The sequence below is a fragment of the Gorilla gorilla genome, chromosome 13, assembly GCF_029281585.2.
Source record: "Gorilla gorilla gorilla isolate KB3781 chromosome 13, NHGRI_mGorGor1-v2.1_pri, whole genome shotgun sequence".
NCBI lineage: Eukaryota > Metazoa > Chordata > Mammalia > Primates > Hominidae > Gorilla > Gorilla gorilla.
In genome coordinates, this window is record NC_073237.2 from 62,422,987 (window position 1) to 62,711,344 (window position 288,358).

The 288,358-nt window shown below is 40.0% G+C and overlaps 1 protein-coding gene, 1 long non-coding RNA gene and 1 other non-coding gene across 16 annotated transcripts in view; 2 read left to right on the forward strand and 1 right to left on the reverse strand.

The window, feature by feature from the left end:
• Positions 1–16,729: 16,729 nt before the first annotated feature.
• On the reverse strand, positions 16,730–229,894 carry SMARCA2 (SWI/SNF related BAF chromatin remodeling complex subunit ATPase 2). 14 transcript variants are annotated; one of them, XM_055351083.2, is made up of 35 exons: positions 229,745–229,894; positions 215,287–215,373; positions 181,237–181,497; positions 177,412–177,541; positions 170,684–171,097; positions 163,147–163,402; positions 155,913–156,039; positions 153,795–153,968; positions 152,173–152,346; positions 149,691–149,861; positions 140,223–140,276; positions 137,359–137,489; positions 137,078–137,135; positions 134,373–134,473; positions 132,926–133,073; positions 128,713–128,876; positions 126,988–127,054; positions 126,204–126,314; positions 123,335–123,577; positions 121,792–121,905; positions 113,621–113,728; positions 112,919–113,005; positions 108,766–108,812; positions 106,228–106,394; positions 99,979–100,142; positions 94,360–94,587; positions 90,840–90,917; positions 86,425–86,643; positions 48,498–48,715; positions 39,922–39,975; positions 28,734–28,839; positions 28,168–28,269; positions 24,175–24,307; positions 18,928–19,070; positions 16,730–17,603 (listed from the first exon to the last, which is right to left on the reverse strand). In XM_055351083.2, the coding sequence occupies exons 3-35, from the start codon at positions 181,459–181,461 to the stop codon at positions 17,568–17,570; spliced, it is 4,752 nt and encodes a 1,583-aa protein (XP_055207058.1). In that variant the 5' UTR covers positions 181,462–181,497; positions 215,287–215,373; positions 229,745–229,894; the 3' UTR covers positions 16,730–17,567. The 14 variants fall into 14 exon arrangements, with proteins under 14 accessions (XP_055207058.1, XP_030870214.1, XP_055207057.1 ...); XM_031014354.3 differs by lacking the exons at positions 215,287–215,373; positions 229,745–229,894 and adding an exon at positions 195,101–195,263; XM_055351082.2 differs by lacking the exons at positions 215,287–215,373; positions 229,745–229,894 and adding an exon at positions 194,364–194,573.
• LOC115935930 (U2 spliceosomal RNA) lies at positions 47,451–47,641 on the forward strand. Its single transcript, XR_004071518.2, has one exon. It is a non-coding gene; the product is annotated as a U2 spliceosomal RNA (small nuclear RNA).
• A 49,287-nt stretch (positions 229,895–279,181) lies between the features above and the next one.
• LOC129524595 (uncharacterized) overlaps positions 279,182–288,358 on the forward strand; it is a 13,356-nt gene continuing 4,179 nt past the window's right edge. Inside the window, exons 1-2 of the long non-coding RNA XR_008668449.2 lie at positions 279,182–279,254; positions 280,218–280,289. This is a non-coding gene — a long non-coding RNA (uncharacterized lncRNA). The remainder of the gene's footprint in view (positions 279,255–280,217; positions 280,290–288,358) is intronic.

The following is a 288,358-nucleotide window of genomic DNA, read 5'->3' on the forward strand; positions in this document are numbered from 1 at the left end:
GTTGACATTCTGTATATTCAATTAATATATTTATTCAGTGCATATTTCTTAGCTGGGTGAAGGGGAAAGTTTCACCCAAACATGAGTAACATAATCTGTGTCTTCAAAGGAGTGTATAGTCTAGTACAGAAAACCCTTAGGGGCAGCTTGGAGTTCTAATTGAAGTACTAGTTAGGAGCAAGGACTCTGGAGCTGGTCTGCCTGGAGTTGTATCCTAGCTCAATTATTTGCTAGCTGAGTGACCCTGGGCAAGTCACTTCAGTTCTCTAAGCCTCCGTTTTCTTGTCTGTAGAAGAGAAATAATAATAGTGTCTACCTCATAAATCTATTGCAAAGACTCAAATAAGTGTGTGTGTGTGTATTGCCATTTTTGTCACAATCCAAGGGGAACTAGAGTGGGAAGAAGGAGCGAAGTTAAGGAATTAGCTAGCCTTTACTCTGCTGCTGTTTTGGTGGTGTTTTAAAATGCTGCTCTTCCTGAATCTGAATGCACAAGAACAGGATGGCTGGAGTTTCTTCAGGCTGGGGCCACTTTGATTTAACTTTTTTCACTTTGTCAGTTTATTTTACCCCAACCTGCATTCTTCAGCCCTCATGCTTTCACTTCTCTCCAAGAGCCCACTGCAAGTTTCTCAGTCTTGTTCAAATCATCATCATCGTCATCATCAAATAAAGTCCTTCACTATTTCCCCTTTCAGATCTATTTCCACGTGTCCTTTGTCAGCCTGATGAAGGAAATGAGTAATGACTATTTCTAATACCCTCTGAAGACAGTGAGATAAGAATTACTCTTCCATGATTGCTGAATGGGCTTTGAGCAGATAAGAGAAGCTTTGGGCAGACATTTCATGTGAATTGTTTGAAAGCTGCACATTCTAAGCCCACTTTTTCAAAGGCAGATGGTGAGTTACTTTCTGATGGCCTATCAAGATGGAAATTTCAAGAACAGTTTGTCCTGTCTTGTGTCTCCCCCTCCTTCCAGTCTCAATTCTGATTTTACATCTACAACAAAACCTTCAAGTCCTTACCCCTGGTCTCTCTGTCCCCATTGCACTTGGCTCTCACTTCCTTATAACACTCATCCTTTTCAGCAGCAATAAATAAACACATACTACAAATGACCAGACTGCCCCATCAATGTGGAAGTGTCAATACGCTGAAATACATGCAGTGGTTAGGAAGAATGAGGCAGCTCTTTGTGCACTGATATGAATGTTTGATAAGGTAAATTATGTGAAAAAAGTAAGGTGCAGGAAAGTGCATATATTATGTTACATAAAATCTGTGTTTAAAAAGGAAAAGAAAACCACAATCTAAGGTACCATAAATTGTAAATGTGTTTTTATTTTATTTATTATTAAGAAAGGAAAATTGTTGCCAATTAAAATTTGACATCATAGATTGAAAGGCATTGATGTCTTTCAAAGATGTAAAAATATATGGGTTTAGTGTATTTATATTGGCTTATATGGAATATCTCCAGTTCTCACATCATATAAGGTCTTTTGGGGACTGAGCTGCTCTGACCCAGTGGGCTTCTCATTCTGTATGGGCTGTGCTGACTATAAATATCCCTCTGTAAGCTGCTGACGGGAGGCTGCAGAGTAGTGTGTCACATGCTGGTATCTTTGCCTGGGGTGCTGATGTACTAGTATCCTTATCTGGTCCACAACCTTTATACTGCTTGCTTGCTTGCTTGGAAGTTAACAGAGGTGAAACAACTTTGAACCAAATCCAAGTTGTGATTATCATCCGTTCTGTAACCAAGGCCAGATGCTGTGGTTTACACTTGCTCAGCTTTATAAAGCAGGTAAAAGAGTTTGGTACTCATTAGGTAATGAGACACCACTGCAGGGGTCTTAAGCTAGGTAGTTACCACATCAGATTTTCCTTTTAATAAGAATGTTGAGACCAGGCACGGTGGCTCATGCCTGCAATCCCAGCACTTTGGGAGGTCAAGGCAGGCAGATTGCTTGAGCTTAGGAGTTCAAGACCAACCTGGGCAACATAGTGAGACCCCATTCTCTAAAAAATACAAAAAAATATTAGCCAAGAGTGGTGGCATACTCCTGTAGTCCCCCTACATGGGAGGCTGAGATGGGAGGATCAACTTTTTGGCCCAGGGAGGTCAAGATTGCAGTGAGCTGTGATAGCACCACTGCACTCCACTCTGGGTGACAGAGTGAGACCCTGTCTCCAAAAAAAAAAAGTTGGCTTTGGCTTTGGAGAGGAGTGTATTGGAATGGGCAGGGAAGGGTTTTTTGTGATTCTACACAGGAGATGCAGCTACTGAGTTTACTAGCCTTGGTTGTTTCCGCAGTTTTGAGCAAAGGACATGGTATGGGGTACCCTCAATATGTTTTTAAAAAGAAGATCATTAAAGGAGAGAGACAGGCTGAAAGTTGGGAATAGACTTTGAAAGTAGTGGAAACTGGTATTCGACCTTAGGGAAACTGTCCCTATTTTGGTATTTATTAAAAACTTGGACTCCCAGTGATGTTTCCAGTAAGTCTGTAGAAGTTCTGCTAGGTTGGTCGGGCGTAGTGGCTCACGCCTGTAATCCCCGTACTTTGAGAAGCCGAGGTGGATGGATCACCTGAGGTCAGGAGTTCAAGACCAGTCTGGGCAACATGGTGAAATCCCATCTCTACTAAAAATATAAGAATTAGCCCATGTGGTGGCGCATGCCTGTAATCCCGTTACTTGGAGGCTGAGGCACGAGAATTGCTTGAACCCAGGAAGCAGAGGTTGCAGTGAGCCGAGATTATGCCATTGCACTCCAGCCTGGGCAACAGAGCAAAACTCTGTTCCAAAAAAAAAAAAAAAAAATCTGCTAGGTTGGCTGATTCAAATGCCCACTGATGAAAGTGTGTTCAGAATTACACACCTGGAATGCATTGTGGTGTGCAAATATAGTGCAATGCCTTTCTAATACTCTTATAGGAGAAAGAAACTGCCTTGTGTTTTCTGACAGTCCATTAGTGTGGTCCTTTCCTGGAAGCAGTAGTTATTTATATATGGCGCTCATGTTTGAATCTGTGTAATATTGAATGCTCTTAAATAGAGCCTACATTTCCAAATCAACCAGCTTAAAAATGTTATAATGAGTATAAATTATCTGGACTTTTTAAATGTACATTATTACTATCAGGCTGTCCCTCTCCAGAGACACATTCACTAGCAGTCACACTCCAAATATTCCACATGCCAAACCTACTCAAAATGAGTGAAATAATGATATTTCTATTAAACCTTAGCAAACAGCAAACTAGTATCCTCACCACAGAGAGGTAATTTAAACTGGTATCACCTTTATGGGCCAGTTTTCCCAAGAGCTACCAGCCTGAGGAAATTTCTCCAGAAGCCTAGGGGTAAAGAAAAAGCTTGTACTTTTTCTTGAGATTCTTCCTGTCAGCTCAGGGAGCTGGCAAAGAACTAGGCTCAAGGCCCTGCTATTTGAAAACTTTGCTTTCCAGAAGCACACTGACCATTTTACAAAGTTGAATGGTAGGGAAAATATGGGTTGTTTGCTTTCTGAAGAAACCCTTTCTATGTGCAACTAAATTAAGGAGCAGAAGCAGCTGAGAGAAAACTCAGCATCTCTTTTACCAAATAAGAGGCTTAAAGGAAAAGAAAAGGAACGTAATTTTGCAGGTCCTCTTTAAAAGAAGAGGAAGATGGACTTTTTAAGAAAATAAGTATCTGGAAGCTTTAACTAAGCATAAACTTGATTGAGGAAAAAAAGCAGTCATTGTTAGTTTTTTTTTTAATTTTAATCCACTGTAATTGGAAATACAATGTTTCCAGCAATGATATAAAGGTAAACCGGGGCCAGATGGGGTGGCTTATGGCTGTAATCCCAACACTTTGGGAGGCTGAGGCGGGCAGATCACTTGAGGCCAGGAGTTTGAGACCAGCCTGGCCAACATGGTGAAACACTGACTCTACTAAAAATACAAAATTTAGCCAGGCATAGTGGTACATGCCTGTAAACCCAGCTACTCGGGAGGCTATGGCATGAGAATCACTTGTACCCAGGAGGTGGAGGTTGCAGTGAACCAAGATCCTGACACTGAACTCCAGCCTGGGCAACACAGTGAGACTCTGCCTCAAAAAAAAAAAAAAAAAAAAAAAAAGAAAGAAAGAAAATTGGCTTATTGTTTTAAAAAATAGAGACAAAAATTGTAGCAAGAATGGGTTTCACTTATTTGTGAGAATTATTTATAATGGAGGAGAAGAACCCCAACTGGTGTCACCCCAAATCTCTGTTAGAAGAGCAAAGGTTATCTAAACATGACACATTTACACACTGGAATATCGTACAGCTATTAAAAAGAATGAGTTTCAAAGTGATTATACCCTTTTGCCCAATGTATAAATTCCAGTTGCTCCATTCTTGTTAATGCTCCCTACTGTCAATCTTTTTATCTGTAGCCATTCTAGTAGGTATGTAGTGGTATTTCATTGTGGCTTTATTTTGCTTTTCTCTGATGAGAGATGTTGAACATCTTTACATGTGCTTATTGGCCATTCATACATCTTCCTTTGTGAAGTATCTGTTCAAATCTTTTGCCCATGGTTTTATTGCATAGCTTGTTTGTTTGTTGAATTGTAAGAGATCTTTACATATAAAAATTCAAGGGACAAGCTCTTTTTCAGATATATGCTGTGAATATTTTTTCCTAGTCTGTGGCTTGCCTTGTCATTTTCTTAACCATCTGCTTCAAAGAGCAAAGGTTTTTAATTTTGAAGAAGTACATTTTATCAACATTTTCTTTATTGGTTCATGTTTTTGTGTCCTGTTTAAGAAATCTTTATCTAATTCAATACCACAAAAATTTTCTATTTTTTTCTAGAAATGTAATCTTTTATCTCTTAATTTTATGATCCATTTTTATTCATTTTGAGTTAGCTTTTGTGCATGGTATGAGGTAAGTAAAGGTTGAGGTTCATTTTTATTCTCATACAGATATTCAGTTGCTATCATCGTACAAAGCTAAATCCTTACCATATATAGCAATCTCATTTCTCAGTATTTGCCTAAGAGGATTGAAAACATGTTCACACAAAGATTTGTGTGTCAATGTTCACAGCAGCCTTATTTTTAATAGCCAAGAGCTGGAAACAACATTTAGAAAAGGTACAAAAATACCGTAACATAAATGAATTTCAAAAACTTTATGTTAATTGAAAGAAATCAGACACAAAAGACTACATAATGTGTGATTCCATTTATATGAGATCCTAGAAAAAGCAATAGTATAGTGACAGAAAGCAGATCAGTAGTTACCTGAGGTTGGGGGTGAGGGAAAGAGACTGACTGCAAAGGGGATGAGTATACCTTTTAGGATGTTGAAATGCTCTATATCTTATGTTACTGTACACAAGTACCATAACTCTACTTTTACAATAAGCAAATTTTATTGTTTGGGAATTATATCTTAACCTGGGGCAAAGGTACATAACCAGGAGAAAATGGAAATGAAATAAATTAAATATTAAAGAGTGATTCTTTCTGGAGAATTAATTCTTTTTGCATTATGTAATGCACCTCTTTATCCCTGATAATTTTCTTTGTTCTGAAGTCTGGTTTGTCTGATATTAATACAGCTACTCCAGCTTTCTTTTGATTAATGTTAGCTTGGTAGATCATTCACCATCCTTTTGCTTTTAATCTGTATATGTCTTTATATTTAAGGTGAGTTTCTTATAGTCAACACAGAACTGAGTCCTGTTTTTTGGTATACTTTGACAGTTTGTGTCTTTTAAGTTTGTATATTTAAAGTAATGTTTTAGGTCAGTGCAGTGGCTCATCCCTGTAATCCTAGCACTTTGGGAGGCTGAGGCCGGTGGATTGCTTGAGCCCAACAATTCGAGACCAGCCTGAGAAACAAAATGAGACTTTGTCTCCACAAAAGGTTTTAAAAATTAGCTCAGTATGGTGGCATACGTCTGTAGTCCTAGCTACTCAGGAGGCTGAGGTAGGAGGATCACTTGAGTCCAGGAGGTCGAGGCTACAATGAGCCATGATCGCACTGCTTTACCCCAACCTGGGTGACAGAGTGAGACCCTGTCTCAAAAAATTAAATAAATAAAAATGATGTTTCAGTGATTATTGATACAGTTGGATTAATACCTACCATATTTGTTACTACTTTCCAGTTGTTGCTCTTGTTTATTCTTTTTTTGTCTTCCAATTTTCTGCGTCCTCTGGTTTTGAGTATTTTGTATGATTGTATCTTTTCTCCTCTCTTAGCATGTGAATTATATATTTTTTATTATTACTTTTTTAGTGGTTGCTCTAGAATTTTCAATATACATTTACAACTATTCCAACTTCACTTTCAAATAATACTAGACAACTACACGGACAGTTTAAGTACCTTATAATGAAGTGCTCCCATCTGCCACTGTCCATCCCTTATAACATTGTTCTCATTCATTTCATTTATCCATAAGCTGTAATCATGGAATACATTATTGCTATTATTATTTTGAACAAACTGTTGCCTGTCTCTTAGGAATAAGAGAAATAAACGGTTTTATTTTACTGTATTTCTTCTCTAATACTTCCTTTCTTTACCTAGATCCAAGTTTTTGACCTATAGCATTTTCCTGCTTTCTAAAGGAAACTTTTAACATTTCTTGCAAGGCAGGTTTACTGGTGATAAATTCCCTCAATTTTTGTTTGAGAAAGTTTTTATTTATCCTTCATTTTGGAAGGATAACTTCTCTGGGTACAGAATTCTTGGTTGGTGATTCTTTCAACACTAAGTATTTTATTCCACTCTCTTCTTGCTTGCATGGTTTCTGAAGAGAAGTCTAATGTAATTCTTACACTTTCTGCTCTACAGGTAAGGCATTTCCCCCCTTTGGCTTCTTTCAATATTTTTTCTATTTCTTTGATTTTCTGCAGTTTGATTATGATATGCCTAGATGTAGATTTTTTTTGGCATTTATCTTACTTGGTGTTCTCTGAGCTTTGTGCATCTGTAGTTTGGTATTTATCTTTGGTATGGGAAACTCGCAGACACTAGTGCTTCACATATTCTGTTCCTTTTTCTCTTTCTTTCTCCTGGTATTTCCATTATGCATATGTTGTCCCTTTTATACTTGTGCTACTGTTCTTGGATGTTCTGTTCTGTTTTTTTGGTTTTTGGAGGTTTTTTTTGTTTTTTTTCTTTTTTGGATTTCAGTTTTGGGAGTTCCTATGGACATTTCTTTTAAGCTCACTAATTCTTTCCTTGGCTGTGTCCAGTCTACTAATGAGCTCAGCAGATACATTCTTTATTTTTGTTACAGTAATTTTGATTTCTAGCATTTCCTTTTGATTCTTAGAGTCTTCATTTACCTGTTTACATTACCCATTTGTTCTTTCATGTTTTCATTAGAACACTTAGCATATAAATTATAAATTTATGTTGTTTTAAATTTATGGCGATAATTTAACATCTCTGCCATATCTGAGTCTGGTTCTGATGCTTGCTGTCTCTTCAAAATATGTTTTTTTAAAAAAAAATTTAGTGTAATTTTTTGTTTCAAGCCACACAGGATGTACAGGGTAGAAAGAACTGAGATAAATAGGCCTTAGTGTGAGGTTTTATGTTTATCTGGCTAGGGGTTAGGCTGTTTTTACTGTTTGCTGTACCTATAAGTATCTGAAGCTAAACTTTCCTCTGGTGTCCTTGTTTTTGTCTTTCTTGTTGCTTTTGAGTTTCCTTAGAGATTTTAAAAATATCACCTGCTATGTATAGTCCTTTCCATTGTATTGCTCTGTTATTATACAGAAGCCCTATTGATGTGGTGATGAGGTATTAGGAGGAGAAAAAGCAGTTGATCGTCTTATAATTAGGTCTGAGTCTCTTAGTGAGCCTGTGCACCTGGGTTGTGACCTTCATGAGTGCTTCTGTTTTGTTTTTTCATTTTGCCCCTGTTTAAGAGAGACAGGAAGGCTAGAGAATACTCTAGTTGGGATTTCCCTTCTTCCACATGAGTTAGGCTCTGGTACAACAGTTTCTCTTGAAGGCAGGCCTATTAAGAAGAACAGAATATTCTGGTGTATGTTTAAATGTTTGCTTTTCCCTTCCCACTGCTGGAAATACAAAGTGATACTGTTCTAATCTTCTGTGAGAATCTAATAAGGCTCCTGGGGGTAAAACTCACAAAGGGTGGGCCCCTTAAGACTGGGTCCCCTGGAGTTTTTTACTCTCAAACTGTCCACACTGAACCTCCAGCAATTCATTAGTTATAGATTAAGTTTTCTTCCTCTGGTGCTGGTGAGTTTGCTACTCTCGGACTTCCACTCCTGTAGGTCATGATTCTCTGTATCCACCCGATATGGTTTGGGTTTGTGTCCAAATCTCACGTCAAATTGTAATCCCCAATGTTGGAGGAGGGGCCTGGTGGGAGGTGGCTTGATCTTGGGGGTGGATTTCCTCCTTGCGTTTCTCATGATAGTGAGTGAGTTCTCACAAGATTTGGATGTTAAAAGTGTATAGCACCACCCCACTGGCTCTCTTTCTCCTGCTTCTGCCATGTGAGACATGCCTGCTTCCCCTTCACCATCTGCCATAATTGTTTCCTGAGGCTTCCTCAGCCATGCTTCCTGTGCAGCCTGTGGAATCATGAGCCAATTAAACCCCTTTTCTTTATAAATAACCCAGTCTTAGATAGTTCTCAATAGCAGTGTGAGAACAAACTAATACAGAAAATTGGTACAGAGAGTGGGGTATTGCTATAAAGATACATGAAAATGTGGAAGTGACCTTGGAACTGGGTAATGGGCAGATGTTGGAACAGCTTGGAGGGCTCAGAAGACAGGAAGATGAAGAAAAGTATGGAACTTCCTAGAGACTTGTTAAATTTTTGTAACAAAAATGCTAATAGTGATATGGACAACAAAGTCCAGGCTGCCAGGCGCAGTGGCTCACGCCTGTAATCCCAGCACTTTGGGAGGCCATGGCGGGCAGATCACGAGGTCAGGAGATCGAGACCATCCTGGCTAACATGGTGAAACCCCGTCTCTACTAAAAATAAAAAAATCAGCCAGGTGTGGTGGCACGCACCTGTAGTCCCAGCTACTCAGGACAATCACTTGAACCCAGGAGGCGGAGGTTGCAGTGAGCCAAGATCGTGCCACTGCACTCCAGCTTGGGTGACAGAGCATGACTCGGTCTCAAAAATAAAAAATAAAAATAAAAATAAAAAAAATAAAGTTCAGGCTGAGGTTGTCTCAAATGAAGCCTCTGAGGAGCATATTGGGAACTGAAGTAAAGGTCACTCTTGCTACACTGTAGCAAAAAGACTAGTGGCTTGCGCCCCTGATCTGGGGATCTGTGGAACTTTGAACTTGAGAGAGATGATTTAGGGTATCTGGCAGAAGACATTTCTAAGCAGCAAGGCATTCAAGAAGTGCCTTGGCTGCTTCCGACAGCATATGTGCATATGTGTATACAAAGAGATGATCTGAAACTGGAACTTATATTTAAAAGGGAAGCAGAGCATAAAAGTTTAGAAAAGTTGCAGTGGGACCATGTAGTAGAAAAGAAAAACCCATTTTCTGGGGAGGAATTCAAACCAGCTGCAGAAATTTGCATAAGTAAAGAGGAGATGAATGTTAATAGTCAAGACAATGGAGAAAATGTCTTGAAGGCATTTCAGAGACCTTTGTGGCAGCCAAGAGGCCTAGGAGGGAAGAACGATTTCACAGGCCAGGCCCAGGGCCCTGATTCCCTGCCCCACATCAGGATACTGCTGCCTACATCCCAGGGGCTCCAGCTCCAGCCATGGCTAAAAGGGCACCAGATACGTCTCAGGCTGGTGCTCCAGAGGGTGCAAGCCATAAGCCTTGGTGGCTTTCACATGGTGTTAAGCCTGCAGGTACACAGAGGGCAAGAGTTGAGGCTTGGGAGCCTCTGCCTAGATTTCAGAGGATATATGAAAATGTCTGGATGTTCAGGCAGAAGTTTGCTGCAGGAGTAGAGCCCTTATGGACAACCTCTACTAGGGCAGTGCAGAGGGGAAATGTGGGATTGGAGCCCCCACTTACAGTCCCCACTGGGGCACTGCCTAGTGGAGCTGTGAGAAGAGGGCAACTGTTCTACAGACCCCAGGAACCTAGAAAAGCCACAGGTACTCAATGGCAGCTCTTGAGAGCAGCCATGGGAGCTGAGCCCTGCAGAGCCACAGGGGTAGGGCTGCCCAAGGCCTTAAGAGCCCATCCCTTGCATTGGTGTGGCCTGGATGTAAGACATGAAGTCGAAGGAAATTATTTTGGAGCTTTAAGATTTAATGACTATCCTGCTGGGTTTTGGACTTGCATGGGTCCTGTAACCCCTTTGTTTTGGCCAATTTCTCCTATTTGGAATGGGAGTATTAAGTAAGTAACTTGTTTTTTATTTTGCTTGTCTTAGAGAGACTTTGGACTGTGGACTTTTGAGTTAATGCTGAAATGAGTTAAGACTTTGGGGGACTGTTGAGAAATGAGGATTATATTTTGCAATGTGAGGAGGACATGAGATTTGGGAGGGCTTGGGGGTGGAATTATATGGTTTGGATTTGTTTCCCTGCCCAAATCTCATGTCAAATTTTAATTCCCAATTTTCAAGGAGAACCCTGGTGGGGGGGTGATTGAATCATGGGGGCAGATTTCCCCCTTGCTATTCTCATGATAGTGAGTTCTCACAAGATCTGGTTGTTTAAAAGAGTATGGGAAGGTAGCACCTTCCCCTTTGCTCTCTTCCTCCTGTTTCTCCCATGTAAGATGTGCCTGTTTCCCCTTCCCTGTCCACCATGATTATACATTTCCTGAGGCCTCCTCAGAAATGCTTCCTGTACAGCCTGTGAAACTGTGAGTCAGTTTCAACCCCTTTTCTTTATAAATTACCCCATTCCAGGTAGTTCTTCATAGCACTGCAGGAATGGACTAATATACTGCCTGGCTGTCTCTTCTGCTTTGGGGGCAGTGGTTTGCCCTATGAACTCAGTTCTTTGATAAATCTCACAAGAGTTGTTAATTTTCAGTTCGTTCAGCTTTTTTCTGGTTGTACTTGTTGTATGTGAGAGATAACTTCCAAGTTCCATACAAGCTGTACCAAAAACTGGAAGTCCCCAGTGATTCTCTCTGAGTGGTAATATTATGAGTATTTTTTTCCTTTGTACTTTTCTTACTTTCAATCTTTTCTCTCTGAGTGGTAGTATGAATGATTCTGAGTGGTAATATTATGAGTAAATTTTTTTTTTTGTACCTTCCTTACTTTCCATCTTTTCTACAATCCATTTTATAATTAAAAAGTTAAAGTGTTCTTTATAATAGAGAAAAATAAAAACAATGAGTTCAATCTCTATCTGTTGACTTGGAGGAAAATACTCAATGTACTGTTAAGCGAGAAAGGCAAGTTGCAGAGAATAGTATAGCGCCTAAAAAAAAGAATAAAACCTTGAAACATCCTTAAAGTAGAGCTGAGAGCTAAAGCCATCTACCCTCGCAAAGCTTACTGGCTACATTAAAATGGCTTTCCTATTCCATTGTCTTTATTATCATTTTACTATTCCAGGAGATTCTTACTTAGGCAAGTTGTTGTCAAAATTCTCACCTTGCTATTTCCACAATTTTTAAACTGTGTCATGACCTGCCCTAGCTAAATCCTTGTATTGACACACTTTAAATTGCAATAAAATCTGATCTTGACCTCCTTCAAAGAAACTACCAAACTCCATCAAGGTGGTGGCCTCCCTTACCACAGCAAACAATAAATTCAACTTAATCTTATTATCAGGTTATATGTTGTTGGTTTTTTTTGTTGAGATGGAGTCTCGCTGTGTCCATAAGGCTGGAGTACAGTGGTATGATCTTGGCTCACTGCAACCTCTGCATCCTGGGTTCGAGCAATTCTTGTGCCTCAGCCTCTCAAGTAGCTGGGATTACAGGCGTGCACCATCATGCCTGGCTAATTTTTGTATTTTTAGTAGAGATGGAGGTTTCACCGTGTTGGCCAGTCTGGTCTTTAACTCTTGACCTCAAGTGATCCACCTGCCTTGGCGTGCCAAAATGCTGGGATTACAGGCATGAGCCACTGCACCAGTCTCAGGTTGTATTGAGATAATTGGGGAAGTGGCATTTGATAGCCTCTATGCTTGTATGTGTTAATGTGTGCAAGAAGAAAGGTGCAGAAGTAACCACATCAGACTATTAAAGCTGATTGCCTGGTGGGGGAGGTGAATGCTAAATTAATTTTCTTTGTATTATTTCGCTGGTTGTGGTGGATACATGTCCATTTTATAATCCTAGAAGAGGAATTTAATTAAAATTTTTACAAGAGAATTAAGAAATACATGTATTTGCTTGAGGGACTATGAGTCTGTTCACTTTGAGGTTTATAATCCCACAGTGAGCCTTGCTTCATAACTGCGTTTGGGTTCACAAAGAGGCCTCGTTCTTGTGTATAGCAAAATCAGTGTCTAGAAACAGAAAACTTGCTTCCCTGTAGTTGCCAGAGTTAGTTGCCTTGTATTATTCAACTTAGCCCTTACGGAAAGTGCCGCAGAACACAAACACCTTCTTGCATAAAGTGGCTCAGGCATTTGGAACACGTCACTTTCCTTCTATGAAGCCCAATGTCCTAAACAACACCAGGGATGAATACAGTTCACCTGGACCAAGGTTTAGCAATTCTAGCCCTATCAGTCATTATTCCTCACCCTATGCTCTATCATTTTTCATTACTCCCCCCCAAGCAAAACAGATTCACATACTATATGACAGTATATACAAATAAGAACAGAAATTGTACTTTATCTAGTTTGATGCAGGCTCTTACTCAGTAAATTTTCAGAAAAGGATTAGATTTGCCCATTTCTTCAAGAATAAGATTGACTCCTAAAATTCTTGTGGGAAAAACATTTATTCATAAAGGGAGAGTATGTCTGTACCTTTCTGCTAAGTAAACCAAAGATATTTCCCCCAAGTATTACACCACATCACTCTCAATGAAGGTTAAGTCAAGCACAAATGAAGATTGCTGCCTTGTAATGTACGAGACAGAAAAGCCGTTTCAGAGAGAGAGAAAAAAATATTCAGCTTTTCCTGTTATTCCCACTGATGGTGACTTTCTTTTTAGAAGAATGACAATTGCGTGCTGGGTGTATATGCCTGTACCAATGATCTAAATCAAGACAAGTATGGCCTCATATTGTTCCTCAGGAATGAAATAATAGAGATTATTAAAAGCCTAATAGACTAGTGGTTCTCAAACTCGAGTATATATCAGAATCATCTGGAGCGCATGCTCTATTAGGGGGCCCCACCCTTAGAGTTTCTGATTCAGTAGGTCTGGGATGAGGCATGAGAATGTGCATTTCCAATGTTTCCAAGTCATGCTGATGCTGCTAGTTTGGGGACCACACTTTGAGAAACACTGGTTTCAAAACTGTCAACGATTGAAGGGCCCTTAAAAGCCATCTCCAGTCTATTTCTTGACTTTGAGAATCTTTCTGGACGTTTTAATGACATTTAATTTACAAGCAATTTTTTCTAACATACTGCAAACCTTTGACAACACAATAGTATGTCTCAACTACACAGCTTGCAATTACAGGACGACTCACTTATTCTTCACGTTTTATAGAGGAAATCAAAACTCAAATAAGGCTGTGGCAAAATCCAGAATAATCCACACATTTGACTCCCAATTAAGGGCCATGATCCTAATTTCTCATCTGAATAATTATACTTAAAGATAAATAAGCAGCCTTAGAGGGAAAAAGGTCTTTTAAAACCTTTATATTCCTGCTACAGTACATCTGGTTCCAGTATATTCTGGCTATATAATATCTCTAATGGGAAATTTAGAGGTTCATATTTAAAACACCCCATTTTAAGGGTCTGACCTATGAAAATAGTCTGAGAATCATGTTTCTGGTGGCATAACTCAGGCAGATCCAGCTGTGACGTGTGCCAACTCGGGTCCACGTAGCAGACTGACACTAGAGTAAGAGGCCAGGCTTGGATAGGGGGCAGTCAGGCGTCTGTTCCTTCAGGTGGCACTGGTGGTGGCTCTAGACTCTCCACATGGGAAGTGCTTAGGAATTCCAGTCTGGTTGGATATGGAACTGGAGGACTTGAAGATATAATTGCACGCTAAGCATACTCTGTCCAGCACCTATGGAGATGATGGGGTGTAAAAACCTCTTTCTCAGAAAACACTTGGTCTTATCAATGTGTGGGGCAAACATGAACTTGGTCACTACGTATACATATGGCATTATATCTGCTGGGTGGATGATGGCAGTAGTGATAGCTAAGTCAGTAGCCTTTAGGAACCATCAGTAGCTGGGACCTAAGGACCCCATTCTGGCCCTTGCAGAGGACTGTGAAGGAAGAGCCAGAGTAGCGGGGCCCAGCCAAGAAAACTGGGTCTCAGTGGAAAGGCTCACGGGAACTAGAAACTTGAGCCAGGACTTCTCTGTAAGCCCAATTGTGTCAGCAAGTGCCAGGTAAATGGGTGCCTGAAGCTTATCAACAAGATCAGTTCCAGGCCTCACTCACTGAGGGGAGGTGGGGAAGCTCCAAGGAATATGGGGTCTAGAATCAAACAAATCTAACTTCCAAATCAAACTTTTGGTGCACAGCCCTTTGCTCTTCAATCTCTTCTTTGCATTATCTTTATTTGTAAAATGGGAACAAGAACTATGCCTTCCTCACGTTCTTGTAATTGAATAAAATAACGCAATCAGTACATAGCCTGATACGCTTAGATTCCTTCCTCTGTTCCTAAAACACCTTTGACCTTGGAAAGAACTACGCTGATGGGCTCAGCAACTAGAGCTGAACAAGATGGCTGCCACAACGTGGTAAACAGGTCCGCATATGCACATGCTCGGGATGGCCCGCCCCATCCTTAGCAGAAGCTCACGATGGCCTGTCTTCTTGTTAGTGCGTGCTCACTCTGCTGCCACCTCAATTATCACCTGGACTGTTTACCACCAGTCCCACCCGAAGGAGAAGAGACTCCTGTTCTCAATGATCATCCCTGGCTCTCATTTCCATTATAGCCAAAGAGAGTAACACATTCTCCTTGAAGGATTAGAGAACACTCTTCACACAATAGAAATCCTGAACGATGAAGACAGTGGTTTTGAGGGCGTTAGAAACAGCAATGCTTCTGAAGCCAAGGAGAGATTGCAAAGAGCACAAAAAATATAGAAAATACAGAAATAGAAGCAAGCAAAGATGATTGTTTTCTTTGAACTGATACCAAATCATCTCAGTAAGAGAAACTAATATGGGTATACTGTTTCATGGAGGTCTCCAATCCTATTGCAGTTAGCAAATCCGAGAAACCAACCGAGAGTGGAAACTTCTCTTGAACGCTCAGACTACTGGAAATTAACACACGAGTTGACACTTAGAGAGACAAAGAAGTTTCTCAGGACTGTACTCTGTGTGGATCAAATTTCCTTCAAGATTCACAGCAGTATGTGGCATTGGCAAATCCTCATATGTAAAAGCAAGGATCCTGGAGTTCTCCTTAGATCATTCTAAAAAAGGAAGCTTTCACCAACCCAGCAGTGTTGAAGGAAAACTCTCCCATTCTGATCCTATCATCATCACATCACCAGTTTCTTAAGAAAGAATCGGCCGGGCACGGTGGTTCACGTCTGTAATCCCAGCACTTTGGGAGGCCGAGACGGGCAGATCACGAGGTCAGGAGATCGAGACCATCCTGGCTAACAGTGAAACCTTGTATCTACTAAAAATACAATAAATTAGCTGGGCATGGTGGCGGGCACCTGTAGTCCCAGCTATTTGGGAGGTTGAGGCAGGAGAGTGGCGTGAAACGGGTGGCGGGTGGGGGGGGGGGGGGTGGGCCGAGCTTGCAGTGAGCTGAGATCGCGCCACTGCACTCCAGCCTGGGCAATAGTGTGAGACTCCGTCTCAAAAAAAAAAAAAATTGCCCATCTTTGTGCTATTTTTTTGAGAACTTTAAAAAAGATATTGAGACAAATGTTACAATCAAACACAAAGTGTGAGCCTTGAAAAGATCCTGGCTAAAACTAAACAAATACAAGATGATGTTAGGACAATTGGGAAAATGTGACTATGGCTTGTTTCTTAGATATCAGGGAACTATTGTTAATTCCTTTTGGTATGATATAGGACTGTGGTTGGCTACAAGATAGGCTTATTCTTAGATTTGTGCTGAAATACTAGGTGCAAAGTATCATAATGACTGACTGCAACTTATTTTCCAGTGGTTTGGTAAAATAAAACAGGGTAGGGATGAACTATTAATCATTGTTGAATCTCAGGTGGAGGGTATATAGGTGTTCATTGAACCAGTCTTTCGATGGAATATTTTTGAAATCTTTCAAAAATCAAAAGGCATAAATAGCAATACAGATTTTCCAACTAAGAAACAGAATTTAAGGCTGAGCAGGGACTTCACATGGCTTGGCCCATGGCAGCATCTCTTCTGCTGTTTAATAAAGTCATGGGTGCAACAGGCTCCCCTGGTGGACATAGCTGGACCACTTCAAGGAGACTGGCTCTCTCAACCTCTCTCTTTTTTTCCCTATCAATCAATCAAGTGTTCAGTAGCAAGAGCCTGCCCAGCCCTCTGCAGAAAACTGCCACTTCAGGCACAAGGGTTTCAATCCTCTAGAATTCAAAGAAAGAGGCTGCATTTGTCAAGCTAAATTATTTCTTTATTAGGAAAGCACCAACACCACATTCTTCGAAATTACTGGAATTTTATTTGCCTCAGGCTTATGACTTGCAACCAAAGACATTGTGCAAAGAAAGCAAAGATTAAGTACACTTTAGGGAGAAGGAGACGATACACATTGGTAACATAGGAGATCAGGGTGACAAAAGAAGCCATCCAATACACTATATAGATTGCAATATTCAATAGCGCTTTCAACAAAACTTTTTTTTAAATCAAGAGCAAAAAAATTAAGCAATGTTTACAGTAGACATAAATCTTATACAATTCAAAAAGCTTTTGTTCAGATCATAGAGCATAAAATGGAAAAATGTATATGCAGGTGAAATCTAACTACTGTACATTTATCACCTATTAAAGTTGCTTATATGTACCACAGTGTAAAAAAACAATACCGAACAAATAAAAACCTCGAAAATTGCCTGATGAAAAATAAAATAACCAGTGGCTTTTAATGGCTTCTCCTGGTTATCAGTGCTACAAAAGACAAAAATCTTCTCATCTCAACAGGTGATAAAACCAGGCACAATCAAACCGTTACCAAATTAGACCCACCCATAGAAATATACTATCCACCCACATATTTTCCATCAAAAGCTTTTTGTTTGTTTCAATCTGAATCTTTGAGGCCCATTTGGTCACAATATGTTACAAATATTTGTGTATGTGTGTGTTTTTTACACCATGATAGCATATGTTTGTCTGGCACTATCCTAAAGCTAGTTTATAGACGATGATGATATAGAAACAACCCAGTGCCTATATGACAAATGAACTCACTGGGTAGAAATGAGACAGGGGAGGAAGGAATTCAGTTCTACCAAGGAAAAACGTCCATACTGATCACTCATCATCCGTCCCACTTCCTTCTGACTGTTCCTAAAAGTAAAAATAATAAGATAAAATGAAGTAACATCACATGCAAGAAAAAGAAGATATAACAACAAACCATCAAGAGGCCAGTAGGAAAAAATGACGTTTTGGAAACAACCCGCCAAATCTCTTTCCGTGGGAGGACAGAAACACATTAAAGAGGCATCGACAGTCTCTAAGCTGAGAAGTTTTTCTTACTGAAAACCCCAAAGCAAAGCCCACCCTCTAAGCTATTGTTTGTGCCCTTTCACTTTGGCTTGAAAGGTTTATGGCTAATATTTTCTCTTTTTCAGCCCCAGGTTTTAGAAAATTCATGGGAGAAAAAAAAATACCCTGCATAAAAAAATACCCTGCATTTGACATCTCCTAAAGAAAATACAGTATTTTAAATGTATTTGAAAATGCTTGCATCAAGGGTTAAGGCTGGGGTGAGATCATAATTCTGAAATTTTACCAAAATGGTAATGTGTTGAAGGAAAATCAAACTAGGAAAAGGGAAATTTATCTTTCCAGAAAGAAAATAATGTGGGTGCCAGGAAACCATCCTCTGGAAAGTGAATGGATGAAAGGAAGGGTATTTCAAAAGGCAAGGTATTAGGAGCTTCTGCCCACTCTTCTACCTTGCTGCCCAGTCAGACATAGCACACTAGACTGAGTTATGCTACTCGGGTCCGAATTCCACCTCTGCTACGTGATCTGTAGCAAAACATACATAACCTAACCATTTCCATAACATGTTATTTGAGAGTGACATCTATCTCATGATGCCGACATCAGTATTTAATATGCTACCACACAGGGAGGTACCTATTACAAGGCCTGGCTCAATAGATGCTCATTGAATTTTTCAAATATTAAAAATAACACCCCTAGGTACTTAAAAAGTCCTTTGAGTTTTTACATGGTCCCTTAAGTAGCAACTCGAGCCAATAACTCTGACGTCATAACAGTTTTTCTCATTCTTCCATCTAATCTACTGTTATGTACCAGGCACCATGCTGGGTGTGATGCATATAAAATATTAACTGGCTACAGGGAAAACCATATTTATAAGAAAGCATGTGGGAAGAGTAAAAAGGGGGAAAGGGAAGCTTGATTTGGTAGTTTTTCATTTTTGAAGACTATTAAAAAAGCAATAAACAAAGCCCCCAATTCTTTGTTCTAAATCATACAGCTCCGTTCACATCCCTCAATAATGAAATCTCACTAAATCCTGACATTTCCAGTCCTGGGTAATAAAGTGAAAAGGCTGAAGGGGCATGGAAATGCAAGAGGCCAGCAAGCAGGGGAGAGGGCGTCTCCGCCTTCAGTCCCAGTCTGCTACACTTACACGTTCATCCTGCTCCTCATCGCTGTCAAAATCGCTCACTACAGGTTTGGCTTTTCCTCGATTTGGCCTTTTCTTGCCTTTTCCTTTGTCCCGGCCTTTCTCATCTTTTTTATTGAGCTTAATTTTCACCTTGACTGATTTTGCTAAAACCAAAGCAAATGAAATAGACACCAATGAGTAACCACAAGGAAATCTTTGTATAGGTGGTAAGACTATCACCAACCTACAGACAACACAAACATCCCAGAGAGCCCAGAACATTCCCGGTTTATGCCTGTTCTGTGCGGTTCTGTCTAGTCAGCGACCCCTTTCACTTGCCAACCTGTCTCCTTTTGGAAGATAAATGATATAGTCACGCTAAACAGGCAACAAGAGGGACCGAGGTCTCATGGAGGACAGTGGGGCTGGATCCTTTACCTGTCTCCCAATGGCTGACCAAGGATAATGAGGGGAAGTGTTTCCTACTTGTGGAGGTGTTGGGCAATCATTTAATAGAACTTTTACATTAAAAATATAAATAAATGTAAAGAGTTTAAAGGCCAATAATTTTACTATGTAGATAACTCCATTGACTTAAAAAGAAAATTCAAATAGTTCAATAATATTTTTAACATAAAGGTACAAAATGGAAAGTAAAAAGAAAACACTTTTGAATGCTTCCTTTCCCCCATTCCTAGTCTCTTTCCCTATAACTCTCTTTCTGGTAATTATTTCCAGGAAAAAAAATGTCTATGTCCATACCTGCAAGTACATCCATTTCTCTCTGTGTGTGTGTGTGTGTGTGTGTGTGTGTAATTCTACATATTCTATAAAAGTCTCTCTATAGAATATAAAGAATTCAAGTAAGTATATATACACACATACATACTTGAATTCTTTATATAGTTATCCCAAAGGGATCTTTATACATGTCCATATTCTACACTTGGCTGTTTACTCACATATGTGGGATATTTATAGGTAAAGCCTCATACATACCTGCCTAATTCTTTTAAATACCTGAAAATTTTCCATCGTATGGTATACTATAATTTATTTAATCAGTCTCATATGATGAGGGCTGAAGTTTGCTGCTTTTTTTGCTAGTATAAACCCTTTTTTTGCTAGTATAAACCAAAGCTGCTGTGAACCTATTTCAATGTATCTTGGCAGGATTTGAGGGAGGTATGGTGGACATGTCCATATGGTAAATTTCTAACAGTGCTCTGTCAGATTAGCCTTCAGAAAGACTGCACCCATTTCCACCTTCAAAGGACTATTCTGGGGATACCAATGGAAACACTTGGAAGAGTTCAAGGTACAATATCACAAATATAGGTACATATCCCAAGGAACAAAGACAATCTGCTCCATGGTAGCTATTTGGGATAGGTATCCACAGAATACCATTTTTGGTATTTGATGATGAAGGCACTGAAAATGTGGGTCTCTTATTCAAGCCAGCTTTGCTAGACTACCATGTTTGGTGGGTCTCAAGGCATCTAGAAATAGATGTTGTCATAGAGGGAATCCTAGCTCCAGAAGGAATCTTAGAGATGAGGGTGTTTGTGTCAGACTTCTTTTGTGAAGTAGAGGGACCCACAAAATATTTCCAAAACTAAAATCTCCCACAGAAACATAAGCTAACAGAAGAGATGAGAGCTGTGCTGTTTTGAACTCAAGTGTGGTGGTAGCATTTGCCTTTCCTCCATCCCAAATCCTAGTACACAAAATAGTACTCCTAGCCAAGGCTTCTATCTATTATACCCACTGTCTGCTGCTTAACAGGCTATAAGGTGGGGGCCCTTTGCTTTGGGTGGAGTAACTTAGGAGAAGAAGAGACTGGAGATGAAAAGGCCTACCTACTAATGAAAATGGAAAGATGTAGGACGTCTAAAGAAATAGATGAAAGAAGCCAGTCATAATGGGCATTTCTAAACAGTGTGGGAAGACAAAGTGAAATATGTCCATTTATACAGGTGTGGGCTCTGCCTGACACAGGAGTATGGGAAATGAATGGGCAGAAGACAGGCAATAGGGGTAAGAAAATGTATCCTTGAGAGCATTATCTAAATGTGCCTTGGAGTGTGGCGCACTCTAATGCTGTCAGGCATGCGTCAGTGGATATGTCTCTCCAAAAAACCCACCTGACAGACTATGGACAAGCAGGCTAATAAACTGGACCATTAGGTGAGCCCTATAAACAGCTTCCTAAGGTTTTATGGTACAACCATATGCACCTATGAAAAGTTCTAGCTACCAAGTGTGGTGGACAGAATATCATCTCCTCACAAGATGTCCATATCCTAATCCAAGAACCTCTGAATATGTTATATTACATGGCAAAAGGGATTTTAGACTGTTAATTGTCTGACCTTGAGATGGGGAAATTATAGTGGATTATCCAGGTGGGCCCAATCTAATCATCTGCATCCTTAAAAGTGGAAGAGGAAGAAGCAAAAGAGAGATTCATGGAGACACAACATGAGAAGGACTGTACCTGTCATTGCTGGCTTTAAAGTTGGAACAAGGGGTAGGGGTGGGGAGGCAATGAGCCAAAGAACACTGTTGGGAACAGCCTTCCACTGGCAGCCAGCAAGAAAGTGGGAACTTTGTTTCTACAAACACAAGAAATTGAACTCTGCTAAGAACCAGGATGAACAAGGAAATGGGATTCCCATCTAGAGCATCCAGAAAGGAATGCAGGCTGCTGACACATTGATCTTAGTCCAGGGAGACTCATGCTGAATCTGTGACCCACAAAAGGTAATAAGTTTGTGTTGTATTAAAGTCACTAAGTTTGTGGTAATTTGTTATAGCAGCAATAGAAAATTAATATACCAAGGCTTGAGAAATTAAACTAAATTGATGGATGGGGTAAGAGAGCAGCTCTTTGAAAACAGATTAGAAATCTGGCTCTAAAATAATGAAATATATAGCTAAAATAGATGATGCAGATGTATTCAAATGCTAGAACAAAGGAATAACTACATGAATTTGGGACAGTTTAAATTCATAACAAATAAAAGGCAGAATCACTAACTAGAATATAGATACTAGAAAATGATGTTGGGAAAGAGTCGCTTATGTATGTTGAGGGCAAGAATGGAAACTCCATTCTCTGTGGCAATGTGTACACATCACATACATTTTACATCTTTTCAATAATCTATGGGTAAAATGCTCAGGACAGCATTATTGGGAAACAGCCTGATTAACAGAGTATAATTAACACGTTTCAGTACATTCACATTCATTAATGAATGTTAACATTCACATTCATTAATGAATGTTAATATATATTATACATATTAATATATGTTGCTGTAGAAAAACCCTCATTGCCATGGAAAGTGTTCATAATAAGTACAAAAATCATTATATCTTCCAAATCATCTGTATTAACATGTAATTAGAAACCTAATAATTTTTTAAAAGCATGTCTATACTTTTAATATATTTTAAAAGGTAAAAAATGTGTAATCGTATATCTCTACATACATGTAATATTTTGAGACGTATTTTGAGACGTTACCTTTTTTTCTACACATAAATTTGTTTATAAAAACATAGCACACTGTTTTGTGGCATGATTTTTGTACTTATTATGAATATATTGATCAGGCTTGTCTCAAACTGGTGACTTCAAGTGATCCAGCCACCTCAGCTTCCCAAAGTGCTAGGATTACAGGCATGAGCCACCGGGCTCAGCTTATACCGTAAAACATAGCAGACAATAACTACTAGGTTTTAGTACTTTGAGAGGTATAGGGTGAAGACACACATAGGAAAGAAGAAATTTTATGTTTTAAAATATTTATTATATTTAAAATTTTTTTTTAGATAGAGTTTTGTTCTGTTGCCCAGGCTGGAGGGCAGCAGTATGATCATAGCTTACTGCAGCCTTGAACACCTAGACTAAGCAATCCTCCTGCCTCAGCTTCCTGAGTAGCTGGGACTATAGACACGTGCCACCACACTTGGCTATTTCTTTTTACAAAAATTTTTGTAGAGATAGATAGGGTCTTGCTATGTTATCCAGGCTGGTCTTGAACTCCTAGCCTCAAGCTATCCTTCTGCCTCAGCCTCCCAGAGTGCTCGGATTATAGCTGTGAGCCAACATGCCTCACTAAGAAGAAATTTTCAACTTCTGACAGCACCCTTAACCTTTGGAATATTTGGGTTATCAGTCAGGACTGGAACTAGGGTAAAACAATGGAGGCACTCACCTTGGGTGTAAAATTTAAGGGGGCACCAAAACCCAGTCATCAACTAATATCCTAAAAGGTAATATTTTAAAAACCCAAATTAATGCCCCCCAAATCCATGATAAACAAAATATCAACATTTTAAATAAAGACAGTACCCTGTCATCACCCCTCTTCCCCTGGCAAAAAAAAATTCTACGCAAAATTCACAGTTCCAACCCAACTCAGTTTGACAATTATTTACTAAAGCTGTGATTCTCAAGGTGTGGTCCTTGGCCCAACATCATCAGTTCCCCCTGGGAATTTGCCAGAAATATGGATTCTCAGGCCCCACAACAGGCTACTGGATCAAACACTGGCATATTCTTCAAGCCCTCCAGGTTTGAGAACCACCGTGGTAAAGAATAGAAGATAGGTGGCATGAACAGCAGTGTTGTAGAAAACGTGTAGTAGGCTAATATTCAAAGGCAACATTCAGAAAGTGTTTGCAGGTCAGGTGTGGCGGCTTGTGCCTATAATCCCAGCACTTTGGGAGGCCGAAGCAGGTGGATCACGTGAGGCCAGGAGTTTGAGACCAGCCTTGCCAACATGGTGACACTCCATCTCTACTAAAAATATAAAAATTAGCCGGGCGTGGTGGCACATGCCTGTAATTCCAGCTACTCGGGAGGCTGAGGCAGGTGAATCACTTGAACCTGGGAGGCGGAGGTTGCAGTGAGCTAAGATCATGCCACTGCACTCCGGCCTGGGTGACAGAGTGAGACCCTGTCTCAAAAATAAATAAATAAAAGAAAGAAAACAGTGTTTGCTAGGAGCCCGGCCTATGCTAAACATTTTACATGCTTGGAGGTCATTTTTATGACCTCAGTTTTATAGATGAGAAAACTGAGCATGAGCAGGGATAAGGACATGGCCACCGGTTGCCCAGCAAGGACAAAGTGGAATAAGGGCTCCAATCCAGATCTGCCTCACTCTAAAGTCTCTTCTGTGAACATCTGTGGAGACAGCTATACAGGTGAGGAGGGGCAAAGATGTAGAGGACCCGAATGTCTGGGCTTACCCTCGGACTCTGACTCTTCTTCATCCTCCTCTTCCTCCTCTTCATTGCTTTCATCCTCACTCTCTTCCTCTTTGGCAATTTTCTGCCGGGCACTCTTAAACACTGACTGTAAGACGATGGAGTCTTCATAGATCTAAATGGTCAAAGGGGCAGCTGTTAAAACTGCAAGCTGAGTTACCATGGCAGTGAACTCTTCCTTATGCAATACACCAGCTTAATTTACATGAATTTTAGTAGAAATGTCACCGTTAGCTTTTATGCCCACATGAAAACCCAGCAGCAAAACGCCAAGCCCAAATACAGACATACACATTCATACAGAAAGTCCAAATGCAGTTGAAATTATTTCAAAGTGCATGGATGCTTGGAGGAGAATAGTAGATAAAATATCCTCATATTGGACAACAAAAATGGTATTTTTAAAAACTACATTTCTTATTTGAATTGTTCTACCAAATGCTGTTGTAAGACTGTGGTAAAGCAATCTTTAAAATGCAGTGCCCCTAGCTGGGGGCTATTCCTTATTACTGAGTTTATCAGAAGCAGCCAATACTTATCCAATCAACACTATTTTTAATGGATACACATGTCTGAGCATGGCCCTGGGTAGGTGCTGAAAGATATAAGTTCAAAAATGGTCCTTTTCCTCAAAAAATTGAAAATAGAACTACTATATGATCCAGCAGCCCCACTTCTGGGTGTATAAAGAATCACAAGAGGCGTCTTGAAAAGACATTGGCACACCCATGTTCCTAGCAGCATTATTCACAATAGCCAAGAGGTGGAAGCAACCCAAGGGTCCATCGACAAATGAGTGGATAAGCAAGTATAGTCTATACATTTAATGGAATATTATTCAGTCTTAAAAAGGAAGGAAATCCTGTAACTGGAGGATATGCTAAGTCCATAAGTGCACAAGCCAGTCACAAAAAGACAAGTTCTCCATGATTCTACTTATACGAAGTATCTAAAATAGGCAAATTCATAGAAACAGAAAGTGCCATGGTGGTTGCCAGGGGCTGGGGGAAGGAGGAGATGAGAGTTATTCATAGGCACACAGTTTCAGAGTTGCAAGATAAAAAAGTTCTAAAGATCTGTTCTGTTGCCCATCAATGTGAATGTACTTAACACTACTGAACTGTATACTGAAAAATTATGATAAATTTTGTTATGTCTTTATCACAATGTTTTAAAAATTTAAAGGAAAATAAAACAACCCCTGCTCTTTAGGAACATATTCCTTTTATTGTAAAGAAGACCTACTCGTTCAAAAAAGTGACTGGGCAAATTGCGGTTTGCACCAAATGAACAATCTAGGCAGTGAGTATGAGTATGACAAAGGACCCGCAAGACAGAGATAGGATGGGACCATCAGGGCAGAATTTTCCAGAGACATCAGAGTTGAGCTGGATCTTAAAGGTGAGAAGAATTCCCTCAGCGTGAGAAATGAGGGGCTTTTTAGAAAGGAAAACAAATGAGAAAGATGAGGAGGCAAGAATAAAAGAGATGCATCTGGGATTGTATTGATGTCAATTTTCTGCTTAAGATATTGTCTTGGGCCAGGTGTGGTACTCACGCCTGTAATCCTAGCACTTTAGGAGGCTGAGGTGGGTAGATCACGAGGTCAGGAGTTCAAGACCAGCCTGGTCAACATGGTGAAACCCCATCTCTACTAAAAAAAAAATGCAAAACCATCTCTACTAAAAAAAATACAAAAATTAGCCGGGCATGGTGGTGCACGCCTTAATCCCAGCTACTTGGGAGGCTGAGGCAGAAGAATTGCTTGAACCCAGGAGGCAGAGGTTGCAGCGAGCCGAGATGGCGCCACTGCATTCCAGCCTGGGCAACAGAGTGAGACTCCAACTCAAAAAAAAAAAAAAAGATATTATCCTATGTTTTGCAAGATGTTTCCATCTTGAGAAGTAAAAGGTACACAGAATCTCTCGGCACTGTATCTTACAACTGCATGTGAGTCTAGAATGATCTTAAAGAGTAAAAGAAATGTAACTGGGGAAGCAGGTGATCATAGTATCAGTCTGAATGGACTATGGGCTGTTTAGGTTGAGGAGTAGCAGATGAAGCTAAAGACTTACGTTAGACTTCAGCAAGCAGTCTACAGAGATGAAATTCATTCTAGACAGTGCAGGGGAACCTCAAAGGTTGAGGTTGGGAAGAGAGGCAGTAAATGAACAGGATAGGAAGGTGGCTAGAGAAAGACAAACTACTGTCCAGATGGCCTGGGGGAGAAACCAGTCAAGAGGCCACTTAACACCTTATTTCAGTTGTGAGACAGTGAGAGTGAAAACAGATAGGAAGGTTGTAGAAAAAAGGACTGGATGTATATCATAATAATGCCATATTGACATAAAGAATCCAAATATCTATCCAGAGACTAAAACAAACTGTCATTCACAAAACCTTCTTTGTTGATTCTTTTACTTTCTATGTCCTGGCTTCAAGCTTAACTTTTTCCTTGGAGAGTGTCTTGAGTAACAGAAGGCTTGCTTTCAAGACCTCCTGTTTTGGTCAAGATACTACTACTATTAACTTGGAAATGTTTAAGTCTGTTCAAGGCACATTCTGAAGATTTCTCTATTCTCCTGTTCTGTTTGATGACTGAAATTGATGTGCAGGCACAAGGGTATGATCAGGAAACAGGCTTAAGGAATTTAAAGGTGGTTTGACACTGCATTGGTTGAGGGGTACATCTTTGTCTTTTTCTTTCTTCTTCATGGGTCTGAAGGCATCAGGCCAGAAATACAGACAGGAAAAAAATCCTACATAAGGTGACAGTAATTGAGGTGTAATTAAAACGAAAGTGCCCTCCCCTTGGTTATTTTAATAAATTCAGTTCATTTATATACTCTTAGAATTGTTGACTGTGGAGAAGGGGAGTAAAGAGAATTGCAATTGGGCTGATAAAAAGGATTAAAAAGCAATTAGAGGCAGTGTTTCTTTTTTTCCTATAGTTTGTTTTGTCTTAAATTCTAGTAGTTTCAGCTCCTGATCCAAGAGTACAATCAGAAAAATAAAGGTAAATATAATCAAATAATATACAATCTCCAAAAAAGCAAAAATGGTACTGCCAGCCTTTCAGCATTACCTTCAATGATTTACTTGAATCCCTCCTCTAATTAGAACATAAGCTTTGAGGCTTGGCACAGTGGTGCACACCTGTAATCCCAGCACTTTGGGAGGCCGAGGTGGGCAGATCACCTGAGGTCAGGAGTTCAAGACCAGCCTGGCCGACATGGTGAAACCCCGTCTCTACTAAAAATACAAAAATTTGCCTGGCGTGGTGGCACATGCCTGTAATCCCAGCTACTCAGGAGGCTAAGGCAGGAGAATCCCTTGAACCAGGGAGGTGGAAGTTGCAGTGAGCCGAGATCATGCCACTGCACTCCAGCCTGGGCAAGACGCCATCTCGAAAAAAAAAATATATGCTTTGAGGCCGGGTGTGGTGGCTCACGCCTGTAATCCCAACACTTTGGGAGGCCGAGGCAGGCGGATCTCCTGAGGTCAGGAGTTCAAGACCAGCCTGGCCAACATGGTGCAACTCCATCTGTACTAAAAATACAAAAATCAGCCAGGCATGGTGGTGGGTGCCTGTAATCCCAGGTACTTGGGAGGCTGAGAGCAGAAGAATGGCTTGAACCTGGGAGGCGGAGGTTGCCATGAGCCGAGAAGGCACCACTGCACTCCAGCCTGGGAGACAGTAAAATTCTGCCTCAAAAAAGGAAAAAAAATAAAAAATAAAAAAAAATAAAAGCTTTGAAAAGAAGTGTGAGTAGGCGCTAGCACAGCTGTGGTACAAAGGTAATTTGAAGATGCCAAAGCCTCTATTTTCTTACACAGGTAGCAAGGAACATAGGCTTTTAGTTATTTTTCTTCTGCCAGTAGCAATGATTCAAAATGTAGAAAATGAAATATTTTACTTAAAAAGAACAATGGGCACATTCACAGTTAAGAACTTTTAGACAACTTAAGACAGACCTGGGATCCCTCCAGGTTGAACGTCTGAGCGTTGTGACAGAGAAGCATGACATCCTTCTCCAGGTCGCCTAGGCTCCGGTACTTATGATTACGAATCCTTTCCTGATGGAAATTTTGGAGAAAATGGAGAAAAAAAGAGGGAGAGGAAAATTCAGCGATCATTACTTAGTTAACAAAGCCTGATTTTCCCTTTGTCTTCACAGCATAAAGCCCTGCCAGGGATCTGGGACTGCATAACCCCAGGGGGCGCCATTCACCAAGTCCACCCTCCCACTCCCACTGTCATTCCTTTTGCCAAGGAGGAGCATATGATGGGAAATGAGAAGAGCAATAATGTGGGCAGGGGGAGCAGGGAGCCTGAAAGCTCTTCAATAAAATGCAGTATAACATGAGCTCTCAACATGATTAAGTAACACTCACGGAAAAGCACAAGGACATCCCAACCTTTCCTGTGGCGAGCCCTGGGTAGGCATCAGTGGCGGTCAGCTCCAACTACAACCATTTCAATGACTTTACACTGCTCCTTTATTTACTTGAAGAATAAAGTTGGTAAACAAAATATCTACCTTTATTTTTTTGAAATCCACTGGCTTCCTAATTAATTCATAGTATTCTGGTAATTCTTTCCTTGAAGGTAACTGAATGAAGACTTCACTGAGCTGTCGCCCTGAACTGTAGGATGGGTGAAACAAACAAAAACAAGCCACATCAAACATTACTGAGGAAAGGTTTTATTTTTATTTCAGAAAATGTCAACAAAGTAAATTATATTCCATGCATATAGATATGGAGCTTTTTAAGTCAGGAAAAATCCCACAACTCTACTGGAGATTAATGTCCCTTGTGATAATTTTAAAATCACAGTAAAATACAATTTGGTCCCCACTTCTGTCACACATACGATATGGGAAATACACTGTGGATTTCCCTTTCAGAGCAAATATATCTCTTTATTTTGATAGAAATATTTAAAATATCCTTGTTAGCTAAAAATTTCATTTTTAAATGAATTGGTAAATATATATGTATATATATACATACGTATATATAAAAATATATATAAACATTTTATTTCCATACTCCTTTGTTTTCAAATTGACATTGTATTTAGAAAGTAACTCAAAATAATATGTTAGAATATACTCTGGAAACTCAAGTGAGAAAAGCCTTCGTACGTACCTACTGGCTATTTTCTTGGTCTTATTCCTTTAGGGTATTTTACGTGCTGTAAACCACACATACCTTTATTATTACCTGCCAGAGGAACCCCTTCGTCTTGCCTAACTGCCATTGTGTGTGTGTAGAGCAATTTGGGTGAAAGAAGAACATGTTTCACAAGTTTAAGTGTGGATGCTTCACATTTCTGGGATTAGTGCTGCATCCTCCCCCAAATTCATGGTAGGTTTATTTGAAAGCAGGTTTAATAGCAACAAATGCTTAGCATTTTTGTAATTTTCAAACACAGGCTACAGAGCATATGAGCTTTTAACATCACTTACTGTTGGAAGCAGACGTGGTTAAAGGCACAAAGAAATTCACAGTTTAGGTTCAAGATCCTAATATCTGATTTGGTCTACTCGGATCAATAACAGCTTGTGGTGTGTGATACAGTCATTTTTCACAAAAGTCTCACTCCCCTTATGATGCCATCTCTACTTCCTTTGTGAAGCCAGAAATATCAAAAATTAATCATAAATCGCTGCCATAAAAATTTCAGAAGGTGATTCTAGGAGCTTGTGAGAATACTAGAAGGCAGTGGCAAAGCATGAGTGACAATATGCTGTTTTAATCCACAGTCCCAGTTGTATAATTAAAAAGTAATCATAATGACAGTTATCATAAAAAAGGCATGCGCAGTAACTCAAACAGTTGCTTAGCAACCAGTGGAAAAAATGCTGAAGTGCAAAGAGGCCTGCATAAATTAACCGAAAATCCTCTGTCAAAGAGATGGGCTAGTTTTTCTGCTACACTGGGTCATCGTTTTTGTTTTATTTTTTTAATGCACATATGGGCCTCATGAATACGAAAATCAGGGGTGAACACAAGAGGTTTAAGACTGTATTTTACTCAGGAATTGGATTTTTGGATCACTGTAGCAAGAACCAAGGTGTTCTCTCACCCTCTCAACCACCCCTACCCCTCACATCTCTTCGAGAAATGCATTCGTACTTCCCTAACTTATGCCACATAGTATATGACAAGAACTATTTTATTTACCATCACCTTCAACACAGGGCCACAATTTCTGGTCTGTTCTTTTCCTACCATTCTGAGATTTATACACCCAAACATTTTATCTGTTTGAAAAGGTGCCTATGAAATGCAATGAGAGTAATTTGTAGAGAGCAACTTGTTGAAAATTAGCATTCTTTATAATCTAGCAGCAACCCAAAAGTCAGACCTCTTTGTAATCGCGGATTTAACACCTGACCCTCCCTCAACGACACATCTTCATGGTGTCATCTTCTACATTGCCAACAGATGGTGTCATTTTTCTATTGATGGATTACAGGCACATCTCTGTACACCTGTGATGGACATACTCTTAATTTCAACTGTGCTACTGGTGAAATAAGAAATAAGCAGTTTGTGACCAATAGTGCAACAAAGCTCTAAGGGGTAAGGCTAAAACAATCTAGGTATCACATCTCTGTCTTCAGTAAGACCCTAAAAATTCTAAACCCCATAAGCAGTCAAGTCCAGAGTTCTCTATGCTCATAAAGAAGAGAGCTGAATGCTCTGAGACTTGGGGCCAATACTGTAAAACGAGAAATAAACACATTTATTCTGTTTAAAAAATAAGGGCTCACTGGACTTAATATACCTATCCCACTTTCTTTTTTCCTCTCCTAAGAATAAAGGACAAAGGCAAAAGGAGGACCTGGAAGTTATCTATGGAAGACTTCTTGGGATATGTTGTTTCCATCATCATTGAAATATCTCAGAGTCTGGCTTCCAAAGCCCCCCAGGATATGTCCTCATTCTCTAAAAACCCAACTGGTACCACCAACACACTTCTCTTCTAGTCAGGAGAGTCTCTACTGTGTACCCCCAACTTTTATGGGCAATCCCCTCTTTATGACCCATTCCAGGTCTCTAGGCCTGACCTATCTCTCACTCCATAGCTGGAACGTTCTCTGTGGTTTTTTCTCCTCTCCAAGTATTTCCTTATCCATCCAGGACCAAGAACCCATTGTCCATAAAAATGGAGGAAATTCTCCTAAATATCAACTACACTTACTCTCAGTCCCCTCATTGCTCAGAACCTAATTCTTCCATGTGTGTTATTGTTTCTCTCCTCCCTACAGGGTGGGGTTCTCTTACAGACATCAAACTCATCCCCCTCCCTCCCAGAGCAAGGGATTGGATGGCCAGCTTCGGCAGACAAAGCCAGGAGGTCCTGGGCAGTACCTAGCTTCCACATTACCTATAGAATGCATTGAGGTAGCACGAACACTTGCTGGAGTAATTTATTTTTTTCCTAAATTACAGGTTAAAAAAAAAGTAAACAAACAAAAAAGGAAGTGAAGCAGCCTGACAGTTTTGAATTCTTGTCATTTCTTTCTCTAATTTGAGCTGAGCGAGGGCTTTTTTTTAATACACCTTTTGAAATGTGGTGGTTTTCTATGCACCACCCTGCCCCCGGCCAGAAAGTTGCTTTTTTCCTTTTTAAGTACAGAACAATAGTCTAATTGTACAATGTTGTTTACAGAAGGTGTTCTGTTTCTGTTGAAATGCTTATCCTATCCCAAGGTGTTTTCCATTATGTCATTTTACACGATTTAAGGCCTAAATATAAATTGCAACTTGGAAAGTACACTACTTCCCAGACAAAAATGAGCCCCCCTCCCCAAGACCACTGACGGCCTGTGACATCAGATGGATTTTACATAATGATCTACCTCAGGCTAGAAAGTATGGCTCTGATAAGACATGGGGTAAGTGGGGGAGGGGTACAACTTGAAATACAAGTTTAAAGGCGCTCGCTGGTCTTACAGTTCACAGGTGTTGGTGGACAAGAACCTCTCCTCTTCATGGAAGTGAACAGACACGGCGACGTGGCCATGAGACCATAGAGTTCGAGATGGAAAAGAGCCACATACCACTGTGCAAGTGGTAGTTTGAACTCCTGTATGCATGGCTTATATACACACACTACTGAGATTTAATTTGTTATGCTTCATCTGGGAACCGTTTATTTTTTTCCTCATTACCTCCACAAACCAAAGGGCATTTTTCTCATTACCTCCACAAACCAAAAGTATAATTCCACATCTATACTATGACTCTAAACTGGTGACTGCATATATTATAAACTTTACATAAATGTCAGCTTTACCTTTGATTATATTTTAAGCTTAGAGACATGCTGAAGGCTGATATGCTAGTTAAGGAATCTACTTCTGGCCGGGCACGGTGGCTCATGCCTGTAATCTCAGCACTTTGGGAGGCAGAGGCGGGCGGATTACCTGAGGTCAGGAGTTCGAGACCAGCCTGACCAACATGGAGAAACATCTCCTCTCTACTAAAAATACAAAATTAGCTGGGTGTGGTGGCGCATGCCTGTAATCCCGGCTACTAGGGAGGCTGAGGCAGGAGAATTGCTTGAACCCAGGAGGCGGAGGTTGTGGTGAACTGAGATCGCGCCACTGCACTCCAGCCTGGGCAATGAGAGCGAAACTCAGTTTCAAAAAAAAAAGAAATCTACTTCTAGAATACTGGTTATGTCTTTTAATGATTTTTTTTTTCCAGGACCAGGCGAAAATTGATAATTAGTGAGGGTCTTTTGTTTTATGGTTTTTCTTTTTTACCTGCTCAAGCTGATCTGTTGACCAGAATACCTAATAGATACTGCTGAGAAAGAAATCTTAACCATAGCTGAAATAAATTGTTTATATTAATAAGGGTAAAAATGTGACTCTCTTACTTCAATTAGAAAATGATGTCATGATTTAGAATACACACTTGAGGTTGGAAGGATTTTACAGAAAAGCTATCACAATCCTAAAGGAATCAAACATAGCAAAATCGTTTGGGAAGAAAACTTTAAAAATTGGGTCAACACTGCAGGGCAGTAGGTGAAGTGTGCTGCTTCTTTTCAGGTTCAGGTTCCTATGAAGTTTAATATATATCATTGAAGAATTTACTAGACCACATTAGTGCCCCTACTTATCAAGAGAGCCTGCAGAAACCTGAGCCAGTCATGAAGCAGGTGTTACAAGCATCTGCACTCCATATTTGCTACTGAGATCTCTCCTCTCAGCCTTATTGAGTATTGATTGGTGATAATTCCTAACAAGTTTGGAAATATAATCACCTAGACCCTTGAAGCAAGAGCAAAACACGGTGGGATGGGAGTAGACTTGTTTTGGTCATGGAATTAGTAGCTGTTAAAATCACCCCAATGTTGGGGCACAGTGGCTCACACCTGCAATCCCCGCACTATGGGAGGCTGAGGCAGGCTGATCACTTGAGCTCACGAATTCAAGACCAGCACAGACAACATGGAGAAACCTCATCTCTACAAAAAAAAAATACAAAACTTAGCCAGGCGTGGTGGCATGTGCCTGTAGTCCCAAGCTACCTGGGAGGCTGAGGTGGGAGGATCGCTTGAGCCCAGGAGGCAGAGGTTGCAGCGAGCTGAGATCATGCCCCTGCAGTCCAGCCTGGTCAACAGAGCTCACTTTGTCTCAACACCACCAAAAAAATCACCCTAACAGTCATAAAGGACTATAGATAAATAATGTCCCGGAGACATTATTTATCTATAAGACAAAGTTCCCTGTTAGGAGACTGAAAAGGGTTCACTCAGCTCAATAAGAAAGGCACCAAGACTTTGTCTAGAGTCTTAAAAACAATCATACTCTGATGCATGGTTTTACTTTTGGTAATCTACTCTGGGCTGAAACAGATAATCATCAAGATGTTCATGACAGGATTACTTAAAATAAATAATTCAAAGCAGCCAAAACGTTTAACAGTTGTGGAAAGAACAAGTAATAGAATGCAAGAGAGTCTAAAATTATGTATTTTAAAGAAAAAAATGCTTGTTACGTCATTATAAAAAAAAAAAAAACAGGCTGGGCGCAGTGGCTCATGCCTGTAATCCCAGCACTTCGGGAGGCCGAGGCAGGTGGATCACCTGAGGTCAGGAGTTCAAGACCAGCCTGACCAACATGGAGAAACCTCATCTTTACCAAAAATAAAAAAATTAGCCGAGTATGGTGGCGCATGGCTATAATCCCAGCTACTCAGGAGGCTGAGGCAGGAGAATCGCTTGAACCCAGGAGACGGAGGTTGCAGAGAGCCGAGATTGTGCCATTTGCAATCCAGCTTGGGCAACAAGAGCGAAACTTCATCTCAAAAAACAAACAAACAAACAAACAAAACCCCAAAAAAACAGAGGATATCAAATTGTAGTGCAGTACAACTTCAACCTCAACAAGGATTTAAAAAAGGCATTGAAAAACGACCAGAAGGAGATATGCCAAAGCGTAATGAAAAATAATAATGTACTCTTATTCACCAAAATGAAGATTTATGATTGAATGTAATTTAGAACCATTTTATCCATAAATAAAGTAGGTCCCAACAAACACTTCAATTGGGTTACCTTCATTGAAAACATGCCATAAGTCAAATATCTAATTTTATTTTTCCAAAGAAATGATGTTTAAGGATCATAGGACCAACCTTTATTTTTATCACCATAAACAGCACGTTTTACCAACTGGCACTTTTTAACTATCACATAAAGCCAAACAAATAAAAGAATACAATTATTACACAAAAGTTTTAATATGTTATATGTTGCAACCATCAGAATCTTCTGTTCCGTTTCTATGTATTTCTTCAGGATTCTCCCATTGCATTTATTACTACAAAGCAAAGGTGCTTGAAACAGGACATAAGATCCGGAGAGTGTTTTTGTGTGTGTATTGTGGGGGGTGGGGGGGACAAGCATTTTGAAAAAATGTTTTTGAGTAGATTTGTCAGCTATCACTCAGCTTTTGGAAATACTGTCTTAGGATGGCTACTTTTCTACCCTCTTTCTCACTTTGACATTTCATAATAGTGGGTGCAGGTACAGAACTCCACTGCCCATCTGACTAAATGTGATGATAGACAGACACTGGATGACCTGCAGCTTCCTTAGCCAGCCATTTCTACAGTTTTTCCCACCCCACCTTGTAGATGTTACACGCGCTCATGACTCAAAGCGTCCCTGTCTTTCAAAATGTAAGAACCCACGTTCCCTTCCACTGAATATCCTGTCCTTTGATCCTTTCCTGCCTCTCCATTTCCTTTTTTTTTTTTTGAGAGAGGGTCTCACTCTGTCCCCCAGGCTGGACTGCAGTAGCACGATCAGGGCTCACTGTAGCCTCAACCTCCCAGGCTCAAGCGATCCTCCCATCTCAGCCTCCTAAGTAGCCAGGACTACTGGAGTATGCCACCACACCCAGCTAATATTTGCATTTTTGTAGAGACAGGGTTCCGCCATCTTGCCTAGGGTGGTCTCGGACTCCTGAGCTGAAGCAATCCGCTTGCCTCGGCCTCCCAAAGTGCTGGGAATTACAGGTGTGAGCCACTGTGCCTGGCCTTTGCTTCCCCATTTCTTAATGGTAAAATGCTTCAAAGCTTTTGGCTGAATTGCGACCAAATTAAAAAGCACAAAGCTTCTGCAGACAAAATCAAATGCCTCTCCATCTGTGCCCAAGTCCCACACGTTGCTTTGTTAAATGGGTGGGTCGTGGCAGGCACCGGAGTGCTGCTTTTTCCTACAATGGCTGTTTTAATAAATCCTCAAGGAAGACATATTAGGTGTGATTCTAAAGGAATGAGACAGATTTTTTCCCCCCATTAATATACAAGGACATATATATATCCAAATAATTGCGATCTCTCAGAGCAATCCATTTTTAATCAAAACGTTTATAGAGTGGTTTGGAAAACAGTGTGTCAGCCCTGTAAGAAAATCCATTTTGTTATTTCCAGCTGAGCCTCCTTCCCTTCCTTCAGAGAGGGGTCCTTTATGCTGGTGTTGGCCTGGAGCTTGAGAGGCAGAGACCCTGGAAAGAGGGACTTCAGGGCCAGGCTAATGCTGGAAGATAAGGGGAAGCATTCTGTGTCTCGGAAAACAGACGGACTAAGTTTATTTGTGGGCTGCCCACCTGCTGTACGTGGGCATAACTGGCTGAGCACCATAAATAAGTATCGAGTCACCAAGAGTCAAAGCAGCCTGTTTCAGTAAACATTTAAAGTATCAATATTTGTAATGAGGGCAAAATAAAGCACTGGAGTCCACATCTCCGAGCAGATTCTCTCTGCACTAAATGTAATATTTGGGCTCTAATTCAGCATTTCCCAAAGTGTGCTCCACAGAACACTAGCTTAATGGATTAGTAACAGTGTCCTGTGAAAAGGGGGTTCTTTGGTCAAATAAGTTTGGGAGATGCTGGGTTAAGCAGTTAAACAGCTGACTTTATAGCAAGACTTCCCAGGGCCTCTGGCTGTACTGGAAATCTCCAAGAAGGAGTAGGAAGGCTAGAGTTGGAAGAACTCACTCTGGGAAGCATCATGAAATGCTCATGCACCAGACAATGCATGAGGCGCTGACCTCAGGAGGCTGCTACTCTACACGATAAACTGTCAAGCTTGATTCTGAGTCCAAACTATCAGAAACAGAGAATGAATGAAAAAAGGTGCTTCACCTACACCTAAAATTTCCTAAAAGTGTATCTAATTGGTCACAGTGCTATTTCATGGTAATTTCTCTATAATGAAATTAGAGCCACTAAATGCAGAGGTGCTTGGGCTTGAGAGCTATCATTACAGCCTCTCGCTCTCATTTAAAGTAATACAAGATGTCTGGTACTAAAAATAAATTTTGCCTAAAAGAGCCTGTTGGCTGGTCCTGAAAGAGCGGTCAATACTAACAACATAATCACAACATCAAGAGCTGCTAATGGCCAAGTAGAGAGTTCAGCTGTCCTGTGATGGTGTATGCAGAGCCAGATAACTACATACATGCACATGTGCACACACACATACATACAAGTGCCTTCACACACACCAATTTTCCTGCGACCATTTCTGTAAATGGCACGGCTGTTCACTGATCACTCAGGGCAGAGATCCAAGAGCTATGTGAGTTCTCTTCCTCCTCTCCTTACACATCCAGACTGCCCCTAAGTCTTGTCAATCCTACCTCTGCGTATTTATTCCCTTGTCTTCCTACCTACTGCCACTTCCTTATTTTAAGGACTATCTTCCTCCACTACCAGACAACATTCTCCTAATGTATGCCTCCTTCAATCCATCCTTCACAGACTATCAGTGACATTTCCGAACACAAATCTCACTGTATCCCCATGATCCTCTCTTGGCTATCTACTTTCCACTGCAGGGCTGATGTCGGCTCCCTGGGTGTCACCTTCCCTCTCCCACATGACAGACATCACACACTGGTCCCTGCACGCTCACGCCCAGAACTCAGGTGTGCTCTCCGTTGGTCTCCTTGAAACAGTGCTCCTAACAGTCACTGTGATGACTACAGTTTGCCCTCAAGACCCCACTCCTAGAAGAGTACATCAAAATTCCTCCTCAGCTTGGTGTTCAAGGCCCTCCGGGATCTGTTCTCAGGCTTCTCCAGCCTCATCCAGGCTGTCCCAGTCTTCCTTTGTCTCCAATGAGCTGGTCACACTGAGATGGTGTAGTCTCTAGAGGGGAACTGCTTTCCAAGCCTCCATGGCTACATCCCCCATTCCCCCACATACCACCACAAGCTCTGCCCCCCCCCACCCATCCTCCCTTCACCCGTCTGTTTGAGAAACTCCCACTCTGCTCACAGCCAGTTAGAAGCGCTCTCCACTCCTGCCCCATCCCTTCCCATCCCACCCTGTGTATATTGTCATTCATACCAGGTACTTGCATTATTTGTTGACATAGCTCTTTCCAATTGTGCTTTAAATAACTCCATTTAATTCATTTTTTTTCCATTGTCAGTACTTACAAAGAGCCTCTTTTGACCACTGAAGCAAAGATTTTTAAAAACTATTCTGAAGAAAGGGTTAATTCATCATAATACAATCTCCAAACACCATGTTGTCAGCTCAGGCTTATGGGAAAAGGAAGTGTGTGTGACAGACAGCAAGGGACAAGACAGACTCCAGAGAGCCCTAAGGAAGCAAACACCAAGCCCATTGCTATGTCTCTGGAAATTACAGTTTAAATGTGTCTTTAGTGAAAATGAATTTATCTAGTTCCTAACCATATACCATCATGTCATCTCCCCTCAAAAAGCCTGGGCATGGCACTGGGGACTTGCAATAAATAGCCTTTAAAGTTATTGATCTACTTTTCATGGTCACATGACCATCTTGATGGAAGAGGGGAAAGAGGGAAAGGAGCTCCTGCCTGTTCCTGTTTCCTGGGCGGGGCATTTAGCTTACATCATGCCGTTTAGCCATAAGGCCTCCTTTCTAGGTATTAGGGGTGGAAATATTTACCCAAGTTGGTTGATTATTTAAACTGCCCAAACTTATGAAGTCAACTATTTGTTGTTTCAATCTCCAAGTCAGAATCCAGACTGAGTTCTTTCTCATAATGGCAAATACAGAACAAAATTCCTGACGTTTCTCAATGGACATTATAGTTTACGTGCCTGGTTTCCAGGATTAGTCATTGTTTACTGGACTGCAATAAGAAATATCAAAAATTGACAATCTTGCCCGACAGTTTCATCTCCACACAAAAATGGATAAGTGTAAATCACCACTAGTTTTTAATCTCCTTATATAAAGAAGAATACCACAACCAGTGATCCGTGTTCATTCTGAAATACACGATACATCCTCAATTCTCTCCCTCCAGTCCTAGATTGGATCCTATGCTGGTGGAAAAAATGTTGTAAAGGATGTTATTGGGTCAGCTGAAAAAATTGAAATATGGATGGTAAAGCACTGTATCAACTTTTTTTTTAAGTACAGGTTGACTGAAATGGAGAAAGAAATGTTATCTCTCTTATATTAATAAGAGCTCCTAGCCTTGGCGTATCATGCACATCCATCTCTCCAGCTCAACCAATGTCATCTAATATTCACACTATCTCTAGGAGAAAAGCATTTCTGCTTTCTACCCAACAGAAGCAAAGGCACACAGAGGTTGAAAGAGACTGGCTTTAGATGCTTGGGACTACACACAACAGGTAGGCCCAGGAGTCACACCCTGAAACCCAACCCATCACACAAACAAGAGACAACTCAGCAATTGCCCTCTGCATGCCATGATCAACTCTGGAATGCAGACACAGCGTGAACATGCACGCTTCTTCATGTCTCGCAGGAGATCAAGTCACTACAGGTGCTTTGCATTAAGCTTCTAAACCAAGACAGCACAGAGTTAAAGAGGCCCAAGGAACACACAACAGAAGCTGTGCTGGAAGGGAGGGGGAAGCAACAGAAACCCATCTCCAAGATGCTGCAGTTAGGGCGGGCTTTCCAGGAGCTCCCAATACCCTTGTAAGGAGTGCATGTATAGAATTGACACAGCCAGATTAAAATACAGCACCAACAACTTCAGAAGCCATGACAGGTGTTTAAGAGTATCTGTGCCTCTATCCCGCACTCCAAGTAGGGGTGATCAGGAGGTGACCGAAGAAATTTGCTTCCAAAGGCCGATTCTATGATTCAATCTGTTTCACATAACGAGGGATACCTGTATTTAGAGATAGGGGAATACAAGACAGATCCTGACCTGTTTCCTTCTATTTCCAACTGAGAATTACTGGGCACCTTCTCCACGTTACACCTGCGGTAGAGTAGAAAGAACACTAGAGTCAGAAGACCTGGGTTCTCGTCCCCGCCCGGCTCCTTCTTCCTAGGCTGGGTGACCTGGCCTAAGTCATTTTACTCTCCAAGCCTCAGTCTCCTCACCAACCTGCCTTGTTAGGAAGATTACACGGGGTTATGTTTGGAACCTCATTCGGAAAAATAACATAGTTCTCTAAAAATGGTGGGGGAAGTGGATTTCCTAACCTTTCTGGGATTTTCCTACTTCCCTCACACACGGAAATTCCTGTTACCCTGTTCCCTCTATACATGTTCCATTCACTGTTCCAGAAGGTGGAAGACAGGCAGCCACTGGCTAGAGGTGCGTGTGATCTTGGGAAGGTAGTGCTAGTCTGAGTTTAGCCCCTCATTTGTAAAATGGGGGAAATACTTACCTCAGAAAGTTATAAAAATTAAATAGGATAAAGTGCTTTGTTACAGTAGCCTGCACATAGAAGGTATTCCAAGCATCAGCCAATTTGGGTCTGAACACCACCTAACTAGTCAACTCTGCTTCCAAGAGCTCTATTCCTTTTCGATAGATCACTGAATTCATGATCTTTAGTGGGAAATGAAACCACCACCTGGCGTCTTGGGCACTTCTACAAGCCTCTAGAAAAGCCTCTTCAGTTGAGGATTTTTGAAACTGCTAGGTTGGTGTCCCTTTTTGTGGTGGCAGGGAAGCAGCTGCCAGGTTTCACAGATACTGGGAAGACCCTCCATACCCTCTAGATCTCCCTCCAGGTGTAGACAGCACCCTTTGGCATTCACAGCCTATGCCTGTCCATGTATAAATCCCTTCTCGGAGTCACTGCCCCATTCTGCTTTAGAGTCAGTGTGGGGTCGGGGTGTTGCAGAGAGGGAAAAGCATAAACCCATAAACAAATCAACAGAGGGGTGGAAGCGCATGTGCTCTCTTCAAAATATACAGAATTCTTTGGAATGTCTGAAATATAAGGAGAGCTGGGAGGGGTGCATTGGAAAAAAAAGTTGGGAAGATCCGAAGGTTCAGATTGTGGAAGGTAACAATTCTCCTATGCTAAGAAGTCTGGTCATCATCGGGTAGGCAACGGGCCGCTGTGAAGAGTTCTAAAGTTACAATATGAAATGACCAGTTAGGTGCCTCAGAAAGAAGCCAGGACAGGAAGAGACTGGAGGCAGGGCACGCAGTCCACCCTGCAGCCTGCCAGGCCAGGCCAGCAGTGCAAGGGCCTCAGGAAGACAGGGTGTGAGGAGGCAGATGAACGGGTGTCTTGTAGGGACAATTAGGAGCAGGTTGAGGGGACTCTGAGTGTCAGCAATAAGGCACAGAATTGGGAAAGTGTTTATTATTTCACTTTTAGGACCTTGGGCTAATGATGGTGCCAACCAAGGAGACACAGAAGCTTAAATAGACCATGTCATCTCCGAATGTGCACGAGTGACGGGAGGAAAACCTGAAAACAAGAAGTACTACCTTAGAACGCTTTACAGAGTAGATTGTAAATAACTCAGAGAAGCTAGGTATGGCTCTGTCATCTAAGACTGATGCAGATTACAACTCAGTGGGTTCTGAACAACCAAAGATCCCAGCAGAATAATTTCAAATCATTCTGATAAGGAGTCCATGCAGGTCAGCCATCTGATTGGCTTGGGGAAAAAAAAAATACAAATTTTTAAAACCCTAAAACAAAGCAACAAAAAATAATAACTACATAATGACATAGATTTGGTTTAAAATGTTTGTTACTAAAACTTATTTTAGAAAGACAGTATGAATGCCAGTGTAAAGATCCATTGGTTTGATGAAGCCTTGAGATGATAATCAGTGTGGGAAAGCCTTCGACACAGTAAATACCTAACGCACTTCAAATAAAGAACTTCCGAGACAGAGAAAGCCTTGGAACAAGGCAATATTTTTAAATAAGAGCACTGCCCTTCTGGAGAATGGGCTGATTATATGTAGGCCTTCAACAGAGTTTCAGCCCTACTCAAAATGAGAAAAATGCTGCAAATTACTTTTCAGTGTGTATAGGAATTAAGTACAATTAGTCCACAGGTTTGTAGTTTACCAAATTCTTGGAAAGCTGCTATAATGTAATAAAATATCAGATCATTTGCCAGGCATGGTGGCTCACGCCTGTAATCCCAGCACTTTGGGAGGCTGAGAAAGGCAGATCACCTGAGGTCAGGAGTTCGAGACCAGCCTGACCAACATGGCAAAACCCTGTCTCTACTAAAAATACAAAATTAGCCAGGCGTGGTGGTGCACGCCCATAATCCCAGCAACTCTGGAGGCTGAGGCAGGAGAATTGCTTGAACCCGGGAGGCAGATGTTGCCACTGCACTCCAGCTGGGCAACAAGAGCGAAACTGTCTCAAAAAAAAAAAAAAGAAAAAAAGAAAAAAGAAAAAAGCTCATTTTCCCAGGTAAATATTATTATAATGTCCTGAATTGATTATAAGTACCAGGTAATGTCATTGTATCCTCAGATAATGGGGCTCATATGACCCCTACTTCCCTGAATTCCCCAGGCCAGCTACCTCTTCAGTAATATCCCATAGGAAAGCTATCTCTTCCACTGCATGATGAGCTAGTGGGGGTAAGTACCTGGAATTTTTTACCCTATAATTATATTCAAGAGTACAGTCCTGGAAATAAGCAAACAATGAAGGAAATATTTCTAAAAAGAATGAATGATTTTCTCCAATGTGAGAACTAAAAATTCAGGACAAGCTGAGTCTTACCACAATTCCCAGAGATACCACAAAGGCTTATTAAATTTAGGGGCAAGAAGAACACATTCCCAGCTAGGGGAAGACAGCAGAGACTGAAGAGTGTCAGGGAGGCAGGAGCCACGTGGCTGCCACCCCTCTGTGCATCGGAGCTGTGTTCACCAATTGGACTGACTAGGCACTGACCAGGCAGGTATCTCCTGCCTCCTCCATCACTTTGCTGCATCCATCTTCAAGGCTAGACCTGATGTCCAAACCCTTTTACAGACAGCAGGGCTGGTCTTCCTGTGGACTGCTTCTGAAAGAATTGTCTTCGAACAATTGATAGAGAGGGAGGAGGTGATGACACCCTACTCACTTTCTGTTTCCAGATTCTTCAGGAATGAGAACAATGCTCAGATTTGAAAAGCAAGGCATAATAAATGGTGAACAAAAGCTCCTGATAAGAGAGTTGATAGAAAGAGCATATCAAGCCACTTCAAGTAAGTTCAAGTGTCCAGTTGCAAACTAATTAAATCCTGGAAAAGCATGTAGATTGCTTCTGCTAATAACATTTAGGAAATCACAGAGCATAAAAATGGAATCAGAACACTAGAGATAAGCAAATGTCCCAATTTCAATATGAGAAAGAAAATTTGAGACTGTTACACTTGATGTTGACCCTTGGTAAAAATTTAGAAGAAATTATTCAGATGCCACAGGGCTATTTAGAAAAGATAAATAACATCATTAAGTGCCAGCAGGAGGTCTCTTAGAAAAAGCCATGGCAAGCTAACCTCATTTCACTTTTTCGGCAGGGTTTCTAGGTTGATAGATTGGAAAGGCTAGCCATGGTGTATCATGGTTTTAGCCTTTCTTGATAATGCTGAGAAAGGATAAATGTGGGTGACATGAGAGCATGGCTATATGAGTTCATTGATGGGTAGCCAACCTTAAGGATTACTGGTTAATATATTCATGTCAACCTGAAGTGATTTTCAGGGGTATGTCACAGAGACCTGTCCTTTGTCTAAGTTTCTAAGCAATAGCTTATATCAAATCTTTGGATGAAAAAACTTAGATACATAAACATAGTAAACATAATTTTTACATAGATAAAAATTTAGAGGTACAGCATCATGCAAGGATGATGGGATGAAAAGTAGTAAGGCTGGAACTACACAGGGATAAGAATATAATCAGTAGGTATAGGTTCAAAAAAATTATGCTTAGCTGAAAGCTAACCTTGGCAGTATTCATATGAAATCAGAGCAGTGTATGTGTGTTTTGGGGTGGGGAGTAGGGGTTATTTCAACAAGTCACATATTCAATGAGTTAACTCTGTGTCAAGGTTGCTGGAAAAAGTAAACACACCCTTGAGTTATGCTAACAGAATTCTGGTGTCCAGAATAAGGAAGCTAACCACCCTGTAATTAATGATCAGAATACCCCATTGGAGTTCTGGGCGCCATGTTTTAAATGGGACACTAGGAGACTGGAATGTGGCCAATGTCTAGGCATCACTCAGAGAGCAAAGTGAAGTGTTCCTACCTGAAGAAGAATGTCCTGAGGTAGATATGCTTGTTGATACATTTTAAAGGATATTTCTCAGAATGAGAGCAGATTTATTCTCTGAGGTTCCAAGTAGAACAAATAGCTAGGGGTCAGATGGCTGCATCCCTTTTAATGTAGGAAACGGTGATGTGCTTAGAACTGTCCTTTGGTGTCAAGAACTGCTCTGAAGCAGGGAGCTCACACTGCAGTGTCCACATGGAGGTGGATGACCACATGCCAGAGGTGGTACAGGGGGACTTATTTGTATTGTGGGAAGTTGGGCCAGGCAGAGCTCAATGTCCCTTCCAACTTTAATAATGTCTCTAGGAATCTCTCTCTCTTCTTTATCCAAGTAACTGAAAGCCATGTCTCTAGGGTTGGAATAGCTCCACAGACTCTACTCTTTACCATCTAATTCTACATCTCATCCCAGGGGCAATTTTCAAGGGTACAAATGCAAACAGGATGAATCCCTTCTCAAAGAACAGTCTTAGGTTAAATATTACATAAATTGAGAATATGAGTTTTTAAAAGCTTCTAAATAAGCAGAAAACAAAGCATGCTTAACAAGTCAAAACAAAGCCTTCTAGTACTACTTGATATAAAGTTTTCTATTTGTGCAAATAAAATGATGGGGGCCTGTAGCAACAGACCAGTACTACCTCTGAATAGATAGCAGTTACTGCAGAAGGATTTTACATTTATGAATCACACAATATCTGGCTCTTAAGGGTCAGATTTTTAGAAGCACCCTCCTTTTTAAAAAACAAGTCCTATCACTGACTAAAAAGCAATGAACACACACATAAATGATCTTAGTTCTTTATGAAAATATCAAGATACATCTGCCCCAGAATCATGCATGAACTTTTAAACAACTGTCTCATGAGAGCTAATTAATTCTTCTTATATATCAGTTAAATATAAATGGCTGTTCTTATTTAATATGCTGTTAATCTACATGACTGTCAGAGCCCTAACATTTGACCAAAGTGATGGGAAGGAGGTTAGCACAGGTGGTATTTCTTTCACAGGTGGGTTGAGTTACTATTTAAATAACTGACTTTAATGGTGCAAAAATCTCAACACAGTGAAATGTACATCTCCCAGCAGCATTTTCTAAAACCAACCAAAAATATGATACTGTATCTAATTAAGGCTCTCCTAATTTGAGTGCCTCCTACTTGAGTACCAAGTTAAAGAGAAATACAAAATATAAATAGTTAGTGCTTTTTCTAGAGGATTACCAACATGAAATGTATATGAAACATTCAGTGGTGGGAAATTTAGTACATACTCCCCAGAAAGCATCTAGATGTGGGAGCTAATAGAATGTGTCTTACCAGGACACTTTTTAAGGAAAAGTAAGTAAGCAAATAAAACAAGGAAAAGTTAAAAAGAAAAAGCTACTCAATATCTGCATGCTGAAATATTCAAATACCCTTTACCTACAGTACAACTAAAGACATCCTCAATAAACAGTACCACTGAAACTGCATTTTCTGTTTCTAGAAATAAAACCATGGAAATCAGCACTGGCAAGGACACTTTCTTTCTGGTGCTCAGAGGTCCATTCACCTACCTGATTAGCCTCAAAGTCTGAAAGGCTGATTATTAATAATGAAACTGTTCAAAGAACCTGAGTTACATTAAATCCCTGATGACACATAAGGACTCTAGAGGCAGGCACAGTAATGAATCACATTTCTGGGATTCTGGGATGGGGAAACTGAGGCTCAGGGAGATTAAGTAAATTACTCAACTGTCCCATAGCTGGTGAATGTCAGAGTCAGGATTCAAATGCAGGTGGTTAAATCAAGACAAGATTCTGTACTCTAAACCACTGTGCAATGCTTAGCTGAGGTTTAAGGCATATAATCTCCTACCAATCTGTATTTCTGGATGGTTTCTAGGAAAGTGGTCAGCCCACAGCCATGTATACCAGGAAGTCATAAACTCAAAGGCTATGGAGCCAGCAGGTAATACAAATGAATGAAGTGAGTCGGGCGTAAAAAGCATGACGGTAAATGGTGACCCACTCCATACTGAAGAGATGATAGAGAGTGATGGGGATTGTGACAACCTAGAGCGCGATGCTGCCAATGCAAGGATGGCCACTTCTTCATGCCTACTGATTGCTACCTTAGGGAGAGCTGGGCAAAGTGCTGCCAGAGTTTCTGGTTTTTCAAAAGGGTGGGGGATGGGAGGGAAATTTTTGCAAGAAATCTCTCCAGGTTTATGTATTTGCTGACCCCCACCCCTCAGAAAAAACATAAAACCAAATGAATCTGTTGGCAGTATGTCATCCACCTGTTGGTGACTTCTTTTATGTCACTAGAGAAAGACACAGCCATCACCTTAGAATGAAAGGCCTAGCTTCTCAACCTCCAAGGACTTTCCTGGCCCTTCTCAGTGTTATAACAGCCCTTGACTCACTCAGCAGGTAATGAACAAAATGCCTGTCACACATCACAGCACATCTGGTCAGAGAAACAGATGTTCCACTCTCCTGAGACAAAGGCAAAAAAGTTTGATGTATATACAGAGTGATGCTCTCTACTTAGGAATATTTTGTTTTAAACCAGGGACTGAGAAAATAAGGCATAATAATCCAAGCTGGCTTCTAGAATACTGTCCCTTTCTATGGCAAATATACAAGGGGAGCTAGGGGGTGAATAAAAACGTAAGAGTTACTGATTCATGGTTTACAAGGAAGTTTTCATGTTCACTCTGGACAAAGCATGGACTTGTGGTCAAAATTTCCTTCCTGGATTGCTGTCATTCCCCTTCATTAATGAACAGTTGGTCCAAACCCAAGAGAATGGGGTTGCCCTTCTGGCCACTTCAGAAGCCTTAAAGGGGATGCACTTATTTATTTTCTGAAAAAAGGAAAACAGCACAAAATCTGAGAGACCTGGTGGGCAAAACAGAGCAAGAAATTCTGGCCTTTTCACAAACATCTCCACCTACTCCTCTTTTCCCATTTCTGAAAACTCCTCGCAGATAAGAAAGGCTTAACAGCAAAACCCCATGGTGGAAAGTTTCTTGCTTTTTATACCACTTAATTTTTATAATAATTTTTCCTTCCTGCTATGATGTATTCAGCAAAGCCATAATGAAAAACTAAAAACACAACGTAGTTGTTCATGTTAAACACTTACAGGTGCACAGAGCAACACTAGTTAATGTCAAACATTTCTGGTAACTAACTGCTTCTCAGCCTTTTGGCTAAGACCAAGTGTAGTATCTGTTGTTACATGCTTAATATCTGATTCCTCCTCTGTCCGAGGACAATATGTTAAGTGGATTTTGGAAGCAGGGAGCTAGAACAGGAGCTTGCTTCATCCACTCCACACATTGACCTGGTACTGCAGTACCTCCAGGAATGATGCACTCCCTTAAGAAAAAAATTTTTTCAATTGGTAATTTAAAACTGATTAATACCACTATGCAACTGAGAGAGTGAAAATGTCTGTTTCCTGTCAATTTTTCAACTGAAACGAGAAGCCATCTTCAAATAAAAACATTACCACGTGATAATAAAGTGGAAACCAAGTCAACTAACCAAAACGTAGCCTAACTAGTTCATCTACTGTATGGATCTGACTGACACCCTACAGTGTCTTTGGTTTTCAAATAATTATTCATTGTTTAAAATGGCCTGGGAGGAGTGTCCCACACAGCTTTCTCAAAGTCTGTATCCAAATATCCCATAAAAAAGGTAACTTTGCTGAAAGACCATGCTATGTGGTATTAGGAAGAAAGAGATAATTCAAGTGCTCAGAAATTCAAGTGTTGGAAGGAAAGAAGAAACTGTATTTACTATGAAGCATCTATTTTGCTTTAAACAGTCTTAACATGAAATATTTACCTTAAATATATTAGGATTCTTCTTTAACAATTCAATTTAAAAAAATAATATTACTCCATCATTCCAATCCCTTTCATCTGAAATATCTTCATTTTCAGATGGTATTTCAGAGGTCCTTAAGAATCCTTTTCTAATTTAGATATTTTAAAAATTTTGTAATCTAAACTAAATTTTCAACTATCTTAAATAATACCTGATGAAACATCATACAAAATAGCAACAGTGGCCATTTTAAACAGGTACAAAGAGAGAAAGCCATAAAACACAAACTAGAAAGAACCTTAATAAAAACCTAAGTGCACAACTTAACAACTCCTGCTCCTCAGGGAGCGCCACTCAGCGTCTTGGTGAGAGATGATCAAGGTGAAGGAACCAAACACTCACCTATCTTTGTAGTTTATCACAGTATCGATGATAGCGTTCATCTGCTTTGTCAGTTTGGGGGGATTTGGTGACAGTTTCTCAGCGGGAGGGCGGCCTCTTCTCTTCTTAGCTTTTTCCACATCTTCTTTTGCAGGATCTTTATCCACATTTCTTCGTCTTTTTCGCTTCTTAAGCCGTACTTCCTCTTCCATTTCCTCCAAATTGCCGTCTTCAATGGCCTGTTCATTGGAAACAAAGGAGAAAAATTCAAGACAAGGAAATAACCAAGACAAAAAAAGTATGTGTATATTTATATATAGCTCCAACAATTAGAATAAAATGAAAGAAATTAACCAAAAAAAAGTAAAAGTTAACAGTAATCAGTGGAGGAAGAAGAAAAAAGGAATGCCACCATATTGGATAAATGCATCTTTAACTCAAGTCTGTTTCATGAGCAAAACACATTGAAGGCCCAAAACACTCACAATAAAGAAGAATATGACAAATATTAAAAGATCTATAAATTCAAGTGTTTGATGATAACTGAATCCAGATGAAATTTTAGCTCAGTTTAAGAACAAGACCTTAATTTTCTCATTACTGTAAGGGAAGGAAAAGGTAAACAAAACGAGGGGTGGGTTATGAAAAAAAAATCCCTAAGAATACATCCACACGATCATATAAGCTTTGACCTTTTCTTCAGGTTTTGCATCAATTTATTCATGATTAACAATATAAATCAAAATTCCATCTAGATTTTTGTTCTAACGTGGCAATTAGTAAACAAGGAAACGGGAAAGTACAAAGCCACATTCCTTGGTAAACGCACTTAAATCATTCGATAAAGAACACACACACTCACAAACAATAAACACTTTTTTCCAATTACCTGCAAACGCTTGCTTTAAACCAGAGCCAGCAGCACTAATGCAGAGAGATAATAAAATAGCTATAAAAACAACCAGGTATAAAAGAAACCTGTTCATAAAGGGCTAAAAGATCCATGTGACAGACCCAGAAGTTTAAACTTTTTTTTTTTCCTGGTAAATCTCAAAACTCAAAAGAAGAAAAATAAAGGGGAAAAATACTGCAAAGGAAGAAAAAAAAAAGAACATAAAATTTGAACATAGAAAAGAAATTTTCTAAAAAAAAAGATCTTTAAATTACATTTTGAGATTGCTCTCTCACACAAAATAACTAATGTTGTTATTTGTTCCTCCTGCCTCTCAATATTGCCTCCAGTATGCAAATGATAATCAATCCTTTCTCGTAGCTGAAAGAGCTCTAATCATAAGGCAATTACCTTCATTTCTCCACAGCACCAAACATGGCTAATATTTATGATCATGTGAGTATAACAATCAATATAAAGAGTGATTACAGCTCAGACATAATTTCTTTCACTTATGTACAACGCTTCCTGAAAAAGAAAGGTTTTGTGAAGAAAACCTGGTGCAGAACACAAAACAACCTGGCATGTTAAAAATGCCAGTGAGATTTTTTAAAAAATATGTTTTCTATGCATCCTCCAATGTGCAAATCCATAGAAGCAACATGCACACAGACAGATTCCTAAGGGACAGTCTGAGCCTAGGCCTTAATAATCAAAAGACAATTTCCATCACGATCCTACAGTGTTCAGATAACCACTATGAAGGAGGCGAGATCTGATGAGTTATGAGAAAAAAGGAAAAGGAAAAAAAAAAAAAAGCTTCACATTATTGCATTAATATTCATTTGCCTAAAAGCAGGACACCCACTATACAGCTAAACACACTGCAGCTAAGCGAAGATTAAGAAAAGGAAATTGTCCCGCATATCTTGGAGGCTGAACATGCTAATAATAAATACAGCATGCAAGGCTGTCAACAGTTAATGGTATTGCTCTCCTCAAGCACCCAGTTGCACACAGAAATACGGAGAACACCGGCTTTTGATGTGTTACACACCTACACATGCCTGGGATGTAGTTCTACTGAATCTTCAAGACGGCAACGAAAAAGGATATTTACCTTACCACTATCAGCAGGCCGGCTATCGGAAATCACAGTTAGTGGGGATAAAATTAACAAGCCAGCAAAGCAGCGAGCTGCTAGTCTCTTCATCAGCTGATCAGGAAAAAAAAGAGAGCTGGGGAAAGGCTATGTTTTCATATACAAGTAATTTTATTTTACTGAAAATTTAATACTGAAAGGATTGTGGATACTCAAATCTGCTGTTTCATTCTACCTACTACAAGGCCCGAAGGCTTCCTCCTTCAGCCTGTTTTAATATTGACAACTACTTATCATATTTTTTTCCCCTTATTATTCCAGGCAGCAGAATTAGAGATTTTAGCTCAGGTGGTTTCTGATTCTTGCTCGCATTTTAACAATTAAGCCAGTAAGAAAACAAATTAATATTCAAATTTATTTTAAAAAATTAAAACAAGGTATGCTTTTTTGGCATTTTATACCTTATTTTTTAAAAAATAGCAGCATGGTTTGGAGCAGTCCAAATGATTTTTAAAATAGAGGACAATTCTTAAAAAAATTAAATGCATGTAAATAAAAGCAATGTACATGTTCTAAGATTCAAATATTTTAACATAATATGTTATTCTGCTCTTTAAAGAAAATTCAGAACAACTGTAACACTTCACTTTCAGTTTCATGCTGTAAAATTTTTCATTGTTTTTCTTCTCACTGAGATAAATGAAGTTGGGGGGAGTTGTAAAAAGGATATTTCTACTCTCACCCCCCTTAATTTTGAAAAGAGGGAAAAAGCATAAGCTTGTGATATTTGGACTTTTAAATCTCTAAATCTGTGAGTAGCTAAGAAGCGAAAACAAATTAAATTGCAAACAGAACAAGTGAAACAATTTTTATTACAATTGCTAATACGTGCAGATTCTTATTAAATTTAGGTTTTGGAATTACAAGGAAACACACAAAGTACTGACCATTATTCCCCTCAAACTAAGGTTTTATGCAGGAATGCAGAGAGCTACAAAACATCTTCCCTCCTCCCCAAAGACCCCAAACACATCCATATGCAGTGCTTTATGTTCTGTGATTTCTAAGGGTCTTTTTCTAATGGAAATCAATTCACTAAACACTTCCCAATGCTTTTCGTACATAAAGAGTAGAGTAAGATTACTCCTGCATGTAAGTAAAATTATTCATGGAGATTTTAAACTGTTCTTTTCTTTTAAAAAATTATTTATTAAACTGGCTCAACTGACTCAAACTCAGCGCTGGGGGTTGGGGGGGGCACACAAAAAAAAACCCCAAAACTTGCTACACAATGCTAAAGTACTACCCCCAGAAAGAATTCCCTTCCAAACCTTTTACCAGCACAATAATGAAATAAATCACAGAAGCAAACCCCCAGTTTCCGACTGGTGACGTGTTGCGCAAGAGTGCGAGCCCTAATTCAACATACAGACGGCTCCCATGCTGAACTGCCTCTAGATTTAATGAAGTGAATAGGAAGGAAGTCGGGGAAAAAAAGTGTACAAATAAGAAATTAACACTTTCCTTCCCTACCGAAACGGTGAAACACAACTACAGCGAAGTTTAGTGAGGCACCTCTTTTCTTAAAGGCACACTGCACCCGTTTGGCTCCGGATGTCACGAAAAAAAAACCCATATGGTGGTAAAAATCCCCAGTCAAGTTAAAACAGTTAAGCATATTTCAGCCTGCGTTTTTCCTGAATGAAGCTGGGAATTACTCCTTCCTCCACTGGATGGCAACCTTTTTTTTTTTTTTTTTTTTTTTTTTTGGCCCTCTCTCTCTCTTTTCTTTCTTTCAATTTTGCTTAAAAGAAAATGTTTTTCATGACTCAGGGTGTGCAAGAACGAGATGCAAACTAGCTCCCTCTTCAATTAGTTCTTATGAAAGCAGCGTGCACGTTCTGACAGCAAAATGCAGGAGACAGTCATGCAGGATTAGCTGTTCTAGAGGAAACACTTTGCAGCTAGCAAAGCACATGGCAGACCCGGGAAGCGGCCACACGTGGGTCCAGTCGTGGCCCTCTCATCCTGACACACACCAACCGCATCTTTACTGCGTGACGGAAGGTCCAGAAAGTCAGCCTCAGGCGCCTTCTTCTCAACCCGGTGGTGTAAAGAATTGCTGTTATGCGTGGTTCACAATATCACAAAGCAGAGGGGATCCATGATTATGAATAGGTAAACAGAGACACGCAAACAAAAAGCCCCAAGCCAACTCCTGCGCATTGTTTCCACCTCCGCCTCTCCAAGTCCACCAAGCCATGTGGCACAGTCCTTACAGTGGAACAAACCATCTTAACACTGAAAGGAGCAATTCTAAAGATATCCAGACAAGGCATGGAAATTTCTTCCATGTGAAACGGGAAAGTCAGTACTCAAAGACTAACTCTGCTATTTCAGTATCATATTTCTGTCCACTGACACTTTCTCTTTCTCCCTCTGGGGATCCTCCTCCCTTAGGAACTCTAGTTGGATTCCAGAAGAGGTCCCTGGGATGCTGCTGGGCATGGGGGTGGGGTTATAGAGCCCAGGGCTAAGCATTAAAGAATGCAGGTTAAGACCACTACATTATACTGGTGCTTTCTGGGGACAGCTCACACATCACCAAACTTGATTCCAAAATTCAGACAGGCTAAACCTCCCTCGTGCCCTGCCGAGATCCTGGAAGCCAATAATACAGTAATGATCCCCCAAACAAGAAAAGCAATGGCAACAAAATAGTGGAATTTTACATTTACATTTTCATATATGAGAGATTTTCTTACAATATAAATATTCAACAACAACAAAGTTGAACATAGAGCTCGTCCTCAAAGATGCTACATTATTTTAATCGGTTTAATGCATACTGTAGCACTTTTGGATGCAGAATTTCAGACTCAGGGCTTTGGACAGTAAGTTTTTGATTATTACTGTCTCCAAAAGCAACCTGTTAGAAAAACTGACATAAAATCAAATTCCCTAAAGTGAAATAATCTAGACGCAAAAAAGCAAATACTGTATGATTTCAGAGATGAGAAAAGAGAACAGTGGTTACCAGGGGCTGAGGGAAGACGGCTGGGGAGTTAGTGCTTAATGAGGTCAGAATTTCAGTTTGAGGTAACGGAAAAGTTCTGAAGATGGGATGTTGGCGATGGTTGCACAACAATGTAAATGTACTTAATGTTACTGAAATGTACACTTGAAATGGCTACAGTGGGCCAGGTACGGTGGCTCATGCCTGTAATCCCAGCACTTTGGGAGGCCAAGGCAGGTCAATCACCCGAGGTAGGGAGTTTGAGACCAGCCTAACCAACATGGAGAAGCCCCATCTCTACTAAAAATACAAAATTAGCCGGGCATGGTGGCGCATGCCCTGTAATCCCACCTACTCAGGAGGCTGAGGCAGGAGAATTGCTTGAACCCCGGGAGGCTGAGGTTGCAATTAGCCAAGATTGTGCCATTGCACTCCAGCCTGTGTAACAAGAGCAAAACTCTGCCTCAAAAAAAAAAAAAAAAAAAGTCTAAAATGGTAAATTTTATGGTATTTTCCCATAAGAAAAAAAAGTCCCTGAAAAGAAACCAAATTCTCTAAATTAAGGAACAACTTAACCCCAGTTAAACCCCAACAACTGCAGGTTCATACATGTTCTTACCACCTCGACATACAGCACATAATATTAGCGAAATCTTGCTAGCTTTCCTTCAGAATTCAACCCTTTTAACATTTCAACAGATAGCACGTTCAGTCTTGCCCTGGCCAATGGCTAGAACTTTTCGAAAATCCCCATTTATTCTTTCAAAGGTTATTAAGGGAATATCCATGATGTAAGAAAATAACTGTGTATAGGACATAACTATTCACAAACCTTATACTTTTGTTAACAAATGCTTCCCATATTCAAGAGATGAGTTGGTCTGAAGGGTAAGGACTTTTTTGGATATAGTTTTTTTCCTCCGACTGTGGTTCAATAAACTGATGACATTAACTCAACAGACTCTGTTTCTTATTTCATTCATTTGTCAGGCAACTGGGATGCCAACTGCACCCCCAGTTCTCCCTGAGTTGGGACTGAAATGTACAAAGCTGACCATAAAGGGGAAGAAAATTGAGCCTCGGCTTAACTGAATTTCTGGTACAGTGGGTTTTCCAGTTTACTGATCAATAACTTCAGATCACTTTTGGAAAAAAAGAAAAAAAAAAAAGGTTTTCTCTTTCCCCATATGCCATAAGCACACGGAGGTGGGTGAGGAAGGGAAAAGGGGAGCTACGGCTTACACATCTGAGACAAGGTCAATTAATACACTATTTTAGTTAAAAGCAATTTGGTTGGAAAAAGGAAAATGCCCCGGCGCAGTGGCTCATGCCTGTAATCCCAGCACTTTGGGAGGCCAAGGCGGGTGGATCACAAGGTCAGGAGTTCGAGACCAGCCTGGCCAATATGGTGAAACTCCATCTCTACTAAAAATACAAACATTAGCCAGGTGTGGTGGCACGTGCCTGTAGTCCCAGCTACTCGGGAGGCTGAGGCAGGAGAATCGCTTGAACCCGGGAGGCGGAGGCTGCAGTGAGCCGAGATTGCCCCACTGTACTCCAGCCTGGGCAACAGAGCAAGACTCAGTCTCAAAAAAATAAAAAGAAAAATGAGTTTAAAAATTATTTTAGCCATAAGTTCAACTAAGAACCCATGTGACTGATACCTTTTAAGCAGTATTAAACACAATATACTCTATTTGGAGAATGACTTTTAGATTTAGTAGAGGTTGGCCCACAAAACATCTGGCCCTGAAGACCCTACCAAATTATAAATGTGAAGTATTGACACCTTTGTTCTTACAAGTTAGGCACATGCTATGCTCACCTCCCTGGGATAGAATTAAAAAACCTGAGAGATTTTGAGAGCCTGCAAGAGACTTAGAGAAACAATGGAGAACTGCAAGAAATACAGTTCTGCTTTCCTATTCCGAGATCATCAATCAAGTTACTATCTACTCTTAACACAGTCAGGAACTCCATCCGCTTGTCTGTTGAGCAGGGCTCCTCAGAAGGGCCTGGGCCACTTCTGTACTTCAAGGTTCTCAGTATATTAAAAATGAAATGCCAAAAGAGGGTAACAAACTAATATAGTTTAAATGCTCACAAAGAATAACTTAATGCTTTTAAGACAGATAAAATACAACTATTAAGAGCATAACCTCATTTGGAGATAATGTCAAATGGCAACTTGGAGGCACCTTCATGAATGTGTGAGGCCTGAGCAAAATAAATGGTTCTTTTCTGGGCTTCCCTGGGATAGGCCGTCCATGAGGAACTGAGCCACAATCCAGGGTTCCATGCTACTGCAACAAGTCAGACTTTCAGAAGGTCATTACACCCATCGTGGTTAAGAACATCAAATTAATAAGATACTGATGAGAATGAGGTAGTTGTTCTGCTTGAGTCCAATGCAAAGAATGTCCATTAATAGCCCAATAATGAGAGAGGAAAACACGTAAATAAAGCAACAGAAGAAATCAAAAGCATAGTAGTTTGAGGCTCTCTAATATAGAAAAAAATAGCCCCAACTTTTAATAAATCTTCAGATACACAGCATCATTAATACTTCTACCACTACTGATGCAGCTACTACTACTACCACCATTGTCCCTGCCAGCAGCAGCAGCAACATTGGCTAACACATGTTTGCTGTGTTGACAGCCGCTCAGTGCTTTGGGTACATTTAGTCATTTAAACCTCACAATAACCCTAAAAAGGTAGCCACTCTTACTCTCTGCATTTTGCAGATGAGGAAACTGAGGCACAGAGAGATATAGCATCTTGTTCCAGATCATATAATAGTAAGAAGATGACTCAGTATTTGAACTCAAAGTCTGGCTGCATAAACCACACCCTTAACTACCAGATTATTCTACGTTATAGCAGAAAACAATAACTTATTATTAATGATGACTGCACCATCAGGAAAAGTCTAAGTTATACTTGCCAGGCTTAGGTGAATAATTCAAGTAAAAACATAACATGATACATCTTAGGAAGACTTTCAGCAAATATCACACACAGATAAACACACTTCCAGCAAAGATCTCTCTCTCTCACACACACACACACACACACACAGCTTTGCACAGACGTGTGGAACCATAAAAGTAACCATGCAAGTTCAAAGTGCACAGTCATTTTAATAGTCAATGGGAAATTATCGTTCCACAACTTTAAAAAATTTATGTCAAAACATTAAAAACTCATACATGTAGACGGGAAGGAAAAAACTAGTAAAATAAGCATTTGCTTAGTACACTAATTTAAAATATTAGAAACATTGAGCATTAAAATATTTCATTTCTCTATTTAAAAAACTCTATCCAGAGTATTTTGCTTTGCTTTGTTCGAGACAGGGCCTCATTCTGTTACCCAGGCTGGAGTGCAGTGGTGTAATCAATCACAGCTCACTACAGCCTCAACCTCGTGGGCTCAAGCAATCCTCCCACCTCACCCTCCTGAGAGCTGGGACTATAGGCGCACACCACCACGCCTGGCTATTTTCTTTTTTGTAGAGACAGGGTCAGGCTATGTTGCTTACACTTGTCTTGAACTCCTGGGCGCAAGCGATCTTCCTGCTTTGGCCTCCCAAAGTGTTGAGATTACAGGAGCGAGCAATCACATCTGGCCTATCGAGGGCATTTTGAACAGTGCTTGTCTTCTTGTCAAATAACTTACGATATAGAATACACGTCTTTTCTATGCCTTGGAAAACTGCCATACTCCTAAATTTGGGTTGGCTTCCAACATTTTATCCTTTGCCATTTCAATGTCGTGAATTAGCTGAGTTCCTTTACTGTGATTTTGTTTTTTTGTTTGTTTGTTTGTTTTTGCCATTATCACTTCCTCTGGGTCATCTTCATCCTTTTCTTGTGAGCCACATCCCTCATTTATGTGGGTAAGTTCACCTTCACCATGTTCCCTAGCTGAATATCTAGAATCTCTCCTGTATGGCCACTTTGTGATCCTACATCTTCCTTCACATAAATTATTTTTATTTTTTATAAATTCTTTTATTTTTATTTTTTGAGACAGTCTTGCTCCCTCTGTTGCCCAGGCTGGAGTGCAGTGGCGTGATCTTGGCTCACTGAAACCTCCACCTCCCAGGTTCAAGCGATTCTCCTGCCTCAGACTCTCAAGCAACTGGGACTACAGGTGTGCACCACCACGCCTGGCTAATTTTTATATTTTTAGTAGAGATGGGGTTTTGCCATGTTGGCCAGGCTGGTCTTGAACTCCTGACCTCAGGTGATCCGCCCACCTCAGCCTCCCAAAGTGCTGGGATTACAGGTGTGAGCCAATGCACCCGACCCTATTTTTTAAATTTTTGAGATGGAGTCTCGCTCTGTTGCCCAGGCTGGAGTGCAGTGGTACAATCTCAGCTCACTGCAGCCTCTGCCTCCCAGGTTCAATTCTCCTGCTTCAGCCTTCCAAGTAGCTGGGATTACAGGCATGAGCCACGAGCCACCACACCTGGCTAATCTTGTATTTTCAGTAAAGATGGGGTTTCACCATGTTGGCCAGACTGGTCTCGAACTCTCTTGACCTCAGGTGATCCACCTGCCCCGGCCACCCAAAGTGCTGGGATTACAGGCATGAGCCATGGCACCCAGCCTTTCTTCACTTACGTTCTTGATAGGGTTGTCTTCCAAAAGATCTATCTCATCAGCATGAAATATTCCAGGATCATCATAAACCTGCCTCCATCTTGGGATTCGGGGTGAAATTTCACGGAAGCATCCTTATTTACACTAGTGGTGTCATCGGCCCATTTAACATTCATCAGTTCACGCTGACCTCTGAGACAATGAAACCAGCCTTTACTGGCAGTCAAAAGTCCTCCTATAGTCTCCATGTAATTACCATTTTCTTTTAATACAGAAACTAACTTCTTTAGCCTGAATACTAGTCAAACTAAGCAGGATTTTTAAAAATCATTATGGTCTTCCAACTAAAGTAAAATACTCAATTTTAATCATAAGTGGTTTTCTGTTCCTAACACAATTTAAATTAAAATATATTCAGATGACTTTACTGTGGTTTTTTTTTATATTCATTGGACATTTTCAGTGTGGTTTACATATTTTTTAATTCATTTATTTTTTATTTTTGATACAAAGTCTTGCTCAGTCACCCAGGCTGGAATGCAGTGGTGCAATCTTGGCTCACTGCAACTTCCACCTCCTGGGTTCAAGAGATTCTCATGTCTCAGCCTCCCAATAGCTGGGATTACAGGCATGCACCACTGTGCCCAGCCAATTTTTTTGTATTTTTAGTAAAGATGGGGTTTCACTGTGTTGACCAGGCTGGTCTCAAATTCGTGGCCTCAAGTGATCCACCTGCCTCATCCTCCCAAAGTGTTGGGATTACAGGCATGAGCCACTGTGCCCAGCCTCAATCTGGTTCGTACTGTAGCTTCATGCAGGCCTGGGTCTTGTACTATCTTCATTATCCTGTTGCCATTTTCACATCTCATCACAACAAATTTCACTTCCTTCATTACTACTACCTGTTTCTTTGCAGCACTTTCATCTTTGGTGGCCAATTCCCTCTCCTGATGAACTATTTTTTCAAATGTCATGTTTTCACTGAGAAAGAAGGCAGCAACACAGCTACATGCTTTGCTGTCTGTGCATGAACTGAACAGACGCTCACTGACAAATCACCACCAGATTCTGAGAAGTGATATGATTAGTTATTGATCAAAATGTATATGTGTCATGTACACAGTGATTTGTGAAGTTAGCCCCAAAGTCTGTGTTTTATGTGCAGTGACTTACAATTGCTAAACTATAGTGTTATGGGCTGAACTGCATCCCTCTAAAATTCATACGTTGAGGTCCTAATCCCCAAGACTTTAGATTGTGACTAAAGTATTTTGAGATAGGGCTTTTAAAGAGTTAAAATGGCCCTAGGCCTATATGACTGCTGTCTTTCTAAGAAAAGGCTGTTAAGACACAGATGCACATAGAGGAACAACCCCGTATACACACACCAAGGAGGTAGCCATTTACAAGCCAAGGGGAGAAGTCTCAGAAGAAACCAAACCTGCTGACACCTTGATCTCAGACTTCCAGCCTCCACACAGTGAGATAATAAATCTCTGTTGTTTAAGCCACCAATCTGTGGTATTTTATAATGGTAGTCCTAGCAAACTACTACATAGGGTAACTAAAATTTGTCATTGAGGGATTGGTGTTTAACTATATCCAGTGATGGGAATGTGTACATATGGAATGGTGCAAAGCAACACTGCTTGTAGGCACATATAACACACCCCTCGGAGTAAATGATGGCAGCCTTTATCTTTCCTGCCATCCTATAATCTAAGGGAAACTGCCCCACCCACAGCATCTGCTGCCTGCGCTGCCATCTTCTGTATCAGGCAGCTGCTATCTGTCCTAGTCTCACCTGATGGAGATGGGAATGGTCCCCTGTTCTCAGACTACCCTGTCTCTAAGCTTGTGTGGGGCCTGGCATGAGGGTCTCTGCACAAGCACAGCCAGAGTGATTGGCTGAGCCAGTCAGTTCACTTCTATTAAGAATTTGAGCTGCAGGTGTGAAAGAACATGTCCAGTTGGTATGGCAGTAGAAGTTGAATATAGGTCATAAGGTAGCATTATGCTAGGGATGTTATGAGTAGAAGCCATGAATAAGCAGAGGCCAACAGGAGATACGCAAAAAGCATACTGTGTGAAGGAGATGACTAGCTCGTCCCAGGGAGGTTCTAATTCCTTGCACTCACACACAAGTATTTGGTTAGCAATAGATACATACGCATGTACTCACATACATGTATGTACACATACATAAATACACATAGATGCACATACACATATTATTAGAGCGTCAGTAGAGGAGTGTCTGGTTCTAGTTAAATTTGAGAAACCAACTTGAAATGTACAGTCATTTCAGATCTAGTCTGTATGCTGTTGCTAAGTATATAAAAGGTTATTTGTCAAGTATGTCTATCCCACTTTATTTAATAAAGCTAAAATGCAAAACAAAATTTTGAGTTTTGGTTAGCTAAGAGCTACATATATGTGGCAAACACAATTTGCTACGCAATAAACTTTAAAATGAATCTCTAACTTTAAAGCACAAAAAAATAAGAACAAAGGTGAATATGGCCAGTGATACGGTTTGGCTCTGTGTCCCCACCCAAATCTCATCTTGAATTGTACTCCCATAATTCCCACATGTTGTGCGAAGGACCCGGTGGGAGATAATTTGAATCATGGGAGCAGTTTCCCTCACGCTGTTCTCATGGTAGTGAAGAAATCTTACGAGATTTGATAGTTTTATAAGAGATTTCCATTTTTTTTGTTGTTGTTTTTTTGAGAAGGAGTCTCACTCTGTCGCCCAGGCTGGAGTGCAACGGCATGTTCGTGGCTCACTGCAACCTCTGCTTCCCGGGTTCAAGCAATTCTCCTGCCTCAGCCTCCCGAGTAGCTTGGATTACGGGCATCCGCCATCATGCCTGGCTAATTTTTTTTTAATATTTTTGTAGAGATGGGGTTTCACCATGCTGGCCAGGCTGGTCTTGAACTCCTGACCTCAGGTGATCCACCCGCCTCAGCCTCCCAAAGTGCTTGGATTACAGGTGTGAGCCACCACACCCAGCCAGGGGTTTCCACTTTTACATCTCTCATTTTGTCTTGCCGCCACCATGTAAGAAGTGCCTTTTGCCTCCTGCCATGATTCTGAGGCCTCCCCAGCCATGTGGAACTGTAAGTCCAATTAAACCTCCTTTTCTTCCCAGTCTCAGGTATGTCTTTATCAGCAGTGTGAAAACAGACTAATACAGGCAGGTTTTACTAATAAACACACTTAGCTGTATTCTGGCCTTGCATGGCTTCCATAGCTTTTTGGTATTCCAAGCCAGGACTAGCTGTTTGGCTGGTAATACATGGCTGAAATCAACATGAACAGAGTTGGTGGCAGAGAAGGAGACACCAGGAGACCAGGTCAACTGAAGCACAGTCAAGGATTTGCGCAGTAGAGACAAACACAAAGTGCTCTAATGGGCAATGGCAAGATCTATAGAAAACAAGCTGGGCACAGTGGCTCACACTTGTAATCTCAGTGCTTTGGGAGGCTGAGGCAGGAGGATTACTAGAGGCCATGAATTAGAGACCAGCCTAGGCAACATGGCAAAACTCTGTCTCTACAAAAAATAAAAAAATTAGTTGGGTGTGGTGGCATGTGCTTGTGTCTCAGAAAAAAGAAAGAAAACATCTCCTTATACCTAATGCTAAATGACGAGTTAATGGGTGGAGCACACCAACATGGCACATGTATAGATATGTAACGAACCTGCACGTTGTGCACATGTACCCTAAAACTTAAAGTATAATAATAATAAAATAATTTTAAAAAAAAACATCTCCTAAAATGTGTTCCAGAAATGGAGTATCTAGAGAAAATTTTAGAGGGTATACAACTGATAGTCAATAAATCTGAAGGAAATTAAGAGGCTCACTCAACTGACCTCTACTTATGACTCTGCCTACTGCATAGACCCTCCTTGTCTAGGCCACTCCGCTCTTGCCATTTGGCTCAAATACCAATGATCAGCTGTGTTCCCAAACATGTTGATGTTAGTTATACTTATTACTGGAGCTACATTAATTCAATTAGATATTGCTTACATAAATGAATATAATGTAACTGTGAGAAGAAATTGGGTTCTTAGTTCTATAAAGAGCATGAACAATAGAAGACTCCAAAAAGGTGAGTTTCTTTAAAAACAGCAGCAGCAACAAAAATGCTGTTGAACTTGGTGAGGGCTAGACTGTTACAACTTGGAGGCAAGTGTACACTCAGCATGCTTTGTTAATATCAGGATTCTCATTCATGGCTGGGTATAGTGGCTCACACCTGTAATCCCAGCACTTTGGGAGGCTGAGGTGCAAGAATCACTTGAGACCAGGAGTTTGAGGGAGGCTGCAATGAGCTGTGATCATGCCACTGCACTACAGCCTGGGTGAGGCCCTACTTTTTTTTTTTTGAGACGGAGTCTGGCTGTGTCACCCAGGCTGGAGTGCAATGGTGCGAACTCAGCTCACTGCAACCTCTGCCTCCCGGGTTCAAGCAATTTTCCCTGCCTCAGCCTCCCAAGTAGCTGGGATTACAAGTGCCCACCCACCACGCCCCGCTAATTTTCTTATTTTTAGTAGAGACAGGGTTTTGCCATGTTGGCCAGGCTGGTCTCGAACTCCTGACTTCAGCTGATACTCCTGCCTTGGCCTCCCAAAGTGCTAGGATTACAGGCGTGAGCCACCACGCCCAGAACACCAAAACTGGAAATCCTAAGTGAAACATTACAGGTGTTATTTCTGTGAGAAAGATTATGTGTGATTTATGTGTTCTAGCCAGTTTACTCAAACAGGCAACCTCAGCCTTACAATGAAAGATGTGGTAAACAGATAGATGCTTTTAATTAAAAATTACATGTACATGTAAGTGACATATTATTTTCTCACCCTAATGAATGTTTCGTTGACCAATGCACCACTGGTTCTGATTATTTAAGAAGGCATCTGCTCTTCCATCTTTTTGGAATGGGGGTCAATAAAGGTGGTCATAGTACCTTGCTTTTTTTTTTTTTTTTTTTGGTCACTCACTACATTTTTTCCCTGTAATAATACTTAATAGCTCGATTCTGTACTTTTTCTAAATAGTTATGAGCTGTATCCCATTGCTCAGATCTTAAACACTTCTGTCATGAGGCTACTGCACTACTCAGTTTACTAAATTATCATCAGTCTATCAATTCCAAGCCTGCCTGTATGGAACTGTCAGAGATGTATGAAGCAGAGCAACTCCATCTTGAATAGGGGCTATGTAAAATAAAGCTGAAACCTACTGGGCTGCATTCTCAAACAGTTAAGGCATTCTCAGTCACAGGATGAGATGGGAGGTCAGCACAAGATACAGGTCATAAAGACCTTGCTGATAAAACAGCTTGCAGTACAGAAGCCGGCCAAAACCCACCAAATCCAAGATGGTGATGAGAGTGACCTCTGGTGGCCCTCACTGCTACACTCCCACCAGTGCCATGACAGTTTACAAATGCCATGGCAACATCAGGAAGTTACCCTATGTGGTCTAAAAAGGGGAGGCATGAAAAATCCACTCTTTATTTAGCATATCATCAAAAAACCACCACAAAAATGGGCAAGCAGCAGCCCTCGAAGCTGCTCTGCCTATGGAGTAGCCATTCTTTATCCCTTTACTTTCCTAATAAACTTGCTTTCTCTTTACTGTATGGATTTTCCTCAAATTCTTTCTTGTGCGAGATTCAAGAACCCTCTCCTGGGATCTGGATCCGGACCCCTTTTCAGCAACATCTTTCTGGTGACCACAAAGCCACAATACCTAGGAAACCCCCGATCCAAAGGCTAACTTTGAGTAAGTGGTGGGATCTGGTAACAGAATCTAGAGATCTCTATGATCTGATCCTACCCATCCTGATTTCCCATATTTCTTATTGCTATGGACTAAATGATTGTGTCCTCCCAGAATTCCTGTCTTGAAATCCTAGCCCACAAGGTGATGGTATTAGGAGGTGGGGCCTTTGGGAGGTGATTAGGTCATGATTGGGATTAGTGCCCTTATTAAAAAAGACCCCAGAGAGCTCCCATGTCCCTTCTACCATGTGAGGACACAGCAAAAAGGCACTGTCTATGAACCAGGAAACAGAATCACCAGACATGGAATCTGCTGGTGCCTTGATCTTGGACTTCCCAGCTTCTAGAACTGTGAGAAATAAATTTCTGCTTATAAAGCAATCTATGGTATTTTGGTATAGCATCCCAGACTAAGACACCCAGCTATGCCAACATTCTGCAAATAATAGGAACACAAACCCCATGCCACACCGTAGCATGCCATATTTATTCCCACCTTTGTGATTACTCTTACTTCTCACCTGGGATGTCTTTCCCAATCCCCTGTGCCTATGCACATTGCATACATGTTCTGTGATCAACTCCCATTCCACTACCCCTCTCAGGTGTGCCAGATCATCTTGATTTTTTCTTCTTACAAAGATAATGCCTTCGTTTTTCTCAATTCCCCTAGAGTACATAGCACAGTAATGAGGGAGGGAAACTAGATACTGTAAAAACAGTTGAGTACGAATTCAACTATTAGATAGGGTTCCCTGGGAAAACTGCTCTTAGATATATATCCATTTATGGAACACTAAGTCCAAATGTATTTGTTCTAGGTATTTTAATGTCAATCTTCAAGTACTAAAGGATAAACTCTAGCATCAAACTCTCTGCAACTTCCCTTCTTCACCCATTCCTCACCTCCCCTTTATTGTCAAGTGTCTAGGGTCACCTTTACGGATGATTCTACCACCTGACCAAACAATAAAATTCCTTGGCACCCAGAAGGACATTAATAATTTTTTAAAAAATTGCCAAAAGCTTTCTAATTCCCACATCTGAGTCTTGTCTAAACTATTTTATTTACTTTCTCCTCCATTGCTCCTTACTTAAAATATCTCTCCTTTCTATAGTGTTTGGGTTTCTCTTTTTTTTTTTTTTTTTTTTTTTTTGAGACAAGAGTCTTCACTCTGTCACCCAGGCTAGAGTGCAGTGTCGCAGTCTCGGCTCACTGCAACCTCCGCCTCCCGAGTCTGGATGATTCTCTTGCCTCAGCCTCCCAAGTAGCTCAGAGAGACTACAGACATGCACCACCATGCCCGGCTAATTTTTGTATTGTTAGTAGAGATGGGTTTCACCATGTTGGCCAGACTGGTTTCGAACTCCTGACCTCAAGTGATCCGTCCGCCTAGGCCTCCCAAAATGCTGGGATTACAGGCATGAGCCACCATAACCAGCGGGTTTCTCTAAGTTTACTAGCCACATTTTTCTCTCCTTAAATGTAGATTCCCCAACTTTTCTTTTGGCTTTTTTTTCATTCACAGATTGTGAATATGCAGTCAAATGTGGGCAATTACCCTTTCTGAGTACACACCAGGCACCACTAAGTCTGGATGTCCTCAGCAGCAACAGGTGAGATGAGTTGTGATCAGCAACAGGTGAGTCTCTTAATGACCTCTGGAGGGCTCGCTGCTAGAGAACTTCACTACTGCCCCCCTGGAGGGGACATCAGGCATAATTCAGGAAGGCTGTTAATTTTACTGTTCCTGGAGATGGAGCTCTTTTGTGGACTCCTGCTGAGCAGCCTGGATCATAGACTCCAATCCTCGATATGGTGAGTGCTTTCTGAGCAGCCCCTAACTACTGATGGGAGGCTCCTGAGAGGAATCTAAGCCCTCCTCCTGGGTGTAAAATCTGCCATGGGGATCCTACTTGCCTCTATGGCTTCAAATATGACCTTGTCGGGACTCAGAAACTGATACCCCAAAGACTGGTGCCCTGACATGCTTAGAGGCCTTAGAAGCTGCCTCAGAATCAAGGTCCTTCTAACCTGGTCTTGTCCCACCCCCACCCAGCTCGGGACACAAGAACCGACTTGCTCTGGAATTTCCTCATCTGGCCAAGAAAGTTTAACAGTCACAGTACGCAGGGGTCACCAACAGAAACACAACTGTTTCCCTCTCCTCCCTGAAATTTCATTATCTCAGAAAAGAAGACTGAGGAATGCAACCACATCTGAGAAGACTCCTTCACAAGATAATACCTGCCTCTTGGGCTCATTCAAATTTCAAGAAAAAAATCATTTCCAAGTTGACTTCTGTCCATTCATTTCCTCTAATGATTGACTGCCCCCTCACAAGAAATGCCTACATCCCCCCCATCTCCCCGCTCCCCTATGAAAAGGGTATGTACGATTCTGTATTGCACTAGGTTATTTGGTAATCATCCTCCTGTGAGTTCCCCGTGCTATGCCTGTTAACATTTTGTATGTCTTTTCTCCTATTAATCTGCCTTTGTCAGTTGATTCTCAACGAACCTTCAGAGGGGAAAGGGGGAAGTTCTCCCTTGGCCCCTACAACCTCAATGCATATGGCTTCAAATATTATCTCTCTAGCCTGCACTTCTTTTTAGAGTCACCAATTGGGAATTCCACTGTCCTACCAAACATCACAAATCAAGTTGATCACTTTTCCTTCAACCAAGCAAATATTTCTCTTTGCGGATCCTGTCCGTCTCATCTAAAGGTAGCATCATTTCCCAGTTATCTCTCCTGGAAGTCTTTAAAATGATCAGTTTCCCTTATCACATCCCTGCAGTCCTATTTGTCATCATATAGTTTACCTCTGAAATAGCTCATAAGCAATCTTTTCCGCCTGGTCTCCCTGCTGTCAGACGGGTCTCCTCTCTCACAGGGTCACATTTAAATGGCCTCCCTTATGGGTTTTCCCTGCCCTTTCTTTGACCTCTTCAATTAATCTTTTTCAATGCAAATGGTATCTTCTCTCTGCTTAAATAGAGGGACACATCATTCATTCTCTCATTTCAAATATGCTCAGGCTTTGAACTCTTTCTATGAAATAGAATAAAGCCCAGATTCTTTCGTCATGCATAGCCTCCAGGGTCTGGCCCTGGCCTCATTTTTCCTCCCCACATCTACTGCTGTTAAAAACTCTGCTCCAAACACACAGTCACAGTAAGCAGGGGTCACGTATTTCCAAGCCTTCGTATGCTTCCCTTGGCCTGGAACTCTCCTGATCCCTCTTTCCTACCCAAAGCATCCTCATCTTTTAGGAAAAGGCTAAAATACCATTTCTTTTATAACATCCTATGCAGTTCCCTCCTTCCCCTGTACTAGCACAATACATTACAGGTACTTTTATCCAGGTTGTTTAATTCTGCTTGTATAAGTTTGTTTTGTTTTAAAATACGTCCGAATCTCCTATCATCCCGAAATCTGTTTTAAGAACTTAAAAAAAATCATTTTAATCAAAATTGCTTCCAAAGGCACTTAAATTGATGCCTTACTCACCAATGGGACCCAAAAATGTTGGTGAGATACAATTAAGTCTTTATTGTTTACCCCTCTGCTTTCTCAGGATGACAGAGCTTGCTAGGGAAACGCGTTCTAACAACTGGCTTGGATGATTACTGCTCAAGGGAGGACCACACAACTACACAGTGGATAAAAATAAGCCAGAGAAATGGGGCAAAATGAAGATCTTTGTTCTCAGTTTGCCCTACTCCAGCCTCACCTCTTTAAACTGCCTTTATTTTAACTAGTAACTACACAATCTTCTTATTTTAGCTTTGAGAGTTAAACGGCTTGAAGACGTTCAACTCTACAGGCTATTAAATAACATTTATAGGAGGCCATTGGTTTGGACTGAGCTCCTGCACTAGACTCAACAGGCCAAACCAAAATGGAATCACCCTTGCTGAAGTTACACACCACTGAAACCAAGCTGTTTATCTGACCTTCTGAGAAATCAGGAGAGAGAGAGAATACCAAATCCCCAAACAGGCCAGTTTAAGCAAGCATAAGGAAGTTCCCTCTGCTTTAACCTTTAAAAGGAAAATTAACTTTGAAACAACCAATATGCTTTTTGTTCTATTTCTGCTTTCCTCTACCCTTTCTATTAAGCCAACTTCCTTTGCTTGACGTTGTCTGATTCTAGAACAGCAAAAGCCAATTAAAAACTTTAAATTTGATGTCATTTTGTCTTTTGACAAAGTAAAAAAGATTGTCCAGTGTCACCCGAGATGAGGGGCAGTGAAGACCAACACCCATTAGCCCAAAGGTAGAGCATCTGCAACTTGACTGATGGAGGTAAGGGCCCTACCTTCTCGAGAAACAGAGACAACCAAGGAGAGGGAAACTAACCTGTAGGTCCTAACTGCTTGGCAGAAGGAAGTCCACTAAGGGGCCCCTACTGTAGGAGCAGCCAGGTTAACAGCCTTCACGGGCAGGTCTCATCACCTCCCCCCAGGAGGCTGTCTTCAATTCTGCGTAAGTCCTCCCTGGGCCAGCTAGACCACCTGTTGCTGATCTGACGCGCTCCTGCACCTTTTCAAGAAGAGGCCAGAATTCACAAGCCAGGAGATCAGCTCAGTGGGCAAAGGGGCTGTAAACCAAAATGTGATTGACTTTCACTAAACTCCCATAGTCCCATAGTTTTTTTAACATATTGAAGAGGCACATCTATGCACAGACTTGCATAGATGGCTTGGATGATTACTGCTCAAGGGAGGGCCACACAACTACATAGTGAATAAAAATAGGCCAGAGAAATGGGGCAAAATGAAGATCTTTGTTCTCAGTTTGCCCTACTCCAGCCCCACCTCTTTAAACTGCCTTTATTTTAACTAGTAACTACACAATCTTCTTATTTTAGCTTTGAGAGTTAAAAGGCTTGAAGACGTTCAATGCTACAGGCTATTAAATAAAATTTATAGGATGCCATTGGTGCCATTACATTATGCACAGACTTGCATAGATGTGCATCTTCAATATATGAAAGAAGGTAAAACTCTACATTCAACATTCACTAAACAAATACACCTGTCATTAACTAAATGCTAAATCCAAAAACCATACTCCCTACCTGTGAGGCTTAGTTCCTCACCTGTAGAATGGGAGAAATAATACCTACTCCAAATCTTTAAAGGAATTAAAAGGTGCTGTCTGTTTACAGCTTCCAGTCTAGCACTGGCCAATACAGGGAAAGGAGGAGATAGCAGATATACTGAGAGAAAGGGTCTAATTTGGCTCAGGAAAAGTCCTGAAAATCCTATGGGAATAAATTTGGATTAAGAATTCTCTCCCCTGGGGAGAGGAATGGCATGACACTTGCCAACTTGGTGGCAGTAAAAAAGCATTGACTACATGAGAGGTGACAGGTCACTTAAAAAGAGAAGGGTTCAGCCTGTGAAATACCAAAGGCCTGTTCAGAGAGGAAGCAAAAATCACTGCGCCAGTGTGAGAATGCAGGTCTCCATGTATCCCTTAATGGCCCTTAAAAAAAAAAGTCCTCTGGCACCAAGTGCCCAGTACAGCAAGGTGTCCTCAAGCAAATGGAAAGACATGCACATTACCACTAACAGGCAGGGGCTCGGTGTGCATCATGGGTTAGGATTTACTGAAGCTACTACAAAAGAGCTGAGCCTCACAACAGGTTAAAAATAATTCTGAATGTAATGGCACCAAAATAACTCTGTCCATGATTTTTCTTGGCTCCTTCTCCAACCTTGGATACCTGAAGGTCAATGAGATTATAGGTGATTCTAGTTTCTTTCTTCACTCTTCTGTATTTTTCATTAGCTTTTATGACAGGGAACTGGTTCCAAATAAACTCTACTTTACAGTTTACATAAAAACCCAAAGCTTCAGGCGTCTGGGGGTTGTGATTACAAAAATGCAGAAAGATAGAACAGAACAGTCAATCATCAGATAAAATGGTGGCAAATAAAAATATATACCAGTGAACCCCTATGCTGGGCTTATTAATTCTCTTTGAGAACAAATGTTCATTTTGGTGATCTCCCTGGAATGTTGACACGGTAGTCTGCTGGACTTCACAATATCCTTCCCTGTGCCTTCAAATGATATACCATGACATCAGTGTATTGATATTTTAAAATTAAATGCAAATGAATATGGTCTTGAAAATTTGGAGAAAACTTGATATATTTCAATGAACAAATTGGATCCTGTTAGCATCTGTTATATATTCTTCTAGATAGTATGCAGGGGATTTAAAATGGGACCAGAGTAGGTGACTTCTTGATGAGAGTACTAGAAAACTCTTGGTCTTGGTCTATGCAGAATTGCTGAAGTCCCCAACTAATTTGCAAGGAAAGTAGCAAAACCGCCTTTGCAAATTACGACAGTAAGAGAAATCTGACATAGTTGACTCCATTTTGCTTCTGACTGCCAAGCTGTCCTTAGTCATTCCTGGGAATAGGTCAAGCTAACTTTGGGAGAAATTTAGTTTGTAGTTTAACCTTCATGCAAGGATGATAATAGCCCTTCCCAAAACTAAACCACCTTTGTAAAACTAATGAAAGCCCACAGGTTAGGATTATGAGAGGGGCCTGAATTCTGCTAAGATGTATGTAAGTGAAACAATAACCAGGTATTTTTCCCTGATGTTACAAGATTTGTGACTTCCCCAGTTACTCCTGTAGACAATATTACTATCGTAGAACCTAAGATTGGTGTCTTGAGATATCTTTTCAGACTTCTGCATTTCTGACGACCAGCTGACTCCACCTGGAGTAGCGATTATATTGGGGGTAGTGATTATAAAAATGGAGAAAAATAGAACAAAACAGTCAATCATCAGATAAAATGGCAGCAAATAAAAATATATACCAGTAACCCCTATGCTGGACTTATTAATTCTCTTGCAGAACAAATGTTCATTTTAGTGATCTTCCTGGAATGTTGACACTCTAGTGTGCTGGACTTCACAATATCACACCAGTGTTGGCGACTCAACCAGTCTTGTGGCTCCCCAACCCAGAGGCTAACTTAACTTAGCACACGAGGACCATTTTCCACACTTCTATAACTGCATCCCCAACCAATCAGCATTCCCCATTCTCTACCCCCCTGCCCACCAGACAATCCTTGAAAAACCCAAACCTACAAGTCCTAGGGGAGACTGATTTGAGTACTAACTCCATCTCCCACATGGTGTGGCTGGCCTCACGTCAATTAAACTCTTTCTTTACCGCAATGCCACGGTCTCAGTGGCCTGGCTTTGTGCAGCCAGAAGGAAGACCTGTTGGGTGATTACAGTAAACCCCTGTGGCAAGCAGGTGCTCCCTTTACTGACTCCACCATGTTGGTGTCCTGTCCATCACATCCTGTCAGCACACAAGACTCATCTCAACTCTTCAGATGCTACAGGTGAGTCCCCAAAAGCTCTACACATTTGACCAGTTACTAAGCTACAGATATGCTAGGGAACCCTTAGTTGTCAAGCCTGCATTTTTGAAAGAAACTCCGGCTAAGAACAGGGAGAAAAATCTCTCACCCACACCCCTCTGAGTTTCAGTTCCTAAGAGCTGAGTTCTCGGAGATGGAGCCAGGCCAGGGCAAACCCACATTGTTCTTTCTAGGGCCGCCAAAGGCAAAGCTGGAGAATGACAGGGCAGGAGAGATGGTGCTCTCTTCCCCACCCCTTTCCCCATTTCATGACTCCAATGTAGAGACAGGGAAATTGAAGCTCTGAGACGTAAAGTGATTTATCCAAGATGTTGCAGAGCAAATCAGTGACAAATCTGCAAGCAGAACCCTGATCATCTGACACCTGAGCCCATCTTTCATAAGTTATCAGAGGCAGCTGTGGAAGAGAAGAACAGACTATGGGAAGCCTTGGTAAAGCTCAACTTTTGAGGATGATATTTAAAATAATCTTTGGAAAAAGGTTCTACAAAGGTCCAAGGGAAAGATATTCTTCAAAACAGCATAATATGTTAGGAATATGCTTTCCTAAGAGCATAGTGACCTTAAATACTTATTTCAATAGGAGTGACAGAACAAGAATCAAGTTTTGCCTCAAGGAAAGGGTCATGGTGTCATCCACAATTTTCCATGATTCTGACAATTCATTCGTTAACATAAAAGAAGGGAAGCCATCTAAAAGGCATATAGCATCACATTTTAAATACGGAAAACACACAAAACTAAAAATCCAATTAATACTTTCTTTTTGTCTTAATTTTAAGTTAGATGTATTTATCTGTTTTGTTTTTTTTCCTGAAGAAATTAGAAGGCTCAAGCTAGAAGACAGCTGTTATAAAATCAATGAGAATTTCTGAGAAATAGCTGGGTTGAAGCAATGCTTGTACTTTTTAATGCATATTTAAATCTTCACTAATATGTTCTGAAATTAGAATGGAGGCCTCAAATTCTTAAAGCTCAAAAGCACTGTTATACCAAAAATGTGTGCCTTTAGAATTATTTTAAGAAATCTTTACATGAAGTTACAGATCACTGGAATCTAACAGGAGAGAATGACAATTTCTACCTTGACTCATCTTAGTTACAAAAACATGATTCTACTGTCTTTGCCAAAAGGATATGGGGCTGCAACCAAATCTCTCCTAGCCCTCATTTCTGCCCAGTATATTCACTTATCCACACCTATTTAAAGAGTGCTTACCATGCATAAAGTCCTGCTGCAGGTACCAGGACATAGCAGTGAAGAAGACAGGCAAAGGCCCTGGCTTTCTCGGAGCTTAATACCAGTGGACAGGAACAGTAAGATAACTTTTAGATAGTGGCAAATGCCATGAAGAAACTTAACATAGGTGATATGACTTGTTGCCAGGGGCTACCTATTTCAGCTAGGTTGGCCAGGAAGGGTCTCTCTGGAAAGAGATCATTGGGACAAGGAGGAGACAGCCACATGAAGATCTGGGAGAAAGACTTCTAGAAGTGCCAAGGACTAGAAGGAGAGTTCAGTGGAGCAGCCACCCAGAGACGAAGGCAAGGAGGTGGGAATCCAGCACCAGGCAAAGGCCTGGTGATTGTGGCCTTATAGACCATGTTCAAGTGTTTGGATTTAATTACATTTACAATGGAAGGCCACTGGAGAACCTGATGCAGGAGTGGTCATCAGGGCTGATTTTTGGTAAATTCCCACTGACCTCTCTGGGTAGCCACCTGAACTGTTGTGAACAAAGGGAAAGGTATCCTCCAAAATGCCAAAAATCTGCAAATGTTACACACTCCAGATCCTTATTACTTTGGCACCTAAAGCCCTGAATCTTTCTTTTCTCAAAGGTGAATGAATGGGCCGTGCTGTATATTTTTTTCATTTTGGGCCAAGTAGGGTTGGTAGAAACCACACGAGCACTGGCGGTGTTAAGGCTTGAGTCTCCTAGCAGTAGCCAGGAAGATAAACCCAGTTGCCTGCTGTGTCTGGAGGCCAGACTGCTTGGCCAAAGAGGCAGTGGCCCTTTCCTCCTCTGGGAGTTTGAGGATGGTAGAAGGGAAAACTGCAAATAACATCCAGAGGGATGACACTAAAATTCTAGCATGAAGTAAAATATGTGTTGTTTAAACTCTGATTTCCTGAACAGTTTAAAACCCTACAAGTCAGAGCATCTCATGGTTTATTTTAATCTCTATTAATTTCCATCTGTGTCTACTTGGAGACCTGCTCTTGACAAGCTCTTCAAGGTGGCTAACTGTGCAATATTACCTCTATTAATAGTCTCTCTCAAACCTGGCTCCTAATTGCACTAATAAGGTGGGCCTGCCATGACTGTAAGGAATCCAAACCATACTGCTTTCCCCAGGCCAATCACAGTGTGTTTCTCAACCTAATCAATGTTTGACAAATGGATGTTGAATTGAATTTGCTTTTAAACAGTCTCCATAAATGTACTCACAGTACATTTATGTAAGATAAGAAAGCAGGGAATAGGCCAGGCACAGTGTTCACGCCTGTAATCCCAGCATTTTGGGAGTCTGAGGTGGGCAGATCACTTGAGGTCAGGAGTTCGAGACCAGATTGGCCAACATGGCAAAACCCCATCTCTACTAATAATATAAAAACTAGCCAGGGGTGGTGGCACGTGCCTGTAATCCCAGCTACTCAGGAGGCTAAGGCACAAGAACTGCTTGAACCCGAGAAGCGCAGGTTGCAGTGAGCCAAGATCGTGCCACTGCACTCCAGCCGGGGCAACAGATTGAAACTGTGTCTTAAAAAAAAAAAAAAAGAAGCAGGGGATAATTATTATTAAAAACCACAATAAAAAGTAAAAGTTGCCAGGCACGATGGCTCATGCCTGTAATCTCAGCACTTTGGGAGGCTGAGGCAGGCGGATCACGAGATCAGGAGTTCGAGACCAGCCTGGTCAATATGGTGAAACCCCGTGTCTACTAAAAACACAAAAATTAGCCAGGCGTGGTGGCACTCGCCTGTAGTCCCAGCTACTCGGGAGACGGAGGCAGAAGAATTACTTGAACCTGGGAGGCGGAGGTAGCAATGAGCCAAGATTGCACCATTGCACTCCAACCTGGGCGACAGAGCAAAACTCTGTCTCAAAAAAAAAAGTAAAAGTTGCTGGGTGCTGTGGCTCACACCTGTAATCCCAGCACTTTGGGAGGCCAAGGCAGGCAGATCACCTGAGGTCAGGAGTTCAAGACCAGGCTGACCAACATGGCGAAACCCCATCTCTACTAAAAATACAAAAAAGTAGCCAGGCATTGTGGCACACACCTTTAATCCCAGCTACTTAGGAGGCTGAAGTAGGATAACTGCTTGAACCCAGGAGGCAGAGGTTGCAGTGAGCCAAGATTGCACCACTGTACTCCATAATAGCTGCTTCAGGTGACTTTAGAGGTTACTGTTAGATAGGTGGAAGGGATCCTGCAAATTAAAGATAATATAACTCAACGCATGTCTTAGTTCAGGCTGCCATAACAAAATACCATTAACTGGGTGACTGATGTGATGGTTAATTTTGGGTGTCAATTTGACTGGGCTAAGGGATGCCCAGAGAGTTGGTAAAATATTATTTTGTGATGTGTCTGTAAGGTTGTTTCTGGAAGAGATTAGCATTTTAATCTACATACTGAGTAAAGAAGATTCACCCTCACCCACATAGGTAGGAATCATCCAATCCATTGAGGGCTGGACTTGAACAAAAAGGCAAAGGAAAGGGGAATTCCTTCTTTTATTGAGCTGTGTCATCCATCTTCTCCTGCCCTCAGACACTGGAGCTCCTAGTTCTCAGGTCTTCGTAATCCAGGATTTATACCAGCAGTGGTCCCTGCTCTGGTTCTCAGTCCTTCAGACTTGGACTCAATTATACCATTGGCTTTCCTGGGTCTCCAACTTGCAGGTGGCATCTCATGGGATTTTTTGCACGAGTCAAGGCCCATAATATATCTCCTCTTATACATGTCTCCACATATCCCATTGGTTCTGTTTCTGTGGATAACCCTAATATAGCTTATAAATAACATACACTTATTTCTCAGTTTCGGAGGCTGGAAGTCTGAGGAATATAGCATGGTTGGATTCTGTGAGAGCCCTCTTACAGCTTGCAGATTGCTGACCTCCTGTTGTAGAAAGAGCTAGGGGGCTCTCTAGGGTCCCCTTTACAAGAGTACTAATTCCGTTCATGAGGGCTCTCATGATATAATAACCTTCCAAAGGGCCCACCTCCTAATATCACACTGGGGGTTAGGATTTCAACATATCCATTTTGCAGGGACATAAACATCAGTCCATAACAACCCAGGAAGGTCAGGAGACCTGTCCAAGATCACATATTTATCTGGTAGCAGTGTCAGAACTCACATTCCAGGCTCCTGACTGCTAGCCCCATTGTTCTTCCTGCAGGCATGCAGGGTTACAGAGACAACCAGAGTAAAGACAGTTAATAGCCATGTGAGTATAGGTTGGCAGGCGGCTAGGTAGAAAGTCAGGGGAAAGAGAGTTAATAACCAAGTGAGTATAGGTTGGTGTACAGCTAGAGAGAAAACCAGGGTAAAGAGAGTTAATGGCTGAGCGAGTTTGGGTTGGTGTGCACCTAGGTAAAAACCAGGGTAAAGAGAGTTAATGGCCGAGCGAGTTTGGGTTGGTGTGCACCTAGGTAAAAACCAGGGTAAAGAGAGTTAACGGCTGAATGAGTACAAGCTGGAGTGCTTGAGATGAATAAACCTGTGGTCCTGTAACATATTCAGCAAGTAAACATATTGTTCTCTTTTAATTCCATTAGTGAGTAAGCGAAAGGAGCTTCTTGATTCCCAATTTTACCTTTCTCTTGTCACCCCGAGTCTTGTCATCAAGACACAAAAGAGAACGTATTTTCTTCTTTTTCTATTATCCATTAGGTCTTCTTCGAAATAATTGGAAACTTTTTCTTAATAGCTAATATGTATTTTTGAATCCTTCTTATATGCCAGATTCTATGTTACACACCTTTAATCCTCAGAATACCCTATCAAGTAGGTTCTATGATTTTCCCTGAGAGGAAAGCAAAGCTATGAGAGGTGACACAAGGTCCCCAAGGTCACAGAGCTAATTAGGTGGAACTGGAATCTGAACCTCTTGGTTCATCAGATTTCAAGGCATGTACTGTTAATCACTATCCTAAATTCTCCATATAGAGAGCCATCAAAAGTCACAGTTATTTTTCTGATGCTTACCCGAACCCTGAGGCATAATGATGATGAAGCCACCCTGCCCTGTCTCTGCTTCCTAAACTGTACTCTTCCCCACCTCCACCTCTTAATGAAGAATTACATTTCTTTATTAAGAAAATTAATGAAGATTTTCTTCATGTAGCCTTTTTTTTTTTTTTTTAAATCCTGACACTGACTGAAACATGTAGCCTTATTGATTAAAAAAACAAAACAAAACAAAAACTGGCCAGGTGCGGTGGCTCATTCCTGTAACCCCAACACTTTGCAGGGCTGAGGCAGGAGGATCACTTAGGGGCAGGAGTTCAAGACCAGCCTAAGCAATTGAGTGACATCCTGTCTGTACAAAAAAATACAAAAATTAGCTGGGTGTGGCGGTGTGTACCCGTAGTCTCAGCTACTCAAAAGGCTGAGGCAGGAAGATTGCTTGAGCCGAGGAGTTTGAGGCTGCAGTAAGCCTGGGTGACAGAGTGAGACCCTGTCTCTTACAAAAATAAAGTAAAAAAGCAAAAAACGTCAAAAACCAAATCTTGATTCAGATAGACATATTCCTAAAATATTATTTCTAAAATATAATACCAATTCCTAAAATATTATTTCTCTGATTTCTCTGTAATAGTTTGCTCCATTAAAAGATAATGTGAAATTATTGGGGCTCCTTAGTATCTGTAGGCCAAATTCAGTTTCCCATGGTTACTTTCGATGAGTGAGTTTGATTTCAGAGCTGAATCCTGATTTCAGAGGACAAAACTCAAGACCAGAAATTCCAAGCATCAAAGTTTTAAAAATCAAAACAATTCCCTCTCACTCCTCAACCTTTATTATTTATTTTAGTATATTTCCGTCGGACCTCTGAGGACTATTCTATTAAATTTATTCTCCCGAATTATATAAAATGGGAAATATTAAGTCCAATGGGCTGTTAAAGCAATCTAGTCACTGGATTTCAGAAAAAAATAAAAATTATACAAAGTTCTTAAAATTATTTTATTACTATCAAGTATTTTTCCAAACAATTCACAACTGTTACCGCTCTTAATTAGTTCAGTACTTCCACCCTGAAGCATTGAAGAACTTGGAATTTGGCAAAACCCTAATCTATTTTCTAGGGCCTTAGCTCTCCCTTGTGTATAAAAACGGAAATGCAGCTTGCTAGAAAATTTTGCCCCAGTAAATCTGATGACCCAATTTTAAAAGTTAAAATGCCATTTGATAAAAGAAAAAAAGGTCCATGTTTACAAAGCTTCTCACATCTTACAGAAAAAGCAAGAAAAGATTTTAAATGACAAAACAAATGCAGCCAAATATTACAAACATGATGCACATTATACTTTAGAAAAACGATCCCCCCGACAAAAAAATCTTGCCAGTATAAAATAAAATATTTTAGGGGAAAAGTACATCTACGAGAATCACTAATGCTGTCAGGTGAAATAGAGCTGAGTGATTCCAGCCCCTGTCTGTGATTTCAGGCTGGATCATACTTAATCTAGCCCAGAGGAGGCATTAGCTTGTTTGAAAGATTTCTAGGCAGAGAAAAATCCACAGCCCACCTCTTTATACCTGTGAGGAAATATTTTATTTATCATTGTGTATTTCCATAGAATTTCAAATATCTTGTTCTTTAACCTTTCTTCATATTTTCCCCAGTTTTTTGTGACTAATTCACCATGGATTTGTCTGCCTTTTCCTGTGTAGAGTTTAGCAGTTTGGCTTCCTGTGATGAGAGGCCAACTCAGAGAGCTTATTGCAGCTTGGTATTACACAGCTTTTTAAAGACACTAAATTCTCTGAGGTGTATCACATTTTACCTTACTGATTAGCACCTAGTATTATAAATGTCTTTTTTTTTTTTTTTTGAGATGGAGTTTTGCTCTGTTGCCAGGCTGCAGTGCAGTGGTGTGATCTTGGCTCACTGCAGGCTCCACCTCCAGGTTCAAGTGATTCTCCTGCCTCAGCCTCCTGAGTAGCTGGGATTACAGGCACCCACCACCATGCCCAGCTAATTTTTGCATTTTTAGTAGAGACAGGGTTTCGCCATGCTGGCCTCGACCTCCCAAAGTGCTGGGATTACAGGCGTGAGCCACCGCACCCGGCCTCATTTTGTTTTTTCTACTTTGTTAAACTTTGGGAAGAAGAAAACCCCAAAATTATTTTAGTAGTCAGCAGACATGATGATGGGAACCCCGTTTAGGCACGTTCACCATGGGAAGCTCAGGCTGTCACCTGGTGACAGACTGGTCAAGGAAAAGGAGGGTGTTCTGTCATTCTGCAAAGTTCCTCTTGAAATTCTATGGCTTCTAAAACGTGCTGTTATCTATTGCCCAATTTAAAGATCTAAAGAAATAAGTCTCATCACCATCATTTCCGTAGCATTTATTGGGGCCCAACTGCACAGGACATCACAAAACAAAGTGGTGTCTTCCCTCATCGCCAGGAGCTTATTCAGTATACCAAAAGAAGTGTCTACACATTCAGACATAAGGACCCCATTGTAGATATATGATGCCGTAAGAAAGGTAACAAGAGACAACAGCAAATAGGAGAAACTTTTTAAAATTACAAGACATTGTGAGACAAAGGCATACTACTCTCCAGCTGGCTGGTAATTGCATATTATCCAGAGCACATAAGCTAGAATGCATTCCAATTATCTTCAAGTGCTGTGGGGCAAAAATCACTCACGTAGCAATTAAATAAATTCAGGGATATCACTAAATGTTTTAAGGAAAGGAAGGATTCTGAAGTTGGCAGAAAGAGCAAAGGAACAGGAAGAATAGTAAAACAGGCATTCCAGAAACCACCCTCCAGCCTGCTTTTTGGCTCTGCAATCACCCCAATTTTGCACAGCCCCTGGCTCAATAATGATGACTGCCTTATGGTGCTAGAAACAGCACAGCCAGTGTACACAGGGCTGACATTAGGGCTGACATTAAACCAGAAAACCCTGGCCCACTGGGCTTGTCAGAATTTAGGTAGATGGAATGCCTGCTCTTACACATAAAGAAGCAAATACATGTTTCCAAGAAATTATCAAGATGGGCCATTTCTTGTGCATGCGCAATTATACATATATATATGTGTGTGTGTATATATATGTATGTATATATATGTATAATTGCGCATGCAAATATATATATATGTAATCTGTAATATAGCATTGTTATCACCTTGGGCACACACCATAGGAAAGTTACAAAATTGTAATGGATGGAATATTTGTTAACCATGTTAATATTCTCTTTCACACTTTCTAAAAGAACCATCCTTTGTTCGGGAGAGTTACTCATTGCCTTGAGCAGAATTAGGATAAAGTTGGTATGCAAAGACAAAAATGACAACATCTTTGACTTCCAAAATAGGGTAGTGAATTCCCTTCACCACCTTTACAATCAAGAGCCAAACCTAGCGGACTGGGATTCTCATCTATTGCCTTAACCACTCGGCCATGACAAGGCCGAGGACCGGGATTCTCAGAATGGCACAAGAAGCCACAGCACATGGTGCTATCACTGGGGAACAGGAAGTTGCCACATGACAGGAAGGCAAGGAGGAGAGCCTTCTTCCATGGAGGAAACAGGAGTCAAGAGGAAGAGAAGTAAGGTCAGGATTGAATATATTACTACCTATTATATAATAAAGAATCTGTCAGGCTGGGCATGGTGGCTCATGCCTGTAATGTCAACACTTTGGGAGACGGAAGCAGGCGGATCACTTGAGCTCAGGAGTTCAAGACCAGCCTGGCAAATGGGGCAAAACCCCGACTCTACAAAACATACAATAATTAGCCGGGCATGGTGGCATGTACCGGTAGTCCTAGGTACTCAGGAGGCTGAGGTAGGAGGATTGCTTGAGTCTGGGAGGTCAAGGCTGCTGTGAGCCAAGATTACACCACTATACTCCAGCCTAGATAACAGAGTGAGATCCTGCCTCAAAAAAAAGAATTTGTCTGGTCTTTGTCCTGGGTTCCTGGCATGGAGTTTCTATGTTTGACATCTCCGTAGTGACAGGAATAACTTTGTTCTGATAATGAAGTGTCATGTGTGATAGGCCCCTAAATGGCTCCAGTGGGCACTGGTCACCAGAAAGACCAACCACATGACTACAGGGTTGGGGATGTGAGCCAGTCTGACCTCCAGGGAGGGCAGAGAGGCTGGGGAATGAGTTCAAGCATGTGGCCGACAATCTAATCAATCACGCCTATACATTGTGAAACCCCATTGAAAACTCTGGACATCAAGGCCCCAGTAGCACTCCCTGGTTAGTGAATACACTGATGAGCTGGAGGACTGCTGGACGCTGACTCCACGAGGAGCATGCAGAGGAGCCCAGGTTTCCTCCCAGACTGCATGCTGTGCTTCCATTCATTTGGCTAGTCCCCTTTTTTCGAGATGGAGTCTCGCTGTGTCGCCCAGGCAGGAGTGCAATGGCACGATCTCGGCTCACTGTAACCTCTGCCTCCTGGGTTCAAGCGATTCCCCTGCCTCAGCCTCCCGAGTAGCTGGGACTACAGGCGCGTGCCACCACGCCTGGCTAATTTTTTGTATTTTTAGTAGAGATGGGGTTTCACCGTGTTAGCCAGGATGGTCTCGATCTCCTGACCTCATGTTCCACCCACCTCGCCCTCCCAAACTGCTGGGATTACAGGCATGAGCCACAGTGCCTGGCCTAGTTCTCTTGATTTGTATACTTCATAATGAATCTGAATCCGTTGCTAATGGCACTTTCCTGAGTTCTGTGAGTTGTTCTAGCAAATTATCAAGCCTAAAGGGTTCACGAGCCCCTGAATTTGTAGTCAGTCAAAAGTGTGGGGGGCCTCGGGACCCCCAAAGTGTGGCTGGTGTCTGAAGTCAGGGCAGTGTTGTTGGGGACTATGCCCTTTAACTTATGGAGTCTGTGCTGAGTCTGGCTAGTTTGTGCCAGCACTGAATTGCAGCTGGGTTGAAATGCAATACTCCCCCTTCAGAATCCAAGCCTGGGGTGTTTGGAGGCAGAGATTGAGTGGAAAGGAAGATAATGAGGCACTAAAACTGCTAAAGGTGGATGTACTGGAAAGCTAATGAAGCTTAGGCTTTAGGCCTCTCACTCACAAGCTCCTTCCAAAGCTCTGGGAGGATCCCTCACTATGTGATCCCAAATACAGTTACATACTTTTATACAATTTGCAAACTTAAGACATTTTTGAATTGCTTTCTTTAAAAAGCTCCAGGACCCACCCAACCATCAGATTCTAGAAGCTTCAGGTTTGACAACCCCTGGTGCTGACTTAGCAACTGCTGAGGAAGGGGCCAGTTTCACTGTACCCTGCATGTTCTAGCACAGTGTGGAGCAATCAGTCAAGGAGAGGTTGCAGACTTCCAAACAGAACAGAAAAGAGCTAAGAGCACCATGAGGCCAAAGAGGCCAGGGGTCTTATGAGATGTGAGAATGCAGGACAGCTTCTAACTAGTGCCTGTGGCCAGGCTCCAGATTTCAACAGCACATGTCATCAAGGTCTCTAAAAGAATGAGATGAAACCAGCTGCATGTAAAGACCTCCCAGGACAGGAGCAGACCAGCAGCTATATGCTGAGATCAGTGGAAACCCATGGGGAGCAAGAGAACCAGGATGCTCGCCCCCAATGCCATGCTTAAACACCACATCTTTATCCAGATGCCATCTTGGAGAGGAAGATGGGATGGGAGCCCCTGGGGAAGACAGAAACAGCCCAGAATGTGAATGTTGAACTGACTACCACAAAAAGATGATGTTAACTTGAGACCAGCTAACACTAAGGACATTTAAGTTTCCTCAGTGGAAATAGGAATTTCAAAGCAATGTAAAATACCTTTTAAAAAAAAACTGAACTGTGTTTGAAATTGTGATCCTCCTGATTAAAAACAACATTATGAATGCAGAAAAAAATTCTAAATTCCACCAACTAAACAGATTCTCTAAAGGACACTGTAGGAATTTTTAGCATGCCATGATTACAAAATAAAACCTGTCTTCAATGAAACCAAAACACCATTTGCAAAGAAAGTGACCATAACACTTAAATTTAACCTAAGTGTGCTGAGGCAGGGATGGCTAAATATTCACCAAAATTTTGTTTTCCTGGGCTCACAGCCAGACCACATTTCCATCTCTTTTGCAGCTGGAGTGGCCACATAACCAAGTTCTAGCCAATGGAATTATAACCATTTAGGCAGGGCCCATTAGACTTCCATACCCACTACTCCATGTTGTTTTCCCCACTTCCAGCTCAAGTGGATGGAGATGACCAAGCTGGCAGAGGCTCTGTCAGCCTGGAGCCCTGAATGACCCTATGGAGAACAGCTGTCCTCACCAATCAGGAATACCTACCATGGACTTTCATGGAAGGGAGAAATCAACTTCTGTTTATTTTTCTGGATAGGTCCATGGACAGGGCATGTTGAGGTCCATCTGTGGCAGCAGTGAACATTACCCACATCTATCTATACCCTTATCTGTCAATCCAGTGCTACTTCAATTTGGCAAGTGATGGGCACTTAGTATTTGTACACAGAAGTCCTAAATTCTAACAAGATACAGAGCCAGCTTATCAACTAGTCAGGAAAGCAGGCAGGTTGGCAACTACCGAGAAAATACTAGGAAACTGTGACTGAAGGACAAGCAAAGAAATGTTAAGAGGACAATTAAAAGTGCAATTAATATTTATCTGTGAAGGTGCCACAGAGTGGGTAGCAATTGAACTGGGCCTTGAAGGAGGAGGAAAGTTCAAGAGAAAGAGGAAGGTAGAAAAGTTCAATCCAGACTGAACATGAGTTTGCAAACATTTTATCCATGGGGCTGTGATACTAAAGACAGAAAAAAATATTGTTCTGTTCACCCCAGGGAAAAGAATCAAGGCCTGTGAGGAGAAGCTACAAGGAAAGAAGATTCTATTCAAAGGGAGGAAGAACTATTAATCAGAGCTGACCGCGAACTGGAGGGGCTACACAGACAAAAAGGTAGTTTTTCCTTTTAGGGATGGCCAGCCTCCTGGCACAGAGATTGCAGAGAATGTGATTTAAGCAAGGGATGGGAAGCTGTTCCATTCAACTGCCTTGCAGCTCTGCGATGCTATGCATCTTGGATGTCTCTGCCAAGCAGGCTTTGTACAACATTGCCAGGAAAAAGAAGAATTATTTTAGCCCTGTTACAGCATTTCTTACACAACAGTCCTTGCCAAACTCCCTTTCAAGGCCATGTTGGCTGGGTTCATGCAATGTGTTAAATCATAAGCCAGTAGAGAACATCTCTTCACATCCAGGCCCATGAGAACCCCTTCAATATCATTTCATCATCAAAAAAGCTTAACAGGCTGATATTAAATAGGATTGCTGCTGGTGAACACCAAAGACAGGAAGCATCTACTTTGAATGCTTAGGCCATGGGGCATGTTGCATCCATTGCATGTCCTGGTTAATAGCAAGTTGCCAGTTTCATACCAAATACGGGCATGCAGTTTTCAAAAGATTAGATTACAAAAAGATATGTTACAATAAAGCTGTTTTGAGAACAGTTTCGTCCTTCTTGGATGACTTAGTATGTTGCATGGCATTTTAGAATTACAATTATAAAAACCAATTTTCACAGTGCAGTTTTGTAAAACAAACTAATTTTCCATTTTTAAATGTGCATGTTGTAGATAAAAGGAAGTCTACTAGATGCGCTAAAAAGAGAAATGCTCTCCTAACACTGCTGATAAGTTAGTCACTTTCCCTTTCCTCTTAAGGTTGTACTTTCATTTTCACAAACATTCACTGAGTCTCTATACTAGGCACTGTGCTAATCATCAGGGATAGAAACTGAATGAAAAAGAGAAAACAAAACAGATATCTTAAAACTGGAAAACTTCCTGAGATTCATAATGTTGTTTTTCTTAAGGGCAATTCCCAATGATTATTTTTAAAAAGTTAAGTTCAGCTACATTCTTGCCCAATAAACAAGGTTATTTTGCTTTTAATGTCTGGAGAGTAAACATATCAAAGCTTAGCTTTAAAAATTTCGCCCAGCCAGGCACGGTGGCTCATGCCTGTAATCCCAGCACTTTGGGAGGCCAAGGCAGGTGGATCACCTGAGCTCAGGAGTTTGAGACCAGCCTGACCAACATGGTGAAACCCCGTCTCTACTAAAAATATAAAAATTAGCCGGGCATGGTGGTGTGCTCCCGTAATCCCAGCTACTGGGGAGGCTGAAGCAGGAGAATCACTTGAACCCGGGAGGCAGAGGTTGCACTGAGCTGAGACCACACCATTGCACTATAGCCTCGGTGACAGAGAGAGACTCTGTCTCAAAAAAAAAAAAAAAAAAGGTTGGCCCACATTCTTATTGTCCCATGTGCTGTAATAATACTCCAGGTACTCAATTTACTGCTTAAATAAAATTTTCCCAAGCTCAGAAATATATATTAACCAAAAAGCTCTTCATATTACAGAATGAATCCTAATTACATAACTATAATCTCAATAGTGAAACAAAGAAAATTCATAGAATCATATTCTGAGGTCACTGGAATATTTGACTGGATACGACAAACTAATCACACAAATGTTCTATTTTATACACAACTGTTCAACCACAAATAATGAGCAGTGCTTTTCAGAATCACAGGCTCCCATCTTTTCGAAATTCAGGTCACGTCCCTCTCATCATACAACATCCTGAGTAAATCACATCTCAAGTGGTGACAAGACCTGTTCGCCTTTGATATCTAGTCTCAAAATTCTGCCCACTGCCTTTCTACCCATCTACCTACTTAAAACCTGGGTCCTAAAATCCATGTTTCACAAAGCTTGGGAACTGTATTCCCTTTGGATAAAACGAACAACTCCCCAAAGCTTTTGTTTTGCTTGGTTTTTACCCAACTACACTTACTATTTCCAGCATGCATTTACTGGCTGTGTCTGGAATGCACGTCCCAGGTTGCTGTGCCTTTCTAGGTACTAAGTCTACTCCCAAAAATGGGAAGTAGAGCTAACCCTTCGAATGGAACAGTCACCCGGGCCTCAGTGTTCACACACGCAACTCCTAAGAGCATTTTGATATTTCTGTGCTGCCCAAGGAACATTCTGAGATTTCAGTCCTCAGTCAAAATGAGAAATCACCATTTTCCAAAGGGAAAACAACATAAACAAACTCCCAAATAACATTTCCAAGCATCGGTGACCCGAGTCCCAGGCTCTAATCTGTGTTTGTGATGGACAGATCAGACCAAGCCGAAATCAAGCATGCAGACACATAAGCACCCACCGATTCTGTGCTTTCTAACCAGCTGTGTGTCCTGCATAGCCATGTCACCTCTCTGGGCCTCAGTTTCTTCATCAAACCAAGCAAGTACAAAGGTACCTTCCAGCTCTAAAAGTACTATGGGTCTACAAAATAACAACACAGTTAGAAAACTCTGCTATCCCTGAAAGATCTGTGCAGACCTTGCAGAAGTAAAACCTCGATTAAAGACCATGAAATGAGGGGAAACAATTACAAAGATCTCTAAGGTGCCCTTCCACATTTTGATTCTCAGTTGGAGAGAGTGAGGCATGACCAGGCAATTGGTCATAAAACATTAGGGGGTCTCATAGCTCTCATAATCCTGTGCTTCCAATGGCCAATTCTGCTCTAGCAAAAAATTCTGCATATTTTTTTCCAAGCACTGCCTTGAAATGCAGAACGACTTTATCTTTTCATGCAACAGCAGAATGACTTTATGCAACAGCAGAATGACTTTATCTTCTGTGTTCAAGAGCCCCTTCCCTTTGATTGCGAACTCAACCTCCTCAGAAAATTCCAGCTCCAGGCCCCTAGTTTCTCCAAGCCACCAAAAACACTCCACCTAGTGAGAACAGGTTAGAAAAGCTACGCTTACCCTTAGCCACTGCTTCTCCGTGAGGGCGTCACTGTAGTCCACGTCACGGCGCTGGCGAGACCCCCTCCCAAATATTTTCTCCTCCTCTTCTTCACAGGTGAGCCTTTCTACTTCAGCATCATCCTTAATGATCCAGGAGGGCAGCTCATCTTCCTCCATTAAACGGGGCTTCCGCTTCGGGTTCCGGGCATCTTCCCTCCGCCGGTCCATGTCCATCCGCTGGAGACATTAATAAGAGGGTCACCGAAAGTCAGGGCTTCTGTATGGTACAGACTTTACAGTACTACACAACTTCCCCAAGTCATTTCCTATGGCTGCAGGGTCCCTTTCAGCCTCTCTCATCCTGGTTGACTTGTTCTAGCTCATCCCTAAATATCTAGGGAGAGATTCCATTAAGTAAAATCCCTTCCCTTTCTCTGTACCCATCTTTTGAAACTTATTCATACATTTAAAAAGTACTTTTAAAGAATTTCCTTTTCTTAGTCTGTGTGTATACAAAGCTTCCACTTTAAAGTAATAGTCGAAAAATTCAAATTGGGAAGGCATTTTAAAAATATGACCTCTTGGCTATGCAGCTCATTGCTTCCCTGGAAGAAACTTATTCTTTGAGTAAAGAAAAGAAAGATCTTTAAGAAAGTTTCCTTGTATTCAATAGGGCCTGTGCTTTGAATTGAACAATCAGCAATAAAAAAAAAAAAAAGGGGGACCCAAGGTATCAGTACAGAATAGCTACCCACAGTTGGACATGTGGAAGAGACATAAATGGTTTCACTGGTCCATTGGCCATGAATATACTAAATTTTCAATACCTCATGGGCACTGTGGGAGGAATGCTCTTGAATTCTTTACATTTTAAACTTTGTGCTCTTATGAATATATTATACCACAGACAGACAGAGCTCAGAGGTAATCGCATCCCAACTGATCTAGTTGTAAGTGAAATGGATTCCTTTCAGAGCCTTCAAAATGCCTACTTCCCCACCTTCTCTCTTTTTAATAATCCAGTTCACTTGTAAATAAACTAAGGGCCACACACTTGGCTTTAATCTATAACTAAACAATACGATGGATTTTTAAAAAATAAACTGCCGCTATATATCCACAGACGTTAGTTATGTATAAATATAAACACTAGCGAGATGTGTCATTTCCACAATGAAATGGACCATCAATCATTGTTATTTACCTTTTCCTTCGTCCTTTGGTTCTACCATACTGAAATTGGGATTCAATATAATGTTTCCTTAAAAGCTAAAACTGATAAAATGTAAATGAAATATCTACGCAAACCCAAATATGACCTCTAGAACCTATTTTAAAATTAGTGGTCAAAGCTCTTTATACTTCTTCCACATTTTTGGAAGTCATTACATTTCCAGAATCTGGTAGGCTTGGGAGACAGGTGAAGTCCCATTGGTTGATAAATGTGGGCACCTTGCTCTGTCATGTGCTATAATTAGCTCACGATGCTTAATCCTGTCTTCTAATGCTTTGGTATCAGAAATGGATCCACCAAACCTTCATAATTGGCACACAGAGGTTGCCCTGTTTACAGCAGTATCTAAAGAGGGGCCTCATGAGGCAACCTCCTAATAGTTATTAGACAGCTAATAAGAAAAAAAAAATTTTGTTAATGTCCTATACTGAGATGACAAAATATTGCCATTTCAATCTTTGGTTTTACTGCTACTATTATCTACAGCAAAAAAATAGCCTTTGAGGTATGTTTAATCAATACATTTCTATGGACATTATTATTGTTAATATATTTGTCCACAGTTGAGAAAATAAATCTTTTCTGATAGAAAAGTAAATTATGCACTTGTTTCTTTTTTCTTTTAGGAAAGGTAGATTCGATTACATAAGATAAGCTTAAAGTCTTAATAACTGCATCTCTCCCTAGAGATTTGTACCCACAAAATACCAATATAATTAATTCAACATTACAGCAAAAGTCAAACTTACTATTTAGTTACTTTGTGAATAATTTGGTCTTGAGATCTGATTATAAACCTTATGCTTACAAGTACAATTAGTTTTAAAAGTGCTTTTTCCCTTTGTAGAGAACATAGCATCTAAAAGCTTAATGTTTGTATGTTAGCAAAATGTCTCAGATACATATCTTGAGCTGCCAAAGATCTTTTTGGTAAAATTCCTAAGTAATTGGTATAAAAGATACTTTTTCGGAAGTTACATTTTTAGAAAGAGAAAGCAAGACATGCTTTTTTAAAAAGACTTTATTTTCAATAAACTATCTGCTTATCATGTGTAAACCAGTGTCTATGATACAAAATCAAATAATAAGTTTGCATTAATTTTATAGAGAACTCATTCTTTTCTAATAATGGATAAAGAGTTTAAATATTTAAAATCCAAAGATTTATTCTAGCTCACATTCCATTCTTGTTTCTCACCAAACTTTTTAATCTGTAGCTGGCAGAGATTCAAATTTTATTTCCTGCCCCCAAGTGGAGGTGCTAAGGAATAGTGAATTGGCCAAAGGCAGCCGGTGGATTACAAGAAACTAAACCAAACCTAAAATCTGTCTAATCCTCAAAATAGAAGCCAGCCTTTAAGAAACAAGCAGAAAATTCACAAAATCAAAGTGCCTACAAAAAGTGTTCCCTAGCCAGCCTCACCTGTGTTACAAGCCTGTTCTTTGAGTGGTAAAATAGTCCCAAATTAAAAGAAGGCTGTGCCTTCCAAGACATTCAGATTGTTTCTGAGGTTTTCAATTTCTACAAATAGCCCAAAAGTAAGGCAGGAAAGTACACTTACCCCCTTACTTCAGGGCTGCTGATAGAATTCTCTATTTCTGGGCCTAATCTAATTTGTATAATGGCAAGCAGCTTGTCCTCTCCAGTGTCTTTAGAGTATCTGAGGCTTTAGCAGTGCTGAATTATTGCCTAACAGTGATCAGCTGAGGGTCTCTTGCTTGGGTGTTCCCCAGTAATCTGCCTTTTAATTAGTTCTTCAAGGACAGAGGGGATGTCTATTTCTGATGGGTATCTTTAACCTCCCTAAATAGAGAATATTGTAATCTTTGATTATGCTGACCAGTGTGAGTTAAGAAATCTAGACTTTATGAATGCCCTACATTGACCATGCTGTTAAGTCTTTCTTACTACCATTCCTCTCTGAAATAGCTTTACTTGGGAAGGGTGGTTCATTTCGGGGACGGAGGGAGACAGGGAAGTGCATATTCCAGTTTAGGAGTTATTCCCACAGCTACCTGAATTTTCCTGAGAAAGAAAATTTTATTGTGGATCATTATATACAATCAATGTTCCCAGAAAAAAGCCACACACACAAAACCCCAAAATAACATAAGCCTCTCCAAACAGGTAGAGTTCCATTCTGTCTAGGCTAAAAAGGTGGAGATTGCAAACCCTGTGGATCATATTTGGCCCACAGTTGTGTTTTGTTTGGCATGCAGTGTTATATAATAACTTAAAAAGTTGGATTTAGTTGCAGTGTTTTAAAATCTAGAGATCACATATAAAAACCTAGACTTCAAGCTCCCCTTGAAAATTTTTCATTTCTGGCGACATAGGTCTCACATTTCTACCTTGCAGCTCTGTCCCCCCATAGACAAAGCATCTCCAGTACACCTACCTCTGCCCACTTGCTTCACACATGCAAATTACTCATGTAAGATCTGATGGCACTCAAATTTGGGACCTCTAACTTTAGGGTTCTGCAGCATTCAACCACCAAAGTTGTGGTTTATATTTACTCTCTCTGTAATCAGTCTTTGATGAAGATGAAAATGATTGAAGATACTGGAGGGAAATCCAACTGATTTTGATCCTTAAATGAAGGCTACACCTTTATGCACACCTTGAAGGTTCCCATTCATTTAAGCAGGCTCTCGTCAACAATTTGAAAAGGCACACCTGTGTTGTTTTAGCTGTTGTCCACCTATCTCCCTAAGGAGCATGTTGCTTTGATCCTGTAAGGGCACTGTTGTAAGTTCCAATGCCTATAGGAGCCAGATAGGCTTCCTGAATGACACTGGCCTGGGATTAGAAACGAACTGGGAGCAGGAGAGGGTCTATGGTAAGCTGTAGACCGCGAGGCCTGTCCAGAGAATGCAGCTGCTACTCAGCCCTGGCCAACTGTTTCCACACAAAGATGTGGGCCTGGTACTGCCCGATCTCATTTTTCAAGAGAAGCCAGAAATCAGGATTCTTTTTTATGTTGGCAATGAATGGGAAATTTTAAAAAACGCTGCGTGGGCCAAACAAAATATGTCTGCAGGCTAACTCCAGCCAGTTTGCAGCCTCTGAACTGAAGGAAAGGCATAGGCTTTACGTATGAAGTTCTGCCAGGCACGCAGGCTCCAGACATTCTGCTTAACAGAAAAAGGGGCAGAGGAATAAAGCATTTGTGTTCATGATTTTCTGTAACATTACCATAAAAAGGTCAAATTCTTCTTCTCGTCGAGCAATCATTTGGTTCAGAGTCTCATCATCCGGTACTTCATCTTCTTCCTGGGGTTAAAAACAGAGTGATTTTAACCAGTGGACAGCTGGGGCAAGTGATTTTAATCTTGCCCCAGTGGACAGCTGGGGCAAGGTACAAACAAGTAAGTGATCTGTCCTCCAGACCAGAGGGGTCCCATTTCTCAAGCCAGAAAGAAAAGGGAAGGGGTTGCTGGATTTAGTACTTGCCGTTATTATTTTACAAGCTATTAAAACCATCTTCCCAGAGCAAAATCTGTTCAGGGAGGAAACTGTGGTGCACTATAAGAAATATGAGTTCTCCTGGGTGTGTATCTTGATTCTGCTACTTTTAAAACAAGTTACTTAATGTCTCCCCGCTTCAGTGACCTCATTGGTCATATGGGTATGACATCTATTTCACATGGGGATGTAAGATTTTAATAAGGAAATCCATATGAAAAAGTACCTAACATTACTTCTTTTAATTCCATTTACCTTATGCCAAATATAAATGCTTATTTTCAAATCCTTACAAAAAACATAAGTATGTGAAACCTTGTTACTAGGCACTAAGACAATAAAAATCACATATGTGCCAAATATATAGCCTTTGAAGTGTGCTTAATATATTTCTATGGGTATTATTGTTAATGATTGGAGCTATGGATGGGATAACTAAAAGGGTATCAGTAGCAAAAAAAAACCTCAAAATTATACTTAATTAAAATAATTTAAATGAAGCAGAGAAAGCAATTACATGTGGGCTAAAATTTTCATTTTATATTACGTCAAACAAAGGTACATTATCTCTCTGCTAATTCCTCAGAAACCAACAGTTCTCAGGATTTTTAGCAATGTTATAGGATGACTTCCACACTTAAAAAATGATTCTAAAAGTTCGGCATATGCTTCAGGATTTATCTTCCCAAATTATTTTTATCATATGCTGAGTGGGCTTGTTAAAAATCAAACGGGAAATTTCAGTGTATCAGTCGAGGGAAGAAAGAGGAAAACACAGAACTTCAGACATCCAATTTCACAAACTACGTTCAAAAAGAGGCAACTTGTTTTAGAGAAAGAGTATGAGTGTACTAGCGGCTCAAATGAGATGACTATGTCGGCTCCCAAGATAACGTCTTTCGCACTGCAGGAACTTAATAAGTGTTAGAAATGAATGCAGTCCAATAAAGTAAAAAATCTACAATTCAAGATAATAATTATTTCTGAAAAACCTTCTATTCTAGTTTGCCTCCAGATTGATTAAAGTCAATTTGTCTAAATATTACATTTCATCTGACAAGGACACAGACTAGCTGGGAGTGGGTTCAGACTTCACAGTACAACATATCTGGTAATGTCTCCTCTGGTGAACAGATGTCCTGCTTCGCCTACTTTCTTCCTAGAACCACACATTACCCTCTCATCACCTGGACCATGAGGGGCTCAGACAACCCCATGCCCAAGATGAAAAGATTCTCTTGTAAAATGCCTGTTTATGACCTTCATGGAAAACCAAATAGCTGGAAGTGCACAATGCATCTTCCTGGGTTCTCTGCCCCAGCACTTCATGGTCGCATCAATCATGGTGATGCCAGCCTATGTTGTCCTGATCTTTCAGAACCAGAGTCTTTGACTGCAGTCTCTCAGTGTTTTCAAACATCTTTACATCAGGACACAGGCCCCCCTGAAAATGGTAACATTTTTCTGACACACTGGCAGCCAAGAAGGGACAGGAACCTCAGCAAGGCTGCTCACAGCTAGCCTTGATGGCAGGACAAGTGGGAGGGGAGTGCACGTCAGGCCCCACCTGGCAGCCCTCGGGCCCAGGAGAGATCAGCATCTCCCTGCGGCTTAGGAAGGCTGGAAAACTCTAGGCTTCCTTGATTCTCAACCAGATCAGGTACTATTTTCACAAGGCCTACACAAAACAAATAAGCAAAAATGTAGTGGAGACGACTGGCTAAGTGTCAGCTCTGCTCATATCTGCTTTGTCACAGTATAGATCATTCGCCATATTGTTTTTCTGGAAATGTCCAAGTGTATAAACAACAAAAAAATCACCTGACAATTTGACTCCGTATCTGTATCAAATATTCAATTTCTAGAATCAGAAATTATAAATTATTTGAGATAAAAATTTTTCAAATGTGTGTGGATAGTGAGTGCATATGCATATGTATTTTTTATCATTTTCATGAAACTCAGTGGATAGCTAATCAAAAATATAAGACCGACAAATTAGGAGGCATAATACAAAAGTGCTCTTCAATTTGCAAATGGGTTCATTTCAGGATACCTTTAAATATCAAGCTTTACTTCACATTTAGATTCATTTTAGAAAAAAAAAATATACAGACAGTCTCTGGCTTAACAATGGCTGGACTTAGGATTTTTCGACTTTATAATGGTGCAGAAGGGATGCACATTCAGTACTCCACTAGACTTAAGATGGGCCCATGTCCTGATATTTTCAATTTATGATGGGTTTGTCGGGATGTAACACGATTGTAAGTTGAGGAGTATTTGTTTATAAGACTTTTAAAAGACTCAGGTTCATAATTTATAGAAGAATGCAAAAACACATATCCTATTTAAGGCAAAAATCAAATTATATCTAATATATGCAATGAAAACAGTATTCCACATGAATATGTAAGGTAGACTTACTCTTCAATTTGTAAGTATGGGCACACACAAAAAATATGTTCAGCCAGTTTTATGATAAGGACTTCTGCTGATATTCTGTAGTTTGCTACACTATATACATACGTTTAAAAATCTACTTCAAATCCATTTTGGAATGAATATTTATAAAATTACTAACGTTGGCAATCTAAAAATAATACAAATGACAACTCAACATTCCCCTAATAAAAACCTAATCAATGCATTCTTCATACAACCCTGACAAATAAAGGCTGTTTAACCAGAATTTTTCCCAACCTTCAGACAGCTCTTAAAGAAAAATTTAAAGTAGAGGTTAAGGTCATGCTTTCCAAGAGCAAGTATAGCTAAATGTGCAGAAGATGGCTGTGAAGGTTTGTCCTACAAACATGTTGAAGCTCTGTGATCCCTGATCAAAAGGCAAAAGAGAGAGAGGGTTCTGGAGGATGAGAGAAAGAGGCCCCCTTCCATTTATGTCTTGTCTCGTCCAGCTGATTTTGTCCCTAAAGTATCCTCTGCAGTTCTGCATCTGCCCTACAGAAGGCAGCACTGATGGTACAATAAAGCAGCCGGTTTTACCACCCTGGGAAAAAGGAGGGAGCACCCACAGGCCAAGCCTTGAGGTTCCTCCAGCAATAGCTCTTAAGACACTCATTTTGGATAACTTTCACAGGCTTTCTGTGGTTGGGATCTAAAACAGCAGTTTATTTCCTCATTTTCATTAACGCCAGCCCAGGAAGTTTTTTAAACAAAGGGATTATTCTTAGTCCTTCAGAGACAAAAGGCCACTGTTTTGATTTCATAAACTTGGGGTTTTCTCTAATACCTCATTTTCCTCTTCATGCTCCAAGATGGCCTGCAGGAATGCCCTCCGCTCGTGGCTTGAAGACTTTTGGTCAAACATGCCTGCCTGGATCACTTTCTGATCCACGTTCAGCTTGTATTTTGCAGCCGCGAGGATCTTTTCCTCCACGCTGTTCACGGTACAGAGCCTCAGTACCCGGACCTCGTTCTGCTGCCCGATGCGGTGAGCTCGGTCTTGGGCCTGCAGATCCTGTTTGGGGGGTCAATATGCTATGAGGACTGAGATGCCTGGCATAGGCATCCAAAACCGGACCCCACCCCAGAGGGAAATATGGAAGGGTTCTGTATTTCACCTTCACTAAGGTAAGATTTTGCTTACATTTTAAAAATACACAAGCTACGTTTGGAAAAATTCAATGTCATTCCTAGTTGAAGAAACCTGGGTTTAAATTAACCAAGCCAACTGAAATACATCTCAGGTTTTGAAATCCAGGTATCATATTGTTTTTATCTGTCTCTAGGTTCCCCATCAGATTTAGTCCATATCTAAAACATTAAACGAGATACCAATGTCCAATGTCAGAATTATGACTTACATAACACCTACAACTAACCTTAAGTTGCAAGAAACGCCTTTTCTTTGGTGTGATGTGTTGAAGATTATTTTAAAAATATCACTGAGTTGTACCTTCAGGTATTATACATACATACGTCTTACCACACACACACATACACACACAGTGACTGCTCAGGTAGTCAATTTCCTAGAACCTAACCTTATCAAAGACTCGGTCTTCAATTTGGGAAATCAAAAGGATTGCTAGTTGGGTAGTCAACTGGTGAACTTTTGGGGACAGAAATTTGTCACTACCTATTAGAAGTGTTAAAACTGTCTATGTCTCTGACTTAGAAATATTACTTCTGGAAATGTATCCTAAACAAATAATCATAGATATGCACAAAGATTTAGAAATAAAGATGTACCTTCTCAGAATAATTTACTCTCTCTAATGCCTTTTTTTTAAAAAAAGAAACATTCAACAATACTGAATTAGTTAAATAAATTATAGTATCCTACTCTATGTATGTATCAACAAAGTATCATAAAAATTATATTGTAGGAGATTTAATGACATAAGTGAAAACAAGTTAAAAAGAACCATGTGCATTCTGATCTTACATGTGCAAATTTATCTATATAAAGAAAAAGGTAGGAGGACAAACACCAACATGCCAACAACATAAATCTCCAGGTGATAAGATTATAGGTGTTATTTCACTTTCTTCACTTTGCTTACATTTTGCTTTTTTTCTGCTTTAAATGTTACTCATATATTAATAATAAGAAAAAAGCTTTAATGAAATTTTTAAATAAAAACCTTCATGAGCCCATGAAACAGAATTACCTAATTTTACAGCTACATAATAAAAACTTCTTGGCATGTGGCTTTTATTCATTGTGGTCCAGGTGATGTTATCTGGGCTGATGCTAATTAGCTGTTTACACATGTCTCCCATTAGACTGTATAGATTTTTCGGGCAAAAGTCTGTTTTCTATATCCCACATCCCTGGCACCATAGTTTGCAGAGAGCTGATGCTCAACAGCTGTAAACCCGTCTTCTTGACCAGACAAGTCTCCTGGTCACCTGTTGTAGCACAAGAAGGCAGCAGACAAAAGGCTGCCCTGGAGATTTGTTTTTGCTGCAGGGACCTTTAAAATTAAGTAGCCAATTAGGCAAAACTTTTTCCTCAGCAGATATTTGAATAAGTTAATATAAATATCATAGTGCTAAGCCATGAAAACAGCTGGGACCCATCTATATTAGATTATTTTCTAAAGAGGAGAACGTAAGGTGGATCATTCAAATCCAAAGGGGACAAAAAATTCTAAAAGACCCTAAAGTTCCTTTTTAAGCTTTTAGTTCAACCGTCCCTGTCCACATATCTTCACCAGACCTGCTAACAGCAGTCAAGATGACAAGGTCTGTGTCATCAGGCTTTTCACTATCTCCTGGAACAGAGGCCAACAGTCTCTAAAATGGGCACAGTAGTAAACATTCTATGCTGTCTGGCCCAGAAGCAAAAATTGAACAACTGTTCTCACCAGAAGGCTGATACTCTTTTTCCCCACCATTTTCTAATTTATACTTTAAAAAGTGAAAACCATTCTTCACCTGTGGGGGTGCAAAAACAAGTGGCAGGTCAGACCGAGCCCACGAGTAGTAGATTGCTGACCCTTGTCCAAGAAGATGCTGACAAAACCACAAAAATACTAATTGCAGGGGGCAGCAGAATATGAATAGAACAGGTGAGGAAGCAGGGCACATGGACAACATAGGAACAAGGTCAGACATTACAGAATCCTTGGGAATTTGCTGCAGTTAAGTTTTGTTTGGTGGTGGTAGCAGTGATGTGTGTTTCTGTGTTTCAGATCACCCATCTAATTGGAAGGTCACAAAAGCTAATATTTCTAGGCTGGAGAAGTTTAATGAAATGTAAGCTTGAGTCTCTAAGCCAAAATGTGGGGGGGAATATTGTGACAAAGAAGTGCTGTAATTATTGGATGGATTACTCGATATTTCTGAAGTCTCAATTAGGTGGTCTGAAACTTCATCACACTGACTTAGGTCTGATAATACTTGAAGCTAAGAGCCTGGTCTGAGAAGAGGGTCTGCAAGCTAAATGTGGTTGACCATGCCTTAATAGCAACACAGCTGCAGCTCCGTGGGTAAAAAACACAAGTACCAACCCGTGTTTCTAATCAATAGTTTGGAAATGAGAGTCTTGGCAACCTGGTGGGATTTTTTTTGTTAATTCCACAATCATGAGTTCTATCTTTGCTTCTAGGTAGGGTCCTCAATTAGCAACATTAAGGCCTCTATCTGTCAACCTATGTCAAATCCCCTATTTTCACCAATGTGCCTTAATTTTGATTCAACATGATAATGCATACTTTTAGAAATTTTTCTTCAACGCATGCTAAAATTAACCTGATAAAAAGACCTTCACAATTTTCATTTTGGGGGCTATGCAATCTATACGCAAGGGTGCAAGGTAGAAAGAGCTCAAACCCAGTATTCAAACTGAAACCTAAACAGACATGGGTGTGAATGATCCTGGTGGGGTGCTCATGAGCAAGCTAACATTGACTGGTTTCCTTATGTAGAAGATATTTTGAGGATTACTTGAGGTGAGGTATGCAAAGTGCCTAACAATATTTAGTAGAGTTCTGTACCTTTTAAATGAAAACTCAGATGGATCTTTATCCTATAAAATCACTGATTCCTGAAAAAGAAAAATTTGACCAAACTAATGGTCATGTTCAGTGACAGATGAAAAATCTGGTCAGCTCAGTTTATTCAATCAGGTGGAAGTGAATCTACCTATGGCAGCTAGAAATACTTGCAGAGGCCCAGTGTGAGGAACCTGTTGTAAATTCCACCAGAGAAAATCTGGGATCCTGTGTTTTGCTGCCGAAGCTTTAGTTCACATGTAGTTAAGAGGGAACTATTTCATGTTACTGCAATTTACTTTGATTCTAGAGTTCAAAGTTTTTAACAGAGCTAGAGAGAAAGAACGAAAAAAAATGAGAGGCGGGGTGGGGTGGAACATCATACAGATGTCCCAGTTATTTTCCATGTTAAATTAGCATTTCCTGGAACAGTTTTTAGAATTTATACTGTATACTGTGCCAGTGAAGGTAAACATCTAAGAGTCAGTGGAAATGCTTACCTCCGAAGACAGAACACAAGCAAACTCTCCATTCACCTATAGATCGTCCTCAATACTTAGGTACCAGCAAGGATAATCTAAACATCCAATCACATTGAGCACACCAGGAGGAGAGGAGTCACATCACGTCTTCCTTCCTCCCCCTTAGATATCCAGCCTAGCTCAGTGCCTGCTGCATAACAGACACTCAATAAATGTTTGTGGAACAAATACTGAATCCATAATGCTAAAAAGGAAAACTGCAGATCTCTCACATCAATATGAATTCTACCTGAGCCTTGGAATGAAACACTTTTATGTATTTATAAAAATACGTAACCATATTTCCTGAAGACTTAGAACTAATATATTCTGTGCTGGTGGCTCCCAATCCTTTTCAAGATCAGAAAATTTTAATAGTCGCTTTAATTTATTCACCTACAGAGAATGGTAAGTACACGCAGTGGCCCAGTGTTGGTGGTTTGGGCCCACCGTTGAGTCTTTAAATCAGTGCTCCTCATCTGTATGAGAATCTATTTCAGAATCTCCTGGGAGCGCTCAAAGGAAGCACCTAGCTCCACTGAATAAGAAAACTGGGGTGGGGTGGTAGGGAACAGAAAGCAGGCATGCATATTTTTTAAAAGCTCCCTTAGAATTCTAATGTACCCCTGAATGTGATTTCCCGCCAAAAGTGACGCTATATGGCACTGCCACTCAATCTTCGCAACCCAGTGAGATAGTGTTACTGTTGAGAAAACCAGGGCTCAACAAGAAGCCTAGGAAAAGCTGATGTAGAATTCATACTCCTACGTGAGAGTTGCCATTTTCTTTTTGCTTTTTTTTTTTTTTTTTTGAGACATGGTCTTGCTTTGTCGCCCGGGCTGGAGAGCAGTGGTACGATCACGGCTCACTACAGCCTCTGCCTCCCAGACTCAAACAATCCTCCCACCTCAGCCTGCTGAGGAACTTGGGACTACAGGTATAAGTGCCACTGTGCCCAGCTAATTTTTGTATTTTTTTGTAGAGACAGGGTTTCACCATGTTGCCCAGGCTGGTCTCAAATTCCTGGGCTCAAAGCAATCCTCCTGCCTCAACCTCCCAAAGTCCTGGGATTACAGGCATGAGCCACCACACCTGGTCTTCATTTTTACTGTTTTGAATTCAACATTTGCTCCAATATGAATCAAATCTTGACCAATATCACCCTACCCAATATCCTACAGGCAGATGCCTCACCTCCCAGAGTAACTTAGAAAACCAGTGCCATAAGAGACCCGCTCAATTTAAAAAAAAAAAAAAAAAAAAAATCAAAGTACTGCTTTAAAAGGATAGCCCTGAACTTACCTGGCTAAAAGAGCTTTACAACAATAAATGCTCATTAGAATATGTTTTGATGATGACTTTAAACAAAACACAAAATAAAAGGTTAACTACTCTAATACTATTTGGCCTTGGGGAAGTTACTTGCCCTGCCTAGGATTCAGTTTCCTTGACTGCAAAGATTCAAATCATATTAACCGTCTGACAGGGTTGTCGTAAAACTGAATGAAAAAATGCCCAAGAGGCTGACACAGATTAAGGGTCCCATAAATGATGGTTGCTATTGTTCTTACTGCTATGATTTTACATCATTTTTGATTTATCCCTCATTAAATATATTTTGTTCAATGGCAATCCCAAGAGATGGGATTAAAACTAAGCAGAAACTAAGTTTTTCTACCTCAAACTTCAGCTCTTCAAAGGCATATGTGGGACCTCGTATCTATGCTCTAAAGGAGATAAGAAAACAGCCAGAAGAATTGGCTCCAAGAAAGCAACAGCCCGCTCGTTTAGATATTTGCTCTGTCCTGTAAATGTGAATAATGAAACTGATCATCTTTTAGTTGCTCTCCAGAGGGAGGCCTGGGCACCTGAGTGGGACATGCAGACCTGATGAGGATTCCAGTCGCTGTCAAAGATGACCACTGTATCAGCTGCCTGAAGATTTAAGCCCAGGCCACCAGCTCTTGTGCTCAGCAAGAAAATGAAATACTGGGATCCAGGTTCATTGAATTTCTTCAGCAAAGCAGCACGATCTTCAGACTTGGTGGTGCCTGAGGGGATCAGAAAAATTAATTTGCCAATTAACTCTTGTCTGCAAATGGCACAGAATGAGACAAAAAGGCTTGCTTCCTTCGAGAAATATACCCAGACTCCTCCTAACACTGGTGAGGTAATTTCCAGGGCTTTGTACTTCTGGATAAAAAAACTTTGAACATTTTGCAATTACCAAAAAGAAGAAAGAAACAGCTTAAACATTTCTGATGAGGCATCTTCGCAACTTCACAAATTTTACAAAATCCTTACTCTCACCTAAAACAATGAAAACATTTTTTGGATTTATTTCTGTGATTTATAACAACAAATAATTTTAAGAACACACACACTTCCTCTCTCTCCCTGTCTCTTTCGCTCTCACACACACACGTGCACTTAAAACTGTAATAATGGCTTAAATAAACTTTGCCAATAGGCATTAAAGCAAGGACTTTTTTTATGCCAAGAAAATAGAAAAAAAAGGAAAGTTCTTTTCTACTACTTTACCGTTTGGATTACTACTAAGTATGGTCTGGTTGGTAAAAACATAAATTATGAATGTAATTTTTTTTTTTGCAAATGGAATAATTTTATCCTTGTTAGCAAGACTTAAAGCCACAATAATCCCCACCCCCCCACAAGAAATCTCTTAGTCTGTTTCTCACGTTATCATCCTGCTCTGTTGAGTTCAAAGCATGCTAAATCAAAACCAACTAAACAGAGCAGCATGTTAAATACTTGGGGGTGGTTTGCCCCACGGGGTCTGAAGAGGCTCCAAAATAGTGAATAAGCAGAGAGTACCAAACCTCAGAGTCTGGTGCTCACTTTTGGGGCATTCTTGCATTTCAGATGAGCCACTCAATCACATATTATGTATGTGTAATGTATTTACCCAGCCATTTCATGAAATGCATTGTGGAAGGGGAGAAAAAAAAAAAAACACCAGTATTCCATCTGAACATATTTCACCCGAAAAGCTTAGATGCTGAATTTTGAAAAAAGGCTTTAGGCTGTTGGGAAATATGTATGCATGTTACATGATAGTCTCTGACCAGCTGCTATTCAAATATTATTCCTACATGCTGTTCATTTTTTAAGGATGAAAACATACCAGCAATTTATTTCAGAGGATTAAAACATTTAAGTGACTATAGCTAATGAATCAAGTTACTATGAGGGCCAAGTTCTCAAATATGGGGATGATCTGTTTTTCACATTTAATAAAAATAACAAATGCCCTCCTGAAGAGGGAGAAAACAAGTCACTTCCCTGCATACAGCAAACAAGGATTAGGAATGAGGGGTCTGGGGGCTCTCCTCATTTAATGGAGTCACATTCTTTAGACCCAATTTACTTTCTACATTAGGTTTCGAGTTTAGTGAACTGGTGAGGTCCGACACAATCAACTGTCCGAGTTGATTTTGGAGGAGGAGCACTAAACATGCTTTGATGAGTGAGCTTTCAAATGTGGGGCTCTTTTTTCTTTTATTTTCAGAATTGGCTTTCTGAGATCATGGTGAACTATCTGTTGACGACGCTAATGGAAGATATTTCTGCTGTGAAACCTTCTCTATCATCTTTCCAGCTACAAGAATTTTTTAAAAAATTACATGTATTAATGGTTCACATATTTCTCCTCTGCCTTAAACTGAATGAAAAGCCACAGAAACCAAAAATTTCTTCTAAAATGGGGAAAGAAGAGATTATGGCATCTGTGTTTCTGAAAACTGGGTACAAAACTATACATCTATACTCTCAGGATAGAAGTTCAACAGTTTTGATTAACTGAAAATGAACCAGCTGATAATCAGACGGATTAATGAAACCAAACAGTTAATCTCATCAGGTCTGCCTGCCCTGCATGCTTCTGGTTTCTTGCTTTTTGTTATTTTTGTTTTCTCTTTTTCCATGAAGCTGAAGGCTGCAGTAGCTGAAGGTCTTGCTGCTGAATGCTCAAACTTGACCTTCACTGGCTACTTTACAGATAATATGCATATATCACCATGGTAATGGTTACTTCAGTTGTTTTTCAGGAACTTTGGCCAGCTCTGTCCAGTTCAAACCCGTTGACACCACTGGCCCTTAAACTGGGCCTGAGCGCAAGTGCCCAAGAGATGGCCTTTTGATGTTGGAGAGCCAAAAACTCCACCATCAGATCATGCTGACTCTGCCATTTTTTGTATGTATGTCCTAGGAAATGCCATGAACCCTGGCTACGCTTGTGTAGAATGAACCTGTGACTTCATTTTTCCCCACTGCCAATCACCTTTCCCTGTGCCTTACACCACCCCACTTCCTTACCCCATAAATATCCCTAAACCTTATCTTCAGGGAGGTAGAGTTGAGGGCTGTTCTTCCATCTTTATGCTTGGTGCCCTTGTGAATAAATCTTTTCTCTTTTGCAAAACCTGTGTCACAGTGATTGATTTACTGCACGTGGGCAGAACAGACGTGGATCTGGCCAGTAACATAAGATATAAATACAACCAATGCCTACTGAGATGAAATAACCTTACATGCAAAATAAAGCACTGAAAAACAAAAGGAATATCCAAATAAAATTATTTGGTCAAAGGAGTTTTCAGACCCTATACCAGATACCTCAAGCAAACAGGCCAACCATATATCTGGTGTGTATTTAAACTGTATAGGCCAGGCATGGTGGCTCACACCTGTAATCCCAGCACTTTGGAGGCCAAGGTGGGCAGATCACCTGAGGTCAGGGGTTCGAGATCAGCCTGGCCAACATGGTAAAACCCCATCTCTACTAAAAATATAAAAGTTAGCTGGGCATGGTGGCACACATCTGTAATCCCAGCTACTCGGGAGGGTGGGGCACAAGAATTGCTTGAACCCAGGAGGCGGAGGTTGCAGTGAGCCGAGATGCACTCCAGCCTGGGGGACAGAGCGAGACTCCGTCTCAATAAAATAAAATAAAATAAAATAAAATAAAATAAAATAAACTGTATAAATAGCTGGGAACTTGAAAATTATAAAAAACAAAAAAGATTAAGTCATTTTTCATACAAAGCTATGGCATTTCTTATCACAAGGTTTTCAATTTGCTAGAAAACCATTTCTGTCAAAGATTTCCAAGTCAAGATCTTTGCTGATCATCAGCAATCTTTTTAACAAATTCTTTTTTAATTTAACAAATTTTTTTTGTTAAATTTAACAAAATTTTTAATATTGTTCAGGGAGATTCAAACTACCATGTAACAGTCTATCCAAAGGCAGACACTCCTTGCAAGTGGCACAAGATTTAACGTGCTCAGTACTAACATCAGTTTCATGGTCTTTCAGACTTTGATACATAACCAATTATAAGCATACAATTAATAGGGCAACTGTGTTGAAAATTACAGAATTTACCAGAAGGAACACACTGTCAGACTTTCATGATGACTAATTTTAACTTAGTTTCACCTGCTTTTAGAAAGTGTTGTCTTCTGGGATAAAACCTCACCACTTGCTCTCACTCAAAAATCATTTCCAGTAAAAACAAAAACTATATGGAGTATTAGCTAAATCTATTCATGCAACCATAATCTTTGCAGAAAATTTCTGCTTAGCTCTCATCAAGTGATTTTTTTCCCCTAAAGTCAAAATCTGAGACATCAAATTCAGCAATGAAAATTTGAAGTCATTTTAATAATTGGGTGGTGGGATGGCGGACAGAAGGGGGTTCAGCTGGAAGTGTGTGTACTAACTTATCTGTGTGTATATTGATTGTTTGTCCATTAGTTCCGTCCACCCTTAAAAGGAACGGCTGCTGTTTCTTACGGAAAGATGCCTTTTCAATTCCATCTGTAACATGTTAGGCAATTTGCTTGTCTGTCTCCTTCCACCTAATGGTAAGGACTCTGAGAGCAGGAACAGTGAATAGTTCATCCATCCTGTATCTCTAGTGCATGGTGGTTTGCAATTAGTCAATTGAAAATTTTAAATAAGTTCAAAATCATTCTTACAATGTTGTAGCTAGAGAAGAAGCCTGTATTTTCAGAGATGGGGTATACTTCTCTGGATCTGCTAAAACTGAGCTAATTTGGAATCAAAGAGATCCAAGTTAGAACCTGGTTTCACCATATGCCTTTGTTTTCTCATCCTTAAATGGGCATCATAATGGCACACTGGTGGACAGGGATAACAGTAGCTTATTTATTGAGAAAATCAAATTAATAATGCACATGAAATGCTTGGCCCAGAGTCCCACAGAGCGGTGTTCCATACATGTTAGCTGTTGTGACTATTACTAACAAAAGGACAGCAGCCAATAAACTATTAAAGAGAACCTCTCAGGCTGACAAGAAAACATGAAAGCAATTTGTTTCCAGGAAGTCACTTCTTACCAGTTTGATAGATGCAAATATTCCAAAGAAGCAGTCCTCAGAGACCTGAGATTGGAAATGAAATGCCACAAAGTAGCAAGTGATAGTTACGCAGGACACCTGTGTGGGGCTGTCAGTTCAGGGGAAAATACAGCCCCACAACCCCACAGCCCCTCACTTGAGCAGCAGGTAAAGGACAGTTTGTCTTTTGAAAGAAGAGTGCTGAATTTTCCCCTTTCCGGAGGCGGGGATCCAGTCAAAGGAGAAGAGACAATAAAGGAAATTTGCCAACAGAGAAAAACTGTGCCTAATAGGACTGTATTTGTGAACTAAAAATTGACATTTACGTAACCATTCATTCGTTACGTAACTTGGAGGGGAGAGGTAAAGGGGTTTAAATAATCAAGTTTCATGCCTGTAATCCCAGCACTTTGGGAGGCCGAGGCAGGTGGATCACTTGAGGTCAGGAGTTCAAGACCGGCCTGGGCAACATGGTGAAACCCCATCTTTACTAAAAAATACAAAAAAAAAATTAGCCAGGCGTGGTGGCACATGCCTGTAATCCCAGCTACTCGGGAGGCTGAGGCAGGAGAATCACCTGAACCCGGGTGGCAGAAGTTGCAGTAAGCTGAGATCACGCCACTGCATTCCAGCCTGGGTGACAGAGTGAGACTCTGTCTCAATAAAAACAAAATAAAATAAAAAAAAAATCAAGTTTGTCAAATGTTATAATTAATTTGAAAATTAATTAATAGTACCCTAAGAGGCAGACCATAAAGAGAATTCACCTAAAACCTTAAGTCAGAGAACATACGGCAAGTCTGAGTTTGGTATCTATCCAATTACGTTCAATTAAGGGAAAAAGGGAAACAAAATGTTGGATTGAAAATAAAGTCTTTTAATGAAACATAAACCTTAAGTTTCCCATTTAACAATAGTTATACTGCATTAGATAAATACTGGTATTAGCAGTATCCTCTTTTCTACCCAGGGATTAAATAGCATCCTGACTGTAAATTAACTTCTATTCCTACTTACCACTCTTTGAATGCCATATTTATGCCCTTCCATTGTGTATAAATGCTGATACTTTCAACCTCTAATATATTATGGCTGATATCCAAATCGTAAAATAATTTAGGGATTATCCCTAAAATCATATTTGCTTCCATTAATATTTTTTCTTACTAATTTTTAGGACATGGTATTTAAATTTCACTCTTAAAACCAGGCAAATATTTTACATAGCTTGCAAAATCCAGGAAACAATGAAGTCATGTCTCTTAACAATATAACATGTGGATACGTCTTATTTAGGAAGAGAGGGGCTTTAATGATAAATATAATCTTAAATGAATGATTGTATTGTTACAAAGAAAAGTGACATAGCCTTTATCCCCTTAAAATATGCCTTAACTGAAAAAGTTAAAGGTGTGTCAATGTATTCTATATCTTTGGCACATAGGTAACAATTTTAAGAGCAAGGAAGATTTTAAAATTTTAATTTAGTTTAATTTTATTTTATTTAGGTACTCATAAGTGACTCTAAACTCATTTGTGTTGGTTTATTTGTGGGCTATGCAGCTGCACAAATGAGGTCAGCTTATTTAAAGCTTAAGGATGCAAAAAATTGCTATCTAGAAAAACTGCTCCCGATGCTTCTGGTCAATTCTTCAATTTTACCCCTTCTTTTTGGCTGAGATTGGATCTAAGTGCCCATTATCCCTTCATTTTCAGTAGTATGGCTTCTGAGCCTAATGCCTTATGCACTTACCATCAAGGCGTAGGTAAAGGAAGTTCCGAAAAGCAAAATAATCCTCCATGATGGTCATGAGAGATGTCATCTGGCAGAAAAGCAGCACTCGGTGATTAGTCGCTCTCAATTTTGGCAGAATACGATCAAGTAGCTCAAACTTTCCTGAGGCCCGATACAGTTCAGCCCTGAACCCAAAAAAATGCAAAAACAAGAAGACAGTATTACTTCTGTCTTCTTGAAAAATCCAGCATTGCTTTGCTTTTCATATAGTCCTTTGTACACTGTAAACATTCAATAAGTAACTGTGAAATGAATGAATGAATGAATATGAACTCCAAAGCAATGAGAATATTTAGCAGAAAAAGAAAATATATTCATATAAAACCCATGAAAAGTGCATTGCATATACTAGGTATGATGACAGGTTCTAGAAAGAAAAGGAACCACTTTCATGTTCTTAATACTTTCAATCTTTCTCTCAACTTATTCTTTCTCCTCGCCCTCTCTCTCTCTCTCTCTCTCACACACACACACACGTACACACACACGTATATGCCATGTTTCTGTAAATTTCTCCTTATTCTGTATATAACTTTTTAAATTTTTAATTCAGGGCACTTAAGATTCATCTAAATACTTATTGATCACCTACTATGTACCAAGAACAGTGCTAGCCATGTATATAATAATAAGCAAAACAGAGTCTCATTTTACTAAATGGATAATTACAAATTGTAATAAATACTATTAAAATAACAAGTTCCAATGAGAAAACTCACAGCAACATGTGATGCCTTCTTTAGATTGGAGCAGAGTTTGGCAACCTTTGGCCCAGTCTGCTGTCTGTTTTTACAAATAAGGTTGTATCAGAACACAGCCACACTCACTCATCTCTATTGTCTGGCTGCTTTCATGCTACAGAGGCTACGCTGAGCAGGTGTGGCAGACACTTTATGGCCCACAAAGGTGAAAATATTTACAATCTGGATCTTTACAGATAAAAGTTTGCCAACCACTGGTTTAGAGTGTCAGAGGTGACCTCCCTGAAGAGATAACATTTTAGCTAAAACCTGAAATAATGAGTAAAAAGGCATCCAGGTGAAGAATGGGGGCACTGGGGTGGAGAGGAGGAGATTCCAGGGAGAGGAAAGAGCACGCATAAAGGTCCTGAGGGGTAAAGGAGACAGAAGGATTTGAGAAATTAAAAAAAAAAAACAAAAACAGTGAGCATGGCTTAAACAGAAGTGAGGAGAGAATACTGGGAGATGAAGACAGAGAGGTGGAGGATGGGACTAGGAACAGATTCTGTAGGGCTCTATGAGCTACACTGAACATTTTCATTTTCAGTGCAATGAAAAGTCATCAATGGGTTTTAGGCAGGGGAGTGATGAGGTCTGGCGTACCTTTTTATAAGATCACTATGGACGTCATGTAAGAATGGACTGGGGGAGGACAAGAGTCTTGGGTTACTATACAAGTACAAGTCAAAAACACGTTGGGAGTATGAGATGCAGAAGACGCTGTGATATGGAGAAAGGCTAAAGCAGGGCCTTTTCCCTCTACAGTTCACCCATTTTTTTCTTTTATCAACAGGGCTGTGTTATACAATTAAAACTGAATTTTAGGTGATACTGTTTGGAAAACTTGCCAGTGCACATGTAATCTATAGTACTGAAATGTATCATCTGGTAGTTGATTTTATGACACAGGATATGTTATTTCTAACAGACACATTTTCAAACGTATGTCTTCCCGACATCCATCCTCCACTCTGAGAACTGTTCTCCAAATACCCTATAGCTGTGTTTTCACCATGCAACCCTGGCCAAGCTGATGGGAGCAGGAGTAACCACAGAACCCAGAGAAGAGAGAGGCAAGGAGAGGTAGGGAAAGCTTAGCAGCACTGCTTCAGGATAGATTATAGTTCCTAGTTCTTAGCCCAGTGAAACTGTCTGCCCTTGGGATCCAAAAATGATGACTACATCCTAATAATAAATTTTTCAAATTTGCAACACACACACACACACACACACACACACACACTTTCTGTTAATGCAGTGTTCATTTTTGTTGTTGCAAGTCAAGATTCTCTTTAACATCCATTGTTAATGAAAAACATTTCTTACACAGACCACACTCTAACAAATGACTATAAAACTGTAAACATTTACAGCAGATGAGAGATTTCTTCTCATGTACATTAATGTCAAATGTCAATGTGAAATTTAATAAGATAAATTCTCTTCAAGCCCAAGCTATACTTTTGGTTATAAATAACAAACTTTTGAAGCTTCAACAACATTTTTAGAACACTAGGATACTATTAAGTCTATTAAATAAGATCTATGTCCTTTGAATAGCCACTTGCTTAAGGCAAGTAATAATTTATGCCAGTAAAGTAAAAGAGAATGCTGATACTGTTTTGGTTAACTTCTCCACTGAAGAGCACTTAGAGGGCTGGAAGTAAGTATTTGCACAAGAGGAAACACTGTAGAGAGGAGTTTATGTAAGGCCAACAACATTTTTTTTAAAAGAAAAAAAAATTTTGAGATTTACCCATTGATGACCCCATTTGAATAGCCTAGGTGTTCAGCAAAGGATTCCTTTAAAAGAGAGAGATAGAAAGAATGATTTTAAAAAATGTAATTATTAACTTAATGATTACTCTTTTAGTGAGGTTATCCTACCTATTTCTATAGTTAAAACAAAATAATTAATGACTAAGCAAAAAACTTACATACATAATGAACCAGAAATTCAGTATATTGCATGCAGACTTTTGTTCCACCAGAAAAGTATCCTGTGACTTTCTTCCAGTCTCTAGACTCTCAGATAACAGGGTTACTTTACCCATCACACAGTCACTGAGCACCCACTGGCCCATAGCGGAGCCAATAGTTATTTCTGGAGATCCACCCTCTAGGGTGGATCTGAACTCAAGGAATACAGAGTCTAGACTAGAAGAGCACAAAAACAAGCAAATCAGAATTAATATGTATATATAAATATATGTGATAGGGTTTGGCTGTGTCCCTACTCAAATCTCATCTTGAATTGTAGCTCCTATAATTCCCATGTGTTGTGGGTGGGACCCTGGGGGAGACAACTGAATCATGAGGAAGGTTTCCCTCATGCCGTTCTCATGGTTGTGAATAAGTCTCACGAGATCTGGTGGCTTTGTAAGGGGTTTCCCTTTTCACTTGGCTCACATTCTCTCTTGTCTGCCACCATGTAAGATGTTCCTTTCACCTTCTGCCATGATTGTGAGGCCTCCCCAACCATGTGGAACTGTGAGTCCATTAAACCTCTTTTTCTTTACAAATTACCCAGTCTCAGGTATGTCTTTATCAGCAGCATGAAACTGGACTAATACAATATGTATTGTGGAAAAATTCAGCAATAAAAATAATTGTGATTATATAATACATTATAATTCTTAGTTCGGCGAAATCTTTTCTTTTCTTTTTTTTTTTTTTTTTTTTTTTGAGACAGAGTCTCACTCTGTTGCCCAGGCTGGAGTGCAGTGGCGCAGTCTCAGCTCATTGCAAACCTCTGCCTCCCAGGTTCAAGCAATTCTCCTGCCTCAGACTCCTGAATAGCTGGGACTACAGCATGTGCCACTATGCCTGGCTAATTTTCTGTATTTTTAGTAGAAACAGGGTTTCGCCACATTGGCCAGGCTGGTCTTGAACTCTTTACCTCAAGTGACCTGCCCTCCTTTTCCTCCCAAAGTGCTAGGCTTACTGGATGAGCCACCACACCTGGCCAGTTAGGTGAAATCCTAATGTCTCTTCTATACTGTGCTTTCCTCTATTACAAATAAGGTCCTAGATGTACAGCACCCCTCAAGTGTCCAGCTTCTGTTTTCAGAATACAGAACGTAATCACATAACTCTGTCCTTTCTGATTCACAGAAAGAAATACTGTTTTCCACGCATTTCTCCATTCTGACTTTATAAGAAATGACTGTTCTCCATGCATTTCTCCATTCTGACTTTATGGGAATGGCAACCATCTGTGGGAATGGAGAGCACGTTACACCTTCACATCAGCCACCGGCTGTCTCCCTTTTCTGCTTTCCCTCCTCCCTGGATCCCTGCAGCTTTTCCTCCCAGGGAACCAGATCTTTCCCTCTGGGCTCAACAGTACTCTCAAATATGCTCATGATCTATGGTAGGCTCCAGCCCTGTGGCAAAATTAACAGGATGGACTGTGGCCAATACCTCAACTCCATCCCCTAGAACCAAGCCCATGGTCTCCATTAGGCTCCATCCCTGTCTCCAAGCAGGATTGTCAAAACCAAAGAGAGGGGTCAATGGATGCTGTTGGAGATTAGGTAACAGCATCATGTTAAAAATACTGTTTCCATTTCTTGAGTTTAAGGTCCCCAGGGAGGCAGTGAGACCCATTTTGAGGCTCAGCATCTGGCAGGATTTAGTATGAACAAAGGGTGTGTGGCAAACGAAACACAACAAAGGCAAATTCACACACCATCTCTGTTCCATAGCTGTCAATAGATTTGCCAATAACTGTGGATCTCTTGTTTCTAGGAAAAAAAATCGCAAATCAGAGTCTGGCTTTCTACCAACTGCTACTTAAAATGTCAATATGTAGGTACTGAAGGGCATGCACCTTAAACTTCGCTTCCTTCATGATTCCCCCTCTTCCTCTATCCTTTCCCACCCTCCAAACTGAAGCTGGAGGACAGAAGGCATCATCTCCCTTCCTTCCCTACTTAGCCCAGCATGGCTCAAGGGGTCATTTCTTTTATGATAACCAAAACGAAGTAAGATTGATGCTTAATCCTCAAAATTCCTAAGTCCCCAAAGGCCCCCATAGATTACCATACATGTCTTAAAATTGTTTTCAGAAAAAATGGGACAGTGGGTAACAGGTTAGACTAACAAAATCCCAGACAGTTTCATCATTAGACTTTTTTCCAGCTCCTCTAAACCCAACATACACCCATCACCAATTCATTGGTACCTTAAATCTGATATAACACATCACCAGTTTACAAGATGCTTCACATGTTATTGTTTAAAAGCTGGTCCTCCTGCCAGTATTATAATCTATTATTACCCCTGTTTACAAATCAAGCACATTACAACATGAAGAATCTGAGTGACTTACCCCAGTTCACAGTTACAAAGTGACCTGGTGGATATGAACTCATTATTGGCCATTGCATTCCCCTTCAACAATACATGTAAATAACTGTGACTTTTTTTTTTTTTTTTTGAGACCGAGTTTCGCTGTTGTCACTCAGGCTGGAGTACAATGGCGCGATCTCGGTTCACTGCAACCTCCACCTCCCGGGTTCAAGCAATTCTCTTTCCTAAGCCTCCTGAATAGCTAGGATTACAGGTGCCTGCCACGACACCCAGCTAATTTTTGTAGTTTTGTAGTTTTAGACGGGGTTTCACCATGTTGGCCAGGCTGGTCTCGAACTCCTGACCTCAGGTGATCTTTCTGCCTCGGCCTCCCAAATTACAGGGGTGAGCCACCGCACCCAGCCATGAGATTTTTAAAGTGTTGTTGCTGTTGTCATTTTACTTCAATATGTAGGTACTTTCCCCTGTGTCTATGGATATTCTCCTCTATGCCCACACACTCTCTCCTATGTCTATGGGTACACTCCCCAGTGTCTATGGATACTTTCTCCTATGGACTCCTTGAATAGCAATGTCAGAAATCTTTCCAATTATCCAGCACAGCTAGGAAAGAACTCTGACATGTGGATATGGTGTGCAATGAACACTCTGACCTGACATGTACAACTGCCAAAAATAAGGGACAAAAAAGAATATTCGAAAAGAAGAGTGCTCCAACTCAATTTTTATACTGTGATTAAGTTTTAACTTTCCAGAAGTTTCTATGTATTTTTTAAAATAAATTGGTGCAGACACTGGAGCCCTGCAGTGATGTTCTCTATGTCTCCTGCCCATTTTGCAGTAGCAAGTAGGCACTACCCTGGCAAATAATTGCCACCAGGACCATTTGCCTCAGCAGCAGCAATGACAAATGAGGAATACAATTGTGGCTCCTTTTCATTCCTGCTCCAGTCAATTGTGCCGACTGGGGTGAAACACTGTCAATTTAGGAAACTTATTCACATGGAGTGAACATGGCAGAAAATGTCCTCTCCCTGCAAAATAGCTTTCTAGAGACCTGAGCATCAGGATGAAAGCCTGGATTTACATCATCATGACAGAAACAAGAAAGGAAAAATATAAATCAAAGTAACAGACTAAAGCCAGTGTCTTTTACAAAGAAAATATTTAAAGAAAATCTTTCTCTTTAGAAGTCATAAATACATTATTTTAATATTTTTCACAGCATTCTTTTGAGGAAGCTGAATGTATTTATCATTATCTTCAATTTCAGAGCTCCTAGTATAACAAGGTAATTCACAGTACTTACCCAAACCCACACAAGTGAGCCACTGCTTATAGCATTTTCTCTCCACTTTAAACTCTTGGTTATAAAATTCCAGATGCTCAAATGCTTGGTGCCAATGAGAACCCATAACCAGAATACTCATGTTTGTTAATTCTGCTTGTCGAGCTATCAGATCATGTCATCTCAACTTCCACCAACATGTTTTAAATCTATTTTGGTTTTTTTTTTCTGTTTGTTTGTTTGTTTTTTTTAACTAGCATTAGTATGATTAGCACAATCAGGCTCAAAACACACAATACAGACTTACCTCAATGTGCTGAAACATATATGGGTGGTTGCAGATTTTTCTCAACTGCATAATAGTGTTCATAAGTGTCTTAGCACCTCCTTTCCCCTAAGAATCAGTGGAAAGGGAAAAATAGAACTAATTATTAACTGGTCAGACATTTCAGATCCTTCACACTGGGCTTCTTATACAAAGGACAAAGGACCATAGGTTTTTTCAGTCACCTACACACCTTGTGGTTCAAAGCTTCTTTAATTATATAGCAGTTCCTGAGTTAGATATAATGTCTTTCTTGTGATTAACTTATCCTACAAAAAAAGTGAACCTTGAAGGATTATGTCCAGTCGATGGCTTTGCGACATGACTGTCTATTCCATAGGACTCCGGAACACAGAAGCACAGAACAGATGCCCAGGGAGTGAAACTGGATTTTAAAACCTTCTAAAATGCCACCCCACACTTACGCAGAATATATTTGCTGCAAAATTGACATAAGCAGAGCTAACTATTTTGGTAATATGAACATATTCCTTCTTTCTTCCTGCCCCAATGCAGCTAAGAGGTGAAGAGATTATCTTTGGCAGCTATAATAGCTCAAAGGAGGTCCAGTGATTTACTTTAACAAATCAGCATTAGCAGGGATGCTTCCTGTGAATATTCAACGTCACAGCCATGAGAAGACATACCACAGCACCTTGAGTTGCATCATCTTTCGCAACGTACCTTCTTATCTTTCTCAGAACCATCTGTGAGAAGGATCCCCTTGGCTTGCATATGGCGATACAGAATCTTCTGCAGAGCTGACATGTCACACTTGATCACATATTCCACCTGCAGAAAAGAGAACAGTAAGTAGGCAAGAGCAGGAAGGAGAAGGCGCCTGTTCTAAGAAGACTGCTGAGTCACTGTCACTCCTGGAAGCACAAAGGTGTCTCTCTTTCTCTTTCTTGGATTCACGGAGTGCGGGGTGAGATGGGGGTGTTAGAAGAGACCAGAGTCATCATTGTTAAAGGTACCATTATGACGGGGGGGGCCTTCTAAAGGTTATATGTAATTGATGCTAGGGTCATGTTTTCTGAAATTTCTTGACTTGGTTCCAAATTTGAGAGAGAGAATGGCTTACAAACTGTTTAAATTCAAAAATGTTCAATATGGGATATTTTTAGCATTTCCTTCACTTCCCAATTATACTTCCTTTCCTATGAACAGAACGGTTTTAGGAAAAGCAGTGACTGGCAAATATCTTGTGATTTTCTTTGTGAAACATTTTTAAATGGTCACATGTGGTATCTCTAATACTAGTCTTAAAGTGAGATTTATAACATCCCTAGGGTGACTGCCATTAACTTCTACTCTTGAGAAATGGCAGGATACAACATAGTGAGAACAGGTGGAAGAGAGAAATTAATCCACAATTGGACACTACTTTATGGTCATCTAAAGGAGGACAAGGCCTCCTGTGCTTCCAGTTGAAATACCATCAAAATCCAATTTTAAAAAGTTAAGGGGAATTCACATGCCCATGGTTTATCACACATCTGCATACTTTATCATACTCCTAATACATAAAATCTGCCTTATTTCCTACCATTGTTTTTCTTTATTTAAAAAAGAATCCCAATAATACAAATGTGCAATTCTCATAATAAACATCAGATTAATGCCTAGAAATATGCAGAATGTGATTAAAAATAAATCAGCAAGCTGACTAATGTTTAATAAACTGATGTAAAATGATCACATTATTTGCAGCTCTGAGGGCCAGGGAGAAGAGGTCACAGAGAACTTGAATATTCATTCAATTGTTGCTTTAGAAGGAATCTGTCAGACCAAATGGAACCACAATTAATAGTTTTTGGCCACACATTTTGATGCATCAAATGAGATTAGAGAAAAGCCCGCTCTTTTACAGAAAAGTTGAGAAGTGTAAGCAACCCTCCAAAAACATGCTTTAGTTTTTAATGACCTTCTTGGCCAGGTGAAAGAAAAATCTCCAAGATTAATAAATAAGTATGCATTTAATACAGGCTTTGTGTTTTAGATAACTGATCATGTTATATGTTTAAAGTACTTCTCCTTTTTTTTTTTTATGAAAATTTTCTATAATTTGGCCAGGTGTGGTGGTTCATGCCTGCAGTCCCAGCACTTTGGGAGGCCGAGGCGGGCGAATCACGAGGTCAGGAGTTCCAGACTAGCCTGACCAATATAATGAAACCTCATCTCTACTAAAAATACAAAAATTAGCCAGGCATGGTGGTGTGCGCCTGTAATCCCAGCTACTCAGGAGGCTGAGGCAGGAGAATCGCTGGAACCCGGGAGGCGGAGGTTGCAGTGAGCTGAGATCACGCCACTGCACTCCAGCCTGGGTGACGGAGCGAGACTCTGTCTCAAAAAAAAAAAAAAAAATCCTAATTTTTTCAGCTGTACTGAGGTATAATTGTATCAAGGTATAATATTTTATAAAGGTATAATATATACAAATACATATTGTGTATATTTAAGGTATGTCTGTGATATTTTGATATACATAAACATTGTGAAATGATTACCCCAGGCTTCTACTTTTTCAAGAGCTGTTAACTCATAATGACATTTGATAAGGGTAAAGAAAAACGCTGAACAACTTTAGACTTTAACAAGTATAATGGTAAAACGACATCAAGGACTAATATTACTGGGCTCTTTCCATAGAAAAGGCCCTGTGCAAAGTGCTTTCTGTGCCTTCTCTCATTTAATACACAAAAGAGCTCTACTGGGATAGCCACATTTAGCCTTCTCATTTTATAGATTAGGAATCTGAGCACCACAGAGGTTTAGCTACAGGCCCAAAGATATAGCTACTGAATGGCACAGTTAGGATTTGAAATAGAATCCACTCTTTTAAGCCCCATGTTAGGACGACTAAGGAGATTTTCAGGCTTCCTAGCTCTGCCTGAGGTTCACCTTCACCTGCACCTCCCTGCTGGCTTGATCAAACCTTCCTGAATGTGGAAGGCATGGCTGATGCTTGTGCATTTGGGGAAGGCAGATCCAGAATTCAGGAAAGAACACTCAAGCACCTTCCTATCAGTCAGCAACTGCTAAGGGCTGGAGGTGAAGGAGTTTGGAAAGCAGGAGGCATGCATGGTGATACCATGGAGACAGGGATGCCAAGCATTCTCAACGAGGTCAAGTCAGCAGAGAGGCAAGCAGCTCTCAAGGACCTGATGGCTGCTCTTAGAAGACAGAGTCTCTTTCCTCACACAATTAGGGTATTTAATACACATGATCAAAATTCACATAAGCTTCACAACTATATTTTATGTTTGCTCCCAGAGCCTTCTCAAACAACTCCATGCCACTTGGTTTGTTTTTGTACTTTTCTCCAGGCCTGGGATGTCCTTACTTAGTCTTAAGGCTCCTTTCTAACTCTACTCTACCTTGAGGGCCCTTTTTAAGATCTTTTCCAATCACACTATCAGCCAAAGCCAATTTCCCTTTCATTTCTCTCAAAGAAGTTTGTCAGTAAGCTTTTTTGATAATGGAGAAGAAAAACAAGAAGACATGCTAAAGCTCATTTTCCCAATATATATCTACATATTTATTTATGAATTACTATATGCATGCACTAATATTAATGTCTCAAGATATGAGTTACTTTCAGGGCATGGGTCAATGTTAAAGGAAGTTGATTTATATTCCTATTTAAAGCTGCCAATTTGATGATATCTAATATTTTTGGTCAACTCCAGCCCATGTACCATGATGTGGCTTTTGAAAACCAATACTAGGAATGGGAAAAGAGACAGGATGGCCTTTTTCCCGTTGTTCATCTATGCTTATGTGATTTCAACCTGCACTCCTTTGCAGAATCCTTTTAAGCCCTTCTGGGGACCAGGGGTGTTAGTTTAGTTAAAATCAGATCATACTAAATCTCCTTATCTGGGCACGGGGAAACCGATAATGCCTCACCATTGGCAGAAAGTAAATGAACCAGGCAGCAAGGATGAAAGGACTATCAGATGCTCCCTGTGGTGGAAACCCACTCTCACGCTTCCCCTGGGATAACCTACACAGTGTACTCCCAGCACATGACTCGCTTTCAGACACACATACGTACCTACCACATAGGTACCAGTGTCAATCTGCATGTTAAATATCAGTGAAGATTTTTTAAGAGAAAGATCAATATATATGATTGTTCTAACATCTTTCTCCACCCAATGGATTACTAATAAGCATTTCCCAACACATACACCCATGTGTACATACTGGGTACCCCGTCCTAAACCACCTGAATGCCCGGATCATTCATTCTGATTGGTGGGATGATGCTGCCTTGCATTGCCACACTATTATTCAGTGTGAGTAGCCCTCATCTCCACAGCCAAGTCTGTTGACTTCTCACACCATGCCTCCCATTTCTGGTATATTGTGCCTCCCACCTGGCCTGAGTGCAGTATAACGTACAGAGCAGGCAATCAACAGGTTTGTATCAAGAAAAGGGATGGACTGAACAATTAGAAATCCACCACACTGAATCACAGTGATGAGAGAAGTTTTTATAATAATCGTGCCAACTCCAACTCGGTTGAGTCTGAGTTCATCCCCCAAAAAATGTGATGGCATCTGTTTAGAGCATGCATGTGAAAGCTCCTCAAAATATACTGGTGCTATAGCAAATGAAACTTGTGACTTCTTCACGGGGGTGATTCTCCCAGTAAGTTAGGTTTGTGAGAGCCACTGGAGCTATTTTTATTTAAATCATATGTAAAACTGAGGTGCTGACCTCATGTATCTGGTAATTATCTCCTAAGCATTCTTATGTTAGTAAATGGCCTAACTGGTCCCTAAAAGTAGGCAAATCAGGTCATTATACTGGCTCAGCATTTCTTCTTATATACCCCTGTAGAAGTATTTGAACTTTGTTCATAGCTTCTACCTGAATACTATTCTTCATTTATAATTCCCCTTCCTAAAGGATGTTTTATTGGAATAATAAACCTAAACTACATGCGATATATCACCACTTTGTGAACTGAGATTTGTAAACAATATGATTCAATTTACGAAAAGTCTCAGGTTCTAAACGCTATGGCATGAGAGAGGAACAAAGTAATGATTAATTATGCTAAGCATTCCAAAATTTGATATAATGAATACACAAATTGCCAATGTAAGCAAAGCTTTGTTGGTGTTTTTCACAAATTATATCAGAATCAGGATTGACTTTAGGTAGGTCAACCTCTAGTTAACCTCAGATATTATATACATATTTTAGCATATTTAGACATAAAGAAATACCCAGCCAATTGCAAGTATAGTTGGTTCTTGATGATATGAATTAACAAAAGAGTCAGCACAGACAACCTTAAATGTGAGCTAAATAGAAAAATCAATTTTTATTTAGCTTAAGTTGTTCTTATATAATCCCTTTTCTATTTGGCATTCTTTCCCGTGCATAAGAAATGGATTTTATGCCAACAGCTTAGCGGTGTTGGTGGTTGGGGGGTGGGTATATTCCCTTGCTCATTAAGTGTTTCATTAGACTAATATTAAAGCTAATTTTCCTATGCGGTTGACCTGCATTTACAAAACTGGGGCCTTTATATACCTGCTTTAGTTTCACCTGAGAAAGCACATGAAAAGATGCTCAACAATATTAGACATTAGAGAATGCAAATCAAAGTTACAAGACGCCACTATGCACCTATTGAATGGCTAAAAATCTTGAAAAACTGACAATAGCAAGCACTAATGAGAATGTGGAGGAAGTGGAATGGTCATATAGTGGAATGGTCCCAAGTTCTGGTGGGACTACCCAGTGCTTCAGACAGTCTAAGAAACAATGCAGAAGTTTCTTACAAATCTATGTATACACTGACCATTCGATCAACCAGTCATACACCTAAGGCGTTTACTCAAGTGAAATGAAAACCTATGTTCACACAAAAACCTGTACATGAAAGTTTATAGCAGCTCTATTCATAATTGTCAAAAACTAGAAATGACCCAAATGTCAAACAAACTGCGCTGCATCCATATAATGGAATATTATTCAACAATAAAAATGAACCAACTATTGATACATGCAACAACATGGATGAATCTGAAACACATTTTGCCAAATTAAAAAAAAACATGCAAAAGGTTATATATTGTCTTATTCTACTCATACGACATTGTGGAAAAGATAAAGCTATAGACAGGGATGGAGAACAGATTAGTTGCTGCATGAGGCTAAGAGCTGAGGGAGGGTTTGACTGAAAAGAAGTAGTACCAGGAAATACCAGGGAATTTTTTTTGGAGCGGTGGATGATTACATTGTTTTGAATTTTTGTTGTGGGCATGGTTAACACAACTCTTCATTTGTCAAAACTCATAAAACTATACACCAAAAGAAGCAAATTTTACTACACATAAATTAAAAAATAAAAGTAAAAGCCTCTTTCCTATATGGCTCTTTTTTCATAAAAACATTTGAGAATTACTGCTGTGAAAGTATTTAGCCTTTTCCTCCATCTGCCATAGCTCCTTTCTGGATTCTTTATTCAGGCTAAGTAAGACATACGCATTGTTTGTGGCTGTAAGCAGTGGTGGTAGAAGAAACTTCTTTACCCCCTAAGATGGCAATGAAATTTCCAACTTTCCCCAGGCTAAAAAAAAAAAAATCCTAACAAGGCTGAAAAAGTAGAAAATGAACATCAGCCCAGCCATAACAACAACAACCATATACACACACAAAGTGCTTGAAAAGTTTATGGAGAGAGATGTGGGGGGGCTACCGGAAGGATAGCAAAGACAAGAGAACAGTGAGAAAGAGCTTCAAGAATAGGAAAATGGAACTCCCATTAATAACAGAGACAGCAACATGAGTAGAAAATAAGGAATATGGTAGAAGCAGCTGTCATTGGTTGGGTGCCTACCATGTGCCTGGCATGGTATTAGGAGCCCTACATCATTTAATCCTCACAACTCCATAAGACAGAGTCATTTATCTTCCAGTTCACTGATGAGAACACTAAGACCCGTTTAGGTTAGATGACTTGCCCAAGTTCACATAGTAAGAGATGGAGAATGTGGTGAAACCCATGCCTACTCTGACAGGCAGAGCCCATGATTTCCACTCCACCAAAGGAAAAGATAACATCGCTGCCTTTAAAGGTACAGATACCTCTAAAGATAGATAATACCACACACTGAGTATTTTACATACCTCAAATATAATACTCTGGGTGTTAATAAATACATGTATACTTTATGCAAGAGACATACTCTTGATCATTTGAGGATAAATACATTTCTTAAAAATTTTATCATCCTTCAAGTATACTCAGGAACTTCTCTTGTAGAAAGAACCATAAAATAAATATTTTTGTAAAGCAAAGAATTCCTTTGTGATATAATTAATCACCTCATAATTCTTAAGCTGCAAAAATTTCAATTTTTCTCTAGTGGATTTTCTTACAACATAACATACTTTCAACTTGCAATATATTTTTAAAAATCTATCTGTATTAGCCAGTCTTAGAAGTGAATGAATAAGATTAAGAAGTCTTATGGAATGAATAAATGAAGGGCTTCAGTTAATTGCCTTTTATTTTATACCTCTTCTAAAGAAAAAAAAAGAAATTATGGGATAAATTAAAATGTTTAACATTCCATCTCTCTCACTTGCCGAATCACCGTAACTGTATGCTAGGAAGTAATTCAAGGCACCCACATGGCCATTATACCCATTCATCAATTTATCTACTCAGTAACTAAACTCCATCTTGAACAGAAAGGGTGCTACCCAGAGGCCAAGACCACACGAAGTCCAAGGGAATATCAATAGCATTCTACATCCAAGATGCATTCACCAGCAGAATAAAATACTTAAACACTTAGACTTTCACTGAGATATGCATGGTATAAAAGTCACTTTTAATTTTTTTTTCTGACAATGCATAAAGGATTAGGGAATAAAATTCTCTCTTAACAAAGTGATCAACTTTGTACACCATCTTGAAAACTCCCACTTAAAAATGAACAGGATGAACCAATCTGTCCAAAAATAGAGCTGTTACCCAGAAAAACCACAATCATGCAAAAATAAGACATTTCAGAATTGGCTCTTCTAAAGAAAAAACTCAAATCAAAATACCTCATGCAACAAATAGTATACAATGCTAAACTATCTTTAAGAGAATGAAACTTAGAATTCAAATATGCATGGTTCCAAAATATGATCAGAAACATATTAAACTAATACTAAAATCCAACCCCAAAACATGGAGCTAAGGGCTCAAAAGGTGTTCTAAAGTACTGCAGACTAAGTTTCCAAAAGTTAGTCTGAAAAATACTGGCTTAAAATGTTCACAGGAACTTAATTTTTATGGCACAGAACAAAAATAATGTCCCCGAATAATTAGATGATGTGTCTGTAATTTGCAGGAACTCTGTTTTTTCACTTACTGTCAGAATGGTGACATCACAAACATCAAATGTTAAATAAATTTCTAGAAAACCTGTAAATGTTTACCACCCCCTTCAATGATGAATCAAGTCCCCAACACCAAATCTTCCATTCACTTATAAGCAGAACAATTCTACAGTGCCTGCAACAGTGAACTCAATGAGGTCCATAACTTAAAAAAAAAAAAAAAATCTAAAATTAAAATGTAAATGAGACTCAGTGAATTTGATAATTTTATAAAATCTGCTCGAACGCTTTTGGAAAACAGGCTGCAAATGCTATAATTTCCCTGCTCTCTCTAGCCCTATCAAACAAAAAAACAATTTAAGATATTTTCAAGATACTATTAACTACAATATGAGTCTGCTGTTTCAGAAACACAATTTCAGAGGCAGGTACTTCAAATATATTTGCTGGAGGAAAAAAAAACCCCACAACTTTTGGTTGTGCAACATACTTTTTCTGGAAGCTGGGATTCAACTTCTTTCTTCAGTCTCCTTAGTAAAAATGGTCTTAACACCTTATGTAGACGCCTGATGATCAATATAGTTTCTTCTTCATTTAAGTCCACCTGTAAGAGAGGCTTATTATGAATTTGATTTTTTAAAGAAAAGGATGTTTCATACAATAAAGCTTTATGTTACATATATGTGGTTCAATACATGATTGACATTTTACATGCATTAAAGCCAAGTTTAAGCCTGTCATATCTACCTCTGAATTATCTTCCCACCTGCCTACCAAGTGGTAACAAAATGACCTCCAAATAGGTGTCTTTGTCTTAATGCTGAGTTCTATGAAAAAGAGCCCGGAAGCCACCAGTTTTTTATCAGTAGTGTCAACAGCCTCAAATTGTATGGGATATGACTGTCAATAAAGACAGACTGAAGATTGAGATAGAATGGGAGAAGGGGGGCAATAGTTAATATGTTCCCTATTTAAAGTGGCAGCCTTAAGTTAGGCCCTTCGTCTTGGTTGTCTCAGACACAGAAACATACTAAAGGAACAGCGGCTTGAACATATAAAGAAGAGGAACAAGAGTTGATCCAGTTTATGCTGGTGGACCTCTAAGTCCCTCTAACTTCACTCCTTTCCTTTTCTCAGCCGTATCTAGTTCAAGTTTAGTCCATCTTATAAATTTCCCGGCTTTCTCTTTCACCTTCTCCTATTAACCTCTAGGGGGCAGAGTTGATTGACACTACTTTCTACAAAAGGGCAAGCCAGTGAGTTAACTACTGAGGATGGGCCCACGTGCCTCAACATTAAAGGGCCAAATAATTCAAACCGAAATTTTACTAAAGTATTTTTAGTGGCTTTTCATTCCTATGAATGAGGAACCACTATGAAAATGACATGTGCTCATTTCTTTTCTTGCAATGGCCCACTGTCTACCTTTCACAAATGAGCTCTTAAGAGAAGACAGTGGAAGGAACAATAAGAAATTGGAAAATAAATGGCTACTCCAGGAAGACTATTTATGTACACACAAAACTGAAAATCACATTAAAACCTAAAAAGAAAAAAAAAAAGGTCTGCAGAAAATTTGTGAAAACTAGTTCTGTTTTACACACAAAATCTTCATGTGGAAATATTTTAAAGGGAACTCCAAGTTTATAACAAGGAAAGATTTGTTTAAAGCTTGTATTTAGTTGGTTAATTTGGTCTGGTTAAATTACTTCAGCAAAATATCTCCATGTTCATCCTCCCTGTGGCCCACTGCAGTTAAGCATTCCACCGGTTGGGACCCTTTTCTGGTAGCCTGGTAAACATGCTGGCAAAAGACAAAGGGGTTAGATGCCCCATGTACCACTAGATCCATTTTCCTAGGAGGGGAAAATAACCCCACCACGAGACCATGTCCACCCACCGATGGGTTTCATAAAATAAACAACAGTGGAAACCACCCTGCGGGTGTTCTGTGGCTCTAATGTTCTCAGCTTTAGGGCCTTTCATTTCATATCATTGTCATGCAGTGGAAAAAACAAAAGTCAGACCAGTACCCTTTCACCAGTCATGGCAAATGGAGCATTGAACCATTGTTCAAATGTGCTGCAGCTCTTAAAAATTGTTGGGAGGAGGAAGTTGAGGAGGGCCCAGAGTTCAGGGAGCTTATTCTGCAGCGGGGTCCCAGTCAAGAGGATCCTTCTGGGGGCCACATAGTGAGTGTTCAAGACCTGAGTCAGCTTGCAGTGGTGATTCTTCATTCGGTGGCCTTCGTCCACTATCATGTATTTCCACCGAATCTATAACACAAGAGGAAGGACGGACGTGTGGTAAGCAAGGGAAAATACAACTATTTCCAACAAGCAAGTGGTGGTGCGGAAAACCAAAGAACCCATCCTTGGTATATGATATGCTGTGATTACCTTTGAGACAAGGGAATCTCAACAATGTCTCATGCCTGATAGGCCGCATAAGACATCCTATAATAATAGAATGTTAAAGCAACAATGTTCCTTACAGACCACGTAATTCCAAATCAACTTTTTACAAAGAAGGAAATTTGGGTCCAGAATGACATGGTTGTTTCCATGTGTGGATCCTGCCTCTCCCCATCCAATGCCCCTTCTATTAATACGTATCATGACAGCTATCCCAGATTTCATGGTCATGCTATTTCATATTTCAGCTCATGACAGGCACAGAATATAGGTACCCACCTGAAGCAGAGGTTAATGACTGATTTTTCCAAGATGGCCCTAGCAGGTTCTACAGCTGAGATATTCTTGGCTCCATGCCTTCTTTTCTATTAGCCTGGCTGGTTACTACCTTTAGGGCTTGGCTCGGAAGTGTGTTTTGTTTTGTTTGGACTGGTTGCTAACATTTAAAAGTTGGACTATTTCACATTAAATTTATACATACAGCTTTTCAAAAATTAGGTCTGACAACGAAGCTCCCTCAATACATGCACATTCCTTACCTGCCAGATCTAGGACCCCTGTTTTATCTAAAATAAAAGAATATACTCACTGGCAGAAAGCGCACTGCAAAAATATCATTCCTCTATTTATGCCAAAACTGCAGAATGAAATACAGCATACTTCCCCAACATGACAATTGCATAAAACGTCCAGAATGCTTATATGGCCCAGTCCTCCTTCCTGTCTACACAGTACGTTCCCTCTCTCATACCTTACCCTTCAGTCCTCTTAAGAGCACTGTTCAGTTTCTTAAAGTGAGAACAATGAGGAATGTTCCACTAAGCCTATCCATTCTCTACAAAACAGTGGCAATGGCCAAGAAAAACATCTGGTGCTCACATGTCCCCAGATCCTGCTGCAAAGCTCCTAGAGAGAGAAGGGAGATGAGGAAAGTATTCTATACAGTCCTTGCCTTCCTCATTAGAAGCATCAGACATGCCAGGGGAAAAGGAATAAAATCATCAGTCAGGCTGGGATGTACAGGTAAGAAAAAAAAAAAAAAAAAACTACCTCGATTTTTTTTCCTTCCTCCACCACCTCTAAGAAAAGTGTTTAAGGATAATTAAAGCTGTACAATCAACTGCCTCAGACTTACCAATAGCATGAAAAGAGGCAAGCAGACAAAAAATATATTTAAATAAATATCCTAAATCTACTTTCCTGCCTAATTTAGCTTACGAAATAATAAAGAATCAGAGGCCTTTGATTTTGCTATTGGTTCTACTACTAATTAGGTCTTCCACTTGGACAAAATTACTACCTCTTTCTATAGCTCCATTTCTCCAGTAACAAATAAAAGCAGTGCATCTCATTACCAGGCGTCTCCAATGAATCTTGAAATACATATGCAGAAGACACAAGATGAATTTTTTTAAAAGGATCTCAAATGTACAAACACATTCCCATAGTAATATTGAAAACACATCATTTTTGACACTGCCAAATTCATCTCTGAGTGTGAGGAGGTGGAACACAGCATTGTTGCCAGTGCCATCTCAATTATTAAACCTCCCCTGGGAACACATTTCCTTTTTGTTATTTCCTATGATGCCATGAAGGGAACTCTCAGTTCCCAGAGCAAGAGTTTAATGCAGAGGTAGAATAGACCCCAGAAATAGAGATTCTATTCAATTTTGGACATAACTTAGTTTCAGATTATAGTGCTTTCAAAACATCATGGGGTAAAAAAAATTACTAAAGAGAAAAAAAAAGAGTTTTCATTATCTGTTCCACGAAAGAGAGTACTTCCATCTTTCTACATGAACGTATTAGAAGACAAGATGATATAAATGGGAGTAAAAATTTCTACTTTGTGGCTAAGGAACAACTTAGGACATAAAAATTAGGAGACATGTAAGTCACAGAAACACCTTTTTCTCAGTTTCAAATAAATAGTCACAGAAACAACCTTAAGTAATTCCAACAATGATAGTCTATTATTTCACCAGGAAAAACCTGAAACAACACTACCACAAAAGCCACTGCTTGGATAAACGTTCATATGGTGGAGACCATATGGAGAGGTGTCTGGCTCATCTTTGGAGAAACAAAGGCACAAGAAGAATGAAGTTACACTGACAATATCTCAGGGCAACAAAAACAATTATTTCTTTCCCGAGAATGTTCAAAGCTGTTACAGAGAAAAGAGTTGCAGAAGCAACCAGGTGAACTGCAAGAGATGTAAACTCATCAACTCTGAGGGGATAGACAAGAGCCGCCCCAGGATCAATCATACACACACACACACACACACACACACACACACACACAAACAGCATGCATGAAATCAAATCCATGACCAAAACATATCAAACTCTGAAAAAATTTTAAAAAAATAAAGAAAAGGACAAGCAATCTAAGGATCCAATTACACTACTGACTTGGGCAATACTTCACATTCCAGTGCAATGGTCCTAATTAGAGAGAAAATAATTTTTTAAAAACATACCTTTGCAAGAATGTGCTTGTCTTTTATAATATACTCATAAGTAGTCAAGAGGACATTGAATTTGCCACTCCGTAGCTGGGGGACAAGGGAGCGACGCATGGCAGGAGTACCCTGAATGGAAAGAAAAAAAAATACATGCATGATCCTATGGACATATATGTGCATTATTTCTCACTTTTCATAGCTTAATGATGCCCAGACATGTGACTGAAGAATGCACAGACACACATTCTCATAGACTGATCTATTATACACGAGGAAGTTTTGGCTAAATTACACGTCTTGACCCTTTTCAGATCTTTTTTTAGAAAGGTTTTCCCACCAAAGACAGTGGGAGGGCAAAGGGAAATGGAAATGACAGTGAATTTGTGGTAGTAGAGAACCCACCGCTCTGCTGAAAGGCTCCAGTTCCTTTGAGAAAGTACAGCAGGCAGCCCGGGCATCCGGGTAATTGCCTGACTTTGCAGGAACAGTCGGCACAGTAGCAGCCCACAGCGAGCCAGTCAGCAGCACGCAGAATGTGTGATATTTGTCATTTGTATTACTCTCATCAGAAACCTTGCAATATGATAATTAACAATTTTCTTCTGGATTTCACTATCTGAAAGTAATTATGGTTTATTACAGTAATCTTCTTGGGATGATTAACTCTCACGGTTTAGTACATGATGTACATGACAAAACTTTACAACCAAATACAGTTCACAGATGTGCATATGGAATGAAGAAAATAGGGTCTATTTTTTGCTTTTCCACATTTATATATAAATACAGCATTCCAAACCTTGTAAGAAATTTTCACCACAGAAGGAGCCCATTTGTCAAATTCATATGTCCAGTTAGATAGAGTCCTATGGAACAAAAAAAAAACAACACAGAAAAAAGACATTTGTATAAAAATCAATGGTTAAAAAGATGTTCTTATTCATTTTCAGGCCTCACCTTGAAAGGGGCTACAGAATATAACATATCTCAACGAGATATTTATTTTAAAGGTGTGGAAATTAGAGATAAGTTCAAAACAAACTGTCACAAAACATGACAAGTTTGTGGTTCATAAAAAAATCTTGTAAGAAAAAAACTAAAGAATACATAAATATAGAGAGCAAAAAACTAAACTGTAATATGATATTAAAAAAGAGCAATTGCCAGAATGATTTTAGGAATCTTCATAAACAGCCATATAGGTTCAGAAAAAAGATGAGTCAGGAAAAAGAAATTATAAAACCACATGAAAACATAAAATCAATCTGTCAAGAGGGAACAGGGGAAGAAATATTGAATGACGTTTTTTAAAGCCCTGAAAGTGTCACTGTATATGATTCAGAACACGCAAAGTATAGATCAAATGCAAAAGATGCCTAAATATTATAGATACAGATAATTCATACAAAAAGGGCTGCAAATAGTCTTCATCAGAAAAAATTCAAAGAAAACACAATAATATTAATAGAATCCTTCTTCTTACTGAAGGTCCAAGTTCATATCAGCATTGAGATCTATAACAAGACCTTGGTGAATAAAGCTGCAACCTAACACCCACAGGCTCAGACACACTGAACTCCCAGGGAGGGTGCTTGTGAATCACTGTGCCCTCACTCAGTAGTGCCCACTTAGGACCTTCTAAGAACCACCTAGCAGGTGAGGCACTGGGAACGTAATGGCGAACAGCAAAGGCCTGTCCTTACTAAGCAGCAAACTCATTGAAACATAACCTCAGTGCACATACTAAGGTTATTTTAATGCAAAACTTATGTTAGTTATGATTTTGATTTATGTTCTGCTTTTAAAAGGAAGATTTAAGAATATATCATCTTTTGGAAATGGAATAAGGAAAAAATCAAAGAAATCTCACACACCCACACACACACACAACTTTCCCCTTTGTGAGCCACTTAAAGAATAATGATGAGCGGCCGGGCGCGGTGGCTCACGCCTGTAATCCCAGCACTTTGGGAGGCCGAGGCGGGCGGATCACGAGGTCAGGAGATCGAGACCATCCTGGCTAACATGGTGAAACCCCGTCTCTACTAAAAATACAAAAAATTAGCCGGGCGTGGTGGCGGGCGCCTGTAGTCCCAGCTACTCGGGAGGCTGAGGCAGGAGAATGGCGTGAACCCGGGAGGCGGAGCTTGCAGTGAGCTGAGATTGCGCCACTGCACTCCAGCCTGGGCGACAGAGCCAGACTCCGTCTCAAAAAAAAAAAAAAAAAAAAAAAAAAAAGAATAATGATGAGCAAGACTCACTATGCAGTGTTCACGCTGTGCAGACCTGTAATGCTGATGGCTGATAAAATCACTCGGTCCCGTGCTTAAATAGCCAATCAAACAGGCTAGGATGGGGAGGGGTGGGAAATTAAAACCTAAATCCAGATTACATGCTCTTGGTAATCTGGATTTAGGTTAGTACATGCTACAATTCTGTCTTAAGTAAAAAACAAGGACAAGCTACTAATCGGGCACTCTACAACATAAAGAACGATGACTGTGGAATAAATGACTTTACTTACGAAAGGGGAACAATGATGAGATAGGGGCCATTGAGTCTTTTGTGCTCCATCAGATAAGTGATGAGTGCAATGGTCTGTATGGTCTTTCCTAGCCCCATTTCATCGGCTAAGATTCCATTCAAGTTGTTATTATACAGGGAAACCATCCATTCCAGGCCCTGGAGCTGAAATGAAGAGTAATTGCTTCAATTATCCAAGATCTGCACAGGTAATTAATACTAATACAACTCAAGTGAGGCTGTGACTTCTTAACTCCTCAGTGCTATATGTTGGGTTTCCCACAGTAGGAGAATGGGGGAAGCACCAATGCAAAAAGAATGTAAAATATGAGCCTGATCATTCTCTCTATGAGTAAGCTTTCTATCTTCTTGCTTCTTGACAGGTGAGTTTTAAAGCAGCTTTGCCGCTCATCCACACTTAGTATTTCACAGTATGTGACATTCTAGAATTATTATAAATGAAAAAAGCCCAAACCAAAATCTAATCCAACCACTCCAAGAATAAAAAGCCAATGTGAAGGCAGATTTGGCACACAGATCACAGATTATTAAAAACAGCCTTTTTGGTAATATGGGTGAGGTCCCCTCAGTGAAAAGGCGGAGTGACCAGGGAGCCAGGGACACTCTGCTGGGACCACAGGAGGACATTTCTCTTCCTGGCAGAGAGAAAGTTCCCAGGCAGCACATGGAAACTTTGTAATGTGGGTACTCCCCAAAGGCTGCACACTGGAAGCTGATGACTGGAAACACGCTCAACGTATTTCTGAAGTACAAAAACACTGTACCAGAGATTCCCCACGTTAAGTACAAAAGTAAGGTTGGGTGAAAACACAAAATTGTTAAACCTCCATCCCCCAACCAACAATTCCCTTCCACCATCATACCACAGATGCTGGATTTAAATGATAGGATCAATTATATATATATTTGCTAAAGTCAATTTAGCTTGCTAATGATGTTATGCTTAGGGAAATGTTAATTTTTTATGTAAGAACAAAGCAAGCAATTAGTTTATTTAAAATATTTATTAAATGACTATTCTGTGCAAGGGGCCATGCAAGGAGCTGTAGCAGATAGATACCAAGGTCTGTAAGATGCATGCCTCCCTTCAGAAGCTCAAATAAAAGAGAAAACAATGAATGAGGCACATATACACATATACCAAGAAGTGGTTGACAGTGCCAATGTATATGTATACATATAAAACTGTATTGACAAGAATTTTTCTTAGGGAGACACTACATTGGTTTGAAGCAATATTTCCATAAGCCACTTGAGATACTTTGTACCATGCAAGATTCCAAAGTCATCCTAAAGGTTTCTGCAGAACTACAGCAACAACAAGAGATAAGTAGAGAAACAGGAAGAACCTCCAAGAGAATGGGCAAAAGATAGAGGGAAAGAGGGGAAATTATTATAAAACAAACAGTGGTAGACAGGAGAAGCTGTCAGCCTGCAACGTGACCCTGAAACCACCAGAGCTTTAGAAAAGTCAACTAAATACAAGAAACATTTTGGATACTCTGTAGGATGAATTTTTGTTTCTGTTTTTTTTAGTGAAAATTGGTAAAGGGGCTGAATTTTGCGTTTGTGCTAATTCAATACAAAACAGAAGCAGAAACTAGCAGCAGAGGAGACTAGAAATTCACAAAAATTGTGGGAAGTAATTTGGATTTTCTCAGGCTGGAAACTGGCAGAATTGGCCAGGGGGAGGATTATATATTGAACCAAGCTTATGTGGCTCTCTAGGAGTAGCAGGAAGACCTCAGCCATGTCAAGGTTAAGTAAATATTAATGACACAAAAATCTGTCAAGAAGCAAGAAGATAGAAAGCTTACTTATGGAGAGAATGATCAGGGAAGGCTTTGAGCCACAACTTGAACTGGTGAGAAATGATCAGGGAAGGTTTGAGCCACAACTTGAACTGGTTTGTGAGATCTCATCAGGCAGACATGGCTAGTCAAGATTCCAGGAAGAAGGCACTTCGTAAGGTATAAACCCAGAGAGACACTGCAAGGCATGTTCAGGGAATCTATAGCAGCTCAGCAACACAGAGGCATAAAACTCACATATGGAAGTCGAAGGAGCTAGGTTGGAAAAGAGAGTGATGAAGACTGCTTAGAAGGGTGTTGGATGACAGAAGAAAACCCATGTGGCATTACAAGTTATTTACAAATAATTCAAAAGATGGATCTCCCATATGCAGATATACAAAAGTTTATTAGAGCATGCTATGAGTTAACATCTATGTCAGGTAGGCCAAACAAGATGAAACCTGCTTTGGATCTCAGGACTATGACATGGTCTTTGGAGAAAACATGATCTTACTAAGGCCAGAGCAGTGGTCCTCAGAATGTGCTCCAGGGGTTCTCAGGGCCCCCCAAGATCTTGGAAGGAGATCCACGAGGTCAAAATGATTAGCATGACAATACTAAGGCATTACTTGTCATTTTTACTGTGCTGACATCTGCACTGATGATGCAAAAGCAATGGTAGGTAAAAACTGCTAGTGCTTTAGCACAATCAAGGCAGTACTGTACTGGCAGTCATTGTATTCTGCACTCCTATGCAAGGGCAGCAGACACAGTACCAAGTGTTAAGAGTAGAGAGGACCTGATGCCAACAAGTACACTTCCTAAAGTGTATTCTAGAAGACGCTAGTCTTACAGGATGTTAATTGGTGATATAAAAATAGGGTTTGGTAGTCAAAGAAATTTGGGAAATATGAAGTTAAACAATGTTAAAGAAGTGATTTTACTGCAGGATGCTGATGTGCATTATGGTTACATGTTGATTTCCGCAGAGTCCTAAGTGTGCTGACGGGCATGTGAATTAACAAGAGGGGTCACTGCCAGAGTGATCATATCTGGTTGTTGTTGAGGGACAGTCCAGGGTTATGCCTATTATCAATAATAAGGCCCTCGACTCACGTTCACAAGTATTCAAGTTAGAAATAGTAATTTATATGGTAATCTTAGTTACAGTATTTGGCCACAAACCTCTTTTTTTATTTATCTATTTTTATTTTTATTTATTTATTTATTTTTTTTGATAGAGTCTCACTCTGTTGCCGAGGCTGGAGTGCAGTGGTGCTATCTCGGCTCACTGCAAGCTCCGCCTCCTGGGTTCACGCCATTCTCCCGCCTCAGCTTCCCGAGTAGCTGGGACCACAGGTGCCCGCCACCACACCCAGCTAATTTTTTTGTGTTTTTAGTAGAGACAGGGTTTCACCGTGTTAGCAAGGATGGTCTCAATCTCCTGACCTTGTGATCTGCCCGACTCAGCCTCCCAAAGTGCTGGGATTACAGGCGTGAGCTACCGCACCTGGCCTCCTTTTTTAATTTTTAAGGAACAATTCATAGAACAAATGTCTCATGGAACACAATTTGGGAAACGTCACTAAGTGATAGAAGGTAGAGCACAGGAATTAGCCTCAATCCAGACAGGTCAAATAAAACATTGGCCTAATTTTTAATCAAAGCACAGATGCTCACAATTTTATTATATCTTTTTTTTTTGTAGATGGAGTTTCACTTTGTCACCCAGGCTGGAGTGTGGTGCTAAGATCTTGGCTCACTGCAACCTCCACCTCCCGAGCTCAAGCGATTCTCCTGCCTCAGCCTCCGGAGTAGCTGGGATTACAGGCATGTGCCACCACACCCAGCTAATTTTTGTATTTTTAGTAAAGAGAGGGTTTCACCATGTTGGCCAGGCTGGTCTCGAGCTCCTGACCTCAAGTGATCCACCCACCTCAGCCTCCCAAAGTGATAGGATTACAAGAGTGAGCCACCATGCCTGGCCTATTGTGTCTTAAGAAAAAGCATAAATGTAGTAGACAGCTACTCCTAGGTGGGTTGAATCCATGGCATAAAACCACAGCCACACCTAAAAATTTTAAAGAAATACTTCAAGATGAGGCGTGGATGTTCTCCAGTTTAATAGAATGTGGCTGGGTTTTCCATTTTGCAGAGATCACTTAAAATACATCCCAAAAGCATAAAAGAGAAAATGGGTATGGCATGCCCTAGTAAAGATGGTAACATGGAGTACTCTAAAAGAAGAATCATAGGCACAATGAAAGGAATCTCAGTATTATAAGTGATGTGGCCTAAAATGTCATCAAAAGCCCTTAGTCAACATGTGCACGACATACTTCAATCAAAATTAGGTAAATGGTTACAACTTGCCAAGGAAACTCAAACCATGCCAATTACCTGGTAATGCTTTAGGGTCCCGTTAATGAGGAGGGCAGACTGTTTCTCCACCCTCTCCGAGATGGCATGAGCCACGGTGTAGTAGGACTGGGAGCCCCTGGCACTGTACTGCATGCTGTATTCATCATCCACGTCTTGCTTAGCTGTCCTGGGAAAGGAAAAAGTGGAGAATCACACACAGACATGTGTGTGCATGTGTTGTTTTACTTCACTCAAAAAATGATTTGAGAACCTAAAATAGCTGCAATAAGTGTGTTTTATTTATCAACCACTACTTGCCATGCAGTTAATATACACTATCTGTAATCCTCTCAAAAAGCAAGCACAAAAGGCGTTATGATGATCATCCCCATTTTATGCAGGTGGAGAACCTGAGGCTTAGAGAGGTTATTTCATTTGTTTGGATCACATAGAAGGTAGTGAAACCAGGATTCAAATGCAGGTCCCCTTGACCCAAAAGACAGATAGGAGCCTGAACCCTACACCTGCAAATGAATACTTTGCCGATGAAGCTGTCCTAGACTGTTAAATACAAAGATAAATCCTATTCACAGAACACTGGCTAAAGCTGGGAAGGCAGGGGGAGAGGGCAACCCAACATTAAAGGGGTAGGAAGGAGGAAAGGTAGGCTTCTATCTTCTGTGCCTTGTTCATGAGCTAGTCTGCTATTCTATAGGCAATGAGGAACCACTGAGGGGGATTCTTAACACCTTCAGTGAAGGATCAGGGCAGACTGTTACGAGGAAGGGTCCCTAAAGTGGGGCACACAACCATGGAATAAAAGGGAGAAATATGAGGATGTCTATTTCTGGTTTTTAAAATACCTCATCTTTTATATTGTTTCACAACAGTTTTCTTTTAATAGTACAGCTATACAAGCAAAGAAATGTGCAAACCCTTGATGTAGAGGGCCCACAGGAATGGATGAGACACACAGCCAGGGCACTTGGAGGGTTGGAGAGGGTTCAGGGACCGGGCAAGAGTTGGTGGTCAACTTGGCTACGACAGCAGGAGTAAGACAGGAATGGTGTCTCTCACTTGGGTTTCAGGGAGACTGCTGATATCATCAAGGGAGGCAGGAAAGGCAGCGAAGCAGCCAGTTAGGGAGATAAGTTTCATTAGTTCAATCTGGGATTGAGGTGCAGACAACAGGTGTGAGGCTCAGGAGTGAGCCTGAGCTGGAGGCAGGGATTAAGGAGAGAGAAGGGTAAGGAAGTGAGGAAGAAAGTAAAGAAAGGGAAGGAAGGAAGGGAGGGAGGGATGGAGAATCAACATGAAACCCCGAGACCTGGGAACCCAGAACTCAGTGGTGACCTCTAAGAGCACAGTTTCAAGCAGAGTGTAGGCGTGAAGTTAGTTGCCTTCCTTAAACAAAATTTCCTAAAAGAAAATTCATTAAGCATCATCCTCATGCAATGCATTTCCAAGGGAAAAATTCAATACATACTCAATGATCTGCTTAGCATCCTTCTCAGAAACTTCTTCACTATTTGGATCCAGGAGTATTTTCTCTTCGGTTTCCTGCCTACTGGACTCTTCTTCCTCATCCTGGAGAAGGAACAAAGATAGGGAGGAAATTATATTTTAACAAGGAAATCTCTATGATTGACATTTTCTGAAAAGACACGAGCTAGTATTGAACTTCACAAATGAAGTAAGATCATAAAATTCAGGGAGGAAGTAAATGTAACATCTACTTAAGTAAGGTAATACCCCCATTCAACTGCTGTTGAAATCATGAATGAGATAATGAAGGGAACTCTCTGAGGATCCCCTAGAACCCTTGCTCCCAAGAATGAGTATGTAAATATCATGCCAGAAACATAAATATTTATCATTATTTGGTTATCAGAGTCCTGTAGAGCATATCTGCTCTCACTCAGTAGCACTCTCTCCAAAGCCAGATTGTAGAGCTCTTAGGATCCTCCTTCTCATAAAAACACTCTCTCTGATGGCTGGGTGCAGTGGCTCATGCCTGTAATCCCAGCTACTCGGGGGGCTGAGGCAGGAGAATCGCTTGAACCCAGGAGGCAGAGGTTCCAGTGAGCCAAGATCACACCACTGCACTCCAGCCTGGGCAACAAGAGCGAAACTCTGCCTCAAAACAAAACACAACACAAAACAAAAAAAATCCACTCTCCCTGACAATGCCCATGGGACTTGGATGGCCCCATATATGTCCACTGTAGAGGACCTGGATCTTGTAAACACACTGCTTTCTGTGGCTGATTCACATCACACATTGCAGAGTAATGAGATTAAAAACTCTCAATAACTTGGCAAAGGATTCAATACCTCTCCCTTCTCAACTGAGTACTACATCCAGCTGACCCATTTGAAAGCATCACTAAGTAAGTGTCCATTCTGTCCACTACTAACCTGGTGTAGAAGGCTAAATCTTTCCAGACAATCCAGTAGAATTTCCTTGAAAAGCAGGTTTAAAGAGAACCATGCTTTTCCATAACTCTTAAATGACAAAGTATGAATTGACAAACTATCAAGGAGAAAAATCAAACCTTATGATAGCAGATCATTTAGAAGCAGGGAGTCAGCTAAGGCCTTGGCACAACTCCTTCATTTTCCAGGCCAGGAAATAAAACACTGAGAGGGGACATGATGCTCCACATGTCACTCAGGCTCACCTGCAGCAGACCCGTGTGATGGGCCCAGGGACAAGGGCTGTCTGTGCTTGTCATTCTCAGGATGGCACCTGCTGGCTAGGCGGCCTACTTCACCTTAGCTCTGCCCTCTCTGGCTCTCTTACTCAAAGAGAAGCTTCTTCCAGTAGGTCACTTATAAGCCCATTCATCCAAGTACACAAGACACCTTTAAATATCTTAGAGATAGAGTAGCTGGGGGGAAAAAATAGCATCCCCCAAAAAGTATTTGCTTTTAAAAAACAAAACACAACAAAACAGGATCTTGCTCTGTCACCCAGGCTGGAGTGCAGTGGCACGACCTCAGCTCACTGCAGTCTCTGCCCAGGGCTCAAGCCATCCTCCTACCTCAGCCTCCCGAGTAGCTGGAACTGGGGGCATGCGTCACCACGCCCCGCTGATTTTTGTATTTTTTGTAGAAATGGGGTTTCACCATGTTGCCCAGGCTGGTCTCGAACTCCTGGACTCAAGCAATTCTCCTGCGTCAGCTTCCCAAAATGCTGGGATTATAGGCATGAGTCACCATGCCCAACCATGTTTGCTTTTTAATGATTATGCTTTTTTGTAATGTAACTTTTATTATTCTTTCTCTTTACAAAAGCATTAAGTGCTCATGGAAGACTAATTTGGAAAACACAGGTCCACAAACAGAAGGAAAATAGCCATAGTCTTGAGACCCTGGTAAGCTATTATGGGTAAGGATGTTTTACCTTGTCCTCAGCACCTATACTACGGCACTCTCAAAAATATCAGATCTAATGACTATATATTAACAATGCTCTAATAAAGGAGAGCAAATCTTCTTTTAATCCTTCTATTTGTAATTATTAAATTAAACATTTTGTAGTTGATTTAACAAATATTTTATTATTTCTCAATTTCTATTAAAAATACCCAAGATTCCCATTTTAGGTTCTAGTTATACTAAGTATTCCTTCCAAGAGACTGAGCACTTCTCTTTGGATAACAAGTATATCTAAGGAATTCAAACAAGAATCACATTTGGAGAGAAATCAAGAGGATCAATAAACTCATTAAACCAAGCCCATGTTGCCCTTTTTGTCAAAGTTTCCAGACTCAGAATTGCAAATAGACTCTAAGGTCTGAAGCACTTCAGAACTTTTTGGCAGTTAATTCTCAATGTGAACCACTTAGAGGTATGGTATGGCCTTTCCCAAGGTAATCCATCTCCAATTCTCCCCCAAAAGACCACTTCACCATCTCCCAAGTTAATGCCAGCTTCTCTTCTCTTGGTTTCAAGTGAATTTAGAATGTGCCAAGTTTCCCCATTAGCCAGGGCCTTCCAAGAGATCACTGTACCACTAGGCATACACCATCAAAGCATTTGTAAATCCTTAGCCCCAGCTGTCACCCAAAGGCCAATCCTGGAGGAAGAAATGATAGAAGGACACAAGGCCCGGGCTTACATTCAGGAAGAATTTCTTCCTCTGATAACTTTCAAACCAATAAACCCCAAACAGAGATACATACATACCTCTTCCTCATAATCAGAATCACTCTCTTCACTGTCAGATCTAGGGGCAACTTCATAACTAAGGAAAAAGAGTGAGGAAGAGGAGGGGGCTTAGTTTTTTAAATTACAAAACAATAAAGACACACATGACTTAATAGCACATTCTATGTACAAAAGACAAATCCAAGTAACAACTTCAACCATCTCAGCAAAGGCTGTGTAGTTTTAGTTTCGAGATCGTACAAGATTACCAAAATCTAAAAAGCTAAAAGAACACCATGAACGCTGCTTTCATGCCTTACCCAGGATTCATTTCCAGCCAGGCGTCCAGCTGACTTGCTTTGGGTGCTTCTGGTCCAAACAGAACCTTGCCGGTTTCTGTGTGAGTCACTTTGACAGGGAGGTCACTCATCTGGCTGCTCTCATCTATGGGCTACAAAGGAGGGAAAATCATGTCACGGCTTGATGTTAAGACCTTCTCCCAGTTCTGTACTGGACGTTTCTCAGCATTTTTTGCTGCCCAGCATGTGAAACCTTATTCTGTGTTTGGAAATTTCACTACCTAATGAGTTTTGGTGGGAGGTGAGAGGCTACCTCCCACTAAAGAAACTGAAAATGCTGCCTCCCTGGTAGCTAAGATACAGGCACAAATCTCAGCTCCAGCAACCAGATACATCACCAAGGTTGTGAGTTAAGAGCTAGAAGTGCAAGGGTGTGGAAACCAACAGGTGCACTGGTGCAGGGCAGACCACAGTGGCAACAATGCCAGGAAAGCGGTAATGGCTCTGTCAAACTTCTGCCTGCTCCCAACCACAGCCTGTCCTCACTAGACCAGTTGTAGAGCATAATATTGGGGATAGCCCTGAGTCAGGTTCTTCAGAAACCCTGGAGATCTGATGAGTTGCCCAGTATCCTATCAATACATTCCCTTTTTATTTAAATCAGGCAGAGTTGATTTTGGTCATTTGTAACGAACAGTCCCCATTCCTCAACTAATACTTCCCAGATAACAACTATTGCAAAGTCATGGTTTCAGAGAGAATGAAAAACAGAAAAGATATTATAACTTATGTCATCTCATGAGCGGCTGGTTTGGTCCAGAACCGGTGTCCTTTTTCCAAAACTAACCCCACCGGTGTCTAACCCAACTATTGGTATCTTTGAGTGTGATAAAGAAAAAAGCTCTGCTCCTCTGAAATCTGGCAAATTGACCAAAAATTAAGCTAAAGTTCATTACTAGACTACTATATCCAAGGAACACAAGAATCACACTTGAATATAATCAGTAACGAATGACTGCTCCTGATTGCAGGGTGATCTGTACTTCTAGGAACAGATCCCTAAGTAAAATGTTTGTTTGGAAATGCTTGATCTGTGAGTAGTTCAAGTTATCTATTTCCTGAAAAGTGATAAAATTGAATTTTTAGACAATTCATGAATTCCAAAATTTTTGCTAGATTCCTTTCAATTGGAATTAAGCAGAAATGATAGGATAACCTACAGTATGCTATAGTTTATCTTCTATATCTTATAGGAAATGACCAAAAAACAAAACAAAATGAAAAACACATACCCAATGGTTCTTTCCCCTTACACCCTCAACAAAGCACTGTCAGCATAAGAAACAATATATTAGCAATTATCCACAAAAATAACCTTAAAAAGAGAAAAGGCTTACTCCAGATTGTCGTTTTTTTCTTTTGTGTGTGCTAAAGCAACGGTTTTGAACATCATTACTTTGCACGCCAACATGACACTTCTTCCTCATTAATGTAAAAGGTCATCTATATACTCAAGAGATAAAGAAGGAAATCTACAATTTGCTATCATTTCCCTTGGAAAAATCATATTCTGTTATCATGAACCATTATAATATAGCTTGTTTTCGTGCTAATGTCATGCCTCTAAGAAAATTGGAAATCACTGTAGATGGAATTAGAACCTTGGCAAAAGCGCTGAGAACAGAAGAACATTATTTCAAAATAGAGCAAGATGTCCACGTTGCAAGCCTTAGCAAACAGGACACGTGTGTTAAGATTAAAAGAAAAAAAAAGATGTATGTCACAAGCCCAAGATCAGTAGCTAATTTTCCCAACAGATAATAAGATGTAAGAACACTATTACGCTAACATGTTAAATCTCTCCCTGTGTGCTTGTTAATTATAGACCAATGGGAGGCATTCTTAGGTAAGGCTGGGCTTTTGCAAATTAGAGTTGTTTCTAAGTGCTCTAATATATAGTATTCTTATCCCGTAACAGCCCACGGAGTTTCTCACACATCAGATATTTATCCTGATCCTTTCTTTCCTTGTGATAGATTATAGTGGTTAAGTAACATTTATTGTTCAAGAGGTTTCTGCATAGAATAGTGGTTCAATCTTTTTTTTCTGCATCTCCACTGTTTTGAGTTCACAATACAACTGTGTGCAGAGTGATACCAGAATGGGAAGTGGCAACATCCCACCCACTCTGATCCTCCAAGTAGGTTTATCAGAATTTATGAGACAAAATGAAGATAATTTGAAACAAACTCCCTTCCCATCCTGCTCTGGGAGTGTGCCTCCTCACTGTGAATCACTGGCAGGGAACCTTAAATTCTTCAGAAAAAAATCCAATAAATAAACTGTATCCTCATAATTCAGGAGAATACTGGAACTACTAGGAAATGAATTTTAGGACTAGGCTGATGAACATACACATAGAAGCTATATGGCAAGCCCATTAAAAATTTCAAAAATAAGTTAACCAAATATGTGACTTCTTCAGTTTATGTATTTTTATAATTTCAAATGAATAATAAACTAGAGAAACTGTGTCATATTTTATGCTTCTGTATCATTTACTGGGCAATATAATTATAGAATCATTTAAGATTCTTACACATCCTATATATTTGTAAATATATGATTATATGTGCACAGAAAATTCTGAAATACTATGCAAGACATTTAATATCAGTTGACTGACAGTCTGACATGTAAGTAGATTATTTTTCACTGTATCCCTTTTGTATCATTCTAATTTTCTACTATGCTAATGTATTACTATTTTTACTTCAAATAAATAGCACAGTAAGAATAAAATAGTATGCATGAAGAATGGTGCTGCCAGGTATGGCACAGACTCCATTCAGCAGAACACAGTGGAAAGGATGACAATCCCTTACCTCTCCATCCGGTCCCAGGGCAGACTCCCCACCCTCTGCATTCTCTTCAGCCTTCTGCAAAACAACAATGTCGAATGTTATATGTAACCAAGATGATGGGGTACAGGACTTCCTGGTAACTCTCCGGTATGTAATAGAATTTCATTGTTACCCCATTATTATCTAACACAGCTTAAGTGTTAATGCCTTTTATGTTCATTTGTCTTTGCTGAGACAAAACATGTATTTTATTAGCAACTTGTAGAGAGTCACTTAAAGCCAGATGTGATCTGAGGCCAGCACACTAGAGATTTGTAGATTGTGTCTTCAGGGACCCAAAGAGCTTAAGACAGGGCAGTATCAAGACAGTGGTCAGAATCTGAAATGTTCTTCTCGTGTTTGGGAGTGGGAAGATATATCCTGACATAATTAGCTCAACTTTCCTATCCCCTAAGCAAGTTTTCTTCAGCAATGAAGAACAACATTCTAAAACTGTCCATCAAGAATAAGCTCTGATGGCAACAATAGACACTGGAGACTACTAGAGGGGGGAAGGAGGGAGTGGGGCAAGAGTTGAAAAACTAATTATTGGGTATGATGATCTCCACCTGGGTGACAGGATCAATTGTAACACAAACCTCAGCATCATGCAATATACCCAGGTAATAAACTTGCACATGTATCCCCTGAATCTAAAATAAAAGTTGAAATAATAAAAATAAAATTGCATCCTCAAAAAAAAGAATAAGCTATGACCCACTCCATGGGCATAAAAACATAATATAAAACTTTATGAGTTCCCTGGATGTTTTTAATTCCACCTAAATTTCTTTCATAACATATAGTATTTCTACCATGTGTAAATGGGAAAATTTTATGCAGATATTGTTACCTGATGAAGAATTCTGTTATCTACCATTTCTTTTTTTTTTTTGAGACAGAGTCTTGCTCTGTCACCCAGGCTGGAGTGCAGTGGCCCAATCTCGGCTCACTGCAAGCTCCGCCTCCCGTGTTCACACCATTCTCCTGCCTCAGCCTCCCAAGTAGCTGGGACTACAGGCGACCGCCACCATGCCCGGCTAATTTTTTTGTATTTTTTAGTGGAGATGGGGTTTCACAGTGTTAGCCAGGATGGTCTCAATCTCCTGACCTCGTGATCCGCCTGCCTCGGCCTCCCAGCCTATCTACCATTTCTTACATATCCCAATATCTTAGTCCATTAACTTCTATGTGCCTCAAAAACAACCTAAATGAAAAGTTAAGATTATGTCATATCGGCCAGGTGCGGTGGCTCAGGCCTGTAATCCCAGCACTTTGAGAGGCCGAGGCGGGCAGATCACAAGGTCAGGAGATCGAGACCATCCTGGCTAACACAGTGAAACACCGTCTCTACTAAAAACACAAAAAATTAGCCGGGTGTGGTGGTGGGTACCTGTAGTCCCAGCTACTCAGGAGGCTGAGGCGGGAGAATGGCATGAACCCAGGAGGCGGAGCTTGCAGTGAGCCGAGATGGTGCCAGTGCACTCCAGCCTGGGTGACAGAGACTGTGTCTCAAAAAAAAAAAAAAGATTATGTCATATCTTGTACATATCCAAGAAAGTCTCATCTGTAATATATGCAAAATAATCTAAAATTTCTTCCACTTACGATAACCTCTCTGACAAGTGAAATCTTTAAAATCACCTCTATAGAATCACTATTTTAAAGTTACTGCTGGAAAGCTATACTATTTCTGCATAGTATAATGAGAGAAAAAAAAAAAAACTTTAGTCGTTTCCTTTGCCAAGATGCTTGAGAAAATGAGCTTTCCTCCCTTGGGCTCTTTAGTTAATTAAAAATAAAAAATGATGATACAGAATCAATATGAACTCAACTTTGTTTACTTAAGATATTGATTATATAATACGTTTTGCCTTCTATGAAAATAACTCAACTGTCTTTTGACAAAATAGCTTTTACGAAAACACTTAAAGTTTAAAATCAACCTTTTATTCATAGTGAAGAAAGGCAGTTCCATCAACATTTGAAATTTCTGAAGTTCCTTTACAATGCAATTTTTACCAAAAATACATGTATGTATGTATGCCAAAGCACAAGGCATAAAAAAATGCAGCTTCTACCAAACAGTAGGAAATAAAATGCTCCCTTTGGTTATGATCTTCCAAGGAATTAAATTTCGATTTATGTCACCCCAGAGCAAAAACATTTATAAGCTCAAAAGAAATGATCAGCTTCAAAGAGCATCAGGCTCTACATCTAAGCTAGTGACACAGAGAACAATAACAGAACCCTTGAATTCAAAAAAGAAACCATCCCTGCTACCAGTCACTGAAGGTTCCATTTTTGGAATTCTCAGAATCTATACTCAGGGGACTGTTTTAATTAACGGGGGAAAGTCAATTAATCCCACCATTCTTTCCATACAAATCAGAAATAAGCTACAAATTTGGCCAACAAAGAAAATCAAATGAGACAATGAATAAGCCAATTTCAAATATCTAGCAAGTGGAATTGGATCACCATTTCAATGAATAGTACATTAAAAAGCTTGAAGCATCATATATTAATATAATCAAAACTATTCTGAAGGATACTTTCCTATGAATGTACTATAGACTAGCTAGATTGTTATCTAAAAACTGCCTCACAGTCAGGCCCTTCCATTACTTAAAATCCCCAAAACTATTTTTTAAAATTCTATTAGGTATCAAATCTGAGAGACAGAGTAATATTAGATTTAAGACAGTTGGTTCTGCAATTAGACAAACTGTGTTTCAATCTTAGCTCTCTGTAATTAAGTGCAAGAGATCTTAGCTGTATGATCTTGAGCAAATCATTTTCTCTTGTGTCTTAGTTCCCTCTTGCATAAAATAGGAATGGTAACAAACGGTGCCTGCTTCCTAGGGCTTCTGCAGGACTGGGTCACTATTTCAACATGTACAATCCAGTGTCACAAGTAATATATATGCTGCCAGCCTCAATCTCCACATTGTACAAGGGTCAACGATAGTCCGAGGACTATTCTTTTATGTCTATAATTAAGACTGGCTGTCGCATTTCCTGAAAACTGCTTCATAAGGCTATGAGGTCAGCGATTTCTGTCTGTTTTGTTCACTGATGCATTCCCACACCTACATGGGCATCAGGCACTTAAAAGGCGCTAAATAAATATTTGGTGATTGAAGGAATGAATGAAAGCACAAAGAACAATGCTTTCCACTTAGCATATGCTCATTAAATTATTATTATCATAAATAGATGCCAATACATTTGCAAGTCATAAAATAGTTAGAAGCACGCACACAATTAGCCATTGAATTGGTGCTCTGTGTGACTTTCCTCGCAAGCATGCCCTGTCCTTGGACCTAATTCTGCCACGTTATTCTAAGAGATAGAGGCCAGGTGGCAGTCTACTCTATGACAAGAGATATCAACTCCTCCCATCATTCTTTGGATTCCTTCAGTTTGATGACATTGCTGGTTGGTGCGCACATGTACTCACATCAACCTCATGCTTTGTCTCAAAACTTAAAAAAACAAAGCAAAACAAACACAACTGTCCCTTTTTTTGGTTCAAAATTAACACCCAAGAGTTTGTGATTGGTCTACTGTTTGAGCTGACTTCGGACAGTCTCTAAGCACCTAATGAAATGTCCTGGTGTGAATGCAGCAGCTGCTACAGCGTCTCCTGCCACCTGAGAAATTTTCATATGTAGTTATCTGCATCGTTTAATTGCAGACACATGCTATCAATATTAACGGCTGATGCCTGCACTTATTTCCATTGATTGAAAACAAAACAAAACACTGAACAAGAAACTTTTTACTGGCTTCTTCCTACATGCAAAAGAGTTTAGAACTAATTATGCTTATGTAGGAAGGGAGGAGTATAATTAACCTAATCATGTAAGGGGACATGATAGGAATTATTCATAACTAAAGATTACTCATAACTAAAAATTACTCAAACTAAAGACAGTGTGTGTTCCCAATTTCCAAGGCCAACGTCAATTCATATCTTCCATTTAGCAATGTTCACAAGCAAAGGTATGTGCATGGCTACCCATCTTCCTTGCAGAAGGTATAAAAAGTAATCAACAACAGGGCTGGGGAGGGAAAGAAATCTCTAAATATGAAAATCCCGTGTAAGCTGAACTCAAAAGAAGACTTCAGTAGGCCATTTTATTTAGATTACTTTAACATAGGCTATAAACAGCCTCATTACATAAAGTTTTAAATCAAATATTTTACAATCTATATTATAAAATGAATGTACTTTATCCCCCAGTGGGTGTTATTATAATATACTGAAACAACATTCAAATGTGCTGGTATCTGAAGGATCCATTCTGTTTTGCTGGAAACCTAAGCTTTCAAAAACCACTTAAGTTATTTTTACTGTCATTTAAGGGGACCTTTGAGCATTAAGATAGGTAATCGGGTAATTTTAAAAAATGCCCAGGGATATGAAATTAACAGGCATTTGCAAATTACTTGGGTTGTTTCTTATAGAGAAAATCAATTCAAACATTTTGACTCAAGTAACTGGTCAATCCAGTTAAACAGGACTTTTCTCCAAACTTCTGGTCTCACCCATTTTGACACTGAACTAATCAAATAAATCTAATCACCGTGGCATTGTGTTCGCCTATCCTTACAATAGTTCCTACACTCAAATGTCCAGAAATACATTAGAACCTTTCTTTCATCTATGAAAATCTTGTAGAGGAAAGCTGTAATAAAGTATATAATCTTTGGGGAAACTGTAAGAGATAAAAAAAAATGAGAAGAATCAGGGAGTAGCTTGTATTTAAAATAAATGTCTCAATATTACTGCTTTGCTTTTCAAGCTCTTTTTACTGAAAATTGTGCCAACGGCAGGCTATTCTGACATTCTGGTATCTAAACAGGATAAAAACACATTTCCTACCACTATGTTGGCCAATACATTATGCCAGGAAGGTTCAACCTGCAAAATATCACAGTCCTGAGATTTACTTATAATAGTGGTTGGTAAGGAGAAAGAGAGAGAGAGAGAGACAGGATAAAAGAACTTTTAGAAAGAAAATCGAACACTCCAATGAAGACTATATCTGGTCTAGTGTTGCCTCAGAGATTCTGAGTATGTGCCCATTAGTATCATATGTTTCCAAAAAATGTCACAAATAAATAACACAAGAATAGTTCTGCTGTTATACATCCCACTGAAAGATGTGGAAGGGAGAATTAAATATTTAGTTTTGGCTGATGTCAACGGCTCTGGAAACTGAACCTCTGAAATGGCTAGACTTTTTTTTTTTGAGACAGTCTCGCTCTGTCGCCCAGGCTGGAGTGCAGTGGCGCCATCTTGGCTCACTGCAACCTCTGCCTCCTGGGTTCACACCATTCTCTTACCTCAGCCTCCTGAGTAGCTGGGACTACAGGTGCCTGCCACCACGCCCGGCTAATTTTTTGTATTTTTTAGTGGAGATGGGGTTTCAACATGTTAGCCAGGATGGTCTCGATCTCCTGACTTTGTGATCTGCCCGCCTCAGCCTCCCAAAGTGCTGGGATTACAGGCGTGAGCCACCGCACCCAGCTGATGGCTAAACTTTTAAGCAATAGGCAGGGGTGCTCCTGGTATGGGCTCCTAACCACAGCTTAAGGAAAAATGTACCCTAAAGTACTGTGAGAGATGCCTCATAATCGCCAGGAACCCTAGGAAAGTAGATGCCATGTAATTAGAAAATTCTCTTTGTAGGAGTTGGGGGAACAGGGTGGTAGGCAGAGTTTATCACCTGTGATAAAGCCTCATTTTTCTTCTGCATGCCTCAATATTTAAAGAATCTGTCATTGTCCTCAAAGATATCCTACACACTAATATTCAACTGATTTCCAACTAGAAAAAAAGTGGTGACCAATTATTATTGATTCAACATCACAAAGAATATGCAGTAAAGGTTTAAAAAAAGATTTGTTTTCAGAAAAACATAACCGTATTATAATCATGATTCCACTTTGGTATCACAGACTTGCTTGATGAAATAATGTTTACTGAGCACTTACTATATGTTAGGGTGTATTCTACATGCTTTAGATAAACTTTCCCGTGTAATCCTCACTACAAATCTATGCGGTAGATAACATTCCTATTGCCTTCTTACAGATCATGAGACTGAAGCACTATGGTAATAGATCTTTAACAAAATAGCCTACAAGAGAATAATAGCAAATTAGTATATATATTTTCTTATGTAGTTTTGATTTTAAAAGATTACCTGCTAACACGACTCAGACAGTGGTCCAATTTTCTAATTCAGCCATGTTCAATCCTAGTTTTACAGGCCCTGGTGGCTTTATCTAGCCCCATTCTCTTTTGTACCCTGTAGGAAACCTCAAGGTCATGCTAAACGCACATAATAGCACATTCATCTTGTAACATCAAAGAAATTAGTTTCATATAACTAGGTTTTCAATACTTTAAAAACTATTCCTCCTCTGACACTTAAGGAGATACATGTAGTTCACTTCTTCTTCTTCCATTTCAAGGGCTTTATTGGAAGACCAGGCTGAAAATGAGCAGTTTCAAAATGATTTATAAATGTGTACTTCCTAAAAATGTCTGTAATGATGAGAAAATTAAACAAGGTCATAACATGTTAAAGGAAACCTATCCTATTATTCACAAGCAACAAGTCAACACAATAAACTCCCAAAGAAAGACAGAGGCCTCTGTCCTTCTAGGGAATTAAAAAAAAAATTGTACACTAGTTTAATGCTGAAAATAAAAGGTAATCTTTTTCAGATTAAATTAAGTGAAAAAGTCAACCATATTCATCTTTAATAGCACATTTCTTACAGTAATCACTAGCTTAGTTGTCCTTCAAGTGTTGCTACCAGCTCAGTGCTATTAACTATTAGCTCACTGAGTAAAGTAGGTTTTCTCAAAACAAAGGTTTATTGAAGTATTTGTTAATTTAAAAAATATTGATAGGTACAGCATAATACTTAATACTATGGAAAATTGCTAAAAAGGATAGCAGAGATTTTTATGCTCATAGACACAGAAGTTTTCCTTCACTACAGAGAAGCTAGAAGAAGCAACTCCCAATCATTCACTGCAATGAAGGGAAGAAGAACTACAGATAATCCAAAGTGTCAAATCAGCTTTTTAAAGCATCCCCTTCCTTTGCACTTGAATAAAAGTGCATCTGGAACTGGATAATTCGCTCTGAACTAAGTCTTAAAGCTCCGCAAAAGAGACAGGTACCAGGAAGGGCTAAGGGCCTCAGTTTCTTTTCTTTTTTTTTTCCCCCCTTCTTTGTCCCACTTCTCCCAGTAATATACCCTGGAAGGAAATAGAGCCCCTCCGGCTTAGTCCTGCTGAGGGCACAAATGCTAGGCACCCAAGAGCATGCAAGGAAGGTTAGATGGCTGACCATAAAGTAAAAATTCTGCACATTGATCATGTGAGATAATCAATGGGAGATACTCAAAGATATCTGTAAGGTAGACAATAGCTGCTTTGACAACTATTACTCATTTGCCAAGAAATCAGGCCCCACCTCCAACTGGAAACAGTTTCCCTCCACAACATTCATCCCAGCTGGTCATTGTATATTTGGATGCATGTTGGATTAATGTCTGTCTAGCCTCTCTTTCTCTCTCTGATTAATATTTGTCTAGCCTCTCTTTTTCTCTCTCTGATTAAACTGTGAGAGAAGGCAGGATGCTTTTCCTCACCATTGTACCCCTCCTTCTCCCAGCATTCTAGCACACGACCTAGCTCATAGTAAGTGTTCAGTTAACATATGTTGAGTGAAAGCATAAGACACAAAGAATAAGTGCTATTACCAAATTGAAGGCAAGGGTTTGAAAGGGGCGTGCCAACTTACAGATCATGCAGAATAACACCATGAAAAACAATTGTGACAAGTCCCTGTTCTGTACAGATGAACACAAAAATATAGGCATAATCATCAACACTCAATTGTGTATCTTTCTCTGCCTACGATGATGCAACTATCTAACACCACGGCAGAAATCTATTAATTGTAAGCCATAATCTCACATCTGGGTCATTAGCTTTTAATCACAAAGAAATGTAAAATACAAATTTTAATACTAAAAACACTAACAGTGACAACCTCTGCAGAACACAAGGCTGAATTAGGAAAAACTAAAACTGCCATTTAATGGGGTCCACTTATAGAATATTCCAGAATTCCATCTCTCTCTCTGCTATCAATATGTCAGTAATTCCTTTTTAATTTTTAAAAATTTTTTATGGAAGTCATTAGACATATAAAATGTACCATCTTTACCATTCTTAAGTCTACAGTTCAGTGGTAATAACTACATTTATATGATTTATTTCCCCATCATTCTTCCCTCCCCCTTACCTATATGTTCCTCACTAACTCTGAAAACATCTTTTTAAGGTAGGAATTGGAGCTGGAGTTTTGCACAGTCTATAATGCTACACTGACAAGAAAATGAGGTATTCCTCACCAACAAAATGTCTAAACACAAGCCCTGAGTCATCTCTCGTTCATCTTCACAATGAGGTAAGCTATCTTATACTAAAGAAATCAGTGCAAGAAGGTGCCTTCTTAATCATTTATTCCTCCTCCTTAATTATGAAACAGGTATGAGGATTCAGGAGCCATGAAATTAATTGTTTTTTGAAAAGCGTTTTGTTCAGTTATTCAGTGTACAGAATGAATGATTAAATGCTACCAATCCTCAATGTTTACAATTCTGACTTCCTGTTGATGTTTGTACCTGGCCTAAACAGAATTTATCAAGAAAACACAGTATCAACCACTAACTAGACGACTGGATGACTTAAGCTTCAAAGACGATCATATTCACAGGCCTATCCTCAGCAGGTTACTCTTGAATTGAGATATAATAGCTGCAGAGATTCTAAATCTTACCCTTCATTTCTCATGATAATTAGGAGATATTTCACATAGGACTCTTTTTTTATGTAATTACCTAAAACCCCAATGTGCACACTCACCTCACTGCGACACAGGGACAGCAGAACTGAATGAACAACTTTGGCAATGCCATCTGTCCAAGTAACTATTGCTTATATCTTCCTCTGGCTTCTTCCAACCTGTACACTGCATTTTCTTCTTAAATTTCATTCTTAATTGAGTAATCCCCTGCCATCCTAGCATTAAACTTAAGCGAACACTTATTTGTGTCTGTTTTTCCTTTCCCAATTGACTGTATGTACTTAATTTAAAATCTTCTATTAAACAATGATTTATGAACAACATTGTTTTAGTTTAGTACATCCTATTATTATGCCCTTACCTCCAATAGTTGTCTAGTATACCTACTCAACACTTCCATGCCATACCCATTTATGCAATTTTCACAGTTCAATCATCTAAACCTTCCACCAGTGTAAGAAGTAGTACTTACAGAGCAATACTCGCCTTAAACTTATCCCTGCCCATACACCCTGGACTCAGCCACCACCACTAGGATACGCACCTTCTTCCTCCTCCTTCTCTTCTTCTTCTCTTTGGCTGCCTGGGCTTGCTTGTGCTCCCAAACCAGATTGGTCAGATTGGCTACATACTCATCGGTCTGCTGCAAAAGGTAAGCTAAACGCCTGTCTTTCTTTTGATCAATCAGTTTTCTATAACCCTCCTCATCTTCAGCCTATTAAGGAAAGAAGAGCAGGATGAGAGCATAATATAAGCGTGCAGACAACTCCACTCTCCACTCTGTCCTCCCCTTGACAGTCTGCACTTTGACTGGTAGGAGTGTAGCAAACTGGATGAGTTGGGCTGTTCAAGCCATTGCACAGAGTCTGAAGTGGGACAAACACACAGAAGTGTGATGCCTACATCCCAGGACACTGGAGTTTACAGCAAAGTCCAGGCACAAAGCCACACTGTACGTGTGGTGTGATTAAGCACTCTGAGCCAGCTCTCTGTTTTCTGTGTTGTTTTAACTGTACAAAAAGATTTTAGAATTTGACAATTCATGATCTAAACTTTAACTCTATATTTTAGACATTTTCAAATATAATCAAAAGCAGAGAGAATAGTTTAATTTCTCCTATAACCAACCCCAAACAACAAAAATTAACTTGTGATGACTCCTGTTTCATTGCTACTCTTCTTCTAAACCCAAACTGAATTGTCTTGAAGCAAATTCCAGACATAATATCCTTTCATTCATAAATATTTCAAAAAGTACTACTAAAGGCAAGGAATCAAATGGGCTTTTAACAAATAATGTCTTATATTTTAAAAAGTCTTTCTTTTTGGCATTACAAACTTTGTGGTTAACAGGAAAGATCAAATTTGGGGGATTTTTTTTTTTTTTTTTTTTGGCCACAGATCTGCACTGACTAATGGGCCCAGGTGACTGGAGACAAGTCACTTAGCACCTGAAGTCTGGTACTGCTGAGCAATAAAACAGATACAGTAATTCCCACCTCCACCTCTCATTAAGCAACATGATGAGGTTAAACAGAACAAAACTCTGATGTACTCTAAGCCATTTTGAGAGAAATCTCTTTGTGTATCCCAATAAAAGGACACTCCAAATTATTTTTATCATGTAATGCCATGATAAAAGGAGCAAGCTGCAAAATCTTTAAGAGGCAACTCCATTGCAAAAACAAAAACAAAAACTTGGGATCTTTTGTCCAGGGGTGTCACTCTAGCATTTGCCTGAGTGACAGCAGCTTCATCACTCAGTCTAGCTGCCGTCTGCCCTGTGGATGAGCAAGAGCCTCAAATGCTATTATAACTCTAATTGCTTTTGGTTATGGTTGAACTCACTTGAAGAAAGAGTGATAAAAAACTTCAGTTTCTCTATTATCTGTATATTCCATCACTTAATTGCAAAAATTAATGATTTGCAAATGCCTAATCATTAGTGTCAAACCAATCTGTTACTGAAGTTCTAATATAGTTTCACTTCAGTTGAGTCAGACAAATTTGACTGCTTAGTGATCAAATTACTATAAAAACGGTCTAGTCAGAAACCTCTTGGACAGTCCCCTCTCTCCCTGGTATGGAGAGGGAGGCAGGATAGGGTAGTAAGATGTGGTAGTACCTGGACACAGAGGCTTTTTAAACATGGTGTTTACTCTCTGGAATCCAAAAAATGAAAAAAATGCAAACTGTAATACCAGCCAGGAAGACAGTGTCACTTAGAATTTTTCAGGAACATAATTATGGTCTGAGACTAATGACCTTATCTTCATCTATGCAGGCATTACGTCCTAGATAGAATCTGCAGGTCTCCTATAATTATAACATCACACACACACAGGCTTTTCTAAAATCCACAGTGTGCTCTGAGGTCCAATTCCAAAAATAAATGGTCAATAAAAACAAATACTCAGGCCAATGATATAAACCTATCTCTTCTGTGCTTATATGCCCATTAAAAAATAACAGTGCAAATGTAATAATCCATGAATAGCCTTTGACCATAACAAGGCTATCACAAAAAAGGCAACATTTCAAAATCAACTTAAAAATCACTTATTACACTGTTAGAGAATAATTTCTGCCATTAAAAAAGAAAGATAAGCACCAGAGGCTTCAAAACACAGACCTTCTTAGATTTGAAGACACGACTTAATGTGTTATTCATTCCAAAAAACGTGGTCATTCATCTCAAAGAGGCCATATTTTTAAAAGAACTGCATTTGCCATCCTTCCAGATCTGGTTATCAAACTCATGCAAAATATAGTACCTGCTTTTATGAGAGAAGCTGTAATGTGTACCGCAATGCCACCCCAGGACACAGAAATACTATACTCATCAGTCATCCCCCTAGATTTTTGGCATGCATTCTCCAGGAAAGAGAAAAAGTTTTTACTTCATCTCCCTAAGGTTCAAAGAAATTTACTAAAATTTTTGATAAGCAGTTTTCATTTTTTCCTTCTACTACCACCGATGGATGTGGGTTGAGTAGTTTCCTGGGCTCCTGCAGGGAGTTCCTTACCATCAGTCGCCGCATTCTCTCCTTTTCAATCCGCTCTGTCTCCTTCTTCTGCTCTCTTTCAGTGTTGGCATGCCAAGTTGCCACTGCTTTGGAGAGCTTCTGGATCTTTCCGGCCACAGACCGATGATATTCCTTAAAATCTTTTGCATGTTGCAAAATACTGTTCAGGTATTCCTAGAAGATCCAAAAAGGGAAGAAAAGGATACTTAAAATCCAATGACCAGTGTCCTCTGAGCTATCAATGTTGTCCAAGAAAACTCTCAGTGTGTGTTTAACAGCATAGAAAGACTAGAATCTGTTTGGGGATAGGTGCCCTGGTGTCTCTGCAGTTGAGGTGTGGGCCATGGGGCTGGTGGGAAAGATAGCCTCTTCGGGTTCCTTTTGTTGCAAGCTTTTGCAAGAGAAGCCTCCTTAGCCTTGAGGGTGTGGCCACATGAGAATGGAAAGATTGAAGACTGAAAAGACCTACAAAATGGCAATGACAAAATGTAAAGCAAACCACTCATTCACTCCAAAATAAACCTGAGGAACATGAGTATTTCCAGCAAAAAGTATGTCATAAAAGTAATGTTTTTCTGCTCTAACTTAACTACCCTAGAGTATGACACAAAATAAGTTTATACAAAGTTAAAATTGCCATGCAGAATTTGTATCCACTTTTTAAATATATATCTATTTACACTAAAATCCAACATTTTTTCAAAAGGAAACTAAGCTAAGCACTAAATTAAGCACAGGAAAACAAATACAATTTATAGGACTATGACAGGAAATCAAATCCTACATCAAAATATTTCCAAACCCCCAGAAAGGAATGTTTTTAATATTTGCCTCTGTGAAACATTCAACTAGGCCCTTCAAAGAGGCCAGGATACTATTATATTTGTTATGAAAATAACTTTTTGCTTTCTACTTTCCTTTTCCAAGTTCCTGCTCCCAGAATTTTGCTCTAGGAAATCCACCTATGCCCACCCATTCAAAAACTTCCCATGGGATTATGAACATGACACCTGTTATGGACTGAATGTTTGTGTCCTCCCAAAATTTATATATTGAAATGCTAACTCCCAATGTAATTGTATTAGAAGGTGGGGTCTTTGGGAGGTGATAAGATCATGAGGGTAGAGCCCTTATGAATGGGATTAGTGCCCTTATAAAGGAAGCCCGGAGAGCTTTCTTGGTCTGCTTCCACCAAGTAAGAAAACAAGGAGAAGTTAACAGTTTGCAACCCAGAAGAAGACCCTCACCAGAGCCCAGCCATGCTAGTACCCTGATCTCAGGCTTCCAGCCTCCAGAACGGTGAAAAATAAATTTCTGTTGCTCATCAACCACCCAGTTTATGCTATTTTTTTATAGCAGCCCAAACAAACTAAGACAATACTAAACCTCATTCTGCTGCTAAGCAATTGTATGACCTTGGGCAGTCATTTATATGTCCTGGCTTAAGCGTCTTTGTCTATAAAATGATGTCGTTGGATTATGTAAATGTCAAGGAACCGTTCTGTTCTGTGATGTCCCCACCACCCACAAGGGTCCATTTTTCAGTCATTCTGACCCCATTTGATGAATTCATTGGACAGCTCTGTCAAAGTGAGGGTGAGCAAAGCCCAGGGTCTAAGAACCTGGTGTTTCTGACGGCGTTTCCTCTCCTGCTCAATCTTCTGCTGCTTCTCCAGCTTCTCGGTCATGCGAGCTTCTCTCAGAGTCTGGCGCTTGCTCCGTTTGTATGCTTTGGAGTTGAGAGCCGTCTCCAGGGTCGTGTCCCTGCGCATGCAGGCCACCACCTCCTGTCTCAGCTGTCAAGAAGAGAGCAGTTAGACAGCCTTCCCTAACAGAAGCTAGGTTCCTGAACTCTGGCCTTCTCGCGGTTGCATTTAATGGAATAGAGTGGGGCGGGGAATCTCTACAAGCTTCTCAATCACCTTTGGTTTGTATTAAATGAAGGAACTAAAATCATGCCAAATGTATGCAATATTTTCAAGAATGGTACAAGATCTTTTTCCCCAAATAATTCAAATCAAAAGCAATTATAGTACTGTAACAGTAAAAGAAAGAAAAGATGTTGTCTTGCCTTTTAAATAACTTCATTTTATCTAATTATTCTAATGATACCAATTAGCTACATAAGCTTTTTAAATTTTTCGCTTTGTTTTAAATGTCATGTGAACATTCTCTTTGTGTTTAAAGATTAATTTTAATGATGCTCCAAAAAAAGAATAAAAGAATTACTTTCACGTGTGGTAGCAGCAGGTACTCAAACAACGTTAATTCATAGTCTCATACAAAGGATGGGAAATATGAGTTTTGGCTTCTTCCCACTCCAATAATGATCTTCTTTCCAAGAGATCTACATTTTATATTATATCATGAACTTATTTCAGATCACAAATGTAATACTTTTATCTGTATTGCATGTTATGTGGTGGCAGAGGGTAGGGACTGGAGAATACACATTAAATAATCATTCCACTGCATCTGAAATATCATTAGTTACAGTTAATTTAATTAGGAAGCTTCATAAATAACAGATTTTTAAAATAATATCAAACAAAAATCAGAAATCAATAAGAATCCAGCATGGCAACGCTAATTTGAACATAAACATATTCCGGAAAATATACTTGGTTAATATTCATTTAGTAAGATTTTATCCAGCACTTTATTAATTCATCTTATGAGGTCACCAATAAGAAAGAAGTAAACAGAACTCAGAGAATTTTCCCTTTTCTTTTTAAAATTTAAGCTGAAATCTACTCTCACAAACCAAGAGCCAAGTAGCACCTACCCACCACTAATGTCCATCTGTGAGATTATAGCCAGTAAGGCAAATACACACCCAAATTCCTACCACAATAGCAAGTAGAGTGGCCTGTGATTTTAGTCACATCCTCCAACAAACCAAGTCAATACTTCCAAACTACTTTTACTCATTAATTATTCATTTTGCATGTTCCAGACTTTAACAAAACAAACCCATCTGACTAACAATGAAACGTTCCTTATCCCCTTTGGGTTAGTGAGGCAATCTGCGGACTAGCAAACTTGAACCTTTTCAGTCCACAAGGCAAAACTCACCAAAGTGAAAATTAGCTCTAACTCATTCCACTTGTCTCTTACTAATTTAGAAATCAGAAAATAGGTCATTATACTGGCTTTTAATAACTACTGTAAACTACAAGAACAGATAATTTACTGATTAGTCAATATATGAGCCTGATGTGATCAAACACTCCAAACTTAGATATTGGTGAATAAATAAGCTATAAGACATTGCTTTATGTATTTCTATAAATGATGAACCACTAATTCAGTAGCGTGGCTATCATATTTGTTAAAATTATTTTCATAGTCGTGGCAAGCACTTTACATCTGTGCTTACAAAGAAGCTCCAATCCACTACCTTCTGGTTTTTCCTTGGAGTCATAAAAGCAAACATGAGCTACCCAACTTGTTCCCAAGGTTTTTCATCCATGGTAACAAAACGCCATAACTCTGACTTTGTAAACCATAGTACAGGAGGAAAAACTCTTTCCCATATACAGAAGAGAAAACCAGAATAATAAGCAGTTCGTCTTCATCATTTTTAGTTGTAAGCTGTTGGTCTAAAAGGTTCACTATTTTACTATATTTATATCTTTATATCTAACAATATTGAATAGACTAAAGGCAACACAGATAACACTTTAGGAACAATTACATTTATTTCCTACATCTCAGATTCACTGGGGAAAATGTATTACCTGACGCTGGAAATTGAGTAACCGAAGTGCTTTTAGTTCCACGGTTGCTTTGGTTCTTAAATCTGGTGGCAAAGAGCCAGGCAGATTTTCCAGTTCTTGTATCCTATGAGCTATGCGGGCCTGAAGTCTAAAGGAAACAATAAAATGGGGAAAAGGGGGCAGGGGAAAAACCCATTACAATTTAATCTTAAATGATAAACAATGACATTAGGTTTAAGTTCAGGGTAAAACATATTCCAGATACTGATAGTTGATTTCTAACACCCAACTAGAATTTTTGATGTTAAGCAGAGAAAAGCTACCTTTGCATTAATGCAGACAGGTATATGTTACTTAACAATGTGGCTTCCTTCATAACCTCTATCTAACACTAGGGAAAGAAGGTTCACCCTGCATCTAGTGGGGAAGTCAAATGTCCTTGCTCACTCTTAGCAGAGGAGAAAATAAGAGACAGAAACAATTGACAAGCTTTCTAACTCCCAGCCAGACAGAATGCAGAGCTGAGAGCACAGACTTTTTTCTTCCTAACTTCTAGTTCTGTCCTAAGGCAACCAGACCATTTGTCTTCTTTGCCAAGATGCTGATGACGACAGCCATTAAAGCGCAGTGAGCAAGAACAGTTTTAGGTGCTGATGCCACAGAAATCAGCCAACCCTAAACATTCAGAAAGCGCTCTGCCAGCCACAACCACTTCCTCTGTGAGCAGAGCTTGCTTGAGAAAAGAAAATACAAATGAGGCTGTTTTAAAAAAATCAGGGCCAGCAGTAAATAGTACTCAAAAACCAAGAGTTTCTAGAAAAGGATGTTGAGGATTCTCGTTTTACACACCATCAAAAATATAATTGCATGTACTTCTTCATAATAAAGGCAGAGTAGAAAATAAAGGACCTCTGACTTTAGCCATTCACTTGGGATACTATTACTGTTAGATATATAAACTGCTGGTTTTAGAGTTCACCTGAATCCTATTCTGACATAATAATTATATGCCATTTAAGACTATTTTTAGAACTACATCCCCTAAATTTGAGGCAAACTGTACTGAACTAGATTTCAACAAAGAAAGAATAATAATAAGTAATAAGTTAAAGTAGGCTAATATTAACAGCACTAAGTGCCTTTAATGTACAATTTTATTTAATTGTCTCTCTCTTACACACACAGACACGCCTCTATAAGGTAAAAGTTATAATGGTCCCATTTTGCTGATGAGGAAACCTGAAGACACCTGGAGATACCACCGAGCTAGTAAAGAAGGGGGCCAAGACTGGAACCTCAATTTGCCTGATACCAAAACCACTGCAATAAAATGATAGATAATTAAAATACACTTTCTGAGAACTTTCCTGGACCTCAACTATAAAAGCTGAAAATTAAGAATTCTGTTAAAAATTATGCACAGCCATAAAAAAGAACCAAATCATGTCCTTTGCAGCAACATGGATGCAGCTGGAGGCCATTATCCTAAGCAAATTAATGCCGGAACAGAAAACCAAATACCGCATGTTCTCACTTTTAAGTGGCAGCTAAACATTGGGTATTCATGGACATAAAGATGGCAACAATACACACTGGGGACTACTAAACGGAGGAGGGAGGGAGGGCAGCAAGGGTTGAAAAACTTTTAGGTACTATGCTCATTAGCTGAATGATGGGATCAACTGCACCCCAAACCTCAGCATCATGCAATATACCCATGTTAAGAAACCTATTCATGAATCCCCTGAATCTAAAATAAAAGTTGAAATTGTCTTAAAAAATGAATATTACAGTTTTTTCCAAACATGACGATGTTGCCAGAGTACAGAGCTGAGAGGACAGACTTTATTCTTTCTAACTTCTGGTTCTGTCCTAAGGCAACCAGGCCATTTGTCTTCCTTGCCAAGATGCTGATGACGACAGCCATCATTTTCATTAACATGAAAAAGTGAAACCTCCTGGACCTAAATGCTGTAGAAGATCTAATACTTCATATAGCCCAAATATCAAAATGAGTGATTTTTTAAAAAACTTACAGTTGCTTAGTTTGGAAGGGAAATAAAATGTCATCATTTTTAAAAATTTAAAAATGGTGGTAAGGAAAACTATTTTTCAGGGACTTCACTAAAAATAGTATCTAAGACTGATTCTTGTTTTATTTGCTATACACATGTTATTCGTTCTAATTTATTAAATGATTTGTCATCATAATGTGTTAATATTATCACTGCTACCGTGCTGTTGTTATTGTTTTTTGTTTGTTTGTTTGAGATGGAGTCTCGCTCTGTCGGCCAGGCTGGAGTGCAGTGGCACTATCTCTGCTCACTGCCACCTCCGCCTCCCAGGTTCAAGCGATTCTCCTGCCTCTCAGCCTCCCATGTAGCTGGGGCTATAGGCATGTGCCACCACGCCCAGCTAATTTTTGTATTTTTAGTAGAGATGGGGTTTTGCCATGTTGGCCAGGCTGGTCTCAAACTCCTGACCTCAGGTGATACGCAGGCATCGGCCTCCCAAAGTGCTGGGATTACAGGCATGAGCCACCATGCCTGGCCCGTGCTATTGTTTTAACTATGCATATCAACACAAACAATAGCATTTTTAAGTGGTTTAATCATTCAAAAGACTGAAAGTTTTGTATTTCATGCAACAATAATAAACTCATCATTTTATTCTTTTGGCAAAATTGTTCAAATTCTCCCAACTTTCTTCCACATTCCTTGTACTAGTGATACTCATGAGATAATTACCGTGGTTTTTAATTTTCACTACATGAAACAGACATCTACTTCATTTACTCATTTTCTACAACATCTATGTAGCCCCAAATCTCTGGATACAGCAACAGATGATGCATCTTAACAATTAAGATGTAAAGAAAAAAATCCACTATTGATTTTTTTTTTTGAAATATACAATTTAAAGGGAAAAAATAAAACTGAGACAACTTTACTTTTACAGGTTAAGGCCATACCAAAGGAAAATTAAATATTATAGTGGCGTGAGATCATGGCCAATGATTTGGTTATTCCACATCCTTGGTTCTAGATTCTTTGCAGATCTTTCTTATTTGAATATCCTAGAACTCAAACTGTCCCTTGGTATTCTGATTTACTCTCTTTGACAAAGTGGGTCAGATGCTAAATTAGAGGAATTCCTACTTAATCTTCCAAACAAGCATGGAACTAGGACTAAATAAATAATCGTCAGGTAACTGGGTTGATAGGGTAGCGATTACATCACATTGAACTGGGAGGTGGGAAGTAGGGAAGTGGAGGGAAAATGAGGAGATGGGGAGTGGGAACCCGGGGGAGATGGGGCACTGTGTGACTAAGGCACTGGAGAGAGAGAGTGGGAGCGAGGGGGGTGCACTTCTCCCTGAAATGACTACTTCTCCAAGGAGCCCAGTTATTTGTCAGTGAATCTGATTCCCTGGCACAAAAGAATCCCTTTTATGGAAGGGAGGCAAGAAGTACAAAGCGCAAACTCTAGGAGAAGAGGAAAGGTAGACTCCATAGTAAAATTATATGCATTTGATTCAGCACATGGTGGGGAAGAAGCAAAGGTACAGGAGGGGCTTCTTTAACACAGAAGATTATATCTTTGTTGTTGTTGTTGTTAATAGAAATCTTCATTTTAAATAATGTTCCTCTCCAGACAATTTCATCTCCCCATCAATGAGATTCAGCAGGCAGTCTGATAAAGAGATTCAGGATTCTAAACTTCCCCAAACAACAACAAGATGTAATACTGCATAACTGCAGGGGACTCATTTAGTGTCCTCACGAGTACAGAAAATTGATGCAGAATTAGGTCACACAGGTTTTTCATACAGATTGAACAGTAAATCAAGAGGGGTTACTCTTCTGGCAAGAAAAAGAGTTCCATTAAAGGCAACAGATATTTGTTCAGGTCCAGAGGAGAACTTTATGATTCCTGTAGGAGAGTTATTTGAACAGAAAATGACACTGGTACATTTTGTTCCTTGAAGGAGCTGAGTGACACTTTAAAAAGAGAGTGTGTATGACTTTTTGTAACTCTGCTGGTAAAGCAGCTATTGGTAATTTTTGAGAAGGAATTTTCAGGATTGCAATGGCGACAAGGGCAGGTCAAAAAAAAAAAAATCACAGGTAAGCAGCCTATGTCTGCTTCCTGACACAAAGAGGATATACCGCTCTTTTCATACTAAATTCTGACTTTATTCCGAAGAGGGCTGATATAATTCAGAGATGTTCTTCCCAAATAAACCCCTTCAAGTGTGAAATACATCTTCCAGGCAAACATGTGTGGGTTTAGTTTACATGCCAATGTGATGATTCCTGAGGTACTCTTGATCAGACATCTAACTCTAAATAGAAGAAAGCGAAGTTAGGCACAATGAGAAGGCAACAAAAGTGTGCCAAAAAGAAAAAAAAGAAAAAAAAAGCAGTACAGGGAAACATCTCTCTGACACTTACTATGGAAGTAATAAAGTTCCATTATGAGAGAAAGATGGTCAAAAAGAAAGGATCCAATTTAAGTGGGAAAAATGTTTGAACTAGAGAGCTTGTACAGAGCTGCAGCAAAGTGCTCATAGGCAGACATTTATTTATGCTATGAATGAAAAAGAAGGTCAATTTGTCAACGTCTGATTTTATGATGAACAAGGAAAAGCAGCCAACTGACTTAAATGTTAAAAAAATTTAAGATTCTGAAAATTTCCTGTCAAATTTCATAGACAAGGTAAATGATATTACAAGACCCAAAGAAATTAACATCTGTTCAAGAATTTCTGACAGATGATTTTTGCTCAAACTAAGTTTATCAAATTGTAAAAGAGGTTTTTTAGACCCTTCTCTAATCTTTGATCAGATGATAAAGATGCACTGGATCCTAACAGTTATCAATGCTAAAGGCTGGTAAGCCATTCTGTCACAAAGGGTCAAAAGAAGAAAAAACATAGTTCATTTGTTGTCTTTTGCAAGTGCCTAAGGGACTTAATTTAACCCTTTTAAGGGATAAATTTAATCTCTGCAGTTGAACAACTTATCTTCAAATAGGCAGAAGAGAGCTATTGCTCTGTAACCAAAGAATACAAAACATGCCCCATAATGCTGTCACTACCAAACTGTGCTTCTTCTCCAGGTGGCCATGAGAAAATTCAGACCAAAGGACCCATGACCTTTCTGGATTCAGGGTTGTCCAGATCAGTCATTTCAAAAGCCACATGGCTTTACAAAAGAGTAGGCATTTATAAAGCAATAATAATACTATGAAAAATAGCCATTCTCCACATTTTGTAATGCATGTAATTTAAAAGATACTGACAGCATTTTTTATTGACATAGGAGTGCAGAACAAAAGCTTTTTACACATTGGAATAGGCCAAATAGTATTACTTAATACTGTGCACTTTGGAAGACCATCCACTAAGGTAATCTCCAAAAAAGTTCCTAAAATAAACTTATTACAAGAAAGTCCTGCAATGAAAATTCCAGAAAAAATGATTAAGAACATTTAGGAGTTAGCAAAATAAAAAGTTAAAACACACTTGTGCACACACACATACCAGGCTGAATAAGGGAAAGAAGTCTAGACATATATAAAAATTGCTAGCTATAGAAAGCATCTCTCTTCTAAGGGTAGTTCACATAGTTTAACAAAGGTACTGGTAATTCAAATGGAAAAAAAATGTTTTAACTAGGGAGCTTGTACAGAGCTTTTTCCTTTCCTAGGGTAGGAAAAAAAATATTAGCTCTTAGGAAGTCAGAATTTTAGAGCATCCACATTGTATTTCTCTATTCTATTACTGACTTTTTCCAATACTTTTAGCTTTTTAAAAATTCAACAGTAACATACAGAATGTACTGCACATTAGTCTATTGCACATGAATAGGGGAATATGCTAGTATTTGACTTTATAACACACAGCAATTATTCACCCAGCAGAATCTGCCTATCAGCACTGAAATATCAATTGACAATGAGTATCTAGCTCTCTGGGAATACATGAAATGGTGGAAATAGCAATATAAAATCTCTTAACAGATGATTATTAATAGTGATGAGAATAAAGTTATACTCTTCATCCAAAAAAATAAACACATCTAATGGCAAGTTATTCTGATTTCTTTCAGATTACCTCTCTAGGCTGGTAACTTAGTATTTTAGTCTCATAACAAATGAGTGATGTGCTTTTCAATAAAGATTAAGGTAATATTTTAAAAGAGAGCCCAGACACTATTTACCAACATTCTCTATAATTTTTAAACTCTAATTTTCCTTAACATTAAAGTATTTGGGAAATAATAATAGGTATTATTTATTGAATGTTTCAGTATCATTTTATCTTCCCAACACTATGGGAGGTATCTTCTTTTAGCCTAGGAGGAAACTGAGTCGCAGAAAAGAGACATAACTTCACCATGGTAAGAAGTTACTAATGACACAGTATGCTTTCTGGCAGACTCCAGAATCCACAATCTTAGCTTTATTTTATCTTGACTTAATACTTGCTGGACTCCCTTTTGGGTTGACATTAACCATTTACATCAGGGGTCTTCTAAATACAGCCTGCAGGCCAAATTCTGCCTCCAGCCTGTTTTTGTAAAGTTTACTGAAAGGCAGCCAGCCCATTATTGTCTACAGCTGTTTTCACACTACAAGGGTAGAGGTGAGTTGTGACAGAGACGGTATGGCCCCACAATGCATAAAATATTGACTATCTGGCTCTTTACAGAAAGAGTTTACCAACCCCTGATTCTGCTAAATGGCTGAATCAGGTAAAAATTAGGTTTCTGGACTAATAATTTAAATATAGACCTTGTATAAAGACACTTGCACAGGGTATACCCATAAGGCTGGATCACACCATAGACACACGTGAATTAAAACAAAGATTATACCAAGCTACCAAAGTATGCTTTAGTAGAAATGTACAATTAACATGAAAATCAGGCCAGCACAACCCACTCAACATCCCACCACCTCAGTCATTATTGAACGGCACAAGCACAAACAATGACAATGTATTCCATAATCGAAGTGTGAGATGATCACTTTCTTGGGTCCACAGGAAGTCCCCGTCGGCTTTTGATCTTCAAAACCCCAGTGCCTACCTCAGCACCGGGAAGGCCACAAGGCTGGATAAAAGTTTTCTGACTGAATGGGTGAAAATCACAGTTTGGCCAACCAAGGAGGCAGGCACCTCACCCCCCTAGGCTTAGGTGGCACGTGCTAGAACACAGCAGGTGAGCCCCTTTCTGGTGGGGTGCATTACCTGTATTCCCGCTCTTGCAGAATTTCCACGGGGTCCAGGCCTTGCGGTTTCTGGATGGGGCTGATGCGGCTCTGCTTCTGCTGCAGCTGAAGGATGGGCGAGGGCTGCCCCGGGGCCGGCTGCGGCACTGAGGGCCCGGGCACTGCGGCCGCGGGCGGCTGCGCGGCTGCGGGGGGCGCGGGCGAGGGCCGGCCGCTGGGCGCGGGCACCGGCAGCTTCTGCGGGGTGCTCGGGCCGCTCAGCTCCGGCCCCGGGCCTGCGGGACAAGAGCGACATGGGCAGCTCGGGCGGGACGGCGCCCCGCGGGCCACACCCGGCCTGCCCGCCGCCCCCCGGGGCCCAGTGCTGGGGACCATTAAGTGTCTTAAACACCTAAGGGAAGAGAAGAAAAAAAAAAAGGAGGGCAAGAAGGAAGAGGAGGGAGGGACAGGAGGGCAAGACAGGGAACGGGGTAAAAGGAAAAAGAAAACGGAGAAGGAAAAAGACACAGAAAGAAAAAAGAATCTGGCATCTATCCCCATCGGGAAATGGCATTCACTAACGAACATGGGTGCAAATGATCCCAAAGCGACTGCGACTTAATACAATTGATTAAGGAAACTACTGCCAGCTTTTAATGTAGCTCTACAATGGGTTTCTTTCTTTCTTTTTCTTTCTCTTTTTTTAATTACAGGTGCATTGAGAGTTCAAAAAAGAAAGGGAGTCACCCAACAGTCAGATGCAATTTGGGTATGGTCCTAAAATCACATCTTGCAAATTGCACCTCAAGCCCTTTTAGGACAGACCTCTATCCCAATCTGGAATAGCCCTGCTGTTAGAACCCATGCTTTACAAACAGAGCAACGAGTTTATCAGTCTTCTGATGTGAACTACAAGGAGCACACACTTTTTCTTTTAAGGCCTATAAAGCATATTTCAGGTTTAATCAGTGAATTTTGGGAACTTAAATTTTTTCTTACTACATATTAGAAAACATTTCTTAAAACATTCATTGTTAGCCAAAAAAAATCTGCTCATTCCACCTAATAAAAATTGGCAAATATTAGGATTCAAGGGAGCATTATCCCATGTTACCAGAATAAAACAATATGTAATCTGCAAGCTTGCCAAAGTGCATTGATTAAGTTAATTTAAAATAATTTTCCACATTGAACTTCAGGAGTTTAAGTTAATTACTAGGTACAGACTTAAATTTTTAAGTGTTCCATTTCTTCTCCTAGATGAATTTTTAGTTGCCTTAAAATTATAATTTTAGTGATGCTACCAGATGAGTTAAATTTTTTTAAAAGAATCTCAGTAAGCAGATGTTAAAGTCCAGAGCATTCTTCCAATTTTTTCTAAATCCTTTCTAATTAAAAATAGCTATTAAATGGTAACAAAAATAATAGTCTACATACTTCAGAGCGATTTAATAATTAACCATACAACGACATACATTATGAAAAATTGAACACATTTATTCAATTTCCAACAATCACCAATTAGAAATGGGCTTAAATGACAATACAAAGAAAGCTATAAGCAAACATTTTGACAGGAGGAATGTGAAGAATTAGAACAAACTGCTTAGGAAACTACAGTGTGTGTCTGTGTTTGTGTCGTGTGTGTGTGTGTGTCTGTGATGTTATTGTTCTTTTCCCCTCCTTCTAAAATTAGGTAAAACATTTCCTAAAGATACAGAGCAAGGTAAGATTTCTTCTTCAGGTAATTTCCAGCAGTGGTTCTAGGGGTTGATGAAAAAATCTTGGGAGGAAAATGCACTTCATTTTATTTTTAATTTTAGGTATTGTAGATGTACCTCCATAATTAAGAAGTTTTTTCATCTAAATACTTTTTTTCCTGTATAAAAGGTCCTTTATGTAATGCATACCTTTTATAATATTATACATTTAGAGTTCCTTTCATCCATATATAAGAAACCAATTTCTAAATATTAAGTCTCAGGGTTACTATGCATTGGAGTAAGTTATCAGGGGAAGTTTTAGAATATTTTTCCCTGGAGATCTTTAAAACAGGGTACATTTTTCATTTGGGTTGCTCTAGGTGTGATCCAGTCAAGTAAGAGGAGATACAGATTTCTAACATTCATTTTAATTCCCTATGATTCTATGACTCTCCTTAAGAAGCTCAAGAAGCTGGTAGAATTAAACATATTTGAAGACTTGGTATAAGCATGCTAACTCAGGAATTTAATACATTTAGGTCCTCTAAAAGCAACCACCTTTAGGTCTTACTTATAATATCGGAAGAATTACTTTAAATTTAGTTCTCAAAGTGTTTTTCCTCCCAGTTCAAATAATTCATCAACAAAAGCCGTAACACTGCAATCACGTTATAATTTCACTTGTACTGGCACTGTCTTCTTTAGCATTATTGCCTATAAATACCCATGCAAAAGATTATGAAGACTCCTTGACGTATAGTCAAGTCACTATTTTAAAAACTACATTTAATCAAAAAGAGGTACCCAAAGCATATCTGTCATCTCTGGTCCAGAATCTAGTCTGTGACTCCAAACTAGATCTGATATATGCATGGACGGCCTTCTTCAGTCACTAAATAGAAAGATATTCTAATTTTGTTGATTCACCTGTAACACTGAAAGACAGAGAGAGATTCAAACATCTACTTACATATTCCAGTCTCCAATTTAAAAGTACTGCAACTTGCTGTGCACTAAACAGGTACATTTAAACACCCTGTATCTTCCCAGAAAAAATGCTCTTTCACCTCAGCTGTTATCACCTGCTAGTTGTGTGAGCCTAAGCAAGTTACTCAACCAATCTGTGGCTCAGTGTCCTCATCTATAGAATGGGGATAGTAACAATAGCCACCTCATAGGGCAGTGGTGAAGATTCAGTGAGATAACAGTGTCTACATGTTCAACCCTCGGCTTTTGTCGTTTTATTGCCAAGGACAGGGAGATAAAGAAGCCTAATTGACTCAGCTTTATAGAAAAACCACATGGTAAAAGAAAGGTCTTTCAGGAAATTCAGTACCATATTAGCTGGCAACTTTGGGAGTACTCTTTTTCTATAGCAATTTCTAAGTGTTTCAACAGTTTAATACAACTCCTCAGCACAGATACTCAGATGAGTCCGCCTGCCATGTGCTCCCTGGAGTCTGCTACCAGAGCTACTTAGAGCAAACTCCACTTCCTAGCTAAACACCACAAGTTCATTTACTGTGTGGGTCTATTTTGTCTTCCCTCTGACAGATTGTATAACAATGACTACTTAACAGAGGCTGGGGAACTGAACACAGCTTGCTGCAATTAGCCTCGCCCAAAGTCTAACTACCTATTCATTAGGTTTTATGCCTGTCTGTCCCTCAGGCGGCTTACGGGTTCGTTTGCCTGGCTGGCTTTGCTCTCTAGCGACAGAAATCATCTCCTCTACACTAGACACTGGTGGTCTGCTACTTGACAAGACTTTTCCCTGGTATCTTCAAATGGAAGACAAATCACATTCTTTAGCTTATCTCCTACTCCCTCTCCAACGTAAACAATTTAGGCTTCATTGTCAGAGGTACAAAATGCCATCTGCTTTCCCTTCAGTCCTCACTTTAGGAGTCAAAGTAGAAACAAAGTAGAAACTCTGGCCCTCCAGAAGGGAGTCCCAGTGCAGCTAAGGTGGGAGGGGGCAGTCTTTATTGAATGCATCCCTATGCCTGATTTGATGCAATAGGGTAACAATGTATTAAAATACCCAAGTCTCACAGGCACAGAACTTCAAAGCATTCAGTGCTCCCACTTAGTCTTCCGGCATACAGGACATTCATGCAAATAAAAGATCTATGCATTCAGTAAGAATTTAAGGGGTTTCCACAGGTTGGAAAAAACAAACGCAATAAAACATTTAAATTGAGCATATAAAATTTCAGATATCAAAAAAAAACTTTATTTTCTACCATAAGGTCTCTCCCTCACCCCTCAAAAACCCCAAATTTTTTCAGTTCCCATTTTTCTTTTTGTTTGAATCTCTGAAAGGAAAAGTGAATCAAAACGAAAAGAAAAATGATGGGTTAGATTTGAGCGGTGCCCACAGCAGGCAAGGGCACATTCCATCATAAGAGTGGCTGACATTTTGTAGGGGAAACCACTGCAGAGTTATGTGTTCCATGTGCAATGCCTCGACTCCAATCATAATTCGTTGGTGGTGGCTAGGATGATGTCACTTTTGGTGAACTATAACTTTGGAGTAGATTTGAGGCAGACCACCCCAGCCAAAAAGATTCTCTTCACACATGAATAACACTAGGAAATGGAACAGAAGCAAAATGGGAACACAACTACCTCTACATAAGTGAATAATACCCTGAAATATTAGCAGGGGTGTTTAAAAGTAATTTATTTTATAAAAAGGAGATAAACAATAAATAGACTAATATGAACTTTAAAAAGAAAATCATGCCTTATTTTTACTTTTCTAAAAGCCAATCTAAAAAAAAATTATTTTTGGCAAGTAAAGTTATCTGTTTCTCTAATGAAACCTGAGATGTGGGGACAAGTTCAGCAATGCTGTCAAATGGCAGTGCCCTCTCAGTGACAGAAATGGGCTCATTCTATTTGAAGGAGATATCTTCTTTTCTCCTTCATTCATGTCTCCTTTCCACTCTTCCATAAAACCCTACCTGCCCAAATATTGTCATTTCTAATGAAGCTCCGACTATTGAAAATTTAAAAAGACATGAGCAGTGAGTAATAAAGTGAATTCCCTTTAATGGCAGGCACCTGATGACGGAAGATGTAGGTACTGGAGCCAGGTTAAAAAAAAAAAAATAGAGCCCTCTCCTGAAAATGATCCAGAAAAGGCACTCAGGATTCGGTTTATTAGGACATGAAGCATTTATTGTGTACAAGTATCCAGATAAATGGAACTTCATCCTTTAAATTTTACTACTGTGTTCAGTTACATTATTTTAACCTTGGATTAAAAAGGTTTCTCAAACAAATCATTCTGCTTCCTACATTCTTAACTGGTATCTTCGAATCTTTTATTACTGAGTCCAGCTCATTCTTAAAAATACCAATGCTTGGTGATGTCTGTGACAAGATGATATCCCAGGACCAACTGTGAGGTATAGCAGATCATACCCAGAAGACATCATCCCAGACTACTACCTTTTGGGAGTTCAAGTTCTGATCCCTCCTCTCCATCAACCTTTCATGTAGCTGGTAGTTACCAGCTGGCCTCTACTTGAAATTCTCCTAGTTAATACTCTTCACATACTGAGACATGGGATATAAAGATTACCAATTTTGTTGATATTGTGTCTCAGAGTAAGAGGGAAAAGGATCTAAGTAAGGTGTGCAGATACTGTCTCTTTACACACAGAAGTACAATGCTTGCATCTTGGTACACAGACTTTGTGATAGGTTTTTTTCCTTGTCATGAGCCTTTTTGCCATGAAGGAGCCAGTATGGGAAAGTGGTTAAGAACATGAGTTCTTAAGTCAAATTCCTGGGGTCTGAATCCCGACTCCCCATCATTAGTTGTGTGACACATGCAAAGGACTTATCACTGAGAATGGCACATGAGTAGGCCAGCAGGCACTCAGTGAGGATAAGCCACACACACATATACACACGTGCTTTTTTCTTCTATCTGGCTGCATTCTCAAGAGCTGGAGTTTTGCAGTTTTAAAACCTCTAAATACTTTTAGGATTCAAACTGCCATTTTCTGCATAGTTTCTTGTATAACCTTTCCTGTTCCCAAATCTCAGTTCTCTATGATCCTCCACCTACCAAATGCCTCCATGGTAGCCACACAGAAATTCTGGAGACGAAATGATACTTTCTTGCCTTTTTAAAACCCATTGCCATGGTCTGAAAGTTTATGGTCCCCTCAAAATTCATATGTTAAAATCCTAATTCCCAGGGAGATGGTATTAGAAGGTGAGGTCTTTGGGAGGTGACTATTTCATGAGAGTAGAGTCCTCATAATTGGGATTCATGCCCTTGTAAAAGAGGCTCCAGAGAGCTGCCTTGTCTCTTCTGCCATGTGAGGACACAGTGAGAAGGAAGCCCTCTATGAATCAGGAAGCAGGCCCTCACCAGACACTGAATCTGCTGGTGTTTTAAAGTTGGAATTCCCAGCATTCAGAACTGTAAGAAATAAATTTGCTGTTTTTAAGCCACCCAGTCAATGACCTTTCATTACAACAGCTCAGACTTACTAAGACATCTATTCTTAAGGCTATAACAATTAATAAGATGAGTATATCTCTTAGGTAGGCCTACTCTTGGAGCTGCCTCTACCAGAAAATAAACATATACAAACTCAACAGGCAGAATATTAATAAAAAAAAACTAATCTGAACTCTCTCCCATGGTATAAGGCCCAAAACCCAGGAACAGTACCAATATCCCAAACTAACTGTTTGCAACAACCTGCATGTCAGAACTTGCCTAAATGAATGGAAACCACTCAGAGGAAATGGTATCAATGTCAAGGAAGTACCTCATTCCCTAGAATCCAAAGCTTTCATTAGAGTAGACCCATAAAATCTCTGGTTTTCCAATTCTTTAACAAAACGCTTCCTAGAGAAAACAACCTTCATGGAAGATCACTTCACAGTCCCCTGCACCTCTGAAGTCTATCAATGGGATCAAGACAGAAGACCAAGAGGCCATGCAAAGGATTATATCATTTCTACCCATTGTATAATGTCATAGCTTCAGATTTCATCCCAAGGTGTATAAGAAATAGGCCATGTTGAATCTGTTAGTCTATTATGAACAAATGCTATTGATGTTTCTGTCATGCAGTGCCTCTTACAATAATGATGATGATAATAATTTAAAAAATAATCTCACCTGGGAAATCAACTCTATACTCTCATGCTAGAAATGGCTTTTTCTGAGAAACTGGTAAGGAACTTCCTTCCAAATGGCGAGACTTAGATACAGGACTTTGTCTCCTTTTGGCTCTGATTGTCAAGAAACTCAAGTCATCTTTGAAGCAAATATAGCAACTATGAGAACTTTTGCAGCCCTACTTTCTTGCCTCAATTTCTTACTTTTTTTTCTATTTTCCCTTGTTTCTGATTTTGCTACTCATAATTATTTTACAACAGGCATGCTTCTTGTAAGCCTCTCCAGATGTTCTTCATAACAAAAAGGGATAGAAATAAACAAATCAACAAATTATAAAATGGCTCTAGTGGGGCTGATTTGAGCAGTGAGTTCTGGGGATGAAATGCACTAAGTCCAGAGGTTCTTAACCTTGTGTGTGTGGATGGGCTTCCAAGAAACCTTGAACCTCTTCAAAGAGAATGCAAAATCACAGGTGCTTTTTCCCTGGGTCTCCAGCTTGCACAAGCAACTTTTAAGGTTAAGAAACACTGCCCTAGGTCTCAACAGCAGGGGAAGACCAAGAATCTTGGCCATCTAAGTGGAGCAAGGATAGAGAGCCAGTGAGGTATAACAAAAGGCTACGTCAGCCCCAGGCTTGTAACAACCCGGTGTTTTGGTGAGCAGTCTTTCTTATCCGAGTTGGACCATGGCATTATTCATTTGGTTGCGTATTAACCTACCAGATGGTCTGTTGTAGTTAACAAGGGCCGGCTGCTGTTGTTGCTGCGTCTGTGGTTGCGGTGGCTGCTGCTGTGGCTGCTGTTGCTGCTGCTGCTGCTGCTGTTGCTGCTGCTGTTGTTGCTGCATGCCAGGCAACGTCCTTTTCCCCTGGACTGCAAGCTGCAGCGTTTCGGGGAGGGGCTGGCCTCGGGCCAGCATTTTATAAGCTAAAATCTGAGCTCGAAGCTGATGCAGCTGGACAGGACTGAAAGGTGAGGGACCTCTGTTGGGCTGGCTCATGGCCTGCGGATCACCTGGGATGAGGGCCCCTGGCTGGCTTGGTGGCATCTGAGGTGGAGTTGGGCCTCCTCCAGACATAGGGCTGGAGACGTGCTCTGGGGCTCCTAATGGAGATGGGTGTGGTGACATATAACCTAAAATAAAACACAAAAGGAAATCACAGGCTGCCCCTGACAACCCTGAAAGAGAGATATCCCTGAATACTCTAATAATTGTCTACAGCAACACTGTCTGACAGAAATTTGAATGACATATCATTTACTAATTATATGGAGTTTAAGATCTTTACATATCAATATGTGCTTTATATATATGTAAAATTTAAAATTTTCTGGTAGCCACTTTAAAGTGTTAAAAAAAAAAGCAGGTGAAGTTAATTTAAACGTATTTTACTTAAACCAACATATCCAAAACATCATTTTAAAATGTAAAAACTGTTGATGAGATATTCTACATTCTTTTTTTCATACTGTCTTTGAAATCCACTAAATATTTTACACTTAAAGGACATCTCAGTTTGAACTAACCACACTTCAAGCGATCAATAGCTACATGTGTCCTAGAAGGTAAACTGTTAGTGGTTGTTGTTCACCACTAACCAAGGGACAGTACTGAATGGTAAAAGTAGCTCCAAATGCGAGAACAAAACCTGATATATCTCAATGGTGAATAAAGAATTTCTTAGGTGAAGAGCGAACACTTGGTTTATTATTATGCATGTTACGAATAACTTGCAATTATTGAGTGCCTACATGTTGTAGGTACTATGCAAGGAGCTGACTTGCACTCAGCTGTCACAGTTGGGTTCTCCCTAGTAGCAGAGTCTTATTTAAGGATTGAGTACTAGTAATTTACTGGGAAGGTAAGGGGACACTAATAGGGGTATGAAAAGGTAATATAAGGAAGGGAAGGCAGCCAATAAAGGGGGGTATTTTCAAGCCAGCTGCTGCAGTGGGTACCTGAAGATTAATTCAGTGCAGAAACTCCAGAATATATAGTAAATAACTTGCCTCCAAATTATTTCAGGAAAGGGGTAAAGAAGCTGGGGTATTTATACTCCTGCAATCAGCAGTCACTGGTTAAGTCACTGGTTATGACTAATGCCCTAAAGATTATTATTCTCCAGGGACTTTGCCATTATGTGGGAAAGGTAGGTGTCAGTAGATGGACGTGAACCAAAACAGTGGTTCTGGGCACAGGAAATCAGGCTGGTGGGGGTATAGAAATGGTAAGGGGAATCAAGAAGATATGGGTAGAACATACATTATTTCTTCAATCCTTACAACAACCTAAAAGATATATACTGTTACCACATTTTTTAAAATGAGGAAAATGAGGCTCAGAGAATAAACCAGTTACCCAAAGTCACACAATTAACTCTTGGGAGCTTTAATATTTAAACAAAGGTCTGTCTGATTCTAATGCATATGCCCTTTCCATGATCTAATATAAATTTGGTTATATGAAAATAAGTTAGGGACTTGAAAGTTTCAAAAACCTTCTAGAACCACTTGTGATATAACATAAAAATGAGAGTAAACTGTTTGGTTTATAAGAGATCTAAATGGGAAATTTAACACTTTTCTGGGGAAGAAAAATCAAAATGCACAAAAAACCTCAAGGGACTTATTTCAGGAGATGACCTGCATAGCTTGGCCATAGAATTCCTAGAAAAACATATGACTGAACATTGTTGGAGGGAGCTCCAAGATGAAGGAAAGAACGAAGTGGCCTAAAGCAATCCAAAAGGTGTCCTTGAGCTGAAACAAAGTGCCAATTAATCAAGTCAAAGGTGTCCCAGAATATGGCATTACATACATAGATGAAAAGTCTCTGCCCTTTAATAAATGTAATCGTGTCACAGTTCTCACAAAGGTCATCACATAAGTGTTTATTAAATTCCTGCTGCATGCCCAAACCTAAGAAAAATTTGAACTGAAAGAGCTCTGTGCATCTGCAGAATCACAGAGGCCGGAGAATATATGACCGCCACCAACTGGGGATTCACCATCATAATTCACAAGACCACAGAAAATAAAAGATTCAGTTACTTTTATCTCCAATTGTCATTTGGAGAGGGAGGCAAATTTAGCAAGATCCCCTAAAACCAAGAATGGGTTTTGCTCCAGCAACTGATGAGAAGTAGAACTCTATTCAGGAAAATCCTGCCCTAAAGGTAAATAGAAGAATTGCTAAATTTCATTCCACAAATCCCTACTCCGTGAGGAAGCACAAACACCATGCAGTGATTACAGTTTTAGTTGGTTATATAAATTAGCCAAGAAAATTCCCTTGAAAGCTTGCAAGACTAGCAGAAATTTAAATCCCGACATGTTGTTATTATAACAATAAACACTTAGAGAATATCAGTAACAGACACTTAACTTCAGCATACATTCTTCTTTAAGAAGGCTTACATTAACCCCCTAGTTGTAACGCTAGTACAAAATGGTAGTCTGTTCATTATGACATCTTTCTGGCCAGCACTGAGTCTACCATAAGAGGAAAAATCTTTCCACCAAAGCTACTAACATTTTCACAGTAGAAGAGATACGACCAGGGCTTAAAATTAGTCATATGTTTCCTGATTTCTGGTCTTTCCTATTTCCTAAGGTCATCAATTACAATCTCACTCATGGCAAATCATAAGATGCCTAATACAATGAACCAAAATATTAGGCAACCTAGTCTAAATTCAACTGTGTAACACTATTTCTTAAATCACTCTTTTAAACTATGAACAAGGCAACATTATGAAGGTGAGACAGTTACATTAAACATAAGAATTCAAACTGAAAAAAGAACCTGGTCACTGGAAAATCAATACAAAAAAATTCTTACCTCAAATTTGATCAAAAAATTGAGAGTGAAATAAAAATCATTTTTGAGTTAGTCAATACAACAAAATTTTACCTCAAATATGATCAGAAGAAAATGGAAGTGAGAAGAATTATTTCCCAGAATTTGTAGGGGATGTGAATAGAATCATTCTGTCACCGTATGGTATTAAAAATAGAGATTTTTATTTCTACATGAATAGCATCCCATAAAACTTTAGGAAAAACAGAATCTAAGTGATACAACATCACATATTTTGGTAATTATCTTTAGTTGAGAAACAGAGTGAAGAAATTGCCTGAGAGTGAATATACATTTGTCTGTAGGATGACAGTGTTGATGCAGATTCTGCTCTTTTTGGAATCTTCTTTGATTTGCTCGTTCGAAAGTAGTCAAAAAGTGGCAGTTTTCTTTCCCTAGTCTTCAAGGGCTATTATCTCCCCAGTTTCACCTTGCCTCAGAGAGATGCAATAACCTCTCTCCTATTAATAATCTTGAACTTCTAAGTGCCAATTTTATATGAATTTTCTCTACACGCACACACACACACACACACACACACACACACTATTTAAATATATACTTGCCTTTGAAGGGTTTCTATCCAATGGACTAAAAATAAACAATGTTATCATTGGGACCATAAGGTACACAATTCAGTATTTATTGAAGGAAATGGCTTTGCTTCTTGACCAATACCCTAAAATAACCTAATAGGTTGCTAGGTAGTTAAAGCTCGCAGCCTTCCAATCAATACCACATCTCTCTGTTCCTGTGTTTTTATATTAATAAATGGCTTTTCACAATGAGTTTTTTAAAGATAAGTGCTATTACCAAGTCTAAATTCTTTTTAGATCATTATATAAAATAGGACTGCATTATACTAATATTGCTTTATTCAAAAATATACCCTTAAATAACTCATTCCTCAGCCTACAATGCACTTCACTATTTTAGAGACTATTACATGTTAATTCTGATTCCCTTTAAGGTAGACCTTTGCATTTAAAGTTATTATACTTCATTGAAATTATATAAAAGTTGAGATCATTTTAAACTGTTGACTCTTTAATACACAAACTTCCACACCTAATTGAACAAAATTTACTAATATCTATCTAGCCATGTGCTAGCTAGATATCATGCCAAGTGTTGTGGATTCCAAGATAAATAAGACATCATTCTTAAGTTGAAGAGGGGAGCCAAGTGATCACAGAAATAAAAGTAAAAATGCTCTCAATTATGATTTGTGCATTTAAAGTGGTTTTAGTTTTCAGGTTTTCCTAGGACTCCACTATTAGAGCTACTGAACGTTACTCATCTATACCTCCCAGGTATTAAAAATAAAGGTTTAAGGCCAGGCATGGTGGCTCATGCCTGTAATCCCAGCACTGTGGGAGGCTGAGGAGGGTGGATCACCTGAGGTCAGGAGTTCAAAGACCAGCCTGGGCAACATGGTGAAACCCTGTCTCTATTAAAAATACAAAAATTAGCTGGGTGTGGTGGCACACGCCTGTAGTCTCAGCTACTCAGGAGGCTGAGGCAGGAGAATTGCTTGAACCCGGGAGGCAGAGGTTGCAGTGAGCTGAGATCATGCCACTGCACTCCAGCCTGGGCAACAGAGGGAGACTGTGCCTCAAAAATATAAATAAATAAATAAATAAATAAATAAATAAATAAATAAATAAAGGCTTATATTAGCTCCATGAACATACTTGGCCCCTTCAAATTTAAATGATAAGCCTGGAAATATTGTCTTCATTCATAACCGTGAATGAGTCAAATTTGTTCTTCTTGTACTGCAAAAAGTCCCAGTGCTTTAGGCTGCTCTTCTGACATGGTCAAGATTCTATGAGTTATCTGCAACAATTATGCCTGCCTGCCACCAAAATTCAGATAAGAGTCTGGGATGTTCAAAAGCCCGTTCAAATACTAGTGGGGAGGCACTCCTATGCCTCCATGACTTGCCTATTTATATTTCAAAAAGAAAACAACTGTGCATAGACTTCTCTAAATCCTCACAGCCAAAAGTCTTCCCTCGAGTGGATGGATATCTGATCATGGATAGAGGAAACACACACATTAATTACACAGGATTATATATAGCAACACATAAACCATAAACCTTGAATTGGAATATCTACATATTAATGTTAATTAGTGCTAGATTAACTCATGTCCGTCATATGTTGAAATGACCACATAATGACTCTGAAATCAGGCTACATTGTATTAAAAGGCTTTGAGGTACCTGAATAGTTTTCAACAGTGAAGAAAAGAAACAGGACTTGTTACGTATGAAGAAGAAAAGAAATATGCCATATACTGATTTAGCCATTGTTGTGAGTTGAATTGTGTTCCCACTCCTCCAAATATGTTGAAGTCCTAACCCCCAGTACCTGGGAATGTGCCTGACTTTGAAATAGTTTTTTTTTTTTTTTTTTTTTTGAGACGCAGTCTTGCTCTGTCGCCAGGCTAGAGAGCAATGGTGCGATCTCGGCTCACTGCAACCTCTGCCCCCTGGTTCAAGCGATTCTCATGCCTCAGCCTCCCAAGTAGCTGAGACTACAGGCATGCGCCACCACGCCCAGCTGATTTTTGTACGTTTACTAGAGACGGGGTTTCACCATGTTGACCAGGATGGTCTCGATCTCTTGATCTCGTGATCCGCCCGTCTCAGCCTCCCAAAGCGCTGGGATTACAGGCTTCAGCCACCAGGCCCGGCCTGAAACAGTATTTTTGTAGATGTAATCACATTAAGATGAGGCCATACTGCATTAGGGAAGACCCTAATCCAATGAATGGTCCCCATAAAAAGAAGAAAATCTGGACACAGACAGACACACAGGAAAAATATCATGTGGATACTAAGGCAGAGATTGCAGTGATGCATCTGCAAGTCCAGGAATGCCAAGGATTGTTGGCAACCACCAGAAACTAGGAAGAAGCAAGGAAGGATTCTTCTCTAAAGCCTTCAGAGAGAGCATGGCCCTGCTCATGCTTTGATTTCAGACTTTGCCTCCAGAATTATATAAGAGAATACATTCCTGTTTGTGGTAATTTGCTATGGCAGGCCCAGCCACCCACCAGAAATGACACGTAATTTCACTGCCAGATAAAGCTGCCTTATAGACAATGGATAAGCATGCAATTCAAGGGACACAGGTGGTTCACCTTACCTTCACATCTACACTGTTGCTGGGAAGCAGGCCTAGATTCTCCTTCTGTCCAATGTCACCGATTGGACATGTAAACTTAGCAAAACAAAGTAAATTGTCCAGCTTTATCTTCTCTATCTATAAAACCGGGATAACATAATTTACCCTAAAAGATCACGATAAAGATTCTAGATAAAGTACATAGAGCTCTTTGCAGACTGCTTGGACACATGGTGGCTAGTAAAACTACTAGGACTTCGGAAATAAAATTTCCCATATAAATCATCAGGTTGTATTGGTGAGGACGGAGGTAGATTTCCATAAGGAAAAGAAACCTACTAGGTTCAATATTCCTTAGACGCATTCTTTGGAATTCATAATTAAAATATCCAACAGGAAAGACTGAAAGACTATGCTGGGGAACCAGTATCAGGTGTGCAGCGGACACAAACCTTGGCTGTGTTGATCCATTGGACTCTGGGGAGGGCCCATGCCTGGGTGAGGTGGTCGCATACCAGTGCCCTTCATGGATCCACAATGGATGTCTTCTACAATCCCCTTGTCATGTATACCATCGATGGGCTGAAACATTTAAAGGACATTAGTTAGACACCTCTATAAGGTAAAATATTTCTATTTGGAGTTTTCAGACCCCTTCCTAAGTTCTTCAAAAGTGTGGCACTATCATTTACTACCCATTCTAGAGTTAAAAAAAGAGACTAGACCAAAAGGATCAGCAAACTATCTGTAAGTCAAATGTTAAGTCTTTAAACAGTGGAGGGTTGTTTTTTTGTTTGTTTGTTTGTTTGTTTTTTGTAATATCAGAACAGGCAATGAAAATGAAGTCCTGGTCACAAGGTAGACAAATATAGGCTATTTTTCCATACCCTGGTAAGTAATCTTGAAACCTGTTATATGTTGAAGTTAGTCTGAAGTCTGAAGGAAGGCCGTTTGACACATCTGTGATGATCCAGTTTTTGGTAATTTTTCTTCAGTGGAAGGGAAGGAACGATGGAAAGTTTAAAAGTTGAAACCACAGGGTTCCATGGCAGTTGGAAAGAGAGGAACAGACAGGACAGAGCCGTGAATGGGGGGTGAATACTGAAAAGGAAAGTGTGTGCAATAGATAAAGCTGTACTACAGAGGGAGGAGGAATGGAAAAGGTTAAAGGCACAGTTTGGAAATAAACGAACACAGGGGCTGGACCCAAAACTTGAGGCATAATACGTGACAGACATGCAATAAACAGCTATTGAATCGACATTAATCCAATCCAGAATTGGGCAATGAAGCATGTGTTTGAAAAAGGAAAAGTCTATTCCTCCCCAAACTGTAATAGCAATTTTCAAAACAGCCTGAAAGAAATATTTCCAGGAGTTTATAGAAACCAAATGACTTCAAGCAAGAAAGTATGAGTGTTTGCAGTTTTGGAGAAAAGAAAGTTAATTTCTGCAGAGTCAAAAGTATGCACTTGAAAAGAGGAAAAATGTATCATAAAGAGGATGTTTGGAAGAAAAATGGGAAGAATCTGGTATAAAGAGTGTCACTGAGTCTGTTAAATAGTAATAATAGAGAGGAAATCAAAGCAACACAGCAGATGTATTTAGGCCACTTGTTTATTTATTTCCAGTAATGTTGAAAAGCAAAAAGCTGAAGCCTCAGAGGAAGAAGGAAGAATAAGAGAAGAAATAAAACTGCCTATAAAAAGAATGGAAAAAAGTGAAGGCATCTGGTCAGCAGGTGTGAGCTCTAAACCCTCACCCGTGTCCTCACGCAGGGAACTATCTGAGGGGCTGGGGCTAAGGAGAAGCAGGATGGCAAAAAATGCAAAACTCACAGAATGCGAGCAAAGCAAAACAAAAAAAGGGAGTATTTAAGAGGGTAGAGAGAATATGAGAAAGTGTAATAAAAATGCTAGGACATAAAATGAAGGGATCAGAAGAGATAACAATTAATAAAAACAATCCAGGAGAAAAACATAACACTGACCCAACACTCACACATTGAATTTTTAACTGCTAAAGAACAATAAAGTTTAGCTAAGTATTTCCCTCACATTTTATCTTTCATTTTGAAGGTGAGACACCTTCAAATTATTCTGAAATTATGTAAGCCACTTAGAGGAAGGTTTACAAGTCATTGATCAGATCCAGAATATAGCTCCCAAATTCATCTAATCTAAACATAAAACAATTTCAGGACTTGGATGTCAATATGTTCAATAGGTCCGCCGAAAAATATGACATGGAAAATGAGCAGCTTTATTTCTCTAGATCTCTGACAAGCTAACAAATTTATCTGTTAAAAAAAGGAGACAGAAAACTAGGGAATGTTATAGGGATATCCATAATACATTGTTAAATGAAAAAAGAAAGTTACAGAGTAATTAACAGAGACAATATGATTCTATAATAGTAAAAGAAAAGTAACCAAAAAAAACACCAATATATACATATCTGTGCTTACACAGTATTTTTAATGAACATACAGAAAAGCAAGATAGAAAAAGCATGTACAACAAGCTGTTACTTGGGGTGAAGGTAAGATTATCTGTTTATCTCAGTATTGTTTTCCTTTTCAAAATAACCATATATTACTTTCCTGATTTGAAAAATCATCAGATTACAACACTTTTAACAAAAGGATCTTCCCTTTTGGGCTCTGATGCCCTACCCTAAAACTGACCTAAAGTCCTACGTAACTGGAGGAAAGACTTGCCCTTTGCTGTGGTAATCTTTTTGTTTTAAGCCAGGATCTTCCACGGCTTGTCTACTGTAATGGTTCATTTTATGTGTCAACTTGACTGGGCCTCAGGTGCCTAGATATTTGATTAAACATTATTTCTGGGTATGTCTGTCAGGGTATTCCTGAATGAGATTATCATTTGAATTGTTAGACTGAATAAATCAGATTGCCTCCAGCAATGTCGGTGGGCCTCACCCAAAATCCATGGAGGGCCTGAATAGAAAAAAAAAAAAAAAAGCTAGAGGAAAAGAGAAGCTTTCTCTCTGCCTGACTGCTTAAGCTGGGTCTTCTTCTGCCCTCAGACTTGAACTTACTCCATTGACTCTTCCGGCTCTTTGGATTCAGACTGGAACTCACATCATCAGTTCTCCTGGTTCTCCTGGTTCTCACATCACTGGAACTCACATCATCAGTTCTCCTGGAACTCCTGGTTCTCAGGCTCAGGTCTGAGCCTGTAGACTCAGACTGGAACTATACCGCAGGTTCTGCTGGGTCTCCAGATTGGTGACTGCAGATAATAGAACTCTCAGCCTCCATAACTGTGTGAGCCAATTCCTCATAGTAAGTCTCTTTTTACATATATCTCTATCTCCTATTGGTTCTGTTTCTCTGGAGAATCCTAATGAATACACCTACTTAATGTCAAGAAGCAGCCCTGCCACCCTATCCACCTGTGATATCATCCCAAGGAGTGTAAAACCTCTACGTGTCTCATTAGGCAAAACCTTCAGGTAGTATGTAATGTCCTCATAGATTTTTCTTGGCTATTGCTTACTTTCAAAGCAAACTGTCACAGAGGATCTTGTTTACTTTCTCAAAAGGCTGTTCTCTCTTCTTTGCATCTCCTGTGAAGGCATAATGCCAAGTTGTACAGATATGATCATCCCCACAGCAACAATCCAAGCCTCATAAATAAAGGATAATTATAACCTTAGTCCAGAAATAAACAGCTGGACGTGAGCTCTGCAAAAATCAGAACCTTATTCCAAAACCAGAATAAAAGTGCTTCACAGAGAGACAGCAATGTGCATTTTAAGGATTCCCTAGAAACTATTTAATTTCAATAAAGCCCTTTTCAAAAAATCCTTTAGATAAGGACTTTTTCCTTCTACTCTTTGGGATCTAATTTTTGTTAATAAATGTCAACCTTTTTAGGAAAGAATAATTTTCAGTATGTTCATTAGTGGATAAGTTACTTAACACAGATAGGAAAAAATAAGACTTATAGACTAATATACTAATTCACCAAGACAAAAATAACTTCAACCCACAAATCACAGGATCTACTTATCAGAACTGCATAGTCTATGTCAGTATTTTAAAAAGCCAACATCTGATCTTCATAACTGATGCAACATCTGTAGCAATAAAAGTACCTCACAATATGCGTTTTTAATAATATATGAGATATACAAGACAAAGATCTTGCATGATTTTCTTGTTAACAACAGTAGAAAGGGGGATGGGGTTATCAGAAATATTAGCCATCCACTTATCAGAAGTTGAGTTTGAATGGGAGAACAAACTCTTACCTTATGCATTTGATGCATGCCTTCCTGTGGGAAGTCTGCGGACCCCATCGTCGGCATAGGATGGGAGACACTCGGAGGTCCAGGACTCGGCCCCATCATGCTGTGGACGGAACCTGGGGATGGTCCTGGTCCTGGACTAGGCCCAAGAATTGGCCCAGGGGAAGGCCCAGGCCCCGGCGAAGGCCCTGGGTGGGGCATCGCACCAGGGTCTGTGGGCGTGGACATCTACTTCTCCTGCCTCTGCCAGTCAGTAGAGTAATGCTAAGTTGAAAAGCAGAAAAAAGGAAGGCATGTTTTAAACATGATGTTAAGACCAGAATAAAACAGTTGTTAGCATTTGATGGTGCCATTTCTGTAACAAACATCAAACAGAGCTGCCCTGTCTAGTCCAGATGTTTGAGTGAGTGTGATATACATCCGTCTGCCCTAGTCTTTATGAAGACCACTTGTTTAAAAAACACACACACACTAAATGATTCCCCAGAAAAATATAAATCATCTAAGATACAAAAGGACTCACTGGAGAAACTCAAATTTAACACATAAGCAGAATTCTAAACAAGTTTGAAATTTATTACTGAAGTCAACAGATGCTCTCCATTACTTACTGCCTTGGACACCTTACAAGTCATTAACCCCCACAAAGCCATTAAAATACAGAACCCTTTAAAAACTATCCAACCAAGACTCATTTTCATAAGTGAGTGGGCATTCAAAACTTCAAGATAGTTAAACCGGGAAAAGTACAATCTTCTAATTTGAGAATGAAAGAGAAGTCCCAATCACGAAAAAAGCAAAGGCTATAGGAATCAGACAAATATGGGTTCAAATACTCATATATGTAATTACTAGCTACGTTATTTAATGTTTCTTCTTTTGAGATTTCAATGCAATGACATGTGTGAAAAACACAGCTGTAGTCTCAGCACAACAAACGGCCACCCTTATTTAGCATTACTTTCCCCACCAACTCCACCCTACCAGAAGTGATCAGGAGGGACAGTTTAAGATGTGATCCTCTTGCCAGCTAATTAATTGAAGCAGAGACCCCCTCGGACAGTTAAAACCAGGGATTTGTCCCAGACCTGGCTCTGGTCAAGAATCCTTGAGAGAAGTCATCCATGACTACCGGATCAGAGCTCACCACAGATGAGGTGTGGAAATTCTGGTTCTACAATTTCAGCAGAACTGTATTCCACCACCCACACTCTAAGGCTTCTTGGCATCCCCATTGGAAATGCCTCATAGAGTGGGTACAACTGCATCTTGGATATAAGCCAGAATGAGTAAATAAGCTGTTTTCCACATTCTGATAGAGATCAATGATGCCAGCAAGATAGCTGAATCCCACTAGCAACAGTAATTGTTCTATATTATGATGCTACCTTGGAGGCACACACCTGTACATGGAGAAACTTTTTGCTGTCAGCCTCACAAAATACAGAATGACATACCCTAAGTGATTTGCTTACCCATTGTTTAGTGGCAGAGATGGAATGAGACCGTGGTGGCCTAGTCACCATAGCAGGGCTCTTTACCCACAGTGGAATGGCGGGCTGGAGGGGCAGTACACAAAACACATTCTTTCCACTCCTAGCGACCCATCACTTGCACTGAATCTCTAGAGTATGAGGGCCATGAAGGCAGGCCATGCTCGGTTTCCCTTCCACGTTCCCAGCACCTCAACCAGCATATAGTCATAGCTCAAAAATTATCTGAAGAATCAACTGCAGAGTAAATTTCAAGGGCCAACTATTAATAAAATCAACTTTTTAATTTTAACTTTCTTTTAATTTTTCATATTTTTAGAGACAGGGCCTCTCTCTATTGCCCAGGCTGGAGGACAGTAGAGATCATGGCTCACTGAAGCCTCAAACTCCTAGGCTCAAGTGATCCTCCCCCACCAGCCTCCCAAGTAGCTAGGACTACAGGTGGCGCCACCGTGCCAAGCTAATTTTTTTTATCTTTTGTAAAGACAGAGTCTCACTATATTGCCCAGGCTGGTCTTGAACTCCTGGCCTCAAGTGATCGTCCCACCTCAGCCTCCCAAACCGCTGGGATTACAGGTGTGAGCCACTGTAGCCAGCTTCAGTTAATTTTATAAATAAAAACCACAGAGTCATCAGTGCTTGAGTTGTGTTCCCATAAAGAAATCCTTAAAGTGTAGGCAAGAATTTAGGCCATTTTGACAAGTAAATTAGAGCTGAAACAGGAAGCAGTCAAAGGCTATTTCAGAGTGATCATAAGCAGGGGATCAAAACAGGACTAAGGGAACCCAGTACAAGTGGATTCTAAACAACAGGGGAGCCTCAACAGTGAATTACAGCCTTGAATTCACTAGAGAGCCCAATGTTATTATTTATTCTTTGTGATGAACAAAGCAGACGGAACCTTTTTTTCTTCTTGCTTTCCACCACCTCACACAGGTTCAGTCAGCATTTTAAATTTAGGAAGCTGACGTCGATTCAGGGCTACTACAAGATACAATGCTCTTTCATGTATATCAGCACACTAATACACCCTTTTATTTTTTAGTGAATAAAAGGAAATTGCTTACTTCCTGTTATGGTTTACACTGAAATCAGCTTCAATAGGTATTAAAGTAATATACCACGAGTTTGAACAATGAAGATACAAATACTGAAGTTAGGCTGATATTCCTATGTTTAATATAATTGATGTGTATTAAATATGAAATTCTAATATATATTAGCCCATAATGCTACTTTCCGCATGCATTATCGTTTCCACCTGGGAATCTCAGAGAATGTTCTAATTACTCATACATAGTCCCATAAAAATGCTCCTCATTTTTTTTGCTAAAGGAAAACTATTAAAAACGTCTTAGAGGGAAAACATGTTAGAAGGGAAGTGGAAAATTACGGGCATATAATTGGAATGTTAATATAGGAACATGTTATATACGAAACTATTTAATAAGAAGAGAACCTCAGATGCCTGGACTTCAATGCATGTGTGTGGCTCAGACTAACAGTACAGTTTAACAAATGAAGAAATGTACCCTGTGCCATATAACTAATGAATGGCAGAGATCTGGACTCTCATAGAACATGACGTGATATTCACTGATGTCTCACTGGGAGCTGAGAGACCTGGGTTCTGGTCTCAGGGTCACCACTAACTCTAGGGCCCTGGGAAAAGTGCCTTTCGTCTGGGGTCTTGACTTCCTCTAGGCTCAGGATAGGAGTATCTCAAAGGTCCCTTCCAGCTGTCCATCCATGACTTGATGCCTGCTGCCTCCAGAGCATCTTGAAGACTTCATCCAAACCTGTGTGTTGGAAAGTCCATTAATGGACTTCCAAGGCAAAATCAGGGCTGCCCCAGGATCTGCTGTGGCTACCATCACCCAAGTAAACCCAAGGGGAGGACTCTCTAAGATGAGCCCTATAATCCTGGCCTCTTATTCTTCCTCTTCATTTCGGGTGGCAATTTTATTTTACAGTTCAAGTATGTAATTAAACTTTCCCACAGTATGAAGAAACCTGGGGAAATAAATTAGAAAGAGGTGCTAGTCTCAAGTAGCACATCATTACTAAGTTAGTATGGTTAAGGTTTAAAGTCCAGTATTGGCCAACTCTGCTTCTCCCTCACCAACCCTGCCAGTATCCCCTGGACTCTCTACCCCTTTCTTCTCCAAAGCACTAATGAGACAACAGAGATAGGGTGGTGATGACAGCAGTAAGCATAGTAGGGTGGGCTGGAGGAGAGGGCCCAGATGGACTTCACAGGGCAGTGGTAGGTCTGCTCACATAATAACACACAAAATCTCTTTTTATTTTGTGTTAGGAGAAGGAGGGAGTTTCCCGTTGTCACAGAAAAGAACGACCTGTTCCACAATTATGTGTCTGTGGCTAACAACATAATGACAAAAATGTATCTGGGGAGAGGGGGGCACAGCAACCTCCCCATACACATGCATTGCTGGTCCCCACCCTCCCCCAGACCAGGACTTCCCAAGGGCCAAACCACTTTGTTCTTAGGCAAGAATTTCTCAGCAGTATACTCTGCCTTGATTTCGTCCTTACTTCCCACTTTCCTACATTCACAACTAGAGAGTGTGTGTTTTTAAAAAGAAGAGGCCCCAGAGGAGCTTGCCAGAGCTCCAAACACCACAGTCGTCCTCCCTCAGCCCAAATCTCCATCCTCTGCCCTTAGCTGAAAGGCTCAGCACAGCCATCTGCATATTAAAAGGAGTTCAACTTCATGGAATTTTAAGGGTCACCACTCCAACCATGACAAAACTTGTGTCTTACAGTCTAATTGTAATCAACAGAAACACCAAAGACCCCCACATGTGGAGTAATATTTGAACACACCTACATGTGTTTCCTAATAATTCTGGTGATTTGAAGAGACATTTTGCCACAACTCCATGGAAAAGATGAGGGCAATAAGGCAGAAAGGGAAAAGATGGCTTGCCCAAAGTAACATCTGCAACAGGAGAGAAACCGCAGGCAGAATCTTTTATCCCTTGACTCCCAGCCCAACACTGAGCTATTACACGGATCAAGCAAGCCATGTTTCCACCAGAGTTTTCACCAGGCCAGAGCAATGTGCAGGGGTAGAAAGTAGAAGCCAAAGAAAAAAAAGTCAGAAACAGTGGAAGGGATATCTTGCAAGGACTAGGCTTTGGTTGTGATAATATATTAACTTACCACAGGCTAGAGAAGTAAAGAGAAGCCCTGGAATACGAAAAGAAGACAATGTTATCAACTGAAAAGGTCGATGATGTTTTAGTTACTATACCGAGTATCTACTAGGTACAAGGCATGCAGGCGGTACAAAAATGAATAGAAGGCTTACCCCACAACTCTGGAAGTCTGATACGGAAATCAGACTTGTGTGTAAGTAGCAACAATATAAAAATATTGAAAGATCCTGCAGGACACGGGGGGGGTACAGCCAAACTATCCAACACAGTCATAGAATGGGAGACATTACTTTTAGCTCAGAGGGTAGAGGAGAGAAAGGAATTAGGTAAAGTGTAACGGAGAAGGTAGCATTTCAGCAAGGCCTTCACGTTTAAGAAAAAGAAAAAAAGTTCCCTAGAAACTTTTGGTTTCCAGTCGCAGAGTTTGGGGCAGCACACCAACCTTGACAATATCTCTTAAACTGCTCTTCACCAAACTTCATAAGAAAGCACAAGGAAATCTTGGATCTCCAGCCTGTCTTTTTTCACAGCTCACTTTACAGAAAAACTTGGAGGTCCAGGTTAAAGGTGGAATATCAGAAATAAAAGTTAGGCCCAGTCCACATCTCTAAGAATATCCCAGTCTTATTAAAGTGTTCTGCCTGTTACAAGAGAACTGCAAGGTTCAGGAGATAGTTAAGATAAGAGTTCTTTTTATGTCTGTTTGCTGATTCAGAACATCTCCCCTGACCTGAAGGGCTGCCTCTTGTTTTCTATGTGGCTTTCTCTGTAAATGAATTGATAATTCACCCACAAGAAGTAGCAACATTTTCAGAACTGGGCCTCAAGCACTGTTATTCTTAATGGGGAAGCAGTGCGGGGGGGTAAGGAGAACAGCAATGCAGATAAAGGAAATAAATCTACCCGAAGTTTCCTTTTTAGAGACCAAGGTTGTCGGGATAAGCGGTGAAACATGACCAAGGCCCACACTGCTTCTTGGTCTGAGCTGTGCAACTTTAAACAATGCATAATGTGATCTGTACCACAGATACAAATCACACTCGGTTCTAAAGTTAACCTTATAAGTTGCTCCATCAAGACCCTAGAAAATCATTGAGAACATTTCTTCAGCATTCTTGGGGTTATTCACAACACTTTCCCATTCGTTTCAAAGTCAAATATGTTTTTTAAAAGTTGTTAGATTAAAACTTTGCTCTGTTCCTTGGGCTTCTGTGAACTCTCCTTCATCTTTCAAATCAGGGCAACAAATTAGGATGTGGGTGAGCTGCTGCCCTCACTTTAAATAAACTGCCTTGGGAATGGTCCTTGCCCAGAGTCAGACCTGGCAAGGGCTGTGAGGCAGCTCTGTGCACAACAAAAGATAACAACAAACTCGGCAGCAGCTAATTAGTCCCCCATGAACCTCAGACACTGCCTTAATAGGATCCTGGCTCTTAACATTACCACCCTTATAGATACCATGAGTTGCCATCTCAAAAGAGTCTACCTGCGATGCAATTTCATGGCCTCTTGCATGAGGACTGACAATGATCCCACAAAGGAAAAATTGTTTTAAAAAGCGAATTTACGAGAAAACCTAAGTGTTAGAAACCCTTTAGAGCAAAGCATCCTCTACTCTGAGACTCATGTCCGTTAGTAGTTATAAAGGTAATCACAGATGACTATCACTTTTAAAATTCAGTGGAACCCAAAGGGCTGGGCAAACTGGTCAAAACAAAAGCTAACAAACTGAACAAAAAAAAGTTAGTTTCAAATCATGACACCCTGAAAGGTAATATGTCACGTATATTTACACATATGCCTGTCTCTCCTAGGTTAGGCCCTTTTGCAAAGCAACCTCATTCTGGATGTTGATAACAATCAACAACAGCCACTTCCTTTTCTGACTGCCAAGATAAGTTTATTTATACTTTAAACATATAAAAAGAAGAGTCTGAAATACATACTTTAAAAACCTGTGGTTAAAATGGCACATTTTTACTGAAGAGTAAAACTCAACCATCATATGCTGAATGAACTAAAGTTGTATCATAGGCACTCATTAATGTCAACTGGCCCTGACTTTCATAGTAGCAACAACAATTCAACAATGAACTCCAAGTTCATTGCAGTTAAAATGGATAATAGCCATTAATGATGTTACTATGCCTTTTAAAAAATCAACAAATGAGTTCATTTAACCTCTCTGAGTTTCAAGCTCCTTACCTACAAAATAGGCATAATAATAGCTGACTACAACTTCAATTTGGATACGAATCAAATAAAATATGAGATATGAAGACACCTTGTGAGCTACTATATGCTCGCATTATTGCCAGGATCCTTCTAACGGCTTCAATTCCCACTCTGGACTTGAATCCACAATTTGCCAGATTAATCTAACATATTGCTTTGTTCATGTATTCCCTTGCTCAAAACTTCTGAAACAAGCCTCCAATACAGATTGGATAAAATATTCATGCTTTAGCCTGCAAGTCAAGTCTTTCCACAATCTCCGACTTTATCTTCTGAAAATTCTCCCCAACTGGAACTTCTTGCTCCAGGCAACCGGTCAAAACAGGTACATTGGTCTTTCCACGTTCCTTCAGGCCGGGTCTCTGTGATCTCGCCAGGTCTCTGTGATCTCGCCGGGTCTCTGTGATCTCGGGGCTTTCTTCTGATCTGGGATGCTCAGATGCCACCACCCCCACCTCTGCCCTCCCCCTACAGCAACCTTATCCCATCTCAAAGACCTTATCTACCCCATCAACTCAAGAAAGCTCACCCTGATCTCTCTCTCTGTATCACATGGCCCATGCAGTTTACCATTTGTTACTTGTATTCAATATGCTATTATAAATACAATATTAAATGTTCAGGTACATTCTTTAAAACACATAAATTATCAATTACAGATCATCTATTTTTTACAGAATTTTGGACTTTGCTTAATGGTCTTTTAGTATAGCACAACAGCAAGCCACAAAATAATTGTGACTATTTGCAAAGCCATTTATTACATGTCCAGTTCAACAAAGCACAGGGGGAAGATGGGAGAGGGCTTTCCTTCTGGACATCCAATATCCATGTGTGATAAAGCATCTCCCAGTGGGATGGTAAAAACTGAAATATACCACATCAAGTAGGTAAAGAAATATATAATCATCCTGAACCAGAAAAATACATTTTAAGTGCAAACTGATATAGAATTTCCCTTGGATAACCTGTAAGCCAACATATGACGTTCCTTTTTGGTTAGAGATTTTTATCATTTTTAAGTAATTTTGAATTCCAAATTCTGAGTTTAGTTGTTTTTGTTTTTTTTAAAGGAGGGAGTTTCAATTATATTTAATGGTTTTCAAACTTCAAATATTATTTCAACTTCTGTGGGTCCCATTCATCAACTTACAAAAGGGCCAGCCCATATTTAAATTAGGCCAGTTTCTAAAAAGTTTCTAAAATATTAGTGCTTGCATAGATGTAGATGACATACTGGCATAAGATTGATACTTAAATTGATACTAATCCACCTAAAAATACTATAGAATATTGTGGTTTTAAAAAATGTTGTAAATCTTACAGGTATATAGCCAGATTACAATTGTTCAAATATTCTGGAAGTCGTAGCTATCTAATAAAATATCCTAATTCATACTAGGCTTCAATTATATAATGTATTACAAACCCAGAAGTCCAGAAGGACATTATGTCAGAGTTTCAGGCCAAAATCTTGTATTCCATATCTAAACCATCACTCCAAATGTGTAAATTAATGAGGTGTTTATATCAAACATTCAAAAGACCAGCTATTTTGTTCCTGAATTTCATTGGCTCTATTGTATGTTTTTCTGAGGTACAATTATTCAAGCATCTTTGACGATATATTTATAACTTTTACTACTTAAAAGCTCTCTTTAACATATCCTACACTTTCAAGGAAAAGTGCTATATTGACATGGGTAATAATAAAGTCATAATAAACAGTAAGAAAGCTGCAGTTTTGCCAACCCAGGTTGCAAGATCCCATTTAACTTAATGATAAATATCTTACGTAAATAAATATGCTCTCTTTCATAATGACTCTGGCAGAACATAGTTTTAGACTCCTATAGTCCCTAGTAAGTATAAAGTCGTTAAGTTTCTATATAGAAAAAATAATCACTCCAGGCCTTCCTAAATATGCTATCAAATAAATTACCACCATGTGTATTTTCTATTCACTACTTAGGGAATGACCCATGACTTTATTAACCGGCTAAAGGTTAGAGTCCCCTAATAAGAACGCTTCCAAAAATGACAGAAAATTCACATCCTCTATTGGCCAAAAACATCTCCAAAACACAATATTTAAGGGGGGGAAAAAAACAATTTAGAAGATAATTCTTTTACATTAAAAAGGAGAAATCAGAAATAGCCCCCAAATGTGGCTTTCATACTAGGGAAATTTTCTCATCTGTTCACAAGAAATACAGCAGAAAAGAAATGTAACGCATATAGTTTTCTAAGGTAACTCAAGTTAACCAAAGAATCTGTCCCTATCGTCCCTTAAATCATCTTGACCAGAAACAGAATCAAATCTTAAAGTGGTTAAATCAGGTCCTACCAACACTCCTTCCACTTGCAAATGCTGGGAAACAGTCCTTAGTATTACATATGTGATAATTCACTTGTCCTCATGGCAGCATGTCAAGATGTCATAAATAGTGATTTATTATTTCTCTGGGGTATCAAAAAGCTGCTGACCTAGAAGAGTTTGACAAAGGCCTTGTTTACAAAGGAAGACTTCTAAAGGAGAAAAAAAAAAACAAGAAAACACTGGAGCACAGCACCACTTTTATAATTTATAAAACTCTTCTTTTTATGCTCTGCTGTAATACATAATAATAAATGTCAAAATATTACAGTAATATAAGGAGCATCACAATTACCTTTTAGAAAAGGATGTGATATGCTTTTATACTGGCCTGTAGAATGATTTATCTTAAACTTAATAAAAGAAAAAAATTTTAAATACTTATCTGCAAAAGTGTTACTTTCTAGTTATACCATGTCAGGAATACTTTAAATAGAATTCAAGCATTAGCAATATAATACAAGCCGAGGCACTTTTTTTTTTTTTTTTTTTTTTTGTCAATTCTAAGCCTCAGGTGTTGGTCAAAGCACTTTTCAAGAAACTTGACGAGAAATGCTCAAAAACCACTTTACAAACGAACAAAAGAAAAGATCTAAGGCTGCTTTGAACATGCTCTTGTGGTGAATATTTTCTGTGAAACACCACAGTGCACCTAGTCCTGATGCTGGGCTGTTACTGATATAAGTCATGAGAGAAAGGCTGCATTGAAGGAAGCCCTCCCTCCCCTCACCCTCTTCAAGGGTTCTGATACCCCACATTCCTCATTCATTTTAAATGTTCTTTACAAAAATGGCATCTCTCTGATGCCCCCAAGGTAGATGGGCCTCTGATCTACTGGGTTGCTTTTTTTTTCCCCTCAGTCTACCGCAATAAGTATCTTTTGGACCTAACAGGTGTCTCTAAATCCCCTCTTTACAATAGCAAACATTTGCATTGTAAAGAAGCATTTGAGGAAAAAAAGAAAGAAAGTCCAGAAGAATAAAAGAGCAATTAGATTCCTCAAAGAAAAAGTGTGTCTCATTTTGCATAACAATGCAGCAACTAGGATTCAAATCTGCCACGCCTCTTAACACTTCACCAGTGTGCTAGAGGTAGCTTGGAAGCCTAAAACTCCAATGGCTGGCCAACAAGCTTCTGGTTGTGGCCCCCCTGATAACAGATGGAAAATACTACTGAAAATATTTGAATGTGAATATGTAAGTATACACATACATAACATTGGGTATGGCTTTTTAAATTATTATTAGGGTTCTCAATGGTTTCTGAGTCTTTGGTGGTTGGATAGAAATTTTCTGCTACTCAACACCCAAGCAACAATCTCATTATTTATGCAAGCATTCTGTTCAGACAAGCAAGGCACACAACCAGGTGTAAATTTTAAGTCCTTTGAAACGGAAGTTTGAAATTCGATATTGGTAACGCAGAAATGTTAAAAACAACCGCTCAATGCAGTAAACAAACTGTGTATCCTTAATGTCTTCCTTCAGCTCTAACAGTACACATACAAAGTCACACATGCCTACATAATGACCAGAAAGGAGACAATGATGACACCTCTCCAAAAAATTACTAGCCCAGGTCGCTTTGCTTTTTCCAAAGCACCAACCTCCATCAGGTTAGGGAGGAGGAAAAAAAAGAGACAACCTTGCAAAACTCACCCAAAAGTTATATAAACAAAGGAGGGGAGAAGCCCAGTCTAGGCTTTGCACCCATGTGCTACTAAAATTACATAACACCCGGTGCAGACATTGAATAAGGAATGGATTCTGCACAACACCCCCACTCCCTCGATTCCCAAGCCTTCCTCATTCCCTTAAAAAATCCAAACGCCTAGCAAGAGCTAGTGGACGACTTTGAATATTTATTTTATTGCTGGAGTAAAACCTGCGAGAGTTGGAGGTACGTTTAGGCCCGAAGTTTGAATGTGCAACAGCCCCGGGCGCAGCGACTCACACTCTCCGGACCCAGAGGAGAAAGAACTGACAAGCAACAGCGGCCAGCAAGGCCTTCTTCCCCCTCATGGTGCCTCCCGCTGGAAAGTTTTCCACGCAATCGATCGGAGGACAAGGAGCCCATTTCCCCCGCCTGCCTGACTTTGCAGGAAAGGCGAGCCGGGAGACCGGAGGGGGCTGGCAGGGAAAGAACTGGAAAGCTCCGCACACAGTCGGCGGCAGGGCTGCGCAGGCTCCTTACCTGGAGGACGCGGAACAAAAAGGGGCGCGGGGTTCGCGGAGCTTGGGGTGGCGGCGCGGCCGGCGGACGGGAACCAGTCTCCGAGCCGCAGCTCTAGGCCCGCGCCACAGCCCGCGGCCCGGCCCCCGCCGCTGCCGCTTCCTCCCTCGCGCGCGTCATGTCACGGCAATCAAACATGTCTGTGTGCTGTGTGCGCTTCGCTGCTGTGACTTCCTGATTCTCCGCCGCTCGCGCGCGCACACACACACACTCACAACCACACGCACACGCCACCCCCACCAGCCCTCGCCACCAAACCTCGCCTTGTCCTCCCCGGGCTCCAGGGGAGGGTGCGGGCAGGAGCAGCTGCCCAAGCCGCTGCTCCCGACGCACTGGCTCCTGCGCGCACAACACACACTCACACTCACGCGCAGACACACTCGCGCCGGCCGGGAGGGCGCGGAGGCTGGAGCCGCGGGAGCTCGCCGCCCCCTCCCACCCCTCCACCCTACTTAGCCGCCCTGCCAAACTTTTTTTTTCCTGCCTGATCCACGTCCAACTTCCCTCCACCCCACCCCCCAAGCAGCCCAGCCAGCCCCGCGCTCACCACCATCCGCAGCAAACGGCAACCCGGATAAAAATAATAATGCAATCCAGGCGGCAGAGGCGGAGGCGGAGGCGAGCGATCAGACACTGGCAGGAGGCGATTTCCCCGCGTGTACCGGAAACCGGCCCAAGTGCCCCGGCCAAGGCGCGGGTGTCCGCTGGAGCCCGCACTGCCGCGCCCCGCCCTCCGCGGTGTAACTGCACCCAGGCTGCGAGGCCTGGTGCGGGGCACCGGGAGCACTGTGCTCCGTGTGCGCCCTGCGGCCGGAGGGCGCCGAGGGGCTGGCGCGCCGGACCGGTTATTTAGGGAAGTGCATCGCGACACCTTTGCAGATGGCATGGCCGTGTTTTGCAACGCAAACGGGAGGAAGGGAAGACGGCCGGGTGGAGGGGGAGAGCAAAGGAAGGGGTAAACCAGGTTGGGATGGGAATAAAGCAAACTCCTGAGCAGGGAGCGAGAAGGAAGGAGTGCGTGTCATCGTTGGGAGGAGGCTCCTACTCGGTCTCCCCGCCTCCCGCCCTCGCCACCCCCCTATTCCCTCCCCACCGCAGCCCTTCCCCTTCCCGGGCGAACGACACCGCCGCTGCCCGGTGGTGCGCGGGTCCTGTTTGTGACAGTCAGGCAGACAGGATTATCCGGATCATGGCCTCCCCGGCCCGCAGCCGCCGCCGTGGCTCTCCTGGGTCCCGGCGCGCCCCTAGCACCCGGACGATCGCAGGCGCCCCACGCCCGCAGCTCCCGCGGCGCAAGCAAGGGGAAGACGCGAAGCAAAAGAACACAGACCCGGGGAGAGGGAGGGCAGGGTAACGGAGGCTGGCGGGCACCTCTGACCTCCTTGGGGGCCTCCTCCCTTCCCTCCAGCAGTGCGGCCCGGGCCGGACATCCCGAACTTTAACACCCGAGCCTGCGCTGCCGCCAGGTACCAGAGGCAGGGACGTCCGCAGCGCCCGGGGCGCAGCCCCCTGGCAGCCCCTTTGCCTAAAGGCCTGCCTACCAATCAGCGTCCCCATCCACGCCGGAGGAAACGCGGAAAGTGGAGGTGACACCTCCGATCAGGCACGCACCGGCCCCGCGGCAGTGGCCGCTACCTCCTTCGCGCGTCAGCTCAGGCTTCTCCCGCTGCGATCCGCTCACGTCTCCGCAGCCGGAGCCCTTTAAACAAGTCCCTGGGAAGCGGGTGGCAACAGCGTTCGTTGGCGCCCCGCCGCCAGCCTGGGCTCCTCGCCCTCCTTTCCCGTTCCCCTTCCAACTCTTCCGGGGAGGGTTGCTCGGGATGAACAGTAGCGTTTCCATCCTCCTCCCCTGTCCCCCAGGCCTTCCCCCTCCTGCTGCCACCCCCCTCCCCGCTGCCTCACTTTTAAGGGGATGGGGGGATTGCAACCTGGCCGAATGTGTGTGTTGCAACCTTGAGTTGGCAGCGCCTCTGACTGCCTACTCAGGATCAAGGCTGTGGTTTGTTGGGATTTTTTTCCTCCTTTGCCCCCTTGAAGTAGTAATTATTACTGTTATTATTAGAACAGCAAGGTTCGGTTGAAACTTTCTCGTTTCTTCCACCGCCGCCTGGGAGCTGTCGTTAGAGCATTCCACCTGAGGCCCGCGGGGAGGAGGCGGGCTTTTTTGTTGTGGCGGTTGGCCCGCCTGTTTGTTTTGGTCTCCTTACATGCACAATAAATAATAATTAGGATAATAATGAATAATCCCGGGCGAAGGCGGCGTGGTGCCGGAGGGGTTGGAGCGGCGGCTGCAGCGGGGCGGCCGAAGGGAGGGGAAAGAGGAGAAAAGAGTTGTAAGTTATATTTACCTTGCTCGCGAGGAGTGTGCTGGCTGAATCTCTTCCCTCTCTGAGTCACCCAGAGTACAGAAACAGAGGGAGAGAGGACTAGATTATGAATATGACTTCATTGATGACAGCCGTCCCCTCCTCTTCCTAAACTCGGGCTCCGCCCAGCGTCCCACCCTCGCCTCCTCCGCGGGCGCCGGAAGACGTGCCGCAGTTGGCCCCGCGCGCCGCTCCTCCCTGCCCGTCCGGGCGCGGGTTGGCGGGACGCGCCTGTCACTCGCTCAGCTCAGCGACTCCGGGAGCGCGGGGGGAGGAGGGGGCGGTGTGCAAGAATGTGGATCTAGACAGCTCTACTGTATGCGTGGATCCGTGTGTGACTGCAAGGCGCCGGCTCTCGGGCCGCGTTTGTGCCTGGAGCAGAGAAACTGCGCAGGATGCAGAAAGCCCCAAGCCCTGCTGGAGTTGGGCGCTCGCTATCCCTTCCCTGGCAGTCCTCTTCCTCGGGCGCTGCGGGGCTCCTCCAGGGAGACTGGGGAAGGGGAGGAGGCGAAGCAAAAAGGGAGGGCAGCCGTAGTAATAGCGCGTAGTAGTTTGGGGGTATGTGGAGAAGGTGCTGGAATTTAACTGTGCCTCCGCCTGCCAGTGCGAGCCTGCAGAGAGAAAGGGAGGGGACGGGGGACGGGCTCCGAGTGGCACCAAAGCTGTTTGTGGCACAGTGTTGACTGTGGAAAAAACGGGCATTGTCGTGCCGGCTGAAACTTTTTCTCCCCCTTCCCTAAGGCTGTCATTATAAATCTGCCCCCTATTCCAGGTAAAAAAATAAAAAATAAAAATAAAAAAAGGGAGGCGGGCACAAAGAACATTCCTGCCAAATCTGTCTCTTCCCTGAAGGACTGCAAGCTTCCAAATGCCAACGAGGGAGAAACAGCTGAGAGCCTGAACGCCTTATAAATAAGTAAACCCACCCTAACCTCTCTGTTTACTTCGTGGACTAGATACAGCACTATAACCTTCCCTCACCTGCCATCTTCGCTAAAATATATACAAAAATATGGAAAAACAAACCCTGGGGGCGGGGCTGGCGGGTTGGGGGGTGGCTGAAGCATGGAATCTGGTTTTGATTTAAAAAGGGGAATAAATCTCTTATTTTCTACAGACCGTAGTCTCTTCCCTCTCACCCCGCATTTAAGACCAATTAAGGCTGCAAATTGTAATTTGCTGGCAAGTCGCGGTTTTGAGACCTCTTTGCTCCAATTTTCCTTGAAATACAGTACTTTGGCCGGACCAATAGGTCAGTGTTTGGTGAGACAATTTTATTTTTAGTTTTATGAAGTGTGAAAGAATGTTAGGAGATTTTAAATCAGGGGCCTATTATTTTAGACTCAGATTAATGTAGATGCTTGACTCTTAAAATTAAAACTGTTCCTATGCAGTAGTGTTATGAAAAGTATGATTTATCCCTTATTTCGTAATGTAATGGCTTAAATTAGTCATTCAAAGTGCACTGTGACTATCTGGTTGAGGATTTTTCCCCCTAGAGTAAAATCCTATCTTAAGACCATTTTACTGTTGCAAAATTGACTCCATTTGAGCAACTGGGTCTGAAATGCAGTTCTAGGATGCTTAAAACTTCAGGCTGGATAAGTTGAAGACAAGAAGTAATGGAAAGAACGCCAAATACTGCCATGTAGTCATTAAGAAGCAAGAATTCTTTATATCACTGGTCCACTGCTGGCTGAAGCAGAGCCCACTAGGGCAGCATTTTCATGATGGCTGGGAGTGTTGGTGATCACCCACCCTGTAGCTTTCTAAGGTCTTGCTACTTGCTTGTTAACTTTAGCTTCATCATTTTCTGTCTGTCTTGAAGTGAACCTCAAGACAACGAAAGATAACACAGCTAAGAGAAATAGAATATAGTGTGCCCTGAAGGATCCATTGTAAGAACTTGTTTTTCTGCCTGAGGATATGCCAGTATAACTATTAACTGAGAAATATATAGGGAGAAATTTTAAACAAGATTAGTGGTGTAGTAAAAGTGTAACATAAATACTAACTTCTAACTGCCTAATAAGTCACAACTAATAATATAGCCAGATAATCTAGCTGTCTCTAATATAGAGATTTAACCTAATAGCAATGCTTATTACATTGAGAGTATTAGGTTTTAATTTTTTAGGGTCTAATTTGTTTCTCTGGCATGCCGACCTCACATGCCAATTTTCAGAAATTGATAACTTCACTTTTATTCCCTTGTGAATAAATGCCCTTTATCCCCTTAAGATTCTACTTCCACTTGCCATGCAAATCCTCAAAAAAACAAAAACAAAAACAAATCAATTAGTAAGTCCCTGGAGAAAGAAACTGTCCATTCCTTCTGGCATTTTGTCACAGGGAAAGTAAAGAAGAAAACATTCCCTTTGTTATATGTGTATATTCTTCAGCTCATATAAAATTTTGATGTCGTCCTTGGAGGCGTTGGTATCCACGCATTGTATACACACAGCTATGGGAATTAAAATACATCGTTGGGAACAGAGATTAAATATAGATATTGCATCTCCCTCTCCCTTCGCATTGGTCTAAGAAAGCACCACCTTCCCACATCACCCTTCAAGTTGTTCCTCTAAAAATTCGTCTTGTTTGTAGTTTGTACCCTAGCAGTTACGAATTTTATAAAATAAGGCCTAAACTCAGGAGAAATGAAAAGGCAGCGTCATTCACTTGGTACAAAAAGAAGATTGTAGAACATATAGCATGAGTTTCACCTCTGAGGTAAAATGAAATTTAACAATTGAAGTTAAGGAGAAAAATGATGGGTTTTTTTGTTTTGTTTTGCAGAAAATCATACAAAAGCAAATGTGGTTGGAGGGTAAAAGGACTCCAGGAGGCAGCACAGGGTGCTACGTTCACACGCAGCTTTTCTTTTTGGACTTTGATGAGTCATAATGTGTTCTCTGAACTTGCTTTTCTCTTTCTAGTTTGGTATCAAAAGATAGAAGTCACTTTTTCATGTCTGTATGGCCACATTCACTTGTTATGTAAGTCTGCTTTGGTTACATTCTGTATAGGGTAGATACTGGGTTTAAAACTTGGTATCTGGATACAACACCCTCATAAAGAAAAATTCCATGCACAACGTTAGGAAGCTTCTAGTCCCAACAGACAAACTGTTAATGCTGCCTGAAATGTTGCCTAGCTTCAAATACTAGCAGGTAAGACCATTTAGGCAGTGAGTATTTCATCTTCAGTAATGGGAACCAAGATTTTACAAATTGAATCAGCTGACATTTAATTTAAAGAATAGTTTAGAAATAACAAGTAAATTTATTATAGAAGTAAACACTCCTCTCTCTCCTTTTTTCTTTTTTTTTCTTTTTGAATCAGAATCTCGCTCTATTGCCCAGGCTGGAGTGCAGTGGCGGGATCTTGGCTCACTGCAACCTCCGCCTCCCAGCTTCAAGGGATTCTCGAACCTCAGCTTCTCGATTAGCTGGGATTACAGGTGCCCGCCACCATATCCAGCTAATTTTTGTATTTTTTGTAGAGACAGGGTTTCACCATGTTGGCCAGGCTGATCTGCAACTCCTGAACTCAAGTGATCCACCCGCCTCTGCCTCCCAAAGTGCTAGGATTACAGGCGTGAGTCACTACACCCCGCTCTCTCTTTTTTTTCTAATGGGCATGTTCAATAAATTATATTTTTCACAATCATTCCCCCAAAATACCACCCCCAATTCTCTTTATGATTATATCGTTCTTTAGCTTAAAATCCTTTGTCTATTCCCAATCCATTTTACGGTAAGTTTCAAACTTCTTGGCATGTTATCCTAGGCTGTGCATAGACAGGTCTCTACCAGCGTTGTTGACCCTGCCGCCAAAAATGCCTGGGCTCAGGGAAAACCTGTCTACCGTTTGGTTCCTAAGTGACCACATTGGACATTCTCCCCTCTTACTGAAGTGCAGATCCTCAACCCACATCCTCAAAACTCAACTATGACCCAGAATCCTTCTAGTGGTCTTCCCTGTTCTCCCCAGGCAGAGGAAGCTGCTTGTCCTACTCTGCTCCCATAGCAACCAGTGTGCGCCTCCATTATAGCACTTATCACTTTGATGCAATTATTTGTTTGGTGTTGTCCTCTAGATGGTTAGTGCCTGGAGGGTGTTTCAATTCATCTTTGAAACCTCAGCAATTAGCCTAATACCTAGCACATTGTATTTAAAAAAAAAAGAAAGAAAAAAAAACTTTGTTGAAGGAAAGGATGAGAGATAGATAATAAAATTACCTGACATAGAAAATTTAGCAGGTCTTCACTATCAGTAATTATCATGTTAATGAACAACATCAATAAGTGTTCCGAATCTTTACATTATCTGCCAAGGCTTGAAAAGGCTTGGAAAATGTTTTTGGTTTTTGTTTTGTTTTGTTTTGTTTTGTTTTGGGGAGGGGGGATATGGGAAGATGAGGAGAAGCTACAGCTCTTGTAGTCATAGAAAGAGCACCAACAAGAGGTTTTGTTTGTTTGTTTTTAAATTAGGCTAGGAGTAACATGAGTGCATACATGGCAATTGTTTAATACAGTAGTAATAATTATAATTGCAGCTCCTTTTTATTTCTCTTTTAAATTACATGCCTGAAGTTGTACAGAGACTTGTACATATGTTGTTTAATCCATTTAACCCTATGAGATCTATGACTTCATCTCCATTTTACAGGTGAGGAAACTGAGAATCAGGAAGTAATTTGCCTAAGGCAGGGATCTCCAAAGCGGAGTGACCAAGACAATTTATTGTGATATAGGAAGAACAGAAGAAAATCTGTTTCTTTTTTCTTTAATAATTGAAAAAAGTAATGATGCAAGGACAAAAAAGAGCTTTATATATATTTATTATACTCATTGACCCTTGACCCTAGAGTGTTTTACATGGTCCCTAAGTAAACTGGTCATGTGTCATGTAGTGTAGCTGAAGAGTACTGAAAAACAAAAAGCGCCACAGGCAGAGGGGTGATACTGGCACCTTCTGGTTCTTTCATTGTCATTGACATCTTTTTAAGCATTGATATTGCCTTAATTTTACAGGTTCCACGTTAAATAAATTCTTAAGATTATATCATCTAGTTTTTGTTTGTTTGTTTGTCTTTGTTTTTGTTTTTGTTTTTTGAGACTGATCTCTCTCTGTCGCCTAGGCTGGAGTGCAGTGGCTTGATCTCTGTTCACTGCAAGCTCGGCCTCCTGGGTTCACGCCATTCTCCTGCCTCAGCCTCCCGAGTACCTGGGACTACAGGCGCCCGCCACCATGCCCGGCTAATTTTTTGTATTTTTTAGTAGAGACAGGGTTTCACCGTGTTAGCCAGGATGGTCTCGATCTCCTGACTTCGTGATCCGCCCACCTCAGCCTCTCAAAGTGTTGGAATTACAGGCGTGAGCCACCGCGCCCGGCCTATATCAATCAACTCTCTTATTTGGGGAGCACGTGGCTTAAAAAACAATTTCTGTGAAGAAATAGAAGATTGAGATAATACCAATAATATAAGCACAGGTGAAAATCAGGATCAAATTTGCCAGTTTAACCTCTGAGAACTCTTTTCCAGCCAAATTGAGGAGTAAAACAATGACAGCCTAAGTAGATCTAACAAGAAATAGGTCAGGCCGGGCGCTGTGGCTCACGCCTGTAATCCCAGCACTTTGGGAGGCCGAGGCAGGCGGATTACCTGAGGTCAGGAGTTCGAGATCAGCCTGGGCAATACGGTGAAACTCCGTGTCTACTAAAAATACAAACTTAGCCAGGCGTGGTGACACATGTCTGTAATCCCAGCTACTCGGGAGGCTGAGGCAGGAAAATCGCTTGAACCTGAGAGGCAGAGGATGCGGTGAGCCAAGATCATGCCATTGCAATCCAGCCTGGGCAACAAGAGTAAATCTCCATCTCACCAAAAAAAAAGAAAAGAAAAAAAAGAAATAGGTCAAAAACATTCATAATTTTCCAGGACTATTTGAAATTTGGATTTATATTAACTTTCATAAATGATTAATTCTGATCTAAGCATGTATTTTTCCTTGAGATACTATTGATTGTATGATAGCATGCTTAGCAAGATAATTGAAAATTTTCTATTCATCTTATTCTTTTACAATTTTTATTTTGTGTATGTTTTATAATGCACATAATATATTAATAATGAATACATGTGTTATGAATAAATATACATAAATCATGCTCTTTTTTTTTTTTTTTTTTTGCTTTTTAACTGTAAGGGGGATGTGATTAAACAACTTGGAGATGACTAAATGATGAAGTCAGAATTTTTAACTAAGCTTGGTAGAACTCCAGACTCAGAGTAATCTGTGTTGCTCACGTAAAAACTGCCCCAAAATTTGTCATCAGTACAGGGTTCTTAATCCGTGATGGAGGGTTGATGGGGGTGGAATACAAATGATCTTTGGAACATCTAAGAATCCCCTGAAACTGTGTTCAAAATCCTAGGATCGTGTTAATGTATGCTTTCTGCAGACAGAGTCTGTACATTTCATCAGATTCTCAAGGGGATCTTCCCAGAAAGGGGTAAGAGTCATTGACCCAGAGGTATCAGCAGCCTCAATAACCTAGGATAATTTTCTGATAAGAAATTAATCCTCTCCATAACTTTTGTAAAACTAAGTGTGCACATTTTATATATCCAAACATATCTACCCTTTAAAATCCTAATTCAGTGTTTCTTTAGGTAAACCAGATGCATTCTAACTGCCCAAAGAAGGACTCCATTTATCTCCAGAGATGGGCTTTCTGAGGATAAGTTTATTGTAAAGCATTTCCTCAATAATACTGCATTATATATTGTTGACTAGACTAGAAAGAATTTTTTGTGTTGTCATCAATATGTCTTTGAGGTTTTGACACATCTTTGGGCAGTTGTACATGAGGAATCAGAACATGAACTCAGGTTCTCAAATTTTCTGTCGTAAATTGTTCAGATATTTTCACTTTTGTTTGGCCATTGTACCTGCTACCCTTTGTTCTGTGCTGTGCTTCTCTGATTGATAATGTGCTTCGGTACCAATGTAACACTGTAGCTTACCTCTAAGCCCCTCAGCTAAATCCATGTATTCATCTCCCATGCTGTTATATGATATTTTATTATAGTATTTTACTTTTTGACCACCTTCAGCTGTTATTGGGCTTATCTTTTCAGTTACTATTCATTGCTTTTTGTTGGTGTGTGACCCTTTTCTAGCTTGGCTTATGTTATGTCACCCACCAGATTCTTACTTCAAGTTCAGTACACAAAAGCACAATTCACTATTGTCTTTTTTCAGTCCTGTTTTCTACACTTGAAGTTCTATGTAAATTCAAGAGATGAGTAGAAAATAAGCCAGGAATATATCAAAGCAGACACAGCTATTGAAATTACTTTAGATGACTCTTTAAAAACCCAAAATAAATATTCTGCTTTGGAGAAAAATAAAGTTAGTTTCTCCACAGGTAGGGACAAAATACATTCCACAACGGTATGACTTTATTTTAGTTTTCAATGGTGTTACCAGCCAGAAAGTGATGAATATATAAAACAAATATAAGAAGTTTCAGGAAAGGGTTGCAAGCCTCTGGATTCTGCATGGGGCAAGGTTTAATGCTGGGCAGGAAACTTTTATCTCCCCTCCAGATAAACTCAACTGAACAGTCACTGACTTCAGGGAGTGTTGGGCATAAAGGAAAAGCTCACATTTGATCTGGAACTGTGCATATTCAATTGCTTATCTTAACCAGAGACATTGTGATACCTGTTGGAATTTTATTATTAAGACTATTTGGAACCTTTCAATAGTAGACTTTCCTTAAATATGGGGGGAAAACAAGGAATTCTCTGATCAGATTAAAAACATTACAATATACAACTTTTTGGTGGTTGTTTAATACTTAGGACTTAGGGTTTGAGGGTATATTTGAATCTTAAAGACGTTGACCTCACCTTTACCTATATTTTATTAAAATACTTTAAAAATATATCCACTTATCAGGGGTAGATTTTATGATGACATTTATCAACTGACATTACCTGTAGCCACAGTTACCTAATATTCTGCAGTTCTCTTGGCCCATATCAGTGTCAATTATGTTCCCAAGAACTTAAGACCAGAATGTTGAGCTATTATTTCTAATGCTAACATCATAAATAACTACTTACTAATTGAGGAAAATAATAGTGAAAGCATAATTTAATGTTCTAAATAAATGACTATTCTTTTAAACAGCCTTCAAATGCTATCATCACTGGTCTTTAAGCTATTGCAGACTATGTATCAGTCTTACTTAAAATGGTACCATTGAAAGTTCTTATAATAACCACTGGTTTAAAAAATACATATCAATCTCAAAACCTCTGGTTCCATGCATAAAGTAAACATAATACACTGGAACACATGTTTGAATGGATGACCCAAGATCACCCACTAAGATTAGAATGGTGGTGTCCACATTCCCAGTCAGTAAACCATTTGCTATATAACAGTTTCCCTTAAAAGAAGAAGAAAAATGTCTCCAAGATCATGTTCTGCAACTCACTGATAGCCGTCAGTGACCAACTAAAGAAATGGGCTCAGCACCATCCATTGCATGCTAACGTGCAAACTTTTATTAACCGCTCAAAGTAAGAAATGTATTATGTATCATGACCTGTTATACACATACTTATACAGTGAATTGTATCAGTCAGGGTCCAACCAGGAAAACAGAAGGAATTTAATTCAGGGAATTGGTTACATAGATGGTGAAAGAGCTAAGAACTTAAATAAAGAATTGAGTAGCAACAGTAAGGTGTCAGTTATCCCCTCTAGGCTTTGAGAAACCAAGAGATAATTAATGAAGCCCAGAGACCAGTCTCCTGGTGAAACCTGAAACCATGATGATTCTCAGAGCGATGGAGATCCAACTGTTAGTAGAGATGCAGCTAGAGGCAGAAAGAGAAGAGAACACTCTGCTTGACAAGCTCCAAGACGGTTATCTTCTACCTTAATATGTCCTCAGAGTTCAGGACAAAGGGCGCCCTCAATAAATATTTATTAATGATGATGATGGTGCCCATTGTCAGCACAGCTGTTCTGCTTTCTATGATAATGAGAAAGCATTAGGGAGAAAATTCACTCCAGTCCTCCTTAAATGCTGCCAAAAGTCCCGCAAGATTCACATATATCCTACTCAATACCATAGACATAATCAGTGTTGGAAGGAAGGAAAGGAGGAAGGGAGGAAGGGAGGGAGGGAGGGAGGAAGGGAGGAAGGAAGGAAGGAGAAAGGAAAGAAAAGAGGGAAGGAAGGAAAGAAAAGAGGGAGGGTAGGAGAGAGGGAGGGAGGGGAAGAAAAAAGGGAAGGGAAAGAGAAAGAAGAAGAAAGGAAAAGGAAAGAAAGGAATGAAAAGAATCAAGGCTTATTTTGCATTTTCACATAATATATTTTATTTATGATATAGTAGAGATAAATGTGAAGCATTCTATTATGAAATGTCTTGAGACAGACAGCTTTAACAGTGAGTAGCAGACGAGTCCAAATTGGGACCCAGGCTTTGTAAATCTAGCCAATGCATTTTAGTCATATCATAAGCAGTGTAACATGATGACTGAAAGCTTGGGCTCCCAGGTGGTGTTGCCTAGGATAAAATTTCAACTCCACCAACTACTAGTTGCATGATTATGGGCAAATCACTCAATTTTTCTGTGCCCCGGTTTACCCATCTGTGAATGAAGGCAATAGCAGTTTTGTTCTGGAAGATGTTTAACAAACGGCTCTCACCCTAAAGTCTCGGATTTGTAGCATATTTTAATTTCCATGATGTAAGTACTGTCACAATGACTGATTTCAAGCTACCAACAACAGGCTCACAAAATTCCTGAAAGTGTAACAATCGGCTCTTACGGATATCTTCCTTACAGGGTTGCTGTGAATATTACATGAGTTTGTACATACAAAGCACTTAGGACTGGCCTTGGCACATCATACACTTAGTCTGATAAATATTCACTATTTTTGTTATACCATTTTAGCTTGCTTTCTTCTATGGAAATGGAGGATAGAAATAGTATTATTGAAAAAAGCAGTTGCCTTGCTTTTAGTTCATTTCAGCCCCTTCCTAATCACATGCTTTTTGTTCACTACTGCCAAGCAGCCCCATTGACTTATTTGAATTTTCTTTCCTTTTCCTTAATTCATTTTTTTTTTTTTTTTTTTTTGGAGCATTCTAAGAATCAGAAGACTGGCTTAAAGCCACATACCAGGAAAAAAAAAAGGAGTTATAGAAAGTAAGGATAATCCCAACTGAATAATTTTCCCTGAATAATCATTTTAGGAAAGACTTAAGTACTACCTCAAATAACTAGATATAAAAATTTGTTTGGATACAATTACTTTTTTCCCCATTTTGAGGAAGACTATGAATTGTACTCCACCTAGCCTCTTTTCAAAATAATTTTATTCCCTGGTGTTCTTCTGACACAAAATAAATAAGAATTTTCATTAAAAAGAATCTCAAAATATATTAATCTGGACAATGTGACTTTCTGCTTTTTGGTTTCTGTGGGCATATCCATGACTTCCATTTACAAAACATCTGCTTATGAATATTATAATTTGCTGGGTGTATCCTCAGAACTAATACTTAGGCAATAAACATTGGATACCTATGGAAAACATGGTGTTTTTCGATAAAATGTTGGCCAGTCAATAGCTCTGTTCATCAGCTAAAAACCCCAGACCCCAGCACGTTTCTGTAGAATATCTTGTTCTTTCTTGCTCAAATGTTTTGTCACTCCTTTGTTTTACAACTTTTGAATTCACCATTTCCTTCTCCCACTTATCAAATGGTTTGTAACTTTGCTTTTGTGAACTTCCTGCTGTTCTCAGCCACTTTCTTTGTTGTTCCTTTCCTCATGTTGCTATTTGTTACTTCTGTTCAACAGCTAGGGAGTCTTTTAATTACCAAGTGCCTCCTTTTATCATTGGAGGAATGGAAGAGGCATTGAAAAGTTGAGTCTACAATCCCATGCAAGCCGCCTGCTTGAATCCTCCCTCTCTAGAGAAAACAGAAGTCTCTTCCAATGTTCTCCCCCCCATGTCTCCCCCTCCCCTACAACAACCCTGGCAATCACCTTTCCACTTTCCATCTGTGTGATTTTGACTACTCTAGGTATGTCATATAAGTGGAATCATAGTGTTTGTCTTTCTGTGAGTGGATTATTTCACTGAGCATAATCCCCTCAAGTTTCTTGCATATTGTAGCATATGACAGGATTTTCTTCCTTTTTAAGGCTGAATAACATTCCATTTTATGTATATACAACCTTGTGCTTACCTCCTTATCTGTTAATAAACACTTGGGTTGCTTTCATTTTTTGGCAATTGCACATAATGCTGCTGCTGTGAACACAGGTTTACAGATATCTGTTCTGGTTCCTGCTCTCAATTCTTTTGGGTATAAACCTGGACGTGAAATCTCTGGATCATATCATAATTCTATTTTCAATGTTTTCAGGAACTGCTATACTGTTTTTCATAATGGCCATACCACTGTATATTCCTACCTCCAGCACACAAGGGTTCCCAAATTCACCACATCCTTTCAGCACTTGTTATTTTCCGGTTTCTGGTTTTTATTTTTTTAATTGATAGTAGCCATTCTAATGGGTATGAGATGGTATCATCTACCATTTTTATATTACTGATCTTTGTTAAAAACTGGAATGTTTTTAAGCAGAAAGCTAAATGTCAAATTTCTATCTTTCACCATGTTGATCCTATGCTCATAATTTTCAAAATCCCTTGAATTTTGGTTGTTACTGCCATTTTCATTTTTATGCTAAGGCACATGACTTGGTTTCCAAGACCAAATCAGAGACTGTAAAATCTACTTGAATTCTGTGATGTGCTTGTTAATAACATCTCTCCACTTTTTCCATGGTAAATGCCATCCTGCAGGACCGTCTAGGCTTGGTAAAACTTCTCCAGCTGGAGGGCAGTAGGCCACTTCTTCCTGCACAATTAAACTGCTTATGGTTGACCTTTCTATTTCCTTTCTGTCAGCTTTATTGAGGTATAATATATACTTAAGTGTAAAATTTGATGAGTTCTGACAAATCTGTGGAGTACTGAAACCACCACCAAGGTCATGATACAGAATGTTTTAAGGGGTTATTATTTGACTTCTCTGCCTTAATTAATTCAACAAAACAGAAACCTGGTGTATATACACTATTATTAACAGTAGTATAAACTACTGTTCACAGGTAATAAACAATATCACTCCAATATCTTTATCCTTGTCCTGTTATTGCTAAAAGATTCTTTAGAACACAAAAGGAAGATAGAAAAGGTGTGGAGAGGAGCCCGTAGGAGAGGACAGGAAAGAAGGGAAGAGAGAAGGAAATAGTATGTTTATTCTAAGTTAACATATTTAAATAAGAATAACACTACACTATTATTATGATTTTGTTTTTTCCTCCTCCTGTAGTAAATGGCTATATCCCTGTGGTCTGAATAATTTATCTTTCACAAGACAGTTTTTTTTTTTTTTTTTTTTTTTTTGCCTAACATCATGCCTATAGACTCATAAGTAGGTTAGTCACTTGCTTGCTTTCTTCCTTCTTTTCTTTTTGTTTCTTTTCAGAGATGCCACTCTATGAAATGTGGTTATTTACTTATTCTTGATTAACAATTTACTTTGAAATGTCATTTCTCAATGGAGGAGCATTTATATCGGTCACATCAAATTCACTTATTTTCTATAAGTTTTACTTTTTATTCAACAAATACATGATTGAGCATTTACTCTGCACAGGATATTCCATTATTCTTTCAGGAATTTTATTTTACATCCAACAAACTCTTTACTTAGCATTTACTATGTATCAGGCAAGTCTTTCTCTTATCTTGCTTAGAGCTAAATTAGAAACTAAGTTTTTTCCTTTTCCTGCACTATCTAGGATGGCTTTTTCTATATTCAGGCCACAACTTTATGTAGCATTTGTTAACATTTTCCCTCTACACAAATAGCATTGTGTTCTTTAGTTCAAGCAAGGCTTGGAATTTGTCAGACTTTTTCCAATTTTCTTCAGAGCTTATTATTTGCCTTTATGTATTTTGGAATTTTGCTTTAATTGTTTTAATTAGAGGTCTGTTAAGTTACCTTGGACTCTATATTTAAACACTTCTATCCCAAATCTCTTTGTCTACATATAACTCAATCACATCCTGCACATCCTGGCACTTCTGAAGTTTCCATCTTGGGACCTGATTCTAACACTAAAACGATGCCTTATCCATTCTGATGCTTGAGTCTCCAATATCCAGTTTCCCCTGAAATCCCAATAGTTCTTTGTGTGTAATAGGCGACCAGTATTGACTTATCTTATAGAATTTTAAAAGTCAAAAGAACTTTATGGATCAAAAACATAGGGGTAAATTTTCATGATCTTGAATTTGGCAATGGTTTCTTATGTATGACACAAAAAGCACAAGCAACAAAAGAAAAAAGGAATAAGTGGAACTTCATCAAAATTAAACATTTTTGTGCTTCAAAAGACACTATCAAGAAGGTGAAAAGAGAGTGCACAGAATAGGAGACAATACTTGCAAATCATATATATGATAAGAGCCTAGTATCCAAAATATAAAAGAACACTTACTACTCAACAACAAAAAGATAAAAACAACCCACTTAAAAAATAGGCAAAGAAATTGAATAGACATTTTTCCAAAGAAGGTATATAAGATGATAGTGGTGATGATGGTATCAAGGCTTTTCAAATGAAGCAACTGAGCAAGAGCCTTAGTGGATTGATTGATCCATTGTCTAAAAATTTTTTGAGTGCCCCTTTTGTGACTGGCACTGTGCTAGGCTAGGAATTCAGTGACAGACAAAAACAGATGCTGTTCATCTTTCATGAAACGATTTTGGGATGGAGATAGACACTAACCAAGTCATCAACCAACTGCAGACTGAGGTGAATTCTATGAAGTAAAGAAATACTTTCTATGAAAATGCAGAGTAAAGAAATTTAGTCTAGACTAAGGTTCAGAGAAGGCTTGCTTCTCGGAGCAATTTTTGAGCTGAGATCTGTGGAATGGGTAGGAGAGGTGGGCAAGCAATCTGAGAAGAGAGATCAGCATGTGCAAAGCCTATGGCAGAGGAAATATGACATTCAAGGGCATTCAAGGACATGCAATATAAGGTAGTTGTGGTTGGAGCAAGCTGCATAAAGAGGAGATGAGGCTGGAGAGACAAGCAGGGCCTGGTAGGGCCCCCTACATAGGCCCTGATAAGGATATTGCTCTTTATCCTATGGGTGATAGGAGTAGGGATGGATAATGGTTATCTTTATCCTAGCAGTCAAGAATGGACTGGAAGGGGCAAGAGTGGATGTGGAGTGAAGTGGAAGTTAGGAAGCGTTTGCAGGAATAGATGATGGTGTTTTTGAGAGGTGGTGATAGAGATGGGGAGAACTTGAGCTAGACCTCTAGAACAGGAGTACAGTTAAAAAAGGAAAGGCAAAGTCTGGCCCAGGCAGACCAATACCATGCACAGAGACATGGAGGCATTAAAACATGAAGCAGAAGTTGAGTTTGGTGAACCCTTAGGTCACTATGGCAGGATCCATGGAAAGGCCATGGGAAGGTGTTAGAGCAGTCTATAGGAATCAGATCACCGTGGAGCTCATTGGCAAGTTTGGACCGTATCTTGGTGGACATGGGAAATTGTAAAGCCATTTAAAAAGGGAAATGTGACTACCAGATTCACATTTTACAAAGATTATTCCAGGGGTGGCAGAGAATAGATTTAAGAAGAGTAAATAGAAGGTAATCTTGAGTATTAAACCAGGAAGCTGGATAGCGGTCAGTTGCAACTGCTCAACCTGAGAACTAATGAGGATCCGGACCACACAGTATCATGAGGATGGGAGAATGAGATGCATGTAATACTACTTCTGAGACAGGACCAATTGGTAGTCACAATAGTCGTGATTTGTTAAGCCCATTGCACATGTATAACCCCAGTATCTTCTCACCTACTGTCTCATGGGTCCTTGCCTGCTTAGTGGCTATGGCACTAAACAAATAAAAAGACGCCATTGGAACAGAGTCTCTGACAACATTCTGCTTCCAGAAGTTCCCCTCATTTTGTTGTGACACTGTCACCTATCTAAACTACCAGTTCTTTAAGGAGAGGGATGATGTTTTATTTCCAATTTCATGTCCCACCTCTGTTGCCATGTTTGCCTCAAAGAAGAGGTTCAATAAATACTTGAATAAAGTATATGACTTTAAAAGGCTTATTTCTCAGTGTACCTGCCACACTGCTAACATCAAGGGGTAAAAATAAACACATGTTAGAGAATTATGAAACTCTGAAGACCTCACTGCCTAACTTGCTGATGCCTTAGCTGTTTTTTAAGACAAAACATTGCCCTCATTCTGCTCATGCGCATAAAAATCTGTCATTCTTATCACCAAGGAGTGTCGGTTTTAACTGATGTTTCATTGTCAGATCTGTTGTAATGTGCACAGTGGGGTAAACCAATATGTGATTTAAATGAATTGAAAAAGCTATCTCAAGCTCAAAACACCTATGAAGAGACTGTCACATCAACATTCAAGAAAAATGGGTCCAAAAGTTTATTTGAACTTGTCTTTCAAGTTGTGTCAACTCCATCTCAAGGGTTCTACAGTAAAATAAAGGATGTCCTTTTTTCTCACAATGTACCTGGCTTATCTGATATAAATTCTATTTATCAGACCTCTTATCTTCAATGATGTAAACAGATCCCATTGGAAAATCTGGTTCTGAGACTGCTTGCTCAGAAAATTTTAGTCTCAGAGAACTTTTAGTCAAGACATAATTCCCAAAAGGCAAGGCTTTGAAGATATTGGGGATAGGGATAAAGCAATTAGGCTAGTAATTCAGAGATTAGAACTTACATTACTAGTGTTTAAAGCTTAATAAAGGCTTTAACAAAGAATAGTTAGATAAGTCTCAGAAAGGAATCAGAGCAAAAGAAAAAAGTTTATTTGATGTGTGAACACTAAATAGTCTCTAATATACATTGGTATGCGTATAAAATTTATACATGCATATCAGCCAGTTTGGTCTGCTAATTATGATACAAAAATATGGAAGAAAGGTCGTAAAATTTATTTTAGAATTAATTTGTACAATCCAAGAGATACATGCTAACATTGTCACATGGCAAAACCTCCTAGATCTGTAGGATTATTATTTCCCTTCATGATCTAAGGCTACTTTCAAACTAGTTAGCCTTCCTGTTGCTGATTTAGGAGATAGAAATGGGAGAGTATGGTAGGGATAAGTGTCCAGAGAGGAGTAGGAAGAGAAAAGACTCAGGTAATGTATTGGACGGCATGTAATATTGTGTCCTGGGCTGTGTTAGTAAGGAATCTTGTCTTCTGTCTTCCAATTAGTAGCAGCGAGAACTCAGCCACCAACAGGAGCTCTGCGGGTGGTGGAGACAGTGGGGTCAGGGTATCTGTTCTCCTGGTTGAGCTTCCAGGCAGCATGCCTCCTCCCGAGGCCACAGTTTTTCTGGAGGCAGGGGATGGGGTGTCATTTTGTATCATCACTTGCCCTGGGTTCTGATACCTGCTCCTTTCTCACTCTCTCATGCCTACAGCTGCTAATGGTTCTCCACCATTGATATCCTTGAAATGCTTGCAGTGGTGAACAACTACTCTGTTAATTTCCCTGAACTCTGCCCATACCTTTGTAAATGTCCCTTCATTAACATGCCTCAAACCCTTTTGAATGTACCGGCTGCTTTTTGCTTGGAACTCTGACTGACGCAATTGTCTTCTAACATAAATGGAGCATTAAGCTCTAACAAGGTGATCTTGGAAAATCCCAAGGAGATAAGGTAACAATTTTTACTGACCTCTTTCTTTGGCCTTAGTAATAAAATAAAAATGAATACTTAAAATATAATCTGTGGTTAATTATTGATGGAATAATGTTACCCTCATTACTGCCTGCTCTTTTCTGGTAAGCCCAGCTCCTCAATTAACTAGAAACAAAATTATGAAACAACTTTACGAATTAAATATTGAACATGTTACATTTGAGATCCCTGATGGACAGTCTAGTGGTAATACTTTGTAAATGTTAAAGATGAAATTGTTTGTCCCTGAGGCAGTGAGTTCTACATTGCAGGCAATGTCCAAGCACCAGCTGGAAAAGCAATGAATCACTTGTTGAGCTTGCTGATTTTAAGGTCTTTTCCAATATGTACTTTTATGATTTTAAGTTATAATATTTTATCATCATAATATTTATTATGAAAATGTTGGCTATTTAGTTGGATATTTTAATAAAATGGTACATGAACAATATACACACAGATATTTAAGCACGAAAATCTTAAAGAATATTCCTATCTTCAATATGACATGGTGAAAACTGGTCTCTGGAGAGAACTAAAACTCTGACTCAGTGCCAGTTCTCAACAAAAAGCTGTATGTCCTGTGGAAGTTACCTAACATCTCTGAGTCTCAGTTTTCTCACATTTTTCTCATAGAGCAATGGTGAAAATTCAATAAGCTAACATCTAGGACAAATTTAGGTACTCAATAAAGGTTTCACATTCACCATTAAACTGTTCTTCCTGTTACGTTAATTAATAGTGCAAAGATAAATAAGAGCGTGTTTAAGAATTATTTTCTAAATTGAAAAACCACAAAGTAATGATCAATGCGTCTACTTTAGCATCTCACAACACGACATGACCTGGCAAATACATTGTTTAAGAAGGAGTCTTTCCCAAGAGAGCTGATATTTTAAAATACTAGAAACAAATTCTCTTTATATAGTGCTGCTATCCATCTTATAGCCATTTTGTACTTAAAGCATCAAAACACTATAAGCCAGGCATTATTATCTCTATTTATAAAGGAAGGAATTTATAAGGGCAGATAACCTCACTCATTATCCTATAGGAAGTAGTCTTTCCACTAACTCATCTGGACATTTTACTCTGGTTGGGAAAACAAGATGAAAAATTTAAAAAATTAAAAAAATCAAATTACATATGGCAGCATGGACATGCTACATGAGTTAAGCCAACTCATTTCTAAGTACAATTAAGAATTTGTGGGGCAGGAAAATCTCCCTGCCCTATAAATTCTTGGGTGGAGTATTCTGGCAATAAGATAAACATGTAGTCTGTAGGTTCAGCAGAAACGTAACCAAATCCTGGCTGTTTCATGTCCAAGTTGTGTCACTCTGGACAAACTCTTCAGCTTTCTATGCCTCAACTCCCTCATCTGCCGAACGGAGGTTAAAATAGAACCTACCCATTGCGTTATTATGAGCTTTAAATGAAATAATCTAGTTAAAGTGCTTATTAAAGCCCCTACTGCAGAGAAAAAGTTTAATAAATAGAACTGTTATTATTACAAGACAAAGCAACAGAGTCCCACTGGAGAGCTAATTTGCTGAGAGCCACAGAGCTGGTTATTGACAAAGAAGAGACTGGAGCCTAGTTCCTGTCCAGTGTCCTTTAGTTATGAATGAACCATCTCTTAATTAGGTTTTGAAACATAGGTGATAAGAACTTCAGCTAAAAGAAAGAATGAGGGCTAGATAATGCGCTATCTATCTGCAATCTGTGGACGTTGCTTTTCTCAGAAGCAGACACGTCACAAGTATCTATGCAGAAAACATAAATAAATCACATTCCTTCCAAATGTTCTTGCCTTCCTCCTCTGTGGGAGACTGCCTCACAGTTAAACACCTTATAACATGGCTCACTTGTGATTTCAGTGACCAAATTCCCTTCGACAGGTATAAGAAGGCACAGGCTTAGAACACATTTGGCTCTTACCGTGACTAATGCCACAGTGAGGCCTCAGTGTAGACAGTTCTGGCAGGACAGAAATGGATGCGGAGATTAAAGAACCAAAGTAAAGGCTGCCATCATCTTCAAGACTAGCCTGTGCTCAGTTTTATGCACACTCCTTAACTATTTTGAGTCACCAGGGAATTATCACTCTCAGCCTCAATTAAGAAAGCATTTTTCTAGTCACATGTTGTAACCAGGAGAACAGTAGCCTTACAACCAGTTACCATAACATCCTTGGCTAATAGGACAGGCTCTTTAACAATGCATTAAGGCTGAATGAATTTGGGCAATCAAGAATAAAATAATAGTGAAACTTTAAAGAAGAGTGTGCTTAAGATTATTCTTCAGGCTTTTCTCTGATTAGTTTTCTTCTGTTAGAAGTATTTGTTGTTCATTGCCTTTTAAAAATCATTTCACATGGATCCTAGTCAATTGCAGTGAGCACAAGTTGACCCAAAATCATTATTAGGCTCTTGCGGCGCCATCTTCCTGACTTTTCTTGGAATAAAAGTAGAGCCTCCGTGGGTTTAGAAACTGCTTTTCTGGTTAATGAGGACTGAACAGTTTTTATTCCTAATTACGGTAGTCCCTTTTATAATGTCATGTTTCTAGAAGCAATTGGAACATTTGCATCTTTAAACGCCAAGCCAGCAAAAACAGTTGTAGCATATATTAAACTCTGAGTAATTATAATATTCTATTTAATTCTTTCAGACTGGGAGAGAGACTTCCACATGAACTGTCTGCAGATTCCCAGAGAGTAACAGAGGAGAACTTTCCAGTACAATGTTCATGAGAAAGCTGCAGTTCTGAGGACCTGCATATTAACATAAGTGATGCAAGAGCCTAGGAGATGCCTTTCTCAGCTCTATCAGCTTGAGGAATCTATTCATTCCTCCTCTTTCTTAAAGAATAAGGCGGCCTCCTGCTGCTTCTCTGTTAAACATAAGGAATTTAAAACTCACCAGTTTAGAGGGCCTTGCTTAGATTATATGTCTGGATTTTAGCCAATGTATATGGTGTTGATATGGAATTCTCAAAGTATATTAGCCAGCAACATTCCTCTGCTGATTAATCCTTTTTGGGTGATTCTGCATACTCAGTTTGTATCCTTCTAGTTGGTTCCTCTCTGTTTTTACTTTATTCCAGTTACTTAACTTCACCTTTAAAACCAGGAGGAGTTTGGTAGTCACTTTTCCCCTTTAGTAAATATGATGGGTAGTAGCTGCCATCTCAACAATGGTGACAAAAGACAGAAGGAAACGATATATCCTCCCTTCACCTTGAGTCACTTTCCATGCTAATTCAGGCAAGACTTACTTTTAGGAAGAGGCCAGCATGGTATGACACTTTAGCTTCATGCCCAGCATTGCTACCTGTGTCGTCTTTGAATCTCGACTTCCACATCTGTAAAATGGATAAGTCTCTGTAAAGATCAAGAGATAACACATACAAAGCACCAAGCTTGGTACACAAGGAAATGCGTGTGACACGTTAGTTGCCTTTCCCTTTCATTTTAAGGTGGTCAGATAGATCACTTAAAAGTCTGCTTAGGAAAGAAAATTTGCAATGGAAACCTCAAAAACTGTTAACCAGTGAAATGTTCTTTGGTAAGTAATTACAGAAAATTGGATAACATTCTAAATATGAAACTTGTTTCATGTAATTAACCTGAGGCCTTTTAGGCAACAGGTGGCAAGAATAGCCTATATAAGGAATGTATGATCCAGCAAGAGATTAGCATCGGCCTACTTACCACCAGGGGACAATATCAGGCTATAATTATTGTGTAAATGCTACTTACGAAATACTGGCCTCAGTGACGTCAGACCCCAAAAGAGGTATGCGGTAGTTTTTTTCTAGTAGCATCCAAAGAGGGGGCATAGTGTGGTGGAGAGAATATTGGCCTTTGACTCCATGTCCTGTTACCTACTTGCTAATCAAACATCTCTGAAACTGAGTTTTCTTTTTGTGTGTGTGTTTAATCTGTAAAATGTGAAAGGGAATTTTTAATTGCCTTTCAGGTTGACTGGAAGCCGAGATTATCAAACTGCTATGTGTGCACAAAGCACCTGAAGACCTTGTTGTACTGCAATCTGGTTCAGGAGGCTTGCAGTGGAGCCTGAGATTCTGCATTTCCAATAACTCCCAGGAAATGCTAGTGCTGCTGGTTTGAGGACCACATTTGAGAAGCAAAGATTTAGAGGATTATATGAGATATTATACATGTAAAAAGGACTTGTAGACTCTTGGGTACAACAGATAGAAGGGAATGCCATTAATAGCAGTATTCACATACAGTATTCAACTTAGAATGAAAGGATGTGAAAGTCAGTAGAGTTACATATTTTCTCTAATATGTATTTTCTCTAATATGTAACACTGCTGACTTTCACATCCTTTCATTCTTCTTTTCAGTGCTTCTAGCAGTACCTGTTCAATAATTAACTTATTTTATTTTATCCCAGTTACTTTAACTTCACCCTTAAAACCAGGAGGAGTTTGGTAATCACTATTCCCCTTTAGCAAATATGATGGGTAGTAGCTGCCATCTCAACAATGGTGACAAAAGACAGAAGGAAATGATATATCCTCCTTTCACCCTGAGTCACTTTCCATGCTCTTCTTTTCAGTGCTTCTAGCAGTACCTGTTCAATAATTAATTTTTTAGTGTAGTTAAGATGGGGCCTATGGAATATACCATGCTTTGCACAACATAGATATTGGAAAGAAGAAAAGGAGGGATAAAGGGAAGGAGGAAGGAAGGGTGAAAGGATAAAAATACACAGTGTTTAATGGTACAGATGGATGTCTCCTCTTAGAGAAAAGGGAATGTGATAGAAGAAATGAAGACAGCCCATTAACATATTACATTGAATATTTGAGGACAGTCATAAATAAAGACAGATTAAAGATATTTACATTGATGATGGGGGAATTTAGGGATGGTATTGTGAATAGATATGGCTTGATAAATTCCAGAAACTATCTGTGATATCTCATCAGGGGTCCCCAGTCCCCAGGTCACGAACCAGTACTGGTCGGTGGCCTGTTAGGAACCAGGCCGCACACCAGGAGGGGAGCTGCAGGTGAGCAAGCATTACCACCTGAGCACCACCTCCTGTAGGATCAGCAGCAGCATTAGATTCCCATAGGAGTGCAAACGCTATTGTGAACTGCACATGTGAGGGATCTAGGTTGTTTACTCCTTATGAGAATCTAACCAATGCTGGATGATCTGAGGTGGAACAGTTTCATCCCGAAACCATCCCCACCCTGCCATCCTGGTCCAGGGAAAAACTGTCTTCCACAAAACTCCTTGGTCCCTGGTGCCAAACGGGTTGGGGACTGCTGGTATGCTATATCTACTCAAAGACCCCTGGAAGAGATACAAAAACATGGAGAAAATATTTTTGTCAAAAACATTACTTTTAGATCTGAATCCAAGACCATGGACCTTATCTATGAGTGAACAGCATTTACTGAGCACTCACTGTGTGCACAACATGATACCAAGTACTCTTCCTTTTTCCATGGAACTCAACTTCATGATTGTGCCACTGCACAGCCAAGTGGTACCAGGATCCAAGAGCAGGGCTACATTGTCTTCTCATCATTTTGGCAAGCTGGCTTTACCTTCTAAGTTTCAAAAAGACTTCAGAGGTAATCCTCAGTCACTTTCTACTAATATTTGCACTAACCGAAAAAAGACAAGCATTTAAAGGTAAATCCCCCTCAGGATCCTTTATTCAAATGATACCTCACCACATCACCCAGTCTCAAATTGCACCCTCTTTCACCCTGTCCTGACATGAGCCCTCACTCCTGCTCATGTTCTCCCTAGCACTTGTCAAAAACTCTGAAGTTTTCTTACTTATTTTGTAATCATCTGTCTTCCCCAGTCAGACACAAACTCAGAGAGCAGGGAATTTTTTTTGCCCTGTTCACCACTGTATCCCAGCAATTGGAATTGCACCTGCGCATAGCAGGTGCTTAGTAAATATTTGCTAAAGGAATAAATAAATGGGATTTATAGTAGATAAATGCTTTAGCAACATTTTATTAAAGACCTTTAGAGAAGGGACTGTGTGGTTTCATTTTTCCAGAGCGCATCCCTGGAATTCTGGAAATCATTTAACTCCTTTTCTCTCAAACAAATAACTTTCTGTTTTCAGTAAAGATGGGAACCAATATAATATATGGCCCAAGACTTAATTAATGTTTATTTAGCAGTGAACATGAATAGGACACATCTTTTTTTTCTGTGCCTCTTCCAAAAGCAAGGTGCTCATGGAGCCATGCAAGGGGCTCTCTGGAGACTTACTTACCAGAGAGCTTCCTGGAGTATACAAAGTGACTGCTGAGTATCTAAGGGATCTCTTTTTCTCTTGTCTTGGTGACCAGACAACCACAGGAATAAAATTGGGGAAGATGGCTAATCTTTCTGCAGGCATTCAGGGAGAGAGAGCACCTCTGATGGTCCTCATCTCCCACGAACACCCTGGGTAACCTTCCGCATCTCCAAAGTCAGAGAAGTGTGGGAAGAAATGCCAATCCCTAACTCGAGATTTCCCAGGACTGTGTCAGGTGAATCCCAATCAAGCCTCAATTGAGACAGTGCTTCCCTCCCTCAGTAGACCACCTATTTTTTGATGTGTTAGAGCTATGGGCATTCAGTTTCACCCCAGGGTCATTTGGAAGCTACTGAGATGACCACGCTTCCCTGTGTTAACCCTTCAAGGGTAGCACTGATGGTATCTAACAGAGCAGAGTGTCACAGTGACCCGACCTTGGAAAGGGTTTGGTGAGAGCTGAGCTCCAGTTTGTGAATCCTATTTTCAGTCTTCATGCAGTTTTAAGATTTATCCCAATTTCCAGACCATCCCCTACCCAGGCTTGAAAGTGGCTTTATTTCACACTTTGCGGCAGGAGGTAAGTGGGTTTCTATGTGAAAGTGATGGTGCCAAAGACATTTATGAACATTAAAAAATGTCTGAACATGGCTTAAAGCCACTCAGCCTATTTCTCATCCTGCGCCGTGCCTTGTGGAGCGTATGCAAGTTCAGAGCTCTCTTTGAAATCAGTGGCAGTTATGAGCTTGGAGCAACTCTGTGGGGCACTGAGCAATATAATAAATGAACCCGTTTGAAGACCAACCATTGTAGCTGGGCTCTTTTTGTGCTATCCAGCACTGATTTCTCTGGGTGTTCTGTGGGGCGGCAGGGAGTGGCCCACCAACACAACATTCTCTGGTTTTCAACTTCGGTCCTGAAAGGTGGGAGGGGTTTAGGAAAGTAAGTGCTTCTATTTCCTTAAAAAATTGGCCTAAACCCTTTTGCTGTTAACACCTGGGATAAGCCATCCCATGCCCACGTACCTTCAGTTAAAACAAAACAAAGGCTTCCTTTCATCTGCATGTGCTTACTGGTTTATGAAGCAACAAAACCAGCAACAATAACAATAAGAAAAACAAAACAAGTCTGCCAGGAAATAAAGCAGACTTATTTGTATATCAGGGGTTTTTCCAATTATTTATTTAGTTAAAAGCAGAGAATACAATCTGGGATATTTTTCTTGTTTCTCCTGTGACATTGCAGGCCAAGCTGATAATCTGATACCAAGATGAAATTTCCTGAATATTCTTGAAAGGGAATTAAAGCTTTTTTTAAATTGACTTTTGACTAAATATTCCTAAATGGCTGCTATCCATATTTCAAATAGCTCGATAAGTTAAGTATGTTCAAGTTGCCTTTGAACATAGTTAAGAAGACTGAATCATTTGGCCCTATTTTTATTTCTTTTTTCTTTTCTTTTTCTTTTTCTTTTTTTTTTAAGACGGAATCTCTCTCTGTTGCCCAGGCTGGAGTGCAGTGGTGTGATCTCAGCTCACTGCAGCCTCTGCCTCCCGGGTTCAAGTGATTCTCCTGCCTCAGCCTCCCAAGCAGCTGGGACTATAGGCATGCACCACCATGCCCAGCTAATCTTTGTATTTTTAGTACAGATGGGTTTTTACCATGTTGGCCAGGATGGTCTTGATCTCTTGACCTCGTGACCAGCCCGCCTTGGCCTCCCAAAGTGCTGGGATTGCAGGCATCAGGCGTGAACCACTGCGCCTGGCCATTTGGCCTTATTTTTCAAGTACAAATGTGAATGATTGCTTGAATGCTACTGCCAGCACTGGATGCAGATTCAACTATTTTTGCAGAACCTCTTCTTTGTTTCTCACAGTCACACTGTGAGATCAATATTGTTAACCCTACTTAGCAGATAAAAGAACTGAGGCCAGAGAGTTCCAATGGCAAAGAGCTGGTGGCAGAGTTGGTGTCTACACCTAGGTTCTTTGACCCTCAAATCCAGCCCTCATTCCCCTGCAAAATTTGGCTACTTCTCAAGCTACAATAATCTGTCCCTCTCTCCAATTAAAGTAACATGTTATTTATTCACAGTGAGAAGTATTTGAGCAAATACTGAGTCAGGGCCGAGTCCCTGTAGGGGCCTGATCAAGAGTGATTGTAAGAAATGTCAATATCAAGTGAAATGGACTTCAAGGAAACTTTCATTTCCATATACAAATGTGGTATAAGAAAGTTCATTTTACTATCTTTGAAACTATTTCTAGGACAAAAATAGACAGAATAATCTTTATAGTTATTGACTGGTTTAAGATCTTTTGTTTACTTTGTTATATTCAGCCTCATTCCCAAACCATGCCAGGTGAATATCAGATGAAAAATAAGTGAAGTGTAGTTAAAGAACAAATGGAAAATAATAGTAAGTGGAAACCAGAGGGAAACTAATACATGCAAAGGCACACCACACTGAAGATGAAGGCAAAACACAAAAATAAAACAAAAAATATCAGTTGTAAGATAATAATAATAACTAATATGTATTAAGGACTTATGATTTGCCAGACATAATGCTAAACAGTTTTACACTGATTGTGTCATTTAATTCTCACTGCATCCATATGGAGCAGGTACTGTTATTTTTGCTAATTTATAGATGAAGAAACTGAAGCATAGAGAAGTTAATAGGCTCAAGATCAACCAACTAATAGATGATGGATGCTGAATTTGAAACCATGCATTCTGGCTTCAAGACCATACAAACAAGCAAACACATTGCCATTACTCATGCAAAACCAATTGTTTCCTGGCATTTGGGTCTAAAAGAAATGGCTCTGGGCCGGGCACGGTGGCTCATGCCTGTAATCCCAGCACTTTGGGAGGCCGAGGTGTGTGGATCATGAGATCGAGACCATCCTGGCTAACATGGTGAAACCCCGTCTCTACTAAAAATACAAAAAATTAGCCAGGCGTGGTGGCACGCACCTGTAGTCCCAGCTACTCAGGAGGCTGAGGCAGGAGAATCACTTTAAGCCGGGAGGCAGAGGTTGCAGTGAGCTGAGATCACACCACTGCACTCCAGCCTAGGCGACAGAGCAAGACTCCGTCTCAAAAAAAAAAAAAAAAAAAAAAAAGAAATGGCTCTTTGTGCCCTCATGAATGGAACATAAATGGTACCGAGGCCAGTGCCTGTCCTTTTGAACAGGCTCCATGACGCTAACAAGGCTGAGAGGGCTATGGCTGTTTCTTGTTGGGCCCCTCAATGCGAGCCAAGGCCCCATGCCAAAATGCAATTCAGTAAAAGTGAGTAATAGTAAAAGGGGCCAAAACAATATGGCTCAAGTATTTAGTTTGATGGTTTACCTTGATCTTGAGATATAATCTAAACTATCTGGAGAGATGGATGGACTTCATGTCCTTCAGGCAATCCTCCATGGAGCTTCCTTAGCTGTAAACATTCCTTGAGCACTGCTGTGCTGAAGGAAAAAGAAAAATCATAACCATATAGAATGGAGATCATAAATCTGGAGTGAAACTAATCTCAGTTGTGCCTTCAATGTTACTCAGCAGTCCTATTACATGTGCTTCTCCCATTTCCCTCAGCTGATGTTCTAAACTTTCTCCACTCTTCAAAACTCTCAATCTTCTCTTTTTTGGGATGAACTTGCTTCTAATTTAGGGACTCTCAGCTACCAGGAGCAGCTTCTTTCATTTCCCTGTCCATTCACCCATAAGCCCACCTGTGTCTGCATCCAGTTTTTCTTTGTCCTCATTTCTAGCAAAACACAATTTTCCTATCGAAGACCAGCCCATCCACTGGTGCTATGGAAATTATTCTACCTTGTCTCCTTAGGAAATTTGCATTATCAGTGTTCTTTTCTTAACTTCTGTGTCCCATTGGTTATTCTCCATTAGCTAAGAATATGTTCATCCTTTTCATTAAGGAAAAAACCCCTTTAGTAACCCATTTATTTAGCACCCTCATGCCTCTTCCTTTGATAACTAATTTTTTTAGAAAGTGCAACCTAAATTTGCTATCTATGATTCCACATCATCCACTCACTCTGATCCATTCTAACCTGGCTCTACCCATATCACTGCAGAGACATTCTTGCTTCACCTTCTAACCCAATGGAATAAGTGTTGTTATTATTCTGACTCTTCTTCCATTCTTGGAGCTCTGGCTTTGTCTATTTTCTCTTTCACCTGGCTTACCTCTTTCCTCACTGGCTGCTCCTCATCCAGTGCCTTGGTTGGTTTCTGTTTCTTTGCCCTCCTTTTAAATGTCAGTGTCTTACTGTCCATCTTTATTCACTTTTGGGGGGATCTTGTCCCTACCACAGTTTAACATCTAAAACTCTACCCTAAAGAGAACTCAAATTATCTCTGTTTGCAGATAACGTGATCGTATATTTGGAAAAACCTAAACATTCCATTGAAGAAATATTAGAGCTGATAAATTCAGTAAAGTTGCAGTATACAAAATCAGCAGACAAAAATGAGTAACATTTCTATATGCCAACAGCAAACAGTCTGAAAAAAAATCAAGAAAGAAAAAGTAAATCAAGAAAGTATTTGTAACATTTACAATAGCTACAAATAAAATTAAATTCCTAGGAATTAACCAAAGAAGTGAAAGATCTCTACAATGAAAACTATAAGACACCGATGAAATAAATTTAAGAGGACACACAAAAAATGGAAAGATACTTCATATTCATGAATTGGAAGAATCAATATTGTCAAAATGTCCATACTGTCCAAAGAATCTACAGATTCAATGCAATTCCTGTCAAAATACTCATGACATTCTTCACAGAAAAAGAAAAAACAATCTTAAAATTTATATGGAACGACAAAAGACCCAGAATAGCCAAAGCTATCTTCAGCAAAAGGAGCAAGATTGGAGGAATAACATTACCTGACTTCAAATTACTCTACAGAGCTATAGTAACCAAAACAGCATGGTACTGACATAAAAACAGTCACCTAGATCAGTGGAACAGACTGGAGAACTCAGAAACAAATTCATACATCTACAATGAACTTCTTTTTGACAAAGGCGGCAAGAACATACAGGGGGAAAGGACAGTCTCTTCAATAAATGATGCTGGGAAAACTGGATATCCATATTCAGAAGAATAAAACTAGACCCCTATGTCTTACCATATTAAAAAAATCAAATCAAAATCCATTAAATTTAAATCTAAGGCCTCAAACTATGAATCTAATGAAAGAAAACATTGGGGAAACTCTCCTGGACATTGGTCTAGGCAAAGATTTATTGAGTAATACCTCATGGGCATAGGCAACCAAAGCAAAAATGGACAAATCAAGTTAAAAATCTTCTGCACAGCAAAGGATACAATCAACAAAGTGAAGAGACAGCCCACAACAAATCAAAACTACAATGAGCTATCATCTCATTCCAGTTAAAATGGCTTTTATCCAAAAGTCAGATAATAACAAATGCTACTGATGATATGGAGAAAGGCGAATCCTTGTATATTGTTGATGAGAATGTAAATTAGTACAACCATTATGGAGAACGGTTTGGAGGTTCTTCAAAAAACTAAAAATAGAGCTACCATATGATCCAGCAATCCCATTGCTAGGTATATACCCCAAAAGAAAATAAATCAGTATATTGGAGGGATATCTGCATTCCCACATTTATAGCAGCACTATTCACAATAACCAAAATTCAGAAGCAACCTAAGTGTCCATCAACAGGCAAATAGATAAAGAAAATATGGTACATATACACAATACAGCACTATTACGCCATAAAAAAGAATGAAATCTTGTCATTTGCAACAGCATGGATGGAACCAGAGATCCTTATGTTAAGTGAAATAAACCAGGCACAGAAAGACAAACATCACACGTTCTCACTTATTTGTGGGAGTTAAAAATTAAAATAATTGAACTCATAGAGATAGAGAGCAGAATGATGGTTTACTAGAGGCTAGGAGGGGTAGTGGCGGACTTGGGGTTGGGGAGTGGGATGGTTAATGGGTACCAAAAAATAGAAGAATGAGTAAGATCTAGTACTTGATAGCACAGTAGGGTGATCATAGTCAATACTAATTTAATTGTACATTTAAAAATAACTAAAAGAGTGGCCAGGTGCGGTGGCTCGCGCCTGCACTCCCAGCACTTTAGGAGGCCGAGGTGGGTGGATCATGAGGTCAGGAGATCGAGACCATCCTGGCTAACACGGTGAAACCCCATCTCTAACAAAAATACAAAAAAACATTAGCCGAGCGTGGTGGTGGGTGCCTGTAGTCCCAGCTACTGGGGAGGCTGAGGTAGGAGAATGACGTGAACCCAGGAGGCGGAGCTTGCAGTGAGCTGAGATCTTGCCACTGCACTCCAGCCTGGGCGACAGAGCAAGACCGCATCTCAAAAAAACCAAAACAAAACAAAACAAAAAACTAAAAGAGTGTAATTGGATTGTTTGTAACACAAAGGATAAATGCTTGAGGTGATGGATACTCCATTTACCATGATGTGATTATTATGCATCATATGCCTATATAAAAATATTTTATTTTATGTACCCCAGAAATATACATACCCACTGTATACCCACAAAAATTAAAATTAAAAAGAAAAAAATAGGAAGAAAAAACAGAGTATAGTAAAATAAATAAATAAATCTCTTTCCTAAGCTCTAGTCCCTTCCATACCAACTGTTTTCTGAATAGTTCCATTTCGATATCCTACAGGCTTTGCAAACTCAGTATGTCCAGAATTGAACTCGTTAATCTCTGCTTAGTTGTCTATTCCCAGTTACTCTACAAAACCTATTCTTCTTTCTGTGTTCTTTACATTATATTTATTTATTTATTATTTATTTTTTTGAGACAGAGTCTTGCTCTGTTGCCCAGACTGGAGTACAGTGGCATGATCTCAGCTCACTGTAACCTCTGCCTCTCAGGTTCAAGAGATTCTCCTGCCTCAGCCTCCTGAGTAGCTAGGACTACAGGTATGTGCCACCTCTTTACAATATATTTATACTCTTTATATTAGTGAAGGTTTTGACTCTCTACCCAGCTTCCCAAGCCAAACGTTTGGGAGCCTTTGATTCCTTTCTCACCTTCTAAACAATATATCCTATTTATTCTTCTTGCATCTCTCCCATATTTTATGGGCTATGAGGTCACTTGATGAAGTCCGTGAACTTCCTTAACTACTGCAATACAATGCATGACATTTGCCTGGCCTCCAAGAATTTTCTTCTCCAATTCTCCTTTCACTGTGGCCCTGGAACTCAGAGAAAAATTTGATGTTACTCCCTTGATTACAATTGATCTTTAGCATCTTGTAACTCAGCACACAATTTAAAACTTTTTGTCTACCTGGAAAACACCTATTCATGTTTCTTCTTCCTCCGGGGAGATTTCCAGGACGGATTTAGACATGTTATCCTAATCTGCCACTCAACTTTGGGGATCATCCAATTCTCGTATTTTCATGTTTGCAAGTCTGATTCTCCGGTTGTTTAAATGACTTGAGAGCAAGTCCTTGTCTTCTTAACTTTGTATCCATGGCATGTAGTATAGTTTTAGTGAATGAAGAAAATGTATGTGTGTGTGTGTGTGTGTGTGTGTGTGTGTGTGTGTGTATGTGCGTGTGTATTTTTATGTACATAATTGCAATGCAATGACTGGCAAAAAAAAATTGCCTGGGGAATCTCAAAGCATGCCCTGCCAAAATTAAAATCAGAATGCCTACTTGATTACATATATAACTTTTGAGACGCACTTAGGGATGTATCCTGACTACAATTTATGCCACAGTAAGAATGTGTTCCATCACCGAAACATGCACACACTTTTAAGAGCTCTGTATTATGGTGGTGATTCTACTTAATGTTTTTGACTAATAGACTCCAACAATCCCCATGAATTAGCTGCAGTATACTTTGGAAAAGAGATTAGGTGAGGTCCGTGTAATACTCTGCTGAGGCGCTCTTCTTTAAGGGAGACCAGTTTCAGTATTTCTAACAATAGACCCCTCAGCTCCCACAGATTTTTCAGATGTTCATCTGAGTCCATCAAATGCTGAGGCTGAAGAGACACAAGCCCCTTTCCACGATTATAGCTGTCACCACTGGCCTGTGTGTAGGGTCAGGGAAGACCGGTGGCATTTTCTTTTTTAGAGAGATGTTTTTTACACTTGTTCTCTGAACTTTCTCTTTAATTTCTCTCACCCCAACAAGAGACCAAAATTAATTATTTTCTCATAGTAAGTCTTTCTCCCTCTCAATGGAAATACTAAATACAAATTGGAAGTATTATACATTGAGTAATGAAAAAATGTTAGGATTTACTAGAAAAGCTAAGAGATCATTTGTATTTAATAGTTGCTGTTGTTACCCAGTGCTGTGGAGGGAGATGATTTGGCATGGACTCCCATTTGCAAGCTGGGTAACCTGAGGCAAATCTCTTACCCTCTGTCTCTCATCCTTTGTTTCCTGTTTGACACTGAGGTTTGTGTTTCAGGGGGAAAAGAACCTCTAACTTAATCTGCCTATTTAGGGTCTTTTGTTCCAGTCCCTGTGAAAATTCAACCCCCAAGTAATTTGCTACTTCAGTCAATATACAATTAACACACAATTGGAGGTTTATTAGCTGATAACTTCATCACTGCCACATTTTTTCAAATTGATTTAATAATAGATGAAGCTAGGCCTAGAAGATGCTTTATGCATTTGACTTCTATCCTGGCTTAGGGCCTCATTAAAATTTGAATTTTGATGGTTAGCTTGTATTTTAACCAATAAACTAATTATCCCTCTACTTTTTAATCCTTAAAAGAAAATCAAATTTTTAATTAAAACAGAATCAGAAGAAGTCACAGTTTAGAAGGATGCAAATAACAGGAAAAGAGGGAAAAAAGCAGATTGCCAATGACTCTTAGAGAAATGTGTGCTATGGCAACTGGTATTTATTGGTCAAGACCAAAGTAATTTACAATTTTTTTTAAAAAAGATGTTCATATTTTTGCTTATTAGTGCTGTGAAGAATCAGTACTACAAATGGCACGATTAAACAAGGGATGCCTTTTGTTTACCTGCTTCACAAAATTGTTATAAGAATTAAATGTGGTAACATACATGAAAGCAATTTGCCGATTACAAAGTTCTCCATAAATGTGTAGTATTGCCACAGCAGCCATTTCTTAGAGACTATCAACTTTTGGGTCACTAATTTCTATGTGACTTCATGGGCTTTAATTCAATGAGTTTCAGGAAACAATAGGCCTTGATCAGTGCTGCAGAATGTGCCCCCATAAGAATACCAAATATACCGCCAGCAGAGTATTTTATTTGCTTTAAGGCCAAAGATCTTTTTCTTATTTTAAAAAATGCATAAGACTTTCTGTTTATGAAACAATAAGTGGCACTGACATCTCTCAAGACTGAAAGCACTATTGTCTCATTTTAAGAACCACCTTCTTATTAGGAGAGGATGTTGTTGGCAGGAATGAATAATTAGGTAACTGTTTGTGGGCACATTTTCTTCAAGTCCCAAGGGGAACGTACAATTGTAACATCTCCTTGGATTATTTCACAAACATATGGCAAATGAAGCACCTGAGCCAGATGTACAAGCATATTATAGTATGTCTGTTTTAACTTAAAACTGTGAAATACATCAGATGGTGAAGTTATTTTGGTTGTGAACATCCATCATGGAAACAGTATGGAAGCATCTTTTCTTTATTGTCCATTTTACTTGGACTGGAAATAATCAAGAACAAAACAGTTTGGAAATCATCATTTGCAGTACAAGATTCCAGGTAAATTCAAGACCTAATGAAGTACATGGTCTGGGTTTAGCTGGGCCTCAGACATCCCCACATAGTTTGTTAATGCCTATCACCAATATTCACTGCTGGCAGGCCTGGAGTCTCAGATTACCCATGATTATTTTCAGTTCTTTTTTTCCCCTTCATCTTGTGTTTTTACTCCTCTGGACATGCATATGTGTTATTTAGTAGGTATTTTTTAAATAATGAGAATATATTTTCTACTGATTCAGTAGGGAGTTTTTGCTGTTTTTATTTTTAACCCTATTTTATTATTACAACATTGGTTGTTTATTTTACTAAACAGTCATCATCTGGTATTGGCTTCTTGGAATCATAGTAGTCTAAGCAGAAACGCCCATCCCGTTTGCTAGTGGGAACACTACATTTTAAAATGAATGGTACACTTTTTAATCTGAGTTACTCATGTTTCAGAATTAGAAGCTATAGATGCCACAGAACCCGCAAGTATACAGTAAGAAAATAAGAATACACAGGCATGGGCAACTATATTTTCCCTTCAATGCATATGTGCGAATTCCATTAGCATTAATGAGTTCTCTGCACATGTACTTAAGAGAATGTGGACCAAGTCACAATGTAATCTATTTCTTTATCCAGGTTAAAAAAAGTGGCAGGGCGGCAGGGCTTGCATTGTACTCCTGAGCTTTTCCTGAGAATTAGAATTATACAGGGCTGAGAGCATGCAAACTGTATGGTGGCAGTGACACCAGGGAAAAGGCACTTACTTTTTACAGCCAGTATGGCACACAGCAGAGATTTGGGGGTTGAATTACTATGGTTGGCAAATGTTAAAGCTGACAATAGAGGTCCACAGAGTCCTGGATATTCTGGCTTTGTGTTGCATCAAAATAAGGAAACAAAATATTTATGAACTTAATTCTGCCTCTCATTTTCCCCCCCTTGAAATGGCAATTCTCTGCATGATGATATGTATAGATGTGCAGTTCAGATGTGTTCCTAGCCAACACAGCATTTCATAATGCGGTGCACCTGTGTTTTCTTGGTCACCCTGTTGTCACCAGGGTGTGTTAAAGCACTCTCTCCAAAATAATTGAGTAGGAGGCAGGGCAGGGAGTGTCAGGGAAGGGGGCAGGATCTCTCCTCTCCCTTTATTTCTAATGTCTTCTCATTTGGAAAGCCTTGGAAAGTAGATTTAATTTCAAGTGACAATGTCAGGTTTATCCCAGTTCAGAGATGTTGATAAATCCTGGTATGGGACTGTGGTGACCCTGTGTGCCCTCATACTCTACCTATCTCACAGGGATGTAGCTATATTTATAAAACACACATCTAATATTGCAGAACTGCTAAGGTCAGGGCATCTGAACCACACAGTATCAGGCATACAACCACACAAAACTTTGCATCACACAGAGGCCCCCTTTGTAAAGCTGCTAACCCAAGAACCTCTCTCCCAGATCAGTAAGGCCTCCAGTGTATTAATGACCCTTAACCTTAGCAAGCCCAGCACTCTGATGAGTCTGAGAAATGGACTTTTAGCATTGGGAGAAGCCACAGAAAGCTAAACAAAATGACTAGCAATGAAGGCAGACAACAAAACAAAGATACTGAATTTGTGCCCTTACCTTCATTTCCCCCCTGAAGATTTAAACTTCTGATGGTAAAAGCAATAATATTCTGACCTTAAAGGGCTGAGGTTCTGTGGCCAGTGGTTGTTTAAAGGATCATTCCTCAGCGGCATTGTATCACCAGCCCTAGCAGCGGCGGCGGTGGCGACAACAACCACAAAAACTGGAGTTCAGTCATATTGGCATCAGATTCTGGAAAGGGGAGGGCAGGGAGAGAGGGAGTCTATTGGCCTAAAAAGCTGAAACATCTGCTGGAGTTATTAACAGCTTTTTGGCTGAGTTCAGCAGCAGGGCACCTTGTGGTTGATAGATTCTTCTCTCAGCAATTCAAAACAATGCAGTTAAAGCAAATTCCTCATTTTCAGAGCCCAGCTTAATGAGGCATACAGTATTTTAAAAATAGTCACACTTAAAATGGTCAATAGCAGTGACTGCAATCAGTGGTTACCTTCAATACTCTATTGCGTTGTTAACTTTGCCAGGGTGATTGCATAACGGATTTTTCAAAAGACCGTGTAGCTCACTGTTAACTCACTTTGTAGGAATTTACATTATTTATGAAGTTTATGCAGATCATTTTAGGGTGTAAATATTGGCAAACTTGATCAAAACCACTTAGAGGCCTCATGGCTATCCTTTCCCAAAAGTGTGCATTAAGCCACTGTAGGCTCAGAAGTCCAATTCCAGGAAAGGTTCCAAGGGGCCAAATTTTGAAGACAAAATGAAAGGAAACATGTGAACAGCGTGAGCTGGAAAAAGCACTGAGTTGGAAGTCAGGGTCGAAGGTTCTAGCTCTAGTCCTAATACTAACTGGTTGTGTGAGTCCTTGCGGGAGTCACTCAATCTTTCTGCTTCAATTTCTTTCTGTATAAAATTATGGGGCCAATTAAAGGGAATGTCTCCAGATGTTTCCATCCAGCTCTGCCATCTTGGGAACTATGGAGTTCAAATCCAATTTTAAAGTATTCTCCTTATGATAGCCATGAATTGTAACCACACTGAAGACTGTTCACCAATATGTGACAGTATGTGTGGTATTTGGGTAGGGGCATCAGACAAACAAACTGCAAATTTAAATAGCTCTGTCAGTCACTTCAAGTGAATGCACCATATGCTGCAACAGACGTGGGCAAAGTACAACCAGCCCCAGCTGGACTTGCTAGCCTGTTAGTTTATCTGGCCAGATGACAGTGTCCAGCCCCAAAAAGGGTCATGCGCAGCTTTGCATCCTACTGATCCAGCATGCTAACTTTGGCAGAAGGAAGAGGGTGGCAAGGGAGAGAGAAGGCAGACCAGTGGTGAGTCAACATCTGTGACAGAGCTGAAGTGAGCCTCACTCCTCTTTCATCACTTGCCTAGAACATGGAAAGAGAGGAGAGAGAGTTTGCCAAGTTATTGTTTCCTCAGGCAAATAAATGATCTGATCCCCAGTTGCAGAGGAAAATCACAGAATGGTGCCCTCCTTTCTGCATTCTGGTCCAAGGATCTCTAAGGACAGAGAAAGAATTCTTCTCTATTAAACATTTTTTTTCTGGTTAGTTCTAAGATACAGTTAAATCCTCATAAGGTCTTATGAATGTGATGGTGTTTCTAGTCTCTATCACCAGTTTCTACCATTAAAGCTAAGGGTGCATTGTCCAAGGTCAAATTGATTTGTCTGCTCCTCTACCTCAGTAAGAATCTCAGGTTTTGCTGAAACCTGCTGGGAGCATTGCACAAGTTAAATGAAAAAACAAATCAAAGCCTTTCCACACTGCCTGAAGGGCTCATATGGTGTGGTCCTTGGTTCCTGAATAAACTTAAAGGGAAATCATCACAATATCAAGAGCCCTTGTCCTGCAGATGAAGAAGGAGATTGTCCTCCACTTCCTTGCTGCAGAAGCCGCTTGGTTGGTACCTGGTTTGACTTTTAGATGAAACCTTGTATCTATAGAAGAAAGCCTCAGACCACTCAGCTGGGAGATGCTTCTGATGGCAGCTTGGGCCTTTGTTGTCATTGAAAACAGAACTGATGTCATGACTTGTCCTCCATGAATGCCAGCCAAGGTGCTGTTCTGAGGTTGCTGTTGCCAACAGAGACTCATCCATTGCTGAGCAATTAAATCCTGAACCCTGTTTAACCAGATCCAAATAGCTTTCAAGAAGCCTCAGTTTTGGTGGCTATCAATCCCAGGGCTGATCACTGGCCTCTCACAGGGGCATCTTCTGTGGACCTGTGGTTCTGTGGCACAGGTGGTGGTCTATGTGCCTGTGTTATATGGACACTGAAATCTTGTGTAAAGTAAGGGAGCTCCCAGTGTGTCTGCAATGGGAGGAATACTGACCCAGGAAGTTCTGCATGTGCAGAGTATATCTTTCACAAACTCCCAGGTGAAGCCGTACCTAGACTCTCCTTCAGCACAGATACAGATGAGATGGGAAAGTCCCAATTTCTGCTGAAAAGATAGTGACCTGGGTTTCAGAGGAAATGAACTGCCCAGCTCCCAAATCCATTGCTGCTGAATTTGGGATTGCAGATTGGTCTAAAGGCCCACATATCTCATGCAACCTGTTTAGCAGTCTCTTATTGAAGCCTGAGGGCTCAAGCTGCTGCTGAAGATTGTCTGCAGCTCCTACACCGTGGGACACGGAGTGAATAGTCACAGCCACAGCCACAACCACACAATGACCTTAAACTGGCCTTTTATCAGTTCTTTTTTTTGAGACGGAGTTTCACTATTGTTGCCCAGGCTGGAGTGCAATGGTGTGATCTTGGCTCACCGCAACCTCTGCCTCCCAGGTTCAAGCTATTCTCCTGCCTCAGCCTCCTGAGTAGCAGAGATTACACAGGTATATGCCACCACACCCAGCTAATTTTGTATTTTTAGTAGAGATGGGGTTTCTCCATGTTGGTCAGGCTAGTCTCGAACTGCCAACCTCAGGTGATCCGCCCGCCTCGGCCTCCCAAAGTGCTGGGATTACGGGCATGAGCCACCACGTCTGGCCTTATCAGTCCTTAAAGAGAATACTGAAATAGGTTGATTGGAAAAAATATCAATTTAGTGTTTTACACACACACACACACACACTTACTCCAACAGATCTGTGTCAAAAGGCAAGTGTAGACATGCCCCTTCATCTGTGTCACCTAGAGCATGGATGTTGATTTTCTAGAAATACATGCATTTTAAACACAATATCACCTGTCAAGTCAGGGCATGCATGAGACCCAACAGCAAATCTTTTTTTTTTTTTTGTATTGCTGAATAAAAAGCAATAGTATCTTATTTGAACTTTGCCATATTTGACAATTGCCATATTAAAATATAATTCTAATTCTAATGCTTCAAATACATGTGTTGTGTTTAGTAAAACTAAGAAGTAGAAATTAGGAAACCTGTGGGCTATCTTTATTTCAGCCAAGAGGCTAGTAGTTAATTTTGAGTGAGTTGCTCCACCTCTGTGTAATAATCTGCCTTTTTCCAAAGTAAAGTAAAACTCGGTATTGTTATCACTTACTGTTATAAGACATCATACTTTTTTCAGAGTTAATGTGAAAGTGCTGGGGTTTAACAATAATTGAATTACCACCTAATATCTTATAATCATTAGAATTATTACTTTATAATCTGAAATGAGTCTCATAATAATTCATTACTTAGAGAAAGAATATTTCTTAGGGCTGCTACATAGATGAAAGATAAAGGAGATAATGCAATCTTGGTATTGCACAGCAAAGAAACGATATCCTTGTAGCATTCCAGGGGGACTTTAGGGGTTACCTGCTGTAATCTCATTGTTAAATAGGGAAGATAGTCTTAGAGAGGCTAAGCCACTTGCCTAAGATTACATAGTGAAGTTGTTCTGCAACATATTCTATTTCTCAGTGTAGTTTTAATGATAAAACTACACTCTCTTATAAGACATGTTATCAAAGATATAGTAAGTAATTAAGATAGGACTCTAATGCAGTGTCTACCTTTTGTCTCTCTTTTACATACTCCCCCTGCCAATACCGTTAGCAAAGAGAAGAGTGTCTACTGCTGTCCAAAAAGAGTAGAAAATTTTGCTCTCAAAATCGCCTATATTGATATCCAGTGTTAATCTTTATCAATTCACCAATGAATAAGTAAATATTTTGATCTTCTGAAATATACAAGGATAAACAGTAGTTTCAACCATAGGAAGGGGCTCTGGGGAAAACATACCAATATTGTTGAGTATTCCAGACACTTTGCTAAGAGCTTTTTAAAATATGCAGTTGAGGCCAGGCGCGGTGGATTACACCTGTAATTCCAGCACTTTGGGAGGCCAAGGGGGGTGTTGATCACCTGAGGTCAGGAGTTCAAGACCAGCCTGGCCAACATGGTGAAACCCCACCTCTATTAAAAATACGAAAATTAGCCAGGCACGGTGGTGGCACCTGTAATCCCAGCTACTTGGGAGGCTGAGGCAGGAGAATCTCTTGAACCTGGGAGGCGGAAGTTGCAGTAAACTGAGATCGTGCCACTGCACTCCAGCCTGGGCAACAGAGTGAGACTCCATCTAAAAAAAAAGGCAGTTGATTTTAATTATCTAAATCCTGTAAGGTATGTACTTTTTTATATATAAAGAAACTGAGACCCAGAGAGGGGTAGTACACTGCCTAACATTACATTATTACTACATGGTAGAGAGAAACTTTAATCCCAGGTTTGCCTAACTTGACCTCTTCATTTACCCATATGTGCAATACATATGCAGAAGGATATATGTTCAAAGAAATGTACATAGTAAGTGTTGGGCATTATAGATAATGCCTGTCATGAGAGCTCCAAGGAGCTATCACTTGATATCCCTGGGAATGAGTCAATGGTAACTCATGCCAGGTTAGAGTGGTCAAGTATTATGTTTCGCTGAAAATGTGTGAAGAGCCAAGTCTTGAGGAATGGGTAGGATTTGATAGGAAAATATAATAGGGAGGAATATTTTACTTTGAGAAAATAGATTCTATCAGGGAGTGCAAAGTAAAGAAGCATGAGTACATCATCTTAGTTAAAAACAAAGGTTCCCTTTGGGAAGTCATAAAACAAGACCAGGAAGGAAGCTTGGATTTGGACTCTGAAGAATTGAACGCCAGAGTAAAGAGTTTGGCAATAGCAGACATGCTCCTTGGATATAAATTAGAAGAGAATCAGAGAAAGGAGGCAGAGAGAGTGTCTCAGATTTTACTACGATAGTCCAGGCATGAAGTGCTCATAGTGATGGTGGTAATACAATAAAAATAAACTTAAAGGAACTTTCAGGGCAAAATAAGCACTGTTCCCAGGAGATGTGGGAATTGATTGTAAATTAATGGAAGGATCTGGGATAATAAAAGTTTTCCAAATTGTTATGCTTGGATTCATGTGTTGAACATTCTATTGTTTAACACCTACTATATACGCGGTGCTATTCTGTTCTCCAGAGATAGAGCAAGTGAACCAGACAGCCACTCTGTGCTATTAGAGACCTTACATTGTAGTGGATGATCTGGGGACTGAGGCTTAGGATGATAGAAATGGGGACCTCATGAGGAATGAGTGGTTTTTGTCAAGAAGATAATGAGATGGAGGTGAGATCAGAGCAGCTCAGGTTAAAATGTAGATTAGGCGGGTGATGGAAAAGAAAAATATCTTAGTAGAAAGATCGGGGTTGGGAAAATAAATTAGAAAGCCCTGTAGAGGGAATAAACCAAGTATCAAATCATTCCCAAGTTATAAACTGCTGCCTTCACAATCCCCTGTACATGCCCTCTCCATCTGCCTTTCTCATTAGACTTATCCCATCGCCTGAACCCAGATTTCTTTAGTGCACTTTTTTAAATGTCACTAAATTTTTGCCTATCAAGGAAACATAAAATGTGAATAATCCTATTTGCTTATAACACAGGAAGATATCCAACTATGTCTGATTGCTTTAGGAGACTTACAAAATATTTTCATTCCATGTAATTCTTTAGGGCAGTGCTTCTCAAAATTTAACGTGCATACAAATAATCTGAAGATCATGTTAAAATGCACCTACTGATTCAGTATGTCTGGGATGGGGCCCTCAATTCTGCATGCCTAAGCTTCCAGGTGCTGCTGCTGCTCGTGGTCCTCAGACCTAACTTTGATGCTTTGGCATCGTTATGTTATTAAATCTCATAATTTCATACTGTCCTCTGCCACAGATGATATTGAAAACAACTGTTGTTATCTTGTAGGTATAAACATATTCAAGTAAAGATGATGAAACCAAATGAATTTAAACTCCGTGGAAGAAAAGGCATGTAGTTTTTTTTTTTTTTTTTTTTTTGAGACGGAGTCTCGCTCAGTCACTCAGGCTGGAGTGCAGTGGCGCCATCTCAGCTCACTGCAAGCTCTGCCTCCTGGGTTCACACCATTCTCCTGCCTCAGCCTCCCAAGTAGCTGGGACTACAGGCGTCCACCACCATGCCTGGCTAATTTTTTTGTATTTTTAGTAGAGATGGGGTTTCACTGTATTAGCCAGGATGGTCTCGATCTCCTGACCTCGTGATCCGCCTGCCTCGGCCTCCCAAAGTGCTGGGATTACAGGCATGAGCCACCGTGCCCAGCCGATTTTTTTTTTATATAGCCAAGAGTATGAAATTAATGGCCAAAAAGAAGAGCAAACATATTATGGGGAGTGACTTCCAGACTGGGGGCTGTGAAGAAGTCTCATGGAAAAGGATACCTTTCAGCAGGTTGGGATTATGGTAGGCAAAGAAGAAGAGAAAAATAATTCACATTTAGAAGATGGCATCAGTGCCATATTATTCTGATAACTATAGATTTGTAGCACACTTTAGCATCTTAATGAAAAGGACCTCTCATTACTCTGATCTCTCAAACTTTTCTGCTTTTTTCTTTGTCATTTTGTTTTGATTTCATGTGAACCCTAAGTCATCAACAAGTTTCAAAAAATATATTGAGATTGGTTGGATTTAATTAAGTTTAGGGACTATTTGAAGAAGTTTTGATATTTCTCTAATATTACATCTTCCTGTTGTTATGTGTATTAGTCTGTTCTCACACTGCTAATAAAGACTTAACCAAGACTGGGTAATTTATAAAGGAAAGAAGTTTAATGGGCTTACAGTTCTACGTGGCTGGGGAGGCCTCAAAATCATGATGGAAGGCAAAGAAGAAGCAAAGGCATGTCTTACATGGCAGCAAGCAAGAGAGCATGTGCAGGGGAACTCCCCTTTGTAAAACCATCAGATCTCATGAGACTTGTTCAATATCATGAGAACAGCATAGTAAAGACCCGCCCCCATGATTTAATTACCTCCCACTAGGTCCCTTTCACATCATGTGGGAATGATGGGAGCTACAGTTCAAGATAAGTTTTGGGTGGGAACACAGCCAAACCATGTCATTCTGCCCCTGGCCCCTCCCAATTCTCATGTCCTCACATTTCAAAACCAATCATGCCTTCCCAATAGTTCCCCAAAATCTTAACTCATTTCAGCATTAACTTAAAAGTCTACAGTCCAAAGTCTCATCTGAGACAAGGCAAGCCACTTCCACCTATAAGCCTATAAAATCAAAAGCAAGTTAGTTACTTCCTAGATACAATGGGAGTATAGGCATGGGGCAAATATACTCATTCCAAATGAGAGAAATTGGCCAAAATGAAGGAGCTGCAGGCCCCATGCAAGTCCAAAATCCAACAAGGCAGTAACTGAACCTTAAAGTTCTGAGATAATCTCCTTTGACTCCATGTCTCACATTCAGGTCATGCTGATGCAAGAGGTAGGTTCCACAGCCTTGGGTAAGTCTTTCCGTACAGCTTTGCAGGTTACAGCCCCCCTCCTGGCTGCTTTCATGGGCTGGTGTTTTCTGTGGCTTTTCCAAGCACATGGTGCAAGCTGTCAGTGGATCTATCATTCTAGGGTCTGGAGGACAGTGGCCCTCCTCTCACAGCTCCATTAGGCAGTGCCTCAGTGGGAACTCTGTGTGGGGACTCTGACTCCACATTTCCCTTTTGCACTGCCCTAACAGAGGTTCTCCATGAAGGCCCCACTTCTGTAGCAAACTTCTACCTGGACATCGAGGCATTTCCATGCATCCTCTGAAATCTAGGTGGAGGTTCCCAAACCTCAATTCTTGACTTCTATGCACATGCAGACTCAAGACCATGTGGAAGCTGCCAAGGCTTGGGGCTTGCGTGCTCTGAAGCCATGGCCTGAGCTGTACCTTGGCCCCTTTTAGCCATGGCTGGTGCAGCTGGGAGCAGAGCACCAAGTCCCTAAACTGCACACAGCAGGGGGGCCCTTCCCTATGCTCAGCCCATGAAACCATTTTTTCTCCTAGGCCTCTGGGCCTGTGATGGGAGGGGCTGCCTACAAGGTCTCTGGCATGGAGACATTTTCCCCATTGTCTTGGTGATTAACATTGGGGTCCTTGTTACCTATGCAAATTTCTGCAGCAGGCTTGAATTTCTCCCCAGAAAATGGTTTTTTCTTTTCTATTGCATTGTCAGGCTGCATGTTTTCCAAACTTTTATGCTCTGCTTCCTCCTGAATGGTTTGCTGCTTAGAAGTTTCCTCCACCAAATAGCCTAAATCATCTCTCTCAAGTTCAAAGTTTCACAGATCTCTAGGGCAGGGCCAAAATGCTGCCAGTCTGTTTGTATAGCAAGAGTGACCTTTATTCTAGTTCCCAACAAGTTCCTCATCTCCAACTGAGACCACCTCAGCCTGAACCTTATTGTCCATATCACTATCAGCATTTTGGTCAAAGCCATTCAATAAGTCTCTAGGAAGTTCTAAACTTTCCCACATCTTCTTGTCTTCTGAGTGCTCCAAATCTCTAAGAAGTTCCAAACTTTCCCACATTTTCCTGTCTTCTTCTGAGCCCTCCAAATGGTTCCAACCTCTGCCTGTTACCCAGTTCCAAAGTCACTTCCACCTTTTCCGGTATCTTTACAGCAGTGCCTCACTCTCTGTGGTATCAATTTACTGGATTAGTCCGTTCTCATGCTGCTATAAAGAACTACCCAAGACTTTGTAATTTATAATGGAAAGAGGTTTAATGGACTCACAGTTCCACATGGCTGGGGAGGCCTCACGATTGTGGTGGAAGGCAAAGAAGAAGCAAAGGCATGTTTCCCAGGAAAAAGTTAAAAGCTTTTCTTCTAAGGAGGTAAATGGAAAAAATAACTATGTAGATATTTGATACAGAGGCTAGGAATTTTGTTTGGTTGATTTTTGTGGATGGAACTGAGGAAGCAAATTCCCAAAGTAAGTTGGCTTATTCTTAATCTCCAATTTACTTTTAGTCTCTGTTCCTTGATTGAACCATAGGATTTGCCTAAAGTTCTGTGAATTTATCTTGTTCTTCATTTATCTTCTAAATATTTACATTTCCCTCCAAAAAGTTGTTCAATTGTATTTTAACACTTTCCATCATAATTATCCTACTCCATAGGGAAAACCAGAATTTCACTGAAGTAGACAACTTAGAATTGGAAACCATTTTGCATCATTTTGTCTAATCTACTCTCTCAAAGTGAAAATTCCTTTTCAGCATCTCTGACATATTTCTAGTGGTGCTACATTGCTACTTCAGAAGGAAGACAATCATTCTGCAGACTACAGCATAACCATACCTATTTGCATGCCTGTATTAGGTCAGCTGGGATGGGATTCACTGTAAGTAATAGAAACCTCCAAATCAAAATTGTTTAAACACAGATAAAAATGTATTATTTCATCTAAGAAGTAATGAAGTAGGCAAGCTACAGAGCTTGCAAGTTCAGTCTTTCAACACAATGTTTTTTATCTTTCTACTCAGTTATCCTCAGTGTATGAGCTAAGCTCCCCTCGTCACAAGATGGCTGCCATTATTCCAGGCATCACATGAAATCTTTGGACATCCAGCAGAAGGAAACAGGCCATCTCCTGTATAACTCTTTTTATCAGTGAAGAGACCTTTCCCAAAAACCCTCAGGAGATTTCCCCATCAGTATGGAATACTGGCAATGAACATGGGCTCTGAAACTATGCTGCCTAGGTTTGTATCCTGGCTCAATTTCCTTCCTTGGGTAAGTATTTTTGTCTCTCCAACTCTTAATTTCCTCAGCTGTATAACAAAGATAGTCATAGAACCTACCTGAAAGGGTTGTTGTTAAGATTAGCATTAATACATGCAAAGCACTTGGAAAAGTGCCTGCCCTGTAGTAAGTGCTCAGTAAATGTTATCATTATGCATTCAATAGTTCTGAGTTACATGTCCACCTCTTAGTTGGTCACTGGCAAAGAGAATGAGGTTAATGATTGGCTTTGATGAATCAATAGTTATCCTTGAAATGGGGAATAAAGATGTGAGTCTAGATACAGATGTATGAATAAAATCTGGGTGCTGTTAACAAGGGAGGCAGAAGGGGGTGGATGGCCCTTGGGGAGGTGAGCAACAATGTCCAACACACAATGCACAACTTGCCATTTGCTTTCATTTGGTTCATTGTCAGTTTGCAGAGAGTAAGTAATGTCAGGAGAAGAAACTCGAGGCAAAGATTATGTTTAACATATATTATTGATATATTGATAACACATATACTCAGTCGATTCATGCTTGAATTCTATTAAGTGAAATCTGAAAACATATTTAAAATACCTAACAATGGATTACAATATCATCTAAAATACCAGTTTAAAAGAACTTCCATATCTTCATCAATTTGCAAAGATTTTTCTGCCTACCCTTCTCACTTACTTCTGATTAACAACCTGGTGACATGTAAAGAATAGGCATTATCGCCATGTTGCAGATGATGAAATTGAGACCCTTAAAAATCTAGTTAGAAGCTTGAGTATACAGTAAAAAGCAGCAGAGTTCAAGCTCAAATTCAGGCTACCCATTTCCTAGTAAAAAGTCTTTTTTCTCTATCACAGTGCCATTCCTATAAAATAAAGACATTCTGAAATCTTTTCTTCAGCCATCATTAGCAGTGGCTCACTCCAATCCTGCAGCCAAGAATATGATGTGCCAAGTATATGCCAGTATACGTGAGCACACAGCTGACCATAGCACTCTCAGCAGCATTCATTCTCAGAGAAGTGAACACATGCATTTATGTGTCAATATTCTGTGGAAGGGTTATCTGGTGGCTTTCATTATTATGAACATTCTTTCTTCAAGTGCCCAGTGTTAATTGCTAACTCCTATTGTTTTTTTAACCAAAATTGGCAATGGACTTTTGGGAAACGTGATCACACAGAATATGATGTATGAGAAACCTTTTCGCAAAAAGAACTGAGCACTTAAGAAAACAGTTTCATCTTAGAAAGGTAAAAAATTGTTGGATAAATTTCTATGAAAACTATGTAAAATTGCCAGAAACTTATATTTCTTATTTTAGTAAAACCTTCATAATCAGTGGAATAGGGTAGTAAGTGACCCTTTAAAAACTTTAACATTCTGATAGATAGTATTTCGTGTGCTTTATAAGACAGTTACAATCATTGTTATTTACATCACGATATGCTCTATGTTTTTGCCAGAGGTTCCAGCTGGGGCCCCTGCCCTCTGGACATCTGGTTAAATGCTTCTGCACTCCATTTCCATGGCCTGTGACAGCCAGAGGCCCTTCCTATAATTTTGAGGTGTTTCTAGGGCTTGTGCATTTATGATTCTCTTTGTCTCTATACTCCAAGATCCTGGCAAAATACTTAAGGTCTGCTCCAAATGAGTCAGGTATTAGGCCCCAGTCTCTTTGCTGGTTTCTTAAAAAACAAAAAATACACTCACTTTAAACATTTTATGAGTTAAATAACCCTGTGGAGGATTCAGAGGTTCACAGTGTAGAGTCTCATTGAGACTCATATAGACTCCCACTGTCTTTTCGATTCCTATCTGGAATAAATGGAATATTACTCCTTCTTTCTCAAATACAACAGATCTCCTAAGCTCCAGTTCCCACATTCTCACTTTCTCTACCTGAGTGCTTGTCAGGGTATTTTCTCTTAACAATATTCTCTTCCTAGAAGGGAGTCTGGTGTCAACTGTTAGCATCAAACATCATTTTCCCATTTCTTTACATTTGTAACTTACCTTGTCCATGTCTGAGCCATTGTTAAGTATAAATAAAAGATATTATTAAGAGATTACTTGTCCTGGCTTTTCTTCCATTCTTTTCCCAGATGAAATAATAACTTAGACCAAGGATTGGCAAACAGCCTATGGGCCAAATCTGACCATGCCCAAATGGTCACCGTTTTAAGGACTGCTTTTGCCCTCACCACAGTCGTGGTGTTGAATAGCTGCGGCAGAGACCATATGGCCAAAAACACTATAAATATTTACTGTTTGGCTCTTTACAGAAAAAGTTTGCTGACCCCTAATTTTGGCAACTGTCTCGAAAATACTTTACCTGTACCTAAGGCTTTATTGATCACAACATTTTTGCACACCTTATTTATCTTAATCACCTAACACCTCTAAAATACCTATTCTCCTCATTTCACAGGTGTGAACATTGAAAGTTGACTAGCCCAAGATCACAGGGGTTGTGAATGACAGAGTTGGGATTAGTAAAATGATCTGTATGTACACCCCCAATGGTGCCCTTTGGAGAGGAGATGGGAACTGATCTTCAGCTGATGGAGGAGACACCTATTTATCTTTTAGCTCATTTAGTTGAGGAGGGGTCATTTTTGTCTGGTCCTATTTCATTTACTCCTGAATTGTTGAGATAAATTTGCCAGCTCAGTTCCCTTCCACTAATCTGGCAGGCGGTAGGAGATGCGAAAATGGAAATGAAATAACTGTTGATTCATTCTTCTTATTTTTCCACTCATCTGGAGTTGAATTAGAAGGCACAGAACTGTCCCAGAGTCAAAAGCTAGGCACAGATGCATAGGCACCTCAGAGCCCAGCTGGGGCTCTGGCTTGGTTTTGTCTCTGGTTGAGATCTTCAGCTTGGCGTTCTCATTCAGAATTCAGCGCTCTTTCCACTATATTAAGCAGATTGTTGAATAGTGATAGCACAAGTGAATGATTATGATTCCAGGAGGAAAACACAAAGGTAGGAAAAGACAAAAGGCGAGTGGGAAATTAGTGTTGGTTTCCAAATCATCGATTCTTTCCCTCGTTGTAAGTGCCTGCTGCTCCTCCCAACAGTAGGTGGGAGAGTATAATTCCTCGAATCTAGTGGATGTAGGGACAGGTTTGAGATGAAAGTGCTATGTCAACATTTTTGAGACTAGGTTATAAGATGCTGGCAGCTCCCATTTGGGTATTTTTGAAGGCTCATCCTGAGACACTTCCTCTCAGAAACTACCTGCCATGCTGTGAGAAAATAAAGCTGCAGAGAGAGGACACACGCAGGTGCTCATCTCCCAGCCAACAGACAGCATCAATATCCAGCCATGTGAAAGTGCCATATTGGATGGCCAGTCCAACAGAGCCTCCAATGACTGCATGAGAAAGTGCAAGCGAGAAGCATCCAGGCAGCCCATAAAACTTTGAAAGTTAATACATTGTTATTCCAAGTCACCACATATTGGCATAGAGTTTTATGCATCTATAAATAACCAAATAAAAGTTTAGAGATAAAAAGATAATTTTGTTATATATAAGCAACATGAAAATATATTATGAAGTTAGTCCAACCCACCAAGGAACTTGCTGTCTAATTACATACAGAAAAGAGAACTCCTCAAAGTTAATGTGACAAAACAAGCTTCCTTTTGTCTTCTTTACTTTTTTTGGGGAAGGGCTAACAGTTGGAGTAGGGGTGGAAGTGAGATGTGGGCAAGTGGAAGAGGTTCTTTTAGCATAGTAATGCCTCAAAGTTATACACATTGTTAGCAAGAGAGTTTCCTCATGTAGATGCTTCAGGCATAAGAATCTTATCTTGCTCCTGGGGAAAACTGAAGATGAACAGAATGAAAATTTCAAAATACATTTCCAGGATAGAACCAGGAATGAGGAGAGCTCCAAAGCTTTGATCGAAAAATGTCCCTGGTTAGGGGAAGGGAAAAGGGATAGAAAAGAGAGAAAGAGTGTTGAGGAGACTCCAGGAACTCATGGATTTCCATGTAAAACTTTATATGGCCTGAAAGGCAGTCCTAAAAGAAGAGGGAAAAAATGTTTTGCTCTACCTGCTGTTATTCAGGTGTACTTCCAAGTGGAAAATAAAACAAGACTGTCTAGCATCTCACAGTGAGCTATGTCCACACTTTAAGGCCTTGTTAGTGTCTGGATTTCAATGAGCTAGTGTTCTTCACAGGAAGAAGGAGGAGACCGTCTTATAGAATAAGGGGTGCCTGAATACATCTCCCTTCAACTTTAGAAGGAACAGAGATGTCCCATCATTATGTTGCTTGAGTTTTGAAAGGGGTGTGTTTGTGTGCATATGCATGTGTGTGTGTTCAAGAACAAGGTCAGTTCTTTGGAACACAGGTAGAATAGTCAGTTTCAGTCTCCTCTTCTTCAGCATTTCGCATGCCCACCCCAAGCTTGCTGCTTTACTTTTTTTCTCCCTCTGTCTTGGTGCTGGGTATGCCATTGACCCATCTAGATTTACCCTGCACTCATTTCTACCTGGCTGTGCACAGGGGAAGCTGACTTACAAGAACTTCATCAATGAGTTCCTTTGCTCTACATCTTTGGTTGCGTTCAGCCAGTGGGGAGCCTTGGAGATAGACTAAAGCGGGGTGGATAACAGTGAGATCAAGGTATTCATTCCCTTGGCTCTCTACCTAGGTGATAACCTTGGGCCAGTTGTGTCCCTTTTCTAAAAGTCTTAGCTCCTCTTATCGCAAATGTCTCTGAGTGATGCTATCATTTTATGTTCCAGTAATGGCTTCTTCCCTTCCCCTCTTGGCCCTAAGATTGGTAACAGCTGTGCTTTTATTAGCTCAGGGTACTGCACTAACCCTATGGCTTCCCCACACCTCTGTAAATTGTCCCTTTATTAAATTCTCCTGGAATAATCCTAATTGGAGCATGCCATCTATTTCCTGCTGGGAACCTGACTGATAAACTATTCTACACTAGGGTGTAGAATTGGTCTTTTACATCTTATTAAAAAAAATTTAGTTCCACATTTTTCTCTACCTGGACAATTTGTGATTTTAACTCCAACAATGGCATTAAAAGAATTTTGTCCCCAGGAACTTTATGGATAAACAATCAGATGGAGTTTTTGTTGGTGGGGGGAGGAAAAGGCAAGGAAATTAGAAATGCTCTTCATCAATCACATCCGAAGAGAGCGGAACACTTCTAACATTAATTTCATATAATACCCTGCACCTTACTTTCATTAAGGCATGAGTAAAGCCAATTAATGTCTAGGTGATGGTGGAGGGCCAGTTGCCCTCCTCCTGATGAGATTAGGACACAAGATGAATACATGGAGACATTATGACAGGAGGCGGCTAGGAGTGGTGGAGGAGACACACCAGCAACAAGCCTTTCCTACTCCATGATTGTGTTAAGAATAATCATGACTATATACACAGCTTCTTGAAGTGGAAAATACATATTTTCAACATTACTTCTGCCTTCTCTATAGTGAATTTGCTAGCTTTGGAACCACTGGGTTCTAACAAAATTTGGATAATGTTGGTGATGCTGTTAAAGATCTTCTGAATAATGCCTGAGTTTTTAATGGAAGACTTTGGCCATAAATAGGAAAAAGATAAGTCAGATGACTTTGTGTTACTCATCATCCCTCCAAATCTTTGAGTGCCCCTTTATTGCTTAGGAAGCAATGTCCAGAGCTTAGCCTGGCATTCAACGTCGCACGGCCTGGATTAAGGTTTCCTTTTCAGCCTCAGTTTGATAGCTAGTGCCTCTCTCCTCTCCGCTCTCCTTATTTCTCTATACAGCTTAGTCTTTGGCTGAATCAATCAACTTCTTGATTTCCAAGCATTCTGTAGGAGGTCCCACCCCGGGGCCTTTGCTCAGCTGTTCTGCTAGTTGAAAGTCTTCTCCTTTACATGCAAAGACCCTCCCACTGGATGACGAGCTCCTAGAGGAAAAGGCATTTGCTTTCCCCATTTTGTGTACTCTCCATCATAGCACAGTACCTTGCACATTCTAAGTGTCCCCAAAAGAATTTGTGAAGTAAATTAAAGTAGCTGATCCAAATGGCAACGTTTCAGGAACTTTCTAATTTTCTTTGCTTGAGAAAAACAGGCTAAGTTAAGGCTCAGAAATAAGGGAGATAGACCGTAAGGATTCCATATTATCCTAATCTTCAACTCTTCCTTTCAAAGCAACACCTTATCTGCCAATCTATTCATCTCCATCTCTCTATGAGATCACATTTATGCATGATAAGAACAGGGATTCATTCTAGATTAAAAAGCAATCTTTGGTATTGCCATTAGCTGGTGGTAAGTGCTCAATAAATGCAGACCCTGTTGAGGATGGTTAATGCATAAGCTTTTTAGGGCACTGTAGGAAAGCAGACAGGTACTTTTCATGATTTCTCTGTACTTATCTGGGCAAAGAAGTAGGACAAATGTGTCCGGAAGAAAGCCAGGAATTGAAGAGGTAGAGTTGAAGATTAAACAGTTTTTTTTTTTTTTTTTGGATTAGAAAAATCTACTATTCTGGGGTTAGATATTCCAGAGAGATTCCTTCAGCAAGCAGTTAAGATTAGATGTGGCCCAGTGGCTAGTGAAGTTCCATGGGAGTCCACAGGAAGGCAATGGATAAGCAGTGTGGAAAATGTTACTTCCAAATTTTATAGTTATTCCCCAAAGAGGGGCTCCAGCTCTAACATTTACCCTGTACCTTATAATAGCATTTGGGGAATCATTAAAAGCTTTTGGTGTCACTGTTTTAATTAAGAGTGAAAGTTCTACATGGGCCAGACATGCTGAGGCTCTGTCAGTAGTGGTCACTGGGGAGAAATGGAATGTCAAATAAATGTGGGCTTTTAGCTACTTATCACGGGGTCCTAGAACCCCTTGTTTAAAGCATGTTTTGAAAGAATACCTTCTCTAGTAAGAAAGTTGGCACAGTAAAATCGTGTTCTATCTACAGCTATACAATCTATATCTATATATCTGTATCTATTACTTTTATGTTCATTGAAATTCTAGGATACATAAAACAATTAAAGTGTATATTTTTTGATAAACATGGTGGTGAAATTGTATATACGATAAGCTAGATTTAAATCTTAAAATACGACTTATGATGGCACCTGTCACATCTGGATATTTAATTTCTAAGCTTCATCCTTGGCTACTTTGCTTATATGATATAATCGATATTGCAATCAGTGAGGTAATACAATGTACATATGATTATCCATTCTTTCAAGATTGTACAACCTACTGCTTTATTGACAAACTTTGAAAGTATACTTTTTTCAGGTTACTTCTCCCTACCTTTTGTGATAAACAAAACAGCACTTTTTTCAAAACCCTAATTTATTATAAGACACTTTGCTGAGTGAGCAGATTCTGTAACCTAACTACATTCTTTCAGCTTTGGAGGGGATCCAGGGATATTTACTTTAAGTACAGTGCAATCTTACTATAATAAAATACTGTATGTGAAACATTTCCCAATAACTGCTTACATTAGGATGTTATGTAGTTAGCCATTACTACCCTACCCAGGGTACACTATATCAGAGAAAACACTAAACTTTAACTATTTCCTCCTTTGGGAATCTGAGATCACTTTGCACAGATTAATATGTGAAATATTCTATGCTCTGTAAAAATTATACTTGAATGCTGATTTTTGTATGATGCTCTTTGTAGCTAGCTATGTCCACAGAATCATGGATCCACAAATACAAGCATGTGATGAGTTCACATATATTTAGAGAACACTTCAGCATGCTAAGAACAAAACAAAACAAACAAAAAAATACCCCAAACCAAAAAAACAAAACAAAGTAATTTATGTACAACTTCACATGGCCTACCAGTACCACATGCAGGAAATACCTCTAGAGCTGCGGACACTAGTGTGTTAATGTCTTTGATTACTTTCATATGGTATACTTGGAATTGTTAAAACACAGCTGCCACACATCAGAAGGTACTAGAAACAATCTGTTGGACAATACAGAAAAATGGCAGTAAATGAACTTCAGAAATACCCCATGCTGGTTACTAGGGGAGGATTTACGTAAAAAAGGAAAAACAGCAGAAATTGTAAAAGTGCCAAGAACATCAGGAAATATCCCCAGAAGTCACTGGTCTTTTGTGCTCTTGAATGTCCTTTCAAATTGGAATAGTCACTCTGCTGTATTCCTAATGGAAAAAGAAAAAGAAACCTCCTATTATTGATTAATATAATTTTGTTCCCTCCCTTGAGATAGTTTTGTTTGTTAAGAGCAAAATTTGACAGTTTGGAAGATTAATTATTATATAAAGACAGAAAAAATATCACCTAGCTAGAGCAAATCTCAAGGGGTGAATTGGTTTATGTCCCAGCTTTTAAGTACAGTGACACCTCATCTAGCACAGGCAGTGCCTGTGCTATTCGTAAAGCTTTTCAATGAAGATGATTCAACAGTGTGTCTTAGAAGCACATTCGGTGTCAAACTAGCCACCTAAAAGGATTTGGAAAACATTAGCCATAATACCAGTGGGTATGCATAGTTTCTAAAATACTCAAGAGGGACGTGAATTCTAACTTGAAACAGTCTCCTGTTACAAACATTTTTTAGCAGGCACAGTTTTGAGGATCAGAGTTTCCATAAAATATACAGAGTATTTTAGTGTTGCTAAAGTAGTAAAAAAGTTACCATCTATATTGCTGATAGGTCACAGGTTCTCATCAATAGTGTATTGTTTTAACAGCACCAAGTTAGAAAAGGCAAAGTCAGAATGATAGAGACATACGATGTTCTAGCAAAATGAATGTTAAGGTATTGATATGTGAAAAGTGATAGTGTACAGAGATGTTAGAGACTTGAATTTGAAAACGATGTGTCAACACTGTAAACAAATCAAGATTACATACTAAATGTGAGGCAGAAGTTCTCCTGGTTCTCATTTACCTGGGAAATGAATAAGATAAAAAGTGCCGAGATACCATTTTGTATGTTGACCTATAATGAATAATTCTCCCAATTGCAGAGAAATTGACAATGAATGTTTGAAATTAATCAATTCACTAAATTCTTAAGAAGTACTTATTATGTGCCAGGCATTAATATGCTAGGGAATACAACTGAGAACAAAATAAACAAATGTCCTGGGTATTTTGGTACTTACATTTTGTCAGACATAGATAGGCAATAGACGAGTAACTAAAAAAATCCCAAGTAATTAGAGCTAATGATAAGTGTCATTAAAAACATAAAACTATATAACGCGAGAGAGTGACTGCAGTCAGAGAAAACCTCTCTGAAAAAGAGGCATTGAAGCTGAGATCTGAATGGTAAGAAGGAGCCAACCTTATAAAGCTTTGAGGAACATGATTCCACAGACAGAACCATAAGTGCAATGACCTCTAAGTAAGAGCAAACTTGGCATGTGCAGGGGACAAATAAGGCCAGTGAAGCCTGAGCAGATGGGCAAGGAATCATGTACTTTTATTTAAGCAGTCTGTATATTTTTAGATTTTACAGTTTGCGCTAAAAAATTTGAGCACTTTTAGAATATTGCAAACCATACTTGATTATAAGTTTTAGTTTTTACCTATTGTTCCAATTGTCGGAGAAAACATCTGTTTTATTCAGAAGTAAGACTATATAATCATTCATGTTTTGCTGGCTGTTGTCATGGAGTGCAAATGCTGGATCCCAGTCCTGTACAAAATCACCACCTCTCCACCCCAGACATCTCTGGAAGTCCCAGGGGTAGCTCACATATGCTCACAAATAAATCCATCTCTTGCCATGTGGCTTTATGATTTCCCTTCTCATTCAGGCCAGACTGTTTCTACATGTACGGCCCCATGTGCTGATTCCACCAAGTCCCCAGACCTGGGATCGCCTCTGCTGAGGGTGTGACTCATTCCACTGTCTTGGAAAAAAGCTCTAGCACCTTCAAAGGGCACCAAAGACCTGCATCTCCACAAGCCCTTGAAGTGTCCAAATTGTAAAGGATTTCTGAAGAGTGGGAGAGAGTGCCCCCTTTTGTGACAGTGTTCTGTAGATGGGCTCAAAAGCATGGCTGTTCGTGACCACTATTTCACAGTTTAGTGACAGTCCTTGTGGGTCTTATTGACAACGCCACCCTGAGCCCCTCTATCCAGCCCTTAGGGTGCACACATCAGTGTGTGGTGCTCTAGGCAGAAAACAAAATGCAATGGGGTTCACCATCCTGCTTTCAGACTCATTCTTCTCCTTTAACAGGTAGGGTGCTTGGTGTTTAAGACTCTGCTCTCCTAAATAGATCTCTGTCTTTGAAGTCATGCAAATATAAATTTGACAAGCCCGTTCTTTCCAATTTCTTCATATGTTCAGCCATGGCTGATTTTCGATAGTGGACATGGCTTTCTCTCAGTGTGCTACCCCATGTGTCCATGTCTGCTCTCGCAAAGTCTCCATCTCCTTCTGGGTTCACCTACCAAGATCATTGTTGTAGATATGTGGAGCCCAGCAATGTGTGAGGCTGCCCCTTGCTCATGTCCTTGGAGCAGCTTATGGCAGCCAAGACACCAGTGGGTTTCCTAGCCATGATGGGATGACCTCCATTAATTCCAGGATCTTTTTCAGGCCGGCAATGATTTTTTTTCCAGGCATGGATATGATACTTCCTGGTTCTAAAAAGTTCTTTTCCAGGCCTTTTGTGTCCTTTACAGCAGCAGCTGTTTGGGGCTGCAAAACAATGCTATGCATATACTGCCGGGCCAGATGGAAGGGCTAATTCCCCAGGCTACTGTTCCAGCCCCACATTCTTCATGTTGCAGCTCAAGCTAAGCCTATGGCTCATACCTCCAAGAACACATTCTTCCTTGTTTACCCCTATTTCTTAACATTGGAGTCATTCAATGAACTCCCACCTTTATAACATGTTACATTGGGCTGGACTACCCCCATGAAGTTGTGCATTTTGTGCAATGCACAAATGCACTGAGGAATTGAAGATCAGATGTTCCCTGCTTGCCAATCTGTACTCAGAGTAAGCGGCTGTCAGCCTGAGAAAGGTGTGTTTCCCTGCAATTTGGCGATGCAGAGGGGGTGTCTTTTTTGTCATTTTCACAATGACAGTTTGTTTGTCTTGACAGGTGTTGGAGGAGTGGTTTATTTCTCCAACCTACTTATCCTCTCAGAGCCAGCCTAGGATTTCCATTGTCTCTGTCCTCCCAAAAACCTCATTAATTCATGAGGTGAAGACAGACCATCCCTCTATTTTTTCCCACTCATATCTCCTAATAGAGCTTATCATTCAAACTCCCAGTGTGCCTCATGCTTCTAGTACCCTACGTGTTACCCAAATTCTCCAGTGAAAGAGATCTTCACATTGGCATCTCAACTCACTAGAAAGTGAGCATTTTCAGGTCATGATAACTAGCATGGTGAGCGTTTTCACATGTCTCCAGGGACTCCACTGAAGTTGCACAATGGCTTTCCTCTTCTTTGGAGAAGTAACCCAATGACCAGCACAACTCTTGAGCATCAGTCAGTGCTTCTATGGCATCAACTGACCAGCAGTTTGGCGATTAGGGTGCAAATGTGCTCTTGGCTTTGCTTTAAGTATCTGCATCAGGAATTTTCCAACATGAGAGGAAAAGAATGCAACCCTTTTTTTTTGTAAGCTCTTGTCACTACCTACTAATGCAAAACTCTAGGCCTCTGCAAATTCTCCCCCTTCCCTGAAGTTTCTCAGAATCCTTAAGTAGTACATTCAATGAATACAGAAACAAGTCAGGTTAGTTACTATGCATCATTTTTGTTTTTGTTCTTCGGATTCAGCTCCCTCTGCCCTGTGCTTGGTGTGTGGAACCACAGCTGATGTCTATTTCTAACTCCCACTAGATATGGATGCATCTGCCCAGCCACCTTTCCAAGAAGACTGCAGTGTCTGATGGGCCCAGCTGCTGCTTTGGCGGGCTCCTGTCCCCCCAGCTCCCGTGCCACCAATGCCCAGGCACCCATGAGATGCCACAGCTGTTCAGAATCCCATTGTGAAACAGGGGCCATGCTTCTCTTCTCCTTAGCCTTGTTTTACTGCAGAGGGCTCTCCAAGCAATACTGCATGTGCTTTAAAATCATAGAATGCATCTCCTGAGTAGCTATATCTATTTTTACTTATAGCACCTCAAATCTACTCAGGACTCAGACATAGGGTGGGGGACTAGGCTAGGAGCTAATCCAAGTGACAGATGCTCTGATGTATTAATAATCACCCCTCCCTGGCTCCGTTCCTGACCGAGCTTGTGCTTGGTTCTCTTTTCCATTAGGATGATATCTGCTTGGGAAACTCCTTAGCTCATCATACAAATCCACCTATGGCAGGCCTATCTTGACAGGTTACCAGATTCACAAAACTCCCTCCTTTCCCATCCTGTACGTAGACTTTCCAAGGGTGATTAGATCATAATTTATTTCTATTTGCTGTCACTCTGTTCAGTTGTTTTATGCGATAATTTGAAACATTCAACCACTTTGGTAATGTCTTGTGACAAAATACACTAAGGAGAGATTCAATCAGTAATTCTTTTCCACACCCTATTAATGTAGCAATGTTTCAAAAGGTTGTAATTAGGATTAATTTGTTTGGCAGTTCCTGAGGTCATCATGAATCAAATATGTGGAGTAAAGCATACTTCTTCATTTGTATTCAAGAATATATGTAGTGGTTGAGACAGTAAAACATCTGAATTTAAATAGAAGTCGAAATTGTTTCAAAAAAGCTTAACCTCCATCATTAGATGAATGTACTGCTATTCTTGGTTGGGTATTTTGTACAGATGTGTACATGTGGGTTTACAATTACAAGCTTCAGAGGCCTCCTCTCCCCATCCTGAGAAATGCAATGCGAGATTTTCTCAGAAGAAGGTTAGCAGTAAGACTGTTAAATAGAGGAGGTGATACGTAAAGGTTTCAATGCTTATGCTACTGATGAGCAAATTGAATGGATTGATAAGTAGGTAACTCAATATTAGTGCAATTGTTCCCAATTTTTTAAAGTATCTTTTATCCAAACCTAACATTGTTGCAAATTTGAGAAAATTTTAAAGTTTTACTTTCAATTTGCATAGCATATGCCCAAGTGGCATGTTGGTAAATATTTAACAACTGGCTCTCTGGGAAGGCAGGAAGCGGAAGGGGGAAACACCTTGATTTGTAGTGTTTGCCTATTTCATTGGTGTAAATACACCTATCATCTGTGATTTCAAGCTGCCAATGTGATGCCACTGTGCAGGGTGTTGGGAAGAAACATGCAGTAGCACATTATTATATAGTATTTAAATCATACCAATATAGTAGATAAAGTAACCTCAGAAGCAGAGATAAAAGTAAAGTGTGGTAAACTACAAGGAAGTGATGAGTTTGAGTATTTGTTACTTTTATTGCTAGTATAAGTTGTGACCTGGTATGATTTAATTTTTTTGATTTTTAATTGACACATAATAATGGTCAATATTTGTGGGATACAGTGTAATATTTTGATACATGTATACAATGTGTAATAATCAAATCAGGGTAATTAGCATATTCATTCTCAAACACTGATCGTTTCGTTGCAGAAAGAACATTCAAAATCCTCTCTTCCAGTTATTTGAAAATATATAATAAATTATTGTTAACTATATTCACACTACAATGCAATAGAACACCAAAACTTATCTTCCCTGTCTAACCATAAAATAGTACCCATTGACCAACCTCTCTCCATCTCCTCTTGCCCCTACCTTCCCCAGCCTCTGCTAACCACTATTCTACTCTCTACTTCTATGAGTTCAACTTTTTAAATATTCCACGAGTGAGATCTCGCAGTATCTGTCCTTCTGCATCTGGCTTATTTCACTTAATGTAATGTCTTCCAGGTTCATCCATGTTGTCACAAATGATAGGATTTTATTGATTTATCATTGCTGAATAGTATTGCATTGTATATACATATACCACATTTTAAAATCCATTCATCCATTGATGGACATTTAGTTTGGTTCCATATATTGGCTATTGTGAATAGTGCTGCAATAAACATGGACGTGCAGATATCTCTTTGACATACTGATTTCATTTTCTTTAGATATATACCCAGTAGTGGGATTGCTGGATCATATGGTAGTTCTATTTTTAATTTTTTGAAGAAACTCCAAACTGTTGATCATAATGGCTGTACTAATTTACCTTCCCACCAATAGTGAATAAGAGTTCCCCCTCCTCCACATCCTTGCCAGCATTTGTTTTATTTTGTCTTTTTGATAATAGCCATTCTAACTGGGGTGGGTTGGTATCTCATTGTGGTTTTGATTTGTATTCCATGATGGTTAGTGATATTGAACATTTTTTCATAAGCCTGTCAGCATTTGTATGTCTTCTTTATAGAAGTGTCTATTCAGGTCTTTTGCTCATTTTTCAATCAAATTTTTTTAAATTTATTTTTCAGTTTTTGCTATTGAGTTGTTTGAGTTCCATATATATTCTGGAAATTAACCCTTTGTCAGATCTGTAGTTTGCAAATATCTCCCATTCTATAGGTTGCCTCTTTGCTGTGTTGATTGTTTCCTTTGCTATGCAGAAGCTTTTAAATTTGATACAGTCTCATTTGTGTAATTTTGCTTTTTTTGCAAAAACAAAAGCAAAATTTTGAGGTCCTATCCAAAAAAATCCTTGCCTAGACCAATGCCATGCAGCATTTTCCCTATGTTTTCTTCTAATAGTTTCATAGTTTTGGGTCTTACATTTAAGTCTTTAATTCATTTTGAGTTTTTTTTTATATGTTGAGAGATAAGGGTCGAGTTTCATTCTTCTGCATGTGGATACCCGGTTTCCCAACACCGTTTATTGAAGACAGTGTCCGTTCCTCAATGTTTGTTCTTGGTGCCTTTGTCAAAGATCAGTTGGCTATAAATGTGTGGATTTATTTCTGGCTTCTCTTTTCTGTTCCATTGGTCTGTTTGCCTGTTTTTATTGCAGTATCATGTTGCTTTAGTTACCATAGCTTTGTGATATATTTTGAAGTCAGGTAGTGAGATGCTTCCAGCTTTGTTCTTTTTGCTAAAGATTGCTTGCGTTCGCTCTTTGGGGTCTTTTTGTGGTTCCATACAAATTTGAGAAATTTTTCTATTTCTGTGAAGAATGCCATTGGTATTTGGATAGGTATTGCATTGATCTACAGATTGCTTTGGGTAGCATAAACACTTTAACAATATTAATTATTCAAATCTATGAAATTTACATCTTTCCATCTGTTTGTATTTTCTTCAATTTATCAATGTTTTATAATTTTCATTGTAGAAATCGCTCACCTCCTTTGTAAAATTTATTCCTAGGTATTTAATTGTTTGTAGCTATTGTAAATGGGATAGTATTCTTGATTAATTTTTTTCAGATAGTTCACTTTTAGTATATAGAAACACCATTGGTTTTCTGTAGGTTGATTTTGTATTCTAGAATTTTACTAAATTCATTTACTAGTTGTAATAGTTTTTTGGTGGAGTCTTTAGGGTTTTTCATGTAAAAGATTATGTCATCTACAAAGAGGGACTGTTTGACTTCCTTCTTTCCAATTTAAACACCATTTATTGCTATCTTTTGCTCAATTGCTCTGGCTAGGACTTCTAGTACTATGTTGAATAGAAGTGGTGAAAGTGGGCATCTTTTTTCTTGTTTCAGATCTTTAAAGAAAAGCTTTCAACTTTTCCCCATTCAATATAATGCTAGTTGTGGGTTTGTCATATATGGCCTTTATTATGTTGAGGTAGGTTCCTTCTATTTAATTTTAATGATGGTGGTGTTATCAAGCAGTTCACAAAGTTCCTGAAGTTTAATAATCAACTCTCATGAGCTTGTGTAAGCCAACTCCAGGACACCACTGCTCATGCCCAATCTCAGGACAGGTAAGATACCACTTTGGAAACTGAGTTAGACTTCAGATCCTAGAGGGCAACAGAGAACGTCTTCTATGTCTTTCCACTATTAACACTGGCAAACACAGTACTCCATAATTTAAGGATTGTGTTGGAGGGACCTGTTGGTATGGTAGAATCTTCATTAATTAGGATCCTTAAAAACAACCTCACAGTTAACTAGGCTTTATTTTTTAGAAAGAATAACTTGGCTTGACTTAGTGTTGATTTAGTGTTTACCCAAAAAGATTTCTAAGTCAATATGCTCCTTCATTAAAAAAAAAATCTGTATTGTAAAAAAGCCTTGGAGGTAAACATTATCCATCTTCTATGTACCATAAAAAGACAAACAAACAAAAATACAAATGAAGGTAAAAGAGCACGCCTCATTAAAGGAAAATGCCTGGATCTCATGTTCTACAGCAGCAACCCTGCCTTGTCCTGGCTGGGCTGGGAATGGTCCTGTTCTTCAGTGGCCTTTCTTGAGTTTGCCTGCAGACATGATGGGGCTGGCACCAGGGGCTCTACACAAACTGATGTGCAAGTGCTCAGCCTTGGCAATCACATCTCTTCCCTCAGGACTTTGAAGTATGGGAAAGAAAGAATCTGTCCGGTTAGTGATGGGAGTTGAAATTGAAACAAGGTCATGAGGCAGCTGGGCCACGGCAGTTATAAGTAGAAAGCAGGAACAAGAAGAGAACAAGAGGAATATGCAGGTGCATCATAAGAGGGGAAAATGAGCAGCTGCTTCCCAGCCAGGCTAAATCCTTGTCGGCTGGCCAGGTCCAGAACCCATATAATCCTTTTAATAAACCAAGGTAAAAATTAAGAACAAATGAAATAATATGTCACATAGTGTGAATTGCATTATGAGTAGAATAATAATTGTTTATGAAGAGGTACTGAATTTAGTCCTAACATTAAGTTTTTGGTGGGGTTTATTATGTAGATCCTTATAAACACTGAACAGAAGAATGGACAAATGTTTTCAATGAGAACTTTATAAATGAGACAGAACAATGCTTTCCATAGCCATTTTTGGATTAAGCCTTAATTGTAATAGTTTCATATGGTTAAATAATTCAGAGAAGACATTTTATTGGGATTTAAGTATTCATGGCTCAGTTATGTAGTTTTGAAAAAATCTGACCTAAAATAAAAGTTAGAGAATCTCTGAGTATCCTTCAAACATTAGTAATCAACGGCAGATGTGTGACAAAATGATAATAAGTCAGATTTCTGATTTTCTACATCTTCTACAGCTCCAGCTAGCATTCTGTGCAGTTACTGTTGATTTTCCTAGTGATAACCCAGGCAAGGTACTACCTTCAAAGAAAACTGCAAAATAGTAACATTCTCATACATTTCTGTAATATGCAAGGGCCTTTGTTTACTGTCTCATATGGAACCTCTTAACTCAGAGCTAGACAGGTGTTACAATCCCCATTTTTCAAATGAGAAAACAGGGTCATCGAGAGTGAGTGTCCAACCTTTTATTACACAACCAGAGAATATGGAAGCTGGGACTTAAACAGAAATAATAAAAATGTTGGTTAAGATTTACTGAGCTCTAACCATCTGCCAGATACTGAAATAAACATGTATTATCCCCATTTTATACATGAGAAAACTGAGAACACTCCTAACCTAAGTTGCTATCAATAATGAGGTAAAGTGAAAAATGCTGAATTTGAAATGTATAGGTGGTTTGGGGAGCTTTGAGCGAGTTAGCAGCTGACAGTGGGGGCAAGGTTGAAGAGTAAGGGAAGCTATCTGTACAGTGCCCACGGGTAGAAGATCAAGAGAAGTCAGTTCAGGTAAGGATGGAAAGTCATAGGAATACATTAACCAGAGGCAGGGCAATTAGGAAAAACTTGACAATGGGAAACTGCTATAAGAGGGAATTTCTCTGGACTGAGAAACTAATTCAGAAAAAGGAGAATTGCTAAAATGGTACTGGATAAAAGACAGGTAGGAAAAATTCAGCAAATGGGCTATGATGAGGCTAATACATGGATGATGCCTTTGTTAAAAAATGGAGAAGTAATCCTGATTTTCCAGAAAGGACAGGCTCTCCCCTAGGGCTGTCAAGAAATGAACCAGATTCCAGGCCAAGTAGAGGACAAGGGGGAAGAATTCATTATGGAATCTGACAGATATATTGAGGAACAATGAATATTCACCTTGGCTATCAAATTTTCCATTTGTTTACAGCTTACACCCTCAAGACTTCCTTACACTACAGGATTTTAGCCTCAGGCCCTAAATAATTGTAATTGTGGAAAATTCCCTTGTATAGCGGTATTGCAGTCCCTTCTCTTTTGGGATACCTGAACAGTTTTCATACTCCTCTAAATCAAAAACACAATGATAAGATTGCTTTCTAAAGCACTTGGGTCAAGCAAGCATTTATTGTAATTGAAGACATCCTGGGGCTTCACAAATGGAGAGTTTGGAATCACTTTGTAATGTCTCTGAAACCCACCCATATCCTTCCACCCCCGACTGCTATGATCTTTAAGCCCGTTAGACCCACACATTCTTTGGTCTGAGTTACTGCGATGGTCATTATACACGGAGTTCTGCAGGATTCCTGCCTCCTCCCTCTTCTTGTTGGCTCTGCCGTGTCTCCTTCTTCCTCAGGGCCTCAGTCACATGAAGGATTCCTACAATCATATTCCCAGCCCAGATCTCCTGCCTGACCTCCAGGTGCACTTCACATCTGTCCACTGACCACATTTGCTTGCATAACCCATTGGCACCTGAAACAGAATCAATATGCCTAAAAGAGGACTATCATCTTCCTATTCCCCTCACCAAACCAGGTACTCAAATGTCTGAGATCTGTGCCACTGCCTTTTCATTAGCATAAGCCAGAGAGCTTGAGTGTCTGCTTCTAGTCTTTCCTCTCCCTCACTGGTACAACCACCTGGTATAACTGGACTTTATATCTCCAGGCCGGTCCTGTTCACACTAATGCACTCTAATGGCAATGAGAATGAGCTTTTTAAAATGCAGATCTGATCACGCCATTCCTCCAGTGTAAACATCTCTTAATGGCTTCCTACGCTTTCAGGATAAAATAACTCCTTCAAGTGATACTAGAGGTCTTTGCCCATTCCACTCCTACCACTCCCTCTCACAGTTTAACTTCCTTTCACAGTGCCATACCCTCAGTTTCTTCTGTGTGTGTTGCTGTTTTCTGCTCCTACTTTTCCTGTCATGTATCACCTTTGACTTCTTTAACTCATTTTATCTTTCAAGTCCCAGCCTAGATGTTGCCTCCTCCTGAAGCCTTCCTTGACTGTAGAGTCTGGGTTAGACATTCCTCCTATGATGACATCCCCGTGAAGACAGTCTTTTTTCTCCTCCTACACTAGGCTGTAAACTTCTTAAGGGCAGGTACCTGTTTACTCCCAGTTCTATCATAGTGCTTAGTACAGTATCTGACATAGGGTTGATATTCGTACTGTTTACACTAGGCACAGTATGTATCCAAAATACCGACCAATAGGTTGAATAATAATGACATCCATATAAATTCAATGAGTAAACGAAGACTTATTTTAGGTTTCCCAAATGAATTCAACTAATATGACAGCAGTTGAGAATTGTTGCATATCTTCTTGTAATCTTTTGTCCCAGAGGCATTTTAATGGAAATTTGAGTCATTCTTTTCAAATTCACTTCCATTTACTTTAAAAATGACTTCAACACCTGTCTCATTCTTTCTTTCCCTACCGTTTTTAGGGGATTTCACATTTATCTTAATAACTTCATTTTCACTCAGCCTCAACCACACCAGCTGGCCATATCAGAGACAACACAGTTACACAAACGTTTGCCTGTTTGAGATCTGAAACTCTGACCTTCCCCCTTGGAAACTCCACATCCCTTTCTTCCATTGTCTCATCACCAGAGTTCGTATGTCAAGTGCCTCTGGCTCCTTGAAGGTGTAGATTTGGGGGATCCAGATCACCTGTTGTGTCCTTTTAGCCACTCCCCCCACCCCCCGCAACCAGCATAAACCTCATGGCCAGCCATTTCAATGATGTGTTTGCTCTCGTATCTAAATCCCTCATTCTCTTTGCATTTAACCATTCGTCAGTTATGAACGACTTCCAAGAGGGCTTTCTCTTCTCACATTCTTTCACTGCTGAAAGCTGCTGAAGGAAATAATAAAAATGCGCTGATTAGGTCAGTTAAGGTTTTGTGCAAGCTCATCAGCTGAACCTTAGCAGAACCGAATACAATAAAAAAAAGACTTTCTTTTATTCATCCTGTTGTTTACACCCTACAACCCTCCGCAGCTGTTTCAAACCTTCTCCCCTCCTTAAATCCCTGGCAAAGGACTTTCCTTACTTCATTAGAAAATCTTTCCCACAGTACCATTGGAGTCATTGGGCTAGATTTTCACCTATTCACCTTCTATTCTAAAATCCTGCTATTAGAAGAAGCAATGCCCTGGGAAGGGAGGTTCCAGGCGGCAGGTTTCCACCTGCTTTGTTTGCTGAAGCCAACAAACAGAAAGAGCACTGCTTTCCTGGAAATGAGAAAAAAGGGCAGAGATGGAGAGTGAAAACAAGGAAAATAGAGAATTCAAAGTGGAAAAATGTTGAATTCAGAGAGTGGCCATCAAATGCGCTCACTTTCTCCAAAGCAGTTTGTTTACTAGAAAGATCCATGGAGTGGGCCATTTCGTTTCTTTTGGCCTCCATTTCCTTCTCATCCAAATGAAAGAGCTGAATGTAATATGTCCTCTAGCACTGATGTCCGAAGATTCAACGAGACTTTCTGAGTGCCACAAAGGCCCTCAATCATGCTGTGCGGGTAGTGACACAAAAATGTTGGGAAATGTATAGGGGAATTTGTGTTGATACAATGACAGGGAGCTCCCTTGGCATTTAGCGAATGAGAACTGATGTATTAAGCCATTCTTGCATTGCTATAAAGAAATACTGGAGACTCAGTAATTTATAAAGTAAAGAGATTTAATTGGCTCATGGTTCTGCAGTCTGCACAAGCATGGCACCACCATCTGCTTGGCTTCTGGTGAGGGCCTTAGGAAGCTTGCAATCATTGTGGAAGGTGAAGGGGGAGCAGCCTGTCACATGGTGAAAGCAAGAGTAAGAGAAAGGGAGAGAGTAAATGACCAGATCTCAGGAGAATTCACTGTCACGAAGACAGCACCAAGCCGTGACGGATCCGGCCTTTTGATCCAAACACTTCCTCCCAGGTCCAGCATTGGGGATTACAAGTCAACATGAGATTTGGGTGGGAACAGATCTCTAAACTATATCAACTGACATTGTGCAGAATCAAATTCCACAATAAAGCATTGTCCCACCCAGAATGCTGATGGTACTCCCTCCGTACCACACTGCTGCAACCATACTGTAGAAGTTCTGAAAACAGGAACCATTTATTTTACTCTTTAAATCCCAAGGCAGTGATTCCCAGGACCAGCTAAGTTTATAGTAGGTGCTCAATATACTTGTGAAATAAATTCTGTGTCCCCACAAAGCTGTATGTAATGTGAATTTTTGTAACTCTATGATCATTTTCCATCGACATACATTTTAATTTCAGAGGCATTTTATCTTCACTTCTGATTGACTTTTAATTGGCAGTGACTCCTAACACTGAGAGAGCTCAGTTATTAAAATGGAACCCTGCAGGGAATCCATTTGTAAAGCGATAAATCCTTTTATAGTGTGAATAATCACCCATTAATTGATCTGGTTTGTAAATTTGAATTTTCGTATGCTGCAATTTTTTTTTTCTTAAATGTGGGCACAGCCATGGTCTCCTCATTATAATCTTATAGTTCAAGAAGGGTCTAACATATATGACAGTTTTGCTATTTTACAATTGAGTCCTTTTTAGTAACTTCTAGGCTTTCCCTTCTATTACTTCCTTTTACAGGACATTTTGAACAATTCTATTCAAATAATGATTTATTGCTTGCAAAACTATTGGTCTCATCACTTAGTTTTAAATCACAATAGAGGAACTATTTGTCTCTGGGGATCTCTGGGCCACTAACAGATTTTAAAATTATATGCACTCCTGAAGAGTTTTCTTTCTGTAGTCTACCTTTTAGCATTTATGAAACTGAGCTACAGAGTAGTCAGTGGAACATTGCTAAGTGTCTGTGGCTGAGATGACAGCAGAATTCTGATCACCTCACCTCTCATTAAAGACCTGCCTCTTGACTAAAGAGTATTTTCTTCATTTTATAGAAATGTATTTAGAATGCTTCCTGTGATTGACAAGAAACCATTATGAGAAATGGTCACTTGAGTGAGTCGCCTGGGAGCGTGTTACAGGTGTCTGTCTGTATGGCTGATGCTGACAAATTTCATCCCTAGCCTATTTTCTGGAAACGAACTCTGTTACATTAGGTTTCCATCGGTAAACCCATGCTTGATAATACTCCGTCCTGCTGCTTTGGGTATTATAACAGTTCATGCAGAAAGTACTGGATTAGCCTCATCACAGATGATGATGGGGGATAGAAATGTGCATGGAATATTATTACCAATAATTATGGAGGGAACATTTAGCCTGTTGTTCAACTCACAATGCCCATAGTGTAGGTTATAACAAAAAGAATCGCAAACGGTCTGAAGATACCTGTTTCTGAAGTAATAGTACCATAGGGGTCTTGAGTAATGTTAATTAATGTTTAGCATAACTACGGGAAGGTGTTTCTATTTAAGGTTGCTATGCTACATTTTTTTTCCACTTCCATTTCAGCTTTTTCCCCGCCCCTTTCAGATTGACAGGGGCATCATTCTCTATAATATATTTTCCTTCTATTATTCTGTCCTTGGACTTATTAACCCATCATTTTCTTTGGCCCTGCTTTTCAAATGTTAGATACGAGCTGTGATATTTGTCTTGGCTAGCAAAATAAACGGGATGTGAAGATTCACTCAGAATGCGTCTTTCTTATGTTCTTTTATGTCTCCAAGAGAAAGCTTGGAGACATGCTTCCTCCCGACTTCATTCCCCTCTGACTAACCCCCTCCCATTTCATGTTTCCCCTTTATCTATAGATAACATAGCATGATCCTGAAAGCTGGTTAATTATTTCTCTGTCCAGATGGGTGGGGGAAGCCAGGAAGGGAACATAGAGATTTATCAGAAAAACGTAAGTGGTGCTGCATCAGCACAGAAGCCTCTCTACCTAAAGAGAGTGGGTTACAAGCTAGAAAGAGACAATAACATTAAAAGCAATATTTCTGTCATGAGGCCTTCTCAGAGCTGTGAAACTAACCTGCTTGTATTTTTTTTCTACAGCCCATAGAAGGGCTCACAGCCAGAAAATACAAATCCCATAGGCTGCTATTATGCTGATGACAGTGAAGAAAGGAGGAAAATTGTTTCATTGCTGAATTGCAGATATAATTATGACATTTTATATATTTTGCAGTCTGTACCAAAGAGTTGTATTAATATCTACTATGCCCTATAGCAGGAGAGAAGTTAGCACCTTAATGCTGGGTATTCAGACTCTGATTTTGCTAAGATTGAATCCCCCTGGCTATTTACTAATATAAATTTTGTGGTTAAAGGAAAACTCAGAAGCAGGTGATAATGGCTGCATCTTTCGCGGGACCAGCTGATTCATACAAATCATTTGTACCAGTGCAGGGAGTGAAGCTAATTGCACTTGCACAATGTGTCTTTCATTGCCAAGATCTGCAGCAAAAGTCTAACTGCTTACTTCAGCCAAAGACGGATACAATGGGGCGTTGAGAAAAATTTAAATACGTAGCCATAGTTCACAGGAGAAATGTTTGGGAATTGATTTGCGGGGCTTGCCAATCAATGCAATTATGACGAAGAAGCTGAAACTCCTGTTAGTGAAGTAACCTGGCAGTCAAGTATTTGTGGATTGAAGGGATGATTAAAAAGAGAGAGAAAAAAGTCCATCATTACTTTCAAATGTAGCTCAGGCCACAAAGCAGGGGTTGGTGATCTAGTCCACAGTTTATATTAAGAATTAAGTATTTCTGGTGAACAGTGAGCCAATAAGTAAACAAACAACATTTTGGGAGATGCAGAATAGACAGGAAAATAAAATGTATAGTAATGAAATATTCATAACCTTGCATTTTATGGACCTCAAACACTAGTTCCGTGATTTACCCTATTTCTGTATGCAGTAGTATGCGATCTGCCGAACAATAATAAAGATGGCATTAGAATGCTACTGCCTCAGTGTCATGGAGAAGGGAGGATTAATCAGTATTGTATGATAGCTGTAAACTTGAGTAAATAGAAGCACATATAGGTAGTTGCTTTCCTGCACACTTTATGTTTGGCCCATGGAAATGGGGGAGATGAGAAATACAGTAATTATGAAAATGATGAGCATCAGCACCCAGCTTCACATAAATAAACACATCATTCTCTCAGGTCCTGGTTGCTCAGGAGTGCTGGTTCACACCAGCTGCTCCCAAGAGAATGTAGTGGTTATTATTTCACATCAAGAGTCATCTTTGCAGAGCTCTTGGCCCACTTTACCCCTAAATTCAAAGTACTGTACTCTGTACCTAGTAGTCTCCTTACATAGGAAATAGTGGCCCAGTGTCTGTCTGGCTTTTGGCCTCACCCACTGTCACAGAGGTCTGATCAGAAGGGACATGGAAATGCTGATTAAAACCTGGGAGGAAAAGACAGTCATACCATCTTGCTTCAAAGAATATCTCATGCATTCCTGCTTCATACCTGTCCCTTCATTTTTGAGCCAACCTCAAATTGCTGGTATTTACTATTTGTCCCAGATTTCATAGGCATAGTTGGCCTTTAGCCTGACCAGCCCTTCTGCCATGGTGTCTTCCTCCTTAGCAGGTCCGGTTTTGCTCCCATTTTGACTGAGGAGCTGTGTAACACACTTGTTTGGTGCTGATAGTGCCCTTTGCTGAGATGAAACTATAGTAACAGGGCAATGCTCCATGAAAACTACTACATTATCTTTGCAATTTTCCTGTGTCTTGCAGACTTGTAAGTACTCTGCCAATCACTGGGTTCCTATTCTCCACACCCCCACTCCTTTTATAAATGAACAAAATTGCTTAACCATTAACATGCCTCTGAAGTATAAGCCTAGTACTCGGAATTGATCAGCTAAACTTCCCATGGGGCAAGCTTAAATGATTTTCATTAAAATTCTAGCATTTATCTTTTGATATTTACCTTGTCATGGTAAGTCACCATCTCTTCCATTTTCCTTAACAAGACAACACAGTAAGCAAAATATTCTTGAGTTATGTATTAATATTTTGAGGACTATGACTTAGCATGCCTTTATTTCTTAACTAGACTTATGAGATACACTTACTGCTTCAGGACTGAAAGCACACTTAAAAACCTTTCAAATGTGCAAATTATCTGTTCCAGAGAGAACCAGAAATTATAACCCTATGGGTGACAAATATGCATAATCAATAGATTAACTGTAAGTCTTGGGGAATAAGTTGTTTTATGACCCTTGCTAATTCTCTATTTTCATCACTCAAAACTGGAAGTATAGTGATGAGCATAGAGTAGCAATAATAGGTTCTCAGTAAATGTCGAAGTGGATGAATGAATTCCATGGTCTTGGTGAATTTTTTTTTACCCCAAGACATGATGAGGTTGGATGTCGTGTTCTTACAGAGAAATTAATCCAAGATGGGATATATTATCAAGAGTGAGTTAAAGGATACTTAAATTAATTAAAACAAAGTATTTAATTGGCTTTTCCGTATGCATACCTTTTCCCAGGATATATTTCCTTTTTCTATTCTTGTGTCTTCCTCTTCAAAGTTCTGGTAGATATTTTTACTTGGAATCTTCAAGTATACTCTTCTCTACCATCTATCATGGAAAATAGGGTTGCAGGCAGAACCGGGGCAGCATTTGCTCAATTCCAATTTCTGAATTTTCCTATATCATATGTGTGTGTGTGTGTGTGTGTGTGTATATATTATATATATATACATATATATATTACATATATTTTATATATACATGTATATCTGATGTGATACAAAAGAATAAGCAAGGCAGTAAACTGAAGTTGTGTGAAGCAATTGCCTGATTTTATTCTAAGCTTTAAAAGAAGATAAGCTTAGAATATTTTGGTCCAGAGGATTCCAATGAATTGACAGTGTTCAATGATTAAAAATGGTGAAGGGTAAATAAATCATTAAAAGTAATGACAGAAAACATCGCCTACCTTGGGAAACAAATGATGTGAGTCATCTCGTTACTTATGAAAAGCAACCCATTAGTGAATCATGAGTATCATCTGAGACACAGAATCTTCATTTGGGCTGCAGAATTGGTTCTAAACTCATCAAATTAGATGGATGCTCCCAGCCACACAATTCTGTCAACTTGTTCATTCAGGGCCTTTGTGCTCCCTGTGAATATTGTCTAAAACAGTCCTTAAAAGGGCCGTACAGGTACTTTATTTCCAGAAAGGTAATAATAGTAGGTCCCTAAATGAAGTTTTAGAGATAACTAAGTTGCAAACTCTACCCTTTTCTTTTCTTTCACCTCCCACTGGCAACCTTATAAATGTTTCACTCCATAACATTTTGGTCTAAGTTGGATAAAACATACCTTCCTAGGGTTCTCTATTTGCTAATAGAAAAGGAGCCGAGTGTTGCCACTGAACTTGCTGGGAAGTGCTTTGACTTCAGGTGAGCTCACAATCAGCTTAGCACCGCAGTGCTGTGATTTGGGTCATAATTAAAAGATTTTACTATAGAAAATGACCGTGCTGTTTGCACATTCCTTTCATGTCCTTCAGGAAGAATGACATCAAGCACTTACTTGCCTTTTATATACTTTTTTTAAGGTAGCATAGTGAAATAGGAAAAGCCAAGGTTGTAAAAAATAGACCTAGCTCCAAATCCTGGCGTTGGCAATTAGGAACTTTGTGAACTGGGCAAATTACTTAACATCGTTGAGCTCTGGTTTCTTCAAGTGTGCAATGGACCAATAACACCAGCCTTGCAAGATTCTTATATGGATTAAATTAAATTAAATATTTAAAGCATTTGGTATTTTGTGGGCATTTATTAAATGTTGTTTATCATCGTTACACCTTCTATTATCCCTTTCTAAATTTCTATTTCCTCCAATAGTATGCTCCTCTGTGAAACTGTGTGATTATGTCAGGTTCTAAACTATTTGATAAAAGCTTATAAGAGTTAATGAGCTCAGTGAGCTCTTTTTTTTTTTTTTTTTTTTTTTTTTTTTTGAGACAGAGTCTTGCTCCGTCACCTAGGGTGGAGTGCAGTGGCGCTATCTCTGCTCACTGCAACTTCCATCTCCTGGGTTCAAGCTATCCTCCTGCCTCAGCCTTCCAAGTAGCTGGGAATTACAGGTGCCCACCACCACGGCCGGCTAATTTTTGTATTTTTAATAGAGATGGGGTTTCACCATATTGGTCAGGCTGGTCTCAAACTTCTGACCTCAGGTGATCCACCCGCCTTGGCCTCCCAAAGTGTTGGGATTACAGGCGTGAGCCACCGCATCCAGCCTCATTTTTCTTTCGATCATGGAATGCTGAAAGGATTCCCCCTCCATGAAGAATTTCGTATTTTTCTATGGGAAATTCTCCCCATGAACTATTCTAGCACTTTGCTTTCATATCTATTTTATTAATAATTTAAGTATACATTGTGTTATAGTCTGTGGATTACATGACTCTCTCTGATATATTAGAAGTTCCTTGAGGAAGGCCCAAATTTATTTTTGCCATAGACAATAACACCATGTTTGGGGTCCCCAAAATATATATTGACTTGGATAAAGAATGCAATAAGGTACTCTCATGGACTTGGAAGAGGAAAGAAAATTCATCGTAATTCACTCTCCAGTTTTGCTCTGCGATGGCACGTAGTTCATTTGGAGAATTGACCCAAAGATACATTGTTCATTGTGCATTCAAAAAAGAGAAAATAATTCCTATCCTTTTTACATCAGGAGGCACTTAAATTATCTGAATTATGGTACTTGCCCACCTCCCTAAGGATGCCAGAGGGAATGCGCTTTCCAATTCCTCCTTTTCTACCCTAAATGCCACCTTCGGTGTCACCAAGAAAAAAGAAAAGCCAACCGGGGTTCTACATCTAATTATACTTTTTACTAGATTCATACACGGTCTTTGAAGGGATGGCAAAGAAAAGCAATGGATGTCACAAACTATGATGAAGATATGATATGGTCAGAATTTATTATTCTTGAGACCTTTTTAAGAGACAATGTGACACTGTAGCAATACTCTTTGTAGGGGAAGAAAATGATTGCAGTTTTTGCTTCCGGTAGAACTGAGAATCAAGGCTCTCTTACTATTAATTTTTCCTTATCTCCCTCCTTATAGGTATAGGATCAGACTTATAGGTATAGCAAGCTTCTAACATTGTGAGAGCTTTGCGCAACTTGTTCATTCATTTAACACACCTTTAACCAACAAATAGGGTCCTCATAGCAGAGTTCCTAACAGCACCAGCTCTGGTGCCCTGGCCTCTGGTCTTAAGTTTTGCCTCCGCCACTTTCTAGCTGGATTACCTGGGGGAAAATTTTCTCACTTGTGCCTAGTTTTCTCATTTGTAGAATGAGTCAGAAAGTTGACAGGACACACTTCACAGGGTTGTTGTGAGGATTGAGTGTGTTATGAGAGGCAAAGGATATTGATAAATGTCCTGGCACATAGCAAACACAACACATTTAGCTAAAAAGCAATACAAAAAACTCATTTGCAGCTACCTCCTATGTACTAGATACATATAGCTATGTGATGGGCATTACATGAATGGGATGGTTGCTGCCCTTGAAGAAGATGTATTCTAGCAGGAAGAACAATATGTAGCAAACAATTATGATGTAGTATGGCATGTATTTACAGAGTGTTGAAGAATCATTTTGGGGGGGATAAAAGTTTGGGGCAGCGAGGGTGATAAATGTGATAGGTGTCTAAAGAGTGGTCAGTGTTTTCCACGCACTGAATGGGGCAGAGGACAAGCCTGGATGGATGAAGGGATGAAGCATATTCTGTAATTCCGTCAGAGCAGCTGCTCTAACACGGCTTGAGTGGAGAAGGTATGGCTAGGGCGGCAGTGAAGGATGAGGCTGGAAAGGTTGGGAGGCGGATAGACAGTGAAGCCCACGTACGTCATGCGAGAGTTTATTCTTCTTCTTTTTCTTTTTCTTTTTTTTTTTTGAGACAGAGCCTCGCTCTGTCGCCCAGGCTGGAGTGCAGTGGCGTGATCTCGGCTCACTGCAAGCTCCGCCTCCTGGGTTCACGCCATTCTCCTTCCTCAGCCTCCAGACTAGCTGGGACTACAGGCACCCGCCACCACGCCCGGCTAATTTTTTATATTTTTAGTAGAGATGGGGTTTCACCGTGTTAGCCAGGATGGTCTCGATCTCCTGATCCCGTGATCCGCCCACCTCGGCCTCCCAAAGTGCTGGGATTACAGGCGTGAACCACCGAGCCCGGCCGAGAGTTTATTCTTTATTCCAAAAGTGACGGACTTCCCCAAGAGGCTTCAAAGCTGGGGGGTGTTATGATCATATAATTGAGCACTCAGTGCTTATTACATTCATGTTGCATTTAAGCACTCAGGGAGAAATCATAACTAAATGTTATAACTAACACAAACATGGTGAGTTTGCAATCAAATTCCCTTTGCACTAATGAGAACTACTCTGTTGCCTTGTGCCTGTCTCTTTAACTCCCTGAATTTCATTTTCATCAAGGTTGTTAGGAGGTTTGAATGAGATAATATATGTACAGCACTTTGAGAAAGGTAAAAGAACATGGAAACATGCTGTAGTTATTGGTAAGTCCGCTTTAAAGACTGGAGAAACAAAGAAGGCATAAATTAAATTTAATGGTATGGCCTCTCCTACTGGTCTATCGATAGAGGGCAGCATCCTTCAAAGGACTGATGGGGCCCGGGCTGTATACCCGCCAGCAGAAGAGAAAATGAGGGCAGCTGGGGAGGCAAGATTTTTTCTCACGTGAGTTTCTTCATCTTAAGTTGGAGATGACACCTACCTTGTAGATGCCGCTACTGGGATTGGAGGTGGTCTATATGGGAGGCAGTATACGACAATGGTGAAGGTAGTCTTTAGAGTCAAACACATAGGTTTGACCCCTAACTTATTCATCGAATATCCTTGAGCGGGTTAGCTCATTTAAGTCTCAATTTGCTTATCTGTAAAATGGAGAAAATAATAAGGCCTATTTTATAGAACTGTTGTCAAGATTAAATGTGATAACAAAGTGAAGTGTTTAGCGTAGTGCCTAGTTCACAATAACTATCCACTACATTTATTTGCCATCTCTATGTAGAAAATTTAAAAACCGTGATTAAAATTGCTTTCTAATTAGATACTACCATCCTCAGCTAGTAAAAGGCTTACTTGGATTTTAAACTAAAATATATGCAGCTTCAAAGCTTCCATTTTTTCCCCTATATCATGCTGCCGGTCCTGATATGTCATAGATCCCAACACAAAAGCTCAGCTCTGGTATAAAAATGAGGAATTGAAAGTGAGTACAGATGATATTTCTAGATTGTCAAGTTTTGCAAAATGTGTAAAAGAAAACAAGCAGTATCAAGACCTGAAGGTGAGTTGCATATTTAAGATTCTTTCTTTTTAATAATCTAAGCTGTTATTAGCAGTGGATGAGAAAACATTAATTTAAAAAATCTGTATATGATTTTCTTCCTTGATGCATTTTTTACTTCTAATGCAATGTACATAGTATAAATAAGTAATGTAATCAAGTTTATCTTTGGAAGAAAAAGTTAATAATCCTACTAGAGAGTTGGAAATAAATGATGCTCTTATTGCATTTATTACAAATCACACAAAGCAAATCACCCCAACCTGAAACTGTGTATTGCTGGAATATGTTGAATCCCTTTGTGACCCTCCTTACCTTCCCAGTTGCCTCTGGATCCTCAGGCTGTACCTGATGCAGAGAAACTGCATGGAACCGTTCAAGGGCCAGTAGGAACCCGTATGACCACCTTGTGACTTCCAAAGACACCAGGCCCCAGGCATCCGTGGACTTGCATTTAGGGAGGTGGAGATCTCAGGAAGCTGAGCTCAGCATTCAGGGGCCAGAATGGACTGTACTACTCAGAATAGTGACAACAAATGCTTGACAAACAGATCCACATAAAGTGATGATAAAAGGAAGCCCATTGGGTTTGTGAGACTTCAAAGTGAGTGAACTGTATGTGAGAAAGGGGAACAGAGACAGTCAGACACCAAGCAGATAGGGGACAGAAATACATTACAAGAATGAGCAGAGAGGAAAGGAGGCAAGGTGGATCCCCAGGGTAGGGGTGGGGAGGGGCCTCACCTGGGTCCTGCTGTTTGGAGAGTTTCTGTAGGTCATGATCAGATTCATGTGAAATGTAGCATAGGGAACTCTGATGACACATTCACAGTCTTTACTCCCTGGACATGTTATCATATTATATGCCTCTTGCTTTCCACATGATGGCTCTAAGATTGATAATCTAGGGAACCTGGAGGGCCCCTTTATCTCTGAGGTCAGTGTCCAAGTGGCTTGTCACCACTTCTTATTCTGAATGAAGGCTAAGCTCTTCCCATGGGCTTCCCATGGGCTCTGAGTTTCTTTTCCTCCTGTCTTCTCTTTTCACTCATTATCTTGCCTTCCTGTGTACGTTCAATATCTGCTACTCTACTGGTATTTTCTCCTTAGCCTTTAAGCACAAGCAAGTCTCTCCAACAAAAACAAGACAAACAAAACCAAAACACCTTCCCTGAAGTCTACCCTACACACTCCTACACGCTCCCTTTCTGAGAAGTCTTCTGAGACACACACTTCCCTGTCCCCTGGAGACCTCCCTTGCCTCCAGTGGAGGTAATGGCCTCTCCCTGTGTCCCTCAGCACTCTGTGCATGTGTTCTGCTACCACAGCACTTTCACATGCCATCATCATGGGTTGTCTTCTTCCTTCTCCCTCAGTGGCCCATGTGTGACTTCAGGAATGGGGATCTATCTTTCATCTCTATTCCTGTTGCTAGCTCAGTGGAGCTAGGAACAAGTTTAATGTGCTAAAAGTTTTGTTGCACCCTGTTGTATTAGTCGGGATTTTCAAGAGAAATGGAACCAATAGAAGATAGATGATGATTGACAAGGGGAGGGGGAAAGAGATTTAGTATGAGAAAATGGATCACATGATTATGGAAGCTTAGGAGTCCCAAGATCTGCAGTTGGCAAGCTGGAGATCCAGGAGAAATGATATATAGTTCCAGTCCAAGTCCAATTTCAAAGGTGGAAGAAGACCAGCGTCCTCAGTCCAAAGACAGTCAGGCAGAGACAGAATTCTTTTCTACTCAGCTTTTGTTCCATTCAGGCCTTCAACGGATGGGATGAGATCCATCCAAATTGGGGAGGGCAATCTGTTTTTTCAGCCTATTGATTCAAATGTTAATCTCATGCAGAAACGGCATTATGGACACACTCAGAATAAAGTTTAGCCAAATATCTGGGCACCACATGGCCCAGTCAAGTGGATACATAAGGTTAACCATCATGCTTGTACATCATATTTTTTGATTTTCATTGCAGTTTCTATCTCTTTTGGCAACATGTTAGCTCCATAGCCTTCAGAGGTCCCTCCCTTTTCCAATTTCCTTCAATCCTTAATGCCTACACTATATAATATATATATAGTGTATATATATAGTATAATATATAGTATATATAGTATAATATATAGTATATATAGTATAATATATAGTGTATATATAGTATATATACTATATATACTATATATAGTATATAATATAGTGTATATAGTATATTATATAGTATATATATATAATATATACATATATACTATATATAGTATATAATATATATAGTGTATATATAGTATATAGTATATATATAAAGTATATATAGTATATAGTATATATATATATAAAATATATAGTGTAATTATAGCTCTCTTCTATTGTTCTGTGTTCCATGACCAAGCATAATACTTTTCAAAAATTGTAAGTTCATGCAAGGCAGCAGTGAGGCTGGGGGAGGGACGCCTGCCATTGCTGAGGCTTGAGTAGGTAAACAAAGCGGCCAGGAAGCTTGAACTTGGTGGAGCCCACTGCAGCTCAAGGAGGCCTTCTTGCCTCTGTAGACTCCACCTCTGGGGGCAGGGCATAGCCAAACAAAAGGCAGCAGAAACCTCTGCAGACTTAAATGTCCCTGTCTGACAGCTTTGAAGAGCATAGTGGTCCTCCCAGCACAGAGTTTGAGATCTGAGAATGGACAGATTGCCTCCTCAAGTGGGTCCCTGACCCCCAAGTAGCCTAACTGGGAGGCACTCCCCAGTAGGGTCAGACTGACACCTCACACAGACGGGTACCCCTCTGAGACAAAACTTCCAGAGGAACAATCAGGCAGCAACATTTGCTGTTCAGCAATATTCGCTGTTCTGCAGCCTCCGCTGCTGATACCCAGGCAAAAAGGGTCTGGAATGGACCTCCAGCAAACTCCAACAGACCTGCAGCTGAGGGTCCTGACTGTTAGAAGGAAAACCCCAACTGTATGTCACCATCATCAAAGACCAAAGGTAGATAAAACCACAAAGATGGGGAAAAAACAGAGCAGAAAAGCTGAAAATTCTAAAAATCAGAGTGCCTCTCCTCCTCCAAAGGAACGCAGCTCCTCACCAGTGATGGAACAAAGCTGGACGGAGAATGACTTTGACGAACTGCGAGAAGAAGGCTTCAGGCGATCAAACTTCTCCGAGCTAAAGGAGGAAGTTTGAACCCATCGCAAAGAAGTTAAAAACCTTGAAAAAAGATTAGATGAATGGCTAACTAGAATAACCAATGTAGAGAAGTCCTTAAATGACCTGATGGAGCTGAAAACCGTAGCACGAGAACTACGTGATGAATGCACAAGCTTCAGTAGCTGATGCGATCACCTGGAAGAAAGGGTATCAGTGATTGAAGATCAAATGAATGAAATGAAGTGAGAAGAGAAGTTTAGAGAAAAAAGAATAAAAAGAAATGAACAAAGCCTCCAAGAAATATAGGACTATGTGAAAAGACCAAATCTACGTCTGATTGGTGTACCTGAAAGTGAGGGGGAGAATGGAACCAAGTTGGAAAACACTCTGCAGGATATTATCCAGGAGAACTTCCCCAATCTAGCAAGGCAGGTCAACATTTAAATTCAGGAAATACAGAGAATGACACAAAGATACTCCTCGAGAAGAGCAACTCCAAGACACATAATTGTCAGATTCACCAAAGTTGAAATGAAGGAAAAAATGTTAAGGGCAGCCAGAGAAAAAGGTCGGGTTACCCACAAACGGAATTCCGCCCATGAGACTAACAGCTGATCTCTCGGCAGAAACTCTACAAGCCAGAAGAGAGTGCGGGCCAATTTTCAACATTCTTAAAGAAAAGAATTTTCAACCCAGAATTTCATATCCAGCCAAACTAAGCTTCATAAGTGAAGGAGAAATAAAATCCTTTATAGACAAGCAAATGCTGAGAGATTTTGTCACCACCAGGCCTGCCCTACAAGACCTCCTGAAGGAAGCACTAAACATGGAAAGGAACAACTGGTACCAGCCACTGCAAAAACATGCCAAATTGTAAAGACCATCAAGGCTAGGAAGAAACTGCATCAACTAACGAGCAAAATAACCAGCTAACATCATAATGACAGGATCAAATTCACACATAACAATATTAACCTTAAATGCAAATGGGCTAAATGCTCCAATTAAAAGACACAGACTGGCAAATTGGATAAAGAGTCAAGACCCATCAGTGTGCTGTATTCAGGAAACCCATCTCATGGGCAGAGACACACAAAGGCTCAAAATAAAGGGATGGAGGAAGATCTACCAAGCAAATGGAAAACAAAAAAAGGCAGGGGTTGCAATCCTAGTCTCTGATAAAACAGACTTTAAACCAACAAACATCAAAAGAGACAAAGAAGGCCATTACATAATGGTAAAGGGATCAATTCAACAAGAAGAGCTAACTATCCTAAATATATATGCACCCAATACAGGTGCACCCAGATTCATAAAGCAAGTCCTTAGAGACCTACAAAGAGACTTAGACTCCCACACAATAATAATGGGAGATTTTTAACACCACACTGTCAACATTAGACAGATCAACGAGATAGAAAGTTAACAAGGATATCCAGGAATTGAACTCAGCTCTGCACCAAGCAGACCTAATAGACATCTACAGAACTCTCCACCCCAAATCAACAGAATATACATTCTTCCCAGCACCACACCACACTTATTCCAAAATTGACCACATAGTTGGAAGTAAAGCACTCCTCAGCAAATATAAAAGAACAGAAATTATAACAAACTGTCTCTCAGACCACAGCACAATCAAACTAGGACTCAGGATTAAGAAACTCACTCAAAACCACTCAACTACATGGAAACTGTACAACCTGCTTCTGAATGACTACTGGGTACATAACAAAATGAAGGCAGAAATAAAGATTTTCTTTGAAACCAACGAGAACAAAGACACAACATACCAGAATCTCTGGGACACATTTAAAGCAGTGTGTGGGGGGAAATTTATAGCACTAAATGCCCACAAGAGAAAGCAGGAAAGATCTAAAATTGACACCCTAACATCACAATTAAAAGAACTAGAGAAGCAAGAGCAAGCACATTCAAAAGCTAGCAGAAGGCAAGAAATAACTAAGATCAGAGCAGAACTGAAGGAGATAGAAACACAAAAAAACCTTCAAAAAATCAATGAATCCAGGAGCTGGTTTTTTGAAAAGATCAACAAAATTGATAGACCAATAGCAAGACTAATAAAGAAGATAAGAGAGAAGAATCAAATAGACACAATAAAAAATGATAAAGGGGATATCACCACTGATACCACAGAAATACAAACTACCATCAGAGAACCACCACTAGGCAAATAAACTAGGAAATCTAGAAGAAATGGATAAATTCCTCGACACATACACCCTCCCATAACTAAACCAGGAAGAAGTTGAATCTCTGAATAGACCAATAACAGACTCTGAAATTGAGGCAATAATTAATAGCCTACCGAACAAAAAAAGTCCAGGACCAGACGGATTCACAGCCGAATTCTACCAGAGGTACAAGGAGGAGCTGGTACCATTCCTTCTGAAACTATTCCAATCAATAGAAAAAGAGGGAATCCTCCCTAACTCATTTTATGAGTCCAGCATCATCCTGATACCAAAGCTGGGCAGAGACAAAACAAAAAAAGAGAATTTTACACCAATATCCCAGGTGAACATCGATGTAAAAATCCTCGATAAAATACTGGCAAACTGAATCCAGCAGCACATCAAAAAGCTTATCCACCATGATCAAGTGGGCTTCATCCCTGGGATGCAAGGCTGGTTCAACATACAAAAATCAATAAACGTAATCCAGCATATAAACAGAAGCAAAGACAAAAACCACATGATTATCTCAATAGATGCAGAAAAGGCCTTTGACATAATTCAACATCCCTTCATGCTAAAAACTCTCAATAAATTAGGTATTGATGGGACGTATCTCAAAATAATAAGAGCTATTTATGACAAACCCACAGCCAATATCATACTGAATGGGCAAAAACTGGAAGCATTCCCTTAGAAAACTGGCACAAGACAGGGATGCCCTCTCTCACCACTCCTATTCAACATAGTGTTGGAAGTTCTGGCCAGGGCAATCAGGCAGGAGATGGAAATAAAGGGTATTCAATTAGGAAAAGAGGAAGTCAAATTGTCCCTGTTTGCAGATGACATGCTTGTATATCTAGAAAACCCCATTGTCTCAGCCCAAAATTTCTTTAAGCTGATAAGCGACTTCAGCAAAGTCTCAGGATACAAAATCAATGAGCAAAAATCATTCTTATACACCAATAACAAACAGAGAGCCAAATCATGAGTGAACTCTCATTCACAATTGCTTCAAAGAGAATAAAATACCTAGGAATCCAACTTACAAGGGATGTGAAGGAACACTCTCTTCAAGGAGAACTAGAAACCACTGCTCAATGAAATAAAAGAGGATACAAACAAATGGAAGAACATTCCATGTTCATGGGTAGGAAGAGTCAATATTGTGAAAATGGGCATACTGTCCAAGGTAATTTATAGATTCAGTGCCATCCCCATCAAGCTACCAATGACTTCCTTCACAGAATTGGAAAAAACTACTTTAAAGTTCATATGGAATCAAAAAAGAGCCCGCATTGCCAAGACAGTCCTAAGCCAAAAGAACAAAGCTGGAGGCATCACGCTATCTGACTTCAAACTATACTACAAGGCTACAGTAACCAAAACAGCATGGTACTGGTACAAAAACAGATACAGAACAGAACCCTCAGAAATAATACCACACATCTACAACCATCTGATCTTTGACAAACCTGACAAAAACAAGAAATGGGGAAAGGATTCCCTATTTAATAAATGGTGCTGGGAAAACTGGCTAGCCATATGTAGAAAGCTGAAATTGCATCCCTTGCTTACATCTTATACAAAAATTAATTCAAGGTGGATTAAAGACTTAAATGTTAGACCTAAAACCATAAAAACCCTAGAAGAAAACCTAGGCAATACCATTCAGGACATAGGCATGGGCAAGGACTTCATGTCTAAAATACCAAAAGCAATGGCAACAAAAGCCAAAATTGACAATGGGATCTAATTAAACTAAAGAGCTTCTGCACAGCAAAAGAAACTACCATCAGAGTGAACAGGCAACCTACAGAATGGGAGAAAACTTTTGCAATCTACTCATCTGACAAAGGGCTAATATCCAGAATCTACAATGAACTCAAACAAATTTACAAGAAAAAATCAAATAACCCCTTAAAAAAGTGGGCAAAGGATATGAACAGACACTTCTCAAAAGAAGACATTTATGCAGCCAAAAGACAGATGAAAAAATGCTCATCTTCACTGGCCATCAGAGAAACGCAAATCAAAACCACAATGAGATATCATCTCACACCAATTAGAATGGCAATCATTAAAAAGTCAGGAAACAATAGGTGCTAGAGAGGATGTGGAGAAATAGGAACACTTTTACACTGTTGGTGGGACTGTAAACTAGTTCAACCATTGTGGAAGACAGTGTGGGGATTCCTCAGGGATCTAGAAGTAGAAATACCATTTGACCCAGCCATCCCACTACTGGGTATATACCCAAAGGACTATAAATCATGCTGCTATAAAGACACATGCACTCGTATGTTTATTGTGGCACTATTCACATAGCCAAGACTTGGAACCAACACAAATGTCCAACAATGACAGACTGGATTAAGAAAATGTGGCATATATACACCATGGAATACTATGCAGCCACAAAAAAGGATGAGTTCATGTCCTTTGTAGGGACATGGATGAAGCTGGAAACCATCATTCTCAGCAAACTATCACAAGGACAAAAAAACCAAACACTGCATGTTCTCACTCATAGGTGGGAATTGAACAATGAGAACACTTGGACACAGGAAGGGGAACATCACACACCGGGGCCTGTTGTGGGGTGGGGGGAGGGGGGAGGGATAGCATTAGGACATATACCTAATATAAATGACGAGTTAGTGGGTGCAGCACACCAACATGGCACATGTATACATACGTAACAAATCTGCATGTTATACACATGTACCCTAGAACTTAAAGTATAATAAAATATATATATAAAAATAAATAAAAATAAAAATTGTAAGTTCAGTGAGGGTAATTAATTACCATGTGTCATGCTGTTACCATACCCTTTATAGTTCTTGTTTTGGATCTGGAACACAGGAGGCACTCCAAAAATACATATTCAATTGTATTAAATTGAAATATAATATATATGATGAATTAGTCATCAAGCATTAATGATATTTTGTCAGATTGCTAGTTATCTATCCAATATCCATTCTCCTTCTTTTCATGAGAGATAGAACCTCCATAATTTGTGGGTATGACAATGTGTTCTAACCCCATATCAAGAAATATGAAAGACGCTGTAAAAGGGATATGGTAATTAATTACCCAATAAGACTACATTTCTAGTAAAGGATTCTTCTTGTTCATGGAGCACAGAACAATAGAAGACAGTGGTCTTAGGTCACGTCATGCAGACAATAAGCAGTGAAGGAAGTTGGAGAAGGGAAGAACTTCTGTAACTGTGATGTTAATGTATTTCTTGCAGCTAGCGGTGATCACGTGATATGGTTTGGCTGAGTCCCCACCCAGATCTCATCTTGAATTGTAGCTCCCATAATCCCCACATGCAATTGGAGGCACCCAGTGGAAGGTAATTGAATCATGGGGGTGGGTTTTCCCGTGCTGTTCTCATGACAGTGAATAAGTCTCATGAGATCTGATGGTTTTATAAAGGGCAGTTCCGCTGCACACGCTCTCTTGCCTGCCGCTGTGTAACACGTGGCATTGTTTCTCTTGCACCTTCTGCCATGATTGTGTGGCCTTCCCAGCCATGTGGAACTGTGAGTCCATTAAGCCTCTTTTTCTTTATAAATTACCCAGTCTCAGATATGTCTTTATAGCACCATGAGAACAAACTAATATATCACGTAGCTAGATTCTGGCCATTGGGAGATAAGCAGAACCGTTGTATGAAATTTCCAGGGAAGCCTTCTAAATGGAGCTGACTCAGCTGAAAACTGTGTGAGTTCCTTTCCTTTCCCTTTCCCTTTTCCTTTTGTGGTTTCCAGGATCCCAGACAAGATGCCGGAGCAGCAGCAGCCAGCTTGAGGATAGAGGCTGTGTGCTAAGAATGGTAAATCAGGCAGATGGAAGGTGTCTTGATTCTGGATCTCTTTGTAGTGCTGCCCTACCAGCCCTGGACTGCTCATTTCTGGATTTCTACATGAGAAAATAGAACTTTGACTGGGGCCTGTTGGGGGAGGGTGGGCATCAAGACAAATAGCTAAAGCATTCTGGGCTTAATACCTAGGTGATGGGTTGATAAGTGCAGCAAAACACCGTAGCACACGTTTACCAATGTCACAAACTAGCACATCCTGCACATGCACCCCAGAACTTAAAATAAAATAAAATAACTTTGTGTGTTTTCTTTCAGGTTTTAAAAATATTTATGTAGCAGAATATAATCCTAGCTGAAACATACAAATTAACACTTGCAAAGAACAGAAGAAAAGTACCATCTAAAATAAATGCAAATATTCTTTCAGGTTTTTTTTTTAAAGGCATCTTTACTGATATGCAAGGCATGTGTGTACTACTATCATCAGATGTATGTGGTATTACTAATATAAAATATATTCTGTTTTTATTCATTTTCTTTTTCATCATGACAAATCCTTCAGTGATGTGGGCTTTAGCTTGTCTTCCCATGCAAGGACGATTTTCCTGTAAATTAGAGCAAAAAGAAAAAAGCCTTGTAAATCATCTCTCTCGCTTAACTTGCCCATTGTCCTCCTCTGCAGGAAACCTACAGGTTGCAGAAGAAAATGGCTGGTGGAAATGCAGCAGGAAGAATAACATGGTTCTGAAACCAGGTAAGAATCAGTGAAATTAGTGTAACAGCAGATCTTACCGGCTTTTTTTTTTTTCTACTTCACAAACTTAAAATTGGGGAAATTGTTGAGAGGAGTCTTTGTTTTAAATGAGTGCAAGACAAGGACATATCTTTCTAAGGATCACATTAAATGAGGTGGAAAGAGAAGGAGACTCGGATGATAAATCAAAAATCCCACCCCTTCTGTCTACCTCTCCCACCGCCCTCCATTACAACACATCAAGCCAACATGAGGGATTATTTTCCATTCCTAGGGTGTGGTACATTTAGAGAAAAGCCCCCCTTTAGGGCTTTGATAATTTTAGAAAGACATTCAGAATATGGACATCAAAGTAATGTCTTGTGTTTCTCATGTTCTGCATTTTTCCCTCAAGAAGGGCCAGAATTAATGAACCAAATCCATGTTTTTGTGATAACACAAATTCCATAGTGCAAACCAGTAGAATTTAGAGAGCAAATAATCCCATTTTATAATAAAACAACATGATACAGACCACAGGTGGACTGTATCATGAATAGCAGCAATGGCGAGGGCAGCAGTGTGTTAGCAGGAGGAAGAAATGATGACAGCAAACCCTGGTAGGTCCATGTCGGGATTCCTTACTCAGGAGGCTGGCAAGGAGGTTCTGGACATTGTCTGGAAGCTTCTCTGGGCTGGGAGATAGGAGTCTTGGTTTCTCTCCATGGGGGCCTCATCACAGGCTGCTTGGACTTCCTCTGAGCACCCAGATTGGGTCTAAGGGTCAATCTAGAGAGAGCTGGCAGAAGTGCATGGCATTCTAATGCTCTAGCCTGAGAAGTCACACAGCCCATGGCACCCGGCTGTACAGGTCCCCTAGAGGTCTAGGGTGAGAGACAGCAGTGGCAGCGTTTTCAGAGATGTCTCTGGGACTAGGGATGGGGAGCTGGAAGGGATGGAGAGAGGGAGACTTCTAGAGACCCAAGAGATGAGGCCATTTCTACTGCACTTTGTATTAATATTTAAAGCAGTCCTGAAGGTTTGCCCTGACTCAACAGGAGAGAGTACTGGTCCCATCCTTCTGTGGAAATAATGTTGAGGTCATGCTGTAAGAAGGGTATGTGGGATGGGACATGCTGTTGTTGCTATCTTGGGAAAATACAGACTGCTCCAGTGGGAAAAACAAATTTCTATGAGGGAGAAGCATTTTTTCAGTCACCTACTTAGCCTGGAAGCTTATTGACCACGTATTAGCTCTTATAACACCTGTGGAGAACCCAGAGGGTGAGTTTTCACCCCCACCACATATGAGCATCCTGGGCTGTCCAGAAGTCACAGCGTTCATGAAAGTTTCAGAAATTAAGAGTCAAGCACTAATTTTCAGGCACCACTCCTTTCAATAAACACTCCATAGTTCATTTTGCATTTACAAAGAATTATGTTGTTTGGGGGAGACTGCTGTCTCCTATACCCTGTCCACTGAGAGGCAGGCATCCCAAATTCAGGTTTCCATGGCAATGGGCTTCCACGTCAGTGCCTCCCTGTCAGGGCTAATCTCCGGCCTGGTGGGGAGTAGGTGATGTGTGCTAGGATCAGGCCTCTGGACAGCCATTGTCTCTCCTCCTGCCACAGTGACATACATTCTTACTGTAGTAAATAACAGTAACCTAAGTTTTCCTAGCCTGTGAGAATAAATGAGGTCACATTAACAGCAATAAATCACATTTCAATTGTCAATACCTTCACGCAGCATACAGATAACATGAATGTTATCTCACCTATGTTTAACAATCAGTTGCCTTTTTATTTTTCACTCCAGGCTGTCCTGGTTGATGTTTCCTGCCCATAAGGCCGTCGAAAGGTGGGCATCTCCTCACGTGGCTGCTGCTAGTGACGGACCTAGTATGGCCCTGGGAGTTAAAGCGGTGCTGTGGCCTCTGCAGTCCTCAGCACTCCTTCTGGCACTACAGGCATGCTGTGTTTACAGCAGAGATGGAGAGGTTTTCTGCCTTATCCCCACCCTGCCCTGCCCCTAGCTCTGGGCTTTAGTTTGTTATCTGGGTACCAGAGAGCATAGCTTGAGCCCCTGTGTCTCACAGAGTCCCTTATGACAACAGCCTCCTCAGACTCTGCAAACAACCTCTATCTCCACAGGGCTCAGATGAGAATCCAGGGAAACCAACTTCTTAAAAATAGATGCCAGTAGGCTGCCTACCCTGCCAAGTCAATGGACATTTCCAGACATGCCTGATTCCCAGCAGAGAACACAAATTAGGCTCTCGAATCCCTGCTACATTACTAAACGTGCATAGCACGCCCTAATGCTTTCCCCTGAATCAACTCTGTTCAGTAGGTAGGACAGATGATAGTATTATAGTTTCCATCTTTCATACAAAGAAATTAATTCTTAGTGAGAAAAAGCTAGAAGCCTGAAGTGAGATAATAATTAAGATTCTGATTGATCACATGAATGGAGGGCTTTGCATAGCAAATCTGGCACTCTCCTGGGGTACTTCACGGTAACAGGTCACCAAGCTTGGCCTGGATGCTGTAGACAGAGGCATTTTCCTCTCTGTGCTCACGGCATGTTGGTTTGTTGCAGAGTTTGCTGTATTTTGTGACACCACTTTAAATGTCAGTCTTCTCCACTGAACATCTCTCATGCCAGCAAAGTGCCTGGCATGGAGAAGGGACTTGATAAACATTTATCGGTGGAATGAATATGAATTTAAAAAAAAAATCTCTTAATGTTTCTCTAATGAAGGTGGAATCCTCCCACCCCAGAGAACATTTGGAAGTGGAGGAGCATTTTTCGTTGTCACAATACCGAGGAGTGATGCTCCAAGCCTTTTATAACCGGGGCCAGGGATACGGGATATCTTGCAATCTGTCAGACAGTCCTGCACAAAGAAGTGCTCTGTCCAAAATGCCAATCGCTCCTCCTTTGAGAATAACTACAAGGAAGTCCAAATGTTAGGAAAGTCCCAAGCACTCCTAAGCCTTCGAGTCTAGCCTAGGAATAACTTAGCTATCTGTGACCTTGCTATTTGAGTTTTGAGACAAAATAGGGGTTATGCTATATACCCACCTCATGCTGTGGTTTGATGAGAACATATGTAAGAGGCCTAATAGAGTGGTTGCATGTGGCAGGAAGACAAGTGATTTGAGCTCCTTTTCCCCTTACTTCAGGTAATAGGAACAATCATTTGTCAATGTATCAGTTTGGCCTATGGTTTAACGCAACTGAAAGATATTTTGAAAGCAGGCCTAGTGTTCTAGGATCTGCCCTTGGAAATATAAAAAGTAGTATGGTAGTATATTGCCCAATTGTTATGAGGATTCAAGTTTCTAAAGATCAGTGCCTGGCACTGAGTAGTCTCTTTATAAATAGTTGACTTGATGATAGGTGGCAGAAATCGAAGAAAAGCAGTGCTCTTGCTTAAATATTAAGGTAGCATAAAATCAAATCATATTCTCCCTCTTTAGCAAAATTGAGTGAGATTTCTTTAGTAAGTTCTGCTTATCCACTATTTCCTGCAAATTAAACAGACTTCCCACAGAAGACAACAATTCTTGACTTCACTCTGTTCCCACCATTGCAGAGTAATGCATGCTTGGGGCAAAAACACATATGACTCACCTGTTTTATAGTGTCTCTTCGTACCCTTTCAATTCCCACTGGTGAATGAATTTACTTTCTACCTGCTTCTTATTAGAGAAAATATGTCATAGAAACATTACAAAATGTTGATAAGAATAGAAAACCATAATCCTAACCCTACTGCAACTGTTTAAAAAATTGCCTTCCAATGCTTTTCTATAAGAATGTCTTTTTGCTGGGCGCGGAGGCTCACGCCTATAATCCCAGCACTTTGGGAGGCCGAGGCGGGTGGATCACAAGGTCAGGAGTTCAAGACCAGCCTGGCCAAGATGGTGAAACCCCGTCTCTACTAAAAATACAAAAATTAGCCAGGCATGGTGGTGGGGGCCTGTAATCCCAGCTACTCGGGAGGCTGAGGCAGGAGAATTGCTTGAACCCAGGAGACAGAGGTTGCAGTGAGCCGAGATCGTGCCATTGTACTCCAGCCTCTGCGACACAGCGAGACTCTGTCGCAAAAAAAAAAAAAGTCTATTTATAGAGTAGCTATCATAATGCACATACTATTTTGATTTCTACTATATCCAATTTGTATTATATATTTTCCACGTTTCCTGCATAATTGTAATGTTTAATGACTGCAAAATATTCCATTGCTTTAATATGCCATCCCATCTTGTTGGATATTGAGATTGTTCTTACTAGGTAGGGCAGCAATAAATATTTTTTTACAAACAATTTTTAGCACTGCTTCAAAATTTCATAGAATAAATCTCTAGTACTTTAAATACAGAGTCAAAGCAGAATGAATATTGACTCTTGTTCTGTATTTTCTTACACATTTCCAAAAAGGTGATACCAATTTCCAATGCCATTAGAAGTATATAAGAATCCAGTTGCACTGCAGCCTTGAAGCATATAATTATTTTTTAAAAATTAGCAGGTTTAAAATAATACCAGTGAACCTTACTTTATATTTATTTGACTATTATCAAGCATAATTATTTTCCATATGCTTTATTTTCTCTTCATATTTCCTTTCGTGAATGTTTACATAATCCAACTTCTCCCTAACCAGAATCGAATATAGTAGAAGAAAAAGAATACTGGCTTAGTTTTGGGGCTTCTAGCAGCATGGTCTTCTAACTTAATCTCTTTTTGCCCAACACACCTCATCTGTGTCTGAAGGAAGTTGGCTAATCGCTGATTCTTTCTAGCTCTAAACTTAAATTATTCTAAATACCCTACATGAAACAGGCCAAACTTAACCATATACAGTATTACAAAGTATCATATCTGTAATTGGCATAGGTAAATATCTAGAGTTTAAAACTTGGGCAGGTGGAATTCTTAATAGATTTCAGGGAATCTCATAATTTCTGAGAAGTATGTGAAGGTTAATAGAGAAACTCTTAATTCATTTATTCAACAGGTATTTAGAGAGGACCTATAATGTACTGGCCTCCGTAACAGATGCTTGGCATGCAAAGATAAAGCAGATATAGTTGTAGGGGAGCTTTGGTCAAATGCAAGAGATGGATGGACAGGAGAATTACAAGGAAGTGTGGTAGGGGCTACAGTGAGCAGCACGGGGAGCAGCTGCTTAAGAGGGCTTCACAGAAAAGGGGGCTTCGAGCCAGGACTTGAAAAGTGGGTAAGATTTTGCCAAGAAGAAGCTAGAGGAGTGAGTAGAGATAGAGAGGAAAGTCTTGGTCTGCAGGGAAGGGCATGTGAAAGGCATGAATCTATGCAAAACAACTTACTAATAATAGTGAGAAGTTAGTTTTCTGGGATATATGGTGCATTGTGCAGAAATAGAGCTGGACAGCAAATGGGGGTTAGATTTTATGCCAAGCAAAGGAGTCTGTTTTTTATCTTCTGGGAAGCTTGGATGCTTGGATATAGCCGGAAGCCAGGGGAGATTTCTAAGCAAGGGAGCGATATGGCTAGTTTTTGTTTTGTTTTTTTTTTTTTTTTAAGATCACTTCTGGAAATCCTCAAGTGCCATTAGAATTTACTCATCTCAAAGCTCGGATTAATTGTGTGAACTTGGGGGCTCTGTTTTGAGGCCTTAACCATTTTCATTCAATACATTGTTGAGTGTTCTTCTTCTATTTACCTATGACTGTCAGGCATCTGAAAAGCTGGGAAACAGAAGATGAATTTATTTTTAAACAGTATGTTAGCTATATTTTCAAATAATATGCAGAATCTTTTCCTTCAAACTCCAGACATCTATTCAGATGAAGCACTTCTATATTTAAAACAATGGGTTCAATTGTGGATTTGTCAAAAAAGTGTAATGAATGTGTGTCCCAGGTTGGATAATAAATTACATGGTCATGTTATCTAATCTGGAATGCCACAGATCTTGTGGCAGAGGGAAAGAGACCATGGTAGAGCTATGTATGGCTCATAGCTTCTGTTCAGACAAAGCATACATCAATTCCACCCATATTTCATTGGGCAAAGCAAGTCACACACTCGAGATCAACATGCCCCCTCCTGAGGGGAAAATGAAAGTCACATGGACCAGCAACCTATATATAGAGTCTGTATGCTTATGCAATATATACAGTAGTATCTACATCTAGATGTCCATCTCAATTATTAAGAAAGGTTTTTTTAAATTATACTTTAAGTTCTAGGGTACATGTGCACAACGTGCAGGTTTGTTACATATGTATACATGTGCCATTTTGGTGTGCTGCACCCATTAACTTGTCATTTACATTAGGTATATCTCCTAATGCTATCCCTCCCCCCACCCCACAACAGGGCCTGATGTGTGATGTTCCCCTTCCTGTGTCCAAGTGTTCTCATTGTTCAATTCCCACCTATGAGTGAGAACATGTGGTGTTTGGTTTTTTGTCCTTGCAATAGTTTGCTGAGAATGATGGTTTCCAGCTTCAACCATGTCCCTACAAAGGAAATGAACTCATCCTTTTTTATGGCTGCATAGTATTCCATGGTGTATATGTGCCACATTTTCTTAATCCAGTCTATCATTGATGGACATTTGGGTTGGTTCCAAGTCTTTGCTATTGTGAATAGTGCCGCAATAAACATACTTGTGCAAATTATTAAGAAAGGTTTTAACTAGTTTTTCAGTGATAAAATCAAGGCCAGTCATTTTTCATTTGTTCTTGGCCACATCCCTCAACTTGCCAGCCCTGCCCTGTGTTGCAGAGTGCTGACCCTTGCAAAATATGTTTCCTGAGCTTCCTTGATTTTTTTTTTTAGGTTTCTTCGATGGTAGGTTCTGGCAGGAGATTGAAGGATGTGAGGAAGGAAGAAGCCAGAGTATTCCTCCTTTCTCTCTCTGTGTCTGTTAGCATCTCTGGCTGTGGCTGTCGCCCCTCCATTGCTCCAGCAGCTATCTGGCCATCCTCCTTGTTGGACCCAGCTGCCTGTGAACAGCCCCCTCTTGTGGGCTCCTCTCTTTGTCCATCCAGCCCTGAGAATGAGAGTGGCTTCTTTCAGTGTCTAATCTCCAGTTGCTACACCGTTTGCTACTTCAGTTCTTTCTATGCCTTTAATAGTTCATCACATTCACTTCCCTCTATTGAATGACCTGGAATGGGTTCTATTTACCTGACTGGACTCTGCATAATACTCTATTCTGTTCTTGAAGTTAGTCACCTTACTCAAACTTGTCCACTACCTTAAGTAACCTTTACTCCAATTGTCCATTCACCAGGGTTGGCTGTGAATACTTTAGAAAGTGTGGTTAAGCTCCTTTAAAAAACCTTATGTCACAAGACCATGCTACTAACTTTTGTTCTAGGCCCAACAAATATATCATAAGGTGGCACAAATAAATATTTTTAAAACATTTACAAATATTTACAAGTTCTTATCTTTAAAAACATGGCAGGCCGGGTGCGGTGGCTCACGCCTGTGATCCCAGCACTTTGGGAGGCCGAGGCGGGTGGATCACGAGGTCAGGAGATAGTGACCATCTTGGCTAACATAGTAAAACCCCATCTCTACTAAAAATACAAAAAGATTAGCTGGGTGTGGTGGCGGGCGCCTGTAGTCCCAGCTACTTGGGAGGCTGAGGTAGGAGAATGGCGTGAACCTGGGAGGCGGAGCTTGCAGTGAGCCAAGATCCCACCACTGCACTCCAGCCTGGGCGACAGAGCAAGACTCCATCTCAAAAAAACAAAAAACATGGCCGAGCAGGACTAGGGTGGCAGTGGAATTATCTGAGAAGAAATGAGCAAATTATTGACCCAGGTTCCACTCCTCAAAAAACAAGATAGGCTGGCACAGTGGCTCATGCCTGTAATTCCAGCACTTTGGAAGGCTGTGGCTACAGGAGTGCTGGAGCCCAAGAGTTCAAGACCAGCCTGGGCAACATCTACACAAAAAACGTTTTAAAAATAGCTAGGTGTGGTGGCATGTGCCTGTAGTCCCACCTACTTGAGAGGCTGAGGTGGGAGGATCACCTGAGCTGAGGAGTTGGAGGCTGCAGGGAGCTATGATGTCA

Coding starts and splice junctions, on each gene's coding strand:
- SMARCA2 (XM_055351083.2), bottom strand. CDS start 181,461: ATGTCCACGCCCACAGACCCTGGTGCGATGCCCCACCCAGGGCCTTCG. Junction 134,474..137,077: donor ATTCTGATTATGAGGAAGAG/GTATGTATGTAT, acceptor TTCCTTCTCCAG/GATGAGGAAGAAGAGTCCAG. Junction 100,143..106,227: donor CCTTTACCTACGCCTTGATG/GTAAGTGCATAA, acceptor TGATCCCCTCAG/GCACCACCAAGTCTGAAGAT.